The sequence below is a fragment of the Dendropsophus ebraccatus genome, chromosome 11 (genome assembly GCF_027789765.1).
Source record: "Dendropsophus ebraccatus isolate aDenEbr1 chromosome 11, aDenEbr1.pat, whole genome shotgun sequence".
In the NCBI taxonomy this organism is placed as follows: domain Eukaryota; kingdom Metazoa; phylum Chordata; class Amphibia; order Anura; family Hylidae; genus Dendropsophus; species Dendropsophus ebraccatus.
The window spans coordinates 33,971,671-34,256,097 of record NC_091464.1 but is presented as its reverse complement, the minus strand read 5'-3'; the positions used below and the strand labels follow the sequence as shown (position 1 = coordinate 34,256,097).

The window sequence follows — 284,427 nt, the reverse complement described above, 5'->3', positions numbered from 1 at the left end:
TGTGACCTTATGTAACTGTAAGTGACGCTCTCAAGAGCAAGTCTCATTTCTCCTAGACCCGTCTCAATTCCCATAGACCAGGGGTCCTCAACTGGCGGACCGCGGTCCGAACCCGGACCGCGGAGGCCAGCTGTCCGGACCCCTGGTCAGACCTCCTAACCGCCCCGGATCTGGTCCGTCCCGCTCCCCACCGCACTGCCTCCCGCCCCATAGGCGTACTGTCCTTAGATGTCAGTACGCCTGTGGGGCTGGGGGCAGTGTCGGTCCGGCCCCCGGCTGATACGCGCTCTCTGGGGATGTCCCGGGGATTCCCCAGCAGAGCGCGCACCACAGACCTCAGTGTACGCTGCGGCCTGTCCTTCCCGGAAGTGCAGGCCGGCGGTGTACGCTGAGGTCACTGATGCGCGCTCTGCTGGGGAATCCCCGGGACATCCCTACAGAGCGCGTATCAGCCGGGGGCCGGACCGACGGGAAGAGACGAAGACAGCCGCACCGGGGAACGAGGTGCTAGCTGAGTTGTTTTTGTTATTTTTTTTTTCTGTCTGGGGGGCATCTACAAGGGGAGAGCGCACAGGTGGACTATATACTACAGGGGGGAACTCACAGGGGGCTATATACTACTGGGGGGGCTATATACTACTGGGGGGAGCGCACAGGGGGCTATATACTACAGGGGGGACCTCACAGGGGGCTATATACTACTGAGGGGGCTATATACTACTGGGGGGGAGCGCACAGGGGGTTATATACTACAGGGGGGACCTCACAGGGGCTATATACTACAGGGGGAAAGCACAAGGGGGGCTATATACTACTGGGGGGAGAGCACAGGGGCGCTATATACTACTGGGGGGAGCTCACAGGGGGCTATATACTACAGGGGGACAGCGCATGGGGGGGCTATATACTACAGGGGGAGCTCACAGGGGGCTATATACTACAGGGGGGGAGCTCACAGGGGGGCTATATACTACTTGGGGGGAGCTCACGGGGGCTATATACTACAGGGGGAGAGCACAGGGGGCTATATACTACTGGGGGGAGCTCACAGGGGGCTATATACTACTGGGGGACAGCGCACAGGGGGCTATATACTACAGGGGGAGAGCGCACAGGGGGGCTATATACTACTGGGGGGAGCTCACAGGGGGCTATATTCTACAGGGGGAGAGCGCACGGGGAGGCTATATACTACTGGGGGGAGCTCACAGGGGGCTATATACTACAGGGGGAGAGCGCACAGGGGGGCTATATACTACTGGGGGAGCAACAGGGGGCTATATACTACTGAGGGAGAGCGCACAGGGGGGCTATACACTACTGGGGGAGCAACAGGGGGGCTATATACTACCAGGGCAGTCACCCCCTTTGTACCTAATATCAAAGGCCTGGTGAGAGAGAAAAAAATGCCAGTTTTCCCGCTAATAAGCAGCAATTCTGTATATAAATAGTTGAACGTTTGTGACAAAGTAACAAAACACGTTTCCTACTGATGTTCAGCTCGGACCTTCACCTGACAATAGACCCCGGTAAGTGGACCTTCACTAAAAGTTGTTGAGTACCCCTGCCATAGACCATTATATTATGGGATTTATTTTACCTGATGTCGGAGTACCCCTTTATGCTACAAAAGTGTACAGCATTCCTTAACTGTCTGCCCCAGTTATGAAATCACCTAAAAATCAATTGTTATGTATTTTGTTATTGTACTACATGGTTGAATAGTTGCCCAGTGGTACAGGTCTCAGAATGCATTGCCTTCCCTAAATTCTTAAAGGGGTAGTTCAGCAAATAAAAAATTCAAATCAACTGGTGCCAGAAAGTGCCAGAGATTTCTAATTTACTTCTATTGATAAATCTTAATTCTTCCCGCACTTATCAGCTGCTGTATGTCCTGCAGGAAGTGGTGTATTCTTTCCAGTCTGACACAGTGCTCTCTGCTGCCACCACTGTCCATGTCACGAACTGCCCAGAGCTGTAGCAAATCTCCATAGAAAACCTCTTCTCCTCTCTTCCTGCAGATCCAGCCAAGCCTCCTGTGACATCAGAGGATGACGCATTGTCTCCAGAAAGAGGGAGGACCTATAGGCAATGCACATTTTGTAGTTTTACATTTCCAACTTCCTCTCAGGGAAAGCACACTGCAGCCAGTAGTATTAGTGATAACACTTTATTAGTACAGTAAGTTATAGATAGTGATAGTTTTATTTAAATACAATTTTCTTATCCAGACAGAATTTTGTGGTTTTGAGAAATGAAAGCTGACCTGTGACTGGTTCCATTTTCAGACACACTTTTGACAGATTGATAAATCTAGACCAATATTGTGATGCATGTATACTAGCAAGTTTCCAACAGGCTGAAATACACATCACAACCACTGGGTGGCCATACATAGACACATCTAACATATTCCTTCCTTTCCATGAGTATCATGTAATCATGTTCTTTTTCTAAGCTAGTAATCATAGAATGTAGCAACACAAACACAAATTATTTTGTAGAAAATAAAATAAATACAGTAGTGCCTTGGATTACGAGCATAATTTGTTCAGGGACCGCGCTTGTAATCCAAATCCATTCTTAAACCAAAGCAAATTTTCCCATAAGAAATCATTGAAATGCAAAAAATTGGTTCCACACCCCAAAAATAATGATTTTATATTCTGAATAACATGTAAAACATATATAAACAGCTGAATATGTGATATTGTAAGTTACTGTACAGTAAGTGTGGTGTATAATGTATAGTAAGGGCATAAACCTGAAAAACAGCAGCAATATGTAGATACAGGATGGAACTGCAGATCCCCATAATACAGTAGTGTAGTACAACAGGCTAGAATAAAGAAGCAGGGCTGCTGTCAGAGGTCTGTGTGGTCACATGACTGCAGTGGGGAAGGGGTCTGTTCAGCATGGACCAATCAGGACTGACAGAGACTGCAGGGAGCATGAAGGAATGAGCAGGGCAGATGTGGGCACATACATGCAGCACTCTCTGTCCGGGGAGAGAAGGGTCACAGCTATGAAGAGATTACCTCCACAGTCCTGTCCCCTGATGCAAGCCCCTGCCTGAAGTGGACCTGCTATGATTTGGAAGGTGAGGGAGACTGCCTTGGTCATAGTACAGAGCTGTAGACCCCGCTATGCAGACCATGTCCCTCCCCCACTCCCACCTAGTACAGGGAGCTCTTAAACCAAAGCAATGCTCTTAAATCAAGTCACAATTTTGAAAAACCGTGAGCTCCTAAAGCGGCACTATCAGCAGGTTCGGGCCAGTGAACCTGCTGATATACGCCAGCTGCTAATTACCGTAGGACTGCAGTGCCGCTGTTCTTTCTCCCGCAGGGTCCGGTACTGTACCGATATTTGATAATTTGTGATATACTAATTAGGGTGTTCCAAGTATTTGGGGTGTTCCCCCCTGCCTAGCCTGCCTCCTCCCGGCCCGCCCACTATGCATATTCATATATGCATAGTTAGGCCACTTGTTTCGGCGCATGTGCAGGGAGCAGCCTGTAACAAGCGGCCTAACTATGCATACATGAATATGGAGTGTGGGCGGACCGGGAGGAGGCAGTCTAGGCGGGCTGAGCGGGTGCTCCGGGTAGACGGGGAACGCCTCAAATGCTCGGAACACCCTAATTAGCATATCATGAATTATCAAATATCGGCACAGTACAGGACCCGGCGGGAGAAAAAAACAGCAGCAGTCTTACGGTAATAAGCTGCTGGTGCATATCAGCAGGTTCACTGGCCCGAACCTGCTGCTTTAAACCAAAACGCTCTTAAAACCAAGGTACCACTGTAAAGAAATAAATAAATAACTGTCAAAACTAGTTAAAAAAAAACGGTGCAAGTAAATGGCTGCTCTCTTCCCCCCACTTATCCAATGGTCTGTTCCTCTGATACACCACTTCAGGTCTCTGATGGCTAGCCAATTTACACTGGGCTTTGAGGATGGACCAAAAGTCCTTTTCCTAATGTAAGTCTATAAGAATGGACCTATTCTGGGATAGTTATTACAGTCTATGACTTGCAAACAACATTTATTCTAGGGGTAAGGGCAGCCACCAAGCAACAGTTAGTGAGGGCAGGTGGCTCTCTCACCATCCGGCCACAAAAAGTACAACGGACTGCAACGAAAAAGTGTAACTCAGCCTCAGGTCTTAATTACCCGTCCATAGAGCTGTGTGTTACCACGGACCTATATCCACGGACAGCACTAAGGATGTGCATCCATAGTCATCCACAATGCACAGACCCATTCATTGACAAATGGTGATCCATGATGAAATTACAGTCCGTACCCCCTTCTTTTTTTTTCTTTTTTTTTTTTGCAGTAGTGATCACAGCACCGTAACACGTGGACATGTACACCGGACCATTCAAATGAATGGGTCTGTAGTTTGAGACGCCATGACAGAACATGCATCCTGTGCCATGCCAACGTTTAATAACTCTGCTGTAGCTCCCATGCTGTGCTGGGGATCTGCCCTCAATTTCATTTTTTTTCCGGCTAGGATCAGCAGGCAGCCACCTGTACCCACAAGCCAACAGTGGAATTACAGATGTATTATTTATACAATGTACAGTATGGACTGACAGCTGACCTACATAGAACACATTACTAAATTCAAAATATTGACACATTTTATAACTATTTTCTAGCTGTTTTTCTGCTTTAATTTTATAGTTTATAATAAATGTATTTCTATTCATCAGAAGTTTGTGAGTAGAAGACCTGACAGTAGCTTTAGTCATTGATAGGATTTAAGATCAATTGACCTACAGACCTTTTAATGAACTCTAAACTGTGACTTATCCCCTTGTTACAGAAATCCTCCCTTATCCAATAACTGATGGCATATGTGCAGGACATAGCCATAGCTTCTTAGCCGTGTGTGTGTGTGTGTGCTTGTGTTTTTGAGTTTTTTTGTTTGTTTTTTTTGTTTGTTTTTTGGTTTCCCATCATTTTAAAGAAAATTCAACCTTGATTTTTGTAACCCTTTGAATTTATCACCTGATACTTTTAGTAGCATTTAAAGCCAGATATTTGTAACCATGGGTGTTGTGGATCCCCTGTGCCACCACTAGCGATGACGTAAGCCGCACCAGGCAGCAGAGTCTAAGGGGCCACTGGTTTTCAACAGTGCCCGCTGCAATGCGGGATGGGCTTGCTTCGGCAGGCATCCCCCAGGTCGCTACCCCTGGCTTGGCTTGCTAGTGGCAGGGGCGAGGTGCAGCTGGAGATAAGTAGGCAGATAGACTGGAACTCAGCAGGAGGCTCGGCTGGAACTGAGGCAGCAGTCAGATGGCAGGAACCAGGAATGTCTGGAACCACAGGCCAGGATACATGGCAGGAATATATACGAACAGGATACACAAGAGCTGGGCAACACACTAATGGGAAGCATATAGAGGCTCCAACACTTTTGGTAGGATAGATAACTGCCAATCAGCAGCTGGTGGGCGGAGTTTTCTGCTTCCTATAAATATTGAGGACTACTGGGCACATGCACATAAAGGAGAGGACTACTTATTGTCCATGTTATTTAGAAAGAGATCTCTGGATCAGCTGCACAGAACAATGTAAGTGATCCATCATTTTGTTCAGCTTCACTGTCACTAGATTATGCTACCCTGAGACAGGACAGCATAAACTTACTGACAGAGTTTCTTTAAGAGGGGTGTGTGTTAATATTAGACCCCTGCAATCCTAAAATGGCTATAGAAAATATACCAACACTGATCCATCATCTAAAATTTGCCAACCAACTGATCAGGGTAAACTGATGCAGACCAACAACATGAAGATAATATTGTGCTTTACAGGTTAATTAAAGTTGTGCTCCATATCACCTTTTGCCAGGAAACTGAGAATTCACCTCTAATACAAATACACCAGTATATTACTGGATTTCATAAGCCACATTTCCTAAACATACATTTTTTTTTGAATAACATAATTTACAAGCATTGCTATAATACAATTACAGAACTAGAAAAATGACAGGGTCCTTAAGAAGTCTTTGCAGTGCTTTGTGACTCTTTTATCAGACACCAATACATTCTGACGGGAAAATAACAGGTTATTTCTAAGGGGAGTGATAGTGATAATAAAGCTATGTTGGGGGATTGTTATTGCAACATATGATTGTGTGCAAATCAATGTATAATATGCAGTGAGAATATATTAAGGCATAGTTACAGTTTAATATAGGTATTTCCAGTTTTCAGAAATTTAAAGTACAGTATACCAGAATTTAGCTCACCCTGGAACAGTGTGTGTAATTCTGCTTGACTCCTGCTTGTCATAGTGACATTTCACCCATAATAACTTAACCTGCTCCTGCATAAAGGCAGAACTGGACGTCCTTGTGGGCGGTGAGTTCCGTCAAATGGATGTACCATTACATCCATGGGATGGCATGGGCTTAAGAGCATTGCTTCTGCCATCCACTACAGGACCCGCTGTCACATATTGCTTGGCTCCAGCTACAACAATTCAGATCAGAAATGTGCCCGTTCCTGACAGTTAACCCTTAAAGTGTCACTGTTTAATTTTTTTTTTTCCAGAAATCAATAGGCCAGGTGTTTTTACGAAACTTTGTAATTGGGTTTATTAGGCAAATATGCCATTATCTCCATTCAAAAAGACTTTTCCTAGGTCCCCCCTCCCTCCTCTCTCTCCTTCACTGCTCATTATCAGGAAATCTCGACTGGTTTACATCAGTCTGCCCCTGTCTGTTCTATGGAAAGGGGAGGGGGGGAGGGGGGGGGGGAGATTAATTGGCAGCAGAGAGCAGAGAACAAAGAATTACACAGCGGGACCTGTGTGAAAGCAGGTATTCAGAGGTCAGAGAGGTCAGTGCTGATCTCAAAAGAGATAGCCGGTGATGAAGCTGTAAATTAACTCTGTTGTCCTATTTTGGTGCCTCATCTCCCTCTGCCCCTCCCCTCTCCATAGAGAACAATAAAGACAGGGGGGAGAGCTTCAAACTGCTTTTTCATGATAAAAATGCGTTTTTTGGCTAATAAACCCAATTATGTTTTTTAAATTTGCCTGTACTATTGATTTCTGCCAAAAACAAAATTTAACGACAGTGACACTTTAAGATTCTGCAGTCATTGGCATGCTGAGAAGTAAAGGAAAAACTAAACAGAGCTGTTGTTAGGCCTTCCTTCACCAATGATTCAGTTTGCTGTCCTAGCCCTATATCTGAATATGCTGGCTAGAAAAGAGGATCTTTTTGATGCTTTCTGCTGTCGCCCAGCAACTATGGTACATGCATAGTGTAACCGTGGTCGGCGTTGAAGCCACCACCGTGACCATATTATTCCATCTGCGGCAGGCTGGTGTATTATGGTGCATTAACACAGGTCATAGAGGAAAGACTGAGATTTCTCCTCTTTTCAAAACCCTTCCTGGCTTTGGCTTCAAAAATCGGTCAGATAAATCTCTATGTGTAAACACATCATTATGTGGTCTAATGAACAATTTAACTTTTAATTTAATTTACTTTTCACATATTTGTTTTTTCATAACTAAGTAAACATTTCATAACTCATTGTACATTGCACAATGTAAGAGTTCATGCCTCCAAAATACCTTCTTACCTTCTTCCCAACACTTGTAGTTCAGATATGATATTTTAAAAGGCAGGTATGGAGTGCACTCTGGAGCTGAGCTTGTTTCATACACGGCCTGCAGCTGGCATCAGGGATTACTCACTTCTCCCGAGCCACTTTTGATTTTTGCACTTTTTTCCTACTCGGACTTTGCAATGACACACTTAATCTTTCTATAAAATATGCTGTGAAACTAGAAAAAAAAAAGAGAAAAAAGCTAATTTTTTTTTATTTTGGGGGTTTTATGTTTACGCTGTTCACCCTATAGTAAAACTGACATGTTATATCTGTTCCTCAAGTCAGTATGATTAAAACGAATGTGTAAAAGAGTTCACCGGCACTACTCCTTGGGGTGGTGTGGGAGAGGCAGTCGGGCGTGCTGGGGATAGTAGCCAGTACACATGGGGGGGTGCTTCTTTTTAATGCACGTGTAAATAGCGTAACAAACTTATAAGTAGAAGGCAAGATAAGGGAACTCACCCGTTGGTAGTGTATAAACTTCAATCTTTATTTCATAGTGCGGTAAAACATCCGATCGCACGCTGGGTCAGAGCAGACGCCATACACCAAACAGCTATGTTATGATGGCCATTTCGCGCGCATGCGCGCTTCCTTGGATGACGCTCCTTCCGCAGGTCTCAGGTGATATACCTGTGATGACGTGCTGGGAGTGGCCTTTACAAAAAGGTGTATATATTAAAAACCTTCGTTAAAAACAAACATGGTTTAGCTGATACAAAAGGCAATATATTTAAATAAACATGCCTAGTTCTATTTTATCATTCAGGCCTGCTTTTCCCTGTGCCCCTGTGGCTAATATGAGTCGGGCTTCTAATTTCAAAAGTTTTGCATTGGTGTCTTGTCCTGCCTGAAAATGGACAAGACACCAATTTTCAGGCAGGCACTTATAAGTGTATGATTAAAACGACTTACATAACTTTTATTTTATCTGACTTTTTAAAAAATTAAAACTTAAAAAAAGGTGCGTAAAATTGCTACCATACCAGTTTTACCCTGATAAAGTGTTGGTGTGTCCTGGTTCCCATGTTCCTGCTGTGGTGTTTTCATTTCATGTCATGAGAGCACTTCTCTCTCCTCATTGGAGAAGAAAGACTCTATAAAAAGTATTTGTAACCTATCGTATGCAGTAATAAAAGAGACAGGGAGAGAAGAGCTTAGCCGAGCACTTCTCCCTGCACGTTCTACTGATCGAAGAGGAGTCCCAGCACTCTTCATTTGCTAAAGAACAACACCCATCCCCCAATTCCCATTTGGAACGAAAAAATGTTTATCTACAACTCAAGAACTGTTTTTCTCCCTTTAAAGGAGAAGTCTGGCAAAAAATTTTATTAAAAGGATTGTACTGTCCCCCAAAAGTTATACAAATCACCAATATACACTTATTACGGGAAATGCTTATAAAGTGCTTTTTTCCCTGCACTTACTACTGCATCAAGGCTTCACTTCCTGGATAACATGGTGATGTCACTTCCTGGATAAAATGGTGATGTCACGCCCCGACTCCCAGAGCTGTGCGGGCTGTGGCTGCTGGAAAGGATGATGACAGGGGGCACAGGGCACTGGAGGGACACTGAGCATCCCTCTGCCATCATCCTCTCCAGCAGCCACAGCCCGCACAGCTCTGGGAGTCGGGTCATGACATCACCATGTTATCCAGGAAGTGACATCACATGTTATCCAGGAAGTGAAGCCTTGATGCAGTAGTAAGTGCAGGGAAAAAAGCACTTTATAAGCATTTCCCGTAATAAGTATATATTGGTGATTTGTATAATTTTTGGGGGGCAATACAATACTTCAATACTTTAACCATCACCAACGAAAGTTGCCTACTAGAGATGAGTGAACCATGAGTATGCTCGAGTCCATTCCGAACCCGAACGTTCGGCATTTGATTAGTGGTGGCTGCTGAAGTTGGATAAAGCCCTAAGGCTATGTGGAAAACATGGATATAGTCATTGGCTGTATCCATGTTTTCCAGACAACCTAAGAGCTTTATCCAACTTCAGCAGCCCCAGCTAATCAAATGCCGAACGTTCGGGTTCTGATGGACTCGAACCCGAACCCGGTTCGCTCATCTCTATTGCCTACCCCAATAAACAGTTTGCCTTTACTTGTGAAGGAGAGTGTAAAACTTTTCCAAATTAGAAATTTACTAGAGACAGAATAATATAACCCATCCTTAACCATACAAATAGATGGACCTGGGGCATTTAGAGTGTTCCACAATATCTCTATGAAAAGGGCCTTTTTTACAGTAAGGATACTCAACTGCATATACATGAGATTATTTATAAAAGAGCATAAGAAACTATTGCTAAGCCATTAATGCTTATCCATCCTAAACCTAACAAGATCTTGTGGTGTTCAGCATGTGAAATTTTATGGACTGCATCTTTACTCTGCTACAGAATCCTGACACCAAGGAGTTCTGAGTCAACAAACAGCATTAGTGGTCGCAACTGGCCATAGGTGTATTGTCATGTCTCCCTTCCAACATATTATTAGAGCCGGTATTTAGTGAAACACATCAGCACATTGTGGCACCAAAGGGGCCAAATTGTCAATCACATGTGTGAAATAAATTACCTATTAAACATAATGATAAAAAATAATATAGAAATCAATATCTTGCCAATACACTTATATAATGTGGTGTCAACCAACCCAATATATATTGTTCTGCATCAACTTAACATTTTTACTGGCCAGAGAAAATTGGGACAAAATAGTGTTAAATATGTGAACAGAACTTTCAAATGGCTTGCTGCAAGCTCTTATGGTGCATTTACACAGGCAGATTTATCTGACCAATTTTGGAAGCCAAAGTCAGGAATCGATTTGAAAAGACAGGGAATCTCAGTCTTTTCTTTATGACCTGCACCTTGTTTATAGTCTGTTCCTGGCTTTGGCTTCAGAAATCTGTCAGATAAATCTCTCTGTGTAAACGCACCATTAGGGTCCTATTACACACAGATTAATCTGACAGATTATCGAAGCCAAAGCCGGGAACACACTATAAACTGAGAACAGGTCATAAAAGACAGACTGAGATTTCTCTTCTTTTCAAATCCTTTACTGACTTTGGTGTCAAAAATCTGTCAGATAATCTGTGTGTGTAATAGGGCCTTTAAGGTCCTATTACACATAGCAATAATCTGCCCAATCAATAAATCAATCAATCAATCAATCAATCAATCAATAGAGACAACAATCAGACGAAGAAACAATCATTGGCTGATCATTGTCTTTCAGCATGTTCTAAAATCATTGGCCGATGACCGTGCATCGTTACGTGTAATAGCAATGCCTGGCCGATAGCTGATGAGGCTATGTTCACACGTCGTATATAGCCGGCCGTTCTGTGACCCAGACGGGTCACTGCAAAGATTATTCCGGACGGTACTTAAGTACCGGCCGGATTATCTTTCCGGCCGCAGTGTTCTGATGCACGCCCGCATCAGAACTTCACACAGCACACAATGAAGCAAGTGGCCGGAGCAGCTTGCTTCATTGTGTGAACTGACAGGTCAGTTCTTTGCGGCGCCGTATGAGATCCCAGCCGGAGCGTATACTATGGGGGACATTTATTAGGTCCGACGTTTTTTACACCGGACTTATAAATGTCCCCGCATCTCCAGCGCTACAGAGATTTATGTAGGCGGACTGCCTGTACATAAACCCTGTGCGTGTCGGTGCGCACAGACGGAAACCTACGCCACCTGAAAGGTGGAGTAGGTTTTCGGCGTATCTTTCTGTTTAAAAAATGACGAATTGCGCGGACTATGAGTCCGCACCCCCCTGTGCAGTGTCAGGCCGCTCAGCCAATCACTGGCAGAGACGAGACACCGCAGCAGCCAATGATTGGCTGAGCAGCCTGTCATTTCAGAAACTGGCTCAGAAGTCCCAGCAGCTGCAGGAAGAAGTAGGGACAGGTACGTATAAAGCCTATTATTTTACACTTAATGCAAGGGTTGCACAGATATTGCTACTGATGTCCATGCAGCCCTTGCTGTACGATAATCAAGCCATGGAATAGGCTGTGTAAGTGAGCATCAATCTAGCAGATGGACGTTTGCTTATTCGGCAGTTCAGGCCGTGTAATACAGCCTTTACACTAAAGTCTGGCTTGTGAGCAAACAAGCTTACAGGCATCTGTTCTGAATCTTTCTGTTAACATTTTATTAGGAAGAAAATCCACGCCGCACTGTTGCTTTCCTCAGCTATTGAGCTGTCTTATCCATTTTGGCTGCTAGGAGGAGATGTTGAACTAGTTTTGGATGGTGATGAAAACAGATCTGTGAATTTCAGTAAATGAGCACACAGACACACTTCTCTAGTCTGGAGAATACAATTTACCCCAGCTAAAAGAATGTCTCATAGTCCTTACCATGCTCTGTGTAGAGTACAGAACAGAGAATTGAAAGGAAGTAAATGGCCTCAGATAAGAAGTCTGTGTGCAGATAAAAAGAGTTTACTCTGTAAGGAGATAGACTTATGTATACAGCCAATAGGAGGATTAATGAAACCTCTACAAGAGAAAACTGAATGAAACCACTCGCTGTTTCCATTCATATGGCACAATTACATCAGCTGTCAAGAAATAGAACGCGGCACTAAAGAAATGGCAAAATACTGCTGATAAGGGAACCGCCACTCTTTACTCCAGGATCGTGTTAAAGGGGTACTCCGGCAAAAATAGTTTTCTTTCAAATTAACTGGTTTCAGAAAGTTATATAGATTTGTAATTTACTTCTATTTAAAAATCTCAAGTCTTCCCATAGTTATCAGCTGCTGTATGTCCTGCAGGAAGTGGAGTAATCTTACCAGTCTTACAAACTGCTCTCTGCTGCCACCTGTCCAGGAACTGTCCAGATCAGTAGCAAATTCCCATAGAAAACCTCTCCTGCTCTGGACAGTTTCTGTCTTGGACAGAGATGTCAGCAAAGAGCACTGTGTCTGGCTGGAAAGAATACATCACTTCCTGCAGAACATACAGCAGCTGATAAGTAGGAGAAGACTGAAGATTTTTAAATAGAAGTAAATTACAAATCTATATAAGTTTCTGAAAGCAGTTGATTTGAAAGAAAAATATTTTCGCCAGAGTAACCCTTTAATTTGGAGTACCAGCAGTCTACTAACAAAAAATTTGGGATATTTGGCTTACGGGTGACATTTATGGAAAACATAAAAAGTTCCCTACTACACTGATATCATGAAAGTTGGACATTCAAGTAGAAGTATGCAATGGTGGTTTCTTCATCTCAAACTAGTTATTAAAACAAAAGCCAACACCAGTGGAGGGTATACCCCAACACAAAAATGGCAATGTCTCCATTGTCATGCGCCATTGAGTACCGCCTTGCAAAGACATCTCATGCTGTTTACAAGTCCATTGCTGAGACATGACATTCCACTCTTCTTGAAGGACGGCCCCAGATCATTGAAGTTTAAGGGTGCAAAATTACGAGCATCTACACAGTGACTCAGCAGATCCCATAGGTTTTCTATAGATTTCTAATCTGAAGAAAGTGTAGGCCTCTTCATTTGAGGTCCCCCGCTCTCCAGCAGTTGTTCCCTATTGATATCACCGTAATGAATAATCCCTTTTTTTGTATGACTTTTTGTTCACGTTCCCTTTTCATGCTATTGTTGTCTGCTATGGTGTAGTCACTCAATTTATTGCTACTGTATTTACAATCTATGATGGCAGCATAGAACAGCGCTCCAGTGTAAGACCTACTACTGTGGTACATTAATATCAAGTTAAGTGGCTACCGTGTTTCTCCGGAAAAAAAGACAGTGTCTTATATTAATTTTGGCTCCCAAAGATACGCTATGTCTTATTTTTAGGGGGTGTCTTATTTTTCCATGAAGAATTCGCAAAAAACAAAACATTTATTGTATACTGTACAGTAGTTGTCATCACAAACCAGCATAACCTGATATAATCCTGGTGGCGGGGGTCTTACGTTCGGGGGATGCCTTACTTTAAGCTATTCTGTAAATCCTGCACTATGCCTTATTTTAGGAGAATGTCTTATTTTCAGAGAAACAGGGTAGTGTACAATTACTGTGCACTGTACTTCCCAATGTTCGGTAGCACTGGCCCTGTTTCCAAGTAACTTGGACGTATTTTTTCTTAAATGTGCTAAATTCCTAATTATGTTTCGGCTAATGTTTACTGGGATTACATGCTTATGAGATCGAACGGTGTCTAAGGAAATGTTTTCATGTCCCAGCCATAGCAGGTATATTTTCTTATTAAAAAACTTTTTATGAGATGAATTGTTAAACTGAATGGCGTGCATTCTAAAGCCCCTATTACACGGGGCAACTGACTGAAAGGAGCAAACAAGCACTGTCAGCATCTCGATCTGGAGCGGGTGAGTACAGGGGGGCTGTGAAGAGATGCGGGGAGGCCGCGGGGAGCTGCGGGGGGGGGGGCTGCCTGGATGATCGCTATATCGTCCAGGCAGCCCATAGCAGATAGTAGCGGTCTGCTGACGCCGCTCCTATTCAATGATCGTTGCTATATTAGTTGATTGTCTTTTAACATGTTGAAAGACAAACAACTGCAACGATCAGCCGACATCGTTCATGTCAGCTGATCGTTGCCTTCTATTACACAAGATGAAATTATAAAAGGCCCCAAAATTCACCCGCTCTCTGTCATGTCTGCGGCCTGTGGTTCAGTCAGGTGATGCACTGCGGCCACATATGGGGATTTCTTGAAACATTGGAATAAGGAGAGTCAATAGTGAGTGGTATTTCTCAGTTAGTATTTGCTGTGTAAGAGGAAAAAAATAATTAAAATAGAATATCTGCAAAAAAAATTAAAATTTAAAATGTCTACTTCAACTTTTTAAAATTTCTGCGAAACACCTAAAGGGTTAATAAACTTATGAAATGTTACTTTGAATACTTTGAGGGTTGCAGTTTTTACAGCGGAGGGATTTATAGGGGTAACTAACATACAGGCCCCACAAATCCACTTCAGAACTGAACTGGTCCCTAGTAAAATCAGAGCTGAAATTTTATGAAAATTTGAAAAATTGCTGCAAAATTTCGAAGCCCTCTTACATCCTAACAAGTAGAAGGACGTTCACCAAATGACATCACAATAAAGCAGACATGTTGTAGATGTTGCATTAATAACTTTTTCATGTGACATGACTATCTTTTTTAGGAAAAAAAGAGTTTTGAATATAAAGAAATTTAAATTTTTCAAATTTTTTCGCAAATGTTGTGTATCAACCAAAGTATACCACAAATATAAACTAAGTTAAAAGCATCGCAGAGTTATCACTACATAAAGAAAGACAGATCAGATTTGAAAAATAGGCCCCAGGCATTAGGGCCAAAACAGGCTGAAGAGGCAAGGGGTTAAAAGTTGTTTTTAGGACAATAACTGCATCACCTGCCGAACGGACTCCAGGACAGATCTTGGATTAAAAGCAGCTATCCGAAGGTACAAGCGGTTTGGGGTGGGCAGATTGTGGGTACAGAGTCACTTTAAAGGAGACTTAGGTACTGTAGTTTGCACAGGCATACTACGGAATCCACGCAGATAACCTCCAGTGGATTCCTTGTGCTCGCCCCCCAGCCCCAACCAACACCCCCCCCCCCCCTTTCCCGCTTGAAGATGCCCGTTCCATAGGCTTCATTCTATTCATTGGCATATCAATTCTTTAAGCGGAAGGAGGAATGTGCCTGAGCATAGAATGAAGCCTACGGGATGGCCAGATGTTCAAGCGGGGGCGCACATGGAATCCGCTGGAGGTTATCCACTCGGATTCTGTAGTGTGAACAAGCCCGTAAAGGGCAAAAACCCCCTCCCAGACCTTGTTTGCTGCTGATCCTTCTCCACAGTATAAAACAACTAAAGATGATCTCACACATTTCACAAGTCTTGACCAATACAGTAGTGTGGCTAGGCCATGAAAATGAACGATGAATCAGCCCTTTAAGTTAATCAGACGTACATTACATTTCTTTCTAAGGACTGTGGGTCTAGCACCTGACCCTTTAAGCTTGTGACAATTGGTAGGTGTGTATCGTTGATCTCATATAAAACTGTTCAAAATCTGAAATTGAAGCAAATATGAATGTATAGACTGTAGCTGTATAAAACCTATGAAAACATAAAACAATAAAATATGCTTAAGAGGGTTTAGTGAAACAGAAGCACACAATACATTCCTTATCTCAAAGAGAGAAAAGGAAGAAAAACAAAGGACAAAGAGGATTTTACCATTTAAAGGCGTATTCACACATGTAAACATACAACAATGAAATAATTTTCTTTAATTTCCACCCTTTATTCCCTCGTTCATTTCCCTCAGCAACTGATGCAAAACAGCAGCAGGCAATGTCATTGTTTCCATACTGAAAAACTTGAATAGCCTCTGATACCATCTGGAAGTACTGGCTATTTCACAGGCACTCATGTTTTTGGCGGCCTGATTGCTTATGATTGACTTTAAATTGCTACTATTATTCTGGAACTCCGAGTCTTAAAGTGATATTATGACATTTCCTTGACTCATTTTCATATATTCAACTCATAGATCTATTTTTACACATACCAGACTATATCTCACATATCTCACGCTACTTCCACTGGTATTATTTTGTAGTTTCCGAAACAACATATAGGGGGGCACTTTGTAGGGACTGTACCGGCAAATTAATGCCCCAGGTATGTCCTTGTAACCCCCCCCCCCCATTCTGACAAGCCCCACCCCCCGGTGTCTACCACGGGTGGTGGATTAGCCTAAGTGTGCAGGGCCTGAGGAGTAGAGAGGGGCTATACAGCAGGAAGTATGGTAACTCATCAATGCCAGTTGGAGGTCACTCAGCTTTCCTAGCATCTTATATAATAGAGGTCACTCAGCTTTCCTACCATCTTGTATAATGGAGGTCACTCAGCTTTCCTGGCATTTGTATAATGGAAGTCACGCAGCTTTTCTAGCATCTTGTATAATGGAGGTCACTTAGCTTTCCTAGCATCTTGTATAATGGAAGTCACTCAGCTTTCCTGAGATTTGTATAATGGGGTCACCCAGCTTTCCTAGCATTGTGTATAAGGGGGTCACTCAGCTTTCCTAGCATCTTATATAACGCAGTCACTCAGCTTTCTTAGCATCTTGTATAATGGAGGTCACTCAGCTTTCCTAGCATTTTCTATAATGGTAGTCACTCAGCTTTCCTTGCATCTTGTATAATGGAGGTCACTCAGCTTTCTTAGCATCTTGTATAATGGTAGTCACTCAGCTTTCCTAGCATCTTGTATAATGGGGTCACCCAGCTTTCCTAGCATCTTGTATAATGGAGGTCACTCAGCTTTCCTAGCATTTTCTATAATGGAGGTTACTCAGGTTTCCTAGCATCTTGTATAATGGGGTCACCCAGCTTTCCTAGCATCTTGTATAATGGATGTCACCCAGCTTCCCAGCGTCTTGTATAATGGAGGTCACTCAGCTTTCCTAGCCTCTTGTATAATGGAAGTCACTCATCTTTCCTAGCCTCTTGTATAATAGGGGCACTCAGCTTTCCTAGCATCTTGTATAATGGGGTCACACAGCTTTCCAAACATCATGTATAATGGGATCACTCAGCTTTCCTAGCATCTTGTATAATGGGGTCGCTTAGCTTTCCCAGCATCTTGTATAATGGGCCACTCAGCTTTCCTAGCATCCTGTTTAGTAGTAGGGGGCTTCTGAGACCCTTTAGCAATGATGTCACATGATTTGCTATACAAAGGGGCCTGCTGAGATTGTCGCCCATGGCCCCAAAGAAGGCTGAAACCGGCCCTGCTAATATATCATGGTTTTATGCCTGGAAACAGGCCTAATCCATGTAAAAATCCACATGTGAAATCCCTCTGACAGGCGCAGGTCTGGCTGACTTTACTTTAAGAGGTTGGAACAAAGGACACACAATGGTCATCAGGGTGGTGGTATCCCAGAGAAGCTGCTGTTTGTTACTGTGGTAAATATATGGATATGGGGCTTGGTGAGTCTCTCTTATATGCAGGGGTGTAACTGAAAATGGCTGGGCCCCATAACAAACTTTTAATTGCCCCCCGACTGACCATAAACCCGTCGAGTTTAGTCATAACCGTTAACTGCAAGGACACCCAGGCTCAGCCAACGGGTGCCACAAATAATGACGGCTCAGGGGCCCCAGTGTATTGCAGAAGTAGGCCATCAGGCCCCCTGACGCGGTAGGCCCTGTACAAGCTGCTATGGCTGCTATGGTGGTAGTTACACTCTTGCTTATATATCATGCAAGGTTATGCACTAGCACTTTATAGGACATTACAACAGCATTTTTAAAGGGTTCTGTTAAAAAGCAAGGATGTTTTTTTTTTATGGGAAGTCTTGGCATCTGAACTTTTTGCAAACAGATACTTGGCATGATCACATGAATTAAAATCTCCATTAATTTTATATCTTTCCAAATGATATGTTTTGTGACTACAATAAGACACGAGAATTCTCAATCTCTTCTATTTTCATCTTTTTGTTTTTCAATTACAATAATTTGAGACGACACACAAATTACAACAAAGCTAAAATGGAGCTTGGTTGCTAATACCCAGCCTTGTGTTTTTTTAGTACACTACACCGCTCAGGCTATAAAAAGCAAAGCTCTTTGTGACTACAGTACATTATGTGTTCTCTAGAGTCGAAGTCAATTGTTTATGAAAACCATTCAAGTTAAATTCAGTTATTTTAGCACAAGCTCTAAAATATTGATTGCCTGAGACGGTAATAGATTACATACACCACACAAAACCTCTTGCCTGCAGTAGTAAACCTATTTATATTTCTACAACAAAACAAAATTGTGTTTATATGCGTTTCGTTCGTCAAATAAAATGTAGTCTTGTAGATTTTTGTGCTCATTTTATGTTTAAAAGTCAGGTGGGCGGTATCACTCAATGACTGGCAGCCTTCCCAGTATGAGTATGCATATTGAATCTTGTTCCACAAAGCGGTGCTAATTTGCTCAAAAACTCTTGTTCTATATTATACTGTCTGGTTGATAAGATTTCACAACAGGTTCCCTAAAATTCAGTTTATTTTGATCTGAAATGCCATACAAGTTGGATCAATACTTTTTCCAATGCTGCATGTTCATGTCGTTACTCTCTGGGAATTATTATTATGCACTTGGTAAAATTCAGCTCTTTTTTTTTTGTTTACTATGGTGCTTAATATGTAATTATTAAAGTGAATGTACCACTTCAACCAACACTGACATGATGGGTGCTACAGCACAGATGGTGCCCTCTACATTTTGAACAGCCATCCGCTTCCTGAAATCTGCTCTATTTTTCAAATATGCAGATTAAGTTTTTTGGTGCACTTGAGGCCCAGTTTATGAAGTGCTTGCCACATCCATACTGCAACATCCATACTGCAACATGCCAATTCTTTGAGCAGATGGTGAAATCTGCGCGAGCATAGAATAGAGCCTATGAGACGGGCAGAATTTCAAGCGGGTCTTGAAGTTGTGTTCCATCGTGGTCTCTCTAGAGACAGAATTCCCCTAACAACGGCAATGGAAAGCAGTATCCAAGAAAGCAAAACACCTAGGGGGTAAGAAGTCATTTTTGGTGCGCTAAGGGCTTTATACATTTTTTACAGATAACACTAGCTAACAAAAGGAATACATGACATTGACCGTCTGATGGGGGTTTCCAGTCCAGTCATACTAATAGCATATCCTGGAGATAGCTGTTGGCTATTGCTCTTATATAATACACAATCACGTTCGGCACTCTGGCAATGGGTGGTGCACGTAGATGAGAACGAATCCCACGTAGTATAATCATATAATTCTCGGCACTCACCCATCTCGGTGAGTGCCGAGAATTATATGATTATTGCTCTTATATAAACAGGGAATTAAAGTAATAGGCCAATGTCTCCATTCTCTGTGTGGTTCTAGGTTACTGCAGCTTAGCAGACAGTGACTTCAGCGATAGTCGGGCTGCAGCAGCTTAGCATAACCGCTGCTCAATGGATTGATCCATTCTTCCAACTATGTATATTTTTAATATGCCAAAGCTGCGGCACAGGCAGACAGTTGATTGACAGGAGTGTTGGGTGTCAGAACCCATCGATCAGACCTTATTACCTGTCCTGGGAATAGACCATTAATATATTTCAACTGAAAACACCTTGAAATATTTTGACTACTGTGCTTATTGCTGTTCCTTCTTTATCCCAGTAAACAAAAATGCACTTTTTTTTTTAAATTAGAACTCTATTGCTCTTTTGCAGATATGAGAATTATATCTTGTTTTACAATTCTACATAAGTAGCAGAATTTCCTCTGAGGAAGGAATGAAAGAAGAATGTTTTGCTCACAAACAGAAGCCTCTTGAGAAAATGTATTTCCCTGCCTGACTGCATTGGAGAGCTGAGGACATTTTCAATTGTTTCTGGGAGGCCTTGAAGGCATTAATGTATTTGTCTTACTCTGTTCTGTCTTAGTTTTTCTCTTGCTATGAAATGATATATATAATCAATAATTAATGGTTATGTCTGGTCAATTCCAATGTCTTAACACACCAGGTACTTATATTTGTCTATGTGTACTATCCACGTGTTTATAAGTGGTGAGTCTTCTGGCATCGGGAGGCATCCTCACATGAGGATCAGATGAGGAGGAGGAATTTGCTAGACCCCAATCCGCTTCGTCCAAGTTGACTGGTGTCAGGATTTGCATATTTTTTTCCTGGTGATCTACCAATCATGGGCGGACCTAGCAACCTGACGGCACATTTTGCCGCTTAAAGAGGTATTACAGGAAAAAAAAACTACTTTTCCCCTATCCACAGGATAAGACAAAAGTAGGAGATCGCGGGGGTCCAACCTCTATAACCCCCACCGATATCCGCATCAGGCCCTGAGTTCTGTGCATGTGACCCACAGCTCTATTGATTCCTATAGAGCCAACGGAAAGAGTTGAGTACAGCACTCTTCCGGCATACTCGTCCCTTTCTGTCGCTCCATAGTACTGAATAGAGCCGTGGGTCACATGCCATCCCCGCATTTCATTACCCAGAAGCCAGGGCCCGACACGCAAAAAAAAAACCGCAATTCTTTGGGAGAGCTGACATGTTATATATGTTCCTCAAGTCGGTACGATTAAAACGATATGTAACATGTATAACTTTTATATTAATTGATGGCTCGTAAAAAATTAAAACCTTTTACAGAAAATAAATTTTCCGTAAAATTGCTCTATTCCCATGCTTATAGCGCTTTTATCCTTTGGTCTATGGGGCTGTCTGATGTGTGCCATGATCTGCACTTTCTATCGGTACCTTGATTGCGTATATGCAACTTTTTGATCGCTTTTTATTACAATTTTTCTGGTTTTAATGCAACCAAAACTGCGCAATTTTGCACTTTGGAATTTTTTTGATTAGGCACGCAGCAATACCAAACATGTTTGTTTATTTATTTATTTCTATTTACAAAATGGGAAAAGGGGGGTGACTCTGGACTTATTAATAAAAAACACTTTATTCTTTTTCCACCTACAGTAATTAGAATCCCCCCTGGGGGACTTCTATATACACAGCACTGATCTCCCATTGAGATCAATGCTGTGTATATAATAGAGCAATGATCAATCAGATCGGAGCTCTATTATAATGGTCTGCAGCAGACCATCTACATAGATTGCCGAGTCGGGATCAGCGTCATTCCGACGCTGAGCCCCAGCCGGCTCATTAGAACGGATCTCATAGCGGTGGGGGAAATCCCCCACTAGACACCAGGGAGAGGGGCACAGTCACTATTGACTACACATAGCAACCGGGATCCGCGGGCTGCAGAGAGGGCTCACGCCGGCCGTTAAGGGGTTAGTAGTGATTTTTGACATGATTGGTTCCCTATAAGAAATGATGGCAAATACTGTTTGTTTTTTCTTTATTATGTTATAATGTTTTCTGGTCTTTGCTTAATTTCTTAAGCAAAGACCTTTTTATCATAATACTTTTCTTATCTTGATGAATAAATGTTGTGCTGATCTCTGTCATTTATCTGTTAAGTTGTTTAAGTATAATTCTTCTGGATATCTAATAAAGCTATTACTCCTATAACACTTTTGTCTTTTTTATAAAAAATGATTTAACATCAGACTTTTTAGGCTAACATGGTACAATGCTATATTTTTACTGTACATCATTCTTTATCGGTAAATAGATATCACAGCATATAACAGCATATAAATGATGCAATTAAGTATATTTCCCCGAGCATGCAAAGCTCCTATCTCATTGGTTGCTGCAGGTAACATCCAATCTGTACCACTTTATTAAATAAACCTGCTTGTCACAGTCACCAATTTCCAGGACTGATACTCCCCACCTCATCATCTATCTAACACCACGACTAGAATAGAATTTCATGAAAAATACACACAATCTCAAGCTTTCACCTTGAAGTGACAGCTGACTGTCCCTTCCACTCACATGTTTTAAAGAAATCAATTTGCCATCACATTTTATGGTAAAAATCACTTTGAAGTCAGTTGACATATTAAAATGTGTTCCTAAATGTCAAACTGAGTTGGCCTTATTCACATGTCCCCCAAAGTTGATCAACTTATTACCATTGATTTCTATAGGGCTATTCCCACATTCTGTTTTGTTACTGATCTGCCATCCATACCGCAAAAAAATAGGACATGTCCTAGTGCGGTACGGATTACCAATAGAAGTCCATTGGGTCTGTGTTTTTTTGACTTCCATGAAAAACATGGATCGAATCTAAGCAAGCTAGTTACTTTTTTTTGATCAGTTCAACATTTTTGTGGACTCGGATACGGATAAAGATGCACTACTGATTCAACTACGAATCATTTTTCACAGATCACAGTACAAATAGCGGACCTATATGCAGACCTGAAAAATCACCTTCAAGGTGCCTTCACACCTACCGTATCGCAGTAGAAAATCCGCTGTGGATCCGCAGCAGATCCGCAGCGGATTTAACAAAATGAATGAACACAGCATTAAATCCGCACTTACAAATCTGCTGCGGATCCGCAGCAGATTTGACAGTGCGTATTTATTGCTGTGTTCATTCATTTAGTTAAATCTGCTGCGGATCTGCTGCGGATCCGCAGCGGATTTTCTACTGCGATACGGTAGGTGTGAAGGCACCCTAAGGGTGCCTTCACACCTACCCGATCCACAGCGGATCTCACTTCTGCGGATTCGAAGCGAGAACCGCTGCGGATCCAGTACCATTGACCCCCTATGATAGCACATACTCACAGCGGGATTGACATCCCGCTGTCAGTATGTGCTTTAACCCAGGCTGCCCGCAGCTCCGCCGCCCGAATCCACCATCCTCGGCCGCATCAGTCTATCCCCGGCGCATTCCCCCCTCCCCGGCCACATCCTTCAGCCTGCCGCCGCCCGCATCTCCGATCCCCGGTGCATCCCCCCATCCCCGGCCACATCCTTCAGCCCGCCGCCGCCCGCATCTCCGATCTCCGGCCGATTCCCGCAGCCCGCAGATCAGCTGAGCGGGACCAGAGTCGGGAGCCTCACTGCAGCCGCGCCGCCGAGCAAGTACTGTATGTTCTCAGCGGCGGGCTGCGGGATGCGGCCGGGGATGGGAGGATGCGTCGGGGATCGGAGATGCGGGCGGCGACAGGCTGAAGGATGTGGCCGGGGATGGGGGGATGCCCCGGGGATAGACTGATGCGGCCGGGGATAGACTGATGCGGCCAAGGATGGTAGATTCGGGTGGCGGGGCTGCGGGCAGCGGGGGGTTAAAGCACATACTGACAGCGAGATGTCAATCCCGCTGCGAGTATGTGCTATCATAGGGGGTCAATGGTACCGGATCCGCAGCTGATCTCGCTACGAATCTGCAGAAGTGAGATCCGCTGTGGATCCGGTAGGTGTGAAGGCACCCTTAAAGGTAGTTTCACACACACCGTATCGCAGTGAAATTTTTGCTGCGGATACGCAGCAGATTTGATGTAAATAACTGAACACAGCATCAAATCTGCACCATCAAATCTGCTGCAGATCTGCTGCGCATCGGTCGTGTGTGTTAGTACCCTAACAACATGTGTTAAACATTTTAGGCAAACAAACAATTTACACGAATCAATATATAACTCGAGAGTTTGCTTAAAGGGATTATCCGGGACTTTGAAATTGATAGTCTTGTCTTAAACCAGCTGATCGGCAAGAGTGCCTAGAGTCAGTCCCCCACAATCTAATATTGGCGGCCCAATCTAATGATAGGCCATCAATTTTAAAGCCTCGGATAACCTCCTTAAGCCTTTATGTTTGCGTCTACACAATTCTCTGCAGAGACATGCCCTCCGGTGCAGCATCCACTCTCACCTTCATTTCTTTACAGCTGATCCTGTACTTTTAAAAACCATTAAAACAGCAGTTTTAAAGTTGAAGGTACCTTGTCCGGATGCAAAGGTTGGAACAGGATGATTTCATCAATTGAACCAATTTTATACCACCACAATAAACCCCCAGATGTGATGCAACGTAGAGAAGATTTCCTTTTATGACTTAACAATGGGCCTTTGATATTGTTGGCACATTAGAGGCCTTTGTCATTCTCCCTTTTCCATTTCTGTCTTTGGCTCTTTCTTCCTCAGGTATATCTATAACAAATACCAAACTCAATAGGTGCCAGGTTCAAACTGTTTTTCATTCATCGGATATCTAGAGAAATAGCGAGCTATACACTTTCTCCTGTCTGTCGACATGCCGTATTATTCTGTGCCTTGCCAGGCTGCATTATGAAGGCAGAAGAACCATGTCACTATTCCGAATGTGTTTACTTGACGTCTGGAGCAATTTGACCATTGTGAACACATGAAACTGCCGCAGGGCATTTTGTTTTATTTACTCACTATAAAAATTCATTTCATTTTCAATCTTGCAGGAGATAAACATTATTTTCAAGGCTGAAGACTGGAGATTGCGTTAATCAAACTAAACATACTTCACCGTGATATTCATATTCTATTCTTAGTCTGCACTGCATAGACATCAGCTTGAATTCCTTTAAGTGAATCTGCCAGAAGCTATTCACATTCCAAAACTGGAGACACAGTTAGATAGATGATAGGACACACTGTACCTTTCAGATAGTCATCTTTGTTTTAGTAATGTAAAAAAAAATAATAATAATATCCTCTGATCAAAGAGGCGTTCCCAATCTCCTGAAGTGCAGCATGCTGGAAAGTCTCCTTGTTCTCCCACTCTTACCTGACCCTGCATGGGACTCCAGCTTCCAGCTCACTGGCAAGATGGCTGCCCTTATAATAATGTATGGAAAAAAACTTGAATAAAGAAACTTACAATCAAAAAATAGAAACAGAAAAAGAAAATATATCAGTATCTAATAGGTAAGGAAAAAAATGATACATTTACTTAAGACTGCTGAGCCAGACACAGCCCCAAGTGCAGTATTGTTCTGTACATAGGTAAACAGTGAAAAGGCTGATCAACTCATCGATAAGGGTTCAGGCAGTCAGACCCCCACCAATAGAGATAAGTGAGCTGAACTTCCCAAACCGAGATTTATTCCGAACTTTGCAAAAAAAAAAAAAATTTGATTCAGGAATTAACAGAATTCTTCGAAAGTTTATTTTTAAGTTCCTTGTTTTGTAATTGCCAAAACACATAGCACCCCTCTTGTGAAACTGCAACAGAATAGTAAAAGATAGAAATTGGTGCCGCTCACCTATGGTGGTTGTGCTTCGAGCCCAACACCGCCATACGTAGAATGATAGAAGCTGTCTGCTGCCCGTCCTGGAGCTCCGGATAACCGGTAAGTAAATCTAGCAGAGGTTCTGACAAGTGAGGGGTCCAGGTTCACAAGGTGCTGATCGGCTTGCTGCATACTACTATAGTTAGATTACATACTACTAAGTTACTACTACTATAGTTAGATTACATACTACTAAGTTACTACTACTACTACTATAGTTAGATTACATACTACTAAGTTAGATTAAAATAAATCAGTTGTCCCGGGGGAATTTTCCACTGCAAAGATGGAAGCATTCAAACAAGCCTGACCCTTTTCACGGTATAGCCAACGGCATCGGCAGAGGTAGCAGTCAAGGGGGTGCAAGTGAGGAAACAGAGTCATGGTAGTGGTGATCCTAACAGCAGTTCCCAGTTACACCCAGTGGTCAGGTAAATACCAGCCAGGCTGCTATTGTGGAATACATCATTAAAAGTTCATACTCCACGGTAGTCAGTAGTCAATTCTGGGGGCCAAAAATCATCAGAAAGCTTGTCACGAAGTCAGGACAGTCAGCAATTAAATGGTAGCATTGACACTCCAGAGGTTTCTAGGTCACAAAGCAATCGGGAGGGCAAGGGAGAGGCAGCCGATTAAAAAAGTACATGAACGTACCCCATGCCACTGGAAGAAGAGAGCTTAGTAGAGGAAACCTTTGTCCCTGACTACGATGATGATGTCACAGACCCCACTTTCAATGTGGGTCTGCAAATGTCATTATCGGAGGATGAAGATGTATTTGATCCATCGAGCCAGTGTCATGTTTCATCCATTGCTTATTGTTCCAGGGGCAAAAGGGGGCGGGGTACAGCGCCAACTAGTCGCCAGATAGTTGAGGTACAAAAGTCAACTACAGAAGAGCCAACAGATAAAGAGAGAAACAGATCAGCCCCACATTCATGTCTTCTTCTAGCAGCAGCTGAAATTGTAGTTGAGTCATACTTGGAGTCACCCTTTGCCCCTAAATATTTTTGAACCGGTGCAGTTTTGGGCAGAAAAGGTCGATATCTGTCCGAATCTGGCAGAGTTCGCTCTGACCCGGCTGTCCTGCCCAACCAAAAGTATGGCATCTAAGAGGGTATTTAGTGCGGCAGGGGCCTTTGGTAAACCTAGGAGGATGAGCCTGTTTTGCCCTAGTGTGAAAAGGCTGACTTTTATCAAATTGAACCAAGCCTAGATAGGACCAGATTTCACCACCCCCATCTTCAGATTTACTGCCCATGATGTAGAGCAGTTTAAACCAGTGCTTCTCAATTCCAGTCCTCAGGCCTCACCAACAGGTCATGTTTTGAGGATTTCATTAGTATTTTCCAGGTGATATAATTATACTCAGTGCATCAGGTATTATCAGAGGTGACCTTTGTACGGGAAATCCTCAAAACATGACCTGTTGGTGAGGCCTGAGGACTGGAATTAAGAAGCACTGGTTTAAACCATTTCCAATGCAGTCATATATTATCCGCAGCAGTTCAATGCCTCAACAAAGTGCACAATGCAACCCATACCGCAAAAACAGTACTATCCAGTCACAAATCCCAATGACTAAAAAAGCACATTTCCCTTCTTGTTACCATAGCCATGGGGCTTTTATTCACTGGCACTTGAGACAAGGAATATTAGCATTCATGTCCCATTTTTATGGACACACATAGTGACTGGCTGATAAATGTTCTTGGTTTTTTTTTAAATATCACCATGGTAGTTTTATTGGCATAATGGTTCACTAAAATGTACTTATTGTGTGAGGTTTTAATGGCTCTTGTGGTTTCTTGAGTGATATAAGCCTATAGGAAAGGTTCGTAATGGGGTATGGGGTAATGTGCAGGACTAAACATTTAATTATTTATTTTAAATTACATTATGTAATATTGTCCATCATTTTTTTTAATAACATTATGTTATTTTGCCACAAATTTGGAATTTTGTAGAAATGTTTATTGCAAATTAGACAATTGTTGCAACCACTGTTAAGAGTTGACTTTCAGTAGCTGATAAGGACCTAAGATATTAAATATCTGTGATGTGTGTGATAGAACAGAATTTTCTCTAAGTTCCACCATTACTCATGGCTGACTGATATCTACAAAACCAAACTAATATTTATAAGAAGGGAAAGGGGGAATCAATGCACATGAGCATGTGCGTGAGAGCAAATAGGCCTTCTTGATATAAAAATTATGTTAATATAGGTGTTATAATGTATTATTTGCATTCAAAAAATAAAATAAATTGCCTGTGTATGTAGTTGTCTGCCTATTGTCTTTGTATGTGTTTGTAGTAGGAAACCCCTGGCAAAACATATGTAATATATGATCCCTACACATAGAAGATGAACTGTACACTGGAGTCCTAAAGCAAGCATCCTTCAAAATAACATGATCTATAGGGTTTAGCCAGAGGTATCGTTAGACTATGCTGCACCCAGGGAAAATATTCCAAATACCCCCAACACCCCAGCCCCAGGGCACCATCTGCTGGTTTGTTCTACTATTGTCTCTCTGTAGAGAGCTTTATTATATGGATTCCTTTTTTTGATTGTGTAAAACAATGCTGACCTTTTTTTTAGTATCTGTCAGTAAAAAGAGAACTAATTTGCTCTACTCTTATTTTCATCCATGCTATGTCACAGATGATTAGTCAAGGGTGCCACCTACTGACTTCCTTTATTACAGTCCCCACATATAGTAGAAGAAGTTAAAGGCATTAGGTACTGTATTTAAAAAAAAAAACACACACAACAACAACCTTTCAGTTTGTTGTGCTCTGCTGAACTAACGTGTTGGGTACTATTTTTACTTGTCTTAGTGACGGTTTTAATAAACATGAAATGTATGCCTGTTATAACTGGATACATAGAAGAGTGTCAGCAGAAAATGACCACCTGGTCCAACTAGTCTGTCCTATTATTTTTATCTTACAATATCTGTTTAACCTAGGCATGCTTAACATCGGCGATGAAAAAACTTTTGAGATATTGCTGCCCTTCTGTACAACAAAATAAAGATGCTATTCTTACTTCATTGTGCTTCCCCTGTGTCCAGTGTTGGACTGGCCCACCAGAGGACCAGAGGATCCTCCGGTGGGCCCCCAGCTTTAGAACCTGCACTAACACTGACTGACATGTCTTTTCTCACTGGTAATTCATTGGTGGGCCCCCAGGACCCTTAAAAAGACACCATTTTGGAGACTACACCCCTCAAGGAATTTATATAGTGAATAGTGAATTGACATAATGAGCATTTACATCTTTTTCTAGTGAAATTTACTTTTGGCTATATGATTCATATAGAGTGGCCAGTTCTCTGTTTGGCCAGCAGTCAGGTGCACTTGGTTGAGTAGCGATGCAATCTGATTGTTTGGACTACAATGTACTAAAATGCTTGAGTGCTTATTAGTCAAGTGTTAGAACCAGTCATGCCAAATACACACAAAAACAGTGATCCCTGACTGTTTCCGCCCACTGTCCCTGCCTACTTGCTTTGGTCATCCCTAAGTGGCTGCGGACAACCACAAAGACAGTCCCTGCTCTGAAACAGGTGATACACAAAACTAAGATGAACAAAGGAACACAATAATTCAGGCTAAACATTCCGGGTCGGTAACAGGGTGCAGCAAAAATACAAAATCGTAAGGCAAAGGAAGGGTCAATAAGTCAAGTGGAAAGGTCAAGGCAGGCAGCGGATAGGGAAGTGAAAGACCAAAGCCAAAAGGTCCATTCACAAACAGGTAGCAGAGTTGAAGCTGTAACAGACCAGTGTAATAGACCAGGAGCCCGGTCCAGAACCTCATTGGACTGGCCGCCTGAATCCATCTGTGCAAGTAAATCCTGACTGGCAGCGGTATCTGCCAGTCAAGAGAACACAACACTGAACAGCTGAAGGAATCCTGACTAGCAAAGAATCTAGGAACAGAGTAAGGAACCTATTATACTAACAGATTATCTGACAGATTTTTTTTTAAGCCAAAGTCAGGAATGGCTTTGAAAAGAGGAGAGATCTCAGTCTTTCCTTTATTACCTGTTCTCTGTTTATAGTCCATTCCTGGCTTTGGCTCAAAAATATTTTGGTGTAATAGGGCCCTAAGGGGTATGGATAGTTATTGTATCATGTATAGTTAGGGCCATATTACACACAGATTATCTGGCACATTTTTTTTTCAGCCAAAGCCAGGAATGGACTATAAACAGAGGGCAGGTAATGAAGGAAAGACTGAGATCTCTCCTTTTTAAAAATCCATTGCTGGCTTTGGCTTAAAGAAATCTGTCAAGTAATCTGTTGGCGTAATATGGGCCTAACTCCTTCATTGCCAGAAACCTGACAGGCAAAGCGGGTGGGGCTGAACAAACAAGGCAGATCCCTGTTCAGACAAGGTTCAGAAATCAGCGCATTCTCCACTTCAAAGCCTGAACTGAGGAACACAAAGGCACAATCCTGACATTGAGTCAAGAATTTTTTCAACGCTTGGGTGCTCGACTCAAGTAACAAACCCCATTGAAATCAATGGGAGACTCAAGCATTTAACCAGGTTCCCCATGCTCAACTTCAATTGATGTAAATGAAATATATAAATTAGAAATATGTTACTGCAAGATAAATTGGAATATTGGTGGTATGCATATGTGGTGGCATGTGGTATATATAGGGTTTACACATCCCTTCCAGAGACAAAATAAACAAAAATTAGAATGAAAAAATATAATACCTTACTGCAAGACATATTACAACTCTGGAGGTATGCACGTCCAACAATTACTTACATTTTCCCATGGCCTGATATTTACTGGGATTGGTTGTAAATGTATTTAAAAAGCTCATTTTATGATTGAATAGTGGGACTTATTTTTTATGTCTTCTGGAATTGTTCTCTGGTACAATCGATTAAACATAGGCTTCTTTCACTCTAGCCTTTTAGGTTTTCATTCAAATATTTTATTCATTTTTATGCACAGAAAAATACAGCCTACTGTGCAATAATGCAACCCCAAAGCGTTCATGGCTTTGATATACATGGAAGACGTGATGCTAATGTGAACATAACCTAAAAGGGAGATTCAATGTGACTGCAATATGTTCAATAAAATGCAGACCGTAGCACCAGCACAGCCAGACAATGTACTGTACTGTATATGCTGCAACAATGGAGCCTGGAACACTATACAGAGAGAGCACTGTTCCAATAAAAGCGGTCTATCTGAATGGTGCTTGGGTTGGAGGACAAAAAAAAAACAAAACATTTCCAGCACTCACCACAACTTGATAGCAGGCATAGTTTTATTGAATAGCAGGAGTAGCTTAAGAGGGTTAACCCTAGACAAGATGGTATGGATCGGCACCAGATTCTGCTGAGAAAGTAATCATTGTGGATAACAGGTCTAAAGACCACAGCTCCACTGGGTCTCAACGAGAGGAATGACCTGAGTGTCTTTTTGTAAGATTTTGTTACAAAGTAACTGTTTTTATTTAAAGTGTCACTGTCATTATAACTTTCAAAATCAACAGCAGAAGTGATATAAAGCAGGTTTGCAATTTACATAATTTTTTTTTCTAGTTATCATGGAAAACACAATACTTCCTGTTTTCTGACTTTTTTTTTTCTCTGAGTAAGGAAACAGGAAGTCACGCGTTTCCCAGGACATCTGTGTGCTTACAGAGAAGGCAGTCATGTGATTGACGGACACATTGAGCTGTGACGCTCTGTAGTGGCCAGAATTCCTGTGTTTAGTCTCTTTTTTTCAATCGGTGAAAGTCAAAAAATTTGCCATCAGAAGACTGGACCTGGACTTCTGGTAAGTATAGCTTTGTTTTACAGCATGATAACAAAATAATAATTATTGTATACTGCAAGCTTTATTTCACATATACTGTTGATTTAGGTTTTGAAAGTTATAACAACAGTGACACTTTAAATTATGTTGCGTGCACCTTACCTGTATCATTTCACACCCCATCCCATTGACAACACGTTCTCCTGGCTAGAAGATAGGTTTAGCACCTGAAACGTCCGTCACCCCAGGAGGTATGCCACGCACCCTACTCCATCCCCTCCCTGCAACATTAACTGCATTCAATAAAGCTATGCCTTCTATCAAGTTGCGGTGAGTGCTGGAAACTTTTTCCTTCCTCTATCATATGTTCAATAAAATATTCTGAATTGTCAACTGCATGTACTCTATAAAACCTTTTGCTTTTTTCTTCTTCTATTATTTATTAGCTGTGAATGTTCTAATTGCATGTTTATGTCCTTGGTATCTAAGCCAGGAAATCCCGTTATAAGAGACCATAGTAGCCAACCTGCCCAGGAGGAAGACACATTTGCTTATTTGAAAATTATGTAACATGTTCATCACCTTAAATAGGCTACAGTGTGATTTCTTACCAAAACTACTCAGCATTTCCTTCTTTTCATGACATGATTTGCAGAAATGTCTACAGGATTGCTGACTATCACTTGAATATGTAATATTACCTTCAGGAAGAGAATCTGCCTGTGTATATAAGATTCTTTGATTGCCCTCGGAGTCTGTCTCTTTTTTGCTCTGCTCTTGAATATATTTGTACAGTGCGGTAAACATCAGATTGTATTATTACCATTGCTTTTTGTCTACTATTTCTGTTTAACTAAGTCTATGCTTTTTTTTTCATCTTTGCTGCATCTCAAAATCTCACATCAAGTTGATATGTGCACAGCAATAAACCTTTGCCACCGGCAGGAATCTAGCAGTCATAAACAATTAGTTCCTTATGTGAATGGTCCAAGGTTAATTTTAGCCTCGTAAACTGCCTACTGCCTGATCTGATAAGTTTTCTCCCTTAGCTCCAGCTGTCTTCTTCCTGATGAGATTTGGCTACTGGGAGGATGGCATTATCAGCCTATTAACCATCTCCAGCAATAGAAATGTGAGGCTGATGAATATTGATCACCTGTTCTGTAGGGTTATAGGGTGATGCTAACTGGATGTGACTCTTGGTTGTTTCTTTAGGCTGTCTTTATTGTACTAGCTGAGGGATTTGATTTACAGTGCTGGCCCCAGGTAAAGATCTCTCCAGCACCAACAGGCGCATCCCTTCATCTTTCACCATATCGCAGTATCAAAAGGTTAATAATAATGCATTATTGTGGTGTTTTCATATGACGTTTCTAGTCTCAAGAGTCAATAGAAAGGTCAGGAGCCCAAATAATACTACGCTACAGGTGTTTATTGTTGCTTTATTACAGTATTAGAGCTTTTTACTATGTTAGATTCTTAGATATATGTTTAATGAGGGTATGTGCACAGTAAAGAATCGGGGTGGATCACCCGCCGTGGATTATGTCGCTCGCATCTCCGCCCGTGCCATAGACTCCATTCTATGCACAGGCGGATTCCACCGACCACCCAAAGAATTAACCTGTTCATTCTTTGGACGAATGGCGGAATTTGCCTGACCATAGAATGGAGTCTACAGGACGGGAGGACAGTGAAGCGGGACCGCGCGGGGACGAGCAGCGGAATATGCCTTACTTATCTTCACCATCATAAGATTATAAGTTACTGTAAATCTTAATTTAAGAGAACGGAAATAGCATCAGAAGAAATATATATATATATATATATATATTTATTATATATACAGTGTTACCTTGGTTTAAGAGTAACTTGGATTAAGAGCGTTTTGCAAGAACAGCTCACAGTTTTTCAAAATTGTGACTTGGTTTAAGAGCATTGCTCCCTGTACTGGGTGGGAGGGGGAGTTGGGAAGGGGCATGGGCATGGTCTGCATAGCGGGGTCTACAGCACTGTACTCTGACCCAGGAAGTCTCCCTCACCTTCCAAATCATGGCAGATGCACTTCAGGTTGGGGCTTACATCAGGGGACAGGACTGTGGAGGTAATCTCTCCATAGCTGTAACCCCTCTCTCCCCGGACAGAGAGTGCTGCATGTATGTGCCCACATCTGCCCTGCTCATTCCTTCATACTCCCTGCAGTCTCTGTCAGCTCTTGTGTTTCCCATCATCTCCATTCCTGCTATGTGTCTGCATTTACACTCAGCTAAACACACTGCTGCTATAATGTGCCTGCACTTACACTCAGCTATATACACTACTGTATAGAAAAGACTCTGTCTCTGTCCTCCTGCACAGCTTTGTGATTCTTACTTCCTGATTGGTCCATGCCAACACACATCCCTTTCCCATTGCTGTCATGTGACCACACAGACCTCTGACAGCAGCACTGCTTCTCTATTCTAGCCTATTGTACTATACTACTGCATTATGGTACTATACTACTGCATTAAGCGCTGCGGAATCTGTTGGCGCTATACAAATAAATATTATTATTATTATTATTATTATTATTATTATTGGGATCTGCAGTTCCATCCTGTTTCTACAAGCTGCTGCTGTGTTATCAGGTTTATGCCCTTACTATACATTATACACCACATGCTGATTGCTATACTGTACAGTAACCTATAATATCACGTATTAAGCTGTTTCTTATAGTTTGTTTCATCTGTCCTACACCTTATTCAGAATAAAAAAATCATTATTTTGGGTGTGTGGAACAAATTGTCTGCATGTCAGTGATTTAATATGAGGAACCACTAAAATTATATATATATATATATATATATATATATATATATAAGCACTGTTGGCGCTACATAAATAAATATTATACATATTACACTACACTGGCACTTCTCAAACATTTTCTAGTCGAGCCTCACCCAGCAGAGCTGAGTAATGCCTGGGCCTCACCAGACTGACCAAGTGGATGCTGGGGCCTCAACACCTGTGGTTGCATAATTAAAAACTATTGCTTAGGCAATAGTGGTTGCTATTGCTTGCAAAAAAGGTGGAAAAACGGATGCATTTGTGTGCATCTGTGTTGATCCATTTTCCATGGACTTCCATAATAATAATAATAAAAAAAAAAAACACGGATCACAACGCATTTGTTTGTTTTTTAACGTACACAAAAATGTCGTCGGCTACATTTTTGTATATGTTTAAGAAAGACGGATGTCAATTGAAAAATAGATCAAAAGAAATGCACACAAATGTATTGGTTTTTCCATCTGTTTTTTGCAAAACAGATTTAAAAAACCCAGCTTTTTGTGCAACATTTAAAAAAAAAGTACAAATTAAGTCAATAGTGTTCTGAAACCAGAGATTGTTGCAGCCAGAGAAAGGACTTTGCAGCTTAGAGTCACTTTTGTACATACTGCCTCCCCAGTAACTAGGGGGCGCTCACTTGTGGGGTCCACCTCACAGTTTGAGAAGCATTGCACTAAACCATTGCATAAAAATAGAAATGTTTTCCTGTTCAAGAATAACATCTAAACAAAGATTACAGAAAGTCCCAGTGTACAGAAGCAGCGCAGAGCAGACCCAGAGATGAGTGAAGTCGATCTTTTCATGCGTAAAAGATAACTAATTATAAGGTGTGATGTGACTTTGGGTTATTTTCTGTAAGCGTTATCCTTGCTGAAAAACAGTGAAAACAAAATAACAGGCTTTACTGTATCTTTTGCAGCAATGGATGTGTTTAGTGTTGCTTTATCATGAAGACATTCTCCAGATCAGTTTAACAGGTCATAGAATAGGTAAATGAATGGAGACAGCGCCTCACAGGCTTTATCCCAGCAATCAATGCCTGGTGATATAAGGAAATCTCAGGTATTACTATGCAAAGCATGTTAAATGATTTCACAGGTTAATTAATACAGTAGCAAAGTCATTAACAAATCAGCTAAACAAGAGGTGAAAGAAATCATAATATTAGTAAGAGATCCTCATTGCATGGATTGTATTCAGCTTCAGTAAAGCGTACATATTATTTGAAAAAATAAAAACATTGCTTGAAACAGTGACTATTTAAAGAAACCCTGCCATCAGAAAGAAATATTTAATAAACCCAACATTTTTTTCAGAAGTAGGCTATGTTCACACAACGTATGTTTTTGTTGCAATCAGCAAGAACGGCCATACTTTATACGAAACCATATGTTGCCTTGCCTTCTATGGGATCCCGGCCAGAGCACATACACATCGTATACGCTCCGGCTGGGATCCCTCGCGGTGCTGCAAAGAACTGACATGTCAGTTTTCTGCGGCCGCTATTTAGTAAATAGCGGCCGTAAAAAACTCTGTCAGTTCACACTATGAAGCGAGCAGCTGCGGCCCTACTCTTCATAGTGTCCGGTGGGGAGTTCTGATGCGGGCACGCAAGGATGTGCCAGCATCAGAACCCTGCGGCCGTAAAAATAATCCGGCCGGTACGATACGCCGTGTGATCATGGCCGTATTCTGTAAACAACAATTGGGCTTACCATATGGAGGATAGTAAGGAAACTCTACGGACTCTCCTTTCACTGTTTGAAGCATCTCGTTCTGGAAGGCAACTCAGGCTTTCTTGAGGGACATTTTTTTTTTTTTTTATTTATCCTTTCTAATTAATATTGACAGGAAAGCCCCCAAAGAACAAGTTTGAGACCCTCATGACTGCCTAAAGGGGTTGTTTCATTAGAGACCTTTATAAACATCTCTGAATGAATGGATTTCTTTCTAAGCCTTGTCAGGGATAAATGGGCCAAATGGGCCCAAGTCATACAGCATATATATATATATAGCATATATATATATACTTCTTTATTTATTTTCAAACATTTAATATACATCACTTACAAAGAAAACAATACAATTTCACAAATTTTAAAAAGAAAAAGAAGCGGCAATTAACATAAACAATGTTCTTAAGTATTCAGAGTTTGAGAGTAAGTTGCTTTACAACTATCCAAAAACATTATCCAATACTTCGTAGCAATACCTAACCCTCAATTACCGCTCCCAACCCATTTTCCACCCCACCCTTCCCACCCAGTGAGATGGAGAGAGAGAAAGAGAGAGAGAGAGAGAAAGAGAGAACCGCGAGCAAAAAGTATAAACCCATCAACAACAACAAAAATACAATTCTGTGTAAGAATTATAAATCTTTCAAGTCCACCTTCCCCATCTTTTTTTAAATTTAAGTGGTCCCTCTTTTTTACCTGAGTACCAAGCTGCTTCAAAGCCATACAGCATATTTTGAAGGGATACAGAGATTTCTGAACCCATGTAAAAAATTAGGGATGGTAACAGTGTCGGACTGGGGTATCTGGGGCCCACCAACGAAGAACCAGTGAGAAACAACATGTCAATCAGTGTTAGTGCAGGTTCTAAAGCTGGGGCCCACCAGAGGACCAGAGGTTCTAAAGCTGGGGCCCACCATCCAGTCCAATACTGGATGGTGAGAAACCCAGATCACACTCATTCATACTGCTGTCTACGCCTTTCTTTTACTCCTTCCTCTAACTGTCCTGATAGGATTCATGAATGTTCTAAATGCGGTCTCCCTAGGGCTGACAAATTTCACTGTATGTGGTCGTGCCCTTACCTTAAAGACTTTCTGGAACAAGGTTTCTGACCTGGCAAACAGTGTAGGCTCATATAATGGTACTCCGCGTCCCTAGAGGCATACCTTCAGGTACGGACTCATAAGACCAATATAGACACAGATCCCCAATGCTTCACTTAATTCTGACCCTAGATAAACAGTGTATCTTACATGAATGGCTTTTGTGGCATCCCCATCTATCCAGCAACTAATAGAATGCCTTAAAAAACATTCTTTCTAGACAAACCAGGCAAAAAGACAAACTTACAAAAAAACTTCTGTCAAGCAAATCTACATCGCTTTGTGTGTGTGTTTTTTTTTACATAAATAGACCAGCACCAGCGCAGGGATGTCAATGCCGGTCCTTTTTTTTGTACCATCGACCAGTTCCTGCAAATGGCTCTGGTCTATTCCCAAGCACCAGCCTGGCATAAAGCATGGGGGGCAGCCCCGCTTCCCCCCAGTGTGACAATCTCCCCTCTGTGACACGGCTCCATTGATTCTAATGTAGTCGCGTCACAGGGAGGAGGGTTATTTCCCCCCACCACCACCCCTAGTGCTTCATGCTGAGCCGGTGCTCGGGAACAGACCGGAAACATCTCATTTGTATGCGCACTTTTGTTTGTAGGCTATGGTGAAAAAAAATTCTATAAAATATCTTAAAAAAAAAAAACTGGGCTAAAAGTAAATGTCATCCTTTTATTGATTAGAGGCTAATAATGAAACATGTTCTTTTTATTATCTGTTCCTATATTCTAATTGTATTTTTTTATTTTTTATTATTTCATAGTTTGTACATTATTATGGAAATAGTGATCATGCTTGTGCTGTTTGAACAGCATTCAGACATATTCTTTACAGCAAGCCCCATAGACATAGACACAATTGTCTGAACAAAACATTATTTATTACTATGGTAGAGTTTTCTCGGCATGCTCTATGATTTGTGCAGGGAGAGTCTAATCTCTGAGCTTAAACTACTGTGGAATAATTTGTAATCTTGTCTTAGATAATAGTGAAGACATTGCAGAAAAGTGATCAGCACAGGAAGTGACAGTGTTTTTGTTTTTTGTTTTGTAGTACTAAAGGCCAGAAATTAAAGTTTTCAGGACAATTTTATAATATTGATAGAAATAGCAAAATGAGAAAAAAACACCAATATTTTTTTTAATATGCTTTTTACTATAACAACTTGATATAGGCAACAGGTAATTTTCAGATGATATATTCCCTTTAAATACCTAAATACCAGGGGATACTATTTTCAGCTAACTGCTGCTACAAGGTAACCTAATGATAATAATAGGTGGAGGAATGGATGGAGAGAATGACAGCTTTATTGTTCTCTTGAAAGGCAGTATCAATAGTCTTTAACCTAATTTTCCCAGCAGCAGTCTTGGAACACATTAACAATAAGCTATAATCAAGTTTTTTCAGTCCTCTCAGCAGTTTTAGCACATATCAGTGAGTTGTAACCTAGCTTTCCCAGTCCCAGTAGCCACCTCAAAACATAACTGAGGGACAACCCAGCTTACTGTGCCTCAGAACATGTAATCATTGAGCTATAATGATTATATCCATCTATCGCCCTTATATCCTCGCTTGTTTGTCAACTGATCACATTGCTTTAGTGGGTTAAAAAAAAGTTGTTTGTCAAGACCACTGGGTCTTTTTAGTCTGCCCTCTTAGTATTTCCCTGCTTTTTATCTTAGGATAGATACTGTATATGTTTATTCCATGCAGGTGTTACAGATTTAGTTATTGTAGATATACCAACCACATCTGCTGGACGTTCATTCCAAGATTTGCTACATGATGACATAACCCCCTCCCTCTGATGCACAGTAAATTAACATTGCTGCAGCCACGTTACATTACGATGCAGGATGACACAGGCACAGAAGCTGCGCTTGTGTAATCCACCGCGAATCCCGGCTGTAATAGCTGGCGACCAGCCACAACTGTCAGCACTAGAGCCGCACTCCCCCCGCAGCCCCTTGGTCATCAAAGGGATAATATGTAATTGAAAATAATCTAGTCTGCTCACTAACAATTTGCTAAACAGTGTTTATGGCATTAAGTGCACTGGGGTTTTCCTTATACCTAAAGAGATCCGAATTGAAAATAGTGCAACAGAACATATAAAAATTGGAAAGATATTGTGAAACACATTTGTCAGCCCCTATAGTGTTGTTGATTGACAGATCCCTACAAATAGATCTGCACATCTGACAATACATATTACCTATGAATGTAAATTATAGCAATATACCCAATGTTCTACAACAATAACAAGAATAAAGTAAAGGAGATAATCATGTTAATTGTGATTATTTAGCAGACTGTATAAAAGTCGACTGTGGGGCTCCATAGTGTATGACTAATATACCAATAAATCACGGTAAATTAAATTGTCACTCAGAGTGCTAATAAGTTATTTATGTGCGTCCTCAGCCCACAGAATGTATCCTCTTAGTCATCCAGTACTAGGCAACTTTCAGATGAAAAGCAAGCAGCAAATCTATAGCTCAGTTGTGCTTCTCAACACCTCCAGGTCATTGCAGGTTACTGTTCTTTGCAGTCGTTAGAGAAAACCCTCTAAGAAAGCCATGTAGAAAGCCACTGAAAGCAGTAAATGTGTTCTGGAGGCTATTATAGAACAGCATCATACCTAGCTCCATTGTATAATGGTATATGTGCACAGTGTTGCTGGGACTGCTCTAAGCTTCCCTGTCTACCTACCTGGTTACATAAGTACATTTGTTAAAACATCTCCACAGCTCAGAGCTGCGTTCACACTACGTATATTTCAGTCAGTATATTTCAGTCAGTATTGCAACCAAAACCAGGAGTGGATTAAAAACACAGAAAGGCTCTGTTCACACAATGGTGAAATTGAGTGGATGGCCGCCATATAACAGTAAATAACGGCCATTATTTCAATATAACAGCCGTTGTTTAAAATAACAGCAAATATTTGCCATTAAATGGCGGCCATCCTTTCTATTTCAACACTGTGTGAACAGATCCTTTCTGTGTTTTTAATCCACTCCTGGTTTTGGTTGCAATATGAGGACCACAATACTGACTGAAATATACGTAGTGTGAACCCAGCCTAAAGGAGAAGTTAGGCAAAAATTGTTATTAAAGTATTGTATTGCCCCCCCAAAAGTTATACAAATTACCAATATACATTTATTACGGTAAATGCACATAAAGTGCTTTTTTCCCTGCACTTACTACTGCATCAAGGCTTCACTTCCTGGATAACATGGTGATGTCACTTCCTGGATAACATGGTGATGTCATGACCCGACTCCCAGAGCTGTGCGGGCTGTGGCTGCTGGAGAGGATGATGGCAGGGGGACACTGAGGGACACAGGGCACTGGAGGGACACTGAGCACAGCTCTGGGAGTCGGGTCGTGACATCACCATGTTATCCAGGAAGTGAGGCCTTGATGCAGTAGTAAGTGCAGGGAAAAAGCCCTTTATAAGCATTTCCCATAATAAGTGTATATTGGTGATTTGTATAACTTTTGGGGGGCAATACACTACTTTAAAGAAAAATGGTTGGAATTCTCCTTTAATAACTACTTTGTAAATTTTCTTCTTCTTGACATTATTGATTTAATGAACACATGATACAAGTGGAAAATGCTTTAGGCCTTATTTACACATCCCATAATCTATGGATGCGCATTTAGTTACTGCACATTGATGTCTATTGGGCTCTTCACACGATCAGTAGATTACATGGCCGCAAACCAAGCCTGAAAAGAAAAGGACATGTCCTAGTGCGGACCCAAATTTTTTGCGGATTCTCTCATAGAAATGAATAGGATCCGCTATTTTCTACGGAATATAACCTTTTGGCATCCGTATTTCCATAAAAAATAAGGATGAGTCATCAGTCAGATGCTGAAAGGTTGAGTTTCTAAAAAACGGATTTAGAGGATCGTACGGGTGGATTTCGGGAGGAATCTACGGACATGAAAAAATACTGAACGTGCGCATAAGGCCTTAAACTTTCAGAGCTTCCTGGGCTCCTTGACAGCCATAGCTAGAGAGACATACAGTACATTAGAGAATTCTAGTAGCTTTGTCTTTACTTATTCTGAATTCTAGTGCAATCCTAGTTTATCTTGATTGCATACCCTATTATTGCCTCTTCACTGTGTCCTCCATTTTTTTTTTTTTTTTTTAACCTTCATTTCCCATTGTTCCTGACACTGATCAGGGCTCTATGTGGTGACTTTGATCTCCTGACACAAAGATTGCAGTGTTGCACTATGTGGTATGTAATGTTAGTGAATGGTATTGTGTTGTACATGTGTCCTGGTGGGACTAACAATTACAAGAAAATCCATACATAGCATTTTGGGGGGAAATGGAGGGCCTTTTGTAGCGCTTTTTATGTTAATTTCCAGCCTTTTGATGCTATGTTCCCATAATGTAGAAATTAGGGCCAATAACACTTGATGTTTTATAACAACGGACGTGTGTATTTTTGGCTTAGCAATCTATGAGGGAGATTTATCAAACAGGTGTAAAATAGAACTAGATTAGTTGCCCCTAGCAACCAATCAGATTCCACTTTTCATTTTCCAAACAATCTGTGAGTAAATAAAGGTGGAATCTGATTGGTTGCTAGGGGCAACTGATCCAGTTCTACCTTACACCAGTTTGATAAATCTCCCCATATGTGTTATAGTGGCTTCTTTCAGAATTATGGCTGTATAAACAATTTGGCACTTAAAACAATGGCAGTTGTTTTGAGTATCAAACATTGGTCGTGGTTTTAAATGCAAATTGCCTTAAAGTCTACAGAAAATGGCCGGAAATAATTGACATGATCATTATTTTGACTGCCATAGCAATACATTGTGTGAGCAACGGCCGTTGTTTCCATTGACTTCAATGCAAATAATTTCATTATGAAAAGAACGGCCATTGTGCAAATTGAAAACAATGGACACTCTTTCTATAAAAGGTACGTTGTGAACATAGCCTATAAATTGTGAGTTTCAAAGAAAAATCTTTGAATCATATGATTTGCTACAGGCAAAATGCCACAGAAAAACTGACAATAAGAAACATAGGTAGCAGCTACTAAAACGCATCATTGCTTAAGAGAAATAGACCACAAAGGCCAGAAAAACCTAAATAGCCCGCCAAAAAGCTTCTCGTAGGCCAAATAAAGGCCACAAAATGTGTGTATGGTTGCAGAAGAACACATTTTTTTAAATGAATCTTGAATCTTTTCCAGCACAACAGATCTTTTTAGAAGTGGCAGTCAGGAAATTTCTGCTTGTTCTCACATATTCCCAGGGCAATTTCTGTTGAAAGAGAAAGTTATAAATGTTTTTTTTCAACAAGGAAACAGAAGTGCAAACCATGTTTATTATACCTCGGAAATTGTACTCTATTTAATAAACACTGAGTAGAAAATATAACTGAAAAAAATATATATTTTGCTCATTTTAATTTTAATTTTTTTTTGCATATATAAATTTATAGGAGGCAATATATCCGTGGAGACTCTTAAATGAGCAATTCATTGGATTTTTTTCACTGATCTCCCTGAGCTCAGCAATTGCTGTGTTTTGTTGGTCTACTTTTCATTGCCCCTGTTAGCCAGAACCCTGCTCCACGCTGACGAGGGGCAAATACCCTGAAACAGCTGTCTGTGGATGGATGTCTTGCTTTGGTAATCCCTTGTCATGTCGCAATGCTCGCAAATGAGTAACACTTTGATGCTAAAGGGGCCACCCTGGTATTTCCCTATTTGTGTCCCAATACTCACAACTGAGTGGGACTTAAGGGGCTATGTATCAGGGTGGTTTGGTAATCTCCCCCCACTGGTAGACACCCCTTGGAAACAGGTTTTCCTTCCCTGAGGGGATATATGGCTATTCCCATGTTTTGAGACTCGCAACTGAGGCTCCACAGACCACTTTTTTGCATATTTAAATGTATAGGGGGCAATGTATCAATGGAGACTCTTGAGTGAGTACTTCATTGGTTTTTTTTTTTTGCATTTTACAAAGGTAAAAAGAAGACAATAAAAACAAATTTCACAAAAAAAGAGCTCTCAGGTCGATGTTGGAGGGATAGAGGTAAAGAACAGTTTATGTAAAATGTTAAGGATCATTTAGGACAATTCCAGAAGGTATACCACCCTGTGAAAGGAGGGAACCTCCAGATAAAACCAGTGTAGGAAGAAGGGTACAGAGGACAGTAGTTCAAAGCTCACTTCTTGGTAGCAACTCAAAATGGAGGATGTGTGAGTTGAAAGACAAGACACTTGAGAGTCAAGTAGGAAGGTACTGGGGACAAGGCACTTCTGGTAAGGAGCTCAACATGGCATAGAGCAAAGAAATGGAGTCAAGAAGGGGACCTCAGCTCAGTCAGATGGATTCCAATGACATAGTAGTGCAAGCAAGGAGTGCAGAGGCGGGAAGAGAAGATAAAAGTGGTGGAGCTCAAGGCATCTTTAAAAGCCCCAGGAACAGGGATCAATGCATCCCTGTAGGAAAGCAATCATTGAAAAGGAGCCCATACAGGGCAGTTTCTAGTTGCGGACGGGCGACCGCACAAAGTGCCGATAGCTAGGGGGCACTGGTGCCCCCCCCTGGACCTCACCTAGCGGCACAAGCTCCCGCCCCATCATCTGCCCCTCCGCTCACCCCATTATTCGACATATTGCTGCCAACCCACCTGGGACCGCGCTGAGCATCATCGAGGCCGTCGCCATATCACTGCGCCTGCAGGAGGGAGAAGATGTGTGCGGGGGCGGCGTCGGCCTTCTCCTCGCAGGCTGAAGGAGACAAGGACCCGCTGTATTCTAGGATAAGGTGAGTATAAAGTTGTTGTTTTTTGTGTGTGTGTTTTGCGGGGGGGGGGGGGGGCGAGGTATTACTAAGGGGCAGAGCACAGGGGGGATTATTACTATATGGACAAAGCATGGGGGTTATTACTATGGGGTGAAACACAGGGGGAACACAGGGGGAATATTATTATGGGGGAAACACAGGGAGATTATTACTATGGGGGGAGCACATCGGGGATAATTATTAAGAGGCAGAGCACGGGGGTATTACTATGGGGACAGCATGGGGGATAATTACTATGGGAGGAGCACAGGGGGGATTATTACTATGGGGAAGAGCACATGGGGATAATTACTAAGAGGCAGAGCACGGGGTATTACTATGGGGACAGCACAGGGGGATAATTACTATGGGGGGAGCACAGGGGGATTATTACTATGGGGGAAGAGCACAGTGGGACATTATTACTATATGGGGGCACAGCAGGGGATCCTACATACAGAGGGAAAACAGGTTCCTAAGAGATGAATTGTAGCAGGAAGAAATCATCATGGAGGACTGGGCCAGATAGAGAGGAAAAGGAAAGTGATGCCTGAGATCAAAGAAGACATCACCAGTGAGTCACTGAATGCCTTTTTTTTGTGTGTGTGTGTGTGTGGGGGGGGGGGGGGGGGGGGGGGGGGGGGGGGGGGGTAGGGGGTGCTTTTAGCAAGATTCGCCCTGCAGCCAAAATTACCTAGAAACTGCCCTGAGCCTATACATAAAAAAGCATTAGCCCTGCCCTTATTCGAATCAGTCCATATACAGAAGACAAAATCCTCAATACTAGGTGGAAAGGAGGGATTTTTAATCACAAGGAAAATGGGAAAATGCTCGGGGTCTGAGTAGCTGTATCTTTATTCATGAATCCATTCATTTAGAACTGTTACTATACCATCTAGGTTCTTTCATTAAGATTCAAATTATTTAGATTCCAATGACATCTTCAAGGCCAGACAATGATAGCTACTGTCAGATGTGGACACTGATGTGCTGCTGATACCCAGTAGGGGGTTGTGGGTTCCAGCAGCACAGTGGTGCTCAGGTCTTACAGTAACTAACAGCCTCTATTCTGGAATGACTTCTTGTTTAACCCCTTCAGGACCAGGCTAATTTTCATTTTTGCGTTTTCGTTTTTTCCTTATTGTGCTTAAAAGGCCATAGCACTTGCATTTTTACACCTACAGACCCACATGAGCCATTATTTTTTGCATCACTAATTGTACTTTGCAATGACGGGCTGAATTTTTGCATAAAATATGCTGCAAAACCAGAAAAAAATTATATGCGCAACGAAATTGAAAAAAAAATGACATGTTATATATGTTCCTCAAGTCAGTATGATTACAACGATATGTAACATGTATAACTTTTATTGTATCGGATGGCCTGTAAAAAATGTAAACCATTGTTAACAAACATATGTTCCTTAAAATCGCTCCATTCCCAGGCTTATAGCGCTTTTATTCTTTGGTCTATGGGGCTGTGTGAGGTGTCTTTTTTTGCGCCATGTTCTGTACTTTCTATCGGTATCTTGATTGCGCATATGCGACTTTTGATCACTTTTTATTACAATTTTTCTGGATTTGATGCGCAATTTTGCACTTTGGGATTTCTTTGCACTTACACCATTTACCGTGCGAGATCAGGAATGTGATAAATTTATATTTTGGACGATTACGCACACGGTGATACCAAAAATGTTTATTTATTTATATTTATAACATGGCAAAAGGGGGGTGATTCTGACTTTTATTAGGGGAGGGGGCTTTTTATTGATAAGAACACTTTTTTTTTTTTTTTAACTTATACTAGAAGCCCCCCTGGGGGACTTCTAGTATAAGCACACTGATCTCTCATACAGATCTATGCTGCATAGATATGCAGCATAGATCGATGAGATAGGCTCTCGACAGCTGGAAGCAACCAAATGCTGAGCCGGGATCAGCGCCATTACGGCGTAGACCCCGGCCGGCACCAGTCACGGAGATCGCTCCTCTGTGACAACATCACGGGGGAGCAATCTACCCACTAGACACCAGGGAAAAGCTGCTCTTAAGTCTTCAGATGCAGCTGTCAACTTTGACAGATGCATCTGAAGACTTAATTAGCGGGCACAGCAATCGGACCGTGCCCGCTAATAGCTTCGGGCTACAAGCGGCACCTGTGACTGCGGCGGTTCAGGGTGGGGTCGCCGCGCGGCCCTGCTCTGAACGCCCCCCACCGGCGCGAGGACGTACAGTTACGTCCTCGTGCGGGAAGGGGTTAATGTTGAACATATTTAAGAATTTTTTTCTAATTATCCATTTTTCTAGCCATATTATTAAATAATCCTGATATCTTGCAGTTTTCCTTCTCTCCAATGGGGCTAAAACTAAGCTGATACTTCCTGTTGTGTCTGTGGTGATAAGAGGAGGCTGCTGCAAAGTGATCTGTACAGCATTACAGTGACACCAGTAGTCATACATTTGCGTTTTTTCTGGCATTTTTGACTATATGTGTGAATGATCTGTTTTGTGGTTTAACATATGGCCGTTGGCATTTTTGTAAAGGAAAAAAAACACTATGGCATTTTAATTGATATTTTTCCAAGATTTTAGGGCAGTGTGAAGCCAGCCTCAAAGGTCAAAGAGCATGCTCAGTAATGTTTCACATTTATCTCAAGGGGACAGACTATGCCTATTGTCATTTATGTCCATGAGTCTTGCTGTAAAGCATGTCACTAAATGCTGTTAAAAACAGCCCCTATAACAATGTACAAAAAGTGAAATAAGAAAAATTTGTCAGAAAATAAAAGAACAATTTCTTGTTCTTTTAATCTGATTCTAATCAATAAAAGAAAATTTAGGTGACACATTCCCTTTAAGTTTGAAATAAGTCAAAATAGGAATAGACGTTTAAGAGTTAACTAGTGAGGACAAATTTATTTATAAGTTGGGCTGTAGTTTATACTATAAAAAGTGAACATTTTCCTATTTGTTATTTTCTAATTCAGTCCCACATCCAGCATTATCATTTTCTTCACTATAGAGCCATGTTTTCTTTTGGACATTTTTCAGCAATTAAACCCTGAAGCGTTTACTGCAGATGACATTTTGAAAATCATTCATTTGGCATTTCAGCACATTTTATGCAGCATTTGCATTAAAGGACAAAAATGTCAGTAGATATCACAATATGCTTGATAACGACATATTTCTCTTTATAGAATTCATGAAATTGACCTTTCTGTTCTTTTTTTGTAGAAATGTACAGTTAAAAAAAAGTTAAATATGTTTTTTTTTTTCAAATTGAAACTATTCATGACCCACTCATAGTCCCCTGCATGGATCAGACAATATAATAGTACAACCGCCTACAAAACATTGTTCCAAAAGCCTTCTAACTTGTCAAGGTGATCTATGGCAAACAAGCAATGGCTTTTTTCTTGCAATCCAGATATGCACAACATTTTTCAGTGAATTTATGAACCTTAAAGGGAATGTGTCATCAGAAAACAACATGTTTAACACCCCCCCCCCCCCAATTTTCAACTTTTCTATCCATATTATAAAATAATCCTAAAATATTGCAGTTTCCGTCTCACCACTGGGGCCAAAACTAAGCTGAGAGTTCCTAGACTGTCTGTATTGATAAGAAAATGCTGCTGTAAAGTGATCTGTACAGCATTTCAGCAACATGTGGCCCTAGTAGATAGAGAGGACAATAGCAGCTCCCTGTGGAATGACATCTTGAAATGTAACAGAGTAAAGACTCTGTCTATTATTGTCTATGTCCATTGCTGCAAAGCATGACACTAAATGCTGTTAAGAACATCCCAGGCAAGATGGAAGCCCCCATAAAAATGTACAAAAAGTTAAAAAAAAAAAAAAAAAATTAAAAACAGATTAAAATAAAAGAACATTTTTTGTATCTGACTCTAATCAGTAAAAGAAAATTTAGGTGAAACATTCCATTTAACATTAGTTAATGAGAGAAAGGCCTTCAGTTGCATAGAGGATACTTTCTATTATATACCTTGGTCCTAGAAATGGTGATAGTGGTATTGAATTTCCAAGACAGATTGATTTTTTTATCATTTGATGTGGGCAGTTTGGATGGCTGTGGGCCCCCCAGGAGCCTCGCTCCCTAAAACCACCCACATTATAATCCACCACTGGATTCATACCTACCCCGTGCTTACTGATAAAAGAAGAGCAGATAGGGAACTCCTAGGTACAGAATCACCTCTCTGCCTCTCTCTCCTAATGAGAACAGGTAGGGTCAAGGACTAATGGCCAGACAGCCCTAGTGTTACTTGCAAATTTCTCTCAAAGGGATAATGGGCCTATTACACAGGTCTATTCAGCGCGGCTGCAGCGAGCGGGTGAGTGCGGGAGGAGGCGGCGGGGAGCTGCGGGGGGGCTGCCCGGGTGATCGCTGAACGTCCGGGCAGCCCATAGTATATAGCAGCGTCTGCTGCCGACGCTCCTATTCAATGGAGCGATGGCAGCAGATCGCTGCTATATCAGTCGCTTGTTTTTCAACATGTTGAAAAACAAGCGACTGCAACGATCAGCCGAATGTCGGCTGATCGTTGCACTCTATTCCACGGGACGATTATCATCCGTAGCGGCCGATATCGGCCGAATACGAACGATTATCGTTCCGTGGAATAGGGCTTTCAGGAACTACTCTGTTTCTTAATTCAAAACATATAACTCAGCACTTAGAGGGGAGTTATAATTTAGCATTGCTGTGTACACCTTTGGTTTATGGGGGTTTGTGGTGTGGAAAAAATGACCCTAATATTACCCACTCTGTACTCTTTTTAAAAAAAGAGTTAGTTAAAGGGGAAGTCCGGTTAAAATTTTTATTAAAGTACTATATTGCCCACCAAAAGTTATACAAATCAGCAATATGCACTTATTACGGGAATTGCACATAAGGTGCTTTTTTCCTGCACTTACTACTGCATCAAGGCTTCACTTCCTGGATAAAATGGTGATGTCACTTCCTGGAGAAAATGGTGATGTCACTTCCTGGAGAAAATGGTGATGTCACAATCCGACTCCCAGAGCTGTGCGGGCTGTGGCTGATGGAGAGGATGATGGCAGAGGGATGCTCAGTGTCCCTCGAGTGCCCTGTGTCCCTCAGTGTCCCCTGCCATCATCCTCTCCAGCAGCCACAGCCTGCACAGCTCTGGGAGTCGGGCGTGACATCACCATGTTATCCAGGAAGTGACATCACCATGTTATCCAGGAAGTGACATCACCATGTTATCCAGGAAGTGACATCACCATGTTATCCAGGAAGTGAGGTCTTGATGCAGTAGTAAGTGCAGGAAAAAGCATGTTATGTGCATTTACCGTAATAAGTGTATATTGGTGATTTGTATAACTTTTGCGGGGCAAGACAATACTTTAATAAAACTTTTTGCCAGACTTTTCCTTTAACTACAACTCAGCAGCGACATAGCACTGCTCACACTTTACAAAATGTTATATAATATATTAAAATCTAGTAAAATTTAATATTAAATCTAGTTTTTGTTCATTTTTATATTTTTTAGAACTATTAAAACATGAAATTATACATACATATATATATATATATATATATATATATATATATATATATATATATATATACTGTATATATATATACTGTATATATAATGTGTGTGTAACACCCCTTTGGTGCAGCAAAGGTTATGGCTTTTGGAAGCAGAGGATGAGAAAATTAAAATGCATAAATGGAACTGGTGTGGTTAAGTTTAATGGTTAAGGCATTATGTTTTTTTGTTTGTTTTGCTTCATGTCACATTGGTGCAGCAAAAAACAAGCCCTCATATTGCTTTGTCATAGGAAAAATAAAGAAGTTGGGGCTTCTGGGAGCTAAGGATACAAAAATGAAAATGCAAAAATAAAATTGGTGCGGTTAAGGTTAATGGTTAAGGCAGATAAAGAAAATGTATACTGTGTCCTCTTCGCAAATGGTCATTATTGTCTATATTACTACATATAAATGGGAATAAAGCAGGGATTTCTTCAGAGCAGAAAGTCTCTGGATAGATACAACAGTCACGTTTCTTATATAGTTCTTTCATTTATGAGAAAATAGGGGAGAAACATGTTGGCCTCTGTTTCTGGCATTGTGTGATACGGTACGATCTACAAATCTTTATACAATTTGTACTTAAGCGGCTCCAAACCATTCTGTATACATAAAGCTGTTCAGTCAGGAAATGAAAAAAGAAGCCAGAATATAAACCTTATTAACATGCTGATTTGTTATCCAGCTTCCTGAATGCAGCATGTATTGGTGTTTACATGGCTACATCTCTAGTGTTACTGTGTTTTATATTCTTGACAGCTTTAACCCCTTAACCCCTTCACGTCAGCAATCTGTATATATACGTTCCTATTGCACATGCCCCGTGCAGTAGGAATGTATATATACGTTCTTGACTGACAGGGGCTTTGTGATGAGAGTGGGATCGCTGTAGGGACATCATCTGTGTACAGCACCGGAGATAATGAGGATTAGCTGCGATCCTGCAGCTGACCCCCATTAACCCCTTAGTGACCGCCGAAACGGCGGTCACTAATGGGCCGCTGCCGCCGCTATATTTCATCTCCCCCCACCGTGAATCCACGGTGGGGGGAGATGAAATAAGTAAAATCAGACCCCAGACCAGCCCCCCTAGTGCCCCGGTATCTAACCCCCCCTCCCCGCAGCGGCCATCGGATCCAAGATAGCCGCCGCCATCACTGTGAACAGAGTATATCTGTTCACAGTGATCAGAAGTAAAAAATGAATGAAACACCCAAGCTCTCCGCCACCGGAGGTAGCGGAGAGCATGGGGCAGTCATCGGGACCCCGCCCCCTGTGGGGTCCCGGTACAAGCGATCAGCGGTATATACTATATACCGCTGATCGCTTGGGCCATGTGCTCCAGGCACTTTTTATCCCCTGTCACCATGAATGATTGGTGACAGGGGATAAAAAGTGATGTCCCCCCACCCCCCAAATCACCCCCCACCCCCCCTGTCACCCCCGTCCCCCAGTCACCCCCCTTCCCCATATACGTTACCTGATCCTGGAGCTCCTTCCTCTTCGGCGTCCTGGCTGGTTATGAAGTGCGCATGCGCTCCACAACCAGCCAGCTTTGAAAATTTAAAGTGACAGAGACCAATTTGGTCTCTGTCACTGAACTATGATTACTGTGATAGAAAATATCACAGTAATCATAGTAATACAGTGAAAATGAATGTATAAAGTACAAAAAGTGACAAACACACAAAAAAATAAAACACACACTTTTTATTATAGTAATAATTGCAGTTTACTCCCAAATTACCCCTAACCCCCCCAGATTACCCGTAACCACCGCAGGTTGCCCGTAACCACCGCACGTTGCCCGTAACCCCCCCAGGTTGTCCGTAATCAAGTCAGATTGCACGTAACCCCCCAGATTACCCATAACCACCGCACGTTGCCCGTAACCACCGCACGTTGCCCGTAACCACCACACGTTGCCAGTGACCCCCTCCAGATTGTCCGTAATCACCCCAGATTGCCTGTAACCAAGCCAAATTACATGTACCCACCCCAGGTTACCTATAGACAATTCAGTCTATCCATAACAATTCTAGATTGTCTGTAACCCCCCCCCCAGGTTGCCCGTAACCACCGCAGGTTGCGCATAACCACCCAGATTGCACGCAACCACCGCATGTCTCCTCTGACCACCGCACGTCGCCTCTGACCACCGCACCTTGCCTCTGACCACCGCACGTCGCCTCTGACCACCGCACGTCGCCTATGACCACCGCACGTCGCCTATGACCACCGCACGTCGCCTCTGACCACCGCACGTCGCCTCTGACCACCGCACCTTGCCTGTGACCACCGCACGTCGCCTCTGACCAACGCACGTTGCCTCTGACCAACGCACGTTGCCACTGACCAGCGCACCTTGCATCTGACCACCCCACGTCGCCTCTGACCAACGCACGTTGCCTCTGACCAACGCACGTTGCCACTGACCAGCGCACCTTGCATCTGACCACCGCACCTTGCCTCTGACCACTGCACCTTGCCTCTAACCACCCCAAATTGCCAGTCACCCCCTCCAGATTGCCCGTAACCACGCCAGATTACAGGTACCCACCTCAGATTACCTATTAGCACTTCAGTTTATCCGTAACCACAGCAGGTTGCCTGTAACCACCCCAGATTGTCTGTAACCACCCCAGATTGTCCGTAACCACCCCAGATTGTCCGTAACCACCCCACGTTGCCTCTAACCACAGCAGGTTGCCTGTAACCACACCAGATTGTCTGTAACCACAGCAGGTTGTCCGTATCCACCCCACATTGCCTCTAACCACCCCACGTTGCCTCTAACCACCCCAGGTTGCCTCTAACCACCCCAGGTTGCCGTAACCACAGCAGGTTGCCCGTAACCACCCCAGATTACCCGTAACCACCTCAGACTGCCCGTAACCACCTCTAGATTACCCGTAACCACCCCAGGTTGCCCGTAACCACCCCAGATTACCCGTAACCACCTCAGACTGCCCGTAACCACCTCTAGATTACCCGGAACCACCCCAGACTGTCCGTAACCACACCACATTCCTTGTAATCTAATTTTTTTATTTTATTTTAGTAACTGCACTATTCTAATAACTATTATTAGCTGCTGTTTTGCTCCAGCAAATTGGCACTCTTTCCCTTCTGAGCCCTGCTGTGTGCCCATACAGTGGTTTATGCCCACATATGGGGTACCGTTCTGCTCAGGAGAAACTGCGTTTCTTTGCATTCTTTGAGTGGTGTACTTTCCGAAATGGGGTGACCTTTGGGGGAATTCTATTCTGTAGACATTACAGGGGCTCTGCAAACGCACCTGGTGCTCAGAAACTTCTTCAGAAAAATCTACACTGAAAATGCTAATTGGCGCTCCTTCCCTTCTGAGCCCTGCTGTGTGCACATACAGTGGTTTATGCCCACATATGGGGTACTGTTCTGCTCAGGAGAAACTGCGTTACAGATTTTGGGGTGAATTTTCTCTCCTGTTCCTCGCGAAATTGAGAAATTTCAAACTAAAGGAACATATTATTGGAAAAATTCGAGTTTTTCATTTTTACTGTCTACTTTTGAATACTTTCCTCTAATACCTGTGGGGTCAAAATGCTCACCACACACCAAGATGAATTCTTTGAGGGGTGCACTTTCCAAAATGGGGTGACTTATGGTGAGGTTTTACTCCGCTGGCACTACAGAGGCACTGCAAACGCACCTGGCGCTCAGAAACTTCTTCAGCAAAATCTGCATTGAAAAAGCTAATTGGCGCTCCTTCCCTTCTGAGCCCGGCCGTGTGCCCATACAGTTGTTTATACCGACATATGAGGTACCTTTTTACTCAGGAGAACCTGCGTTACAAATTTTGGGGTATTTTTTTTCTCTTGTTCCTCGTGAAATTGAGAAATTTCAAACTAAAGGAACATATTATTGGAAAAATTCGAGTTTTTCATTTTTACTGTCTACTTTTGAATACTTTCCTCTAATACCTGTGGGGTTAAAATGCTCACCACACACCAAGATGAATTCTTTGAGGGGTGTACTTTCCAAAATGGGGTGACTTATGGGGGGTTTTCTCTCTGCTGACACTACAGGGGCTCTGCAAATGCACCTGGCGCTCGGAAACTTCTTCAGCAAAATCTGCAATGGAAAAGCTAATTGGCGCTCCCTTCCTTCTGAGCCCGGCTGTGTGCCCATACAGTGGTTTACGCCCACATATGGGGTACCGTAGTACTCAAGAGAACCTGCGTTACAAATTTTTGGGTGCTTTTTCTCTCATGTTCCTTTTGAAAATGAGAAACTTTAATCTAAACGTATATATTATTGGAAAATTTTAATTTTTCATTTTTTTTATGGCATAATGGTGAATACTTTCCTCCAGCCCCTGTAGGGTTAAAATGCTCATTATACCCCTAGATAAATTCTTTAAGGTGTCTATTTTCCAAAATGGGGTCACTTATGGGGGTTTCCAGTATACAAATCTCCTAAATCAACTTAAAAAAAGAACTGGTCCCTAAAAAAATCAGTTTTGGAAACTTTCACGAAAATGTGGTAATTTGCTGATAAATTTCTATGCCCCGTAACATCCTAAAAAAGTAAAATATGTTTATGAAATGAATCCAGAATAAAGAGGACATATCGGTAATGTGACTTAGTAACTAATTTATGTGATACAACTTTCTTTTTTTAGAAGCAGAGAATTTCAAAGTTCATAAAATGCTAATTTTTTCAATTTTTCATCATATTTTGTTGTTTTTCACAAAAAACACAAAGTAGTGACCAAATTTTGCCACTAATATAAAGTGCCATGTGTGACGAAAAAACATTCTCAGAATCGCTAGCATACGTTAAAGCATCACTGAGCTATAAGAGCATAAAGTGAGACAGGTCAGATTTTGAAAAATGAGCCTGGTCTTTTAGGTGCAAATAGGCTTGGTCTTGAAGGGGTTAATGAATGAGTAAATTTTTATTTTTTTCCTCCTTGTGTTTAAAAACCCATAGCACCTTAATTTTTTGATCTACAGATCCATATGAGGTCTTTTATTTTTGCAACAGCAATTGTACTTTCTAATGACACTCTCCGATTTCCATAAAATATGCTGCGAAATGGGAAAAAACTAATTTGTGTTGGTGAAATTGAAAAGAAAAGCTACTTTTCAAATTTCAAGTGGGTTTCATGTTTATGGCGTTTGCCGTGTGATGAAACTGACATATTATCTATATTTCTTAAGGGTCCATTTACACAGAAAGATTATCTGACAGATTATCTGCCAAAGATTCGAAGCCAAAGCCAGGAACAGACTATACACAGAGATCAGGTGATAAAGGAAAGACTGAGATTTCTCCTATTTTCAAATCTATCCCTGGCTTTGGCTTCAAATCTTTGGCAGATAAACTGTCAGATAACACTGGTCAACAAATTTTCAAAAGTTATTTGGTTCAGAAATAAAATTATCCATTTCATAATGTTTATGTGCTGAATTCAAATATCACAAAGAAAAATGTGAATTGTCTCTAGTTTCTATGATATGGAAGAGTTCTCATGTTACGGTTTTGTGAAATGAATAGAATACAGTATAATAGCCGACATATTTGTTACTTCTGCAATCATAAGGAAGCAAGTTTACTGTTCATAAACTTTTGAAATATATTCATAGGAAACTTAGTTCTATCTGAAATCAACTACAATTTACAGGCAGATCCAAGACTTTTTACAAATTAATTATGTTTATTGAACTCTGGAATGTAGGTCCTTATTCAATGGCTTCTCGGTGCATTTACACGTCTTTTCTATTCATACATGGGATTGTCTCTGATAACTGTCCAACAGTAATCTGCAAGCATTGATGGGTTCCATTTACCCCGATACCTTAGGCTAGGTTCACACTGCATTTTCGCAATCAGTTTTTTTCATCTGTTTTTTGCAAAAAACGCATGAAAAACGGATGCATTTGTGTGCATCCATTTTGATCCGTTTTTCCATTGACTTCCATTATAAAAAAAAAAAAAGGATCGAAACGATCCGTTTTTTCTAACGAACTCAAAAGTAGTGTTGACACTACTTTTGTGTCCGTTAAAAGAAAAACCAATCAACTTCACTCTACTAGGGACTGTTTATGCTGAGGGATAATTCATCGACGTGCCCTTAGTTCTTCTGGGATCCAAAAGGTCTGGCTCACAGCCCGACCGAGCTACCCTGTAAGACTCTCATCCTACTGGATTAGTGGTTCACTGCCAGTATACCAAAGGGTGACTCCATTTTACCACACAAATCTCTTCACCAGCACAAGTGACCTATCTCTGGCTGACAGCCATATTGGAAAGTACCACACAGATAAAGACTGTATATGTAATGCACTCAAGTTTAAACAGTCACTGTCGTATTTTTATTTTTATTTTTGCAGAAATCAATAGTCCAGGCGATTTTAAGAAACTTTGTAATTGGGTTTATTAGCCAAATATGCCATTATCTGCATGTAAAAAGCCTTTTCCCAGGTCCCCCCCTCCCTCCTCTTTTCCATCCACTGCAAAAAAATCAGGAAATTGTGACTTGTTGCATGAGTCGTACCCTGTCTGCTCTAGGGAGAGGGGAGGGGGGAGGAGGAAGGAGGGAGTTAGCCGGCAGCAGAAAGCAGATAACAGAGGATTACAGGCACGGAGCTGGGTGACAGCTGTAATCTGAGCTCAGACAGGTCACTGGTGACTGTCCCAGGAGATAACGGGTGAGGGATTTGTAGATAAACTCTTTGTTGTCCTGTTTTGGTCTTTTCTTTAGCTCTCTCCATAGGAGAACAATGACGACAGGGGGGAGAGCTTCAAAATGCTTTTTCATGATAAAAATGCATTTTTTGGCTAATAAACCTAATTTTTCTTAAAATCGTCTGGACTATTGATTTCTGCAAAAAAAAAATTCACGACAGTGACACTTTAAGTAAAGTCACTGTTGCACCTCAAGAGCTCGACTCCCTGTTGTATGTCTTACTTTGCACCTCACCAACATCGAGGGCATCTCCACCAACATCTCAGGCAGCAGTAATAAAGAATACCAAGGGGGGAATTACAAGTACCATCATCACCTACAACACCACCTAGGTGCAATCGCTCTCTTTAACATCTTTGGCAGTTTTACCTCAGGAAGAGGGTGAGTTTCTTCCATTCGGCCTGTACAAGGACATTTATTCATTCAGCGATTCTCTCTCATCCCTGAGTTCCCCTCTCTCCAGTCTGTCTCCCTTTGCTGATTTGCTCAAAATAATACATTTATAGGCCAAACATAAAATATGTCTCCATTCCATATCATACTATTAATTCAGAAAGTGTTAATCTTCTTATTACTGTTGAGAGAGCATTGCAGATGACTGGAGGCTTTCCAGTGGTGCATCGCATTAGCAGAAATGAGTGCATCTGTGAGGGTGAGGAGCCAGATTCATGCGATGCATGGAAAATCATCCTCAGAAGTGACTGTGGAAGCCGAACACCTGCAGACAGCCAAGATCTGTTTTTCTTCTTTGCTTTAGATAACGCTCACAAAGAAAGTGGCTTAAATCAAAAAGTAATTGGTGCAATGAGCTCAGGATCCAATATGTAGTGTCTGTGTGCAGTAACCCATGGATACAGCCGCATCCAAATAACTATGCTATTTACTGCATGACTTTCACTAAAATATCACTTTAGAAACTGATAAATTTGACTGCAAAGCTTGGTTCTTATTTGAAATACTTTTCAAGCACATGTGATATTTTATTAACAGAATAACAGCAAAAGCACATTTCAAAAGGTATTGTGTAAGAATAAAATGAACCCATCACATATTATTTATTTATATATGTTTTATATAATATTTAGGCAGTATGTTATAGAGCAGTAATTTGACATAGTTTCGTTAGAAAAGTCCTAGTATAACTTGTTTTTTTGTTCATTAAAATGTCTGTTCTTTGTGTGCTTAGGAGTCCAGTGGGAGGAGACTGATAGCCCACTGGACTCCTAACCTCAGAATGATCAGAGATGTAAATGAATATGACACCTTATACTGTGGCACCCAAAATTCACAGCATTCTGCTCAGCTTCTCCTGCACCATGGCGTGCAGCCCATAGATTGGATGCCATTTCAATGGGACTTATTTATTTACACAAAAATGGCCCCACACATAGCCACATATTAGCCCAGAATTATTCATCTCGACAGATAGGAACCAGAGATGAGCAAGCACTTTGATCATAAAGCAGCTGATTAGCCACCTGCCTTTCAACTCTGCTACACTCCGTGCCGCTCCTTTCCAGGTGCCGAGAAAAGCTGGATCCAGTCCTGGGAAACTTCTATAGCCAATAGCTATACTATCCCATTACAATGGCTTAGATCAGAGATGACTCTTATCCCAGCTCTTTAACCCAGGCTCTGAAATCCTTTCATTCATAATAGAAAACACTTCCATAAGGGGCTGCAGGATGGAATCATTCTTTGCTCCCCTTTCCTGCTTCAGTGACATCAGAGCTGATGCCTGATAATCAAGCAGAGAGAGGGACGGGAGAGGAAACAAGGAAGCATTACAGCCCTTAGAGATTTAGGAGCTTGTGAATGCCTATTTGACACATTGCACCCGACAATAAAAGCATGTTTCTACATTTTGGAAGCACAGACAGCTATATGAAAGGTGCCATGTGTCTCCTTGAACTAACAGCTATCTAACAGTGACAGCAGTTTGGAGCCTAAAGAGCAGCTGACAGATTCACTTTAGGCCCCTTTGACAAATCAGTAAGTTGGACCAACAAGTATCTAACGTTTGCACTGGCAATGATCAGGTGATCACACAACCTTCCTGTGAAAACCGGACAGCTTTAATGGAAAGCTATAATAGGCTGTAGTCTTACTGACTCCATAGTGTTTCCAAGAATTATAGATGTAGATTAAAATATCAGCTCAAGTAAACTGATAAGAAGGCATTCAAGATTATTAATTCAACGTCATAAAGTCAAATATTTTCTGAGCAATATTACAGATAAAAATATAGTAGGCAGTCATTTGTTTTATCTATAACCCCCCCATGTTATGTAGTTCTGCTCCTCCGACATCCTTACAGCTAGCTGCTTCACATTACATACTGAAGGGAATAAGGAATCCACCAAGACAATAAAAGAGAATCTACTAAGAATAGCCGGATATTAATATATTAATTATATATTCTTGAAAAGCCACACAGATGGAGAATTATGTTTTGGTTTAACATGGGAATCTACAATACCCAAAGCAAGGCAGAAGTGCCAGATGGTTTCCTTTCCCGACCTCCCTATCTCACTGTGTATTTCATTGGCAGCAGATTAGCCTGGGGCGTACAGTGATCTTGAACTTTTTGCAGCCTTGCCTACAGATGGGTGTTACTAGTTTGATAACACGTACAGTATATACAGTATTTCCAGGACAGTGACTAAAAGCTGCCCATACACTATATACTTAAGTCTGTTCAGCTGACAGTGTATAGGGGTATTGTGACCGCAGGGCAGGGAAAAGAGGGCGCTGGAGGTAAATATAAGCGTAACATGTGTGGGCTCCTGTTTGGGCTGATGTTTCACTTTCAAAGTCTCACTCTATAGGTTGTTACCATAAAATTGTATATGTTGTACTGCATTTGTATGCAGTTTATATTCTGATATTTATGTAGGGCTATGTGCACACAAGGTACGGACAACGGCCGTTGTAGTGAGTGTCAAGCAATGTTGCATTGAAAATTACATTCAAACCAATGCACAACTGCCAGAAATAATTGACATGACAATTATTTCCATGCCCATAGTAAACAACAGCCGTTGTTCCATACACTGTGTGAACAAAGGCCATTGTTTGCATTTACTTTAATGTAACACATTTGTCTATGACAAGAACAGCCATTGTTTTAATTGAAAACAATGGCAATTCTTTTGATGACAAATACGTTGTGGGAACATAGCCTTGAAGGGAGAGATTTATCAAAGATGGTGTAAAGTGAAACTGGCTCAGTTGCCCCTAGCAACCAATCAGATTCCTCCTTTCATTCCTCACAGACTCTTTGGAAAATGAAAGGTGGAATCTGATCTGAGCCAGTTTCACTTTACACCATGTTTGAAAAAAAAAAAGAAAAAAAAGAAATTGGTTTACCAAAAAAATACAACAGAATAGTGTTCATAGAGGAAACTACTGTGTTTTAATTTTTATATACAATTTTTCTGTTACATTTTCTTTTATAATATATATATATATATTTTTTTTAATTGTAAAAAGTATATCTTTCAAATATTTAAAAATAAGCTATAAATGGGTTAATGGTTTGTTGTAACCCAACTGAAGTGCTATGTACCATTTTTTTTATTAGTGCGCCGGATTAATAAATCAGGTGACAACAAACCCCAGTTGGTGGGAATACAAAACATAGAAAAAAAAACAAACAATAATAATAAATCTGGGTCATTGTGCTTTCCTATATAGTGAAAGCATTGTTAATGCTCTGATGTGTCTGTGTGCAGTGTCTATAGTACATGTAAGTAGTACGTGGTTGTGTCTGTACCTCCTGAAGACATGTGTAGGCTGCAGTCATTTGTCAGCCAGGTTTTAATCCCCAGTCCAAACCTGAATACAGGGCACTTTACAATGTTGTCTGCTATTGCCCGACAGTGATTATTCATTGCCATCACTTACAAGAATATAAAATGACTTTATATGAAATGTTCATGAAAAAAATCCAAATCATACATGTCCTTGTGTGTGCTACAGATTTGCCATTATCGTCATTATGGGGACACAGACTTGTCCTAAAATATATGCCCTTCTTTCACCAACACTATACTATATAACACTATATATGATGATAAATCTTAATATTTCAACATGAACACTAATCATATAATCTGGAGGTTACCGCCATGGCATCCACACAACTAAAGCTTCTTTTCTATCACGAGTCTGTCCAACAACAGAACAAAATAATACAAAGATTAAAATGCTAAGGCTAGAAAGAATATTTGATTTTTAAATTATCTAATGGTCACTTCAAGGTTCGCTAGAGAAGGAGGTTTCTGGAGATTACGGGTTATTTTAATACACTGATTATATAGATGGTGCAGAATGTATGAATTTACTGTGTGCTGTTGTGTTGGGGTAATATATAGATACTGTATGTTACTAAGCTTTGCTTTCACTCTAAAGTCTAGAAAAGTAAGCAAGATTAAAGGGGTCGGTCAATTTTCTCCAGAAACAGCATTATTCTTTTCCCCGGTGTGGGTGTGGATTTTGCGGCTAATAATAATCATGATCATTATTTACCACCGGCGTTATAAAATAACGTCCGTTATTTTAAAAATGCCACTTATTAGTTGCCATACATTTTGCTAAGTTTTTGCACCCCCTTGACCCCCCCCCCCCCCTCACCAAATGTCTTAAACACATAACATATGATGTGGAAGGACTATACGCCAATAATGGGGGGATATGCAATAGTAAGTCTGCCCCACTTAATATAAATTCATATGAGAATTGCTCCTTATAGCTACCACTGTAATTCAAGTTCACTGCTAGAGGTCACTGACACCCTTTGTAGTTTCACTGCCTGTTGGGAGGCAGATTACCTGAAATATACAGATAATAGACTGTAGATTTGGAAGTCTACTTGAAGTAATCCAGATAATATAGGTTACTGTATATTGGTATTCTAACAATTTCTTGCTCTATGTTTTGAGATATTGCTATAATCAGATTAAATCCGTCTCATGTCAAATGTTAATAGCTAAATGGAACAGCATTAACACTTTAAAAAGATGTGTTATAGGTTACTTATAAATATGCAATATAATATAGTAAAACTATACACCCCCCATAGTTTTCCTCACATTTAATATTCATTACATAATAAATGCACACTCTGTCTCACTTGTTCTAAACTATATCAACTGTTAATGGAATTATTCATTACAAGCAAATCTTAAGTTTCAAGAGCTTTGTGAAAAGATGAGAGAGAGAGAGAGATAGATAATATACATAAAGTATACTTAAAGGGATAATATACATAAAGTATACTTAAAGGGAACCTGTCACCTCCCGTGGCGGGGTGACAGGCTCCCGACCCCCCGCTACAGCCCCCTATACTCACCTAATCATGCCGGGTCCTGCTTCTGGATCCGGTCGGGTCACGGAGATCTCAGCCGCTGCAGCCTGGCGCGCGCTGAGAGATGAGTCCAGCGCTCATAGAGAATGACAGGAGAGTCCAGCGCCGGGCTGCAGCGGCTGAGATCTCCGTGACCTGACCGGATCCGGATTTTTTATATAGTTTTGGGGCTGCATAGAATATTCTATTTTTACCTTTCAATAGTCCCCCGGGTTTTTTCTTCAGTGTCTTCACTCCATCTGAAAGCAGAAGGGTCAGAATAAACACAGAATAGCAGAGACAAGCTCAACAACCAGCAAGGAGTACACAGATTGGAGTTGTTATAAAGGAGGCCAGGGTTCTGACCTGTCAGTCACAAAAGACCTGTCAGTCACAAAAAGAACCAAAACAAAGATTAACCAAGAAGTGACCAGACAGAACTCAAGTCAGTTGTGTCCATGAAACCAAGTGAGCAGACAAAAATAAACCAGTGTTCAGACTAATGCGAAACAAGACACAGAAACAGAACAAATTCAAGAAATTCAGCGCCTTTTCGGCCGCAGAGCACGAGCATCAAGCTCCGCAAAGATACAGTCCTTACAAATATCTATTTAAACCACATAAAAATAACATAGTTTGTATCATCTTACGTTCTCACACTATAACACTATTTTTAACCCAAAATGCTACCAATAAAACTAGGTTATGGGGGTTGAATAAAGAATATTGCTTCTGGCCATGTTAGAGATAGTCTCCTATTGTAACTAAGCTCACTAAAGTGTACAAACCGCTACATAGGGGAATTGTGAGGGATCATGGGTAATGTTGTTTATTGTGCTGGAATGAAGGTCACATGGCACACTGTTCAGGTCAACCCATTTGAAGACATTCAAAGAGAAAACATCAGAATTACAGTGGTGAGAAAAGAGGAAGGACCAACCATATAGTAGAAATTCTTTTAACAGTTTAATAAAGTAGTGGAAAGTTCAGTTCTTGGTGAGAAAGACCCCATTTAGGTTAATGCCCATGTGGCGTTTGCCTAACTGTTGAACTATAAACCCACATGGCTTGGGAATGGGAGGGCATATGAAGACACTATAAGGAGGCGTGTGATCAGGGCACCAAAATATAGTTATGGATACTGACATGTAGTTTATGTAAATATCATGAGATCAATTGGATATGCATAAACAGAATAGAACTGCGGACTTGGCCATTTTTTCAATTACCGAGGTCGGACCAGCGTATATCATTTTTGTAATATCCTGCACATATACCATAAATATTTGGGATGAGTATAACCCTCTAAGCTGGGTTCACACTACGTATATTTCAGTCAGTATTGTGGTTCTCATATTGCAACCAAAACCAGGAGTGGAATAAAAACACAGAAAAGATCTGTTCACACAATGTTGAAATTGAGTGGATGGCCGCCATTTAATGGCAAATATTTGCTGTTATTTTAGAACAACGGCTGTTATATTGAAATAATGACCGTTATTTACTGTTATATGGCGGCCATCCACTCAATTTCAACATTGTGTGAACTGAGCCTTTCTGTGTTTTTAATCCACTCCTGGTTTTGGTTGCAATACTGACTGAAATATACTGACTGATATATACGTAGTGTGAACGCAGCCTTAAATTGTAAACTGTAATGTTTTCATAATTAAATGATGGCTCGATAAAAGACAATACCACTGGAAACAAGACTTTGGCATGAGTGAGCCGCGTTATATTGAGAGGCAAGTGTATTGAATCAGATCACATTGTGAGTGGTGGAAGGAACAAACGTTACACATCTCGTAACACTTGTACCTTACGTTTGCTCTCTTTTGTGGTCATAAATTATACATTCAAAGCATTTAACTACACCCTGTGTGACCTTAACAGATTATTTTCTGCTTTTATGTATTCCTGGCGCTACAGGCTTTTTATATTTGAATTTGTCACAGATGATGAATTAGCATGTACATGAGATTGCATTATACATTAAAAATGGGAATTAACTACAGCCCTGACTCTTACCAGCCATGTCAATTACACCTATAGAATATAGGAAATAAAGCGGCATAATTATTTATTAACACAGCAGCAGTATTTATGTTTTCTGTGAATAATATCATTTCATGTTTTGTAAAAATGTTTTATATTTATAGAAAAAGTAATAACCAAGTCTACAGATATGCAATGGAAACATAACATCATGAAAGATAAAAGTAAAAAAGAGAAAGATCTGATCAGTCAGCCCATTATTATTATTATTATTATTGAATTTATTCATGGATTTTTGCATTTATACTGTACTGTAACATTCTTCCACTACATAAGCAAAACGGTTGTCCAAAAGTTGTCCTTAAAGTCCAGCAAAATTTTTTTATTAAAGTATTGTATTGCCCCCCAAAAGTTATACAAATCACCAATATACACTTATTACGGGAAATGCTTATGAAGTGCTTCTTTCCCTGCACTTACTACTGCATCAAGGTGTTACTTCCTGGACAAAATGGTGATGTCACGACATGACTCCCAGAGCTGTGCGGCTGTGGCTGCTGGAGAGGATGATGGCAGGGGGACACTGAGGGACACAGGGCACTGGAGGGACACTGAGCATCCCCCTGCCATCACCCTCTCCAGCAGTCACAGTCCGCACAGCTCTGGGAGTCGGCTCGTGACATCAACCTTTTATTCAGGAAGTGACATCACCATGTTATCCAGGAAGTGAAGCCTTGATACAGTAGTAAGTGCAGGGAAAAAGCACTTTATAAGCATTTCCCGTAATAAGTGTTTATTGGTGATTTGTATAACTGTTGGAGGGCAATACAAAACTTAAAAAAAAAAATTCCCTAGACTCCTCCTTTTACCATCAGAGCTGTAAGCAGGAAGCGGTCCGCGGTTCAAAAAAAGGACCGTTGTATCAGCATCCCTGTGCCAGTGCCAGTCTATTGATGTAAAAATCTTAAAGCACTGTACCTGCTGGTACATTTGCTTTAACTAAGAAGATTTTTCATTTTTGGTATATAGTCCATAAAAATATGTACATTCCCAGCACAAAAAAAACCCCAACTGCATTTCATATCAGTGTTAAAGGGGTACTCAGGAAAGTTATACAGATTTGTAAATTATTTCTACACAGTTCCTGACATGGACAGAGGTGGCAACAGAGAGCACTGTGTTATACACCACTTCCTACAGGACATACAGCAACTGATAAGTACTGGAAGGTTTGATATTTTTACAATTTAAGCAATTTATAAATCTGTACAAACTGTCACCAGTTCATTTGAAAACAGGAAAAAAAAACCTCTCTGGAGTACCAAAGAAGGAAAGAGACGGTATTGTAATATCAGAGATAAAAATAAACCAGACTCTTTGATTTAATATTATCTGTCTCTTTTGGCCAACAGATTCCTGGAGATGGAATAAAAAGACAGTAATAATATATTTCTTGTGGTAAAATATTAACAAATTGTCCCGTGGATACTTTGACTTCTTTCCAATACTGTAATTTTCCTGTAATTTCTCTGTAAAGTTTTCATAATTTCAGTAAGAATCTCACTAATAAGAAACTCTCAAATCTCCCATGATTACATGTTAAGCTTTCTGAAATTGCTTATTACATCCAAGTGAATACCTAATGAACTCCTCATAATTATTAAGGCCACAATGTGCGTCAAAGGAATAATTTTATTCTTTGCATGAAACATTGGTATACCCAAAACAAGCTGTACATCATATTGGATTCATAGAGAAGGTTTCAGAAACCACATGATCACAACTCGCCCGATCAATTCACAGTTATCCTTTATTATTCATGGCGCAGAATTAAAGGGACGGAATCCTTCAGGCAAAAGCTGTAGATAATCATGTTGATGACCGAAATTGTACCTTGTATTTTAGGCATAGTTTGAATATTATAAGTACAACATTCTTAATTTAAGCTTTTTTAATCATTTTAATAACTAAAAAACAAAAATACATTGGCTCTGAAGAGACAAATGTCAGATATGAACGGCATAATAGATGAAATCCTAAAGGCCACATTTGAAATTTTTGCATCAGTGAATGTGAAATGTTAAGAAAACAGCTGATCCTTATGAAGCATTATGCTGGAACAGGAAGGGCGGCCATCTTGCAGCTTTCAGTCCACAGCTTCTTTTGAAGTTCTGTATTATAGGACAAATCGGCAGATTTGATCCTTTCGCCGTTATAAATATAGCAGCCTCCAATTCCTTCAAGGTCCGGTGAGACAGATGTATATATTAAAGTAGTGGCTCCTTCTTCTGCGCTCTGTGTAGTCATGAAATACGAGAAATAGGGCATTAGTTAATAGTAAGTAAAACATTCGTATAATCTGCTAATAGTTCCCCTTTAAGAACTTTAGGATATTTACTCTGTATATGACACATAACACAATTTTTTTCTGGCAATTTAGGTAACTAAGTGGAGCACATAGAGCCTCTTCCTTCCGTTAAACAGATACTGATGTATGAAATTCGCTGTGGTATGGTACGTGTGAGTAGACCCTTAATCTTCTTTTCCACACTCTGTACTGACCACTGCATATAAGGGTTAAACTGCTGTAACATGCCTGACACCCTACTACACCAGCTGTTGTCAGAGTTAGGCAAAGCTATTCAAAGCAATGACTTACAGTTGCATTATGGGAAACATAGGGCAAATGTTAACTCTTCTTTATCACTTCTACTTCTTTTCCTTCTCTCCCTCCCCCTTCTTGTCCTGCCCTTCCCTTCCCCCCAAACTCCCCCCCCCCCCCTTCTTCTCCTCTCTTTCCAAAAGGATCTTAAACTCTTAAAACTAGGTGGGAGGGTAAAAATCTTACTCTGTAAAGTCTTAGGGCCTATTACATGGCCTGATATACCGGATAAGCGAGCGATGATCTGCTAGATTGGTGCTTGCTTACTGAGCCTATTACATGGCTTGATAATTGTACAGCAAGGGCTGCAGGGACATCACTAGCGCCCTCCGTGCAGCCCTTGCCTTTAAGTTTAAACATTATAAACTTTATTCATACCTGTCCACGCTCCCAGTGTTATTCTAGCTTTTCTGCGCAGTTGCTGCTGGAACTTCTGAGCAGGTCTCTGAAGTGACAGGCCGCTCAGCCAATCACTGGCCACGGCACTGTCCTGTTTTGCCCACTGATTGGCTGAGCAATCTGTCACTTCAGAGACCGGCTCAGAAGCTCCAGCATCAGCTGTCGGCCACTCATCGCTATTACACATAGCAATGCGCAGTCGTTGGCTGCTGATTTTTCAGCATGTTGAAAGACAATAATCAGCCTATGATAGTTTCTTCGGCTGATCGTTGTCTTTATTATACGGAGCAATAATCTGCCAAATTGGCCTGATTGGTCAGATTATAGATCTGTGTAATTGGGCCTTTTGCGAATGTGGGACCAATTTTTTTTGTTTTTAGTCTACTGCCATATTTTCCCCTGCACATCTTGTTATTGTACCGAGAGGTTTGTTTTCCCAGCAGTTGTTTTGTTCCTGCTGATCTTTAATAAAGAATAAAAAAAAGAAAAAACAATACTATGTTTTTTAATAGAAACATAATACATAATGCCTGCAACTGTCCACATCTACTGACTGGCTTCAAACTGTCTGACAGTCACATTGCTAAAGTCTCACGTATTTGCTAATACAACCTGCAGCATGTCTTTCTCTGAACACCATGTAGATCGTGTTCTAAACCAAATGACTGTGCACACTGCCATGAAACACATGAAACATTTATTTTTGGCTTTTAGAGCTCCCTTGATAGGGGTTTCCCACTGATTCTGTTTACCGTCTTTTACATTTTGCATGACTAAATCTTGGTAACAGAAGATCAGAAGATAATGAAAACATTTGAAGTGCTGTTTAGCTATTTTGATGTTGCTATTAATATGTAATAGTCCAATGGTAAACAGGTCTTACAGAGTGTTATTCTAGATGAAACGGTTACAGCTGCTATAAACATTTTGTCATTATTTGTTAGGGACAATAACATTGGTGGACGAGAAGATAGCTTAATAACCCAGATGAATAATACTTATACATAATATTTTTCAATAGCCTCAGTTTTGGTTCTTGAGATCACATTTACCTTGACCACCATGCAATTCTACTGCAAAGCATGTTCAACGTCATGGACATGCACACTTACCTCCATGGCTCCAGCACCACTGCTGTCTTGACGCTTTGTCCTGCTGTTTGGCTGCTTTCAGGTCCTGGGGCCCTGACATTCTGGTATTGCAGGCCAAGCCAATAAGCAACTGAGGCGGGGCCACAGCTTCAGCTGCTGATTGGCTTGATGGCCTGCAACGTCATGGCCCCAGGACCTGGAAGCAGCTGAACAGCAGGACAGACCGGCAAGACAGGAGTGGCACTGAAGCCAGGGAGGTAAGTGTGATTTATTATTTTCAAACAACCCATCACTTGCCAGGAGTACCCCTTTAACATATAAAAACGATACAACTATAATAAACAGTAGTTCTGTCACAGGTACACTTTCAAAGTTGAGTCTATTGCTCTAATGTGGTTACATTTTTATGGAAAACTATAGCCCCTCTTCAGCATACTCGTATGTGCTTAAGTGCAGTTAAAGAGGAGTTAAAAGAAAGAGTTAAAAGTTCTGGTAAGTGCTGAATCTCTATCTTTTTTACAGTTTTTTTGCACTGAGGATAATGGCTAGTGAGATGGGAGGTTACACTCATTGCACAGTCCGCATGTATGCACAACTGGAGCAGGAGTTCCAGGGAGATCAACGCTGTGACAGATGTGAGCATGTTGCCCATCTAGAAGCTCTAGTTAGAGATCTGGAGAAGCATATTGCAACACTGAGGGAAATTGACCACCTTCAGAGGGGACTTCTGCTCACTGAGCAGGAAGTTAGTGGGTTAGAGATGGAGGGTGGTGATATAGATCAGGAGGCCCAAGTAAGTAGCTGGGTTAATGTAGTTAGAGGGACCGGAAAAGGATCCAAGAAAAGGAAGGCCACTTCTCCTACTGTATACCCAAGCAAAATTGCCAAGTTAGGTGATGATGCGAGGTCATCAGTGTCAGAAATGGCAGCCGGGGGAACAGTCCAACTAGTAGTGGGAGGGATGGTATTGTAGGTAGGCCTAGACAGCTACTGGTTGTTGGGGATTCTATAATCAGGAAGACGGATAGAATAATTTGTCGCCAAGACCGCCTCAACCGAATGGTTTGCTGTCTCCCTGGTGCCAGGGTTCGGCATGTGGTGGAAAGGGTGGATAAATTACTTGTGGGGGGGCTGGGGATGACCCAGCTGTCGTGGTCCATGTGGGAACCAACGACAGGATACAAGGTAGGTGGAGGTCTATTAAAAATAATTTTAGAGAACAAGGTGCTAAGTTGAAGGGAAGGACATCCAAGGTTGTATTCTCTGGAATACTGCCTGTGCCATGCGCATCGCTGGAAAGACAAAGGGAGCTTAGGGAGTTAAATGCATGGCTCAAGTCGTGGTGTAGAGGAGAAGGGTTTGGGTTTTTAGAGCACTGGACTGAATTTTCATTGGGGTACAAACGGTTTCCCATAGATAATTTGCACCTTAATAGAAGGGGGTCCGTTGTGCTGGGAGAGAGAATCCTAGAAGGGGTGGAGGGGTTTCTAAACTAGGGATGTGGAGGGAGGACAATGTAGTGTGTAATGTAGTGGCAGATAGGTTAGAGAGGGGACAGAACATTGAGGAGGGAGGAGAAGGGTCCTGTGGGGGGAGGATAAGAGCAGTGGATAGGGAGATCCATTTGTTGCAGATGAGCAGTGAGGATGATTGTAGCCACAGCACTGTAATAAATCCTATTTCTTATAGTGAAGGGTATAAACTAGATGGTAATATAAAGTGTATGGTTACTAATGCCAGAAGTCTAGCCAGGAAGATGGGGGAGCTAGAAGTCCATTGATGTGGTTGGTGTGATTGAGACATGGCTGGACTCCTCACATGACTGGGCTGTTAATATTCAGAGATTTGCGTTGTTCAGAAGGGAATGGATGGGCAGAAGGGGAGGAGGAGTATGTCTGTATGTCAGAAATGATATTAAAGTGAGTGTAAAAGATGCAATAGTGGGCGATGACTGTTATGATGTGGAAGCATTGTGGGTAGAACTACAGAGGGAGGTAAAGAGTGAAAAAATTATTCTTGGTGTAATCTATAGACCCCCCAACATTACTGAGGAGGTAGATGGCCAGTTGAATAGACAAATAGGGCGGGCTGCCCGGGAGGGGACAGTAGTGGTAATGGGGGACTTCAACTACCCAGATATAGATTGGGGTCATGGTTCAGCTAAAACCACAAAGGGGAGGGAATTTCTTAACCTCCTGCAGGATAATTTTCTGGGCCAGTTTGTGGAGGAGCCAACTAGAAGTGATGCCTTGTTGGATCTGGTTATTTCTAACAACGCTGAGCTGGTTGGGGATGTCACTGTCCATGAACACCTGGGTAATAGTGACCACAATATAGTGACTCTTAGCTTAAAGTGTAGAAAAGTAAGACATGTTGGGAGGGCAAAAACGTTTAATTTTAAAAGGGCCGATTTTCCTGGGTTAAGGGCAGAACTTCAGGGCATAGACTGGGAGCGGCTGCTGTCACATACTGATACCGCTAATAAATGGAAAATCTTCAAATCCACATTAAATAACTGTACTGCCAAATATATTCCTATGGGTAACAAATATAAACAGTTAAAATCCAATCCCACATGGCTTACAACCTAGGTTAGAAGGGCTATAAATGAGAAAAAAGGGGCATTCAAAAAATATAAATCAGAGGGGTCAGCTGTAGCCTTTAAACACTACAAAGAGGTCAACAAAACCTGTAAAATGTAATAAAAGCTGCAAGAATTCACAATGAAAGACAGGTAGCTATAGATAGCAAAAGAAACCCCCAAAATTTCTTCAAATATATTAATGCAAAAAAACCAAGGTCAGAGCATGTAGGACCCCTAAATAATGGTGAAGGGGAGTTAATAACTGGGGATCAGGAGAAAGCTGAGTTACTTAATAGGTTCTTCAGCTCTGTATATACAAAAGAAAAGAATGGAGCTGAGGTGGGCGGGGCCAGTGCTGAGGTGGGTGGGGCCAGTGCTGCTAACACATGAAATGTACTGAACTGGTTTACTATAGATATGGTCCAAGATAAATTAAATAAACTCAATGTAACAAAAGCTCCAGGGCCTGATGGATTACACCCCAGAGTTCTTAGGGAACTCAGTTCTGTAATTTTGCTACCCTTGTATGAAATATTCAGTGATTCTTTCCTGACTGGTATTGTGCCAAGGGACTGGCGTAAGGCAAATGTAGTGCCGATCTTCAAAAAGGGCTCTCGAACTTCCCCAGGTAACTATAGACCCGTAAGCTTAACGTCCATTGTGGGGAAACTTTTTGAGGGGATTATAAGGGACTACATCCAGGAATATGTAGTGGCTAATAATATTATAAGTGATAACCAGCATGGTTTTACTAAGGGCAGAAGCTGTTAAACCAACCTAATATGTTTCTATGAAGAGGTGAGTAGAAGCCTGGATGGGGGAGGGGCTGTGGATATCGTGTACCTGGATTTCGCAAAAGCGTTTGACACAGTTCCTCATGGATGTCTGATGGGTAAGTTAAAGTCTATCAGTTTGGAAAGTTTAATGTGTAACTGGATTGAAAACTGGCTTAATAATTGTACCCAGAGAGTGGTGGTCAATGATTCCTACTCCGAATGGTCCCCGGTAATAAGTGGTGTACCCCAAGGGTATGTACTGGGCCCCCTTCTGTTTAACTTGTTTATTAATGATAATGAGAATGGAATTAACAGCAATGTTTCTATCTTTGCAGATGACACCAAGCTTTGTAGTACAGTACAGTCTATGGAGGATGTGCAGATGTTACAGGATGACTTAGACACACTGAGTGTTTGGGCGTCCACTTGGCAAATGAGGTTCAATGTGGATAAATGTAAAGTTATGCACCTGGGTACTAATAACCCACATGCATCATATGTCCTGGGGGGAGTTACTCTGGGAGAGTCGCTGATGGAGAAGGATCTGGGTGTACTTGTAGATAATAGACTACAGAACAGCACACAATGTCAGTCAGCTGCTTCTAAGGCCAGTAGGATATTGTCATGCATTAAAACAGGCATGGACTCTCGGGACAGGGATATAATATTACCGCTCTATAAAGCTTTGGTGCGGCCTCATCTGGAGTATGCTGTCCAGTTTTGGAACCCGATTCATAAAAAGGGGAATGGAGCATCTTAGTTATGAGGAGAGATTAAAAGAATTACATTTGTTTAGTCTGGAGAAGAGACGTTTAAGGGGAGATATGATTAATTTATTTAAATATATAAATGGCCCCTACAAGAAATATGGGGAAAAGATGTTCCAGGTAAAACCCCCTCAAAGGACAAGGGGGCACTGCCTCCGCCTGGAGAAAAAAAGGTTCAATCTCCGGAGGCGACAAGCCTTCTTTACCATGAGAACTGTGAATCTGTGGAACAGTCTACCACAGGATCTGGTCACAGCAACAACAGTAGAGGGCTTCAAAACCGGCCTAGACAAGTTCTTAGACCAAAATAATATAGATGCATATGTATAGAACCTATCACCCCTCCCCCTTCCCTGTATCCATCCCCTCCTTGGTTAAACTTGATGGACATGTGTCTTTTTTCAACCCTATTAACTTTGTTTGTGAACCCATAATATTTTACATTTCTGCATAAATTTGACTCCAAACTATATCCTAAAAGTAACCGCTAAGTTGACTCCTAAAACCTAAAAGTAAAGAGAACCAACTCTTTTGACCAATGAGTCAAAAATATTACACTTGGTCATTTATTTAGTGAGAAAATGGTGTAAGATTACATTTGTAAAAGTGGCAAAAGTATGTGAACCCTTAGGCCGTGCTTCCACGTGCGTGTAAATGCACACATTTGAAACTGCACCCTCTTGCGTTCTCTAAAGGCCACACTATATTGGCGGGAGTTAGGGCAAAACTGCTTGGATCATTAGAGAATGCAAGACGATGTGGTTTCAATGCATGCAGGGTGTGGGGAAATGGAGAGGTGTAGCCTTTGGGTAAGCAGATAATCTGAAGGTGAAATTAGTCGGGTGTTTTTAATCAATGGGATGAAAATCAGGTGTGAGTGGCTGAATCACTGATAGTATTTTACTACCTCATGTCAGCAATAAGGCTATTTATGTTGGCTGACGTGGAGGGTTGAATGGAGCTAAGGGGCTTCCATAGACAGTGGGGGTAGGCTACTATGTGCAGCAGACCTCCAGAACTAATGACTGACACCAGCAATGCCCCATTATAATGCAATTGGGGCATTGAATGGGCTGATTGACAGGTGCCACAGGTGCTGATGGGTCACTTAACAAGCCATAGGTCTATACCTACCACCCATTGCTTCTGATGTCTCACTGCTACAGTCTGGCTCAACTAGACTCTATTAGCAGAGCGCCGATTTCACTAATCAGTGAAGTCAGTATTAGAAATCTAACCATTGTATGAACAATTTGACAACGTATTCTGTTGCGCCAGTGAAATAATAGGTACACTAATAAAAATACTGCTGCCATAACTTCGAATCCTTCAAGTGTTGCTTTATTTTATTTTTTTAACTCTTTCATGCAGCCATGAGAGTGTCAAGGAGGTGGGGCCTAGGGGGCCAAAGGGTAGTTTAGGCCTTTGTAATAATCTACTAAATGTTCTAGGAGACTTTAAGGTGTACACCTAATATCCTTGTTGTCTAAGGGCCCATTTACACAGAAAGATTATCTGCCAAAGATTTGAAGCCAAAGCCAGGAATGGATTTGAAAAAAGGAGAAATCTCAGGTTTTCCTTTATGACCTAATCTCTGTTTATAGTCTGTTTTTGGCTTTGGCTTCAAATCTTTGGCACATAATCTGTCAGATAATCTTTCGGTGTAAATGGAACCTTAGAGGAGAATACCTAGAGTTATTGGTGGTCTTGTGTGTATGGTTTATGGTAATTCAAAAAGTCTTGCTTGGAATTATAGCAACCTTACAAAAGTGGGGTGAAAGCGGTTTCCTTCCTAATAATCTGCAAGAGCAACCCTACCTGGATACATTTCCATCTTCTCTTGGCAAGGCCGAATCCTTAGTGCCACATGCTGTGCTATTTCCGCCTGCTTTGTGTAGAACACATACTGTAAACCGCAAAACTAGTACTATTTGTTCTGAATAGCACAAAAGCAAAACCATCGTGAAACCATAGCGGTTGCTACTACATTAAATTCTACATCATCTGGAGAATTGCTGTAGCAAGCTCTCCGTTAAATAATTTAAAATGAAGCAGATGAAATAGTTCTGAACGTACAGCAGCTATTTCTTTTTCACAGTGTAGGACTATAAATCTGGTTTTACTTACCCGTTCTCAGTAACACTACACATACGCGTCCGGTAAATGTATGAAAGGGACTGTTCACTGTTGTTATAAATAAATCACAGCTTTTTGTCATCGATATTATGGATATTAACACTCATATCTTCATGGGCTCCAAGTTTCCTTCTAAAACTAGGTAACCACAAGGTCACTGTCCTCACATGAGTAAAATAAAGTGTCACTGTCGTTATAACTTTCAAAATCTAAACCCACAGTATATGTGATCAGTATATGTGATATAAAGAAAGTTTGCAATATACTGTATATTCATTATTGTTTTGTTGTTATCATGCTGTAAAACAAAGCTGTACTTACCAGAAATACAGGTCCAGTCTCCTGAAGGAAGACTTTCTGTGCTAGTTGAAAAAAATAGACTAAACACAGGAATTCCGGCCAGTACAGAGTCACAGCTCAATGTGTCCATCAGTCACATGACTGCCTTCTCTCTGTGAGCGCTCAGATGGCCTGGGATACACAGGACTTCCTGTTTTCTAAATGTTTCCTGTTTTTTGAGAAAAAAAATGTCAAAAAAACAGGAAGTGCCTTGCTTTATATCACATCAACTGTTGATTTAGATTTTAAAAGTTATAACGACAGTGACACTTTAGGAGAGTCTTGGAACCAGTGGCATGGCTAGAAGTTTAGCACAGGCTCTGCAGTCTATGTAAGGGATTACGGTACAGTTACGTCTATTGACTATAGGTGGTATCAGGAGATGAGCGAACCGGGTTCGGGTCGATCCAAACCCGAATGTTCGGTATTTGATTAGCTGGGGCTGCTGAACTTGGATAAAGCTCTAAGGTTGTCTGGAAAACATGGATACAGCCAATGATTATATCCATAATTTCCACATAGCCTTAGGGCTTCAGCAGCCACCGCTAATCAAATGCCGAAAGTTCGGGTTCGGATGGACTCGAGCATGCTCCAGGTTCGCTCATCTCTAGTGGTATCGTCTCTGGTCGGAGTCCTTCTTTTTTCCTGTCTTAACCATCTGGCCCAGCTTGCCATGTTGACTTATTCCAGCCACAACTGTCTGCAGAGTTTTCTGAGTACACATATATAGCTTTTCATTTTTATTTGTTGAAGACCAAATAGACCACTTCATGGCATAAAAAGTAATCCTTTTCAAGATGTTGATCACAATCTGATTGAGCATCTGTGTTTGCTGAACAAACAAGACAGATACACCCTCCTGTGTCTAGATATTGAGATTACATATTTGATACCCCCTATCTACTTCTAGTGTTCCGATTTTAATAGTTGATGTACAAATTAGCGAGAGTGCTGTTACCTGTGTACACAATGATCCAGGCATAGGGATTGGGTCATTGCACATGTGACCATTGGCACTAAACACATAAGGTGGACATTATGAGAAGGATTCTTCTATCGGGACACCATAGCAACCATTAACAGCAATAGATTGATGTATGAACATGATTTGAAATTATTTCAGTTGAGAAAATCATATGTATACCACAGTGGAACCAAGAACTTTTTCAAAGAAGAAGATACCAAAATGAAATTTTGCAATACCACACCTAAAAGAGTGGTTTTAAATCTCGATTCTTGGTTTTGTCATGCTAAAGTGGACCTTATAGGTAAGAAAACACCAATGTGTTTGTCCATAGCCAGCAAGCTAATATATATATATATATATATATATATATATATATATATATATATATATATATATAACAACAATCATGTTACCTTAAAGCGAATGTACCATGAGGTACTGTACATCAAAAAGTTGCATATATGCAATCAAGGTACCAATAGAAAGTACACGTCATGGCGCAAAAAATGACACCTTAACCAGCCCCATAGACCAAGGATAAAAGCATTATAAGCATGGGAATAGAGCAATTTTAAGGAGCGTTTAGCATTTTTTAAAAAGGTTTTAATTTTTTTAAAGCCATCAAATAAAATAAAAGTTACACAACTTACATACTTACTTACTTACATAACATGACAGCGTAAACACAACCACCCCCACCCCCCCAAATAAAAAAAAAAAAAATGTTTTATTTACAATTTCACTGGGCAAATATTTATTTACGGTTTCACAGCATATTTTATGGAAAAATTAAGTCTGTCATTGCGAAGTACAATTAGTGAAGCAAAAAATAAGGGTTCGTCTGGGCCTGTAGGTGAAAAAAAGGAAGTGCTATGGCCTTTTAAACGTAAGGAGGAAAAAAAATAAAGCGCAAAAATGAAAATCTGCGCGGTCCTGAAGGGGTTAATGAAGCGATGAACAGTATGACAATTGTATTTATAAAAACTATAAAGACAAATCTCTATGACTTAAGTTTGGGCCCATCAAGCTTCTTTTGGTGTTCCAGGGCTTCTATAAGCAAGAACTATGCTGCGGCATACAAATAATAGCCATCAAAAACACCAGAACTTCAAAGGAAAGGGGATGAACAGAACTAATAGGAACGTTACCTAGTGCATCACATTTCAGGAGTGAAAATCTTTCGGAGGATTTGGAAGTGAAGGAAAAGTGCAGAGAACAAGAAGGCATAAGCTGAACCACACAACAGAAAGAACACCAGGCTGCTGAGTATTAGCTGTTCCAGAAAAACACACAACAACCATGAAGCAGCTTGCTGTGCTCCAATGCCAAAATGCTTCTCTGTTCTGCTGGGTCCACAGAATGGCCAATCCTGACACCAATCCAAGAGAAGAACTTACTGATAAGTTCTCAAAATGCTACAAGATGTCCACTGTTCCAATTCATTTACAGCTATTTTTATCAAGTCACGTCAACAGATCACTGTAAGGCGTGTGTGCTTAAAGGGACAGTACCATTAAACAGGTTCATTGTATAGCTTGGGAATGACCCAGACAGATTGCTTTCTATTCCCCACCTGTGTGTATAATGAACATGGGCTGGATCGTTAATACACCTGTGCAAAGCTCAAACAGCAGTAAATGTTCCTAGATCATTCCTAATAATGAGGAGGGTGGGGAGGAAGGACAGAGAGGTGGTGCCAGCCTAATGCATATACAAATGTAAGCCCCAGCCGTTAGACACAGCGCTGTGGGATTAAAAGTTGTTTTTAGGAGAATAACTGCATCACCTGCCGAACGGACCCCAGGACAGATCTTGGATTAAAAGCAGCTATCTGAAGGTACAAGTGGTTTCGGGGGTCAGATTGTGGGTACAGAGTCGCTTTAAGTACCGGCTACGATGATCCAGGCAGAGACCGGCCGTTCCGTGACCCAGCCGGGGTCACGGAACGGCCGGTCTCTCACTCCGTGTGAACATAGCCTTATTCTGCTATCTTATCAATTCATTATATTTATTCTTTGCTATTTTTTAATATTGGGTATAATGGCTCTATAAGCATCTGTTTTATATGAAGATTGTAGTCATGTCCCATTTTTATTTTCGTTTAAATGTTCTGCTGGGCAATATGAAGGGATGTAAGGTTTTGTAACTGATACCTGTATAATTATATGTCATACACAGGTATAGACTTTGGGGGTGAGTTGACCTCTACCCACAGGTACAGTTTTTTTGGCTCTTTGCATTAGTGATAATCAAAATCTGCATATTAACTTCTGATTTCATGCATCACCCTGGATTACCAAGGAGACTTGTAATTTGTGTTAGTGTTATTTTGTCTTTTAGCGCTTAAAGTGAATGTACCAGTAGGTATATTGCCTTAAGAGTTAACATCAATAGACAGGGAGCCGGTGCCATGGTCCTTTTTTTGAACCGCGGCCCGGTTCCTATGCACGGCTTTAGTCGATTCCCGGACACTGGCCAAGCCTGAAGCACTGGAGGCGGGCCGGCCCGCCCCCAGTGGGAGGAAACACCCTCCAATCTATGATGTGGCTCCATTAGAGTTAGAATGCCCTATTAACCTGCATCCAGACATTGTACCCAATAATTTCATAATATGCAGACAGGAGACAGGATTGTACAGTTCAACTCTAGAGTTGAAGAAAGCATAGGATCAGTAGCAATTGTTTCACAAAACTAGAGCGCCAACCCTTATCGAGATGTATTATGAAAAGAAGCACTCTATTAGGGCCGTTCTACACAACAGATAAATTGCTTAACCACTTGTTTAGCGAATGACAAGTGATGATTTTTCTTTAAAACAATAGACATTTAGACACGAAGATAAAGTCGTTAATGCGATCGCTCTGAAAATTTGTTAATGCGATCGCTCTGCGTTTGTACATATTCTGTGAATATTCGTAACTGCGTTCGTATCTATATACTGTGAACAATGAAAGACTTCAGAAAAATTAAAAATGATTGCGGTTGTCACGGCCGCAGCGGCGTCCCGTGCTCCGGGCTGCCGCCGCGACTCCTCTCTTCCCCATGCAGCAGCCGGTGTCCGTAGGCAGGGACCCGGCGCTGCTGTTACTTCGGCCCCGGGGGGCGCCTCACCTCTCCACACTCCTGTCCGTCGCTGTGCCGGCCGGCACGCGAGTCCCCGCCTCCTAGGCCACGCGCGCGCCGGCTGTCTCAGATTTAAAGAGGCAGTGCGCTCCTAATTGGTCTTGCACACTATCACTCCCTATAAATTCCAGCCCTGCCCCACTACAGGTGTTGGAGCCTCTACATGCTTCCCATAGCGTTTGGCCCAGCTCCCTGTTGTTCCTGATTCCTGTCCGCTACCTGCTCCCTAGTCCTTGTTCCTGATTCCTGTCCGCTACCTGCTCCCTAGTCCTTGTTCCTGATTCCTGTCCGCTACCTGGTCCCTACCCCTTAGACTCCGCTCCCTGGTGAGGTTAGTGCCATTGCTGGTGACGGTCCAGTGGATCCACTACTCCAGGCGTTACAGCGGTCAGCTCAAAAGATGGGATCAACGACATACCAACGTTATTTCATTTGTTTGAACGTTGCTGCGTTTACACCAGAAGAGTATCACTTAAATTCTCATGATTTCATGATTTTTGCACTATAATCGGCCCTATAGAGATGCATTAAAGAGTTTGAGTCCAGCCCCCTTAGCTGTGGGCCAGCTGGTGTAGAGGTAATGTGGGCACCAGAGGAATTTCAATGGTGATCTAGCACTGTAATGAAGTTGTACTGTGGGAAATCGGTCATAACTGGTAAGTATATGTGCCAGCCTGCAGGAAGTGGGGGAAATGGGGGCAATTAAAAAACAAAACAGAGTACTTCTTTAACCAGCCCAAATTGCAAAATGGTGTTAAAAGATAGACTTTAAATTTGGGCAAGATCAGCCAAAACAAGTGGATGGCAGCTCCTCTCTGTGATAAAGACAAGATAAAAATGAGTGAAGAAGCATATCCATACAGTTATGGACAAATTATCCCCAGTGCACCCTCACGGGAAACCTGACCAATAAGGGTGGGTTCACACTGCGTTTTTGCAATCCGTTTTTTTTAATGGTCAAAAAAGTAGTGTCAACAGTACTTTATTGTGCGTAAAAAAAACGCATCTGTTTTGATCCGCTTTTTTTTTTTTAGAATAGAAGTCAATGGAAAAACGGATCAAAAACGGATGCACACAAATGCATCCGTTTTTTGCAATCCGTTTTTTGCAAAAAACTGATCTGTTAAACGGATGCTGAAAACGCAATGTGAACCTAGCCTTATAGCACCAAGCCTGCACCATTTGAGAGTCTCTCACTGATCTTACTACACTATAAGTACTTCATTATTATCTTCAACTTTTTTGTTACAGCAAAACAAAATTAAAGAAAAAAACTTAAATTTTCCTGAGGTTAAGTTTTATTTTAATTCATGTTGCTGCTAAATGAACCAGATTTGCATTTCAAATACTGTTCATACCTAGGTGCTAGAATGTTTTCTCTCTTGCCTTCACTTTGATTACTAATACAAAGCTGCATTCTCATTCCTGTACGATGAAATTATTACACTGCCTAAATGCATGTACTCAGCTAATATCCTACCTCCAGCGTGGAATCTTTAAAAAAAAAAAAAAAAAACGGTGAAACAGTAGAGAAGAAAAAAAAATCAAACATGACATTTTGTCATCTCTCAAACCATTCAGCTATACTGCGCTAATAAAAATCTGAAAAATACAAAATCGCAACTACAGGAGGGACTAGCACAAAATAAAGGACATACAAGTAGAATGAAATTTATTGTGTGAAACACAAGATTAGCAGCAAGGAAAGATCAATAAATAACAAAAGAGCAAACATACATAACCTAATTGAATCTGTGACTTTAAAACGTGGCCAAAAACCAACTCCTAGGCTGTATTCCTGTTTTCCAGATGGGAATCGGGGTGTCTTCATCTTCCCCACAAAATGAGAAGACTGTGGGGATCAAATGCCGATGGTCTGGGTTCGTACGAACCTGAACCTCGGCCAGGTTCGCTCATCTCTATATCAATTCGCTACATTCTATGTCAATATTCTACATATATTCTAGGCCAACATTCGAAGCGTACCAAGTGGGAAACAATTTTTATTCTCCAGGCCACAATATGGCAGGTGCATTTACATAAAAAATATATTTTTTAACTCAAAAACAGCCATGCCTCCATGACCCCTCCTCCTTCCATAGGCCTATATGAGCAGTGTAAGCATATCCTCACACTGCTATACCCTGCTGTTGACTGCTTTCCTACATCAGTTCTGACACTTCTTTAGTGGCTTACAAAATAGTGCATGCTATAATAAAGTGTATATACTAGATAGGGCCCCAGATACTGAGAGATCTCTATAAAGTAATAATAATAATACACTGCCTGCCGACCAATCAGGAAATATGGAGGAATCAAACCAAATGGGGATGGAAGAGGAAACTAGTCCGAGGGAGTTTCCATTAAACATATATCTAAGCGCTTGTAAATGTGCATGATATATTGTTTCTTTTCAAATAAAGAGTTTCTGTGAGATGTTAAATATTACAAATATGATAGTATATATTTTGGATGTAGCTACTTCCTACCGTTAATCCTAAAATAAATAATTATAAAAGGCTAAATGGTAGTTCTATAGTAAATAATACAGAATGAGCTACAATACACAACCGTTTTTTGTCATTTATCATTTGTCATTTATACACGGTTACAATGCTGTCCGTTCGAGTTCTAACATGGTGGTGCGATTCTGCTGTTACTTCTAATGCCTCATATCTATTTGGTGATGGGAAGGTCAGTGCGTAGAGTCTAAAGTGCGCTTTCTAAAGTGAGATCAGAGCTCTGTGATTTTGTGTCACCTTGAAACATTTTTAGGCAGAAATAAGCTTCAAAGCAAGTGACAGAAATGCTAAGTATCCATCAAAGAGAATATGTTAACAAAGCTGCACTTAATTAATCAGATCTATGTGAGTCAGGATTCATAGGAAAAGCCCAGCTGCGCCTGTTCATCAGGTAAGAGAGAGGAATTGTCATACTCATTTACATAATTGGTCCTTAGACTTCGCCAACATTCATTTTATTAATAAAATGAAATAAAGAATACTCCCTATAAATGATGTCAGTGTTTTGAAGTAGGGATTTAGTAGAAATTAGCAAACTTTTTAAAAGATCGGTTCAGATGGTTCGCTATGATGCAAAGTCCAACCAAATCTTAAAGAAACCACACTAAAACAGCTGAGGGATTGCAGGCATTTAGCTGTTTTATGCTACGTTTACACTGAGCAATAATTCGCCCAATTGATCGTTTAACGATTTGGAAGCAACGATTTGGTTTATATAACGATCATCATTTAGACTAATAAATTGTTAGAAAAATTGTTAGGAAAATCGTTATTGCGATCGTTTTTAACCCTTAGAGGACAGGGCCAATTAGAATTTTTGCACTTCCATTTTATTCCTCCTTGTGCTTAAAAGGCCATAGCACGTGCAATTTTTCACCTACAAACCCACATGAGCCGTTATTTTTGGCGCCACTAATTGTACTTTGCAATTACAGGCTGAATCTTTGCATAAAGTACACTGCATAACCAGTTGGGCGGGGGAGGGGGGGGGGGCGATCCAACCCACTAGACACCAGGGAAGGCTTAGCAGGCACGGCAATCGGACCATGCCTGCTTATAGCCACGATCCCAGGACTGCGGCCTCGCTCTGAACTCCCTTAGGCGACCGCTGGATGTACGGATACACCCAGGGTCGTCTAGGGGTTAAGATCGCTTAAGCACATTTCAGACATAGGGTCAATCTTTGAAAGACTGTTTACACAAAGCAATCTGCAAATTTTTAGCAAAGGACCAACGGCGATTTAAGAACATGTTGAAGGATCACAGTGAACGATTTCTCGCTCGTCGCTTGATCATTCGCTGTGTTTACACAAGCTGATTATCGCTCAAATACGACCGTTATTGTGAAAATTCAAATAATAATCGTTCCGTGTAAATGCACCATTAGTATGGTTAAGGAAGTTGATTCATCACTACTTCCCTGTCCACGCTTCCCCGGTGTCCTCCTGTGGGTCTCTGGTGTATCCCTGCTGATCGCAGCCGACACAGCGCAGCGGCCGTGGTGTTTAAGTGTAAGTGACAGGGGGAGTCACCTGTCACTTACCGATCGGGACCTCTGCAGTTTGACTGCGGGGGTCCCGATCGTTAAAACAGACTGCCGGAGGTCTCTCACCTTCCTCCGTGCGGTCTGATCGGCGCTCTGGTCACTGAGCCTGCACAGGCAGGCTCAATGAGCAGAGCGCCGATAACACTGATCAATGCCATGCCTATGGCATAGCAATGATCAGTGTGTAAAATGAAAGTAATCAGTGTACAAGTCCCCCAAAGGGACTTAAAATGTGTAAAAAAAAAAAGTTAAAAATCACTATTGCACTACCCCAAAACCCCTCCCCCACTAAAAATTTAAATCACCCCCCTTTCCCATTATATAAATAAAACATATAAAAATAAATAAATAAACATATAATATACCGTAGCGTGCGTAATTGTCCGATCTATTAAAATATAACAAGTGTCATTGCGAACGGTGAACAGCGTAGACGAAAAGAGGGAAAAAAGTGCGCGGATTACCGATTTTATGTTACATTGTATATAAAATTTTTTTTATAAAAAGTGATCAAAACGTCCGATCTTCACAAATATGGTATTAAATAAAAACTAGAGATCATGGCGGAAAAAATGACACCCCATACAGCCCCATAGGGGAAAAAATAAAACTGTAATAAGGGTCACAATAGGCCCATTTTATTAATATTTAATTGCCAAAAAAAAGGATTTCATTAAAAACCATATATAACATTAGAGAATCTGTGTAACCTGCATATGGTTGTGTTCGGACTGACCTATAGAATAATGGTATCATGTCGCTGTTACCATATAGTGCATTACGTAGACACAGGAACCCCCCAAACGTTATCATATTGCATTCTTTTTTACGATTTCAGCTATTTATATCTTCATAAATAATAATTTTGGAATTCCATCATACATGTTATGGTAAAATGAAAGACGCCATTACAAAGTACAACTATTCCTGTAACAAACAAGACATTACATGGTCCTGTAGATAGAAAACTGAAAGTGCTAGAGCTCTTAGAAGGGGAGGAGGGAAAAATGAAAGCGCAATGATCAAAATTTGCACGGTCCACTGGGTCATTTTGGGCCTGGTCCTCAAAGGGTTAAAGGATGTTTCCAAGACATTCCAGTATAATAAACTTGTGTTTATTGCATTAAAAACTACATAAAACAACAAAGTGACAAAAATACTTGCAGATGGACCCAATCCTAATGTGGGAGGGGCCAGAGTGACATAGTACATGTAGTCGTCATATGTTAACAGACAATACATTGATCGGTATGCATGTGTACCATATGAATCATAGAGGACATGGTAGACCAGGTAGGTATAAAGAGTAACAGGGGAAAACATTCCTAATATTAAAAATTAGGTTAAAGTCGGTTATACATCACTCTGTGACGGAGTGTTAGTATTCTGATCAGAGTTGAAGGTGTGCAAGTAAATGGTCTATCAGCGCAGCAGGATGCCTATACCTAGAAGGTAGCTACATCACACAGCCTAGCTAACTGATACCAGAGAAGAAAATCAGGCACTTAGGTAAGTATCCAGATAAACAATTAGTACAGCATGTATGGGGGAGTATGGAAGATGGAGCACATTGGATAGAACCTAAACAGGAATGTTAGACCAATATAGACAGCACCCAAATACACAAGTATGGCGCATGGAAAAGAGATGAGACGTGGGGGGAGGGGGGGACAAGGAGGTACAGTAAGTGTACAACAGGGAAACGGCCATGGGAAAAAAGGCATCGGAGGGGCATGTAGATAAGGGGATGTACTCCACTTCTCTGCAGTTCTAAGATGAGAGTGACAGCCTGCTCAGCCAACCACTGGCCGTGATGCTGTCCATTTTCAGCAGGGGACACCAGGGGAGCACAGACAGCTGAGCACACCCTTTTTTTGTTTTGTGAAATGATGCGACCACCATCGTTACAAACTTTGCAAAAAGTTTGGCTCTGTAACGAACCAAATTTTTTGCAAAGTCTGGAACAAATCTGTTTTTGTGAGGTTCAGTTCACTCATCTCTAGTAGTTTTTAGCTATTTAAAGTGTGTTATAATAGGACGTTAATAGTTATATTAAAAAAGTATACCGTTACAAAGATCCCCTAAAGATCTGCTGCCCCATTATTATTCTGATTTTATTTGCAGTGGTAGAGATGGTATGACAATTAAAATTAAAGTTTGCCTGCCTGTAATGTGAATGACCCCCATTCTGATCCAATAAGGGTTACATGCATTATGGTCTTATTGCATGTTTATATTCATGGAGACCCAAACTTCCGGATAAAGAGAGGAATTTGGCGCTGAGGCGGCAGCGCTCTTGTTGATGAGTACACGTTACAGCACAAGCCTTTGAAGCAATGCAGTCATAACACAACATCATTCCGAATGTCATTATCTGCTTTTTAGAATTATGAATACTTAATAATGAAAATAAATGTATCCATTAGTATGTGTAGGTGGAATAAACAGTAATAAGCTCTTTTATGCCAGCAGAAAATTACATCCAAACATACAGAACAATCTATGTACTTCCTCTCTTTGTTACAACTGACTTTTATTTCAGCATCTAAGCAAAAAAAAAAAAAAAAATAGCTCTGATTAAGTCCAACATTGCATTAGGTATATTATATTCCATTTAGTCAAAATGTGCCTAAGGATACAAAAAAAGAATAAAAGCTTGGGATTTATGTATTATGTAAAGTCTAGCCTTTAGCTTCAATAAAATAAAATGAGTCTCGGATGAGGACAAGTCAAGGAGAAGCCCAAAAGTCCAAAAGCAATGCACTTTGTCAAATGTGATTTTTTTTGTAATTGTGCCTAGCTACCCTAAGTTACATAGTTATATAGATATAGTTATATGGATTTGTAATTTACTTCTATTTTTTTTTTTTAAATCTCAAGTATTCCCATACTTATCAGCTGCTGTATGTCCCGCAGGAAGTGATGTTTTCTTTTTAGTCTGGCACAGTGCTCTCTGCTGACACATGTGCTGTGCCCCATTTTTTATTTCCATCTGCTCGGTGGAGTCCATGATTGCACAACAGTTCATGTATGAATTTAAAATGTCCAACATGATTTTATATGATGCAGAAACATTTTTATTTTTGTATGCCCATGTGACCAGCCTCTCCAGCCTATCTCCTCATCATATACACAGATACATATACAAATACACCTAGTTTTGGGTGGGGAATTGGCAGGAGTACTGGGTGGAGTATGCAGGGTGGAAGGACTGTAATGAACAGCTTAGGGAAAACAATGCATTCTGGGACTTGTACTGAGTAAAGCCCCTATTACACCAAGCAATTATTGGCCATATCTGGCTGGTTATAGGCCATTATGGCTGATAACCATTTGGTGTAATAGGTGATGTTAAAAGGCAACGATCAGCCGACATGCACATGAGCATGTCGGCTGATCGTTGTCTTTCAACATGCTGATAGAAAATGATTAGGACAGCGACGGTCAGTTGGCCGTCGCTCCGTGTAATAGGAGTGGTGGCAGCAGACAGCTGCTATCCTCTATGGAAAGCCCGGCCGATCCTTAGATCCCTCCCATTGCTCCCAGCAGGGAACAAAGAGTAAGCGAGCGCTCACCTGACAGGTCTACACTCGCTTGCTCCTAATATCGGGCCGTGAAAAGAGCCCTAACTGCTCAACCAAGAAATAAAACCACTAAATACAGAACTAAGACCCCTAAAACAAATAGACTTTTGGTTGTTTTCAGAAGTGGGCAGACAGGTAAGCAATACTATAGGCTTCTGCAGCATCTTTATTTTTTCTACCTGATGTCGGAGGACCCCTTTAAATACATAATGGAATGTTTATACCAGCAATACAATAGGATAACTATTAGTACATAGCCACGGCCACTTCATGTACCGCCATATAAACTGTATAAATGTCAGAGGCATAAAGAACATAAAGTCTTGCCGTACATACTGTTACAAGGGCCTCAGCACCTTATATAGGTGTAATACGGCTACTTAGTCTACTTATTCGAACTAAAAGCTGGAATCTGGTCACTTACTGTAAATATACATATTCCTTTTTTACTAAATTATTAAGCAATCTATAAGACTTTTTTGCACATTGTATGGATATACCGTCAATGATTGTGGGGGTCCGACAATAGAAATCAGCACTGACTCATAGAACAAAGGTGTCCCAATTAGAGATGATCGAACATCGGGATTTTGCAGGTTTGAGCGAACATTCTCGAACCTGTAGCATTAGATTCCCGATACCTTCCCGTTCCGTGGGGAAGGAGAAGACAGCCCGGGTACCGCCAGGAATTCCTGCTGCAGGTTCGAGAATGTTCGAGTTCGCTCGAACCTGCAAAATCCCGATGTTCGATCATCTCTAGTCCCAATCAGAAAAGATTACGCTGGTTTTGCATTCACGTGAATAGCACAATGCAGTAGTTCTCTGCACATAGCCTGGTTACAAGCACTGCAGTGCAGTGCAAAAGACAAAGGGTCTCTGGCCCTATTGTTCTAGCTGCCATGGGGATCCGACTGCTGGGATCAGGAAGTAATTGCATAAACTAGTGAAATGGAAAACTTCTCAAACACAAAGAGAAGAGCACATATTATCTGTATCAGTAAAATGACCCCAAGTGTCATCTTAAAAGGTCAGCGACATCAAACTCCCGATCAAAGTACCCGAGATGTGTCCTGACATGTGATTGTGAGGCCTATTACATAGATGATAATTGTAAGTTTGCTGCACTGTAATTTACCATGTACAGCAGTGACAATCACAAGAGAAAAAAAAAGAGATCAGAAGATTCACATTTTATATTTTTTATTATTGAGGACTTTCCGCACAAACGTCTATGGATAAGGCTTCTAATTCTCCAACAGGGACTAAAACAGAAGAAAGGGAAACAAAGGCAAGCACTGCCCAAAATGTGGGCTTACCAGAGTACAGCTTTATCAAAGGCCAAGAGGGAGGAAGACATATAGTAAAATGTACAACAAAGCAAAAAACAACCTACAGGTAGTCCTCGACTTACGTCAGTGATCCGTTCTTACGCAGCATTGTAAACCGAATTTAAGTCGGTAAGTCGAACTGATGTAAGTCGGATCATATGTTCATACAGTACTGTACCATAACAACAGTACTTTCCTGTAAACACTTAGCCTATCCTAACATAGTACCCTACATAATTATCAATATCCTCAGTCTAGAACCGCATAACTGAGTACTGTACCAGTATAGTATCGTACTGTGTTCTTCTGCCGCTGCATGTATTCGAGTTACGTCGATACCATGTAAGTCGGAATAAGGCGTCAAATAAAGCGTTGTAACCACCAAACGATGTAACTCGAGACCGTTGTAACCCGAGGACCACCTGTATTCAAGAAACGGACAGGCAACATGCAAAAGCATTTGTCCATGGTCTGGGTGTTTAGAGCTTGCTTGTAACGTTTTTAATTTCTATATACAGCTGCGCGGACACTGAGCAGTGTAATAGTCTAGGTAAGTAAGCACCGATCTAGCCGATTGGCAATCACGCCGCATAATACAGCCCTAAAGGTCCTTTTATACGTAGCGATAATGCTGCGTTTACACGAAACGATAATTGGCCCGATCGTACGATTAACGATGTCGGAGTAGCGATTTTTTTTTCATAACGGTCAGCGTTTAGACGGTACGATATATCATACGGAAATTCATTTTGCGATCGCTTAAGTCTATCTCAGATATTGGTTAAATTGGCGAACGACTCTTTACACGGAACGATCTGCGAATTTTTTGCGAACGGCGAACGACGATTTTGGAACATGTTGTAAGATCAAAATGAACGATTTCTCGTTTACACGTACGATTATCGTTCGAATTCGATCGTTATCGTGCGAATTTGCACGATAATCGTTTCGTGTAATCGCAGCATAAATCGTTAGCACGATCGCTTTAGTGAACGATTGAGTGATTCATTTTAACGATAGACATTTAGAGGAGGCGAGAAATTGCTTTAAAAAAAAAAGCATTAATTAGATTGTTAGATAATTGGTCTAGAAGGTGGAGACTGAAGGACGATTGGACGACAAGTCTTTACACCAAAAGATTTGCGAACGTAAAGTCTAGATTGGGATAAAGTCTGCTTTCAAGAAGTGATCAGCGATATACAAACGACTTCTTGTTCACAAATTTATCGTGAACATCTTTACCCCAGCTGATAATCACAAATACAAACGATACAATGATTTATGGCACAATAATCATCTTGTGTAAAAGGGCCTTAAAACCTAGCCACTGCATTGATCTGGATCTAGACTGAACTTTCTTGTAACGATCCTTATTGAAGGGAACACACTGTGATGTGACCGGCAATATCCCCAGTTACATCATCTATTTGATCGCCAAACGTTTTTCCAGTGCATAAATCTGTTTCAGAAGGTAAAACACGGTAAACATTACTATCTTTCAGGAGATACAAATGTCAGAGGAGTTGGAATATTCCTTCTGAAGTAACAGCAACAGCACAGGAACACAGGATAGGCTGAAGCTCCCCGCATGAGGTTGTGCAAAAGGCATTTTCAGGAGGCACTCAGAAAAAAAGACATTATTTATTTGCTTTGACACGATATGTTCTATTTATATAGACCTCTGTTTTAATATCACTCAATACTATAGTAGTCACTTCTCGGGCATACATGCTGAGCTAATGCAACTGCTGTACGCTGGCAGACGCTCTGAGTATGAATACAAAGTGATTTTCATTTTCTTTGTTCCAGCGAGGAACATCACGAACAATAAGATTCACATTGTGCCAGAATAACAAAGTACACATGGAATATCACAGCAAGGGGAAGCAAGATGTCATACGGGACATCAGACAGCAAAGGACAATTTTTATGGTTAATATTAGTACTCCACTATTTATCCTTCTAAAATTGTACACAGTATATAAAAAGATTGACTGCCAATGATGTTACTGCAGCCGTACAATATAGGGATTCCTAGATATGGTACGTGGAGCGCAGCATCCCTGTCTTATCAAGCGTTCCGCTATCGGAGCTGTCCTTTGCTTATTGATTATAATTTAGTTATGCAAGCGTGCGCCGGTTTTAATCCCAATGTTAGAAAGGTTCACAGCATAATTGATCCGTCTTTAATCCTCTAATGAAAAAAGAAATAGACTCCGTTATCAGTCAAAAGCATTTGCTCAGTTTTGGCCAAGGCAACGATTAAACTCATGTAGGGCTTACCACTTACATTGCTTAATCTGGATAAGAAATGTCTACCTCAATAAAAAAAACAAAAAAACTTTACAGATATCCCTTTCTTTAAATAGGATTGACAAGAAGCCAACGACTTTAAGAAGTTTTTGCTATTAGAGAAATCCGTGACCCACCATGCATATATCATTGTATGCTTGCCAGCCTTTGAATATAGAGAGATGTTTAGTAGTCAAAGAGGAAAAAATGGCCAAACTTCATAGAATAGGTTTTACTATAGAATTTTACAGGATATAAGATGGCTCTGAGGTTAGTAGATGCATGTATGCCGCTGGTTCTCCAATCTTTTATCATCACCATAATGCCATATAAACCAACACACCACTCAGCAGATCAGAGTATCAGGTCATGTCCACATGGCGTAAGACACCAGCTGTTCTGTGATCCGGCCGGGTCACAAAACGGCCGGTGTCAGAGAAGATCATTCCAGCCAGTACTGCAGTACCGGCCAGACGATCTTTGTTTCCGATGAATTGGGATGCGGGCACACCTGTGTGCTCTCGCATCCCAATTTACCGCTGCACACAATAGAGCGTGCTGGAGCTGTGAACTGACATGTGACATGTGAACTGATATGTTTTGTGTGGCCCCTATTCAATGAATAGTGGCCACAGAAAACTGACATGTCAGTTTTTCGTGCGGCCAGATGGAATCCCGGCCGGAGCGGATAATATGTGTATACGCTCTGGCCGGGATTCCATTCATTCAAATGCAAGAGATTTTTTGCATAAATTGCAAATTGCAACAACGGCTGTAATTTATGTAAAATATACGTTGTTTGAGCATGGCCTCGAGTTATATCTTCTATATCATCCCATCTATAGGCCCAGAGCTACACTACTATATGCTGAAAATGTAATTATATATAACCTAATAAGTAATATAGTCTCTGCAAAACTATACAATGCAGAGCATCTAGATGCCATGAGAATCAATAATAAGGCTTCTTGTTGACATGCACAAGAAGGGACTAAGGAGATAAACCTCAAGCTCCTTTGAAGGTTGAGTCCACTTATTTTAAGCCTTTTCTCTCCAAATAGCAATACCATCTGACAACTTATGAGCTCAGTGCTGGCGATTTCGGATTAGCAATGGGCAATTCGGTTGGCAGTATGCTATGATAATGTACTGTAGCTGGAAAAAAGAATTTTTGCATATTGCCATTTACTCATCACTATTCTGTATAGTTGGTAACTAAAGTAGATGGTAATAGGCTCTTTGCAAAACAGGTGGCAATACATGCATTAACTGGTTGGCAACAAGATCTTTAAAGAATAAGTGATAGTAAAGTGAATCCGCAGCACATCTGCACTTGTGAACATACTGTCAGCAAAACAGGCTTGAACATTCACTAGTGTACAAAGGATTACATTACTCTGTGAAGTACTGGTGTTAGAATAATTCCTTTTTTCACCAGTTAGCCAGGGACACTGTTTACATGTGTTTACATGAGCAGTCTCAAAAGGGAGGGGGAGAAGAGAAATTACAACGGAGAGTGAACAGCTCACACACAGTTTTCTTTAGAAAGCAGCAGGCTCAGAACTGGGGAAAGGATACTGATAAAATAAGAAACAAGTATAGAATGAATTATTAGTCTCCAGGAGGGGGAATGATTCAATATGTACTTTACCTGAACAAAATACCCCTTTAACGGTGATGATATGACCCTAGGTAGAGTAGCCTGAGTAGGGGCGAGGAAGGACAAAGGCAGTGAGCCTTAAACTGGTCCCACCAACTTACCCTGTCTACTTGCCTAAACAGTCCTAGGCGACTGCGGACAACCAAGGAGACTGTCCCTACTTGCAATAAGGTGATTACTCGAATCAAGGAAGAGACAAGCTTACAAAGGGTTAGTCAACAGGCCGGAGTCAAACCAAACAGGCAGCAAGGAAGAAAAACAGGATTCAAGAAAATAGTCAGGTAAACGAGACGAAGTAGGAGAAAGACAAGTAACAATACGGAAAAAGATATGGAGACACTCAGCATGCTGTAAAAACTAGTCTAATAGCCAGAATTGATGTCAGGGCACTGATACACTATGGAGGAGGTCAAGGACCTGGTCCAGGATGTGATTGGACCAAACATAATTGGACCCGACACACAGAAACAAACATAGCAAGGGTGCGTGGAAGAACCAGATGTCAATCACCTAAGCAAAACAGAGGTTAACTGTTAAGTGGCCAGAGGGAACAAGCAGGGAAAAGATGGGTGTGGCAGATAAATCAATCAGCAGAGCAGGGGGAGTAGAGCTATATTCAGACAGTGTTTAGAGCGTCTAAATAAAACATAGAATACAAAAATTATGACTAAGAGCGCAGTCTCGGCTGTATACCATAAGCCGAGAACAGTGTCAAAATCAAAACAGGCATGGTCATAATAGGTGTCCTTAGGATAAGTTAAATCAGTCAATGTCCGATTTGGACTCCTGGCACTCTGGTGATCAGCTGATTGAAGATGCTGTGGCACTCATCTGAGGCTCCTTTTCTTACAAAGCAAAGCTCTACACATTTGGTGGCAGCTGAGTGAATTGAAGTGAATTGAATGAGATGCTTTACCAAGTGCAGCTGTTGTGAACTGTATAGAACCATGCCTGGTAAACAATGAAGAGGCTGCAGCCTATCCTGTGTAAAATCTGTAATGGTTAGCATGCGGTTCACACCCACTGGCTTGAATTCCTTGTGACCCAGATTCAACATGGCTCCAGCCTTACTGTTTTTTTGATTATCTTTGCTGGATTTCATATTTCATATTATCCTAAAGATAGGCCATGGTATACGGAGTTCAGCCGTTTTTTGACTTCAATTTTAAGTTTCTCCAGCAGCTCATCCTGCACATTTCTGAGAGCTTATTTATAGCCGAGCCCTCAGTGTTAGGTATTAAGGATTCCCACAGTCTTTGCTATGGTGTTTGCCCCCAGCAAATACTGTATTAATTGCCTTATTTCTGGTATTTGTTAAGATTCTATTTGATGTAAATACTTCCAGGATACCTAAAATGAAAAGCTAACATGGCCAAGTGCGTGAACATGAAGGGATTGCTTTTGTTTTATATTTAAATAATGAGGTTGGTAAAATAAGGTTCAAGAGTTTTATTCATTTTAAGACAGGTGGAAGGCGAGACGGGAAAACTCCAAATCACACAGGACGAGGTGGCAAAAAGAACAGATTCCATCCTTTAAATTACCAAGTCCTTTGATAATTACAAAGTTTCTATTAAATTTTCTCCAGCCATGTCCCAAGCTGTTCATACATAATCCAGTACAGACGTAGAACAGATTTTATTAAAGGATGATTAGCATTTATAAATTATGTAAAACATATAAAGGATATATAAAGAAATATAGCGCCTTGTCTAAACTTTCTAATCTCTTGAGGATTTACCAACTTGTGTAAAATAGGTAACACTTAGAGCATTTAGCACCTTGTTTGGGCCCTCCCTTTGATACAAGGATACTCAAACAACTAGGCATGCTTTGTGACCAGTGCATTTATAGATCATGTAAGATAAATAAAGAAATATAGCACCTTTTCTAAACTTTCTAATCTCTTGAGGGTTTACACCCTTGTTCAAAATGGGTAACACTTTGAACATTTATCACCTTGTTTGCGCCATCACTTTGATACAAGGATACTCAAATAACTAAGCATGCTTTGTGACCTTTGCAAGTGTTCTAAGAAATGACCTCTACAGAACAGGAAGTGTTAGCCTAAAATTAGAATATAAGGGTTGTTTTAGCCCTCCAAAACAAAAATATATATATATATATAGAAGATAAATAGGGTGCTCCTTAACATAACCTTAAGCGTGTCAGCTCTGTAGTCAATCAAAGAAAATAATTACTAAGAAAAGCTCTGCTTTCTTCACCTTCACCTAAAAAAATAGTTGCTATACATTGATCTGAAAGAAATATCCCACCCCAAAGACATTTTTTTAGAAGCAGAATCCTATGTCCTTAGTTCTTATTTGCATTTAAAGTGGAACGTCGGTATTGTGACATAATGTGTGATTTAAATGCATTGAAAAAATACGGTGGGCCCACAAGTTCAAATATTCATTTGTTCTGGAATGACCAATAGAACATGAGACCATAACTCCATCGAAACTAGCAAATGATCCTGAAGCCCTAAAGTGTAAAAAAAAACATGAAAAGTAAGTAAATAACCAATACAGAAAAAAACCCAATGTCCATACATAAAGAAGTCAGAAACAGCTGTTCAGATGTGTATACCATATTTTTCCGGTCCTCTGTAATATACCGTACACCGTAAAATAAAAGTGTTTTCCAGGAAGCCTTAGGGCTACAACTTCTTTGGCCACCAGTAATCAAATGCCACATGCTCGGGTTCTGATCAATAGACGCTGCACAGCCAACAAAAGTCACCCAGACCCATCTTTTTTAGTGCATTCGGCTTACAGTATAAGGTATATGGGGGCCTCCCAACTCTCCTTCGACATATGATATTGTTTTTTTTCTCTCGGAGGAATAACCCTCTGCAAGAGCTGGCTAATGAAATTATAATAGTTCAGTCATGTCAAAAATGAATGTGTATAGGAAGGCCAGAAGCAATAAAGGGTATCGGCACCTAAAATACAAGGAATGTCCTTCCTTAGCACAGATGGGCTGTGAGAGGCTTGAAGAGGAGGCGTACTAGTGTCCTCTGATACTGTGGATGGATGGATGGACAGTAGGGCTAATCTACGCTTTTTAGCCAACCAAATTCATTCCTTCATGGCAGCTGGAATTTAGGGTGTGAATATTGATGTGTGTGGTGATATTGATGGATGAGGGTGTAGGTGCGTTTACACGAAACGATAATCGGCCCGATCGTATGATTAACGATGTCGGAGTAACATTTTTTTTTCATAACGATCAGCGTTTAGACGGTACATTATATCGTACGGAAAATCGTTTTGCGATCGTTTAAGCCTATCTCACACATTGGTTAAATGGGCGAACGACTGTTTACACGGAACGATCTGTGAATTTTTTGTGAACGACTAACCAAGATTTGACAACATGTTGAAAGATCAAAATGAACGATTTCTTTTCTGCGTTTACACGTACGATTATCGTTCGAATTCATTATCGAATCGTTATCGCGCAAATTCGCGCGATAATCGTTATGTGTAAACGCACCTTGTGATAACTTCATGTACTAATAAGCTGATAATTAAATATGCTACTAAAACATTATGAGATTTTTCATGCATACTAAAGTTCTATTTTTATAAAGTTTTCTCTTTAGAGGATTTTATATGGTTTTAGTTGTTTGATCCTTGGAAATACTGAGGAGACTATGTTACAGCTTATTCTATATTCTGCCTTTACGCATCTCACTGAACAGCAGTGTACCGAGTGCTCCACAGATTGAAGGGCCTAGAAGTCCTAGTGTTGGTATGACAGAAGGCAAAGGCTTTAATGTCTAGATGAAAGGTGAGAAAACTATAAACGAACCATTCCCACATGGTTGGTGGCAAGGAAAATAAGAAAGAATTATGTAATATTAATACAACAGAAGAAAGCTATGCAGTCTTCACTGCTTTGGGGTATCTAATATTTTATTGTGCGTTTCATCTATATTTATAAAGGTTACAGAATATGGCTATGTTCACACAGTTTTTTAAAGTGAAAGAACTGCATTTTTATAAGAATGACCATAAATAATGATAATTTTTATAGCCGTTACTATAACAAAAATAGCTTTTTTCACTTGGTGTGTGAACGGCCAGTGTCAAAGAAGATAATCCCGGCCGCTACTGTAGTACTGGCTGGATGATCTTTATTTCTGATGAATTGGGATGCGAGCGTACCCGTGTGCACCCGCATCCCAATTAACTGCTGCATACAATGGAGCGTGCGGCCGGAGCCACACACTCCATTGTGTGAACTGACATGTCTTCTGCGAGCGCAAAAAACTGACATGTCAGTTTTCGTGCGGCAGGATGGAATCCCGGCCGGAGCGTATACTATGTGTATACGCTCCGGCTGGGATTCCATTCATTCAAATGCAACGTATTTTTTGTATAAATCACAGCCGTTGTTGCAAATTGCAACAACGGCCATGATTTATGCAAAACATACATTGTGTGAAGATGGCCTTACACTGTAAATTCTCTCGATTACTTCAGGTGATCGGGAAAAGGCCCAATGTATTGTGTTTCCTAAACTAAAGCATACCCCTTTGTGACTTCGACATCATGCCAGATTTATTCACTAGTCAAGAATTAAGTAAATAGAGCTGAAACAAAGGATTATAAGAATCAAAAATTTCTTCTGTATGAGTCCCAGTAGCCATTGCCCTCCCGTTTTTTGTGTTAGGCGTCATGAAAACTGGCTCCTCCATTATTCTGGCTGTAACAGGGACAAATAATAGTAAGCCCCACCCTTAATGTCCATTATGCCATAGAGTTAACATGTTATCCATACTGCAGGTAAACATCGTAAAACAAAACCTAAAAAACAATGGTGAGGATTTTTTACTTCCTTGAAAAGAAGGTTAAAAATAGTTTTTGAATAGATGAAACCCCAAAATGGCCTTATTATAAAACACAACTTGTCCCACAAGAAAACTAGCCGTTATATGGTTATATTCATGGAAAATTTAAAGGGGTTGTCCGGCGCTAAACAATTATTCACAGAATAACACACATTACAAAGTTATACAACTTTGTAATGTATGTTATGTCTGTGAATGGCCCCCTTCCCCGTGTCCCACCACCCCCACCCGTGTACCTGGAAGTGTGGTGCGCTATACATACCTGTCACGTGCCGACCACGGTCTCCGATCCTCAGCAGTGACGTCTTCTTCGGGAGGCCGGCGGATCTTCCCGAGTGCCGGCCACCCTCTGCAGCGTCATCCGAAGCTCAGCTGCGATTGGCTGAGCATAACTGTGCTCAGCCAATCGCGGCTGATGACGCGGCCACGTCATCAGCTGCTCAGCTGCGATTGGCTGAGCACAGTTATGCTCAGCCAATCGTGGCTGAGCTTCGGATGACGCTGCAGAGGGCGGCCGGCACTCGGGAAGATCCGCCGGCCGCCCGAAGAAGACGTCACTGCTGAGGATCGGAGACCGTGGTCGGCACGTGACAGGTATGTATAGCGCACCACACTTCCGGGTACACGGGTGGGGGTGGTGGGACACGGGGAAGGGGGCCATTCACAGACATAACATACATTACAAAGTTGTATAACTTTGTAATGTGTGTTATTCTGTGAATAATTTTTTAGCGCCGGACAACCCCTTTAAAACTGTAATTTTTGAATCACAGAAATAAATAAATGCTGTGTCTTCATGGCCCAAAACAGCCATGTCGGACATTGAAAAAAAAAAAAAAAAAAAGACGGGCAGGAGGTGGCCGAACAAAACAACATGCACCTACCTCCCTGACTCTAGCACAGGGGTCCGCTGTCACCCACTTTGTTTCCCGATCACTTCCTGGTCTGAGCAGGGACCCGGGTTGTGACGTGTCAGACCTGCTCAGCTTGTCAGCGGCCAAAGCGAGCCCACAGAGCGGGTGACACCGGACCCCAGCGCTGGAGCCGGGGAGGTAGGTGCATGTTGTTATCTTCAGCAATCCCCTTCCCGCCTCTTTTGAAAAAAATGACCAACACCGAACTGCCCCTTTAAGGGGTTAGTAATAGAGATGAACACATTTACAGTAATAACAAAGCAGATCGCTTTGTTATCTCAGCAATCTACTCATTAGCCGGTTGCCTTTTAACTCTGTGCCGCTCCGTGTCTTTTTCTAGTTTCCCAGGACTGGATCCAGCTTTTCCTTGCACCCGGGGAGGAGCGGTAGTGAGTTAAAAGGAAGTCGGCTGATGCGGGGAGTGCTAAGATAACGAATCGATTTGCTTTGCTATTACTGTAAATTCGCTCCTCTCCAGTTAGTAACATTATATTACTGTATAGCTATAAAGCAATGTCCTAATTTACCCTGAATGTCGCCACAAAAGTTACTAGTTCATATAAGTGGCAGACAGTGCTGTAACTCAAAAGGTCTGGAGGGTAAGTACACAATGACATGCTACAAAACTGTGACTAAACATAAAAAAGCCTGGATCAGCAATCTGCAGAAGGAAAACAGCCTTTCTATTCCTCTCCATTCATTGCAGATGATGCAGTGCGGATCGTAAGATAAAACATAATTCCAATGTGACACTGGAAGGTAAAGGCACAGGCCCTGAGCAAATCAATCTGTACAGCACATCATAAATCACACGAATGAACAAGACATAAAAGGAGACTTTTTCTTCTCACAATACTTTTGTCACTGAGGCTACAAACAGCTTTCCACGCAGGGTCATTTCAGTAGAGAATTGTGACCTTCAGGTATTCCTTGAACTTATGTTCCTAAGCCCCATCTGTGTCATAGTTTTTGCAATCAGTATCCACAGGGGTTTATGCATTTATGCTGTTGCTGCAAAGTTAGTAAACATTGGAGCAGATGGAAAGCCAAAAAAGTACTCTGACATTCATGGACTCTAACAGAACACAGCCCAAATGCTGCAATTTGTTTCTTTACAATACAAAAAGGATGTTCCAAAGTTAAAGGGGATTTCCGGCCTTAGGAAATTTATTATATAATGCTGCCCTGCTGAAGAATAGTTGAGCGAAAATGTTGGTAAATGTTCGTTTGTTCAAACGAGCATTACGCTAATTGTTCGTGTTCGTCGATCGGAATGGTTGTAACGATCATTTTCAAACTTGCAAACGTACGCAACTGCGTAATGTACGCTTTGCACCTGATAATCTGTACGTATGTGCGTAGACCGAAATAAATGCTTCTACTGTATGTTCATTGTTTGTTCGTGAATGTTTGGCGAACACAAACCAATCATTTTTTTCATGCTAGTGTTCGGGGATCTGAACCGAGCATTAGGATGTTCGCTCATCACTACTGAAGCACATAATAAACATCTTGAAGTAGACTTATCAAAAAGTGTAAAATATACACTGGTTTTAACTTCCCATTGCACTGGCGTAGCTACCATAAAGGCAGGGTAGGAAGTTGCTATGGGGCCCGTGCAGGAGGGGGGCCCAGGGGAGAAGATAAAAGGTAATGTCCTTCTGCTTAACCCCTTATGTACTGCAGTGTGTAAGTGACCCAATGTTTACTTACATGCTGAAACCCTTTTTTGGGTTAACAAGCAGAAGACAGGGATCTCTGCTTCACTGTGCTGTGCACTGATAACCTCTGACCTCTGTTCTCCAGCTGGCAATCAAGTAAAAAAAGAAATTGTGCAGAGCTCTGTGCAGCGTCAGGGGTTATCAGAGCACCAGCAGTATATATGTGCAGTGCTTTGTGTTGTTGGTAGGGGAGGGAATACCCTAAAAAATTTTGCTATGGGGCCCAGTGAATCCTAGCCACGCCCCTGGCCCATTGCAACCATTCACTGCTCAGCTTTCAGCTCTGGTAAAATAAAACAGGAGCTGTGATTGGTTGCTGTGGACAGTGTATATTTCACACTTTTTAATAAATCTGGGCCCTTATGCTCACCTCTCCACGCTCTCTCAAAGTCCTGTTGAGGCATCTCTGATTGGAGACACCACAACATGACATTCGGGGGAGCACAGAGAGGTGAGCATAAGATGTTTATTATGAGATGTTTTCCAGCAGGGCAGCGTTATATAAAGAAAAATCCCTGACACTGGATTACCCCTTTAATATGACTGTCTACTCTGTTTGAGTATAAATTCAATCATAGTCATAGTCATAGTCTGTTATACATATGTGATCAAATGTCAAATATACTTTCTTCTTTCTTTTTCATGAAACGGGGGCTACCAACCAACTGGGAAACATAATTACCTAAGAGAAAACTGAACAACAGTACTAAGGACCTGCATATGAAAGGGGGCAACCTACTAACTAAGGTATTACCTACCTTCTGGGAGAACCTGTCAGGAGAAATTTACTTCCCCTTCATCCTAACTACCCACTCATACTGTGAGGAGTACTGTTACAGAAGTAGATATTGTGAGGGACAGTAAAATAATTTGGGGAATATAGATGGGAAGATTGGGTAGGTGGGGTAGATGCTGAAAAAGTAAGCACCCTAAATGGTTACCAAATAGATTCTGCGGAGACATGATGCTACCAGGAAAAATAGTCATGGCATTCTGGATTGGATGGAGGTAAAGAAAGAAATAGAATTAATCCTATCCGAGAAGACATCACCTATGATGACTGCATATAACTATTTAGTGGTAGTATTCTTGTTGCGGTGATATTATTTTAGCCTGAGGTAGTGGTATTATTGGTAATAATGGTGTTAAACCAACCCTGGCCACTCACTGTCACTACACTGACGGTGTCTAATACTCTAAGCTTGTGCGATATAATACATTAGAGCTGTGTTTGGGGTCACTGTCCTGTTGAGCAACAAACAATGGTCCCAGACTGAACGGCATATGTGCAAACCAGATAGAACGGCATGTCGCTGAAGAATACTGTGGTAGCCATGCTGGTTAACTTTGCCTTAAATTTTGAAGAAAAAAAAAATCACCAACCGTTCCACCAGCAAACTCCACAGTATAACGGCTTAAAATTGAGGCATTGTTAGTAAATGTGGCCCAATAGGTTTATCCAGGTAGGATATGTAACTCCAAATAATGAACTTTGTTCCACTAAGCCAGGGGTGGGGAACCTTTTCCATGTCGAGGGCCGGTCGGGCCTTAATAAAATCATTCGAGGGCCGCACTTAATGTTATACCGTGCGCGGCAGTTAGTAGCGGGGGTTTGCAGCACCCGAACAAGGCAAAGTATTGTTCCCCTAATGCCCCTGCTATTGTAGTTAACCCTCTGTGATGCCCCTTGTACCTGATTTGAATCCTTAGTGATGCCCCTGGTAGCCTAGTTAACCCCCCCAGTCATGTCCCTGGTGGCCTAGTTAACTCCTCAGTCATGTCCCTGGTGGCCTAGTTAACTCCTCAGTCATGTCCCTGGTAGCCTAGTTAACTCCTCAGTCATGTCCCTGGTGGCCTAGTTAACCCCCCAGTCATGTCCCTTGTGGCCTAGTTAACCCCCCAGTCATGTCCCTGGTGGCCTAGTTAACCCCCAGTGTCTGCCCCAAATGAAAAAAATAAACATCCCACTCACCTTTCCTCCGCTCCCACGCTGTCCAGGTCCTCTTCTCCCTCCTCTCTTCTGTGCCGGTCTTCTCCTGCAGGCGGCGCGCGATGAAATGACGTCATCGCGCGCGGCCCGCAGGAGTCAGAAGACGTGCGCCGCGCTGGTGAGGCAGGAGCCGGCATACAACACATCTTCCTGTGTCTGTGCCAGCTCCTGCCTCACCAGCGCGGCGCACGTCACAGGAGGGCAGGAGTCAGAAGATGTGCACCGCTCTGAGGGGAAGGAGCCGGCACTCACAGCATCCTCCTGGCAGCTGTCACAGACACAGGAGGATGCCGTGTGTGTCGGCTCCTTCTCCTCCAGAGCGGCGCATGTCACAGGGGAGCCGCGGGCCACATCCGGAGGTGTCAGGGGCCGGATGCGGCCCGCGGGCCGGAGGTTCCCCACCCCTGCACTAAGCAATCAGTTTCTGCGTCTTTTTTTTGTACTGAGAGCAAATGTAACTGGTCGAGGTTTCATACTTATTGGCGGTACAATGGGATCTAATTTAATAGACATGGGGGGTCCTGGGAAGTTTCCGAAACCTTCTTCAAACACACAAGAAAAGTCTTTAATGACTTCCTGCAGACAGTCCATTTTCACATGGTGTATTCCTGTTAACAGAACACCTACAGGTTCATACCAATCTACTTCTAGTAAACTGAGACCAGTAGTGATAATAAGTCACAGATTGCCTCTGTCTTCTTTATAGTACACGTTGGCAAAATAAGTATCCTTTACCCATAGTGAGGTAAGAATAGCTTCTTTATTATTTTCTATCTCAGTGCAGCACTATATTAAAGGTTTTCTCACTCCGGGGTACCCCTTTAAACCTTATCGGCTGAACTGTGTAACAAGTTCTATGCTGCTTGTTTGTGTCTTGGTATCTTTTGAAATGCTGACACACCATGAAGTTTACATTGGTGCCACACAGCAATTTTAAAGTGACATTGATCTGCGATTGATAAAGTGACCTGCTCTGTCCAGTAGGTAGTGTAGCATTGTTCTCTCTGTTATACAATAGTTTTACATTCGGATTATGTACATTACCGTGAAAAAAAAAATGCCGCTTCATAAGCCATTGCCTCCTCTTGAGCTGTAGCAAAGGTTAAGTTTGTCTGCGCTAGTAATTTCCTCTGAAGTGCCTCATCTTTGACACCATGCAAGTCTGTCTCTTGGTAGTGACTCTAAAGTGTCGGTAAAATCTGCACACTTCAGATTCCTTTTGTTGAAATGGAAACACCTTACGGTTTCGGGAGGGTGAAAGCAAAATGAGTTTTTAACACTGCAATGATATCCTCAAAAGAACAGTCACTGGGTTAAGCAGGGACATCAGAGAGTGGACACTATCAAATGTCTTGGGCCCTAGGACACTAGCTGTAATATTGTATTAGCATTGTATAAGTTGAGCAGTATGATAACGGGAATATATTTAGTCATTAATTATTATTGAAGTTGACAACCAATGGTACAAGACCTTTTTGCTGGTCAACAGTATTGGAGAATGGAGAAAAAACATGAGGAACAAGATACACATAATGGATATTATTTACAGTTTAAAACCTTCCATTTGCTAGTGACTAGTGCTGAGCGAGGATGCGAGGATGAGCATAGTGCTCGATCGAGGTTGATCCTTGACTAAGCACCTCTGGGTCCTTGGGTAAAGGTGGCCATATATCTTTAATAATTAATGAAAGAACAATCCCGCAACAGTACCCTATTAAATTTTTTTACCAATTTTTGTATATTTAATTAATTATAGTGATGTTTAAATTAAATAAAAAAAAACTCTGTAGGAGTTCTTATATGTCTTGCAGTACTGATTCCTAGGGAGTCCCTCATATACTACAGGTAAGATACATCTATTTAATAGCAAGAAAGATAAACTACACAAAGGGTTAAAACCCAAACTCCTATTGTGTTAATATAGCTTCCTAAACTTTGCATAGAATAATTAGGCCCAAACATTAACCATCTACTCCCCCAGAGGCGTATGACCTCCATTAAAAAGAACAAAGGGATTCTCAGTGATCAGTAAATGTATTTGATAGTAATATGTAGAAGAGATTGTAAAAAAAATCATATGTTTTTCACTGAATGATACTTTTACTAAGGAAACTATTAGATGACCTTGGACATAAAACTTGACCAATGTTTAAAACATTGTGAAAAGTATATTTAAAAAGAATATTCACATTCTCTCCATTTCAGGGTGTGCAACCAAAGCTAAGCTGTTAGCCAGTAGTACACACCAGACATACTTTTCATGACTTCTCTAGCCAATCAAAAACATCACACAATCACCATGGCACAGTGTTATTAAACTTGCATTGAACAGACTCTGGCACTGTGCAGGGAGGTGACTTACAGGAACCGTGTATCATCTTTTTCAGTTGCATAGTTTAGCTTGCAGTTACACAGCCCAGGCACACAGCACAAGCTAAGCCCCACCCCCTACATTCCATTTTGCTGTGACTGTTACTAAGACAGATTAATCATAACAACAGACAGTGGAGGGCAGACTACAGCTTCAGACTTGTTTTTCTGGAGAAGGGTGTAATATTTTTAATATTACTCATAATAACATAACCCACTGGACTTCAGAGTGCATTACATAAATAAGAGCATATCAGCATGGCTACAAGGTCTCTAGGTCAATGACAAAATCCAATAATTATATCACACACTGCCTTTAAAGTATTCCAATTGTGATCGTTTCTGTACGGCATAAAATGCGTAGTACAACAGACTGCTCCCTGCTGCTACAACAAAGCCGAATTTTCCATACACTACAAGTCAGACGTTTAGACTCGCGGTAGCATACTGTACAATGATTTTATTTGCAAATTGCTTCCCGCTATGCTCCGTAACACAAAAGCATTTTTATTAGAGTGGAATATGGTGACTCGGTTCATGTTTTACAATCAATATTAACTTCTATACAATTAATATTCTGGAGCATGAATGACACAGTCTTGCTTAAGTCAGCAAGTGATTTAGTAAATCTGCTTTATAAGTGGAAGTCAAAGTGGTTCCAAGATTCATTTATTTAGCGCATATACAGTATATAAGGGATTACCTGGAGCTAGTCTGTAAAACACTGAGAATAAGGGTACTATTACACGGAACGATAATCAGCCGAATCGTTGCTCCATGTAATAAATACAACGATCATCGGATGACAACGATCATCGGCTGATCGTTGATATAGGTTTGGACCTATTTTCGTCGGGCGCCCACTGCGCACCGCTACGTGTAATAGCGGTGCATGGCCGGCGACTGACGATATACATTACCTATCCACGTTCCAGGGCTGCTCCTGCGGTCTTCTTCTCCCCGGCCCCTGCGCGCTCTAACTTCAGAGTGGCCTGTCAGCTGACAGGTCGCCCGGCCAATCACAGGTGACAGGCCACTCTGAAGTTAGAGCGCGCGGGACCAGTGGAGAAGAAGACCGCAGCAGCAGCCCTGGAGTGTGGATAGGTAATGTATATAGTTACGCAAGAGCTGCAAGGACATCAGTAAAGATGTCCCTGCAGCCCTTGTTTAACGATTATCGGGCCGTGTAATAGGTCCAGTAAACGAGCGACGATCTAGCAGATCGCTACTCGTTTACAGGTATTATCGGGCCCCCATCTGCCCGTGTAATACCACCCTTACCTAACAAGGACATCTCAACACTTCTATGTGTACACTAGATAGTGGTTGTACTTTTTGGAAACTGTTTTGGACTGTTTTTTCAACCTTAAGGCTAGGTTCACACTGCATTTTTGCAATCTGTTTTTGCAATCCGTTTTTTGCAAAAAAACGGATGAAAAAAACGAATGCATTTGTGTGCATCCGTTTTGATCCGTTTTTCCATTGACTTCCATTGTAAAAAAAAAAACAAGAACGGATCAAAACGGATCTGTTTTTTTTGACGGACACAAAAACGTAGCTGACACTACTTGTGTCCCCAAAAAAATGGATCCGTTTTTTTTTTTACAATGGAAGTCAATGGAGAAACGGATCAAAACGGATGCACACAAATGCATATGTTTTTTTACAAAAAACGGATGAAAAAAACTAATTGCAAAAACGCAGTGTGAATCTAGCCTAACCATGTAACTATGCAACCATGCCTCTTGGGCACCAAACGTGACATAAATAAGGGTGCAAACCTGTTTTTTTTTTTTTTTAAAGTAAAAGACCAGAGTAGAAGTAACTTTATATTAAAAGTACCTACCTTTAAAAGAAGCCAACCTGACATCCACTTCACAAATCTCACTGGATACCATACATGTTTATAGAGATCAGTATTAACAACCCCAGGGTCGACCACGTTAGCAGTCACATGACTACCTTCCTCAGTTAGCAGATGTTGTAAGTAGTAGGTGAATAACACAAGGGCCAGCTTGCTCTGAGAATATGCACCATGGGCTGAGTAAGAGTGGCTGTGGGCAAATAGAAAACGCATATTAAACAATGCACAACTTGTGCTCAAAAAACATTGCATTATTTTCAAGATCATTCTTAGAGATGAGCAGAACTCGGGCAAAGGCTGTAGTTATATTTTTCCGGACTCCCTAGGGCTGCATCTAACTTCTTCAGGCACCGGTATTCAAATACCGAATGTTTGGCCTCAAGTTGCGCTCATCTGTAATCATTATTATTATTATTATTATTGAATCGTTCTATTATTATTACGTTTTAGCATTACTGTTGCAGTGTTTCCGAGCTTGCTATTTCAATATATTTTTAAGACTGTCACCAGAAAAGAGAACAAATGGAAATGTCACCACCCGCAGCATTTTCTTTTTTTTCCTCTGCTAGGCTCAGAAAAAAAATCAGTCATATCGACAAAAGAGAAAAGGCTTCAAGCTTAAGATTGGTGAAAATGAAACAGCTTATTTTAAGCCATCAAAGAATTCTTCAGACATTTAACAGTATTAGGGCAGAAAGTTTGCTATGCTCTGCACTTTATAGGGACGACTTAAGAAGGAAAAGCTACTAAATGTCAGTAACAAAGCTTTGTCACATTCAGGTGCACAAATCTATATTGGTGGGGATGAACACACTTAAGAGCATAACTAGTTATACAGTTCAGAAACCAAAATTTCAGGAGTATAACAAGTACTACAAATGGTTTTGCATGAGGCCCCTACTGTAGCCGACAGCATCCCAGGTAACCGAGCTGGGTGTCCCTAGCATCTCTCGCCATGGACGGGGAGGCCCAGGTGCTATGTTTTTGCCATTATGCTGAGTGGCAGCCGGCACCGCCAGTCAGCTCTGGCAGGGGGCTGGGGTCTCTGCTCCAATCACACCTAGGGCTGGGACCCCAGTTTCAATAAGACTACTATCCCCATCATGCCTCCTTGCTTTGCGATATAGCCTTTTTGAGTATGACTAAAATAGCGTTGCATCCTGATTGTTATTCCCTGATTTTCCTGATTTTGGCTTGACTTCCCGACTACCCCCCTGACTTTGCAAGGCAACAACTGATAGATTTTGTCCCGTCTTTGTCTTGTGTACCACTTTGCTCAGTACAGTGATAAGTCTTCTGGTTGGGGCCAGCCTGCTAAGGAGCAGATCACACCAAAAGGATAGGACAGTGGGGCGGGTGTCAGCCTTAGGACTTCACTTGTCCTGTGTTCCTAGGTCCCATCCTGTGGAGACTCATTTAAGGGTCTATTCACACGTCAGTATATTTTTCCAATCCGCAAATTTCAGTCAGTATACAATCCGCAAATTCAGTCCGTATTGCATCCGTATTGCATCCGTATTGCTTCAGTAAAATACAGACCCCATAGAGTTGTATTGGATGTGTCAGTTACTGTCCGTACTAGGGTCTGTCCTTTTTTTTTTGCGGAACGGATTGCAGCCCAGTACACAACACGGATGTGTGTATAGGTCCATTGAAATACATTGGTCCTATATTATTGCGGATCCGCAATTAAGGACATGAACAGGACGTATGAATAGAGCCTAAGAGTCTCAAAACACTTTTTCAATTTCATGACTTTCTTTTCTTGCTTTTGTTATAGAAAGGAAGACCCAGACTACTTCCGATCAAGAAACAAAGACAGAATTTTTTTTTTTAAATTCTTTAAAGGGGTATAATCATCTCAACTAATATAGTTATACTTGTCAAGTAAGATATTTTTGCAGATACATTCTTTCAGCAAACTACATGTAACATGTAATTTAATGAGCCCTACAAGTATATGTTAGTTGAGATGAGAATACCCCTTTAATAAAAGGGTTAATAAGGTGCCAGGGGGTTAGTTAAAGTTTTTTTTTTTTTAATTTTTTCCCCTTTATTTATGTTTAACATTAGTTAAACAAAACTAATGTTCTGGAGAAATGGGAAAAAAATAATCTTTTTTTAGTTGAGAGTGGTGAGTCATATTTCGTTTCCATTAAGTTATATAGGAATATGGTGTTTTTAATGGATTATGTGAATATTCTGCATAGGTCAAGTGACACATCTTTTGTGACAAAAATTGTGAAGCTCCAAATATATACTTCATTTACCTTCAAGTAGATGAGTAATGTAAGATCAGTAGAAGTATATAAAGATAATAGATGCAAAGAACTGTGATGTATTGTGTGCTGCTATTTGCTCTTCACAGTTTGGCTTATAGAAATACAGTTTGTGCAGCGGCCATATTAATTAAAATGGAACTCTTACACAGAACTCACTGGGAGTGGGACATTGCCTACCTAACCCCTGGTATGAGCTAAATCTCTCCAAAGCGAAAAGTGGAGAGCATGTAGCAACAGAGGGACTTATGGGTAGTGATTTCTGAAAGCCTCAAAATGAGTCACCAGAGCAGCCAGGCGGTAGGGAAAGCAAATTGTATGTTGGGCTGTATAGCTAGAGGTATAACCAGTAGGAAGAGGGAGTGTGATCCTACTGTGTAGAGCTCTGGTGAGACCACATTTGGAATACTGTGTCCAGTTCTAAAGACCTCACCTACAAAAAAGATATTAATAAAAGAGAAGGGTTCCAAAGACAGGCTGCAGAGATAGTGGAAAGTCTTAAAGGGGTAGTGCGGTGCTGAGCAATTATTCAGCAATTATTCACAACTTTGTAATGTATGTTATGTCTGTGACTCGCCCCCTTTCCCGTGTCCCACCACTCCCGCCCATGTAACCGGAAGTGTGGTGCATTATACATACCTGATCCACGTCTTGCCCGTCCGCCATCTTGTGCCAAGATGTCATCTTCTGGAGGCCGGCCGAACAGCTCCTGCCTTTCCTGATGCGGGCCCCCCTCTGCCGCGTCATGACTGTGCTCAGCCGCGATTGGCTGAGCACAGTTATGGTCAGCCAATCGCGGCTGAGCATCTGATGACGCTGCAGAGGGCGGCCCGAAGAGGACGTCATTGTCTGAAGATCGGAGACGGGGGTCGACACGCGTCAGGTATGTGTAATGTACCACACTTCCGGGTACACAAGCGGGGGTGGTGGGACCCTTAGTAACTTTGTAATGTGTGTTATTCTGTGAATAATTGCTGAGCGCCGCACTACCCCTTTAAGCTTAAAGAGTTTGTCCGGGATAAAATTAAATTTTACAATGCTGCCGGGGCTGCAGGGGAAATGAAAGGGACATATACTTACCTGTTCCTGCTCCACCACTATTTCCGGATCCCAGGCCACCCGTTTTCATTGATTTTAAAGCATCTAGTGGCGCACCATTCCCACCGGAAATGGGAGCTCAGTATAAAGTCTTTACTGGCTAAAAAGAACATCCATTTTTGAATTTGCTGGTGAAGAGCTGGAGGCCTATAACCCGGCAATGGTGGCAGAGGAGGACAGGTGAGTATATTTCCCTGACATCTCCCTCGCAGCACCGGCAGCATAGTAAAATATAATTTTCTCCCAGACAACCCCTTTAAACATATCGGGACTGATTTAAGGAACTAAATCTGTACAATCTGGAGTAAAGAAGGGAAAGGGGGGACATGAGAGAAACCTTGAAATATAGTAAAAAGCTAAATAAGGTTGGATGTCTTTAATAGATAACTAAGCAAAAGAAGAAGGGGGCACAATATGAGGTCAGTTGGGGGAATGATCAGAAGCAACATGAGAAAATATTACTTTATTGAAAGAGTAGTAGATGCTTGGAAAACATGTCCAGCAGAATGTGGATGGTCCCTGCCATGCTCAATGGGAAAGAATTGTAAAGTGCTGCTGAATCTGCGAAAAAAAATATTATTTTTATTATTATCAATGGTAAAAGTTAATGGTGGTGAAGAACAGTAAGCGAAAAGGCAAATGTTCTAGCTAAAATCTCAATCTTTTAAATGTGTTCATGAATTATGAATGACAGCAATGTATGGATTTCTCTGGCTGTGTTAATTTGTAACATTGAGATCTAAATTCTGTGACGTTGTAATCTTTAGCTTTTCTTAATAAGAATATGAAAAGTACAAATTGATCCACACCTGGTGTAAAATATGACAGGGTCTATAATATGGCATATACCAGGGTGGGTTCTAGATAATTGGACAGCTGTATTCTTTGCCAGACACCAAGCACCAGATGACCAAGAGCATCACTCATATACTATTAGTGTATTTATCCAGGGGCTGGAAGAGGGGGCAATAGGAGATGGGATTTTTTAGACAGAGATTACCCTTTGAGGAGCCGGACGCAAGTATAACAACGAATCGGCTCCAGGTGATTAACCTCTCTAAACGGCCCCTCTCAGATGCAGAATTGTCTATACTCAGTAAGGGGTTGGGTTTTGTCCCCACAAATAGATTTAATAAGTTTAATTGGGTTAAAGACCTTAACTTGTTTGTTCGTAAGTTACGATGGCACAAATATCATGTTTTGCGGAATAAAAGACAGTGTCAGGAATTGGGAATCCCAGAGGATGTGATGGAAGGGACAAACCTACTGATGGATTTGCTTACTGAGGGGGAGCATGTGAGTGGTGAAGGCCCCTTTACAGACCTGCGTAATAGCAATAAGAGCATGCCACCGTTGGGAGATGTCTCATGTTTGGATGTCTTTCTTGATTTGGTTGTGAAGGATATTGAGAGGTTACAACCATGGGGTGATTCAAATTTTACGGATCATGAAATGTTGGCGGTCCAAAAATTGGAGAAGGATAAGTCTGTGGTTATTAAACCTTCGGACAAGGGGGGGAACGTGGTGGTCATGGACTCTGTTCAGTACAGGCAAATGTGCCTGGATTTGTTGCTGGACGAGTCCAATTATGAGATCATACGTTGTGACCCCACGGGACCCTCCTTGTCCAAATTGGAAGTCTTGATTCAAAGGGCCAAGAATAATCGCCTCATCTCGGATAGTGAAAGTGATTTTTTGGTACCCCGTTTTCCTGTAATGGCGACTTTCTATGCGCTGCCTAAGGTGCATAAAGGCACTACGCCTTTAAAGGGGCGGCCTATTGTGTCGGGAGTAGGGAACATCTCCCAAAACATAGGCATTTATGTGGACAAAATTTTGAGATCATTTGTGACCTCCTTACCATTGTATGTGAGAGATACGACGGATCTGCTTAGGAGATTGGATGGCCTGGTGATAGAAGAAGGATGTCTGCTGGCTAGCATTGACGTCGAGGCATTGTATACGTCAATTGATCATAACCGGGGTCTGAGAGCAGTGGAGCATTTTTTAAGAATGCGAGGCACGCAATATTATGCCCACAATGATTTTGTTATCTGCCTAATTGAGTTTATCCTTACCGACAATGTCTTTCTGTTTGATAGACGCATCTTCCACCAGCTCAGAGGAGTTGCAATGGGGAGCCCTTGTGCCCCCTCGGTTGCAAATCTCTATCTGGGCTGGTGGGAGGAGTGTCGGGTGTTTATTGAAGAGAACACTTTTTGGACTGATCAAATATGTCTATGGCTACGTTATATTGATGACGTGTTCATCATATGGAATGGCACGAAGGAACAGTTTGTGGATTTTGTGGCGGTCCTTAATTCAAATGATGTAGGCTTAAAATTCACCTTTGAGGTGCATGATAATCAATTGGCCTTCCTGGACATGCTAATCAGTAAAAACAGCGAGGGGGGCTTGGACACGACTGTGTTTAGGAAACAAACAGCGACTAACTCTTTATTGGCATGGTCAAGTCATCATCCTAGACCCTTGAGGGCGGGTATCCCCAAGGGTCAATACCTTAGGATGAAACGCAATTGCTCCTCGGATGAGGAGTTTAAAAAGCAGGCAGATGATTTAAGGACTCGTTTCAGAACAAGAGGCTATCCAGACAGTGTACTGAGGGAGGCATACAATGCGGCTAAGGCTAGGGATAGAACTGAACTCCTTTCTAGTGTAGGGACCACACAATCGGAGGATAAGACCACACGAGTAATAGGAACATATGACACAGGAGCGGAACAAGTGAGACGTATTCTGACCAATCATTGGGGGGTCCTTCGGTTGGATCCTGATCTGAGGGAGAAAGTGGGTGAGAGACCACAGATTACCTTCAGAAAGGGTCGTAGTCTCAAAGACAGATTGGTTCAAAGCCATTATGTGGGCCCAACTAGACCAGGGACATGGCTAGAGAGACCCATTTTTGGCTGTTTCAGATGTAGTGGCTGTGTGGCCTGCAGGCACATACAGACAGGTAAGACATTTAAGGGTACGAACACTGGTGAAGTGTATACCATAAGAGATTTTGTAAATTGCCGTACGAAGGGGGTGATTTACAAGGCTACCTGTGTATGTGGCCTGGAGTATGTCGGTAAGACTAGACGAGAATTTAGGAGAAGGATTGGTGAGCACCTCCGAGATGTGGCTAATAAAGCCGACAAACCCATTTCCAGACACATAAATCAAATGCATAATGGGGACTATCAGAAACTAACATTTGTGGGTATGGAAGTGGTCAAACCTCCGGTTCGTGGTGGTGATTGGGATAAATTTTTGCTCTGTAAAGAGACTCAGTGGATCTATCGTCTCCACACTGTGTTCCCCACTGGCTTGAATGAGCAGCTTAATTTTACAAGCTTTCTGTAACTGACTGTCCTGTTTCTTTGAGGGTTTTTTGAAGATCGCCCCCCATGTATAATTAGGGGACCCTCAGTGTATTTTGGTGGTTATAAACTACCTACACTGAGTGGAATATGAGATTGGATCAATTTTAGGATTAGACACTGTTCACATGGTGTGCGTTTTTGTTGCGGTTTTGATGCGTTTTCTGGATTAATGGATAGGGCCTTTTGCGTCTATGAATCGTATAATATATTTATGCTCTCCTAACATTTGTTTATAAGTTATGGGATCAAACTTATTTCTTTGGTCTCTATGTTTGCTATAAGTCTGTTGTTTAGATGGAATCTGTATATTTCTATGGCTATTTATCCACTGTATATGGATTTGTTATTGTATGGCTTTAAACCTGAGTATGAACAGTGATATATGCAGCTAATTGTGAATCCTACCGGAAGCCAGTTTTGCTGATTGGAGCATTAACCGGGTAGCGTCGGGTTGCCGTAGTAACGAGTGACACGGTTGAGGCCGGACTTGGTACCGGAAGTGGCGCGGCGGTGTTCGCGTCACCGGATGTGACGCGGCGGCGTTCGCGTCACGCCAGGGTTGCCGGCATCCTGTTTGGCGGTATCCGGACATCTTTATCAGTCACCCAGGAACTGAGTAGGGGAGAGGAGCCACTGCTATACCTCCCGGGACTCCGCCAGTGAGAGTGGTGAGAGCCGGTATACATCTGATACACAGACCACTGTCTGGATCAGTTGACACCCCTTTGTTTGAGAGGCTCACTAGCCTGGATATAACTGTTTGTGTATTCATGTGTAATGTATATTTTTTGGTTTTAGTCCTGTTGTATTGCTTGTTGATATTTCTCCCTGAGGAATCCAATGTTTGGAGGAAACGTGTCGGAGACTTTAAGGGCATATTTTTTTCCTAAAGGGACTAATAGGGACTGACCAAGGGGTAGATCGGGGTAGGGGTCGCTCTTTTTAGGGCGAGTGCTCCATAGACCCTGTGGGAGTAGGCTTTAGTCGCAACACTCACTTATGAGGGACTGATAGGGTTAAGCATTGAGCCCAGCTGTCTCCATGTGTGTCTGGTGTTTTTTGTTTGTAACTAATCATTTGTCCTCTCCCTGTCAACATCCGGAGTGATACCATATCCTATACATCTGATGGGTAAGAGAGTTTGATTTACCCTTATTATTGTATCACCTGGGTGTTTTTACCTTCCCAGGAGGACTATTATTTGATAGGGGGCTCCTTTCTTTCTTTGTTTGTTGTGGGGCTGTATTCTTTTTTAAGATAATATTTATTAAAAGTCAAGTTTTAGAGTCAGTATATACCCCTTCTGTGATTTTTTTGTTATTAGTGTGGTATATTATATGTCAGCAATCATTTGCAGGCGTATTTCTGTGATTTTGTTTCATATTATAGACCCTGTCATATTTTACACCAGGTGTGGATCAATTTGTACTTTTCATATCCTTATTAAGAAAAGCTAAAGATTACAATGTCACAGAATTTAGATCTCAATGTTACAAATTAACACAGCCAGAGAAATCCATACATTGCTGTCATTCATAATTCATGAACACATTTAAAAGATTGAGATTTTAGCGAGAACATTTGCCTTTCCGCTTACTGTTCCTCACCATCATTAACTTTTACCATTGATAATAATGAAAAACATTTCTCTCCTCATCTTCACGACGGCACCACAGGAGTTATCTCAAAAAATATATTGTTCTATTTTACTTCTGTTTCACAAAAAACTGGAGGCAGCACTGTCATGTGAGATCTCCAACCCATTCTCTCTCCTCTCTTCAATGATTTTATTTGGTCATGAATCAGCTTAGAAGATCATTCAAGAGAAGCGAGAAAGGGGCTGGGGACCAAGCCATCAGGCAGCCAGTCTGCAAGATATCACTCTGCATGGGACAGTGCAGCCTATGTATGTCAAAACATAAAGGCTGCAGAATAAAAATGGGAAAAAAAGGTTTATTATGAATCTAATATAAGGGTTTTCAACACCAAAATACATGCAATGTAATGATTAAAAAAAATATATGTTAAAAAAAAAAAAAATAGCATTTAAGGGGTACTCTGGAGACCGAAGATTTTTTTTTTTTTTGCCAATACATTGTTTTAATAAATGTTACTTTGCTTTGTCACCCCTTACTGCTGCTGCCAATCATTTGTTTATTTTATGGCAAATGAAGGATGTCACTACAAAGATCTTATTTGTTAAAAAAAAAAAAAAAGATTGCCATGAGGGGAAGGGGTCCTAGGCTATGTGCACCTTCACAAAGAAATTTGTTTCTATTGCCCCCAAATAATAAATGAAACAACTTTGCAATAGCTTTTTTCCCTATAATTTAATATCAGTAGTTTTGCAGTGTAGTCTATTTCATCTCAGCTCTGCTGCGTCTATATACTTCATTACTGTAGCTGGGTCATGTAGCCTCTAATCAGCCAACATCTTAAAGGGGTTGTCTGGGACTTTTAAATAAACGACTTCTGTGGGTGTTGTATGTTCTATACACTTTTATTATTTATTTCTCGCTCCTCTTGTGTTCTCAGGCTCAGTCACATGACCACTCTGCCTGTGATTTGCTTGTGATGTCATGTTTAATATCTTTTTCCTGTTCCTGCCACTGAACATGATCACAAGTGGAGTCATCAGGTGGGTGGGGCAGGTGTCCATCCTATGGGCTGGCTGTAATTCCTGATTGACTTTAGCCCTTCCCCTGTAGGTGGAGCTAATACTCAGTAGAAGTCACAGCAGTAAGGACAGCATGACATGGACGAGGGCAGGGACTGATAGCTACCTTGTAGGTGGCACAGTGGTTAGCTTTGTTGTCCTGTAGTGTTGGACTCATTTTTGCCATAGTTTCTACTTTCTCTTCGATGTGCTTTTGCTTTCCCCATCATCCGGCAGCAGGAGCGACTGCACTCCGATCAGGAGAAACAGGAGAATGATGGGTAGGCTTTAAATAAAAATGTATGATTTTGCATGATAACAGCAGAGTCGTCTTGCTGTCTTGTCCTCTACTTTGTGCTAATTCATATTTGGTAGGATAGCCAGAAGTGGAGGAAAAATAAGACTGAAGGATCAGACCATATGTCCTATATAGATTCAATAAACACATTGCACATAGAGGGTTTTATTCTTCATTATGGAGGTACTGTGGCAATAAATATGGTGTAGTCTTCAGGAGTAAGAATAAGATACGAGTTTTTCATCCAGCCTCATTGATCAGGAGATAAAACTGAGAATGATTCATCTAAGTTTGCTGAGTAACAAGTTTCATGGAAGAAAAACACAAAAACCCTTTCATCAAGCAGCCGAACATGCTTGCGCTTTCTCCACAGCTTGAGTCATATGAGCGAGAAGAACAAATCAATCAGTAGAATAGGATCTAAACAGTACACTCAGGGGCCAGAGTTCTAAGGTATTGATCCATTCATCGATCTGCCCAGAAGACAGCATCACTTAATACCTCCATATACAAATGTTACAATATTTTTGTTCCCCAAAGCTTTTACACGTGAAATTAGCATCAAAGCCCAGGCAACAAGATTGATGCAATCTTGGCTAACACTCGATGCCCCCTATTTTCTCAGAAGCTAACATCAAGTGGATTTTCTGAGCAACTCGTAATCCTTTTCTGCCGAGGCGCATTACCCCCGTGGTAATCGAAAACAAGACCTTCATTTAGAAAACTATTTTTAGGCCACTATAAAATTGCTTTTAGCCATTTTTATATATTCTAGGCAGTTTTCTACCGATACATATAAAAGAAGAGGTTGTAATTGGGGCATTAGTACGGAGGTGACCCTGCCGGAGGAACATTGAATGATCCATTATTATTGTATGTGTCAAAGTATTACCAGGTTTCAGTAAATCTGTACTAAATGGTTAAGGATTTGTTTTCTTTACAAGCTACATAAAGATTATCTTCTTTAGATTTGCAGGTTATAAAACATTCATTGACAAACATGCCTGCAGACTGGGTTATTCTTGCTGCCAAAAATACTGGAATGATTGACAGAAAACCCAGCTGAACCCGGTATGACTAGTGTGAACGGAGCCTGGACTCAGCAGGGCCAGAGGCTGTATGGTAGCAGACAGTGTAGGAAGCAGCATTGCATTAAGCAGCTACAGGGACTCTGTGTGCTACCTGATGTTGTTCCTTAAAAGGTTACTCTGGGAAAAAAAGTTTTTAAATCCTGCAAGTAATTTTCAGGTATGGGTCGATCATTGGCCAGAAACATCGCTAGTGACGCCCCAGGAGTCGATAATCGGCCTGTGTAAAAAAGGCAGCTATGAGCCAGAATGGGCAAACGCCTTATTATTGATTGTTCGTATCTTTTGTTGCCAAAAATGTATCTTTATAAGCCGCACGTCTTCCTGTCTAAACTGGAGTTTGTGCAGCAGAGAAAGATGAGAAACAGACATGATAGGTATATATCTGCGTTGTCAGTTTCCAAATACCAAGCAACAGTCTGTACTTACCAGCCACGCTGCTTCTTATCCGGCATCTGGTTCTCCGGCCGCCGACTGTAACTTAAGACCCTGCCTCCTCCAGAAATGATTGACAGACAGAGGAGGCAATGCCTGCAGATACAGCCGGCGTGAGGATCAGAGAGACAGAGGCCGGATAACAAGCATCGTGGCTGGTAAGTATAGATTGATGCTTGTTATCTGGAAACGGATATACATATCTGTGCCGTCAATGAATGAGCCATACAATAATCATTCATGCAGCCCACTTTCTAGATTTCTTGTGCCATGTAAAGGCACTGCAAACAAGCTGCCAATCTCGCTGATCGGCGCTCGTTTGTGATCCCCATGGCCAAGAAATCTTTGTGTGTATAAGGACCCTATGTCTCTCTCAGACCTCCTCCTTTTCTCCCCCACATTTGTTGGCATCCCGTGAGCCTCTGCCGTGCCCTTTTGAAAGAGAATGGAGGAAGAAACGGAGGACGGAGCCTCATGTGATAATGTACGGATTGTGTTGGGAAAGGTCTATAGTTGTGGGACTCTCACCTAGTAGCCACTTGGACTTTGTGCATATCATCCCGATATACAGGGGTACAGGCATCGGGAGATGAGCTACTGGCTGTAGGGATCAGATGTCTTGGATTTCCCCAAAGCAGATGTCACCCTTCCAGAAACAGTAAGGCAAACTACAAAAAATCTGAGCAAATAGGCGCTGCTACTAGAGATGAGCGAACCTGGAGCATGCTCGAGTCCATCCGAACCCGAACTTTCGGCATTTGATTAGCGGTGGCTGCTGAACTTGGATAAAGCCCTAAGGCTATGTGGAAAACATGGATATAGTCATTGGCTGTATCCATGTTTTCCAGACAACCTTAGACAACCCAGTTCACTCATCTCTAATTGTAAACTATCACATAGAACGTGCTGACTGGTACACTTTAAAGGATCACTGATGAGAGATCCCTGATCATTGATATAGGTTCAGACCCATAATTGTCTGGCACCAACCGCGCATCGCTATGTGTAATAGCGATGCGCGGCCGGCGCTGACGATATGCAAAGAAGAATACATTACCTATCCAGGCTGCAGGGCTCCTCTTGCTCTGTGCTTCTCCAGCTTCAGAGCGGCCTGTCTTAGCTGACAGGCCGCTCAGCCAATCACTGGCCGGGACTGCCGTGGCCAGTGATTGGCTGAGCGGCCTGTCAGCTGAGACAGGCCGCTCTGAAGCTGCAGCGCGCGGGACTCGGGGAGAAGCACAGAGCAAGAGGACCCATGCAGCATGGATAGGTAATGTATAAAGTTTAAACAAGGGCTGCAAGAACATCAGTAACCATATCCCTGCAGCCCTTGTTAAACAATTATGGGGCCGTGTAATAGGCCCAGTAAACGAGCACCGATCTAGCAGATTGGCACTCGTTTACATTTAATATGGGGCCTTCATTGGCCCGTGTAATAGTACCCTCAGTCTTTACTGATCCCGGTGTCTATAATAACTGAGCCTTTTATAACAATCTTTAGTTATAAGATCAGCTGTCTTAGTGACTATCCACATCCACTAATATGAAGTGACAGGTGATTTCGGTTCTTCCAAGGTCACCAGCTAAGACAGGTGATTACAGTAGTAACAAACACTACAGAGCACATTACCCTTTTTCCTGCCAAAAGCTATTACCGGGCTTGCCATTTTCTCCAGAGTAACTTGCAGTAACCTAGTTTTTTCTTGCAATATATTTTCCTCAACAGACAAACCTAAATGCATTCTGCATCACTGTGACGTCGTAATTGATGTCCCAGAAGGTCACTACGCGAGGACATTTAAAAGCATAACAGAGTAAATACTGCATTCAGGATCAAAAGAAATTTAACCAGTTCTAAAACAGGCCAGTTCCCCCACTAAAGACCAAACACATTTTCCTTTTTTAGTACATGCAGATTTGAAATCTTATAGCAACTCTGTACCCACAATCTGCCCCCCACCCCCATACTGCTTATACCATTGAATAGCTGTTTTTAATCTACGATCTGTCCTGTGGTCCGTACGGCAGGTGATGCAGTTATTGTCTTAAAAACACAACTTTTAAACTTGCAGCCCTGTGTCAGATTGGCGTGGTCTAGAGTATTTGTGTCCTAGGCTTGCACTTCCTCTCCGTCCCTCCTCCCTGCTCTCCTCATCATTAGGAATGCACCAGGCAGGATTTCTCCTATTCATCACCTGTGTGAACACATGTATTAGATTGGTAAGGCACCTGTCCAGTGGTGATAAGGAGAAGTTCTGCCGTCACCTGCTTACTAGTGTTGCTGTTTTCCTTGTGTCATTTGTATAGACCACCTTATTGCCCCTGATGATGTGACATAAACTAGATGACAGAAACTCGTTGGGTGTAGGTGACGATGCAACACAGGGTCATAGGAGATTGTTGAATTGTGCGTCTCTGTTTTGACTTATTTGAGGACTGACTGACTTAGGTCTCTAAATAGCTACTTGTGTATTTCATTGTTTGGACTGTCATTTCATATTGGTCACTGTTGATATTAGGACCGACAGGGGTCTGGGATTTGTTTAACATACAGACCAATATGGTTCTAGTTGTGAAGTATAGAGCATTGTATACTGATCACAGAAATTAGTCTTCAAGTATCATTGTTCATAACTATCTGGACGTAAACATACACAGACTTACAGACAGTTATAGATCTGTCTCTTTGTAAATTTGTATATATTTATAGGAGACTTTCTGTTTACTGTCACTGAAGTTAACTGTTGAGGATTTGTTTGGCACTAATAAATCATTATGATTACGGATAACCCTACTTTGGTCTATAGTTGGTTTCTTCTCCATCAATTACTTATTGACCATTATTACTGCTTCACTTATTTATTTATTTACTTATATAAACTTAATTGTTTATATATATACAAATCAACTGTATACTTTCTGCCACCAGGGGTCACTCTCCTGGTTACAATGCAGTTAGAGGGAGCCCTGTGCATGGCCTCAGTAACATCAAGCTTACTGTAGCTCACTGTTCTGTTCTGTAAAGCTAACAAATATAGTATATAGAGGAGAGAAGAAGGAACACTGATTGCTCCTTCGGCATCAGGCTCAACGTGGTGTGCGTCATGGACAGGTACAAAAGGAGCAATCAGAGTTGCTACATCACTCCTTTATATGCTGTAAGTGCTAGGATAACATAGAGGAAGGACTGGAGAGTGCATGCTTTCAATACTTTGGCCACCATTAGGGAGAGAGTATATTCTTACTGCATGCTGTCTATATATTGTAAGTAAAAGGTACTCCAGAGGGAATCAACTCATGCCAGCAAGTTACATAGATCTTTTAATTACTTCTGTTTAAAAACTTAAAGCAGAAGTCTGGCAAAATTTTTTATTAAAGTATTGTGTTGCCCCCCCAAAGTTATACAAATTGTCAATATACACTTATTACGGGAAATGCTTATAAAGTGCTTTTTTCCCTACACTTACTACTGCATCAAGGCTTCACTTCCTGGATAAAATGGTGATGTCACTTCCTGGATAAAATGGTGATGTCACTTCCTGGATAACATGGTGATGTCACTTCCTGGATAACATGTGATGACGACCCGACTCCTAGAGCTGTGCGGGCTGTGGCTGCTGGAGAGGATGATGGCAGGGAGACACTGAGGGACACAGGGCACTGGAGGGACACTGAGCATCCCCCTGCAATCGTCCTCTCCAGCAGCCACAGCCCGTAATAAGTGTATATTGGTGATTTGTATAACTTTTGGGGGGCAATACAATATTTCAATAACCATTTTCGCCAGACTTCTCCTTTAAGTCTTCTAGAACTTATCAATAGAGATAAGCAAAGTTTTGAAAAATTAGGTTCGCCAGGTTACACCAAAAATTTGCAAACCAGAGAACTAAACCTTAATAAAGCGCACTAAAAAAGCTAAACCATTGTTTAGTTATTTTAATGCAGTTTTGGTGTACAACTTATCTGTACGTGCTCCCCTGGTGTCCTCTTCCATGTCCCTGTGCCTCCAGCCTGCTCAGCCAATTACAAACTGAAACGGGACATTGACGCGACTCATGATTGGCTGAGAGGGCTGTCACTCCAGAGAGGAGAATGACAGCCCACTCAGCCAATAAGTGACTGACTGAGGCAGCACTGAGGCCACAGTCAGTGATTGGCTTTGCAGGTTGTCACTCTTATCTGGAAAGCTCCAGCCTGCTCAGCCAATCACTGGCCCAGAACTGTACCGTCTCAATCAGTAATTGGCTGAGCAGGCTGGAGGCAAAAGGACATGGAAAAGGACACTGGGGGAACGTGAACAGATTAGCATACCACTTTTATCAGCTGCTGTATGTCCTGCAAGAAGGGAAATTTGCTTTCCAGTCTGACATGGTGCTCTCTGCTGCCACCAACTGTCCAGACAAGGTTTCCTATGGGGATTTGCTATTGCTGTGGACATTTTCTGACAGGAACAGAAGTGGCAACATAGCCCCAATGCCGAATACACTCTCTTTACTGGTGGTTGTTTCCCGACAAAATGGTCTTCACTTTTAGGCTATGTTCACACTACGTATATTTCAGTCAGTATATGTATATTTCAGTCAGTATATTTCAGTCAGTATTGCAACCAAAACCAGGAGTGAATTAAAAACACAGAAAGGATCTGTTCACACAATGTTGAAATTGAGTGGATGGCCGCCATTTAATGGCAAATATTTGCTGTTATTTTAGAACAACGGCTGTTATATTGAAATAATGGCCGTTATTTACTGTTATATGGCGGCCATCCACTCAATTTCAACATTGTGTGAACAGATCCTTTCTGTGTTTTTAATCCACTCCTGGTTTTGGTTGAAATACTGACTGAAATATACGTAGTGTGAACGCAGCCTAATAGTGCATAATCACATTAACACAAGGAGGTCAAACACTGGTAAAAATATTTTCCTATTTTAGTTACTGGACTTAGCATATTTGAAGTGATTATATTATGTATAGGCACACAATTCTGTATCTTACCATCAACTAATAAACACTCTCATCAATGCTTGATTATTATTGCAGGCAGTCTTGCACTAACCTTAAAGAGGTATTCCATGAAAAAATTACTTTTCACCAATCCACAGGACAGGGGAAAAGTAGGAGATTATGGAGGTATGACATCTGTACCCCCCACTGATCTCTGTCAGCTCTGTTATGAATAGAGCTATGGGTACAGCGAGTGACCTGTGGCTCTATTTATTCCTATGGAGCCAACGGAAAGAGACAGAGTCTGGGCATTTCTCACACTACAAAGCACTGACATTTAGGGGGCATTCACACTTCTGTAAAAAACAGCCCACGCATGGATAGTGTTCTGTACACCAGACCTCAGAGCTCCCGGCATCATGATTCATTATAATGCCGGGAGCATAGACGCTGTTTGAAAGTTTGTGCTACTGTACTGACACAGCATCTGTACAGTAATAGCTTTTTTCAGTTATAGATAAAAAGAAGCCTATTAATGTGTCATTTCATTTATTACTATAGTTTACCTGCTTTGTAGATTATCTAAATTCAGTTGCCCAGCAAAGTGGGTAGCGGATGAAACAGTGACGACTCGAGCATTGAAATCTTTTGTCCCAGACCTCCGCAATGTGTCCAGTAGGAGATTTGTCAGCAAAAAATGGCCTAAGTAATTTATACCAAAGTGCTGCTCGAAACCATCTTCAGTTCTTTCTTCAGGGACAACCATCACACCAGCTATAAGAAAATAAGTTACATAAGTTACAGCAGATGTTTGGTTAGCAGAATTTGAAGGGGTTATTCAGGATTAGGGATGAGTCTACCCGTTGATGTTGAAGTTAAAAAAAAAAAAGTCTGGTTCGGGTACCGAGTCTGGATCCAAACCCCACTAAAAACTATGGGGAACCGAATTTTTGGGCCCAAAAAGTTTTAGTCTTGCCCACAAAGGGTTAATAGGAGATGCTCTGCATCCCCACTTAACCCCCTGGGGGCCAGATTGTGCTCTGTTGTAAGTGGGGATATTTACGGACTTCTATTGTGGTGTCTTCTAACTTCGGCTTCATTATCTGCAGTCAGCAAACAAGCGGCTGAGGTGGGACACATTGCAGTTGCTGGTTGGTTGAGCAGGGAATTGCAAATTCCACTCAGCCAATCAGCAGCTGCAGCGGTGTCCCACCTCAGTCGCAGATTGGCTGATTGCAGATGAAGGAGCTAAATATAGAAGATGCTAACTGCTCGGAGTCGAGGATGGTAAGTATGATTTTTTTATGCATTATGCATTATGATAGCTTTGAAGCTTGTTGACTAGCTGTTCAGCAGCCTTTTAACAAGCTTTATTTTTAATCTGCCAGACCAGAACATGGATTTCGTATTCAGGTCCGGGGACCCGAACATAGAGGTGCCTGAACAGAAGTATAATCACTTCCTTCCAGGTGGGTATTTTTTTGCCATACATTTCTCAGGTTTTTTTTTAGAAATGGCTTGTAGGCTAGGTCTTAGGAAAGTTGTGTCCAGAAATGTGCCACAGGTAAGGAAACTACAGTCTGTATTAATGTATAAAGTCAGTATTTTACTTATGAAAACCTAAGGGTACGTTCACACGTACCATATCAGAAGCGGATTTTACGCTGTGAGTTCGCAGCTAAATCCACTGCGGATAGCTGCCCACTCACTTTAATGGGATGACATACTATGTCATACATAAAGTAGTATGTCAAAGTCAGTGCCCTTAAAGGGGAACTCCAGATAAGAAAAACTTTTTTCTATTAAAAGTGCATTAAAAGTTATATAGATGTGGCTATATAATCTATTACTGTATCTGTGCGGTTCTGCCACACTGGTGGCTGATAGAAATCCAGGAAGTAAAAAAAAAATGGCCCCTGTGCAAATCCACATTGTCTCCTGCTCCCACTGCTCTCCCCCTTTAGGAGACAAATATTCAATGTCTCTGTCTCACATTGTGTGTGTTTGCTGAGGACAGGCTGATGATGCAAACGGGGCAGGGGATGCTTGGCTGGATCCCCCAATCCCCTGAGTCATTCACCATCTCTGACCGGCCAGAAGCAGTTGCTGCACTAATTTTACTGAATATGATGGGTGGGGGACTGTGATGATCAGCTGAGGGAAAGCATTGCATTCTGGGAACTGCTCAACCAGGAAGGACATAAACACAATACAGAACAACCCCCCCCCCCCCCAAACAAATGGATTTTTAGTAGTTTCAAATACAGGTAACATAGAAAGGTAAGTAATGCTATATGCTTCTGCAGAAGTTTTATATTTTTTTTTTACCTCTACCTGGAGTTCCCCTTTAACCCCCGCGGCACGGATAAGGACGCTGACTTTGACATATATGATAATCCCGCTGCGAGTATGTCATCCCATCGAATTGAATGAGAAAGTATCTGCAGCGAATTTCACTGCGAACTCGCAGTGTAAAATCTGCTGCAGATACGGTTTCCAAGGCACAAACGATTAAGGCTATGTTCACACAGCATACTTTTTATAAAAAGAATGGCCATTGTTTAAAAATAAAGCAACAGACGTTCTTTTCAAAGTGAAATGTGTTGCATTGAAGTCAATGCAAACAACGGCCATTGTTCACACAATGCATTGAACGACAGCTGTTGTTTTATACAGCCGTAGAAATAATTTACATGTCAGTTACGTCCAGCATTGATTTCTATGCAATTTTCAATGCAACAATGGCCTTTGTTTGACACTCAATACAATGGTCGTTATTTTTGAGTGCCAAACAATGGCTGTTGTCCGTACATTGTGTGAACATAGCTTTTTGGTGTATGCTCTTGATAGGCCATCAATCATTGACAGATAGCTGTTCAATACAACTGTGGCACCCATACTGCTCTAGCAATGGGCCAGAAGCAGTTGGCTCCATTGACTGTAATGTGACTGTTATAACAATTATATTTGCAAGAAACAGTCAGAACCTGCAAGTTTTGGTGACCCAGAAGTAATATAACTGCTATATAGGGACCAGAGAGACATTGCAGAGAAGATATAGGTATACCAGCAGTAATAAAGCACAGCATTTCTTCCCGCAGGAAAGCGTCCTGCAGTCTCGGAAGCAATCTTGTCACCCAGTGAGAAGAACATCTCTAAGGAGGGAGCAGGGGGTCATGCAGAAGTCTTTAAAGATGTCAGTGAAGCTGCCAACATTGCAGGACTTCGTGCCACCATTCGCACTAGGACATGTCCTATTTTTCGCAGGGCGGATCAATGTGAGGGTCACGGCACAGATTATGTGAATGACTGCATTCACTCGAATAGTTCCTAAAATGCGGATTCGCGACCACGGCAATTTTACGGGACGTGTGAATGCAGCATAAGTTGAACAGTGTTTACGGATCAAGAATTACGGACAACTTTATGGGACGTGTGAATAGGGCCTTAGGATATGCGTTATTACTACTGCTGTACATGGATATGTTGAGAAATGCCTCTCTAGCCCCTTAGTTGCGGTTAAGGGTTAACAAAACTCAAGACAGGTTGCCATTAATTCCTGTTGTATAGTTTGGAATTTGTTAGTATTTAGCGACTACGGGGTTCCTCCAATGAAGCTCTGTAAGAATAATAAGAAATCCAAAGAACAGGTGTTAGAGTAATTGCAGATCGTCTTTAAAGCATTGTTCTAGAGCAAATGAGTCGTACATTGGGCTTTTGTATTACATGGATGGAAATTCAACGAGGCTGTGAGAAAAGCAATCTGTCTAAAGGATAACTTTTCTCTGCGGTGCAACCAATTGGGAGATGTCTTACTGTGCTAAGAATATAACACAGCAATTAGCAGCAAAACCTTCTAATAGTATGTGATATAAAGGTATGACAAATGGAGACACTTCTATCAAATGAAAGATGCTAATGAAGGGATTAGTTCATAACACAAGCACTAAACAAGCACAAGCACTAAACTCAAAGCATATTTAAAGTGACATCTTACAATTCATAAACCTACCTTAGATTAGATTACGCAGATCAAGAAACTGTCATATGCACCCAAGAATAATCTTATACACAGATCTGCTATCAACACTAAAGGGGTATCTCGGCATCAGAGAACAACGTCTTATTACATGCGAAACGATCAACGATAAAAATAGGTCCAAATTCTATTAAATGACCAACGTAAGCGTCTGCTCCCTTCATGTCCGTCTTGTAATACGAAAAATAAAGTTTAGGAAGACATCCTGGGTGAGTGCAACTTCTTTTTCACTTTGTTATTGATCAACGATTTCTCGTTGGTCATTAGAACCTTGCATACACAGTGTCCAATCACTACCACTACTACAGCTACTGACAGCCGCTGTGTATGCTCCATACATACAGCCCCTCTGTCAGAATAAAGCTGCTGACTGAGGGGCTATGTATCAGGGGTCATCGGTGTCAGGAGCCTCCAGCTCCCTGCACTGCAGCTCTGCAGTCCTAGTGGGAGATGGAGGCAGCATGATAGGAGCCAGACCTGACAAGCAGATGCCAGAGCGATAAGGACAGTGTGGGAGGGACAGGTTAATATAAAACACTGCACAGGGGAGGCATAGTCTAACCTCATTCAAGGGGTTGGCCACTTTATAGTAAAATTGTTCTGTATACATTATTAGTAACTGTACTCACTGCACTTACTGACAGCAGCTCCCTGTGTACCCCATAGAGCTAAAATCAGACTCCCCTTCTCCAGGCTGTCCTGCCCCGCTCTGTGGTGAGTCTGTCCATAAGATGGCTGACATGGAGGAGCATGTGACCATGCCCCGCCCCCAAGTGTCCAACACTGCGCTTGTGTATGGCTATGGTGGACACTGGGGGGGGGGGGGGTATGGTCACAAGGGGTAATTTGAACACAGCATTAAAGGGACACAGTTAATAATACTTCATTGGGGATACAGTGTATTAAGGAGGTTGCAGTGCATTTACCTCATTAACCCCTTAACGACATCGGGCGTAAATTTACGCCCTGATGCCGGTAAGGGAGTTCAGAGGGCCGGTAAGGGCGCGGCGGCCCCACTCTGAACCGCGCCGGTCCCGGGTGCCGCGTGTAGCCCGGGACCGTAGGTATTAGCGGGCACGGTCCGATCGCCGTGCCCGCTAATACAGTAATCGGATGCAGCTGTCAAAGTTGACAGCTGCATCCGATTACCGGACGCAGCGTCATCCCTGGTGTCTAGTGGGGAGATCGCTCCTCCGGGATGTTGTCCCGGAGGAGCGATCTCCGCAAATGAAGCCGGCCGGGGACCGCTCCAAGATGGCGCCGTCCCCGGCTCGGCACTCGTTTACTTCCGGCTGCAGCAGCCGGAAGTAAACGAGTGCCTATCTCATGGATCTCTGCAGCATATCTATGCTGCAGAGATCTCAATGAGAGATCACAGTGTATATACTAGAAGTCCCCCAGGGGGGCTTCTAGTATAAGTGTAAAAGTAAAAAAAAAAGTGTTGTTAATAGTAAAAAGCCCCCTCCCCTAATAAAAGTCTGAATCACCCCCCTTTTCCCAGGTTATAAATAAAAGTAAATAAATAAATACATAAACAAACATGTTTGCTATCGCCGCGTGCGTAATCGCCCGAACTATTAATTAATCACATTCCTGATCTCGCACGGTAAATGGCGTCAGCGCAAAAAAATCCCAAAGTGCAAAATTGCGCATTTTTGGTTGCATCAAATCCAGAAAAATTGTAATAAAAAGCGATCAAAAAGTCGTATATGCGCAATCAAGGTACCGATAGAAAGAACACATCATGGCGCAAAAAATGACACCTCGCACAGCCCCATAGACCAAAGGATAAAAGCGCTATAAGCCTGGGAATGGAGCGATTTTAAGTGTTGTATATTTGTTGACAATGGTTTAAATTTTTTACAGGCCATCAGATACAATATAAGTTATACATGTTATATATATCGTTTTAATCGTAACGACTTGAGGAACATATATAACAAGTCAGTTTTACCCCAGGGCGAATGGCGTAAAAACACATTTCCCCCAAATAAACAAAATGCGTTTTTTTTTTCAATTTCACCACACTTTAAATTTTTTTCTGGTTTCGCAGTGTACTTTATGGAAAAATTCAGCCTGTCATTGCAAAGTACAATTAGTGACGCAAAAAATAAGGGCTCATGTGGGTCTCTAGGTGGAAAAATGCAAGTGCTATGGCCTTTTATGCACAAGGAGGAAAAACCGAAAACGCAAAAATCTAAATTTGCTCTGTCCTTAAAGGGTTAAAGGGATTATCCAGTGCTAAAACATGGCCACTTTCTAGGGATGGTCCGAACCTGCTGAGGTTCGGGTTTGTAGGAACCTGAACTCTCGGCAATGATTACTGCTGTCTGCCCGCTGGAGAGGGTGGATACAGCCGGAGGACAGCCTGGAAAACTGGGATACAGCCATAGCCATAGGCTGTATCCCAGTTTTCCAGGCGGTCCTCCAGCTGTATCCACCCTCTCCATGGAGTGGGCAGACAGCGGGAATCATTGCCGAGAATTCAGGTTCGTACGAACCCGAACCTCGGCAGGTTCGGACCATCCCTACCACTTTCTTTCAGAGACAGTCCCACTCTTGTCTCCAGTTTGGGTGTAGGTTTTGCAACTTGGTTCCATTTAAGTGAATGGAGCAAACCACAGCTGAACTATAGACAAGAGTCGTGTTGTCTCTGGAAGAAAGTACCCATGTTTTTGTAGCACTGGATAACCCCTTTAAGGGGGGCCCAGTACATTATATCTCATTATAGTGGTGGCAGTGCATTATACTTCTGTGGTCCTCCAGCTGTCGAAAAACTATAACTCGCAGCTTGCTCTGACAACCTACAACTGAGTGGCCCCCATGATATCATTCGCCCAACAACAGAATCTCTTTAAAATTCTATGTAAGTGTAACCATCACGTACCAGTGCTTATAATGGATGTCACAGGCATATACTCAGCATTACAATGAATTGCGGAGACTTATTTGCTTCACGAGGAGCTCATCTCCTTACTAGAATAATAAACTTTCCTCACACACAGATGGATGAATTTTTCTGTCTGTCGCTGTAATCAAAACCCTGTACAGAACAAAGTGGCTGCCCACCAAGCACTGGGAGGGATGACTGTAGGTGTGAGCAATCTCATCTGTCCGGGGGCCATGGCAGCCAAGCAAACAGACTGTTACTCATAATAATGGCACATTAGCTCCACTACATGGAGAGATGCACACTGTCCACTAAGACAAATAGAAACGCTTGTGATGGATGACACATTCAGCAACAACAGAAGGACAACGCAATGGAACCGTGAAAACAGAAAGCCCATTCACTTCTTACAGAGTATATGAGTTCTTCTTATTACAAAAAACAGGAAGCAGAAATGTAGAATATAATATACTATAAATATTTGGAATGAGTCGTTTCATACCCCATGAATAAAAAGTTCTTCCATTTCCACATAAGCACCCGACTAAGAGCTGATCGAGATTTACATGCCGCTTGTCTATCATAGGGGGAGATTTATCAAACATGGTGTAAAGTGAAGCTGGCTCAGTTGCCCCTAGCAACCAATCAGATTCCACTTTTCATTCCTCACAGACTCTTTGGAAAATAAAAGGTGGAATCTGATTGGTTGCTAGGGGCAACTGAGCCAGTTTCACTTTACACCATGTTTGATAAATCTCCCCTATGAGTTCTGTGTCCATCTGAAAGCCATAGGAAAATAAAGCATTGTCCTAACTGAAGGGGACCTGAAAAAAACAACAACAACACTATTCTATGCTTACTGCGTAAAAAAACTGCATACAGTATAGTACTTGCACATACAAACCTCTAAGGGCTTGTCCCACCAACCAAACTAATCCATTTTCTACTGGATACAGGGATAAATATATGATCGCTGGGGGCACAACCCCCGGGCCCCTTGCAGCCTAAAGAATTGGGTATGGAGTCACATATTGGAGAGGTGGTCTGACGTGTGCAGTGCAGCTGAATTACAGGTCTATGGGACTGCTGAACGTAGTCGAGTACTGCAATACTATAAAAATAAAATGAGCAGGAGTGCACACATGTGACTATTCTGACCATCGGGACCATCATCTTTGAGAAACCTGGTTATGAAAAGTATAAATGATTACTTTCCTATTTTTTACATTTTTTCTTGATTTTGGCTAACAAAAAAAAGATAAAACACTTAAGTAAGAATGAGGTTTAAACAAACCTTTAACAGCTGGCAGGGAAGGGGTAGAAAATAACAATCAAGGATTGCCTACCTCTCCCCATACCCGCAATTCCCCGGAACCCCTCCCAGAAGGCATTTCCCCCCCAAGTTGTGACATCACAACTAAGGGGAAAATGCTCGTCCAGGCTGATGGACAGCCTGCTCAGCCAATCAGTGACATAGTGGAGTCATGCCCCAGTCACTGACTGATAGAGCGGGCAGACCATTAGCTGGGTGAATCCGGCTCTGATGGATATCACGGGGCCCTGCAGGGGTCCCAGAGAGGCCATCCAGCACTAGAGGGGCACTGGAAGAGGTAACTTAGTATTGTTTGTTATGTTCCCCCGTGCCCTGCCATTTGGGGGAAAAAATAATGTGGCCGGACTTTCAAATCAACTGGTTTCAGAAAGTTATATAATTCTGTAAATTTTTTCTATATAAAAATCTCCCCAAAGTCTTCCCATACTTATCAGCTGCTGTATGTTCTGCAGGAAGTGGTGTATTCTTTTCAGTCTGACTTAGTGCTCTCTGAGATTTTTAAATAGAAGTAAATTACAAATCTATATCAACATAACTCATCAGCTTGATCTTTTTTGAGCTTCCTAAACACTTTCTGCTGCGGCAAACCATCCAGTGGGGGCTAGGTAGCCCTCGATCTAAAGATGGGTGCTAGCATCTAGGGTACAGTTACAGCCTATTCTGTGCCTATGCCATAAGTGACCTAGATAGGGAAAACAGAGGGGCTGTATAGTTCATATTATGATGATCACCACAGACGTGGTTTACTGTCTTACCGCATGTAATAACTAAAATGTAACATGTAAGACCTGGGAAGATCAATCTGTGAGCTCCAAGAACAGAAATAAGAGTATTAACCCTACTTTAGGTGCTGGCTGGCAGATCTGGAAGCAGAACGCTTTATGATTTTATCATGTAATATAGTTTAATAACACCGAATGCAGAATGTTCTTCTATCCAGAGAATCAAATAAATCCACTTTTAACTGGATTGAGAACAAAATGCAATTTTTCATTTTTATGTGGCCAGAACGTGTTCAGAAACAGTCAAACAAATCAGTGTAGCAGATGCACTGTATGTAGCTTAATAATCAAAGTGTACCGGCCTAGACTGATGTCTATGAAACAGATTAAGCTGGCAAGCCGGGCGGGCTGCAAAGTGACTCACTGTGACATTTGCCTATGGATCGGCATCATATTCTTATTATGGGATAATGCTGACATTATTTTAAGGTAATCCACTTCTTCTTGACTTAATGCATATATACGGCAAGCAGAACAGCGGTACGTCCATATATCTTTCCTTTAATTTTAGTATACATACACTGTTCCAGAAATATACAATATAGAGCTGAGAAAGGGGGGTCAGTAGAAGCGGAAGTAGCACAAAACAGACTGTCACCCAGCCTAGTCTGGCGTCTTCCAATATATCTACACTGTTTCATTTTACATGTTGTTTGGTATACAGTAATAAAGAGAAGTCCAGCTGTGAGTGCCATTTACCCTTTCTACTTTACCATACAGCTGAGAAAGCTGTACAGTATATTCCAACTAAATAACATAGTAAATTTCTTACCTTTATTACATCAAGCTGCACTTAAATAAAAGCGGTGAGTTTCCTAACTTCATCCTCATGGCCGTTCCTGTGCAATTAGTAGTTAGATCCTCATGCCAATCAGGCGATTTGGGGCACTGGGGGGGGGGGGGGGTTGCAGGGCTTGGTCCTCATCTCAGGTCCTCATAGCAACCAAAACCAGGAGTGGTTTGAAAACACAGAAAGGCTCTGTTCACACAATGTTGTAATTGAGTGGATGGCCGCCATATAACAGTAAATAACTGCCATTATTTCAATATAACAGCCGTTGTTTTAAAATAACAGCAAATATTTGCCATTAAATGACGGCCATCCACTCAATTACAACATTATGTGGACAGAGCCTTTCTGTGCTTTCAATCCACTCCTGGTTTTGGTTGCTATGAGGACCTGACATGAGGACCAAATACTGCCTGAAATATACTGTGTGTAAACCCAGCCTTAGGCTATGTTCACACTACGTAAAACTTCGGCCGTAGTTCTCGCCGCAGAACTACGGCCGTAGTTTTGCTGTGTGGAACATAGCTTATCTTCAATGGGATCCCGGCCGGAGCGTACACACATCGTATACGCTCCGGCCAGGATCTGTGCGGCCCCGCAAATAACTGACAGGTCAGTTCACAAAGTGAAGCGAGTGGCTCCGGCCGCTTGCTTCAGTGTGGGCCATGGGAATCTCTGATGCGGGCGCGCGTTGATGCGCGCGCATCAGAGCTCCGCGGCCGAAACATCATCCGGCCGGTACTTAAGTACCGGACGAGATGATCCGGCCAGAGACCAGACGTTCCATGACCCGGCCAGGGTCACGGAACGGCCGGTCTCTTAAGTAGTGTGAACATAGCCTAAGGGTGCATTCACACCTACAGGATCCGCAGCAGATCTGCAACAGATCCGCAGCAGATTTGATGGTGCAGATTTGATGCTGTGTTCAGTTATTTAAATGAAATCTGCTGCGGATCCGCTGCTAAAGATGTAACTACTACCTGCACAGGAATGGCGCTGAGGATGAAGGTAAGAAACTCACCTTCATCCTCAGCAGGGACATACAAGTTAGCAGGCTGATTTGTCTAACCTGTTGATAGTTTCCCTTTAAAAAACAATAAAATACATAAAACATCAACCACTGAGGTTGGGACATGAGGCACCACCATCCATATACTGCAGCATAAAAAAATATAAATAAATGGGACAAGTGTACGGACAAGTGTGTGTTTGTTCAGTGGGATGATATTTGTTTCTTTATGTACAGATGTGATTGTTCCATATCGTGGGGCTGGCATGGGTTACTTGTATTATTATTGCTTTGTCATTAAGAAACACTGAAGTATTACAGCCATGATATTTGCCCTATATTTGTCCCTTATGCTGCGTTTACACGGAACGATTATCATTCAAATTTTCGCATAAACGACTGCATTTGAGCGATAATCGTTCCGTGTAAACACAGCAAACGATCAAGCGATGAGATCTTTCAACATGTTCTAAAATCGTCGTTCATTGTTCGCTAAAAATTTGCTTTGTGTAAACAGTCTTTCAAAGATTAACCCTATGTAAAAGATGGGCTTAAGTGATCTTAAAAACGATCGCAATAACAATTTTTCTTACAAATTTTCTAACAATTTATTCGTCTAAATGTTGATTGTTGTAAAAACCAAATTGTTGCTTCAAAATCGTTAAACGATCGATTGGGCGAATTATTGCTTCGTGTAAAGGCAGCATTAGTTGGAAAGGCTTATGCTGCTTGTATTGCATGCACTAGGAGATGGAACTAGATGATCTGGCTCATTAGTTAGGATTTCATAATATACATGCATACATGTGGTCCTGCAACCTCCCCTATGAAATCTGAAGGCAGACAGGGGTGGGGGTGAAAATAACAAGCAATTTAACCCACCTTTCCATTGTGCCTTGTAGCGCCACTGCCGGGTCCCATTGGCCGCAGCCGGGTTGTGCAGCTCTGCTAGCTGCAACACTATGACCCTGGCAGAGTGACTGCCCACTCAGCCTATCAGTGACTGCGGAGGGACACCAGTTTCCTGCAGATGACATGTGGCGGTGAATGGGACCCTGGTGGTGGTGCAACGAGGCACAGGGGATGGGTGAGTTTAATTGTTTCTTATCCCCCCCACCCCGCCATTATCTGTGGTGTATGGCTAGCCTAAGGATCTTATTACACGGAGCGATAATCGGGCGAATAAGGCCGAATCAGCCAATTATCGCTCCGTGCAAGAGACAATGATCGGCCGATTAAATGATCATTATCTGATTGTTTCTTTAGGTCCTGACGTGTAATAGTAATGTGCAACCGACAGCTTACAATTCCTAATGATTAAATAAACTGTTTATGCATTACCTCTCCACGCTCCGGCTCTCCTCCTGCCTTCCACTCTCTTCCCGACACCGCGCACCACAGCTTCTCTGAGCTGACAGGCCGCTCAGCAAATCACTGGCCGGGAGCGGAAGGCCGGGAAGAGAGCAGCAGGTAGGAGGAGACCGGGAGCGCCGAGAGGGCTGCACAGACATCGCTAACAATGGGCTGTGTAACAAGCCATGTAATAGGTTCATTAAATGAACATCAATCTAATAGTTTGGCGCTCGTTTACATTATTGATCAGGCCGCTTAGAATGCTTGGAGCAATCCTTACAGATAATAGATCTGTAACAGAAGTAAGCAGCTCCTTAAGTTATTTTTAATTCTGTTTATTTATTGTGCAAGAGACAAATTAGGTTTTGTTTTTTTATGAATTCTAATACACCTTTAACCCCTAAACGACCAAGGACCAACACCCTGGAAGTCTGTCTACAGATGACCCTGGGCCTACAGGTACGTCCTGAGCTATGAAGCTCGCTTCAGAGGTGGTTGGCCGGCTGCAGTGAGCAGCCCGGCCCTCACCGTTAATGACAGGCTGCAGCGATCGCGCTGCAGCGTGTTATTAACCCCTAAAACGCGGCATTTAAGGCACAGCATTTGGCTGGCTTCACACTATGTATATTTGAGGCTGTATTTGTGAGGCCGTATAGCAACCAAAACAAGAAGTGGATTGAAAACACAGAAAGGCTCTGTTCACATAATGTTGTAATTGAGTGGATGGCCATCATTTAATGGCAAATATTTGCTGTTATTTTAAAACAACAGCTGTTATATTGAAATAATGGCAGTTATTTACTGTTATATGGCGGCCATCCACTCAATTTCAACATTGTGTGAACAGAGCCTTTCTGTGTTTTCAATCCACTCCTGGTTTTGGTTGCTATGAGGACCTGACTTGAGGACCAAATACAGCCTGAAATATACATAGTGTGAACCCAGCCAAAGTTTAAGTGTAAGTGACAGGGGCAGTCCCCTGTCACTTACCAATTGGGACCCCCGAAGTGTGACTGCAGGGGTTTCCGAACGTTTAACGGACTGTGGGAGGTCTCTTACCTTACAGGCAAGTTTAATCAGCAGAGCGCCTATCACACTGATCAATGCTATGCCTATGGCATAGCAATGATCAGTGTGTATAATGTAATAATTGTATGTAAAAGTCTCACAAGGGGATTTAAAATGTGTTTTAAAAAAAATGTAAAAATGTCTTTATAAATACCCCAAAGCCCCTCCCCCAATAAAAGTTTAAATCACCCCCCTTTCCCGTTATATAAATAAAGCATATAAAAATAAATAAACATATAATATACCGTAGCGTGCGTAATTGTCCGATCTATTAAAATATAACAATCTTCATCACTAAAGGCGAACGGCATAAACGAAAAGAGGAAAAAAAATGTGCCAGGATTACCGATTTTTTGTTACATTATACATTAAAAAAAATTTATAAAAAGTGATCAAAACATCTGATCTTCACAAATATGATATTAATAAAAACTAGAGATCATGGCGGAAAAAATGACACCCCATACAGCCCATAGGTGTAAAAATAAAACCGTTATAAGCGTTACAATAGGCCCATTTTATTATAAATTGCAAAAAAAAAAAAAAAAAAAAAGGATTTCATTAAAAAATATATATAATATCAGAAAATCTGTGTAACCTGCATATTGTTGTGTTTGGACTGACCTATAGAATAATTGTACCATGTCGCTTTTACCATATAGTGCATTACGTAGACACAGGAACCCCCCAATTGTTACCATATTGCATTCTTTTTTACGATTTCACCAATTTATATCTTCATAAATAATAATTTTGGGATTCCATCATACATGTTATGGTAAAATGAAAGACGCCAAGTACAAAGTACAACTATTTCTGTAAAAAACAAGCCCTCACATGGCCTGTAGATAGAAAAATGAAAGTGCTGGAGCTCTTAAAAGGGGAGGAGGAAAAAACAACAACACAAAAATAAAATTAGCATGGTCCACTGGGTCTTTTGGGGCCTGGTCCTCCAAGGGTTAACCGTTTCCTTTCTAAAAAGTTCAGCGGAAACAACCATCACCTCTTCACCCCATCTGCGCCAAAAAAAAGGCATCTTTGCCTTTTGATACATGTCCCCCTATGTTTACATTTTTATGCTGGACACGTCTGCCAAAAACCTTATATGTACTTAAAGTATAAATGTGCATGTACGTGGGGGGAGGGTTCAAGCTGCTGTCTTTGGACCAGGATACTCAACACAATTGCGTTGTTGACCTACCCCACAGATGAGAGATGACATTATATACTTCTGTTGTGTAAGCTGTATCATTTAAGAATACCTCCTACGGTCTGTACGTCACTGGATGAGCCAGACATCCTGCCGCTAACAACAAAGGAAGGTAATAGAAAAAAAAAACCTGCTGTATTATATACTGCTATAGATGAGCCGGCAGAAACTCTGCATAGCGTTTCTAAATAAAATCTTTCCTCCTTTTAGAAAATTCATTCCCTTCCACCCACACAACTGCCTGAAGTCTATTACACCCACCATGGAAATCCTTCATGAAAGAATAATGTCAGCTTTACGCATTACAGAGAAGACAAGGATTCCCCTTCCGTTTTTCACGGCCACAACATTATCAGCGCTTTAACATCTTTCATGCTGCACTATCCTGCTTGCCTTAGATGACTCTATATCATGTTATAAAAAAAGGAAAAATCCTATATAGAGAATAATAAATGGGGCCGTCTTTCCACTAAGATGTAATATAAAACATGCAAATGAAGAAGGAACGTATTCCTTTTATCTCAAGTCCGGAGCTACAATTCATTTATGCTAAAAGTGAAAATATAATTTTCATATGAATTACTAAATGTTAATTTAATTTTCCCTGGCACAGAGGTTTGTGTCTTGTCAGAAAGCAATAGCCCCTGTGCCACTCATCCGTGCCCTTCATGCCTGCCTTTTATGTGATTCTCAAGAGTTTATTGACCTCTAAGTGACATTGCACAAGTCATATCTTGGTGGATGTGCACATTAGCTAGAGGCGATGTAGAAACATCCAGACAATAATGTCTGCAGCTGCAGCTGTGGGAAGCAAGCTTTTACATTTTAAATGTTAAGATTGGCCTTATCTGCTCCGCGCAGAAAGCCTGGATGGCTCTGGATGAAATATGAAGTTTTAAAAATTAAAAAAAAAAATGGTTACACAAGGTAGCAAAGTTCGATGGCGTGACTTCAAGAAACTGAGAGGTTATATTATATGTAACCCTATAAAAACGTTAGAACGTCAGGGGAATCGTTTCTTAAAAGATAATTTTTGAGAGACGTTTTAGAGGGTGTCCCTAAAACCCCCTAAAGACTTGGAGGGATCACTGTGGTTGGCTGAGATAATTCTTCTTTTTATTTTTCTAATCTCTAGTAACTACTATACACAATAACAGTAACACAATAACTGTTTGTGCAGTCTATATTCTTTTATAACTGTGTAGTAACTTATTATAGAATAGTTCCATGCTGGGATATAACGCTACAAGTGACAACAAAATACTCAAAAAGCATAAAAGTCCAAGACGTGAATTTAAAAAACACAAGTGGAGATATTTAAAGGGGTATTCCAGCACCAGAAAAGAATAGAAAGTCACTGTGTGTTTAATATAAAAAAAAAAAAAAGGGATGATACTCACCTGACTTCCCTCACAGCTACAGACCTGACCGCCCCTGATCCTCGCAGCTGATCAATGCTTCCTTCAGACTGACTAGGTAGTTCCTACACAGTCAATACCTCATAAGAACCAACTTTGAGCAGTGATGACTAAAGGCCCTATTACACAAGCAATTAACGGCCATACTTGGCCGATACCGACCTTTATGGCCGATAATCACTTAGTGTAATTAAAGATGTCGGCTGCTTGTTGTCTTTCACCATCATGTTGAAATGTCAATGTTCACAATAGCAGCGATATGTTGCTGCCGTTATCTTCTTTGTGGTCATTCAGCGCTCATTTGCTACTCTGCATTGCCCTGTGTAATAGGGGCTTAAGGCATGTTAGAATAGCAGCTGTGTTGGAGACCTGGCAGGTGAGTATTGTTTCTTATTTATGTTTTTTTTTTTTTCACACAAGTTCAAGTGAGGTCTGGATGCTTTTCTTAAAAAAATATAGGATTACAGGTTATGGGCACTAGATTACATGTGATAGGACATTGATCCAGGGATCATTCTGATTGCCATGATGGGGCAGTTGCCATTTGCCTCATAAGGGTTTTCACTAGCTGGATCACTATGTTAAGACCTGGCTCTGGGGGGAAGAGCAAACAGAATGTGCCATCTCACCAAGCCAAGGTGCCCTCAGAGGGATGGTCCTACACTAGCAATTGCCTCTCTTGGACTCACATTAAGCCTACAAACTGGAATCATGAAGGATCCAACTAATCTCTGTATAAAACACCCACAGGAGCCAGGCACTGCCGCCACACTCTCTCCCTGGCTGCATCTTTGCACTAAGAGAGTCAAGAACTTTTGATGGGCCTGATGACATTTCAAAAAGTTTTATTTATAATGACAATGACTCTTTAATGATGGGACAACCCCTTTAGTGTTACAGCTGAATGGTGTAATAAATCACATAAAAGTGGGAACATTTGATGTACAGTACTTTATGTTCGTAGTCACAGAACATATTAAAAAGTTTTAACATCAAAACAATGAAGCGGTTTGCCCTTTTATCTTCCACCCTCAATATGTAATAGCATTTGTCACTGGTAAGCTTTCTGAACAGGAACCAACAAAACATCAAACATGAATGTCTACGTTACAAGCATAAATTGCTGCTGTCAGTGCTGTCACTGGGAAAGAGAAGAACAGCGAGGAGAAAACAAAGTGGCCTCAAACTATGCACAGTTTGTCTCCAGAAGATGAGAGTCTTTATTTCATCTTCAGATATTCACCCTATAGAAAAAAATGTAATTCTCTATGTTATCAATGGAAATGCAGGTAAAAATAGAATGTACAATTACATTCAGTTATACAGTATACAGGGATCTGGCATGTTTGCGTAAATCTGATTCCTGGGTATGCATATTTGCTTTCCTGCTTTCTGGTCTTCAGATCCATGATGAAAAAAAAGAATCTTTATATAAAACAATATTTTTTTGAAGATGAAAAATACTGGCCCCCCCCTTCATGTTTGATAGTTGTTAGACCTTGTGATAATTTCATTAGCCTAAGCATCTTTGTTGCTGGCGTGAAGGAGTCATTTAAGGTCATTTAGAAAGAAAGTGACAGGAGACATACCTGTCATTAACTGATCAGTCCCAATTGCTTTTTCTGTAATACTTACCTCCATCCAGTCATATTGGCGATCTACTCATAGAGTCTGCCTCAGGCAGACTTTATGTTCAGAGTTCCAATAATACTGATTAATGCTATGCATTCTAATGATTGCTTATAAAAGTCTCCTATATAAGTGTAAAAAAGGTTTTCAATAACATAAAAAATCATCCCCCAATAAATGTTTAAACCACCCCCTTTCCCCATTATAAAAATAAAAATATGTAAAAAACAGTATCATAATGTGCGAAATTGTCTATTTTAAATTGGGTGTGGATCATCACATACACCTTTATTATAGAATACTAAAACATCTGCCAGAAAAACGTATTAGTATATAAGGATATTATAACTGCTTGTAAACATGCCTGACACATGCCTGGGGAACGTCACAATGGTGAACACAGGATACTAGACCTGCACAATATAGTGCATAATAAGGGCACAATTTTTGACTGCTCAATACAATGCAATATACAGTACCCTCTCACCTGACCCATGAATTAACTGGAAGGGGGGGGGGATTAAAGGTACAGCTAATGAGTGTATGAATGTATGTATATAATTCACTCAGTTTGCTACATTGTAATAAACTGCATTCAGCTTATTGTAGGAGAGTATATTACAGGTAATGCAGAGGCGTAGCTACCATAGAGGCAGGGTAGGCAGTTGCTATGGGGCCCGTGCAGGAGGGGGGCTCAGGGGAGAAGATAAGAGCCTCCTGTGTCCTTCTGCTTAACCCCTTATGTACTGCAGTGTGTAAGTGACCCAATGTTTACTTACATGCTGCAACACAAAAAAGGGTTAACAGGCAGAAGACAAAAAAAAAAAAAAAAACTTTGCTTAACTGCACTGATAACCCCTGACCTCTGCTCTCACTGCCTGCTGTGCAGAGGTAAGGGGTTATCAGTGCACCAACAGTAGAGCAAAGATTTCCTTGTCTTCTGAACAATGGGTCACTTACACAGTGGAGTACATAAGGGGTACGCTCCTGCACCTATGTATTTATCCTATGTATTTAACTTATAGTTAAATATAGTGGACTGACAGAGCTAGCAACCATTGGTTCTCTGCTCTGCCTGTCAATGTTGTGGCTGCAGGCCGGATTCTGCCTCTGGCCACAGGAGATTTTCTTTTTTGGCCACATCACAGAGTATATGCATATAGATATAGATATATATATGCAGTGCTTCGTGTTGTGAGGAGCGGGGCCCTAACAGTTTTATGGTATGGGGCCCCGTGAATCCTAGCTACGCCTCTAAGGTTATGCTTTGTAAGGTTGAGAACAATGTTACTTGTTCCCCCTTTAGCGACAGCGCCTGTGCACACAATCTCATTTTTAGATTAAACAGCCTGATTGTCATAACTCGGCTTTAAGAGATCATCGCCACATTTCAGCTCCGTTGTCTGAGCCGTCTCAATTATGGAGTCTAATCTTTAGTTGTCTGGGATATTGCCTGCAGTTCAGTGGCCACCACCGACTAAACATCCCCATTAGTCTTAATGTCCTCGGAGGTGCCGGTAATTCCGAAATTGTTTCAGCGTGAGTGATTTTGTAGCCCGAATCCTGGCAGTCAGCCGTTACTCAGCCATTACAGAGCGCCTCTCCGGTTGTTTGCATCCAGGTTTACGGTATTATTCACATCAGAAAAGCAAGTTTAGGAAAGTGAGCGTAATGTAGAACTATAGGACTGAGCAAGATAAATACCTGTTCTTTATATGTAATAAAACTCCAGGGACATTTTCAGAATCCGGAATATGTAGCTACTAGAGCAGGCATGGTGTCTCTGGCCTCATGAGGGCGGTAGGGATTGTTTTTTGTCATCATCAAATACTATATGTTGTATACAGCTCATGTATTTCCATCCTCTATAGGACACATAATACAATGTATTAAATAAAACATATCATTCATTTTTGGGATTTGCTAATCTTATTATTTTATAGTAATACTGATGATATATAGTTTCTTTTATGTGTTATAGAACCATGTAAGGGGTTATCCAGCATTAGAGAAAACATGGCCACTTTCTTCCAGAGACAGCACTATTCTTGTCTCCAGTTTGGGTACAGGTTTGGCAACAGTTCCATTGAAGTGAATCGAACTTAACTGCAAACCACATCTGAACTGGAGACAAGAATTGTGATGGCTTAGGAAGAAAGGGTCCATGTTTTTCAAACGCTGGATAAAAAAAAAAAAAAACACATATACCCAACTTGTCCTTAAAGGGGTTATCCAGCGATTTTTTTTTAATTACTTTCAAATCAACCGGTGTCGGAAAGTGACAGAGGTTTGTAAATTACTTATACTTAAAAATCTCTAATTTTCCACCACTTAGTTTATGTATGTCCTGCAGGAAGTGGTGTATTCCTTCCAGTCTGACACAGTGTTTTCTGCTGACATCTCTGTCTGTGACAGAAACTGTTCAGAGCAGCAGCAAATCCCCATAGAAAACCTCTACTGCTCTGGACAGTTCCTGTCTTGGACAGAGATGTCAGCAGAGAGCACTGTGTCTGACTGGAAAGAATACACCACTTCCTGCAGGGCATACAGCAGTTGATAAGTACTGGTAGACTTGAGATTTTTAAATAGAAGTAAATTACAACTTTCTGGCACCAGTTAAATTAAAAGAATTTTTTTTTTTTTTATGTCAGTGCATAATCATTCCGTGTAATAGAAGGCAACAATCAGCCAAGATGAACGATGCCGGCTGATCGTTGCAGTCTTTTGTCTTTCAACATGTTTAAAGAAAAATGACTCATATAGCAGCAATCTACTGCCGTCGCTCTGCAGAATAGGAGTGGCGGCAGCAGATCGCCGCTATCCTCTATTTGCTGCCCGGAAGATCTAGCGATCACCCAGGCAGCCCCCACCCCCAGCACGTCCCTGCGGCCCCCCCTGCTCGCTCCTGTCGCTTTATGTGTGTAATAGTGGCGCTATATGCGTGTAATAGCGGTGGCAGTGAGAGGGGTACAGCGCTCGTTTGCTCCCCAAGTGTAATAGGGGCTTAAGCCTTTCATGGCAGAGCTCGGGTATCTCCTTTCACTTGCAGAGATGGTTAAACCTGTCCCTGTTACCTGTAATATATCCTGCTCCTTCTGTTACTAGAGACGGTAACCAGTACTGCACAGTGAGACACCTAGTGGCCATGACTTTACAGCTGTTTCTCTGCGGTAAGGAAGGAAAGTTTTTTTGTAAATGAAGTGATTTATAAATACCACATATGTTAGAATGCATGTAAAGTCCATGCTGTACATGGCAGTAATAAGCAGCCATTGTAGGAATAATTATTAATCTATTCTGTACAGAACACCCTAGAAACTTAGAACAGAGGGATCAGAGTGAAAGAACCAACCTGGAATGTTATGTGACTCTAGTGGCCAAATTCTACTAATACTGAAAATATGTCAGGAGAGTCACTGCAATCACATTTGGACGTTGAACTTAAATAGGGGTTATAAAGGGGTTATTGGGGGAATATTTTTTATATGTTTCTTCTCAGGTAGGTGTTTAGACATAAACAAAAGAAAAACCCTATACTTATCAATCGTCACTCCCATTCTCATGTAGCCCTGGTCCCGCTGCACAAACTTCTGCAACAACCCAAGCTATGAAACTATACCATGTTGCATGCTGTAGAAAAAAAGATTTTAAAAGGACCAGAATTTCTGTATTTTGTTAATCCGCCTCAATAAAAACCACATCAAAAAGTCACATATAAATAAAAATTAAAAATTATAAATAAAACCTGTATATCTTCCTGCAAAAAAATGAGCCTGCAACCAGCTCCATCACAATAAAAATAAAAACGCTTTGGATCTAGGAATGTGGTGACTGTTTTTTTTTTTCAAGAAAATAGTTTCTATTGTGCCAAAGTGGTAATAGTAAAAAAAAAAATGAAAAAAAAAACCCTTCACAAACTTGGTATCGATGTAATCATAGTGACCCATAGAGCATATTTGTTATGTTATTTTTACCACACACTAAGGGCCACATGTATCATCCGGCGAATGGATGATTTTCGGCGGAAAGTGCCAATTTGCGTCTTTTTTTAAGCAAAAATGGCGGATTTGCGAATAAAATATTCGCAAATCGGCACTTTCCGCCGAGTACGCCAGGGGGCGGAAAGGGGGCGGAAAAGGGGCGGAGAGTTGGCGGAACGGAGGGCGCGGACTCAGAGTCCGCGCGATTTATCATCCGTTCCGCCAAAATGTACGCCGAAAACCTACTCCAGTCCTCAGCTGGCGTAGGTTTTCGGCGGTGCGCAACGGCGCGCACGGGATTTATGTAGAGGCAGTCCGCCTCTACATAAATCTCCGTAGCGCCGGAGCTGCGGGGGCATTTTTACGTCCGGCGTAAAAAACGCCGGACTTAATAAATGCCTCCCTAAGTTTAATATTTTAAAAAATTACATTTTCCATTATCATCCCCAAAAAGGTTAATCAAATTATTTAGTAAGTTAAATGATAAATCTATAATAGCACCAATAAAAAAGAAAATCTGTCCCGCAAAAAACAAGCCCTCATATGGCTACATTAAAAAATAAAACATCGGTATGACCCTTGGAGGGCGGCAATGAAAAAGGGAGGAAAATGTCCTCCTGTCATACAGGAAGATACAGCAGGATGCCACTTGATAGCTATCCTGTAGCGGCTAGTTACCATAGACTTGCATTCTCAAAAAGATAAATCCATCAAGGCTAAAAAAAAGAGACAGCCTCCATTTGTCTGTCATGTTAAATAAATAATCCTGAGAGAAATTTATCAGATAAAAGGTGACTTAGCCATGATGGAAGCTACAGATTCTTTAATGGATCCATTAAATAAAAAAAATAAAATAATAATAATAATAATAATAATAATAAAATAAAAGAGCATTAGAAAACATACATAAATGTGATGTGAACAGAGCCTTATTGATATCATTATGGATTCAGTGATGACTTTGACAAAGTCTGTTCTGCTACATCAACATCATACGTTTTACCACCTTGCACTGCTCTGATATATGATGGATGGTAACAGCCATGCTGAGACCAAGCTACAGGCGGTCACAGTGGTCACAGACATAATTTATGAATGTGCGCATCTTATAAGGCTCAATGTCTGGAAAGGAAAAACAACAATATGAAAAAGTCTGTATACACCTAAGACAGGCTCTTTCAATGACTATTCACAACTCTGTAGGGATCTAAGTGCACGACCACTGCCAAGATCGCAGATTATATATCAGGGATAGCTGCATAAAATCAATGGAGTGATGATTTCATGCCTAAGGGCCCTATTACACCAAAAGATGTCTGACAGATTATCTGACAGACTTTTTCAGCCAAAATCAGGAACGGACTATAAACAGAGAACAGGTCGTAAAGATAAGACTGAGATTTCTCCTCTTTTTAAATCCATTCCTGGCTTTGGCTGAAAAAATCTGTAAAATAATCTGTCAGACATCTTTTGGTTTAATAGGTCCTTACGGGCACTATTGCACGGAGCGATAATCGGCTGAATGGGGCAATTTAGGTTTGGACCTAAAATTGTCGGCCACCAACAGCGCATCGCTACATGTAATTGCAATACATGGCCGATGGCTGACAATTCCCCAAACACTTTACCTCTCCCCACGGCGATCCTGGGACCGGGAAGCTGAGGAGCACAGGTGAGAAGACTGGGAGCGGGGAGAGGTAAAGTGTCAGGTGTTTGGGCAAGGGTTGCATGGAAACAATGTCCATGTAGCCCTTGCTTCCCGATTATCGGGCCATCTAATAGGTCCAGTAAACAAGCGGAACGGCGCTCGTTTAATAAAATGATTGCGCGGTAGTCGGCATGTGTAATAGGACCCTAAGGATACATTTACACAGAAAGATAATCTGACAGGTTATCTGCCAAAGATTTGAAGCCAAAACAAGAAATGGATTTGAAATGAGGAGAAATCTCAGACTTTCCTTTAGGACCCGATCTCTGTTTATAGTTTGTTTCTGGCTTTGGCTTCAGATCTTTGGCAGATAATCTTTCTGTGTAAATGGACCCTAAAGCCCCTATTACACGGGGGGATGTTGAGGAACAAACGAGCGTTGTCAGCGGAGAGGTGCGGGGGGCGCGGGAAACTGTGGGGGGTTGCCCGGGTGATCGCTAGATTGTTCAGGCAGCCCATAGAGCAGTGCTTCTCAATTCCAGTCCTCAGGCCTCACCAACAGGTCATGTTTTGAGGATTTCCTTAGTATTTCACAGGTGATATAATTATACTCAGTGCATCAGGTATTGTCACAGGTTCTTTGTATGGGAAATCCTCAAAACATGACCTGTTGGTGAGGCCTGAGGACGGGAATTGAGAAGCACTGCCATATAGGATAGCGTTTGTCTGCTGCAGCCGCTCCTGTTCCACGGTGCTACGGCAGTAGATCATTGCTATTATCGTCGTTTGTCTTTCAACATGTTGAAAGACAAACAACAGCAACGATCAGCCAACATCGCTCATGTCGGCTGATCGTTGTCTTCTATTACACCAGACGATTATCGTCCGTAATGGTCGATATCGGCCAAATACGACCAATAATCGTTTAGTGTAATAGGGCCTTAAGTTGGCACCAAAACATCTGCGAAACAACATAATGAATAAAGGTCTATTAATATTGAAGACCATTATCTGCTCAGTTTCAGCCTCCTTATAGCTAAACGTATGACCAGCGTAAATATCATTAACTATTCTATTTGTCTTTTAATCAGGGTATGGCTACGGCTTGTGGAACAGAAGGGATTTCTCTCACTTGTCCCCGTTCATCAGCGTATTACCTATTTCCCATGAGAAACATCTCCGGCATGGCAAATGAGATTCAAGTTCAGAAAGCACTGAATCCTAATTGAGATCCAGACAGACTCCTATCTTCTACCAAATAGCCGGTTACATTTTGTCAGCTAGTGGCAATTATAGTAAATGGGAGCATTAAAGTTGTAAATGATCTGTTATCCTTTAAAGACCCAATAAAAAAAGTTCCTGATATCTGAATTATAACACATTACGGTTTAACAAAACTAGCAATCTCTCATGATTAAAAGACAAAGCAGAAATCCATTGAAGATGAAGCGTAGACTCACCGTTATTAACCAGAACATGGAGGTCTAGATTTTTAGCTTTGAAATTCTGCACACATCTCCGTACGGACTTCATGGAAGCCAAATCGCAGAATAAGAATTCCACTGAGAAAGAAGAAAATACGTTTATAAATACATTGTAAAGGCTCCCGAGAAGCGGTAAAGTTTCTGTTCCATTTTACGCTACAACTATAAAATTAATCATAGACTTTTTGGCAGACGAAAAAAGAGAAAGGGATGCAAATATACATCCCATTATTGAGGGCAGGCAATTCAATTTGGAGACAGAGTTGTTTTTGCTATTCTGAAGAACGGAACAGATTGTGTTGTCAGAATATTAGACAGTACCTCTTATTTACGCATGGAAGAAGCAGCCATTTTATGGAATGACCAATGCATATTTATTAACTTGCTAGGAAGACTTGTGTCATATATAGTCAATTGTGACTTAAAGAGAATTGGTATCCATATACCCACCTCGCCAAACTGGTAACGTTCCTTTGGTGATCAGAAATACTAGCCAGTTGTGTCTTCCAAAGTGTGTACATGGTTTTTGTAAAAATGTTCTTTTATTCTTACCAGTTGTGTCAATGAGGTGTGGCCTAAAGTGTCCTTGCCCTAGGCCTGCAACGCCTCTCCTATGTTCTTCTCTGCCCTCTTGGATTTAGTTACATCCTCTGACTGGCTTTATTGTATTCAGCACTAGTAGAAATAAAGTGTATGCACCGTATCAATCCGTAGCGACGCAGGCAATTAACTCTACAAAGCTTCTTGTTCTAGGCTACCATGTCAGTGCGCCTATGCCGCATTCACCAGCGTTCAGGGGTGTTATTTTTGCCGTACAAGTCAAGTGGAGCCTGTACATTTCACAGTGCTTGCGCCACAGAAATAGCAGCTCCCGAACACTGGTGAAGATGGCCAGGTGCATCTAGAACAAGAAGCTTCACTGGTGTGTCTGCATCGCTAGGGATTGATACAGTGCACGCCCATTATTTCTATTAGGGCTGAATAGTCAGAGGGGTGTAACTAAAGGCAGAGAAGAACACATGAGAGGCATTGCAGGCCTAGGGCACGGACACTTGACACCACTGGTAAGAACAAAAGATAATTTTTACACAAACCAGGGCACTGGGCGCATTTTGGAAGACACGACCAGCTAGGATTTCTGATCACCAAATGAACTGTACTAGTGGTTGAGGGAGGGAGGGGGGTATATGGAATCTATTAGTGACTGATTTTAGTCTGAAACATGAAAAATGGGCCCTTATCCGCCTTATCCTCTCAATTGCAGTTAGGTTACCAATGATCAAAGAATTTACACATCCAATTTAGGATTTCTGATAGGTGGGGTTCCACATTGGTCGCATGCTCCACTGTAGGCAGCATGCCCCAACTATTGATAATGTGGTTACTGCATTCTGCCAGAGAGATAATGAAGTTACCTACAGTACCATTCACTTCTGTGGGTACTAAGGTACTAGCCAATGCATACCAGGACTAACCCCAGAAGGCCAATTTGAAGGCTAGTGTTACTTCACCTGTATAGCTGCACCCTACCCCCATAGGTCTGGCACAGGTACATTACACTGATCTGTTATGCAACTGTATGCCAAAGAAATACAAACCTAGCACTTGCTGTTATTTTAAAATATGAGGAGTTTATTCAAAGCTTCTCATAACAAACAATAGGTAATGCTGCATGCAGGAGGTGTGCAACGTTACCTATTGTTTTTAAGGAGATGCTTTGAATGAACTCCACACATTTGCAACCGAGTAGTAAGTGCCAGGATTGTATTTCTTCAGTGATTCCGCAACCTTAAGTACCGCATAGTGACTGGGCTTTTGCACAACCATATGCATCAGTGTCTGAGATATACAATATTCTGCCTGAATATTCTCTAAACCTTGTAATTGAATGAGAACATTACGTTCCTCCAATAATTCTTTGCATGCATATGTCCTTTTGTCAATAGAATTATCCGGTTTAATAGTGTCAATTAATGGATGACATTTTCATAATGGTGAAGGTGGTCAACGATACTAAAGTGATTGTCAAATCTGCACTGATCATTAATGCTCAGACGTCTCATACGGAGACAGCTTAATGACCTTATTCCAAGCTTCAAAGACATTGCAGTTCAAATTAAGTTCAGATTGGATAGGGGAAAAAATCATATAAAAGTCAAATGCTTGTTCCTTCAATATAACATGCAAAGTATATAAATTAAGATGACCTAGCTCAAAGTCAGGCTACATTAATACCATACACCCACATAGACTGTAAAAACAATTACTGGCAAAAGCGTGTAAAGACTAGATTTGTATATCTTTCCAATTACTATAAAGTGACTTCAAATGACTTTAAACATTATTTTGTGTTGTCCAAGGACCTTGCCGCTCTGCCATTCAGGGAGGAGGAGGGGGGATACTGCTGTGGCCATTGATTGGCTGACCAGGAAGATCCTGGTGCAATACAGAGGCAAGAAAGTGCATTGGCGCAGAGGAACAACATGGAGGGGGGGGTAAGTATAGCTTTTTTTCCTATTTAACTTCAACCCAAATAAATTGCACAGGCAAATAGAGAAAAATTCTGCTATGGCTAATTGGTGTGGGGGTACACCGTAATGTGCCCACATTCCAAATAAAAAGAAGTCATGTTAACCCGGCCGGTACTGCCGGCCCGACGGAGTTTAACATTTCAGACAGCAGCCATTTTGTGACACAGCCGTGTCACGGAACAGCCACTGTCTTGCCATATGTGAACATGTCCTTAATGTGTTAAAGGGATTATTTAGGCTTAGAAAAAACATGGTGGTTTTCTTTCAAGAATAGCGCCACACCTGTCCAAGGGTTGGGTGTGGTTTTGCAGCTAAGGTTCAGTGAAATAAATGGAGCTGAGTTTTGATACCACAAAACCTAGGGACACGGTTGGTGTTGCTTTTGCAAGAATTTTTTTTTAAATCTTGGATAAGGTCCCTCTCACACGTCCGTATCAGTTTTTACTGTCAGGAAATCATCAGGAGTGCTTTCTGGATTTCCTGATCAAGGATAAACAAATGTATTGTAGCGCCTAAATCCTAAAAAGTGTCCGTGTCCAATAGAACTCTATGGGTTATAAAATTTGTCCGGATTGGATGTGTGAAGGTGGCCTAACCCATTTAAATGTGATTTCAGGGAATATTTTCTTTACTTGGACTAAAACAAACCATATCATCTGAGAATCCACAACCCGACCTACTTCTCCTTCTTTGTTTCATTCAGAGCAGTGATACTGTTGGCAGCAACTTGTTTGTCATGCAAAATGTATGTTGGGTGGCTGTCAGCAATACCACTGCTGGGGACGGAGACATAGTAAGATGTACACCCCAAAAACATAGCAGAGACTCTCTAGGTGGGAACCATTAAAGGGGTTCTCCGGCGTAAATTTTTTTCTTTCAGATCAAATGGTTTTAAAAAAATATACAGATTTGTAATTTACTTTCCGTACTTATCAGCTGCTGTAAGCCTTGCAGGAAGTGGTGTATTCTTTCCAGTCTGACACAGTGCTCTCTGCTGCCATCTCTGTCCGTGACAGGAACTGTCCAGAGCAGTAGCAAATCCTCAGAGAAAACCTTACCTGCTCTGGACAGTTCCTGTCACGGAAAGAGGTGGCAGCATAGAACACTGTGTCAGACTGAAAAGAATACACCACTTCCTGCAGGACATACAACAGCAGATAAGTATGGGAGGACTTGACATTTTTAAATAGAAGTAAATTACAAATCTATATAACTTTCTGAAACCAGTTGACCTGAATGAAAAGGATTTTCACCGGAGTACCCATTTAAGGAGGTTGATACGACTTGTCCAAACTCAAAATCAGCACTTCACTCCAACTTTTTAATTGTAACTTTTTTTTTTTTCTTTTTCCTTTTTATCTTGGCCTAATTTTGCTGATGCCACATGTACACAGCTTACATTTCACAAAGTACACAATCTGCTGCCAAGCTCTAGGCAGAAGCAGCACATTTAGTACATCTTGCAAGCCCCACTATCCTGGCAAAAAGCCCCGTGTTCTTTATAAAGAAATGGCGCATTTATTAAAAAAAATAAATATAGGCATAAAAGAAAACCTTTACCGCCACTTGTCACCATACCCGCTGTCCAATACACTACACTATATATACTTCTAATGTCTTTAAAAAAAGTGCTACTTTTTTTTCTCCAGTTTTTCAATTAACTTTTTGACATTCCTCTACACAAACACCATCCAAATTCTATCGCCTTAGTAAACCATGGCATTTATGTTTAATTGTGTGATATTTTTAGTCCGGATCCACCGTATAGCAGGTAATTTATCTTCAGATATGCCAAAATGAATCACTGCCAGATCAAGGTGGAAAGACAGCGTGTAGTAAATTGTCCATGCTTCAGCTTTGTGTCACATTAAACCAGCCATACTGTATACATACATTTCATTACAGACACACAGAGAGAGAAAATTCATTAGAGTCCACAGTGACTCTTCACGCTGCTATCGACTGGACACCCCACAGTTTTCACACAATATTTCTGGCTGGACAAAGACCACAGAAAGCCTTAGTTTATTGCGTGAGTCGTCTCATTTTAAGCTTAGTTTCTTATTTGTACCCAGAATGTGGGAGAGAGATATATTTTATGATAACATCAAAAGAAGACAAAATGAATAATGGGAACAGATTGGGAAAAAAACACAGACAATTCAGCTGCAGACTGTTCTTTGGTTTTATGGACACATTTATCATCAGGCTATTATAAAAATAGTAGACGTAGATATATAGCCGCTACACCAGAGAGGTCACCAAGAAGAGCGGAAAGGCATTTGCCCCCCTCAAGTCATGCGGATAAAGAATGGGTAGGACACACGCTTTATAGAAATTAAAGTACAATGATTTCTTATTTGTTTAACCAAGGAAAATTAATCAACTTTGTGAATAGACATTCAAATGTCCCTGTTTGGTGTCTATAACTGCTGTGCAATTCTATGTGCCTTCATGGTAATAGACAGAAGTAAAACCAGTCTGATCCTTTAGTCTCTTTCGGGACGAATAGAATTAATAAAGACTGCAGGGTCAGACTACGCATGGTGTATTTGTTGTCTGTTACCATGGAGATGCACAAGTCTAGCTGTAGATACACCATGGTAGGGTATTTTCTGTTCTCTAAAGTTGCCACATGTTTTATTTTAGCTGCATCAGGGAGAAAAATAAGAAAATAATTGTAAAGGTGTGGACAGATTTTGATGATTTTTTTTTTATAGAGGAATAAAATTAGTTCATTCACAGAGGAGCTTAAAGGGAATCTGTCAACTGCAGTTCACCTTCCAAACTGCTGATAACCATTAAGTCACAGAGACACCTGTTATCTTTGGTATATCCAGCTGGGCTTCCAGAACATATAAAAATGCTTTTATCCTTTAGTACAAAAAAGTCAGAGGCTTTTTCCTAAAGTGCAGCAAGCTGTAACACCTCCTTAGGGTGAGTTCATATTGAGGAATCCGCGTGGAGAAGTTCCGGCAGATTCTGTCACTTATCCCGGCTTGGGGCCGCACGCATTTCCGCTCGTCCCATAGATTCAATTCTATAGTCAGGCGAATTCCGTTGTCTGCTGAAAGAATTGACATGTCAATTCTTTCGGCAGACGGCAGAATCCGCCTGTGCATAGAATGGAATTTTTCTGCGTGGATTCCTCAGTGTGAACCCACCCTTATTCCCTCTTCCCATTACTGATCCTGCTTGGGACTCTAGATGTCAAACAGGGAGGGAAGAGCGAGAAAGCATTTAAGTTTGTAGCTGTTCCGGAACTTGGGAAAGCCTTTTTGACTCTTTAAATCAGAGAACAAAAACATAAAAATATTAAAAATATTTTCTACATTCTGGAGGAAGAGCTATTTAAATGAAAGGTGCCATGGGCCTCCTTGACCAGCAATCTAACAGTGTCAGCAGTTTGGAATGTGAATTAAAGCTGACAGAATCCCTTCAAAGCAGACCTGTCAGCATATTTTTGCTGACTCAAGTAAAGGTAATGAACAATAGAGCTTGTTGTCTTGAAGCAAAAGCTATCACTCTTATTTCAATCCATTGTTCCTGAACTGAGATATAGGGGCTGATTTACTAATGTGTTCCCATTAAAAAGTTAAAATTTTTTGTCCATTTCCCTGTCGGTTGGTGTTCTGACATGTTTACTAAGGCTAGGTTCCCACTGCGTTTTCAGCATCCGTTTAACTGATCCGTTTTTTGCAAAAAACGGATGCATTTGTGTGCAATCGTTTTTGATCAGTTTTTCCATTGACTTCCATTATAAAAAAAAAACGGATCAAAACGGATGCGTTTTTTTTTACGCACAAGTACTGTTGACACTACTTTTTAAACCGTTAATAAAAAACGGATCCGTTAAATGGATTGCAAAAACGCAGTGTGAACTCACCCTAAGCAAACCATCTTTTTTTTTTACAGGTCTTTCTATTTTTTACAGATTTTCTATTCTAAAAACCAGCCACTTCTAGAGTGGCGGACTGGTCAGAGTTTTGTCATGTGAAAAACCTTCCAGATTTACTAAGGGCGTGCACCACATTAATGAATTTGAAGCGGAAAACAAGACACAACCGACAACATAACGGCTTAAAATAAATGGATGGTTAGCAAATCAGCCCCATAAGCTTTAGAAAGGTTATGCAAGTTAGGAGATAAAGCCCATAATGAGTTCCCCTGGGTTGCAGAAGCCCAGCCATGTTCAGCTTCTGCAGCCCAAAAGGAACACCTCTTGGGCTTTTTCTCCCAAATAACCCATTGGTCCAGATTTATCAATGAACCAAAACTGTCTGGTTTTGCTCATAGCAACCAATCACCGCTTACTTCCATACAGAGGGAAACTGACAGCATGTTTAAAGGGTCACAGAGGTGTGTCTGTGGCACTGTCTGCATCCGGCCCACTCTACAGCCAACAGTCTGTCTTCAGGCCACCCCGCCTCCTCCAGAATGATTGACAGTCAGCCCATTTTTGGCTATGGAGCAATACAATGTAAACCGGCTATAAATCAATCTAGAGGTCTGAAGAAGGGGGTTAATGATACCAAATATTTACTTTTTATTAGAAAAAATGCTCTTGGGTACATTTCATGATAGTGGAGTTGCCACTGAGTAACTAAAGGCCCCGATGACCTGGGGAAGAGTGCACTTCTCCCCCATTACCCTCTCACTGTCTCTGCTATTACATGCAATTTATAAGCATTTCCCGTAATAAGTGTATATTGGTATAACTTTTTGGGGGCAATACAATACTTTAAAAAAATTTTTTTACCGGACTTCTCCTTTAAGCCTGTTCTACACCAGATCATGGCTTGTAAAGGTAGTAGATAAAATAAATTAAAAAAATAATCCGTTGGGCATTGTTAATTTTTTTTTCAATTTTTTTTTAAGAGTCCAAAGCAAACCATGAAACATATCCTTGGGGTAAATGCCAATTTATATTCAAATTCATGGACAATATATCCAGATTGCATGTCCGTGACCAAGAGATGCTGCCGGCTCATTAATCCAGCAAAAGCTTAAAAAGACCAAAGTGCCATTTAGAGGAAATCACAGAGTAACAAATGCTTTTAAGCTAATTAAGAGCTCTTTAAGCAAGATACAAGAATGTGCAGATGGTAATCCATTCTCCGAGCTCTATGTTTCTGTGGCAAGCAATTCTGGCTTTTCTACACATCAGTAATTGGAATGATATTGGCAAGTAAGTAATTAAACTATATCGGCATATTAATAATTAGAAAACCATTAGAACTGTACATACCGCGAAGAAAAAAATCTTTATCTTAAAAAAATCAATTAAAAGACTTTCTTGCCGCCAGTTGGCATGGAAATAGCTTGTCACTTAATAATTCCAAGAAACAAATTAGTAATGTTATTAGAAGCTGCCATTTGTACCTAATCACAAAGCTACTATTATCACTGAAAAAGGGAATAGGATTTCACTTTTCTTCGTATCATGGAGTCAAGATGACATATAAGTAATATTAGACAAAGTAAGGAACTAGACAAAATAAAAGGGGTATTTCACCAAAAAGATTTTTTACTTTCAAATCAACTGGGGCCAGAAAGTGCCAGAGATTTGTAGTTTACTTCTAATAAAAAAAAATCTCAAGTCTTCCAGTACTTATCAGCTGTTGTATGACCTGCAAGGAGTGGGGTATTCTTTCCCGTCTGGAGAGCAGGAGAGGTTTTCTAAGAGATTTACTACTGTTCTGGACAGTTTTTGATGCAGACAGAGGTGGCAGCAGAGAGCATTGTGTCAGACTGGAAAGAATACACCACTTCCTGCAGGACATACTGCAGCTGATAAGTACTGGAAGACTTAAGATTTTTTCTTTAATAGAAGTAAACTACAAATCTCTAGCACTTGCTGGGACCAGTTGATTTGAAAGATATTTTTTTTTGTTAACTACCCCTTTAAGTTGCAACCCAAGTATGAAATTATCCTACCAACAACACATTCACATATATACTATAATCACAGTGCCAATAAAAAAAAAATCACTAATAGCACTATATAAAGTCCACGTAATACTGCCGCTCCATGACCACTCAATAAAACTACCATAATTTTACTGATTAAAACCCACTGCTCAAAGACTGATATTACACTACATTGTGGCCAGTGATATAAGGAATAAACTAGTTAAATGCAGTGACTCACCATTCATGTTTAATCTATATGTGGTTAAATCCCCATGAGAGAGCAATGCTGTGTATACAGACAGCAATGATCCATTAGATCTGTAATACATTGTTCTGGCCTGTTGCAGACCAGAGCAATGTATTGCCGAGCCGGGATTAGCGTCAGTGCGACGCTGACGTCGGTCTGACCAGAACATCGCATCCCTGAGATCCGTCCCACTAGACACCAGGGACATGAGGTACAAAGCATTTAAATGCAGCTGTCAGCTTTGACAGCTGCATTTAAACGCTTAATTAGCCGGCGCGACAACGGGACCCACGTCGGCTAATAGAGGCGCTTCCTGGCTGCAGATAGTGATACTGTCATTTACCCTATGTGCAGTTCTCCACATCATGAACAAGCTTAGAAGCTGCACATTCCATATATCCCTGTATAAAACCTTACTGTTTTCATTGGAGGACAGTGTCAACTAGGCGGGGCTTCAAAGCAGTTGGGTCCTCTCTCCCCAGCCAGCAGCTAACTGCCATTAAGCCCCAGCTAGTCAACACTGTTAACCGATGAAATGATGCAGAGCAAAGGGGGTGAAAACTGTGAAACTAGGGGTTATTCAAGCTTAAAAAAAAGAACTGCACCACCCCTGTCCCCAGGTTGTATGTGGTCTCCATTCCTGAAGCGGCCAGTGGCCTAGAGAATGGCAGGTAATGGTGTCTATGGCCCCTTGCTCTTCCATCCTTGTCCTGAAAATGTGGATACATTTGAAAGTGACATGCTTCCAGAAACCAGGAAAAAAAAATTTTTTTCTGGCCACATGTCCTCTTTAGAGCTATTAAATAGATGTTATGAATTGTAGGAACATACTTTGAATGTTAAATAATGGAATAACTGATTCAAACAGAAACCGAGCTTCATTGTAAAAATGAAAGAGATCAATCCCCGAGCATGTGGTTAGACAATTATTACAGTGAATCGGTTGTGACACCATATTTACCTTGTTACAAAAAGTTTTCAAAAGCAGAAAAAAACAGAATGCTGTCCCAAACATCTGCCAGCTACAACCGGATGTGATTGTGTTAGCGCTAATGCATGCTAATAACTTTAAAGGGTCACTGTCCTTATTACTTTCGAAAATCTAAATCGACAGTAGATGTGAAATAAAGCAAGTTTGCAATTTACATTTATTATTATTTTTTATTTTTAAGTTACCATGTTTAAAAACCGAGCTATACTCACTTCTATCCAGGTCCAGTTTCCTGAAGGCAGATGTATAACAAAGCTATACTTACTGGTCCATTCTCCTGAAGAAGGCTGTATAACAAAGATACATCTATATCAAAGCCTTTATCCAAGTCCAGGGCAGCTTTTTAGTCTGGTTAAAATAAGAGAGGTAACGCAGGAAGTACAGTCCAATACACAGTGTCACTGCTTAAAGGGGTTGTCCAGCGAAAATCTTTTTCTTTCAAATCAACTGATATCAGAAATTTATATAGATTTGTAATTTACTTCTATTAAAAAAATCTCAAATCTTCCCATACTTATTAGCTGCTGTATGTCATGCAGGAAATGTTGTTTTATTTTCAGTCTGACACAGTGCTCTCTGCTGCCATCTCTGAGATAGGAACTCTGTCTCGGTTTTATATGAATCCCCATAGAAAACCTCTCCTGCTCTGGACAGTTCCAGATGAATTATATGCCCTAGGCGTACGCCAGGAAGAAGGTGAAGATTCGCCCCTTCTCCCTGGAGTACGCCTCCCGTACACCCTGCTCGCCCAAAAGCGGGCTGGGGGAGCTTGGGGGGGGGGGGGGGGTGACGAGGCGTGCCTCCTCCCGTGCCTCATTTATCATGATAAACACCTGCTCGTAAATCATGATCCAAATCTACACCTGCTTGAAAGCAGGTGTAGATTTAGTACGCCGGCACAGGTTCAGGTGCCCGGCCGGCTTCAATAAGAGGCGTGCGCCTCTTAGTGAATCCTGCCGCGGAAAAGGGGGTGGGGCCTTATATAAGACCGACGTACTTGTACGCCAGTCTTCATAAATCCTACCCTATGTGTTTAGTCTCTTTTTTCAACCAGCACAAGACTAAAAAGCTGCCATCAGGAGACTGGACCTGGATACAAGTATAGCTTTGTTTTAAATCATTAGAACAAAAAAATAAATAAATAATGAATGAATGTAAATTGCAAACTTGCTTTATATAACATCTACTGTTGATTTAGGTGTTGAAAGTCATAACGACAGCTTAAAGCGGCACTATCAGCAGGTTCTCCCCAATGAACCTGCTGATATGCCGCAGACATTTTTTACATTATCAGTGCAGTGCAGTTAACCATACTTATCTTCTTATTTCCTAATTGCCCCTATGCTAATGAGGGGCTGAAGAGCATTTGGGGCATCACCCGACGGCCCAAAGCACCAGCTCAGCACTCCCATTCCAGTCAATATGCATAAACAGATATGCATAGTGGGCGGCCCAGAGCAACCCCCTCCCATGCTCCGGGCTGCCCACTATGCATATTCATATATGCATGATGAGCGGCACAGGAAATGTGCTGGTGCTTAATGAAGGAATATGAAGGACCAGACACTGGGAGAATTGGAGCAGCAACTGCAGGGGATTAGGACAGATCAGCATAAATTTTGGGTTAAACCCTGGATAGCCACTTTTAATATATTGGAAGTGGAAATAGTATCTGCATACTGAAGTTAAAATCAGAAAATAATAATAAAATAATGCCATACCCCTAATGTAAAGTAAACTTCTATCTTTGTTTTTCTTTTTGTTATCCAAGGCATCAAATATCCAACTGTAGAGACTGAACTCCAACTTAAATGCTCCAAATTAAAGTTCTTTTTTCGAAAGACACATATTTCCAGTTCCTATTATAGTCTTAATTGAATTCAATCAGATTGCAAACCCATACAATATGCTACTGAGTGAAAAGAGTGCAGATGTGAAACAGATCAGATAGCGAGAAAAAAATAAAAGAAAAACAATAAGATGATGCGGTGCTCCTGAGCAGATAAGAGACCCCCGACTCCCCTGTGTACACCTTCTTGTCATTCTGATGAGATGTTGACGCACTTCTCATCTGTTTTACATTCAGCATGGGGCACATTGCGGCTCTATTAGCCTCTCATGTTTATAGTGGTATTATACTAAATGTAATTTCACAGCACACAGTGCATATCAAATATGTTACATAGAACAGGTTTACAGCAATAAAAATAACATGTGTAATAAGAGTTATGTCCTCAAGCACCAGCAATAGTCACAATTGCCGACCTCCGAGCAGAATCCAATAACTACCATAAAGTCTGCTCTCTGATCCACATCAAATACCCAAACAGCAAATATGGAATACTTATGTTATATGATGTATAAGGCATTATAAGAAATGTGGCGTTACGTCCATCTCTCTATAGTTAATAGACAAGCTGAAGTGTTCTGTGTGCTGGCCAGTTGATGACCTCCAATTGGCTAATGGTCCTCCATTCTATCTCTTAAACTGTTCAGAGTGATTGATGGAACATGGAATTGATATTTTCTGTATTGCATCTGACTCTGGTTCTTCTTGATTAAAAAGTCGACACGCGTTACCACAATAAATATATATAAAACAAATATATGTTCTATATATATGGCCCATATATATATATATATATATATATATATATAGTCTATCGCAATAGAGAGGAGACAGTTTTCATGCAGTATTAGGCCAGGTACACTACATAAGACACCGGCCGTTCTGTGACCCCGCCGTGTCACACAGATAAACTTCATTTCTGTTGAATTGGGATGCGGGCGCATCCATGTGTGCTCACAAGCGCCGTTTCTAGTAGCAGCGGGCAGGCCAGGCAACTGCACGGGGCGCCGACAGCTAGGGGGCGCTTGTGGCACCTCCCCAGACCTCACCTAGCCGCGCACTCCTCGACCCACCGCACCATCTGCCTCTCCGCCAGCCCCACCACCTGCCCCTCAGCCCCGTCACCTGCACAGAGCAGCCCCATCACCTGCTGGAGCGCAGTCCCCCCTGTCCCCCCAAGCACTGTGATTAGCCACCCATCACCTGACAGGCCGCCGCCCCTCATCTTCTCTTTTCAGCAGGCGCCGTGAAATGACGTCAGGCTCGAGAAGATCAGAAGAGAGAGAGGGACCAGCTGTATGCAGGAAGGAGAGTATAATGTTTTTTGTTGTTGTTGTGTGTGTTGTGATTGGCAGTGAAGGGGGGGCAGTATTATTATGGGGAAGAACATGGGAGGGGTATTACTATGGGCAGAACATAGGAGGGGGGATTAATACTGTGGAGCAGAACATGGGAGAGGGGGGAAAAATACTGTGGAGCAGAACATGGGAGAGGGGGGATTAATACTGTGGAGCAGAACATGGGAGGGGGGATTAATACTGTGGAGCAGAACATGGGAGGGGGGATTAATACTGTGGAGCAGAACATGGGAGAGGGGGAAAAATACTGTGGAGCAGAACATAGGAAGGGGGGATTAATACTGTGGAGCAGAACATGGGAGGGGGATTAATGCTATGGGGCAGAACATGTGAGGGGGATTAATGTTATGGGGCAGAACATGGGAGGGGGGATTAATGCTATGGGGCAGAACATGTGAGGGGGGATTAATGCTATGGGGCAGAACATGGGAGCAGCTATTAATGCTATAGGGCAGAACATGGGAGGGGGATTGTAACTATGGGGCAGAACATGGGAGATTATTACTATGGGGCAAAACATGAGAGGGGGTTAGTACTATGGGGCAGAACATGGGAGAGGGGATTAATACTATGGGGTAGAACATGGGAGGGGGGATTATTACTATGGGGCAGAACATGGGGGGATATTACTATGGGGCAGAATATAGGAGGGAGGATTATTACTATGGGGCAGAACATGGGAGGGGGGTTTATTTATATGAGGCAGAACATGGGGGGATTATTACTATGGGGCAAAGCACATGGGGATTATTACTATGAGGCAAAGCACAGGGGAGGATTATTACTATTGTAGCTGGAAGAAATCATCATAGTGGTCTGGGTCAGAAGGAGAGGAAAAGGAAAATGACGCCTCAGATCAAAGAAGACGACACCTGTGAGTCACTGAATTACTTTTTTTTGGGGGGAGGGGCGCTTTTAGCAATTCACCCTGTAGTCAAAATTACCTAGAAACGGCCCTGGTGCTCACCAATTGAGAGGAATCGTTTGGTCCTATTTGCAATCTTGCTCTGCACCCCAGATGTGTCTGTTGGTAATCCTCGGAGTGATACTTGTGAGGCTTGCCAATTGTCCTTGCACAACCTATGGAGGTGAGTGTGGATAGTGCACGGTCTATTTATCAATATTCAGCCTGACTCACTATACTACACCAGAAGGCGCTCTTGCTTCTTTTTCTTGTCAACAACGATAGATGGCGTGATCTGACACTCATGACACCTTAGAGTTGAGCTATAATCGCTTTAGAAGTTTTTCTAGGGTTTTTGTTACCCTCTTGCAGCCACATCCAGGGAGGTTGGCTACAGTCCTATACACCCTAAACTTTGAATTATATGTGCAACTGTAGTAACAGCAACATCAAGCTGCTTGCAGATGGTCTTATAGCCATTACCTTTATTTTTCAATCTTTTGTAGAGTACCATCTTTTTTTGTTCAGGCAAGTTTATTAGTTTTATTAGTTAGAAAAAATTCTGATGAACCACAATTCAGAAGCGATGTCTGTACTTATGTTTCCTTAGCACACTTCGGGGAAGAAAAGTATATGAAAAGGCCATTCTGCTTCATATAATTAACAACAAAGCCTTAGTTTCCACGCTTTACCTTACCAATGGGATATAAATTCTGGAGCCTGCATAAGCACCCAACCATAGAGTAATAAATATCACCTATAAAGTGGCACTGCTACAACTGCGGTTGGTGCTAGTATTACATTACATGTAACACTAGCTGGATTTTACCGAAGATCTGTAATAAACACAATTCTATTTGAAACAGGTTTTAACTTTTTAAGCAGAAACTAAGGTCATTTCTGAAGCATATCTTAACGCATAGAAACCTGCAGTTTCTGCACCTAAAATGGACTAATTTATCAAAATGAAGAATCTTTAGCCCCAAACTGTAATATGTTATAAGAATAATCTTTAAAATAGGTATAATGCACAAATAGCCAGCATAGAGTTATACAATTGATTTTAGGTATGGGGAAAGTTAGGAAAGGTCTCTCTTTGATTTATAGAAGCATTGTAGCCAATACCGATATAGGTGGCAAATTGGAAAAATAGAAACAAAAATGGGTAAATAAGATTGGTCCCCTCCCGGAAGACAGTTGGGAGAGTATCTGGAGAAACATCACTCAAGTCTCGCTATGTGAGGCACACAGAGTAACGCAGTTTAGAATTGGTCACATGAGTAACTTTACTCCCCAGGGGCTTTACAGAATGGGGGTCCGTAATACATCGGAATGCCCCAGGTGTACCCAATTGGAGGCAGATATTCTGCATATGTTTTGGTCATGTGACAATATACAATCCTTTTGGAGGGAGGTGTGAAAGGAAATTGAATATAAGTATAAGGGTGCGATTCCATACTCAGCAGCTGTGGCTATACTAGGAGACACCACAGGGTGTCAAGGAAATCTGGCGCTGCTGAATACTGTAGATGCCTCTTCGGTGCTCGGCTCACCATCCTTAGTCATTGGTTCACAGCTGGGGGGTTTTCAGTGTTAGAGTGGCGGAATAGAGTAAGCAAGATCTGTCAATATGAAAGAGTATGGTTCTCTCGGAAAAGAAGAGGAGAAGCTAAATTTAAAGCTATATGGGAGCGTTGGTTGGATAATGGGGCACTAACAAAATAGTGAGCGACAGGTTCCTTTGTTATTCTTTTTTTTTCTCTTCCTCTGTTCTCGAGACAAGGTGGGGTTTGGAGAGCTTTGGGGGAGGGGGGGTTGTGGCTTAAGGGGTAATTTCATTGGCGGTGTTTATCAGGGAAAAATTTTAGTGTCACTTTTAGTGTCACTTATATCATTATATAATATGCCTATGTTTTATATGTATTGGCTTATCTGAGATTCTTATGGTAAACGCCACCTTTGTATTTTTTATGCTATATGCTCTATGCAAGAGTATGATGTTTTGTATACTTTGGAATATGTAAATAAAAACTACTTAAAAAAATAGGTATAATGATTGACAGAAACTGATAAATCAAGGACTGGCATGTCTACTTATTTGGGAAAACACATTCCTCGGTTTTAGAAATAATTAGGTGCCAACCTAGAAAAACGTATATTCTTCTTTTTAGGTGTTCATACTGCCAAGAACAACAAAATGATTACTATATAACTGGAATTAATCTGGGACCAATAAAAAATGGGACCCAAACAAGTCTACCACTCTATTCACTCTCTATGGGATAGGCAAGAACTGTATTTGACCATCTAAAATAGATAATAAATGGGGCAGAAGTGCATGTGTGTGACCACCACTGCCTTTCAACAGGAGGCTCAGTGTCCCCTTTCTTGAGATAGCCAAGCTCCCCAAAAATCATACATATATCTACTATCCTGAAGATAGGGAATAAGTGTTGGTGGCACAACCCCTTTAATGCCTTGATGACCATGACATATATTTCTCTCATGGTGCCGGTAAGGAGGTATGAAGAGGGATCAGGAGCAGAGCCTCATCAATATAAGGATCTCTATTGAGATGCTGCAATCAAATCTGCATCATTGATGGTTTACAGGTAAGATCGGCTCCCCTACAAAACAATAACTAGGAGTAATGACAGCCCAAAGACTATACTAGGTCTCCGATGCTGCCATCACTGGCAGATCACCATTTGATATGTATTGCATTGATCTTATGAGCAATACAATGATTGCTTATACAATTCCCGTAGAGAAATTTTAAAAAAGGGTTAAAATAAAGTCAAAAAATTTTGCTTGTTTTTTTAACAAACATTTTCATTACTGCTACATGTAGAAATGTCCGGGCTATTCAAATATAACAGTATTGAAACCGCATGGCGAGTGGCATGACGGGAAAAAAATACACCAAAAACCAGAGGATACACCATGTCCACCTACGAACATCACTTCATAGTTTATATATAAACATAATCTAGAGTTGAGTCATTTTGTCAATCCGGTATATTACTTATCTTGTCAGGAACCTGAGCTCCAGACGGTATTATAGCACGAGCTGAATTCACAGTTCCGTTGGTTGTTATTGGAAACAGTCAACAAGCTTGTCTGATAACGGCTTATCAGAGCTCTCCATTGATTCAATAAGCCAGTTCATCTTCTCCCATCAGATTACTGTACATAACCAGGTGCACAGCCAGACATGGTAGATACATCGCTAGCTCCGTGCAGACACTGCTCCAGCAGTAATAGCTTCAGTACAGTAGAATAGAAAATACAAAGCAGGACTAATATATTAACAGAATTATGTAGAAAAATCCAGATTATAAACCGTCCTGTTTATAGATTTACTGTTTTCCTCTACGAATACTAAACTGCAATAAAAAAAAGTAAACTAAAACCAGAGAGTTGACGTCTTCTGTGTCGTTTGAATAAAGTTGACAAAATGCTGTTTATGTGCAGCGTGTATAATTGTGTCTGGGGATTGTGAAGGGAAAGGTCAATGCATGTCTCGTGTCCGCTGCCTCTCGAGTAGTGATCTGATAAAGGATGTCTGTCACCTCCCGTCAAACACTCTGCAGCGCACGACACAAGTGAGAGCACATTTACAGCATCTGCCCATTTGTCAGAAGAGATTGGGGACAGCTTTGTTCTTTACTCACCGTGTCACTTTAGGGCACTTGCCTAAAGGATTTTTTCTTTTTTACTTTCTATATTTTATAGCAGGTGCTGAGGGAACACAGCGTTCCATTATGATGTCGTCTGGAGTTATAAAAAGCTCCATAAACTGATATTTATATATATTCTCCACTATGAGAAAAACAATCACAAACTCTTCCCTCCTAATACAGACAGCCAGGGCTTAGCAGTCCTGAAAAGCAATTGCCTTTCATACGCCGGGAAAGCTTTAGATACATGACCAGTCATTTAGGTGGAAGCACTTTACACATTACATTCTGTTGTCTAAACCAGTATTTATGTCTCTATTATTTCTGGAGTGTATACAGAGTCTGTCTACAGATTAATCTACGCAGTTACTTAGCTGAATATTATGGGCTACCTCGCTTACATTTTTTGTATTTGCTACTTCACTAAAGTGTAAGAAATAATTTATTGGTGTTAAAGGTTTTTAGGTTCTGCAAGCACAATGGACCTTGTTCACATGATGCAGTTTTAGGGCATTTAAAGGGAACCTGTCACAAAGACAATGCTATCTAATCTATCACCATTATGTTATAGAGCAAGAAGAACTGAGCAGATTGATATATATCATTGTGGAAAATTATTCAGTATAACTTTAAATATGTTGATTGAAATCTCTGTGTTATGGAGTCCAGTGGGCGGTTTCACTCAGTGGACTAGACTCTTTAACATCAAAACATCAGAGATTTTAATCAATAAATTACAAGTTATACTGAATCTTTTCCTTTAAAGATATATATCAATCTGCTCAGCTCTCTCTGCTCTTTAACATGATGCCAATAGCTTAGGTAGCATTTTCATGGTGACGGGTTCCCTTTAAATCAAAACCCAAAACTAGATCCATAAATCGCAATTGTTAGGCAAGGTTCACAGTATGTGAAAATAACGGCAATGAGCACTTATCTAGGAGATTGGTTCTTGTGTCAGTGAGTAGGTCAGCTTGTATGTGCGTGTAAGGGAGATGGGGGTTCTAGGGCTACTATGGGGGTTAGTGTGACTCCTACTGAAGTAGCGGGCAAGCTATTGTGTGAAAAGACCTATGACTACTCTGGGGCAGAACAGCTGTGACTACTTTATGTTGAGGACTGCTGTCTACTTTATGTTGAGGACTGCTGTCTACTTTATGTTGAGGACTGCTGTGACTAGTTTATGTTGAGTACTGCTGTGACTACTTTATGTTGAGGACTGCTGTGACTACTTTATGTTGAGGACTGCTGTCTACTTTATGTTGAGGACTGCTGTCTACTTTATGTTGAGGACTGCTGTGACTACTTTATGTTGAGGACTGCTGTGACTACTTTATGTTGAGGACTGCTGTGACTACTTTATATTGATGACTGCCGTGACTACTAAATGTTGAGGACTCCTGTGACTACTTTATTTTGAGGACTGCTGTGACTACTTTATGTTGAGGACTGCTGTGACTACTTTAGATTGAGTACTGCCGTGACTCGTTTATGTTGAGGACTGCTGTGACTACTTTATGTTGAGGACTGCTGTGACTAGTTTATGTTGAGGACTGCTGTGACTAGTTTATGTTGAGGACTGTTGTGACTACTAAATGTTGATGACTGCTGTCTACTTTATGTTGAGGACTGCTGTGACTACTTTATATTGATGACTGCTGTGACTACTTTATATTGATGACTGCCGTGACTACTAAATGTTGATGACTGCTGTCTACTTTATGTTGAGGACTGCTGTGACTACTTTATGTTGAGGACTGCTGTGACTACTTTATGTTGAGGACTGCTGTGACTACTTTATATTGAGTACTGCCGTGACTCGTTTATGTTGAGGACTGCTGTGACTACTTTATGTTGAGGACTGCTGTGACTACTTTATATTGATGACTGCTGTGACTACTAAATGTTGAGGACTGCTGTGACTACTTTATATTGATGACTGCCGTGACTACTAAATGTTGAGGACTGCCGTGACTACTTTATGTTGAGGACTGCTGTGACTACTTTATATTGAGGACTGCTGTGACTACTTTATGTTGAGGACTGCTGTGACTACTAAATGTTGAGGACTGCTGTGACTACTAAATGTTGAGGACTGCTGTGACTACTTTATATTGATGACTGCTGTGACTACTTTATATTGATGACTGCCGTGACTACTAAATGTTGAGGACTGCTGTGACTACTTTATATTGATGACTGCTGTGACTACTTTATGTTGAGGACTGCTGTGACTACTTTATATTGATGACTGCCGTGACTACTAAATGTTGAGGACTGCCGTGACTACTTTATGTTGAGGACTGCTGTGACTACTTTATATTGATGACTGCTGTGACTACTTTATGTTGAGGACTGCTGTGACTACTTTATGTTGATGACTGCTGTGACTACTAAATGTTGAGGACTGCTGTGACTACTAAATGTTGAGGACTGCTGTGACTACTTTATATTGATGACTGCCGTGACTACTTTATATTGATGACTGCCGTGACTACTTTATATTGATGACTGCTGTGACTACTTTATGTTGAGGACTGCTGTGACTACTTTATGTTGATGACTGCTGTGACTACTTTATGTTGAGGACTGCCGTGACTACTAAATGTTGAGGACTGCCGTGACTACTTTATATTGAGGACTGCTGTGACTACTTTATATTGATGGCTGCTGTGACTACTTTATATTGATGACTGCTGTGACTACTTTATATTGAGGACTGCTGTGACTACTTGGCCTTCCATATCTGCTCATTTTGCTGTTATTTTTAATCCAGCAGAAGGTATCCAGAATTACATCTCAAATTGAGAAAGTTGAGTAGTCTTCCCCCTAGATCATGCTTGTATATAAACCTTAAAGAGTAATAAGAAGACTTAGGGAACAAACACTGGGAGGGCATATGGATTTTCTGCAAAAAAACAAAAAACATACTACTAATAGAAATAGAGAAAAGCCATACACGATCAGGGCAGGAAGAAAAGCGTGGTGCAAGCGATGGACAGAATATCAAATGCGGTGTTCCTCAGCCAACAAACAGTTTATGTGCTTAAAGCGTTCTTGGCGCCTAATCTTGTTATTTGGCCTGGGGAGCGCAGGTCCATGCTGCATCATACAAGCACAGCAGGTCATTTATTAAGCAGACGTTGCCTTAATAAATCACCACTGCGAGTAAAAGAAAAAAAATCACTATGCATGGAAATGGCCTTAATAACATCTTTTCATATAAGCATCCCTTATATGATCTTTAAGCCGTATCATAAAGGGCAACAACACTCTTCATGCAGGTTTTATATATTAAAAAAAAAAAAATCATAGCCTGGAAACAATCCAGTTTTATCATTAGAAGCGCTATCCTATTACATGGTGGATAAGGCGGGTTGTCAACACTATAAATCACAGGGACATTTTTATACATTGAAAATGGTTTTGTCCTATGCCGTCAGAGCAAGGATACGCTGCTGGGAGCAAGAGGGAAAAGAATTAGCAAGAACGTCATGGCAAAACTGCATACATTAATAAATTCTGGCAAAAATGGACTGTCTGCATAGGGAGCTGCTATTGGCAGGTACTTACTTATACCAACATGCCCCGGCTGTTTGTTAATGCTCTGTGATTTACATAATGCACGGTACTGATGCGATTCACTGTTAGAACCATATCTGCTACCCATTAAACAGCAGGAGAATGACATCTTCAAAAAGCATGAAATATTGGTGAGGAGAAGAGGCAACCTGTCACTGGGATAGACTGTAGATCTGTATATGACCATAAAGCAGGACAGTTGTGTTGGCTGAGCTAAAGGATTTAGGAGGGACCAGTCGAAAATGTCGTTGAACAAGTTGTACTATTTAATGGCACAATTTTGAGTTTATATAATTGATTAACTTTTTGTCTGGGTCATTCGCTCTCATGTAACCTCCATGTAGCTTCCAACAGCTCCTAACAGCTTGGTAGGATGGCAGGCAAATCATTCAAATGACCCTCTAGCTTTTCTACCAGTTCGATGATGAGACCCCCTCTTAGCGACCACCAATACGCTTTTTTACAGCGGCCCGTTGGTCATTGCATATAGGGCGGGGTTATGAGCTACCGGGAGCAGACAATATTAATCACAGCTTGCACAGAGAGCCCTGGCGGGTACCGGACCTTTCAGGGCTCCGAACGGCACCCCTGCAGCAAAAACAGGTGGCAATCAGTTGTTGTGACTTACCTTCGGTGGCAGTCCCGGCCTCTCTGCTTATTGAGTGCCATTATAACTGATCAATGGTATGCAGAAGAATGGCATTGATCGGTATGTGCAATCTAATGATTGCATATTATAGTCCCCTAGGGAGGCTTCAAATGTGTAAAAAAAATAAAAAAAAATAAAAAGTTTTAAAGTAAAAGTAAATACATTTTGAGGCTATGTTCACCCTACGTATATTTCAGTCAGTATTGTGGTCCTCATATTCCAACCAAAACCAGGAGTGGATTAAAAACACAGAAAGGATCTGTTCACACAATGTTGAAATTGAGTGGATGGCCGCCATATAACAGTAAATAACGGCCATTATTTCAATATGGCCGTTGTTTTAAAATAACAGCAAATATTTGCCATTATATGGCGGCCATCCACTCAATTTCAACATTGTGTGAACAGATCCTTTCTGTGTTTTTAATCCACTCCTGGTTTTGGTTGCAACATGAGGACCACAATACTGACTGAAATATACGTAGTGTGAACCCTGCCTAAAAGTATTAAAAAAAACTTTCCTAAAGTATAAAAGAAAAACCTTCGTTGTATGTGTGTGTGTAAACTAACAAAACAAACGATAAGCCTCAGCCTAAAGGGCCTATTACACGGGTCGTTAAGAGGAGCAAACAAGCGCTCTCAGCGCTCGTTTGCTCCTCGTTCCCCGCTCTCAGCGCTCATTTGCTCCTCGTTCCCCGCTCTCAGCACTAGTTTGCTCCTCGTTCCCCGCTCGCTGCCGCCGCTATTCAACGCGGCTGCAGCGAGCGGGTGAGTGCGGGAGGGGGCGGCGGGGAGCTGCGGGGGGGCTGACCGGCTGATCGCTGATCGTCCGGGCAGCCCATAGGATATAGCAGCATCTGCTGCTGACGCTCCTATTCAACGGAGCAACGACGGAAATCGTTCCGTGGAATAGGGCCTTAACTTTAGGGGAGAACAAGACTCCTTATTAAATGTGGTCAGTTTAGGTAAAGAGCATTCTGCAAGTATCTGAAACTTTTTATTTTTTTACCGAGCAGAGATTCTCCTATAGCCCCATGGCCCTGTCTTGCCTGAGGAAAGGGTGGCTATTCAATAGATAAGCCTCTAGCTCTGTTACATGTTAATATTTTGCAGCTGAACAGTGGGCTGTAACAGTGTCTCCTCCATGTGAACGGCTGCAAGGACGACCCTGCTTATACAGAACTCAATGCAGCAGGCTTGTCCTTGCATCCACTCCCACTGATGAGCCTGCAGCCGCAGTTCCCTGCCTCCCCCACACTGATTCCCCAGCTGTACTGAGCAGCAAAACGTGAACAGAATGTACATTACAGAATGGAAGTGCTTATTACTGGAGAACCCCTTTAAGGTTTATTTACAGAACCCACGGAAAACCCCTCAACTTTGCACTGAACTCGTAGTGTTTGCATATCCGCCTGTGGTATAGGAATAAAGCAGCCACCTCCAGGGAGTGATATTTCTGATTCAAATTATTTCAGAGCTTACAGCGGCGAGCCCAGTCATTCCACAACCCCGGGCAGTAAATGAAATGATGGCAATCTTATCTTTTATACATGCACTCATAAACATTTATACACACACACAGTGTTATTTCTTCTGCCAGACAATTATTGGGAGACTGAAATATCCTTACTGTGATGACACATATAAAACAGCCTTCTGTGTCTAAGATTAATGCTGCTTCCATAGTGCGGACAGGGGAGCATACATTATCCTATGTATCATCAATAGATGCCACTGGTACATTATATATTGGAGAGATTATGGATACATGTTCCATCAACACTAACATTCCGAAACCTATTATCCAGCCTGTAACCTTTCCTCATTCCATTACATGCCTTCCCTTTCATTGATCCCCAATCTTCATGTAATACGCACTCCTACATTGGAATTCATGTTTCTGCATGTTTTCATTTAAGAACGGAAATATAGCGGAAAACGGGCTTAAAAAAAAAAAAAAACACAATACGTTTAAAAGTAAGATACTGCACCTAAGAATAAAATCATGACTATGCTATACCATAAGCAAATAAATGTAGACCCCCTGTGCCCAAAAATAGGATTAGTCTTACCGGTAAGACTGTTTCTTCGAACCTTCACGACGGCACCATAGGAGGATAGGTTATACCCTAGGGACAGGAAAAAGCACGAGAGGTTAAAAGCCCCTCCCTTTCCTCCCAGCACCAGTGCCTTTATAACAACCAATAGCACCACGTGAGTATTATATTTAATCATACAATACTAGGGAGGGATACTGGTGCCGTCGTGAAGGTTCGAAGAAACAGTCTTACCGGTAAGACTAATCCTATTTTCTCTCCTCACCTTCACGACGGCACCATAGGAGCAATACCAACCATTACTCTTAGGGGGGGCCCACAGCCTGCAGCACCTTCCTGCCGAAGGTGAGGTCTTCTTTTGACTGCAGACGTAGTCTGTAATGTTTTATGAATGTGTGAGGGGACGACCATGTCGCGGCCCTACAGATCTGTTCTAAAGAAGCTGAAGCTCTTTCTGCCCACGATGTAGACATTGCTCTCGTAGAGTGGGCTTTGATGTTAACGGGAGAAGGCAGGTCTTGAGCTTTATAAGCTTCTGTTATTGAATTTCTTATCCATCGAGCGATGGTACTTTTTGACACCTTCTTCCCTTTGTTCTTTCCCTGGAATTGTATGAACAGGTTTTGGTCAATTCGCCAGGGGGCCGTAGTTTCCATATACTGTAAGACTGCTCGTCTGACATCTAAAGTATGGAATTTCTCTTCTGATGAATTTTTTGGATCTGGACAAAACGATGGAAGGATAATGTCCTGATTCCTATGGAATTCTGTAACTACCTTGGGTAGAAATGATGGATCTGTTTTTAGTGTAATGCAGTCCTCTGAGATAGTGCAATATGGTCTGCGGATAGTTAAGGCCTGGATCTCGCTCACCCTCCTGGCGGAACATATCGCGACCAGAAAGACTGTCTTGTATGAGAGTAGTCTTATGTTGATATCTGTTATAGGCTCGAAGGTTGGTCCTGTTAACCCTTCTAGTACTAAATTTAGGTCCCATGACGGATGAATGGACTGAGGTCTAGGATTAATCCTAGACGCGGCTCTTATGAATCTCCTTATCCATCTATGGTCGGCTAAGTTAGTGTCGTAGATTGCCGATAAGGCGGAAACCTGTACTTTAAGCGTGGCTGGTCTAAGGCCTTTGGATAGACCAGCCTGCAAGAAGTCCAGTATTTGGGCTATATTTGGTTCTGCCGGAATTGGTGGGGGAGATGTACACCAGGAGGAGAACACCTTCCAGACCTTTAGATAGATGGAGTTAGTCACTTTCTTTCTGCTTTTCATCAGAGTGGATATTACCTCTTCTGATAAGCCTCGACTCCTTAATATTGTCTCTTCAGGATCCATGCAGACAGTTGTAGTTTCTCTGGTTCTGGGTGGAGAATCGGACCCTGAAAGAGAAGGTCTGTTAGATGTGGAAGTAGGACTGGCTCTTCTAGTGCTAATGCCTTGAGGAGGCCAAACCAGCTTCTTTTTGGCCAATACGGAACTACCAGAATCGTTTTTACTCCTTGGTCCCTGATCTTCTGGAGTACCTTTGGTATTAATGGGATGGGTGGAAAGGCGTACGCTAGATCTACCTTCCAATCCTGTGTCAGGGCATCTACTGCGGCCGGATGGTCTGTCGGGTTTAAGGAGTAAAAGTTTGCCACTTTCTTGTTTTTTCTCGTGGCGAACAAATCTATCTCGGGGTTCCCCCAGCGCTGTACTAGTTGATGGAAGATTTGGTATTTGAGGCACCACTCCCCCGGATGGACCTGGTGGCGACTGAGAAAATCTGCCTGAATATTTTCTGTTCCCTTCAGGTGAGTTGCTGACAGAGACAGAAGGTAAGCCTCTGCCCAAGTGAATATCTGATTTGATATTGACCACAGGAGATTGTGTTTCGCACTGCCTTGGTGTCTTAGGTGGGCTACCGTAGTTATGTTGTCTGATAGGACATGAACGTGGGTCCCTTTTAAGGTGTTCTGAGCTGCCAGTAATGAATTTTTTACTGCCTTGAGTTCTCTGAGGTTTGAGGAGTCTTTTGAATTGTTTGTGTCCCAAACCCCCTGAAAGAACTGGGTCCCGACTTGGGCTCCCCAACCTGTCTGGCTTGCGTCCGTTTTTACTGTTATCTTGGGCTGAGGGTTCCATTGTACCCCTTTTTGTAGGTTTTCTCTTTTTAGCCACCAGCGTAGAGATAACTTCGTTTGCGGGGTGAGAGAAAACTTCATGTCCAATCCCGAGGGTTTTTTGTTCCAGGCTTTTAGGATCTGAGCCTGAAGCCACCGGGAGTGGGCTTGACTCCATGGTACCGCTGGAATGGATGAAGTCATTGAGCCTAGTACTGACATGGCCTCTCTCACGGATGTCAGAGAACCGCTCTTTAGTCTCCTGACTTTTGTGATGATCTTTTGTATTTTTTCCTCTGGGAGGAAGGACGTTTGGAGAGTCGAGTCTATGAGGATTCCCAGAAATATTTTTCTGGGTGATGGCGTCAGGTCGGATTTGTCGGCATTGATGATCCAACCTAGGGATGTAAGAAGGTTGCGAGTTGTTTCTAGATCCCGTAGTAGTTTGTCTTGTGTGTCTGCTATGACCAGAAGATCGTCCAGGTAGGCCACTATATTTACTCCCTGGAGATGGAGAAAAGATATCACCTCTGACATCACGTTGGTGAAGATTCTTGGAGCCGAGGAGATCCCGAATGGGAGAGCTGTGAATTGATAGTGGCGTACTTCCTTCCCTATTAGTATCGCAAATCTTAGGTACTTTTGGGAGTCCTGATGTATTGGGACGTGATAATAAGCGTCCTGGAGATCTATGGAGGCCATCAAGGCATTGGACGCTATTAATGGTGTTGTTGTCTTTATTGATTCCATTTTGAACCTCTGGTACCTGACATATTGGTTCAACGGTTTCAAGTTTATAATTAGACGGAAGGAGCCGTTGGTTTTTTTTACTAGAAACAAGTTCGAGTAATGACCCGCTCCTTTCTCCTTTGGTGGAACTAGGGAGATTACTTTCATCTGATGTAGTTTCCTCACGCTTTTTAGTAGTTCTTTTTGTAGGGGATCTGAAGACTGGCGTGAGATGGTGAATTTGTGTGGGGGAGGGTGAATCAGTTCTATTCGATAGCCCTCTCTGATGATATCTATTACCCAGTTGTTGTTGGTAATAGATTCCCACACACCTGAAAAGCCCTGCAGTCTTCCCCCTACCGGACCGATGTCACTGTTTATCTTGGGAGGTCTTGGGATTGAAAAAAATATTTCTCCCCTTCCCTCCTTTGGCATAACTCCAGCGGCCTCCTTTCCCTTTACCGCGGTAGTTATCCTGGAATTTGGGCCGTTTAAATTGTTGTTTCTTTTGCGGAGTCTTTTCCTCCGGTAAGGCTTTCTTTTTATCTGCTGATTTCTCTATAATTTTATCCAGATGTGTCCCGAATACATACTGCCCTTCAAAGGGTATACCACAAAGATTTGATTTTGCAGTATTATCACCGGTCCAGTTTTTTAACCAGAGCGCTCGGCGGGCGGCATTGGTTAAAGCACCATCCTTAGCTGCAAACCTAATAGATTCAGCTGTGGCGTCAGCTAGGAAGGCCGTGGCGTCCTTTAGTAGGGGTAAGGAGTCCACTATCTGTTGTCTTGGACATTTATCATTTAAATGGTCCTCAAGCTGTTCTACCCAGACGTGGAGGGCCCTGGCTACACAAGTGGCCGCAATGTTATTTTTTAAGGAGTAAGATACCGTCTCCCAGGATTTCCTTAACAGGCTTTCCGCCTTGCGGTCCATGGGTTCCTTAAGCTGAGAAGAATTCTCAAAGGGAAGTAATGATCTTTTAGTGGTTTTTGCCACCTGAGCATCAATCTTAGGGATATCTCCCCACTTGGACATATCTTCTTCCCCAAAGGGTAATCGTCTCCTGATCTCACTGGGCACCTGTAGTCTTTTCTCAGGTTCTTCCCACTCATCAGAGATTAGCTGTTGTAGAGTCTCATGAACTGGAAAAACCAATTTCCTCTTGGTTTTCAAGCCCTGAAACATTTTATCCTTGGGAGCCACTTGCTCCTGAATCTCTTCTACACTCAGAGCATCTCTGACCGCTTTAAGAAGAGCAGAGGTGTGGTCTGAGGCGAAGAAATATTTCTTTATTTCCTCTTTTTGTTCCGTGTCATTGTCACTTAATTCAATTGTTTCTTGAATCTGACCCGACTCACAGGAAGACGCAGATGAATGTCTTCTGCGTTTCCTGGATGATGTGGATTCATCTGACGCTGCTACAGAAGCTGAATAATTAGTAATCGTCTCCACCGGCGCATCATTAGTCACTGGCTGATGGACCGGGGATACATGAGGAGGATTTGGATCTAGCGCAGCAGGAGGAGGTGGAGGTGGTAGTAGAGGAGGAGGAGGGAGATTAGCTATGGACGTAGCAATCTCATCTTTCATCATCTTTCTAATATCTTCTAGGAAAGATGATCTGTCTTCCTTTATAATATCTCCAATGCAAGATGGGCAAATGTTTTTCTTGCAACTATGTGACAATTTGGAATTGCAGGTCACACATCTCCTCTCTGGTATTTTGGGTTTATCCTTCCTAGGATTGGATTCTTTAGTCTCCTAGGGAGGATAAGCAATATGCACATCAGAATCCATATGACACAATGATCTGATGGATAGTACCCACACACCAGTTGTATAGATGCATGTATATCCCCTGTATATATATATACCAGTATACACACATATACATATGCATTCCCTGCACCCGAATATATATTGTGAGTGGAGAGGGAACCATAGTGATATCATTCAAGGTAATAAAGCACCCCCAGGAGACATGCACAGATCCCAAGGATAAGGACTGCAGAGTTTGCATGGGAAGCGTGCTGAAAATGCAGAGCTACGCATGCGGAAGCGGCCGGAGCCGGATCATTACTCACGGTTACCGTTGCAGCAGTCTTGTCGGACGTGGAGGGATCCATCTTTACCGGCAAGACGATCCGACCCGTTCCCGGTGTGGTTTTAACTGTGCGTCCCGGAAGCGCACGGCGTCCCACGTCACTTCCGGAGCGCCGCCGCGTCCCACGTCATCACGAGGCGACGCGGCGTCCGACGTCGCGCGCCGAGCGACGCGGCGCCCGACGTCACGCGCAGAGCGACGCGGCGTCCGACGTCACGCGCAGAGCGACGCGGCGTCCGACGTCATACGCAGAGCGCCGCGACGCCCGACGCTCCGCAATAATTCTGGTGGGGAAATTGAGGCCTACCTCTGATGGCGGCGCCGATTCCGCATCCACCTGGTGCTTGGACGGTGCGAGGCCCCCTATGGACGACGGAACCGTTCCATGCCCCGAGACCGGCTGTCGATTTGGGAGGAAGGGAGCCAGGCCCCGATCGACCCCACAGCCTCCTGGTAACTTTCTTCAGAGGGGATCTCTCCTTGCCTTCACGCGGATCCCCTCCCTCTCGTGCCTGCCCTAATGGGACAGGAAAAAGCACTGGTGCTGGGAGGAAAGGGAGGGGCTTTTAACCTCTCATGCTTTTTCCTGTCCCTAGGGTATAACCTATCCTCCTATGGTGCCGTCGTGAAGGTGAGGAGAGAAAGAGAGGATAAAATGACTCTTTGGCCTCTGTCAGGCACTGGTGGCTTATAGATATGTTTATTATATACTCCAGGAACTTTCATTGTGCAAACAACATTGCTAGTGCAGTATAGGAATGGCTCCTCCGAAGCCACCATTCTAATGGAGCCCAGTCCTACTGCACATGATCCCCTGGTTGACACAACTGCCTGCTCAGCCAATCACCAGCAGCAAAAGAAGCAGGAACTTCCTTGTGTTAAGAATAAAAACACAAAGTGCTTCACCGCAGAGTGGTCTCCTTTGGAACAATGGCTGCAGGGGAGCAGGACAGGTGAGTACTAATACTACAGTAACACACTATTGTATATAGTGTGTTACTGTAGCCTGAGCCAATTGAACAAAAAAACTATTCCTTAGACCACGGCCCTCTAGCTTTTGCAAAACTACAATTCCCATCATGCCTGGAAAGATAAAATCCAAAGCTTTAGCTGTCCAGGCAAGTAACGGCCGTACAGAAGCAGGATGCTCAGGGGAGGCCAACATGACTGGGGCTTATTGGGACGGTGGGGAAGGGTTCTGGAAAAGGAGGGGGGAGGACTTATGAAGGGGGTGGTAGGGTCTGTGGGTCGGGATGGCAACAAGGGAACAGGGGGTGGGGGGTTATGGGGGGAAAACCCCAGGCATTGGTCAAGTAAAAGGTGGGGAGAGTAAAAGGGGGGGGGGGGGGGGGGGTGATAAGGGGGGGGGGGAGGATTAATATAAAAAGTAAGGAAAAGGGGGTGTGATTACTCACTTGCAGTTAGCACTGGTAAGATCTGACAACCCCCACTTGCCCGCCCGGTTGTCAGGTTCGGTACTTGGGTGCAGGGTGGCTGGGCATGTGGATTTTTAATCGGGGCAGCGGGGTGGAGCTTTGTCGCAGCAGCTTGGGCGTGTGGGGGGATCCTCGGAGTCGGTTGGAGATAATTCGGAGTGGAGGGAGTTGTGGAATGGAACCAGCGGTGGGTTCCATAGTTAAGCACTTAAGAGTGCGGGTTGGCAGTCACAGGAAATCTCTGGTGGCTTGTGGAACGTAACCCCGGATGGGGTAAAAAGGAATTTTGGGGCCTGCAGGTGTTAATGTTATGCCTCTGAGCAGGTGTTTACCGGCTGGAGGTCCAACCTGTGGGTGGGTGTAAATGGAGGTGACCGCCAATGGTTTTGGGCAATTTTTGGGCTTCAAGGACCACCCCGCCGTAGAATATTATTGGATAGATGTTATACAGTTATTTATGGTTATTCATTTGGATGTCTTGTTTGTAATAAAAATTCGGCTGCTGTGGCCGATTAAAATCCACATGGTGTGTCGTCTTTATTTGTAGGGTCAGAGTATTATAAGGACTCAATAATACCCAGTCATGATGGGATTTGTAGTTTTGAGACAGCTGGGGGAGCGCAGTTTGACACCTGTACCCTAGACAAGCAGTTCTCAAACTGGCACAGCTCACAGTCTGGTGCAGAATAGGTTCCCTGCCTGTGCCTGACATAAGCACACAGCAGGGACTCCAGAAAAGGCCTACCCTGATGATGACAGCCATGCATTAAAAGTGTAGGCTCCATACAAACAGGAAGCCAATATGTCATGATCTCATGACCATGATCTCCTAGGAACGTAAACTAGGGGTCAGTATAAGAGAAGAGCGTATAAGTGGTGTGTGTGTTTGTGTGTATAAAGGGGGGGGGGGGAGCAGTTGCCACAGAATGTATTTTGGTGCAGTATTGTATTAGGTTATACATGGGGAGCAGTATGTTTTGGTGCAGGGTGGTGTTGGCTTATACAGGTGGAGTAGTATTTATTTCTGCACTATGGTGCTGATATGGCTCTGCTCTGGGACATTATGAGCACTACATTGCCTTGTCTTGCGCTGCATAGTAGTATGTGTTTGTTGGCGAGGCCCCAGCATTAACATGAATCTCCAAGTGAGGCCTGAGAACAAAAAGTTTTAGAAGCCCTACCCTAGACAAACTCTTTAACAGATATGTATGCCATAAATGTCTGATAGATGTTCCTGGCCAGGCGATATGCCAAGCAAATAAATCAGTTATCACCAGATATGTGTCTGCTGCTTCACTTTTCCTCTCCCTTCATGAATTAAAATAAAACTGAACAGTGGTGAGTGCCGGTATCTTGGTCTTATGTGGATCCGATAGATGTGCACCCCCAAGCAAGAAGTGGCTGAAAGCAACAGAGCGGGCTGTTTCATGCTGCTTTGTAGCTTTTATTTTCCAAAAGGGGTCATGAAAGGAAGTGCATGTCTCCACCATATTACTGTTTGTTTACAACCTTTCACATAACTAAATTTTAATACCCCCACAGACAAAATGACTTTCTGGGTATCAGTACAATGGCACATGAAAGGTTAGAACAAGTTGTTAAAATATTGTTTTCAGAAATTAATGTCATTATTCATGGAGCCAAACTAATATATCCCCAAGAAGCGCGTTCAGTGATACAATGAAGTCATATGATCTCATGTGATTTATTCCTGACACAGGACCATCTGTGCTGTATCGCTCAGGTTCACAAACATTTTCCTGTTTTTCATTATTAAAATTCATTTGTAAAGACCTGTCATAGTACGCCGGGAGGATTTTGCTCAAATGTTTTATGGTGCGCCCTAGGTATCGTAGCAATATGATCGGCGAAGTCGGCTTTCCTTATGCGAGTCAAACGGTATCTACTTGTTACACAAAAGTAAGTGGTACAACCGAGATCTGGGCAGACGGCCAAGCAATAAGCTGATTGATCTCCGGGAGCGTACAAATCTAGTTTAGAACTACTGAACACTTCATCAGTGTAAAAAACATATAGTCAAGGTTACCACGCTACAAAGATGGCCATATTTTATAGTAATAAATATGTCAACACTTGTATCCTTGTTAAAAACAGCTTTTAAATTCCACATATGACTTCCTACATTTGTGAGTCCCAAGGTTGGGGCTTATAACACTGATCTTTTTATGGATCGACTGATAGGTAACAAATGTGGCTGAATGAGCTGATCTTGCACAGTGTAACAGGGCCAGCCATCATCCCCCATAAGGAAATGCTGACTGTTTTATTTTAACTTGCTAAAAAACATTGCTTGTCAGCTGCATTTCTCCCAATGTAATGTTGAAGGGGAGTTGGATCAGTACTCGTTTCAAGAGGACCTATCACTTTGTTGGCGCTACGTTGTGAAAATGCCAACAGGTAGGCCGCCTCTTCTGGTACAAAAACACCAAGAAGTGCTATAGACTGCATTCCAGAGTGTATCCTGCCATGCTGACAAAGTTATAGGTACCCTAGTACAAGGCTTGAGGATCACTGGAAGAGGACTGCACAAAGGATTCAGCAATTATTTGAGCAGCCCTCTGTGCAATCTTGGAGACTTAAAAAAAAAAAAAAGTACTGATCTACTGAACTCCGGATAGGAAAAATTATTTTCTCTTAAAAAAATTAGATTGAAAGTTATATAGAGGTTTCTATATAATGTATTGCCATGCCAGTGCAGTTGTGGTGCGCTGGTAGTTTATACACATCCAAGAAGTGAAGAAAACTGGCCTCTGTGAAATCCAATCTGTCTCCTGCTCCCTCCCCCCTCAGGAGACAAAAGTCACATGACCACTGTCTCACATTCTGTTTGTTTGCTAAGCACAGACTGAGAATGCAGATGTGACAGGCGGTGTGTGGGCGGTGAGGGATAGAGTGGGGGCAGGAGTGCAGAATTATGGGCGCCAGGGCGTGGGAGAAACAGGGAGTTCTGACCGTGCACTACAAAGACTACTGGTAAATGTAGTCTGATAGCAGTTGCAGGGGAAAAGGAGCAGCAAAAGAGATGGAGCAGCCAGATAACTGCATAAGAGCAGTGGGACTACTGTAAAACCACATGACAAGAGCCAGGGAGGAACATAGGTAAGAAACTTGCATTGTTTGGATTTTTTTTAAAACAAGGCTGCCTAAAGTTCATCTTTAAAAGTTTGTTGCATATTTGGATACTACCAGTCAGTCTCAACGTGAAACTACTCTAAGGCTCCGTTCACACAAAGCAAAACTGGCGGAGTTCTCTGCCGCAGAATCCCGCTAGCTCTTTGTCATAATGACAGTCTATGGGAGGCTCACACGCCTCCTCTCTCCGCTCTGAAGAATAGACATGTCCATTCTTCAGCGCGGAGAGAGGAGGCGCGCGAGCCTCCCATAGACTGTCATTATGACACGGAGGCTGGCGGATGCTTTGCTCCATGTGAAATTTTGTCAGTATTTTGCATCACTGTTTATAAGCAAAAACCAGAAGTAGGTCCAAAACATTGACGAGTTTTAAATCTAACCATTACATTTTTTTTCCTTGTAAGTTCCACATCTGAGTTTGGGTTACAAATACTGATAATAAAACACTGACGTGTAAAACTGGCCTTATTCAAAGTGTACCTGAGAAGAGGGCTTGTGCACAAAACTGACCCGACACGATTGTATCCATGGACACCCAAACTTCATACGCTACCCCAGGACAGCTGTTTCTTGCCTAATTGGCGAGAAACAGCTGTCCTGGGGTAGCATACGCCCACATTTCCACCTGTCCTCCCTTCCCAACTGTGAACTGTTCCTGAATAAAGACTCCAGTTTGCAGGTGAGAGCCCATATCTCTCTCTTCATTGTGTATGTTTTCCTAATGTATACATAATCCCTTGTGTAGGATTTTTTATATTGTTTTTTTCTTTAGACTTTATATGCAAATCTCAGCCTACCATACCATATACAAATAGGAGCCCGAGCTTTCAATCTGTTTTAGCCTTTCAGGTTGGACTGGTATTACATATACATACCACTATCAGCATTTACCTTACAGTAAAATGTGTCAACATGGCTAATCTACAATGATTACAGCTGCTCGGGAGCCGTATTGTGACTGCTACCTCATTTCACACATAATTAATCATAGGAGTCGGCGCTGCCTTTCCCCAGAACGCTCTCTGTGGATTATTCACTACTGTCTTAATAGGTTTCTAAAAATGTTTATTTCAGTAAAATGTGATGATGATTATGAAAAATGAGGCCATCTTCAAGTGAGGATACATTTCCTATGATCTGGGCTTAGTCTGATTCTCTCCCTGAGCAAGTTCCGACTTGTATTTTTGTAAAGCGGCTTAGGGCTCTATTCAGATGACATCAGAGCTACTTCCCGATGTGTATTTCATATGAAGGGCTCTGATATATACCACTGTGCAGGCATAAATCATGCACGGGGTCTCGCTGCAGAACAATGTCAGCTTAATGGCCACTTTATTAGGGTCACTTGCCCTTTCACAATTAGCAATCTATCGAAATTAGCTATGTGGTCTGTCAGTAGCTTTTTGATGACTAAAGTAAATTCAGTCTACAATAGGGCTTCTTGAATTAGGAAACTGTTGGTATAAGGTGTTAGTTGAGGGAAAGATCAGAAGCAACAGGAGAAAATATTACTTTACTGAAAAAGTAGTAGATGCTTGGAACAAACTTCCAGCAGATGAGGTTGGTAAATCAACAGTGAAGTTAATTGGTAAACATATATCTATCCTAAGATAATAGGAAAGAAAATACTAAAAGGGCAGACTAGATGGACCCAGTGGTCTTTTTCTGTTGACAATCTTCTATGTTTCTATGTATATGGGGCTCTCCCTAATGGTGGAGATAGGCCTCTTCCCGCTCCTCATTTGTCATGCTTGTAGGTGTAAATCAAGATCCAAATCTACACCTGCTGGTAGCGCAGGTTTGGGCGCCCAGCCGGCTGGATTCCCTAAAAGGCATGCGCCTCTTAGTGAATCCAGCTGGGGAAAGGGGGGCAGGGCCTAAGTTAGGACCAGGTACAAGTACATAGTACAAGTCTTCATAAATCCCCTTCTTTGGGTTCAGTCTTTTCCCAGTTTGTCAAGGAAATATCCTCTCCTCTCTTCTATTTGCTTTTCGTGGGCGAACAGCTTTCTTGGGGGACTTCAATGAGTTTCTGATGTTGTGAAGATGCAATATTCTAGAAATCACAGACTTGGAACAACCAACTTCTCTTGCTATGGAAGACAGTGTCACCCCTTTGTCCTTCATCTGGACAACCTGCTGACGGAGCGGTTTCAGTCACTTGGGAACGGCACACCATTTTTGCTAAGTCATTGAAAACTGGAAAGTTAGGCTGCCGGTTTCATAGGGTTTGTCCGATAATTAAGGAAATTATCAGCAGGTGTCCAGATCAACACCAATACCTTGCAGGTATCTGAAAGTGTTCTCTAATTTTGATAACTTCTTTTTCAAATATCTCATTTTATGTTTTATTCTGTGCTTTAGCATATATACAATTTATGAAATAAGCTTAAAATACTGTTATTTTACTTGTGTTAGGATATACTAACATAGAACTACACAATGACCTTGACATTTAAAAAATAGAGTGCCGACGGGTGATGGATAAAAGAAAGGAACCACTTTGTATGATTTTACAACTGCCTGAACTCTACAGAACTCTATTTATGTTGTCATTTGCATTGATAATATCCAATAACATAAACATATTGCGGGAGATTTATCAAACATGGTTTAAAGTGAAACTGGCTCAGTTGCCCCTAGCAACCAATCAGATTCCACCTTTCATTCCTCACAGACTCTTTGGAAAATGAAAGGTGGAATCTGATAGGTTGCTTTGGGCAACTGAGCCCGTTTCACCTTACACCATGTTTGATAAATCTCCCCCACAGTACATAAAGAGGAGTTTTAGGCAGGTGTGCAGCAATGGCACTTTCCATCAGGGAGGCATCTGATAGGATCCTAATTTTTATACTGCAGCAGGACAATGACCCCAAACATAAAGGTCATCAAAGGGGAACTCTAAACAGAACCCTTTCTTAATATATGCCCGGAGATAGGTCTTTGAAAAAAATAAGTGTACTTACCTCCCTGGCTCCCATGGCGCCTCTAGTATCCTATCAGTTTGTCCAGTCAATCAGTGACTGAGGTGGGGCACCTTGCAGCTGCTGATTGGCTGGGCAGGTTTGCAACATCATGGCCCTAGAACAGCGGGACAGATTGGTAAGACACCAGCAGTGCCGCGGGGGCCATTGAGGTAAGTTCTTATTATTTTCCAACAACCCCCTAGTACTTCTCCATACCTGCCTAAAATCTTTGCAGAGTATGGCATATATCTTTATACAGAATGCTGCCACAATAGCCACAATGGTACAACAAACTCATTTGCCAGGCTTAAAACCCAGGTTTCTTTAGAATGGTCTGGGTACTAAGCATATGATATCTGTAGTGGACCTTCAGAAAGCACTGGTGATAGAACACTGTGGCCTTTGTGTTAGCTCCCTATATAAAGATATACACTTTTACATTACCGAATGTAGAGAATATATAAAGTGCTGTCAATGCAATGAAAACAGACAATAAACAAAATGCAATATTACACACACAACACATTGTTGTTCTCTTTTTGGACAGCGTAGATTGTCTATGTTTATTATGTACACAATTTTCTGTTTTCAAAACTTACATTAAAAATTCAAAAGTATTTTCATTTTTAATTATTGAATGGATTTGCTTATGCTGGCTTTTGTCTACACTTGCTTCTAGCCTTTGTTTTGTTTTCTGTGTTTTTTTTTCCCCTCTAACAAGAACAGTGAATTCTGAAAATAACTACGCTTCTCCACTGGGAGGTAGAAACATGGGCTTGTAGGGAGAATAAGGAGGAAATACTTCAGAGATAGTCACAGAGAATACACTTATGTAATCTAAGTGCTTTATTCCCTCCAAACTCTGGAGCCTTGCAAAAACATTAAAGCATCAACCAAAAAGAAAGTATATTGTGAACAAGAGTAAAAAATATGTATTATATTGGGTTATCAAATTATTATTCAATAATTTATTAATCCTTTTCCTCCTTATTAACAAAATATTAATCGACAGTGCATCAAATTACTCAGCATTACAATATGTAACTTCCCATGCCACCTTTTACCCACTAAAAGGGAGACAGAGAAAGCACAAAAATATGAATGTGAATAGTGTCAAAGAGGAGAAGTCTATTGTTCCCTGGCCCTAGCACTACTACATCTCACTATTTTGGCTACAGCCCAGAAACAAGGCTCCACCTCCTTGACACTATTCATGGGCCAGATAAAAGGTGTTTAAAAAAAAAAAAAACACAGACACTGGCAACAAAGGTAAGTTCTGAATGATTTTATTGCTATCTATCCAGCGGTGCTGCCAGCTCAGTAGGTGACAGATTCACTTTAAAGTTTAAGCTATAAACAAGAGTAACTAGAAGAAAGTGATTTTCCCCCTATTTGTTCTGATATATCACCTGAATCCTTGATCGCCCACAGTTGCTGTGTCCACCCTTCTGGTCCCACATAATGAACTAATAGGAAAAACAAAGTTGCAGCACTCAGCTGAAGTGCCCCGATGATGTTCCTCACATCTCTCCCTGCACCACTGTACATGTAGGACAATGTAGGACAGCTCCTACACGGTGACATCCTCCCTCTCCAGGTGGCCAACAGGTCTCCTATGCAACTGGGCATGCCGGCTACCTGGAGAGAGAGGATGTCACTGCGCAGGAGCTCCGGGGCTACTAGCCTGCACTGAATGGAATGCTGGTATAGTATTATGAAGATCTGCCAGGTGCTGAGGGCCAGCGGGCTGCCAGGAGCTCGTTGGCCAGTGTACTGAGGGTGACCTGATCCCCGTGTTCAGTGACATCCTCTCTCCCTAGGTGGCTGGTGTGTCACCGAGGTTTTTGGAAACCTGGGTATTACTGTACTTCCTATTAGTTTATTATTTGTGTATCTGGTGGATCCATCGTATCACTGAGCACCAATTGCTTGCATTATACTATTGACTGCTTAACCAAACCCTATAGGAGCTGCACCCCGGAACGTGTCATGGCACAATTATATTCTGTTGCTACTTCCTGGTTGCTGATGATGTGCTGTCAGGAGGGCAGGACACTGCTTTTCTCATGCTATGTTTTATAGGCACTTTAAAATGGTAAATGTATCCTCCGGAAAAAACAAATAGAGGAAAAGTATGCCAATTTGTTCTCCTCCAAAAATAGTTACCCATCTGTAGACAGCCATTATAAGATTCTTGCCTATAGTCGGAACAAAGGAAGGTATTGATTGGCTAGAATGATGTTGTGGATGCATCACGGGGGGTGTTATAGGGGGCACAACTAACACTCATCGAAGAAATCGGTGTAATGGAGACTTATTTTTCAGCCAATGTTCCATGGGAAAACAGCTTGCAAAATTACTCCCATCCAGAAGGAAGGAAGTCTCATGCTAGCCAAACCAGAGTCTCCTCCAAAAGGAAGAGTCACCCATCTGTGGTGTCTAAAACCTACACTAATAAGGGGAAAAAACTCCACAACAAAGCAAAAATGGGATACTATGTGATAAAAGACGGGTTTTTTGCACTTATTCATCACTGATGAACAGAAAACAAATATAAAAAATAAAACTAAGGATTCTTATATTTTGATCCCCACGCTTAGATAAACTGGTGGCTGTATAATTATACTTGTAAATCAGATGCCTTTGACATGTCTTATCTAAAATCAATTGGGAGGCAGGCACATTACTGACAGGGTTAAATGGAATCCTAGAAACAATTGTATGTGGTAAATGAAACCATTTCTTTAATCATCAATTGCTGTAATCTGGAGAAATCATCAAGAAAAAAAATATACGTTTAATTGCAAAATTGAGTTTCAATTACTTATAAGGCAGCAATGAGTTCAGATGAAGCACCAGATTATCCCACTGCCCTCTGCAAATCTATTCAAGGGCAAGCTACGCAGAAGGAACCATTACTGATTTATCATTCACATTCAATGGATTGCTCCTCGATAGCTCACCTTCATTTAACTAGCTATGCTCTTACAAGTTATCGGCCGCCACCTTGTAGATGCTGATGGCAGAGGGAACATTTCTAAATTCTTTCTTTGTTTCATCTAATTTATATTACATTTTAAAAATTTTTTTGGCTTAACCGCTACTATAAAAACTGGAAATCTGCGGGTGACGGCTGGGAAAGTGAATTGAAGACACTCATGTATGGAGGATGGCGGAATCTGCCCGAGCACAGAATGGAGTGTATGGCACGGGTGAAGAGTCCAGCAGGAGCGCGTGGGGGCGAGTGCCGGAATCTACAGGATGTTTATCCGCAGAAGTGTGAACGCACCATTAGAAACCAAAAAAGAACTACAGAGTGGCAGCCATGTAACTACAGTATGGCAGCCCTCCCCCTTCATTACATTACAAGTGAGGGTAAGAGACCTGACCACAGTGCAGAGCAGGCTATACTGACTATAATGGTGGCCCGGGCTATGAGAAGGTTCAGGGGCAGGTCCCCACAGCATCACACAGTGGAGCTATGTACAGCGCCGGTACTTGTAGTAGCATGGGTATGGATACAACAACAATAAAGGGGCTAGTAAAAATTTATTTTAGGGAGTGGGCTTACGTCTCACCAAGTGAAAAGACTGTGCTGTCCTAGAAGGTCTCAGTATCTAAAGGGAAAAGTAACATATACTATACTATACATAGGAAAGGTCTGGTCTAGAAATGCTTGAAGTATATTATCAGGATGAATTATGAATTGGGTTCTTTGTAAATTGCTGTGAGTCACACATCCAGCATGGCTACAGCTGTCACATTATTCCCTCCTGGTCACCAGGTTCAGCAAACAAACCTTGTAAAAATATCTATATCATATATAGTTATCAAAACATTTAACCCACCATGCTAAGATAGCAATGTCAGAACAAAAATCCTGCAGTTATCTTTACGTTAGGGAAACAGGACAAACAATTGTAAAGACAAACTCCAAAAAAAGGGACACCGACATCAACAAATTAGATCCTATAACTCCCTGGGGGAAAAAAGACATAAATAATAGTAAAGTGTCCAGGAGGTGGGGCCAAGCCATTCAAGGGCTGCAGCACCGCTTGCCTCCTCTCTCCCCACCATTCTCTTCTCTTGCTGAAATGACATTCAGAGATCAGCAGAGACGCAGACAGGAGATAAGCGGCCGACAACCATATATTTAAACAGCTCAGCCATCTGATCTATAGAAAAAACACAGGGTTAACACCCCAAAACAGCTGTATTTGGATGGTTACCTAGCCTTGGTTTATCCCTTGTCATTACACTGACCTATAGGGCCACTAGCAGCTGGCAGTGTTGTCGTTTGGCTGGTCTCCCTGAGTTCAGCAATCTGTTTCTCTTATGGCTCTACTAGGCATTGCTCCCACCTAGCCAGATTCCTGCTCCACACTGATGAGGGGCAACACCCCGAAACAGCTGTATGTGGATGGTTACCTGCTCTTGGTTTATCCCTTGTCATTACACTGACTTATAGGGCCACTTAATATGGTGCATTTGGTGGTTTCCTAACAGGAGCTGCCCCTTGGCTGGGTCCTTCCTGGAGGGATATCTGGCTAGTCCTGTGTTTTGAGACTCTTCAATGAGGCTCCACAGGCTCCTATTTTGCATATTCATGTTTCCCAGGGGGCAATGCACCTAGGACTTCACTGCATTGAGCGCTTTCACTAGCTGCCGGCAGTGTTGTCATTTGGCTGGTCTCCCTGAGTTCAGCAATCTGTTTCTCTTACATCTGATTTATAGGGCCTTGTAAAGGCAACGCAAGCGAACACCAATCTCACTGATCGGAGCTTGTTTGTGGCCATAGATGGACTGTCTAATGAGAGTTGCCATGAATTTCTGATTAATGGCCTATCCTTAGGATAGGCCAGCAATATCTACTTAGTTTGGCTTGAACTCCTAACATCCCCTGCCTAACAGCTGATTGAAGGGGCTATTGCACCTCACCCCACTGAGGGGAACAGCATGTGTTATGGTACCAGGTATAGCTGCGGATGGGTTTACAGAGCTGTATCTGATAGGAAGTGAAGAGGCCACAGAACTAGCACACCAGACACTAGCAAAACAACATATTGATGGGTTATTCTTCTGGTTATTATGAGGTAAACTAAAAAAAAAAAAAGTCCAAGAATGCCTTTAATAATTTGTTTTTTTTTTTTGTTTTGTTTTTTCAACTTTGTGGGGTCATCCAAATTTGTAGAATTATGCATTATGAGATGAGTTTGTTATCTATGCATTCCTATGGTGGAGGCTTCGACATGCCTTGCCCATATATTAAAAAAAGCAGCCATGGAACAGTAAGATGATATAGTGATGACAGTTATCTATCCCATAAATTGGTTAATAATAAAGATTTTGAAAAAAAAAAAAAAAAACTTGCAAGTTTTTAGCATGTAATTAACATTTGCACAATGATTTTTTTCCCACAGGGGAAATAATGGTGGACAGGGAAATACAGCCTGTACTATGCTGGGGGACTAACAGTAAAACACGTGTAGCTTCAGTGCAGAAGACAGACAAAAATTTTGATACACGTGAATGCAAAGATATCTGCTAAAAGTAAGAAACTGCAAATAAAAAAGGTAAGAAAAGATGAGCTCATGAAAAATGACTAAGAAATGTGCTACTGTATTTAACAACGTGTAAATTCTAAGTGTGAATATTGGTATAAATGCAATAAAAAGAATGAAGGGAAAAAGCCTGCTCTTTAACACATAAAGGAGTGTTCACTTAAAGGAGGATTTAATTTCTAGAAAACAAAACTTGTCAATTGAGAAATTACCCAACTTTCTAATATACTGAGGGAGATACTCAGAACTACCTATGCCAAAAACCTGGTGCAATTGGGGAAAACAAAAACCCATGCTGCTATGGGTTCTCTGAAAGACCACCCTCTGCCTCAACTGGTACAGCTTATGCACAACTTGCAGGGTTGCACCAGTCACTTGTCTCTGGGGGTCCTCATGGCTGTATTGCCACTACCTTTACATATCCCCCCACTATTTTTGCTTGTAAGCATGCAATGTGCATGCTGCAGTATACTCTGAAAACCACAGGTGCATGGCCAGTCCTAGCCTTCTTAAAGGAGAAGTCTGGCAATTTCTAAAAGCTGGCAACCTGCAGGGGGGAAACTGATTACAAGTAGGAACTTACCTCTCCCCGTGCCTGTGGAGTGTTGCAGGACTGGCCTTGGTACCCCCGCCAGGTGTCCACGTCACGACCTGGCTAATGGACTGGCCTCACAGCCAGTCAATGACTACGGTGGGATGCCGCTCTAGTGACTGATTGGCTGAGCGGCCACTCCATCCTCCAAGACATGTCATCAAAACTCGAGGGGGGGGGGGGGAATGCCCTCCGGCGGGGGTCCCGGGCCTGCTCCCTGCGGGCACAAGGAGAGGTAAATTCCTACTTGTAATCAATTTCCCCCCTCCCCCTGCAGGCTGCCGGCTTTTAGAAATCGATGGCCTTCTCCTTTAAGGGGCCACACAATATAAATAGTAGCAACAGTATAAGTGATACTGGGATACTAAATACTTGCAGAACGAGGAGGAAGAGTATTGATTGCGCGGACCCTGCACTAGGCCTCAGGGTAACAAGTATATACCACTGACCGATTATTAACAAAGTGGGGACAGAAACATATCAATAAGGAGAGAACACAACAAGGAAACATAACCATATAGCAATTGAAAATTATGCATAAGGCTTTAACGTCAAGCAGATCAGTCCGCAGTCTCACTGCTCTATGCATGTCAATTCCTCCTTGTAATGTAATTATGTAAAAATGATTTAATCTGCAGAAAGATAGATAGTCCTCTGGAGTGTGATAAGAAAGTCATGAATAAATAGGAGGGAAACAAGTCTCTTAATAATAAGGGGCCCAGGGTAGCATCCGCATAGCTGCTCTTCTGAACCACATATGGATTTTTATATTTGGGAGACAAACCCTGACAAGGTTCATTTGTCACCATGGTCAAAGTAACGTTTGAAAATGATCTGATTTATTCTGTCACCTGAAACCTTAGATCAGCTTCCATGAAGGATGTTTTTTTACTGATGTTGTGAAATCAATAGCCCCTTTAGGTTAATAGTAAATAATTCATACATGTCAGTAAAAAGCTGAAGTGCTAGAAGAATCAAATGTAAAACTCACTGGTGAGAGTGTTGACAATTTTCAAGTAGACAGCCATGTGTTGTGATCAGGGCGTATTTTACAGCTCAGTAGTTGTAAATATGCTTATGTAGATGGCAGCATGCTTTAGGGTATACTTACATGAGGTTTTCGTGGAGTTTTTTTTTTTTTTTTTTAAGTATGCTATATTCACAAAACAGCAACCCCAAAATGCCTCTTATTTTAGGGTGCAGATTTGTCTTGTGGATTTCCCTGAGAATTGTTTGTACAATTACCACATCAAATCCAACCTGTGTAAACTTAAAGGCAATCTGTAAGCACCCAGGCCCCTAGTGGCAATCCCCTAGTGAGCATGGTACTCCTCAGTAATGTATTGGTGAAGTGGATTATGCAGTGTCAAAGAGGAGTTGTAGCTAAGCATTTGTGCCGCACTCTGGCACACCTCACCACTGCTTTCTCCTTCCTCTTCTTCATGATTAATCAATGCTGCCCGGCCTCCTGCTAACTCAGCTGTCAGTCAGTATATGTCAACAGAGGACTGATCTGCAATAGGATATAGTACTATATCCTAGCCTGTGTTGGAGCTGTGGTCTAGGGGTAAATCATCTGTCTAGAGAATAACGGCAAGTCTGTCTTTGGTTCAAATCCCCTGATGGAAATTAAATATAGGTCGTTATTTTTTTTTCTCATTATTGTATCATTTTTAAAAGTGCAGAATACCCAATCAGGGATTTTTTTACATCATGATACAATAATCAGAAAAAAATAAAGACCTATATTATAGGGGATTAAAACCAAAGAAAGACCAGCTGCTGGTCTTTAGACAGGTGAGTTACCCTTAGACCACAGTTCCAACACATTTGGGCTCAAAGATTCAACTATATCTGTGTGTTTCTTTCAGACATAAAATGCTTACAGAGGACTGCTTACAGAGGACAGAGACACTGGCTAACAGCTGAGTGAGCAGGAGGCCAAGCAGCATTGATTGTTCATTACGAAGAGGGAGTAGGAAGGAGTGGTGAGGCATGCCAGAGAGTGGCACAAAAATTGAGCCACAACTCCTCTTTGACACTTCATTACAGTAGAAGACCTGAGATTGTACATAATTCATTGCATGGACAAATTACCAAATGGTTCTATATTCACTAGGGGACTGCCACCTACAGCACACTGTCAGCACCTTAGGTAGGGCCCGGAAGCTGACAAATTCCCTTTAACCTTAAGTTTTGGTTTCAGATAATACTGTATTTTGCATCCTTATTATGTCCACAAATCCTGGCCTAACCAAAATGCTAATACACTACACTAAAAGCATTAGAAATGTTTATGATTATGTTATTTTTCCCCCCCTCAGATAAATAAAATACTTTATACCCAAGTGACTGCTGCAGCTGATCACTGACTGTAGCATGCCATCACCTCTCTTTAAAAACTGAGAAAAATAATAGTGCATCCAAATAGCATTTGATATCTATTAGGGTACCTAAATGCTACTCTCTATAGAGGTTTTGAAGAGAGAAAAGAAAGGTTTGAGCCATATTTATCAATATGACAAGTAGGGAATACAAAGTTATGGGACACTCATAGGTTCCATGAATAGGGTCCGTGTACAGAAGATGTGTTATCGACCAGGATGAGGAATAATGAATCATGATGCCGGGAATTCCGAAAGTTTATATCTCTGCGCTACTGTACTGAAAATCAGGACAAACTTATAGTGATATCGTCACCAACCCCCTCTAGGCGGAGCTTTAACCTCTTAACGACGCAGGACGAGTATACTCGTCCTGAAGCCGTTAGGGTAAACAGAGAGGGCTCCCGGCGCGAGTCTTCTCTGCAGCGTGCGGTCCTCGGTTGCTATGTGCAGCTGGGGACCACATGTATTAGCTGGTGCGGCCGTTCGTTGCTCCAGGCTAATTAACTTTTTAATTGCAGCTGAGGGGAGATCCCTTCTATCGAGCCGGTCGGGGCTCAGCGTCGCAATGACACTGATCCCGACTCGGCAATCAGTGTATCTGGTCTGCTGCAGACCAGAATAATAGTGCACTGATCTGATGGATCAGTGCTCTATTATATACACAGCATTGATCTCAATGGGAGATCAGTGCTGTGTATAAAGAAGTCTCTAATTAACGTATGTAAAAAATAAAGTTTTTTTTTATTAATTAAAAAAATCCCCTCCTCGAATAAAAGTTTGAATCACCCCCCTTTTACCATTTTATAAATAAAAATAAATAAATAAATAATTAACATATCACCATATGTATCACCACGTGTGTAATCACCCGAACTATTAAATTATCACATTCCAGATCTCCCACAGTAAACGGCTTAAGCGCAAAAACTCAAAGTGCAAAATTGCGTATTGTTGTTTACATCACATCCAGAAAAAAATTAATAAAAAGTGATCAAAAAGTTGCATATATGCAAACAAGGTACCGAAAGACCAAACAATAAAAGCGTTACAAGAATTAGAATAGAGCAATTTTAAACACATTTAGTGTTTTTTTTAAGGTTTTAATTTTTTAAAAGCCATCAAATAATATAAAAGTTATACAAGTTAAACTGGAACTCCGGATTAGAAAAACTTGTTTTCTATTAACAGTACATTAAAAGTTAAATATATAGGTCTATACAATGTATTAATGTATCTGTACGGTTCTGCCACACTGGTAGCTGATAGAAATCCAGGAAGTGAAAAAAAACGGCATCTGTGCAAAGCCACATTGTCTCCTGCTCCTTCTGCTATCCCCCCTTAGGAGACAAATATTCCATGCCTCTGTATCACATTGTGTGTGTTTGCTGAGCACAGGCTGATGATGCAGACAGGGGTCAGGGCGTGATGTCACAGGAGGCTTGGCTGGATCCCCCAATCTCCTGAGTGATTCACCATCTCTGACCAGCCAGAAGCAGGTGTTCCACTGATTTCGCTGATTGTGCAGAAGTGTGCAGTGAAATTAGGGCTGTGTTCACACATGTTGGAGTGTCATTGCAGTACTGCAGCGTATTCACAAAAATGATGCAGTAACAAAAGTAAATGATGCTAAATGGCTCAACTTCAAAGATAACAGATGTTTGATCATAATATGTGCTTGGAAATGAAAAGAAAAAAAAAATTCAAAACGTTCTTTACTTTATTCCAATATCAGCGTTACAGGTAGAGAATACATGTGTGGTGTTATAGGTAGAGAATACAGCGTGCTGTGTGGTGTTACAGGTAGAGAATACAGCGTGCTGTGTGATGTTACAGGTAGAGAATACAGTGTGCTGTGTGGTGTTACAGGTAGAGAATACAGTGTGCTCTGTGGTGTTACAGGTAGAGAATACAGTGTGCTGTGTGGTGTTACAGGTAGAGAATACAGTGTGCTGTGTGGTGTTACAGGTAGAGAATACAGCGTGCTGTGTGGTGTCACAGGTAGAGAATACAGTGTGCTGTGTGGTGTTACAGGTAGAGAATACAGTGTGTTGTGTGGTGTTACAGGTAGAGAATACAGCGTGCTGTGTGGTATTACAGGTAGAGAATACAGCGTGCTGTGTGGTGTTACAGGTAGAGAATACATGTGTGGTGTTATAGGTAGAGAATACAGCGTGCTGTGTGGTGTTACAGGTAGAGAATACATGTGTGGTGTTATAGGTAGAGGATACAGTGTGCTGTGTGGTGTTACAGGTAGAGAATACAGTGTGCTGTGTGGTGTTACAGAATAGAGAATACAGTGTGCTGTGTGGTGTTACAGGTAGAGAATACAGTGTGCTGTGGGGTGTTACAGGTAGAGAATACAGCGTGCTGTGCGGTGTTATAGGTAGAGAATACAGCGTGCTGTGTGGGTGGGACCACAATGAAATTATAAATTACTGCAAATAATTCAGTAACACAATGAAACTGCAATGTGTGAACACAACCTAGATGTTCTACAACAGTTTTGGGCGGAGAATGGGCAGGGTGGAGGATTGTGATGAACAGCTGAGGGAAAGCATTGCATTCTGGAACCTTGTAGTACTGTGTACAACTGATAAACCAGGAAATGCAGAAACACAAAACAGAACAAAACCCCCCAAAACAAATTTTTGGTAGTTTCAAAGCTGGGATAGATAGGTAAGTAACGCTATATGCTTCTGCAGAAGCTTCCTTTTTTAACCTCTTCCTGGAGTTCCCCTTTAAATATTATTGTAATAGTACTGACTTGAGGAACATAGATAACATGCCAGTTTTACCACAGGGCAAATGGCATAAATACGAATCCCCTCAAAAAATAAAAAGAATTGCACCTTTTTTTTTCCAATTTCAGTGCACATATATTTATTTTCTGGTTTTGCAGCATACTTTATAGATAAATTAAGTCTTTAATTGCAAAGTACAATTGGTGTCGTAATTAATAAGGGTTCATCTGGGTCTGTAGGGGAAAGCGCAGTGGCCTTTTAAACACGAGGAGGAAAAAAACGAAAAAACGTCCTTAAAGGGTTAAAGCAGTTGGGCAGCAAGGAGTGGAGCCAAGCCTAGGTGATGTATTATATAAACAATGGGGGAGATTTATCAAACATGGTATAAAGTAGAACTGGATACAAAGACTGGAGAAATAATCAAGCTGTTAATATAAATACTGTTTTTCCAAACATTTACGTTTCTCATACAAATAACTGTAGAATATGCAATAAGGGGTTTCATAAACTTGACTATTTAGTAACTCTACTCAAGATGGCAGATTATATTCGAATACCATACCTTCAAGATACAACAGTAGTGATATATATATATATATATATATATATATATATATATATATATTTTTTATCCCCCCCCCCCCAGATTGTGCTCCCTTGGCAATAATTGGTTAGCTGCTTTATAGTAGTGATGTCTTTTATCACTTTATATAATTGTGGTGGCTTTTATTCCTATTCGCTCATCTGTAATGACTCCAAGTACGTTTGCCACTTTTTCCCCCCACTCTGCAGACACCAGCTTCTCATTCATGACATAGATGGTTATTGATTTTCCTGGATACAAAACGCTCCTCTAGTGATAGAGTCAATGAAGTGTCTCGGTGGTAATCAAAGCCATCTGAAATGGTCAACGCTAGTGTCAGTTTTCTGCTTGAGTAGGCAGCATGGTATATGCACAAGCTACTCACAGTATATAAAGATTTATTACCACCCAAAAGAAAAGGGATTTCTATAAAACAGTTAATTACTATAAATATAGCAATAAAACTGCCATATTTTTTTACAGCTAAAAATTCATACAGCCTGGTATTGGGTATAGAGGATATATGCACCAAGAAGTACAAGTGCACCATGAATTGGTAATGTAAGGAAATTATTCCTATATTTTATGAAGTGTTATCGGATTATTTTCTGGATCAACAACTGGAAATGTGGAATAAGGCAATGAGGTCTGTTAAGGTCTGGGTTCTGTGCAGTGGAGACAATATTCCTAATGTTACTATACACTCGGCCCACAGGAGCAGCCCTTCATGGTCAGGTTCACACAGTGCAGTTTGTTTTTTTCCTGTCTAGACTACAAGCGCTTGGCTATGGGCTGCTAAATCCACACACAGCTACTAAGAAGGGATTATTATTCAGTATGACTGTGACCGCAGCATGATGGCAGTCGTATTCTGGTATAGCTGCAAAGAGAGCTTTTAAAAATAAATCTTCTGTGAAATGAATGTCTACCTTTTAATACTAGTTGATTTTAAAGGGATAGTGCACCCAAAAAGTTCTCTACAAAATTACTCTGAAAACCTAAACAAAAAAAATGCTGTTTAGGCAGCAGATGCAAAAAGCCAGAGAAATCAAACTAGTCCATCATGACCTTTGGCCAATTCACAAAAATGGGCTGTTATATTACCTTGTAGCCTCAGGTTCTCTGATTTAAATTTTTTCTTAAACTATTTTGCTAAACTTCCCAGTTTCCCGACACTTAGGGGCCTATTCCACGGGAGCGATAATCGGCCAAATCGGCCGATTATCGCTCGGTGGAATAAAGAAAACGATCGGCCGATGATCGTGTCATCGGCTGTTTGTTTATTTAGGGCCAGACCTAAAATCATCGGTCCCCCACCGTGCATCGCTACGGTGGAATAGCGGTGCATGGTGGGCATCCGACGATTTGAGAAGCAGCAGCATACATTACCTGGCAGGACTTCTCCTCCGCTCCGTCTTCCTCCCCGGGTCCCGCGGCATAGCATCAGCAGCTCCGGAGCAGCCTGACTGAGCAGTCAGACCGCTCAGCCAATCACAGGCCAGGACCGCCGTGGCCAGTGATTGGCTGAGCAGTCTGACAGCTCAGTCAGGCCGCTCCGGAGCTGCTGATGCTGTGCCGTGGAACCCAGGGAGGAAGACGGAGCAGAGAAGTCCTACCAGGTAATGTATGGTGCAAGGGCTGCAAGGACATCGGTAAACATATTTTGACTCAGGGCACTTTGGACTGCGGAATAAAAGAGGCGGGGCCTAGAGCTGCTGTGACCTAGGCCTGCAACGCCTCTCCCTGTGCCTCTTCTTCGCCTCTCTTTTCTTCAGTTATACCCCTGGGCTGGATCATGGCCTGGTCCCTCTGCCAGTCCTGCACATGCAGGTCTTTAAGGCCCAGAATGCATTTAGAGAAAAGGGTTAATAACTGAAAAAAGGTTGAAAGTTTATTTTGACCCCATATCCAAACTTGTGCATGGATTGTGGCTTCTGATGGCTTGAGACAGAGGAGAATAGGAATTATATTTCATCATATAAATATTGTATTTCTTATCCATTTAGTTATCAGTCATAATTTCAAATATTGGGACCAGTTTCAGTATGTTGGACCATTGGGGACGTCACTATACGGTGTGCAGAGGCCAGGTACCTTGCTGATTTTACAAAGCCTGTTATTAGGTCAGGTTTATGCTGTTGTGCAATAGATATACAATACAGCCACTTCACCTAACATGGGTTCGTTATAGAAATCCTTTAAGACCAGGGCTATGTGGAGCACAAGATGCTTTGCTTTAGCAGTATTTTATCCAACTACATGGCAATATTGCATCTGACAAGTTTCATGACCTATTGGCACAGGTCTGTCCCTTATGGGACATGCTACATGTACGTCTCCTGTTGGCCTGTCATCATTAAGACAGATGGGTTTGTAGAGTAGATTCTGCAGGAAACTTTCACCTCCCCTGTCTGATAGAGGACTAGAGAAATATACAAACATATAGTTCTATTATATGTCAGCTTATTCCCCTTGTAGCTCTGTTTATAACAGGATTTAAATCTATATCTACTTTTAAAAAGAATATACAGTTGAGCTGCATGTACATTAAGGCTATGCAGAAACTATACCAATATCCTAAGATTTCTCGGTTAAATAGGTAATATACAAACTGAACTAATTCAAAGAATATTAAAATAATAATAATGATTGGGACTTGATTCAATGGCTGTACACAGGAGGGGGGAGTGGAAAAGCAATTCCACAGAGTAGCCAATACAAATCAGCATAGTAGAAGCATCTACTTTAGCACTACACAGATTGGGTGGACATTCTAAGAGGGATGACAACTAACACCAGGGGGCGACATACCAAGTTTGTAAGAGCAATATATACACACACAACAGCATTGTTTTTTAAATTATGTTTTGTGTGATCTAGCAAAGAAAATTGATATTTAACTATAGCACAACCAAGATGGATGAATTACTAGCATTTTTCCTTCTGAAAATACCATGTCCCTTAAATAAATCACAGTATATTCACTTGTAATTAAAGAAGCATTCCAACAGTGCCATTCCATTCCAATGTTTCTAGTCTCTGCCGCCAAGTGCTCTCCACTCGTCACATAATCTACTGACCGTATCGATGACCTGCCTCAGCTAGTGACTGGCTAAGTGGACATTTCCTTTGTGTTTGTGGGTATTTCCACAATGTTAAGAGGACAGCAGGAGGAGCTTGGCAGTGGGGACTAGCACCAGGTGAGTACACATTTCTTTCCTCCTACCCTGAGCCCTTTGAAGCATATAACCATGCTCTAGAATTCCCTGTTAAAGGAGAAATCTGGCAATTTAAAACAAATTTCAAAAAGCATGGGTGAAGGAGGAACATAGTAAACAAAACAAAAATAAAATACTCATCTCTCCCCGTGCCTCTCCAGAACTGGATTGCTGCTCCGGGACCCCCCTGCTGACGTCATGACCCGGTTGATGAACTGCCTGCTCAGCCAGTCAGTGACTGGGGTGGGACATTGCTGCTGTCACTGATTGGCGGATGTGGCAATCCATCGGCCGTGCTAGGCATTTTTCCCAGACGATGACATCATCGGAACTCGGGGGGAAAATGCCTTCTGGCGAAAGTCTCGGAGCTTGTCACATGGCGTATCACAGGCATGGGGGGAGGCATGCAATAATTGCTTATTATGTTCCCCTCTGCCAGCTAATTTGTTTTAAATCACTGGACTTCTCCTCTAACAGTATTAAAGGGGTTATCCAGTGCTACAAAAACATGGCCACTTTCTTTTAGAGACAACACGACTCTTGTCTCCAGTTCAGGTGCGGTTTGCAATTAAGCTCCATTCACTTCAATGGAACTGAGCAGCAAAACCATGCCTAAACTGGAGACAAGAGTGGGGCTGTCTGTGGAAGAAAGTGACCATGTTTTTGTAGCGCTGGATAACCCCTTTAAACTCCTTAAAGGGAAGGCTTATTTAAGCCATGTTGACACTGTTACTTATTTTTGCCTAATTGCACTCTAAGAGCCATAGCTTATTTTTTATTTTATAGACTTGTCTGTGATTTTTTTTTTTTTTTTTTGCAATTTTCATTTTATATTTATTACCCCTGTAGTTCACAGAACACCTGTAATAACTAAAGTGATACATAAAATATGAACATTTTTTATTAAACATTTATGTTTTTGCATGAGTTATTCCTCACTCTAGATCCACTTTGCATACTCTACATTTCCTAGGGCTCTCAGCATCCATACTTAAAGAGACAGCCCTCCACCTTGGCTCTGAGAAGCTATAGTTTGGTATTGCTAAACAGATATTTATTATTTCAGGAATAATCTCATGCATAAGCAAAAAAATGCCTAACATTTAAACTAAGACTATAATAAGAAATGAATGTAACTGAAGCTTTACGTTTTGTTTTTTTTCTTCCATTGATTGAATTGGCTCAGTAAGTCATTCACAATCAAGTCACTGCAAAAGCTTTTCAAACCTCCTCCATTGTTCCCAGTCTGAAAAGAGCAATCGGCTCTCGGCAATCTGCCGCCATTTCTACACTGGAACAATATTTATATATGTGCATGGCCAAAATACTATAATTATGGTTTATTTCTATGTATGTAATAGCCGTTCATACGAAACTAAAATTGCTTCATCGATGTATTGAATGCTTTCCGAATGGCAACTTGAATATAGTTGTTTGTAAAGCAAAAAAATAAATATATATAGAAAAACAAAACAAAAACAGGCCATGGAAGATCTGCCTTGGCCCCCAGTATAAAAAAAAATAACTTTGTAAAAGCCTATTGTAAGATGATTGTAGTGTGAACCAGAAAGCTGACTACTTGTTACTACATTATTAAAGTTATATCTGGAATCCCATAGAACTTATAGCACCAGCACTTCAGTTTTCTTTATGGCACAATCCAAAACACCTTAGAGAATGGGTTTGCGTTCATCCTGTGTTCTATGTAGGCACAAGCTTGAATGCATTTGTTCTGCTAAATATAACGCATTACCTTATACGCATAACGCAGCCTTTAAAACTGCCGCATGCAGATGCAGCTGATGTGTGTGTTGCCATGGAAACATCCCATGCATCCGCGAGTTCTGTGCATTCTGTGTGATGCAAAAATGTGACTGTAGTACGCAAGTGTAAAATCGGCTTTAGCTTTCAATTTTCCTACAGCACAAAAATTTAAAGGGAGATTGAAGAATGTTTTTTTTTTTTGCTTTAATATTACTTTGTAATATAACTTTAAATAATAATAATAAAAAAAAAAAAACACGTCTGTGTCAGGAACTGCAGGGATATCTAAGCCATGCAGTACCAGATCCCCTGCACTACTCAGGTGCTGCCGCACATGGCTATAGAGTCCCTATATTCTCATATACAGTATTCTGGAGGGGAGACACGATTACTGTGTTCATCAGTCTCAGTACAGTGAGCAGTGACTGCTATCACCACTCTCCACTTTGCAGTTCGCTGTCATTTTGAAAGTAAAACTTCTAAGATGGAGTGTTGGACAATTACTGTATTGCAATGGTTGCATGCAGGCAAAAAAACTAAAATTGTAGAGAAAAAATCCTTATAAAACGTGCAAGTTGTTAGAGTGTCACTGTCGTATAACTTTCAAACTCTAAATCAACAGGGGATGTGATATTAAGAATGTTAGCAATTTACATTCATTATTATTATTATTATTTTTTTAGGTATCATGCTGTAAAACAAAGCTATACTTCCTTGTATCCAGGCCCAGTCTCCTGAAGCTTTTTAGTCTTGTGCTGGATGAAAAAAAAAAGAAAAAAAGAAAAAAAGAGAGTAAACACATGAAGTCGCGGCCAGTACAGGGTGTCATGGCTCGATGTGTCCATCAATCACATGACTGCCCTCTCTGTGAGAGGACCAGGACTTCCTGTATTTAGTCTCTTTTCTTTTTTTAAAAAACAAACAAAAAAATACTGGGGGAGATTTATCAAACATCGTGTAAAGTGAAACTGGCTCAGTTGCCCCTAGCAACCAATCAGATTCCACATTTCATTTTCCAAAGAGTCTGAGGAATGAAAAGTGGAATCTGATTGGTTGCTAGGGGCAACTGAGCCAGTTTCACTTTACACCATGTGTGATAAATCTCCCCCTATGTGTCTAAATACAGGAAGTGATGTGTTTTCCATGATAACAGCAACAAAAATTTAAAAAAGTAAATTACAAACTTGCTTTATATCACTGTTATATCTACTGCTGATTTAGATTTTGAAAGTTATAACGACAGTGACACTTTAACACATATCTTACTAAGACTAATCTTGGCATAGAAATATAGGGAGAGATTTTGAAACTGGCTCAGTTGCCCCCTAGCAACCAATCAGATTCCACCTTTCATTTTCCAAAGAGACTGTGAGGAATGAAAGGAGGAATCTGATTGGTTGCTAGGGGCAACTGAGCCAGTTTCACTTTACACCATGTTTGATAATGCTGCGTTTACACGAAACAATAATTGGCCCAATCGTATGATTAACGATGTCAGAGTAACAATTTTTTTTTCATAACGATCAGCGTTTAGACGGTACATTATATCTTAAGCCTATCTCACACATTGGTTAAATCGGCGAATGACTGTTTACACGGAACGATCTGCGAATTTTTTGTGAACGATGAACGACGATTTGAGAACATGTTGAAAGATCAAAATGAACTATTTCTCGCTCGTCGTTTGATTGTTCGCTGCGTTTACACATACGATTATCGTTCGAATTCGATCGTTATCGCGCCAAATTCGCACGATAATCGTTACGTGTAAATGCACCTTAAATCTCCCCCCATAATATCTAGATATATAAAAAAAGATGAGCGACCCTCCTTAGGGCTGCACCCAAATTCTTTAGCCACCAATAATCAAATGCAGAGCATTCGGCTTCATACAAACCTAAATGTACTTGAAGTTCGCTGATCTCTTGTTGGGACATCTGTATACACAGTGGTATCAATTATCTTTTTATAGATTAGATTTTTATTTTAAAAACCTGGTGTTTTTTATTATTTTTAAAAACTTAATATTGCTTGATCGCCCCCTACAGTACACTTCAATACATATTTACTGTACTGTGATGTATAGTCAAAACACCTGTCTCCTATTACACTCTGCCTATGTAATGCTGTAGCATCATGAGGGTGCCAGTTGATAACCTAACAGGACAGGCACCTGTAAATAGCCACCTAGGTGCCTGAGTTGATATTGACCATGGCATCTAGGGGGTTAAACTGCTAGGGTGAAGTGTTGGCCGTAATATATCTTACTACCACATTTACCACATACATGTGCATGATTTTTAACAATTTACAAGTATGGTATCATTCTGACTATTACAACACACAGATTCAATTGACCACGATATGTAAAAAAATACTTTTTTCCCAAATTTTATCCTCCACAATAATAATAATAATAATAATAATAATAATAATAATAATAAAAATAAATAAAACAAAATAAAAAAAGAGGTTTATTGATGCCTCAATTGACATAAAAATCAACTTTCCTTGGCAAAACAAGGCATAACAAGAGAAAAGAGAATTGTTAAAAGTTATGATTGCTGTGATTGTTGCCTTTTCAGTGAATTTGGTTGTACCTTATTTTCTTTGTCTATGGTACTTCCAACCTTGTTGTCTGTTATTTTGGGAAAATTTTTTATTAAAAATACAGTTGAAAAAAATTATTATAACTGCAGTACTTGTGAATAAAAATCAAAAATGATTCCGGTCTTAAAAGGGACCTGACTTTCTATGGGCTTTCTGTAAGTCCGTACACCACTCACACATCTCAGTAAAAAAGATGAAGAGTGACAATCAGAAACAAACAGGCACAGCACTCAATAAAAGGTATATACATATACATATATGGAGATTTATAAAAAAAAAAGGGTGTAAATATATACCTGGTGTAAACTGCCCACAGCAACCAATCACAGCTCAGCTTTCAGCTCTGGTAAAATATAAGAGGAGCTGTGATTGGTTGCTTTGGGCAGTTTACACCAAGTGTATATTTACACCCTTTCATAAATCTCCCCCATAGTATACATACCTTGGCAGAAATTTTGATTTCTTGTCCTTTTATTTTAGAGAATATGAATAATAACACAAAAACTAAAAAACAATCATTTTTGCTGCATATTCAGTTTTTCTATGGTAGTAATGTGTTTCTGCTGATGAAATAGATTTATTAGATGTTCTAATAACAGTATTTGGCACGCCGTGCTGTGCTATTTTACCTCCTCACCACTAGATGGTGCTAATTGTACCTTTTCTTAAAATGTGGAAGCTTTATGATTTAATGCTTTTTGTACTATATTGTATTATAAAGGAATCTGTCACTAGTTTTATGTTGCCTCTATATTACGGTAGCATAAACTAGTCGTAGATTCTAGCTATGTATTATTTATATCTTTTCATGCAAAGATCTTTCAAAATCGGCACTTATCTCCTCTGCTCTAAGTTGTACAAACTACTGCTACCCAAGCGTTTCAAGCGTTGTGTGATTACAGTCGGTAATCATGTGTCAGTACACAACGTGTAGGTACAGTAGCGTGAAACTTAAAGCGAATGTACCTGCTCACTGCATCGGTCAATGGAGCCGCGTCACAGAGGGGTGGGCCGGCCCACCTCCAGTGCTTCAGCCCGGGCCAGTGCTCGGTAATAGACTCGCGCTATGCATGGGAACCAAGCTGCGGTACCGTTCTATTCATATGCAACACTTAAAGTGAATGTACCTGGAGTAGCCACTTATGCATATCCCAGACCATTGGGCACTACTGAATATCATTGCAGGACAAGTGTGCTGTGTCAGGAAATGGTTGGATAAGATCTGCTGCACGAATACATGATGTATAACTAGATACAGATACTGAAAGGGAATCTATCAGCTTTACCTCATGCTCAGAGTTGAAGTGTCAGAGAAACTGTGGTGAGCTGCAGAATGCACACCAACTCCCTCCCCCACCCTTCTCTGCCTTGACTAACTGGTGTACAGGGCTTGTCCTCTGGCCCTGAGCCAAGGACATCAATCAAACAATCAAGGATAGAAGCGGTGGTGGAGGAAGGAGGCATATGCATCCTCCGGCTCAGTAGAGACTATTTGACACGAGAGCTTGAACACAAACTTTCTATTTTCTGATCATAATACTTTTAATAAATTAGTATTAGATCTGCCACCTTGCCTGAGCTGTTTTAACAGCACTTACAGACATGCTTTACAGCAAGCCCCATGGACATAGGCACAACAGACTGGTCCAGACCCAATTCACATGAATCGGATTGTTTTCTAGGTGTGCTTGGATTAAACAATTTGCCATTTTCTGATGATTTTTGCCCTTTAAAAGGGAACCAATCACGCAGAAAATCACCCTAATGATTTTCCAAACGTCCCCCTGTACCCTCCGTGCCCCCCTCTATTAGATCGTATTCTTACTTTTATGATGTCCCACGCTGTATGTAAATGCCGGGCAAGTAGTCACAGTGGGAGGTCCTGGGCGTATCTAGTCACGGTCCTGGATGGTGGAATATCTGTAATCACGCCCGAATGCAGTCACTCCCGAATGCAGTCACGCCCGAATGCAGTCACGCCCGAATGCAGTCACTCCCCTTACCACACCCCTAATGACTACTGAGGCCACTCCTCTGCATTTTTTCAGTGGTATTCATTAGGGTAACCTCATAAGTGTGAGCAGGCTGCCATATTAGTTCATTAAAGTGTAAAGTACCCCTCCCCGGTGTACTGAATGCCTAATGTATTGCTATGTATTGTTCCCTATAAGGACATATTAGCAGGTTAGCCCTTATCTGCTTATAGACTCTCTTTAAAGGGGTAGTTCACAAAAAAATGAAATTAGTTAAAATTCAAGGGTCCCAGCAACAGTCAGAAATTTGCAATTTACTCCTATTAAAAAATCTCAAGTCTTCCAGTACTTATAAGCTGCTGTATGTCCTGCAGGAAGTGGTATATTCTTTCCAGTCTGACACAGTGCTCTCTGCCGCCACCTCTGTCTGTGACAGGAACTGTCCAGAGCAGCAGCAAATCCCCATAGAAAACCTTCCCTGCTCTCCAGGCTGGAAAGAATACCACTTCCTGAAGGACATACGGCAGCTGATACGTTAATTTCTAAAAAACTTAAGATTTTTTAAATAGAAGTAAACTACAAATCTCTGGCACTTAATGGGACCAGTTCATTTTTTAAAAAAAATGGTGAACTATCCCTTTAACCCCTAGACCAGTGATTTTCAACCTTTTTTGAGCCGCGGCACACTTTTTATACTTAAAAAATTCCGGGGCACACCACCAACAAAATGGCACAAAATGACACTAAAAAGTACATATTATACATATAGTTTATAATATAGATTCTAAATGTATTTATACTCACTCAGTGTGAAAACTGGGCCTGTTTTCTTCTCCCCCCTGTGCTTCTCTCCACCATACTTCTCCCCCCTACTTCTCTCCTGTGCTTCTCTCCACCATACTTCTCCCCCCTGCTTCTCTCCTGTGCTTCACTCCTGTGCTTCCCTCCCCCATGCTTCTCTCCACCATTCTTCTCCCCCCCTGCTTCTCTCCTGTGCTTCTCTCCCCCATGCCTCTCTACTGTGCTTCCCTCCACCATACTTCTCCCCCCTGCTTCTCTCCTGTGCTTCACTCCTGTGCTTCTCTCCACCATACTTCTTCCCGCTGCTTCTCTCCTGTGCTTCACTCCTGTGCTTCTCTCCCCCATGCTTCTCTCCACCATACTTCTCCCCCATGCCTCTCTACTGTGCTTCCCTCCACCATACTTCTCCCCCCTGCTTCTCTCCACCATACTTCTCCCCCCTGCTTCTCTCCTTTGCTTCTCTCCCCCATGCTTCTCTCCTGTGCTTCTCCCCCTGCTTCTCTCCTGTGCTTCTCTCCTGTGCTTCTCTCCACCATACTTCTCCCCGCTGCTTCTCTCCCCCATGCTTCTCTCCTGTGCTTCTCTCCACCAAACTTCTCTCCCCCCTGCTCCTCTCCGCTGTTTCTCTCCCCCATCCCCAGGTTTCTTCCCCCCCCCCTTCCTCCTCACCTCCTCCGAGATGGTTGCCGCTGCTGTCCGCCTCATCTACTGGCAGCCCGTAGGGCCCGGACGTGCTCCTCCAATCAGCGGAGACCGGGAGCGTGGTGCGCTGCGGCGGGTCGTAGCGCACACGTTGATTGGATGCGTGCATCACGGCCCGCCGCAGTGCACCACGCAACCGCCCACATTATAATCCGCCACTGATCGCTGCACATTGCCGGGGAACAAAACGCAGGGGCACCATAGTTTGGGGAACTTTCCCCGCGGCACACCCGCCCATGTGCCGCGGCACACTGGTTGAAAATCACTGCCCTAGACGACCCAGGACATACTGGTACGCCATGGGTGACTGTCCCCAGACGACCCTGGGCATACCAGTACATCCTGGGCTATGAAGCACGCTCTGGAGCGGAGCGCCCCTTATAGGAGGTGGGGGACAGCTGCAGTGAGCAGTGAGCAGATCCAATCGTTTTAATGGACCGCTGGAGGTCTCTCAACTTCCTCTGTGCAGTCCGATCGGCGATCTGCTCACTAAGTCTGCCACATGCAGGCTTAAATCAGCAGAGCGCCTATCACACTATGGCATAGCAATGATCAGTTTGTATAATGTAATACATGTATGTAAAAGTCTTCCAAGGGGACTTAAAATGTGTAAGAAAAAAATAATAAATCATGGCGGAAAAAATGACACCCCATACAGCCCCATAGGTGAAAAAATAAAACCGTTATAAGCGTCACAATAGGCCCATTTTATTTATAATTTATTGCTAAAAAAAAAGGATTTCATAAAAAAAAAATATAAAACATAAGATAATCTGTGTAACCTGCATATGGTTGTTTGGACTGACCTATAGAATAATTGTATCACGTCGCTTTTACCATACAGTGCATTACGTAGACACAGGAACCCCCCAAAGGTTACCATATTGCATTCTTTTTTACGATTTCACCTATTTATATCTTTATAAATAATATATTTGGGATTCCATCATACATGTTATGGTAAAATGAAAGACGCCATTACAAAGTACAACTATTCCTGTAACAAATAAGCCCTTACATGGCCTTGTAGATAGAGAACTGAAAGTGCTAGAGCTCTTAGAAGGGGAGCAGGAAAAAACAAAAACACAAAAATGAAAATTTGTGCGGTCCGCTGAGTCATTTTGGGCCTGGTCCTCAAAGGGTTAAGTGAAATAAGTAATAATATAATTCCCTGTCACTGGTTGGCAATGTGCCCTGCTAACTATGAGCAAAGCTTGCAGAAAAAAAAACACTGGCAACTGAACTGGTTTGAGAGAAAAACACCCTTCCTTATCTCGCTTAGTGAACACCCTCAATGCTTTTCATCCACTTCTGCTTTAATGAAAATGCTAAGAAACTCATTAAGTCATCCAAACTGTACACTCTGTAATATAGGCAGCAATACTGCAACACTGAGATAAGGTCACCTAGCCAGTCATCCAATGAAATATTAATAAATCAATTATGGTGTATACCTTCTGCTGCATCTAGAATAGTCCACATAATAAAAATAAACTTGTGCCGCAGAAAAAAAATTATATTTACAATGCTCAACGCCAAGGACACATCAGATAGGAGTTTGCACAAACTTCACAAAAAGTTTTGTCTGTACCGACACAAATTATAGTGGGAGTCTGCACCAAGCAGGTTATGCTCCTATAAATGGATAATGGGGTCAGCCGGGGCAAGTACCAAGGAATGGGGAGCGGGGGGGGCAGGATCCCCCCCCTCTGTGTGAGCACAGTGTTTGGAAGACAACATAGGGGGAGATTTATCACACATGGTGTAAAGTGAAACTGGCTCAGTTGCCCCTAGCAACCAATCAGATTCCACTTTTCATTCCTCACAGACTCTTTGGAAAATGAAAGATGGAATCTGATTGGTTGCTAGGAGCAACTGAGCCAGTTTCACTTTACAGCATGTTTGATAAATGTCCCCCATAGTGGCTAGTCTTCATCCACTAACTAAGGGACAGCTGAAAGTTATAGGTGGAGATTGCAGGAGGGTTAAAGCGAATATACCAGAAGGTACCTAGCTTTAAGAATTTAACAACAATAGACCAGCATCAGCATGGTTCCGCTGTCCTTTTTTTTGAACCACAGCCTGGTTCCCAGGTCAACAGCCCGGCCTAAAGCACTGGAGGGGGGCAGGCCCGCCCTCAGTGGGAGGAAACCCCCTCCTCTCTGTGATGCGGCTCTATTGATTCTAATGGAGCCCGCCTCCAGTGCTTCAGGACGGGCCGTTAACTGGGATTAGACCGGTGCTCTGCACAGGAATCAGGCCGTGGTTCAAAAAAAGGGCTGCACAGGGATGCCAGTGCCAGTCTATTGATGTTAAAATCTTAAAGCCATGTACCTACTGGTACATTCGCTTTAACCTCTTAAGGATGTGTTTAAAAGGTCATAGCACTTGCATTTTTTCACCCACATGAGCCCTTATTTTTTGCGTCACTAGTTGTACTTTGCAATAACAGGCTGAATTTTTGCATAAAATATGCTGCAAAACCAGAAACAAATTATATGCACGGTGAAATTGAAAAATAAAAAAACACAATTTGTTTTCTTTGGGGGGGGGGGGGGGGGGGGGCTTCGTTTTTATGACGTTCATCCTATGGAAAAACTGACATGTTATACATGTTCCTCATGTCGGTACGATTAAAACGATATGCAATAACTGCATAACGTTTTAATAAATGCATAACTTTTATATTATTTGATGGCTTTAAATTAAGAAATAAAGCCTTTTACAGAAAAAAAATTTCCTTAAAATTGCTCTATTCCCATGCTTATAACGCTTTTATCCTTTAGTCTATGGGGCTGATTGAGGTGTCGTTATTTGCGCCATGATGAGTTCTTTCTATTGGTACCTTGATTGCATATATGCGACTTTTTGATCGCTTTTTATTACAATTTTTCCAGATTTGAAGCGAGCAAAAATGCGCAATTTTTGCACTTTGGTGGGTCTTTGCACTTACGCCGTTTACCGTGCAAGATCAGGAATGTGATAAATTAATAGTTTGCGCAATTACGCACGCGGCACTACCAGATATGTTTATTTATTTTTAATTATAAAATGGGAAAAGGAGGGTGATCCAGACTTTTATTAGGGGAGGGTTTTTTTTTATTAATAACATTTTTTTTCCCACTTCCTCAGTAATTAGAAGTCTCCCTGGGGACTTCTAATACAACTACACTGATCTCTCATAGAAATCAGTGTAGCTGTATTATACAGCACCGATCCATCAGATCGGTGCTCTATTGCTTTGGTCTGCTGCATACCATTGCAATAGAATACCGAGCCAGGATCAGTGTCCTTCCGACACTGAGGCCCGGCTCGGTGAGATGAAGGGATCCCCGCTCCGCGAACGCATCGCATTAAAAATCATTGCCTATGGGCTGCACACCTCCAGTTGTAATCAGGGCAGCTAATAATGATGGAGATAGATGACCACTTTAATGATCTATAGATAGGTGGCTGTTCCTTGACACTTTACAAGCCTGCCTATAAGGTCCTATAAATGAGCCCCAATCAACTTACATAGGAAATAGTTGCTCAACATTGCACTCATCTTTTGTGTAAAAGCCTAAAGCTCCATAAAATGCTTACTAACATATACTGAACCAGTGGTTTAGTATAAACTTTCGCAGGATCCTGGGAGTCCCAAAGGTTAGACCGCCACTGATGATAAAGTGCTGCAAGGATATCCTAGCGATGGGCCATCACTTTGTGAGAAGGAAATAACTGCTTCACTCAAAATTAATTACAAGTCTGTGTAAAAATATTTGTTATTTTGATGGGTGGGTTCTTCCCTCTTGTTGTTCACCTTTGAAAGCGTTGTTCATTAAAAAACTGGTGCCACAAAGTGCCAGAGATTTGTAAATTACTTCTATTTAAAAAAAAATCTCAAGTCTTCTAGTACTTATTAGCTGCTTTATGCCTTGCAGGAAGTGGTGTTTTCTCTCCAGTCTGAAAAAGTGCTCCCTGCTGCCCCATCAGTCCATGGCAGGAACTGCCCAGAGCAGTAGAAAATCCTCATAGAAAAACCTCTCCTGCTCTCCAGACTGTAAAGAATCCAACTTCCTGTAGGACATACAGCAGCAGATAAATACTGAAACACTTGAGATTTTTTTTTTAATATAAGTAAATTACAAATCCCTGGAACCAGTTGAAATGAAAAGAATGTTTATTTTTAATTTTTTTGCTGAACATACAGATAGGTGGATTTAGATTGTGAGTCCTAATGGGGACAGGGAGCAATAATTGGCAAAACTATGTGAAGTGCTGCGGAATCTGTGTGCGCTTTACAAATAAAAGTATTATTACATATTATTATACACAATCTAAAATATTTGTATGTACTATTGTCATTTCCTATATTTTCTGTATGCATTCTCTCAGCAATAAAAGTAATTTGTTCCATTTTTATATGTGTTTTTAGATTTTTTTTTCCAACAATTAAATCAACTGCTCACTAAGGTAGGATTACACTAAATGCAATGCAAATTTTGTGTTGTACATGTGGCATATGTTTTGGGGTGTGTGGGGGAGCAGAGTACTCAGAGAAAACCTGCACTAATATGAGAACAACATACAGTACAAACGTCTTACAGATGTTGTCTGTTGTCTATGGTAGCATTCAAACCAAGGACCCCGGTGCTATAAGACTTGGCACATTAATATCACAGGCCCTGATGGGGGAAGACTACAATATACGTTTGCACCCCATTCCCCTGCATTACTGACATATTCCACATAATTTGCATTGTACTAAGTATGACTATTCCCTTAGGCTTTATTCATACTGCATCTGTAGTGAATACTGAACAAGCAGGATAATGTGTCTGTACAATCCCACTGAGCCAATATACACCAAAAGGGTGTGATTTTGGCATGATATGCAATATGCATTAACCATTTCATGCTATCCCATGCGGCAGCATCCATCATTCGGATACAATAGATACAACAGATGGTTCCATTTTGACCTCTGCGGGTTGAATGTAAAACACAACCGCAATCATAATCAGGAGTCTCCTATTCAGAATGTACTCATAAACATTGGTTTTCTTCTATATTGTCATCTAAATGGACTGTATTGCTCAAGCATTCCCATTAAGAAGACATCGCTACTGAATAAATGTAAATGAATGTCTAAAAGATAGAAAGAATGTTTATTTATGACTCATCAAACCAACTAAAGCTTAGCATGACAATGAGAAATCAAACCAAAGCCTTATGGTCGGTAGGCAGTATACGCAGTATACCTATTCAAGTCACTGTTCCATTAGCTCCCCAGCAGTCATGGTAGTGACTTCATAGAAAATGCATACCTTTCTTATTCAGAGTGTCTTGTTGTATTCTTGTCACTGCTTCATTGCCATCGGTTTCATTGTTCCCCGCTGTAACAGATCACAGAATTGTTTATTGCAATAACAACCATTGTATAGGTAGCAAATAAAGTTCTTATGGATCTAAGGGTACCATTACACTAAGCGATTTTTTTGACGATCAACGATTAACAATAAACAAACTCAAACGACTGCTATGGGAAACGACCTGAAATCATTCAACCAGTTACACGGAACGATGACTGCGGTTATTGCGTCTGTCCTGACGTCGCATTGCGTTTGCCGCTAACGACTTCTTACTAAATACGAACGATTTGCGAACAATACAAATAAGTCCAAATTCTATTACATTAAATCGTTGTCTGCTATTACACTAAGCGATTATCATTCAAATTCGAACGATTTTTTGAACGATAATCGTTCTCCGCCAGCCTTCGTGTCATTATGGGAGTCTATGGGAGGCTCGGGCATCTCCTCACTCCACGCTGAAGAATGAATATGTTCGGCCGCGGAATTCGGAGTTCGGCCGCGCCAGTTTTGCTCCGTGTGAACAGAGCCTAAGAATATAAAGCAGAATAGAACAGCAAGCTCGGAACTATAACTTACCTTACATGGTCAGATGTAAGATTGTAACTGTACCTATTGACTATTTTTTTTTTCCCCCATAAATCAATTGTGTAAGCATCAGTCGTAAACTCGATAATATTTATGGTTCAAGAAGAAAATGTTTCCCCACTTGTTGCTACACCCGGCTATTGGACTTCCAAACTGTCTAGAAACTGTAAGGTCATGTTCAATTGATTGTTGTTGTGTTAGAATCGACCAACACTCCAAAGCTAATGCAAGTAAATATCTAACCTGCTCTTATGGGCTTATAGGGCAGGGGATGCAAAGTAACAAAGTACCTATATTATGCCTGTCTGCTACATTGTTTTAATGTAATATTACATTTTGCACTAGGGACAGTACTTTACTCCTTGGTAAACCTTCGCAGTGATGTCACTAATGTCACTTGTTACTGTAGAGTGCTGCATTAAAGGAGAAGTCCGTCCATTTTTAAAATCTGGCAGCTGTCAGGGGGGAATCTGATCAGGAGTAGAAACATACCTCTCCTTGTGCCAGTGGTGAGCAACAGGACCGGCCTTGGGACCCCCCCGACGGAAGGCATTTTCCCCCGAGTTGTGATAACGTCCCAGGAGGGAAAATGCCTGTCCTGGCTGATGGACTGGATGCTCAGCGACGTCCCACCCCAGTCACTGACTGGATGCTCAGCGGCGTCCCACCCCAGTCACTGACTGGATGCTCAGCGGCGTCCCACCCCAGTCACTGACTGGATGCTCAGCGGCGTCCCACCCCAGTCACTGACTGGATGAGAGGCCAGTCCATAAGTCGGGTCGTGATGTGTCAGCACTGGAGATTCCGGTGGGGGTCCTGAGGCCAGTCCCGCCGCTCACCACAGGTACGGGGAGAGGTAATTTCCTACTCCTGATCAAATTTCCCTCCTGCCTCTGCCAAATTTTAAAAATGTCCGGACTTCTCCTGTAACATTCATGAGAAGAGTACGGGTTTGATTCTTCTAACCTGCTGTTAGTGTCTCTTTAAATTCCATGTTGCAGATTCTTTGAAAAGTACAACTTTCATTTGCTCAAACATGTGAACATACCCCAAGAGTTTATCAGGGAAGGGCAGAAAACATTACACAGGACAGAAGCATAACAGAAACAGAACAGGAGAGAAGTTGGGATCGCACGCTTGTACACAGGTCTTTTATGGAGGGGTGGTGTTTTTGCTGATGACTCTTTTGCTGATGACATTCTTTGAACCCGAACGATCGTCATTTGACTCGCGGCAGCTGGAGAAGTTGGATTCTGGCCTAGGGCTGCCTATGGCTGTATCCAGGTTTTTTTTCGGGACTCCCTAAGGTGGCATCAAACTTCTTCAGCCACTGGGAGTCAAATTCCAGGCGATAGGGTTCTGCTCAAGACTACTTGTAATTACTGTATTTGGACTAACACTCCTAAAATTACTCTGCTGCTGCGTCTGTGAGTGGGTGAATCCAAGCAGAATGACAGTTCTTAAAGGGGTTATCCAGTGCTACAAAAACATGGCCACTTTTTTTCGAAGACAACATGACTCTTGTCTCCAGTTCAGGTGCGGTTTGTAATTAAGCTCCATTCACTTCAATAAAACTGAGCAGCAAAACCTATGCCCAAGCTGGAGGCAAGAGCGGTGCTGTCTCTGGAAGAAAGTGGCCATGTTTTTGTAGCGCTGGATAACCCCTTTAGGTCTCCGGGAGCAGATTGATTACAGTATTTAAGCTAGGAAAACATGGCAAGCAGATCCAGGACAACTGAACCCTCTGCTAATTCAACAAACATAAGTAATTGAGCTGGTAGGCAAGGTGCAGTGCTTCTGAGTGCGGGAGAACACTATAGCAGCTAGTGCGTAACTCATCTGGAAAAAAAACACCGTCCACAGGACAGGAAAACTGCTAAAAAATGGTTGAAAAAGTTTTATGTGCCCAAAAAGGTGCCAATAAAAGCTTTATAAAACTAATTAAGTTTATTCTCATTGTTGTTTATATCTATACAGCTCATGAATGGAATTAATCAATTCTGTCTTAATGTTCTCATTTAAAGGGGTACTCCAGTAAAATGGTGCAAAAGTTGTAAAAGAAAGAGAATAACGTTACAATGTAAAAAGCAATTATATGACACAATTTGTCCCATTAAAAAAAAAAATCATATGCAAGAGGTTGATTGGGGAAAAAAATTGGAATGTGATAATGAGAAAGAAAAAAATAAAATAAGTGCTTGGCCATAACAGCCCAAAAAAGTCTTGTCTTTAAATAGTTAAAGGGAATCTGTCCTTAGGTTTATGCCGCCTTAAATAAGGGTAGCATAAACTAGTTACAGAAAGGCTAAACAGATTGGTTTATTACTTACATCATTCTGTTCAGCCGTTCTCCTAATTTGCAGGAGAATAGGATTTTTGCCGCACCCCTCCCCCCGCCCTCCAGCAGCTGATTGACAGGTGACAGCCTATACACAGCATGGATAGATAACTGCTAATCAGCAGCTGGTGGGCGGCGTTTTCTGCTTCTCATGAATACTGAGGACTACTGGGCTCATGCACATAATGGAGAGGACTACTTATTTCCATGTTATTCAGGAGGAGATCTCCGGATCAGCTGCACTGAACAATGTAAGTGATACATCATTCTGTTCAGCTTCACTTACACTAGTTTATGCTACCGTTAGATAGGACACCATAAACCTGCTGACAGGTTAAACAAGGATTTTAACTTGTGACCAAATAATATTTGAGAATTCATTCATTTCTCTGCCCCCGTAGTTTTTCTCAGATGTCACCGGAGGACTACAGACTGCAGGGTTGAGGTCTATAATGTTACCAATGAGTTTTCCATGGAAACCGGTCAGGGGTTCTCCGGCAAAAATCATTTCTGTAAATGCAGGGAACAGCGGATTGATCAAAGAACCTTGTCCAAAACATTCAACAAGTCTGAGCTTTTAAATGCTTTAGGTTCTTTCTAAAGTACAATGCATCTTTTATCATCACATCATCTTAAGATCAAAAATCATGTGCCAATTAATTCGCTATATCTTCATAGTGGCTGGAGATCTATTCTAAAACAGAGCTACAAATTTCCCACATCGACTGACACAACCCCTTTGTGAACAGGAAACTCTTCCTGGTATCTGAATTATGAATCAGCATGGTGGTCTCTGGTGGCTTCTCCTGCCCCACTGGATTTAAAGGGGTTATCCAGCAAAAATATTTTTCTTTTAAATCAACTGGTTTCAGAAGGTTAAATCGATTTGTATTTTACTTGTATTTAATTTCCCATAATTATCAGTTGCTGTATGTCCTGCGGGAAATGGTGTAGTCTTTTCAATCTGACACAGTGCTCTCTGCTGACACCTCTGTCCGAGAAAGGAACTGTCCAGAGCAGTACAAAATCCCTCAGGACAGTTCCTGTCTCAGACAGAGGTGGCAGCAGGGAGCACTGTGTCAGACTGAAAAGAAAACATCATTTGCCGTCGGACACACAGCAGCTGATAAGTACTGGAAGACTGGAGATTTTTAAATAGAAGTAAATTACAAATCTATATAACTTTCTGAAACCAATTAATTTGAATGAAAAATATGTCCCTTTAATTGATAGTGGGAAAGTAGTGAGATGATTTGATCAGCATTTGATTCTTCAGCCACCGGTAATCAAATGGTGTGTGCTTGGGTTTGGATGAACCTAACCTGCTTGAGGTTTTCTCATCGCTCGTGACAGGTTCCTACAGCCATGGACTGCTGCATAAATGGCAACCACCGATAAATGGCCATCTATATACTGTAGTACAAGGAAGGCTAACGTTTGCCAGATTGGGCAAATGTTTTGTTGTCTACTCTGAGTTTGCACATATACCGTTTTAATACATTTGGGCCATTGACCTCTGTGGGACAGTTTTCTATGCATGCTCTGTGCCCTCTACATAGGTTGCTGTGCAGAGGAGTGCTGCCCCTATTATCTACAACAGTTTATCCTGTATTATCTGCATCCATCTTGCCTCTTTTAGTCTTGCCAGTGATACTGATGTAATTACCTCTACAGAACAGGAATTGTAAGGACCCTTTTACACGGGCTGGTTATCTGCAATGCGCGTTCATATGGCTGATAATCGGTCTGTGTAATGCTGTGTTTACACGAAACGATAATTGGCTCGATCGTACGATTAACGATGTCGGAGTAATGAATTTTTTTTCATAACGATCAGCGTTTAGACGGTACGATATATCGTACGGAAAATTCGTTTTGCGATCGCTTAAGCCTATCTCACACATTGGTTAAATCGACGAACGACTGTTCACACGGAACGATCTGCGAATTTTTTGCGAACGTTGCATTTACACGTACGATTATCATTCGAATTCGATCGTTATCGTGCAAATTTGCACGATAATCGTTCCGTGTAAATTCAGCATAAAAATCACCGATCAGCCAATGAGCGGAAGAACTTTTGAGCAGCCCTATAGATCTTTTATCAGCTGCACATCTGCCTGTACAAACAGCGGATGTGCAGCCAATAACAATGAATTGGTGATTGTGCCGTCTTAAAGGTCCCTACGGGTACTATTACACGGGCCGATGAAGGCCCAATCAATGCTGTAAATGAGCGCCGATCTGTTAGATAGGCCCTCATTTACAAACCAATTACATGGCCTGATAATCATTTAGCAAGGGCCGCACTGACATAGCTAGCGGTCTATTCCTCCCTGTCTATTCACGCTCCCAGTCTATTCCTGCGCTCTGTATGTGTCGCTCAGCCAATCAATGGCCGGGACAGCAGCGCACAGTGATTGGCTGAGCAGTCTGTCAACTCCGAAGCTGCAGCGCACAGTGATTGGCTGAGCAGCCTGTCAACTCCGAAGCTGCAGCGCACAGTGCCAGGACACATACAAAGCGCAGAAGAAGACCGTCACTTGTTGGCCGTGCGTCATTGCTACACGGAGCAATCCCCAGCCAATGATTTTAGGTCTGGGCCTAAAGAAACAATCAACTCATGATCGTTTCATCTGCTGATGGTCATCTCTATTACACAGAGCGAAATTCAGCCGAATCGGGCCAATTCGGCCAATTATGGTTACGTGTAATAGGGCCCTAAGTCTGTTATTAGGCGACCAATTTCCATCCCGTCTTTACATCAGCTGATGAGGTGAGAATTCCAGAATAGTTTCCTATTGGACCAATCCTATTTTTACAATATTTTACTGGTACGTGAGCAGGGACGATCGCTGTAGACATAAATACAAATGTTATGGGGGTAAGGAAGACGTACCTATTATCACATGCATTCCAAGTCTTGCTAAATGTCTTGCCGTGTAGTATCCGATGCCTTTTGCCCCTCCGGTGACAATGGCCACTTTTCCATCTTGTCGTGAGAGAACTGCCAGAAACAAAACAGAGGTGAAATATTTAGAGCAATCGTATAATTACTGGAGATACCATCAGAATGCTTTCCTGTTGTGACACACCTGCCTCACAGCTCTTATTATGGCTATTACCTTATTGTGATACGTATAATAATAAGAGCAATCAAGAAGAAAGATGTTATCTCTATTCTAATAGTCAGTTCCATTATATCTCACATATTATCTGCAGTGCGTGAGTTTCACTTCATTATATATATATATATATATATATATATATATATATATATATATATATCCGCTCTACACATTTATTAACCATTACTAAAATAGGATAAAACTAATATAACTGATACACATACTGCATAGGTCATTGGTATAATAGGATAGTGGATATGTACAAGAGAATGGGAAGTTATAGCTCCTAAAATCCATCAAAAAGGATGTCCATCAAAAAGTTCTGTGCCTGTCAGTTTTTTTTTTATAAATCTTTACTACAGTACAGTGGTCCCTCAAGTTACAATATTAGATGCGTCCAGGACGACAAGAGTATGTTGAAAATATTGTATTTTGAGATCAAAATTATATAGAAAATTATATGGGTTCTGAAGCCCCAAAATGTCATCACATAATGAGAGAAAAAATAAGATTAAAAGAAAAATAAGCAGATAACTAATATGGATAAAGCAAGTCCTTGCATGGAACAGTCAGAAAGAGCTAATGGAGACTGAAAATGTCTTTCTATGTAGAGGACTGGAGCATTTTCAGAGTTCTGTACAGATCACACAGAGTCCCAGATATATAAAATTAAGTCGCCCTCACCTGGTGCCCAAAGGAGCAGCTCATCCTGGCCCAGGTAAAGAACAGTACAGGACATGTAGTATCACACTGTACTATAGAGAGGATATACTAGACACACAAAGCAGTACAGCACATGCAGTATCACACTGTACTGTAGAGAGGAGATACTAGACACACAGCAATACATGGCATGTATCACACTGTACCGTAGAGAGGAGATACTAGACACACACAGCAGTACAGGACATGTAGTATCAGGCCATGTTCACACAACATGTGAGACCGGCCGTTCTGTGACCAGGCCGGGTCACGGGACGGGCGGTCTCTAAAAAGATCATCCCGGCCGGTGCTGCAGTACCGGCTGGATATTCTTTCCTGCCGCATCCATGCGCGCCCACATCAGAACTCCCCACAGCACACTATGGAGCGAGCGGCCGCAGGGGCTCGCTGAATAGTGTGCACTGACATGGTTTTCTATGGCTGCTATTCACTCAATAACGGCCGCAGAAAACTGACATGTCAGTTCCTTGCGGCGCCGCTAGGGATCCCGGACGGAGAGTATACTATGTGTATACTCACATTCCAAACGGCTGACTCTGTTAGATGCTGTTAGGGCAAGGAGACACATGGTACATTTCATATATCTGTCTGTGCTTCCAAGATGTAGAAAGTTATTTTTTTCCTCTGGTACAAGGAGTCAAAGAGGCTTTCCAAGCTCCTGATCTGCTGCAAGCTGGACTATCCCACCTCTGCCCCCTGCCTGCTAAATTGACACTCGGAAGCTGAGTCCCAGCAGGATCAGGTATGGGGGGGGGAAGGAGATATTACAGCTTGCTTCAGGAGTTTAGGAAGCCTCTTTGACTATATCTTTGTATCTATAGGATATATCTTTGTACTATATAATAGAAGCATTATTCTAAGTTCTGGAAGCACAGCTGGATATATGAAAGATACCATGTGTCTCCTTGTCCTAACAGCTATCTAACAGTGTCAGCAATTTGGAACTTGAATTACAGCTGACAGATTCTCTTTCAGGTTACAAACCCACTTGGCGGGTCTGCAGCGAGTCTCCATGCTGCGTTTTTGCAGCGAGACTCGCTGCAGATCCCGGCCCTATACTTTTAATGGCAGACAAACACGCAGCAGGGATGTACATCCCTGCTGCGAGTTTGTCTGCAGCCCACCCCATTAACCCCCCGGCCGCCGGAGCTGATACTTCACCTGATCCCGGCTCCGGCGGTTCCCGATGTCTTCAGCAAGCCGGAGCGGGGACCAGGTGAAGTATATGCTGCAGCCAGCCGCCCGCAGCCCCGGCCGCCCGGTCGCCCCCCCGCAGCCCCGGCCGCCCGATCGCCCCCCCCCCCCCCCGCAGCACCGATCGCACGCCCCCCCCCCCCCCCCCGCAGCACCGATCGCTTACACGCCACCCTGCAGCGCCGGCCGCTCGATCGGGGGGCGTGCGATCGGTGCTGCGGGGGGGGGGGGGGGGGGCGTGCAATCGGTGCTGCGGGGGGGGGGCGATCGGGCGGCCGGGGCTGCGGGCGGCTGGCTGGAGCATATACTTTACCTGGTCCCCGCTCCGGCTTGCTGAAGACATCGGGAACCGCCGGAGCCGGGATCAGGTGAAGTATCAGCTCCGGCGGCCGGGGGGTTAATGGGGTGGGCTGCAGACAAACTCGCAGCAGGGATGTACATCCCTGCTGCGTGTTTGTCTGCCATTAAAAGTATAGGGCCGGGATCTGCAGCGAGTCTCGCTGCAAAAACGCAGCATGGAGACTCGCTGCAGACCCGCCAAGTGGGTTTGTAACCTCAGGGTAATTTCCCATTATAAGGTCCCTTGCACACTGAATAAAAGAGGCTAAATTTATGAGCTGATTCCACTTGAAAATTCAGCCTGTTCTTATTTCTTCATTGGGATTTCTCTTGCTTCTCTCCTCTCCGCTTACAGAATGCACATGTTCAGCTTCTTTTACTCAGTGTGCAGGGGCCCTTAACGTGATGACACAACACTGAGATCTGAAAGCGGTGTTAGGGGTTTTACAGTGTGGTCTTTCTGTACAGCTATCACAAGTGGATGAAATTCCGTCCGAGTGTGATGGTTGCTGCCTGATTTTGCTGGTGTGACACTTCAGTTGAGCAGATCAGATGATGCTGTTATTAGCCTTCACACATGGGAGGCGCTTATGGTGCGTTTACACAGAGAGATTTATCTGACAGATTTTTGAAGCCAAAGCCAGGAATAAATTTGAAAAGAGAAGACAGAAGACATCTCAGTCTTTCCTTCATGACATGTTCTGTTTATAGTCTGTTTCTGGCTTTGGCTTTAAAGATCTGTCAGATAAATCTCTCTGTGTAAGCGCACCATTAGTCTAGGATATTGCCGGCTGGATGGAGACGTGTGCTCAGACTCTGCAGTTGTGCTCCACTCGCTGTAAAATTGAGGTGCATTTGCCAAGATTTTTTAAAAGAGCTGCATGTGTGATCACAGGCTCAGAGCCTCACTTACTCATTCAGGTTTTGTGAAGCAATTAAATAAGATAATGCTGCGTTTACATGGAACAATTATCGTTTGAATTTTCGCAATAACGATCACATTTAATCAATAATCGTTCCGTGTAAACACCGCAAACGATCAAGCGATGAAATCGTTCATTTTGATCTATCAACATGTTCGTCGTTTACTAAAAATTCGCAGATCGCTTCGTGTAAACAGTCTTTCAAAAGTTCACTCTATGTGAAAGATGGGCAAAAGCGATCTTAAAAATGATCGCAATAACGATTTTTCTTACGGATTTACTAACAATTTTTCTAATGATTTATTCATCTAAACGCTGATCAGTATAAAACCCAAATTGTTGCTTCAAAATCGTTAAACGATCGATTGGGCGAATTATTGCTTCGTGTAAACACAGCATAAGACAAAATTATTATCTACATCTGGTTTTAGCTTAGGTCGCATTCTCACATACATAGGAACACATTTGGCCAAAACAGCGCCCCATGTGCTTAAAGCGACTCTGTACCCACTGTCCCCCCCCCCCCTCCCAACTACTTATACCTGTTTGTAGCTTATGTGAAGTCCATTCTTCTGTTATGTTTGTCCACGCAGGTTGAGCTTTCGTTCATCTAAAAAACAAACTTTAGTTGAGGAGATGGTGTGTCTAAGAGGTGGGGCCGAGAGCGTTCGTGCCCAGGTGAAGCGCCGTCTGTATGATCTTGGTCTGCGTCTCCCCCTCCTCTAGTTCCACCCTCTGTCCGCCCTTACAGGACACGTTGTTATTGCACATGCGCCGTTGTGATCCACGCTCTGTGTTAGCGATACGCTTGTGCCTGCCCCGCCTCCCATGTTTGTCTGAGCCGCCTCCCATTGTTCCTGCACTGCCTCCCATGTCTTTCTGCGGCCGCTACGCCCACCGCTTACGCTCTTTCAGTACGCATCCTGATCCCTCCACGCCGTGGCGAACGTATCCTGCGCAGGCGCAATGACGCGACCGGTCTTCTCCGGCCAGTCTAAAGCGTCATTGCGCCTGCGCGGGATACGTTTGCTACGGCGCACAACGGCCAAAGCCAAGAAGAGGACTCAGGACGCGGACGGAAAGAGCGTAAGCGGGGGGGGGGGGGGGGGCGTGGTGGCCGCAGATAGACATGGAAGATGGGGCAGGCACAAGCGCATCGCTAACTTAGGGCGTGGACGACAAGCAGCATGACCCGCAACGTCACGGCAACGGCTCAGGCGCAATAACAATGTGCCCTGTGAGGGGGGAACGAGAGGAGGGGGAGACGCAGACCAAGACCACACAGACGGCGCTTCACCTGGGCACGAACGTTCTCGGCCCCGCCTCTTAGACACACCATCTCCTCAACTAAAGTTTGTTTTTCAGCCGAACGAAAGCTCAACCTGCGTGGACAAACATAACAGAAGAATGGACTTCACATAAGTTACAAACAGGTATAAGTAGTTGGGGGAGGGCAGTGGGTACAGAGTCACTTTAACAAAAGCCTCACAATGTTGTCGATCAATCTTGGTGACGTTGTGTGCCTACTGATAAACACACAGGAGAGGGGGGTTTGGAGGTTCAGGATTTGAGAACGCAAACTTAAAAAAACCTGGGCAAATGCTAAATATTTATCAGAACCTTTGTGCTTCTTTCACACACACATTTTCCATAGACCTGGGTTACACAATGAATGGTGACATATCAGGACACTTTCATAACTGCAGTGGCCTTACCAAGAAAACCAAACGAAAGTTGTGGAAGAAAAACTGAAACAGGGATACCTATTGGAACTCAGCAGTATTAATACCACGGTGCACAGGAATGAGTAAATGTTACTGTAGGGGACAAAAAACAATGACTTATCCTTAGGAACGCCCAACAATGTCTGATTGTTGGGGTTCGACTTCTGGCGGATTTGCACAATGAAAACTGCAACATACCACCCCCCTTCACCCACCCCTATCATCAATATAAGAGTGATAATAAAATGCTGGCTACAAATTGTAATTATCCTTTAATGAATATACAAGAAGTGTTGATGATAAATATGAGCATGTCAGGACACTGCAGAGGAATAACAAATTATACGCACACAATAGGAAGATAACATCTTCCCATTAGATAGTATCTGCAGAGGGCAGGGACCATGTTTTCTCATTCCTTCTTACTATTGACAGATGCCTTAATTAAATGTTCCGCATACCCCAGATGTGCCGCATATCACATGTCACCGACACAAATAGCAGCACCTTACTAGAAGGAATCCTGTGTTGGATCCAAATATTAATCTATAGGATTAAGTGGCATGTAGACATGGGGCTTTAATTTACACTACAAAATATAGTCGATTTTCTGGAAAGTCACTGCCAGCTCTAATCTGAAATGTATCAGGCAAAGTAAAGCTTGTAGACTGCCCCACTATGGAACTGATACTACCGTATACAAATACTGGTACCATCAACAGGCCAGTATCCTGACAGTGGTGCACACAGCTATACAGATTTAGGGGGGAGATTTATCAAACATGGTGTAAAGTGAAACTGGCTCAGTTGCCCCTAGCAACCAATCAGATTCCACCTTTCATTTTCCAAAGAATCAGTGAGGAATGAAAGTTGGAATCTGATTGGTTGCTAGGGGCAACTGAGCCAGTTTCACTTTACACCATGTTTGATAAATCCCCCCATAGAGCATACTATAAATAAATGTAGGCAATCCAACACAAAGAGGGAGATTTATCAAACTTGTGTAAAGTAGTATGGGAGTATGTCTGTAGCAACCAGATTCCACTTTTCATTCCTCACAGACTCTTTGAAAAACAAAATGTGAATTCTGATTGGTTGCTAGGGGCAACTGAGCCAATTCTGCTTTACACCATGTTTGATAAATCTCCTCCTATAAGTGTAAAACTGAGAAGAAAATGAATATTTTACTTATACAGCACTAATCACAGCCATAGGTTATATCCATGTTTTCCAGGATTCCCTAGGGAGGCAACCATCTTCTCTAGCCACCGGGAATCAAATGGTGCATGGTCGGGTTTGTGCATGTCAAAGCTGTAGGTTTAGCCATCACTTAAAGGGGTTATCCAGGTCTAGAAAATCATAGCTGTGTTCCCCAAAATACAGCACCACTCTTGTCCTAAGGATGCTTGTGGTATTACAACGAGGCCCTGTTCACTTTAACGGAACTGAATACCACACACAAACTGAAGATAAATATGGCGCTGTTTCTGGATGTGTTTTATACCCTATATGTGTATGGTAAGCTAAAGGGGTACATTGCTTAAGGCTCCAGCAGGGACGTTCATTTCTGATATGATATATCTGAAATGTAATACAATTTTAGGGTAATTTTAACCATTTTTCTCCCAAGAAAGTTTTAGACAAACATAAGTAAATACAGAATTATAGGTAGTCGCTGTATATGTTAATAATTGTGTTGAGAAGATACCAGGAAGTGGTGAGCAATGGGGACAGCCGGGGGTGGGTTGTTTTTGTTTTACTTTTTCAACCCAGTCTGATAACTTATTAACAATGTAAAATGAAAAATTGTCGGACAAACCCTTTAAGCATACTATGCCCTCTAGACATTCTGTGTACAGTGGTACCTTTGTCCTCAAATTCAATTGATTCTGGTAGACAGTTTGAGAATCGAGCAGTGGTTTCCCATAGAAAATAATGTAAATGTGTTTAGCTGGTCCCAGCACCCAGGTTTTCCACTTAAAACTAAAAAACTTAAAACTAATGTACTGTATATACAGACTCACCAGTGCTAAACTCCCGCACGATCCACGCCTGGAAAAAAACAACACTTGAGGGGGGGTGGGGAGACACTAGAGGGGGACAGGTGAAATCAGGATACTAGAAGGAGGGAGAGGCAGACCAGTGCCATGAGAAAACGCACAAAACTACAACCACACAGGTTGAGACCAGTGATGAGAGAAGTTGACAACACGCTCGGGTTCGGCCATGTTCATCTGGAAAGTTCTCTCACCAATAACAGGAGACACCAGCAACTGCCGGTATTAAAATACAGAGCAAAGTTTGAGTTCTGAACGTAACTTCTGGATAAATATTGTACAGTTCAAACTCAGAAGCCTTTGAGTATCAAGGTACCACTGTATTTACAGATGACACAGAGCTCTGTAGTATTTTTGCTTCTATTTAAGATAATTTTCCCCTGGCTAAATAAGTAGCAAAATGGCGCATGGTTTAAGTGTTAATAAGTATAAGGTTATACATTATAATTAGAGATGAGCAAACCGGGTTCGGGTTCGAGTCGATCCGAACGTTCGGCATTTGATTAGTGGGGGCTGCTGAACTTGGATAAAGCTCTAAGGTTGTCTGGAGAACATGGATACAGCCAATGACTATATCCATGTTTTCCACATAGCCTTAGGGCTTTATCCAACTTCAGCAGCCACCGCTAATCAAATGCCGAAAGTTCGGGTTTGGATGGACTCGAGCATGCTCGAGGTTCGCTCATCTCTAATTATTATCATTGGCTGCAGCGGCATCCCATCTCAGCCAGCAAGCGGGCAGGTCCATCACCAAGCTTTCATCTCAGCAGGATATACAGTATCCATGGTCAATGTACAATAGAAAAATACATGGTAACAAGAAGGTGAACTATACATGAATATATTGTAGGTTTACCTAGACATATACAGCCTATGGGGTATGCATATGACATGTATTACGATATATATATAGCTGACCTGTTCTGAACAAGGGACAAAGCTTTTCTTCCCCATTTGGTTTATTCATCAATGCATTTCAGGAGCTATTATATGTTATATTTCTGTTGACATAGATTTACAATTTATTGGTACCTATAGGCCATTACTTATCTTTTATTTGAGACAGGTTTGGGCATAACAGGGAGAAAAGGAAGAAAATTAGATCAGGAGCGGTAATGATACACAAAGCCTGGAATGGGAGTATGCCAGTCCTGCCTGTTATAATACCAATGGAATTAGCTTATAGCCAATGCTGCAATATAATGATAGGGGCCTGTCTACAACAGTACTGCATCAGTATGACCTTGTACAGTCAGCTTATATAGTATGTATAAACTAATAGCTGTGCTTATGGACTGTGTGCGTGGGAGATACCAACATATGAGTTTATGGATTGAGAAGATTAACCTAATTATAAGCCACTTGTAATAAGTAATATATACTCTATATATTCCTCTTGGGGACCACAAAGCAGATTGGTTGCATGACTAAAGGAGTCATGAACTGTTACCAATGGACATTTACAGGCACACATCATGTACTCCTGCTTCACCATTTGTATAAGGATACACAGTGTTGGTGTCTCTATTTTATCGTACTGTTAGAGCCAGTTCACACGGAGCAAAAGCGACGGAATTCCGCATCGGAACCCTCCGCCATGGAATCCTGTCTGCTTCAAAGTGACGCTGTTTCTCTATGGGAGGGCTCACGCGTCTCCACTCTCTGCGGTTCTCTGCTCAAAGGATAGACATGTCAACTGTCCGCAGTGGAACTCCGCTGCTTTTGCTACGTGTAAACTGGCCCTTAAGGTGGACTTTCGCCCATGTTTACTACAATGATTTACACCTCAGCTGTAAATCATCATAAATCAGGTGCTGGAGGAGGCCACACCTTCTCTCCACCTTGTCACACCCCCTGTCCCGCCCATCAGGCGAGTGGGGCGTACGCTACAGAAAAGGCACAGATATCTGCACAAGCCACCCATTTTTGTGCAAACATCTGCACCTTTACCATGGCGTATGCCCGGGGTGCAGTTGATAAATGTGTCTATAGTGCATTATTTAGCTTACTTTTTACCTCACTTTGAGTTTCTGTTTACACCTCATATTTTGGAGATATTATTTTAAGGTTTTTCATAAAGTATTATTGATTTTGACTTATAATTTCTTGCTGATGTAAGGCTATGGGGGGATATATAATATAAGGCTATAGACATCTTTATTGTGCATTTTGGGGGTTATCCTGATATCCCCACTCAATATTATTTACTATTGTCCTTAAAGGGGTATTCCACTTAAACATAACTTTTTATATGTTGCTGCCTATGGTGAGACTAACAATTCATTCCATACTTATTATCTATTCAGTCTCCTTCCCCCAGTTCTGAGCTGCTGCTTTCTGCTGAAGACTCAAAAATCTGTGCATGAGCTTTTCTCTCCATCTCCCCTCTACCTCACCAGATGGCTGATGTAAACAAGTCCCTGTCAGGCAGTATCTGCAGCTTTGTAGCTTCTTTGTAATGCTGGGAGGGCTATTCTGAGGTCCCGTTGCCGATGAACTTACCGTGATTAATCGTCCTGCAGATAGGGACTTGTTTACATCAGTCGTCTCAGAATGTAGGGAGGAACAGGGGGAGAGGGAGGGAAAAGATCACACAGTCTTTTCGTGTCTTCAGCAGAAAGTATCAGCTCAGAACTGTTGGAAGGAGACTGAATAGATAATACCAAGTATTGAATGAATTGTAAGTCTCACCGTGGGCAGCAACATATGAAAAGTTATGTTTGAGCAGAATACTCCTTTAACAATTCTCTATCACTTCAGTCTAAAGAGGCTTTCTGCAAACAATGTTTATCAATGTAAATACTGAACAGAGGTTTTCTCATGAAAGACATTTATCCAATCCTTAAAACACTCCTCTGAACACTCCTTCATGAGAAAACCTTTCTAAAGGTAGCTTTACAGACACCGTATCGCAGAGGAATATGCTGCGGGTCCAGAGTAGATTTAAATAACATTAAATAACTGATCACAGCATCAAATCTGCACCATCAAATCTGCTGCAGATCCTGTAAGTGTGTCTTTTCACACGTACAGGATCCGCAGCAGATCTGCAGCACATTTGATGGCGCAGATTTGAATCTGCAGCAGATCTGCAGCACATTTGATGGCGCAGATTCGCAGGAGATTTCATGACCCAGATTTGCTTTGCTTTGCATTTGCAACTTTAAATCTGCGCCATCAAATCTGCTGAGGATCCTGTCCTTGTGAACGCACCCTAAGGTTTAATCCCATCATAGACATTTATGAGAGCATACACCATTCTCCAGAAGAGGGCTGCTTGGGTGATAAGGGATTCAGTAGATAGGTGTATGTCTCTCTAGTGGGATCTCTAGCTATCATACATTTATGGTTTATCCTGTGTACCATTCATATCTATGATAGCAATATCCCAGTAGAGGCTAAGTTCACACTACATATACTTTCATTAAACAATGGAATCCTGGCCGGAGTGTTTACACTCCGGCTGAGATTCCTTATGGCCACAGAGAGAACTGCCATAGAATAGCGGCCGCTCAAAACTGACAGTTCAGACAATGTAAAGTGCGTCTCCGGTTGCACTTTACATTGTCGGCTATGGTGAACTGGAATGTTGGCACACCCGTATGTGCCCGCATTCCAATTCAAAAGAAATGAAGTATACCTGGCCGGTATTGCAGTACCGGCCGGAATGAACTTCACTGTGACGGCCAGTGTAATACATTGTGTGAACCCGGTCATACATTGTAAGTGTTGGTCCATTTACACAAATGTACTTTATTAGTCTAAAACAATTACACAGATAGAGTCATTGCTTCTTTCACTTATGCATTTAGAGGCATACAAATGCGTGGCATACATAAAAAGTATGAGGCAAGTTAGTTAAGTAAGGAAGCAAGTAGGAGAACAGAACAAGACGTAGCTGAAGTTAATGAGCTGTTAAGGGGACATTCTGATTATACCTCAATGTAAGATTTCCACTTCATCAGTTATAAATTGGCTGCACTTCCAAAAAGCTCAGCACTAGTGGGACATCACTCACGATTTTTTTTATTTATTTTAAGTTTCTTATTAACTCTTTCCCATGGTGGATAAATGCTTTTAAAATCCACAAGCTCTCGTACTTATTTCTTGCTGAGAGCAATAATATTTTTAAACTGGTTCAGAATGGGTTCAGATGACTGTCTGTGACACATATACATGAGCAACCTGCCAAAATGGGATGCTAACCTATACCAGCATGAACAGGCATGGGACCCACTGGTTTTAATGACCAGAATATAGTCAGCTAGTGACTACGGTCAGGTCATTTTCCAAACCAAATGTTTATGTGTTTTTACATGTGTGGTTTGCTGTGCTTCATTGTGGGCCCAAATACATACAGGTTCAGAAAATGTCCCTAGCGTACTACCTTCAGGCCATCAAAGCCAATGGGGCACGTACCTGTCCGTGCTTATATAGGTCGGCATCCCGTTTTGACAAAATGCCAAAGTACAAGTAAGACATATCAGCAAATAGTTGTATGACCTAGCTTAACACTGTACCAAACATTTCTTCCTTTTTTTCTTAATTCCCCTTATTTCATGTAGACTACAGCACATTCATGTAAAAGATTTGCTGCAGAAACATCTGCGAGGTCTCCTTCAACTAAATGGGGTAAACACAAAGCCGTGAAACCCATTCAGATGAATGAAAACAATTTTTATTTGCAGAATACAATCAATTCTACCAAGTGTGACTAAACCCTTATAATAAGGAAAGAAATAATTACATCCATTTCATGCATGGGTTGGTTTATCAGCCTTAACTTTTTATTTGCTGGCATTTTCAGTAAAGTGGTTGTGCAGGCAGGGAGAAATGTTGTGTATGTTACAGGAGCTGCGGGAAACATAAAAGTAAGACAAACTTACCTGACAAGTTCCCATCCCTGCCATGGTCCTCTTTTTCTGTCTTTCTGTGACTTGTCGCATAAACTGTGCACATTTCATGTTAAATGAACCAAAAAGAAGAGGGCCGTGACGGGAACCAGATGCTCAAAAAACAGTAGTGGTGGGAGAGTGAGTGGGGTGGGTAAGTATGGCTCTTTGTTATGTTCCCTGTAGCCCCATCAACATATGAAATATTCTCCCTGCCAACACAAGTGAATGTGTAACTTTTTTTTTTTTAATGTGTAATTTTTTTTAATAAAACATGCTCTTTTTTATAATCTGTTTCTATTTTCTTAATATGAACAATAGCTGAATTTATAAGGATACAGATTTTGGTCACTAAATGGCTCTTTTTTTAGTATTTTTTTCCTACCCAATATTGGTGAAAATATTAAATGACACCTTCCAGGATAATACATTTTAGACACTGTTGACTTAGGTCATACTTACAATGGAAGCAGTGCACTTTCAGTATACTATACAGTGACAGATCACTCACAAATGATTGTTCAGCTGACATGCCCTTACCACTTCAATAATTGACTGCCAAATGATTGTTCAGTTGTTAGTTATTAGAGATGAGCGAACCTGGAGCATGCTCGAGTCGATCCGAACCCGAACGTTCGCCATTTGATTAGCGGTGGCTGCTGAACTTGGATAAAGCCCTAAGGCTATGTGGAAATCATGGATATAGTCATTGGCTGTATCCATGTTTTCCAAACAACCTTAGAGCTTTATCCAAGTTCAGCAGCCCCAGCTAATCAAATACTGAACGTTTGGGTTCGGATCGACTCGAACACGGCTCGCTCATCCCTATTAGTAATCTCTCCCATCCGGCCTCCAGCCTTCCCATATGTAGGAACTTTCGGCACAGACAAGTTTTCCTATGCTGTCTATGGGGAGGGTTAAAGCGACTCTGTACCCACAATCTGACCCCCCCCCCCAAAAACCACTTGTACCTTCAGACAGCTGCTTTTAATCCAAGACCTGTTCTGGGGTCCGTTCGGCAGGTGATGCACAACGTCCGGGGCTTACATTTGTATATGCATTAGGCTGGCACCACCTCTCCGTCCTTCCTCCCCACCTTCCTCATCATTAGGAATGCTGCAGGCAGATTGCCTCCTATTCCCCACCTGTGTGTATAATGAACATGGGCTGGATCGTTAATGCACCTGTGCAAAGGTCAAACAGCAGTAAATGTTCCTGGAGCATTCATAATGATGAGGAGGGTGGGGAGGAAGGACGGAGAGGTGGTGCCAGCCTAATGCATATACAAATGTAAGCCCCGGCCATTAGACACAGCGCTGTAGGATTAAAAGTTGTTTTTATGACAATAACTGCATCCCCTGCCGAACGGACCGCTGTACAGATCTTGGATTAAAAGAAGCTATCCGAAGGTACAAGTGGTTTGGGGGGGGGACAGATTGTGGGTACAGAGTCGCTTTAAAGGAGAAGTCCACGCAAAACTAAAAATCCAATGCAGGTAGGGGTCGGGGGAAAATAATAAAAAAATTATATTTACCCATCCCTGTGACCCTCGGTGCCAGCCACCAAACATTTTCTCCCAGCTTCCCGGTAGGTCGCGACCCGGGGGAAAGTACCTGCTCAGCCAATCAGTAACTGCAGCGGTATCCCCTCTCAGTCACTGATTGGCTGAGTGGGCATTCCTAAGCTGATTCATGACTTTCAGGAGTGGGAGCTAGAGGAGGCCGCCGGGGTTTGGGAGCAGTAACACAGCACTGTGGGGGCACAGGGACAGGTAAGTATACAGGGGGAGATTTATCAAACATGGTGTAAAGTGAAACTGGCTCCGTTGCCCCTAGCAACCAATCAGATTCCACCTTTCATTTTCCAAAGAGTCTGTGAGGAATGAAAGGTGGAATCTGATTGGTTGCTAGGGGCAACTGAGCTAGTTTCACTTTACCATGTGTGATAAATCTCCCCTACAATCTTTATTATGGCCCCGCGCTCACCTGTTAGCACTGCATTTTTACCCAGACTTTCCCTTTAAACTGCGACAGAGAGCTCTGACTGCAGCTTATCTCTCCTAGAATAAAGCAGTCAACGGTGATTTTCTATCACGCCCAACCCCCATCTCCACAGACATCATCTGTCGGTAGTCAGTCAGGAGAGCCCCATATACCTTATATCTGTGTGCCGTGGGTATGGCCAACAAAAGTATTAGGGGTATGGAGACCTTTAGCCATACTTCTGGTGGTGGCTTATCCACTGTGAGAACAAAGAATCCAACATGCCTAGTTCTTCTTTCCCTGACATTAGCCATTGGAGGAGCTTTAGGACACCCCAAAAATGCATCTGCTGTTCATGTTATGTGTATAACCAACTTAGGAGCCTCTAATTCATATTTAAAAAAAACAGGTAAATTCTCAGGATCACATTCTCAGGATGGTTTTAAAAAGTTAATAAAGTTACAAATGTATTGCTCAAATAATAATATGTGCATAGACACAACAGCTCTGTGACAGATGGTCAAAGATATTTAATACTTCAAGCTGCAATGTAATCTTTATACTGTTCCATAAAGGTTTAATATAGGGTTGTACCTGATCCACCCACAACAAGGAACACCTTCTAGACTTTATAATCTACCTCTATGCTAGGTGTCAGAGACAGTTCAGTGTATTCTAGTCTGATACATTAAAGGAAATCATGATCTCAGCATCCGCAGAAATAATGAAACAAAGGACGGATAATGAATGTTGCGCTTTATAGGCTCATATTACAATGTCTACAAGGTGTTATTAAGGGTTAGGTTTACATGAGCTGAATCACGACACCAGTCCTGTACACAACCTGCAGAATCTCTCACAGCTACATTCTATTTGCATCTAATTCCGAGCATTATAGGAACTACCTAAAGGCATCCTATTGCAGGTAACAAGATTTTAAGGCTTGTACCCTCTTTCCTCCATCTTTTTTGGTCTTGCAGACTACAAAGCCTAACCTCAGCAATCCTGCACTGTTTGCCACAATACCATGCACGGGTGGAAGCCTTTGTTTCTCCTTTTCTGGCATTTGGTATGGCTTACTGACTGTTATGGGACAGGGCTGCACGGACATCGCTAATGATAACCGTTTCACCCTTGCTAAACAATCAGGTCGTGTAATAGGCCCAGTAAACAAGCAACGATCTACAAGCGCTCGTTTACAATATTGATCAGGCCTTCATTGGCCCATGTAATAGGACCCTGACTCCCAGAAACATCATTACACCTGTCCTTAAGTTGTGTGTGATATTAAAAATCAGCCCTATTCACCTTATTGGTAGAAAGCTGCAATACCACACACAAACTGTGGACAAGAGTGGCGCTGTAATGAAAATGAATCCAACAGCATCCAATCTTCCAAAAAATCAAATCTTTATTGTGTTTACAAGCAATTATAACATTTCAACTCGCAATGAGTCTTTGTCAAGTATACATTAACAGTCCAATAGTGCTGGTTTAAAAAGGCAACCCATTCGGACAACCCCCAATCAGGGCTGTGGAGTTGGAGTCGTGGAGTCGGATTTGGAGCTAGTTTTGGCTGGAGTCGGAGTTGCAGTCGGAGCTAGCTTTGGCTGGAGTCGGAAAAAATGTACCGACTCCAGCTTTAAAAAAATCTTTAAAAAATGTAGAATTGAATTTTGATATGAATTTTACAAGTTTTGCTCATGAATATATATTATGAGCAACATTCTGATAGGACACTGGCCCTATTACATAAGGGTGGTCATGGAAAAGTTGTCGGTCACTATTTTGCAGTTTGTTTCTGAGCTGGAAGAGTCCATTGTGTGGGGGGAGATCTGTGCTGTTCTCTTCCTGGATGCTGGATGACTGTATACAGGGCTCCAGACTAAAAAATTTACCTGGGAGCCATTGGCTCCTAACCTGAAAAATTTAGGCGCCAAATAGAATATTTGGTCGCCAACATTTTAAACCATGTAAAATTAATGTTATGTTAAATGGGACTTACTGTGTGCAGAGGCCGCGGCAGCCTCCTCCTCCTTTAGATTCTCTCTTTTCTTAGTTTGAAAATGTTCAACATGGAAACTTGCAACCTGACAACCATATACAGTCTGACAACCATATACAGTCTGACAACCATATACAGTCTGACTCAGTACTTCAGCTTCACTTGGCTAGCCTTTTAATGAGGCTTACTCTTCTGAACTTGAACTTAAAGGGAACCTGTTGACCCCCGTGCCAGGGTGACAGGCTCCCAACCCCCCGTTAGAGCCCCCTATACTCACCTCATCGCGCCGGATCCCGCTTCTGAAGATGGTCGGGTCACGGAGATCTCAGCCGCTGCAGCCCGGCGTGCGCTGAGAGATGAGTCCAACGCTCAGAGAATGACAGGAGAGTCCAGCGCTCCGTCATTCTCTATGAGTGTTGGACTCATCTCTCAGTGTGCGCGTCAGGCTGCAGCGGCTGAGATCTCCGTGACCCGAGCATCTTCAGAAGCGGGACCCGGCGCGATGAGGTGAGTATAGGGGGCTCTAACGGGGGGTTGGGAGCCTGTCACCCCGGCACCGGGGGTGACAGGTTCCCTTTAAAAGCTTGCAACAGTCTATACATACTGAGCTAGACTTATGACTGCAGCCATAGTGACCCCCCACAAGATGTGTATATAGATAGATATATCTCTCACCTAGTGACTAATGCAAGTGACCCCCTACAATACAGACACCTGAGGGGCCCTGATAATAATAATTGTGCATATATCTATCTCCCAGTGTCTGCAGCCAGTTTGCCCTACACTTATAGATGACCCCCTCCTCCCCCCCATTATAGATGCCCCCTTCTCCCCCCCATTATAGATGCCCCCTCTCCCCCCCATTATAGATGCCCCCTCTCCCCCCCATTATAGATGCCCCCTCTTCTCCCCCCCTTATAGATACCCCCTTCCCTTATAGATGACCCCCTCTACCCCCCATTATAGATGCCCCCTCCTCCTCCCCATTGTAGATGCCCCCTCTTCTCCCCCCCTTATAGATACCCCCTCCCCTTATAGATAGCCCCCTCTCCCCCCCTTGAACATGGCCCCTCTTCTCCCCCCATTATAGATGCCCCCCCTTCTCTTCCCCCCATTATAGATGGCACTCTCTTCTCCCCCCATTATAGATGCCCCCCCCTTTCCTTTATGCTAAGCAGTATTTAAAAAAAACAAACACACAAACTCACCTGACAACCCGCTCCCCCGGCGATCCTCTTCTTCTTCGGACGCTGTCCCCGGCTGATGCGCGGCTGCCGGCGGTGTCCCGTCCTATCCCCGGCAGCGCGGCGCATCAGTGAGCTCCCTGTACGCCGGGGCTGTGACTTCTGACACAGGAAGAGTCTCTGACGCGCGCTTCCTGTGCCGGAAGTCAGGGCCCCAGGCAGCTCACTGATGCGCCGCGCTGCCGGGGATAGGATGGGACACCCCCGGCAGCCGCGCATCAGCCGGGGACCGGACTTAGAGACAGCGCGCCGCCGCCGGGGCCAGTCGCAAATGGCGCCCAGATTAATAAATCTGGGCGCCATTTGCAAAATATTAGTCGCATTGGCGACCATTTTGGTCGCCATCTGGAGCCCTGGTATATGAGCAGCAGTGTAATATGGAGATATCCTGTGTAATATAGAGGAGGAGGAGAAGAAGACATAAGTAGTGTAGGTGTAACTTCTGTCCTCAGTGTGGTGTTTTCTCTCTGGGAGAAGATTGTGTGTTTTTCTTCAGTGTTCTATGGCTGCAGTAGGCTGTGTGTGTGTGCTATGGCTGCAGCAGGCTGTGTGTGTGCGTGTGCGTGTGTGCTATGGCTGCAGTAGGCTGTGTGTGTGTGCTATGGCTGCAGCAGGCTGTGTGTGTGCGTGTGTGCTATGGCTGCAGTAGGCTGTGTGTACATGTGCTATGACTACATCAGGCTGTGTGTACATGTGCTATGACTACATTAGGCTGTGTGTATGTGTGCTATGGCTGCAGCAAGCTGTGTGTGTGTGCGCACACTATGGCTGCAGTAAGCTGTGTGTATGTGTGATATGGCCGAAGCAGGCTGTGTGTGTGTGGTGTGTGCACTATGGCTGCAGCAAGCTCTGTGTGTGTGTGTGTGTGTGTGCGCTATGGCTGCAGCAGGCTGTGTGTGTGCTATGGCTGAAGCAGGCTGTGTGTGTGCTATAGCTGCAGCAGGTTGTGTGGGGGTGTGTGTATGCTATGGCTGCAGCAGGCTGTGTGGGTGTGTGTGCTATTGCGTGCCCCCACAGTGACCTTCTATATCACTATGTGTGACCCCTCTCTATATCACTATGTGTGACCCCCTGTATATCACTATGGCTGACCTCTATTTCACAGGTATCTGGCATTGTTAGCAGTGTTTTTTTAAGTATGGTGAATATTTAGTTAGAAACATAGAAGACTGTCAGCAGGAAAAGATCACCTTCTCCATCTAGTCTAGTTCTGAGTTGTTCAGGACATGGAGGCTGGAGACTGGCTGCATCCACTGCACACACAGGAGAAGCTTCCTTTGTATGTTTCAGAAGTCGCCCCAGGATCATGTAATACATTAGGGAGAAGCTGCTGAGCCAGTGTGATAAATAACTCCCCTGGTATATGACTGGCCATTTATGAAGGAGCAGGAGTCGGGAGTCTGAGTCGGTCCTGATAAAATTCAGGAGTCGGAGTTGGAGTCGGAGCTGCGGCTTACCGACTCCACAGCCCTGCCCCCAATCGCCGCAGAGTAAAGGCGTCCTTACTCCTTTATGCCATGTTCCATACTAATCACGGCCGTTGTTGTAACGGCCGTGATTGGTACGGAACCTACATTGTGCTGCAGGCCTAGGGAATCCCTGACGGAGTGTATACACAGGATATACACTCTGGCACAGGATCCTTAGCGGCGCCGTAGAAAACTGACAAAACCCTGTCAGTGCACACTATGGAGGTAGCATAGTGTGCAGTGGGGAGATCTGATGCAGGCGCACGGTAGAGATCATCTGGCCAGTACTGCAGTACCGGCCGGGATGATCTTTTCTGAGACCAGACGGTCTCATACTACATGTGAACATAGCCTTACTCTGAGGCGATTGGGGTATGTCTGTATAGGTTGCCTTTTTAAACCAGCACTATAGCACTGTTAATGTATACAAAGACTCATTGTGAGTCGAAATGTCATATTTGCTTGTGAGCACAATAAAGATTTGAAGATTCTTTGGAAAACTGAATGCTGTTTAATTCATTTTCATTCCTGTATGCATTCCCACTTACTGAGATCATGCTGTCTAAAGGACCGTCTAGTGCTGTTGGACCTACTCTCTAAAGAGTGGCGCTGTGTCTAAAAGCAAGCAGCTGTTTTTCCATTTAAGGGGTACCGGTTGCAGGCACTTTAATGTGTGCAGCGCTACTTTTACTGAAGCAGCACCAAACACATTAACCCCTTAATTCCGCGGAATTCCGTCACCTGTACGCACGCACGGCCACGTGCCTTTCCGCCGGCTCCATAGACACCATTCTATGGGCCGTCTGATTCCACATTCCGCCGAAAGAATTGACGTGAATTGACGAGAATTCCTCAGTGTGAACTTAACCTAATGCAGGAGGGCAAAATTGTACACCCTAGCGCGGTCCTGGGCTATGGAGCGAGATCACGAGCTGAGCCCGCCCCATAGCGGGTGAGGACCGGCTGCTATCTGCAGCCAGGCCCTCACCCTCAATGGCGGGCCGCCACGACCGCCGCGTTTAACTATAAGTGACCAGAGCATCTCCGGTCACTTAGCGATTGGGACCCCAGCAGCGTGTCTGCGGGGGTCCCGATCGCATTTCCTGACTGCCAGAGGTCTTCTACTTACCTCCGTGCATTCCTCAGTTTGGTGCGGCAGGCTGAATCAGAAGATCAAAGATAACACTGATCCCTGTTATGCTATTGCATAGCAGGGATCAGTGTGAGGAATCAAAAGGTATGAATGTGATAGTTCCCTAAAGGAACTATAAAGGTGAAAATAAATAAATAAAAGTTTTAAAAAGTGCCCCAAAGCCCCTTCCCGCAATAAAAGTGTAAATCAACCCTCTTCCCATTTTATTCATAAAACACTTAAAAAGTAATAAAGTTAATTAACATAGTATATACCGTAGCGTGCGTAATAGTTCGATCTATTAAAATAAAACAATACTATTCCCGCACTGTAAACAGGGTAAACAAAAAGCGGTAAAAAAATGCAGATTGCTTTTTTAAATGACATTTTATGTATATAAAAAAAAATTTTAAAAAGCGATCAATACGTTTGATCTAGGAAAAAATGTTACTAATAAAAACTAGAGATCATGATGCAAAAAATGACGCCCCATACGACCCCGTAGTGAAAAAATAAATGCGCTATAGGAGTCGCAATAGGGCCATTTTAAATATGCCTATTAGCAAAAAAAAGTTTTACTGCTAATAAAAATAGTAAAATGTTAGAAAACCTAGTAACCATACATATCGCTGTGTTAAGACTGACCTATAGAATAAAGGAAAAATGCCAGTTTTACTGTTAAGTGCATTACTTAAACATGGAACCCCCAAAAAATTGCGGAATCGCATTCTTTGACCCAAACTCACCCCATAAATGATATTTTGGGTGCTCCGTCATTTATTTTATGGCAGATTGAAAGGCCATTACAAAGTACAACTGTTCCTGAAAATAACAAGCCCTAACATGGCCCTGTAGGTGGAAAAATGAAAGAGTTACGGGTCTTAGAAGGCGAGGAGGAAAAAACAAAAAAGCAAAAGTGACAATTGGCCCGGTCCTTAAGGCCATTTCAGGCTCTGTCCTTAAGGTTAAAATCTTCCTAATGGGGGAGATTTATCAAACATGGAGTAAAGTGACACTGGCTCAGTTGCCCCTAGCAACCAATCAGATTACACCTTTAATTTTCCAAAGTCCGTGAGAAATGAAAGATGGAATCTGATTGGTTCGAGGGGCAACTGAGCCAGTTTCACTTTACACCATGTTTGATAAATCTCCCCCAATGTGTATAAATGTTCCAACTGCATAGAGGCATCGACAGATAGAATGTATATAGTTGTACATGGTTGACAAAATAACACATATTACAAGGTTATAAAACTTTGTAATTTATGTTATTTATGTGAATGGCCCCCTTCCCCGTGTTTCCCCCCACCCACGCTAGACCCGGAAGTGTGGTGCATTATACTCACCGCATTCATGTCTCCCGGCAGCCATCTTGAGACAATGACGTCGTCTTCGGGAGGCTGGCCGAACCGCTTCATCCGTCCCCATGCCAGCCCCCCTCTGCCACGTCATCAGCAGCTCAGCCGCGATTGGCTGAGTATAACTGTGCTCAGCCAATTGCGGCTGAGCACAGTTATGATGCGGCAGAGGGGGGCCGGCATGAGAGACGGATGGAGCGGTTCGGCCGACCTCCCGAAGACTAAGTCATTGTCCCAAAATGGTGGCCGGGGTTCAACACGAATGCGGTGAGTATAATGCACCACACTTCTGGGTCTAGTGTGGGTGGGGGGAAGGGGGCCATTCACATACATAACATACATTACAAAGTTGTATAACTTTGTAATATGTATTATTTTGTGAATAATTGTTTAGCGCCGCACTACCTCTTTAAATATTTGAATATTTTTTTCTGGAGATCCCCTTTGAGCACACAATGTGGGTTTACAGATATGAATAGAGATGACTACACCTAAACAAGCATGTTAAATTAAAATGGTCTAAGTAGGTTTAGTTTTCACTTCATAACTAAGGATTTATTATAGAAATTTGGAAGTAATAAAAACAGAAAAACATTATAAGTTTAAATAAAAAAAACAAAACCAGGATGTGAAAGTTACGATAAGAGCCCAGCAGGGATCCATAGAAAGCTGAAATAACAGCAAGCGTAAGAGACAAATCAAAGTAATTTATTATTGTCATCTTTTATGAAGCAAATCATCATAGCTTTCCAGAGTCTCTTCACTTCTGGGAAGAAGGCGACTGGAGATAGGGTGTAATTATCTTCATAAATAATAAACTCTGATTTAACCAATGTTCTTTCTTTACAGCAGCAGGCATCATCTATTATCGGGCTGCTACAAAGCCGCAAGCTCTGGAATGTACCCGCACCACAAGTGTCATCCAGATGGAATCCAGTTCTGATATAAAGGAACAACGACATGAGGTAGGCACCAGTGGTTCAAGGAAAAACCTAAAGAGAGGCCGAAAAGGAATCTATTTCCAAGAGAGGCCAGTGAATACACAGGCAGCAATCCAGAAGACCTACCATATAAGCACTCCCATATCTCTGCCACATCTAAATAGATATATGACAACTGCCTCCATGTGCAGAGTACTGTAAGCTGCATAGGGCTGGTGATGCCACATCGTACATCAACAGCAGTACTGACAAAGCTTAGCTATCCTGGAGGAGTTCTAATGTTTTTTTTTTTTTGGTCAATAGCAGACGATAGCAATTTTATTAAATATACTATCTAGTAGGGCTGGGCAATTAATCTAATTAATTCAATTAATATGCGTAGAATTTGTGAATCAATTTTTTTTTTTTAATCCTGAATTCGATTAGAAAAAAAAAGTGTAGAGAGAGAAGCTCCTCCTGCAGGACTTAGCAGGACTGCCCGTCCACAGCCATTCGCATCCACAAGAAACCCACACCCACGTGATCACCGCCGGCCACCCCATCCCCACCTGCACCCACAAGATCGCTGCTGGCCAGCCCGTCTGCAACAGGACCAGCAGCAGCAGTAGACAAGCACTGAGCCCCATGGGGCTTTACTGGAGAGGACTGAAGATTATGGGTGAGGATTCGGCCTGGTGTCCCACCCCTCCCTCACCACGTTTTTTCCACATGTTGTTCAGCACCACAAAAGTCTTAAGGCCCTATTACACGGAGCGATTATCGTTATTCCCTAAAACGATCGTAAATGAAACATTATCTGTCCATGTAATAACACCTAACAATCAGAAGACAAATGAAAAATCGTTTACTTTTGTCTTTCAACAGGTTGTTGGTAGTTCGCCAATCATTTGTTGCATTGCACATTTGTTCATGTAATTAGTCATTCGTCGATAAATCATGTTGTTTGGGTTGTCCTGAGGAACGATTAACGACCATATAACAACGTAAAAACGATTGTTCATAACAGTAAGCTGTGAATGTAATGCCTGCAGAATCGTTCGCTACAAAAATTGCCAGTTATCGCTAGTGATCGATCATTATAGCAAATCTTTGAACGATAATCGCTACGTGTACTACAGCCTTTATGTACAGACTTCAACTGGCACAAAAAATGAAATGTCAATATTATCTGTTCTCATCGCCTGCTGTGCCCACTCTGATGGTGCCGCAGCTGAGCACCACCACCTGGGTCAGTTTCAACACTGCAGAGGTGCCCAATAGACAGTCAGGGTCCAACCAATTATTACTGCATGTAGAAACAAAAGCAGGAAGTGCTGCTTAGTGAGGCCTGGTAAGCGTCAGGCCAGGTGAGTATAACCTTTTATTTTTTATTATTTTTATGCAAGCCTGAGCTTATACTTAAAGGGGTAATGCGGCGGTAAACAATTATTCACAGAATAACACACATTACAAAGTTATACAACTTTGTAATGTATGTTATGTCTGTGAATGGCCCCCTTCCCCGTGTCCCACCACCCCCCACCCGTGTACCCGGAAGTGTGGTGCGCTATACATACCTGTCACGTGCCGACTCGTCTCCGATCTTCAGTCAGCGATGTCGTCTTCGGCCGAATCCCTCCGAGCGTCCCGAGTGCCGGCCGCCCTCTGCCGCGTCATCGGCTGCTCAGCCGTGATTGGCTGAGCCAAACTGTGCTCAGCCAATCACGGCTGAGCATCTGATGACGCTGAAGAGGGCGGCCGGCACTCAGGACGCTCGGGGGGATTCGGCCGGGCCGTCCGAAGACAGACGACATCACAGACTGAAGATAGGAGACGAGTCGGCACGTGACAGGTATGTATAGCGCACCACACTTCCGGGTACACGGGTGGGGGTGGTGGGACACGGGGAAGGGGGCCATTCACAGACATAACATACATTACAAAGTTGTATAACTTTGTAATGTGTGTTATTCTGTGAATAATTGTTTACCGCCGCACTACCCCTAAGAATTTTGTGGGATTTGACAAACCCCTTATTTGAAATGCAGTAATTCTAGCTCTAGACACGGACAACCCCTTTAGGTATATTTGTATACATTTTTGCCCAGACATTGTCCCTGCAAGTATTGCATTTATTTTACATTGCTGAGGTTGGACCAACATGACATGTAAAGCCCCAATCTCCATCTACCATAAGAGACCCAAATGAATTTTAGGACTACTGTGTGTACCTGTATCTTATGAATCGTGAAAGTCTTCCCCACAAGAGGTTCTATTGCCGCTAAAGTTTTATTTTTGCATGCGCATATTGTGCATTTTGATGCTTAGATTGAACACGGTTCTCGATCCTCTTTAAAAGAATTCCCTAGGTATAGAAGGGTTAAGATCAATAAAACTCTGTTTAGGAGATGGGAAGTATTGGCATGTCACAGTATTGTAGTACGTCACATTATCACACATTGATCTATACTGCAGTTCATTGTTTTCTCCTATTCCTACATTAACCACCATTGGGAGAGTACATTTATCATAGAAAACAAAAAATTGAATATGGACTTGCTGTCAGTTCTTTTTATAGTTACTCTGTCCCTAAGCTATTATCCACAGAAATCTGCTCTCCCTAACAATGGAATTGTCATGATTAGCAGAAATAGTCAATGCAAAGACACACACAAAAAAAATCTCTGGACTTTTTGTTACTGACATAGCATTTTAAGAGCTTTGTCTGTCACTGGATCATTTGTGCAGCCTTTTAAAGGGGTACTCCAGCAAAAATCTTTTTTTTTTTTTTCAAATCAACTAGTTTCATAAAGTTATATACATTTGTAATTTACTTCTATAAAAAAAAAATCTCCAGTCTTCCAGTACTTATCAGCTGCTGTATGACCTAAAGGAAGTGGTGTTTTCATCTCAATCTGACACTGTGCTCTCAGCTGCCACACCAGTCCATGTCAGGAACTGTTCAGCGCAGGAAAGGTTTTGTATGGGGATTTGCTACTGCTCTGGACAGTTTCTGACATGGACAGAGGTGGCAACAGAGAGAACTGAGTAAGACAAAAAAGAAAACACCACTTTCTGCAGGACATACAGCAGCTGATAGGAAGACATACAGCAGATGATAGAAAGACTATAGGAAGACGAGATTTTTAAATAGAAGTAAATTACAAATCTATATAACTTTCTAAAACCAGTTGATTTGAAAGAAAAATATTTTAGCTGGAGTCTTCCTTTAAATTTACTGTAGGCTGTATAAAAGTTTTCCAGGACTCCCTTAGGCTGCATTCAACTTCTTCAGCCACCAGTAATTAAATGCAGAGACTTAAAGGTTTGGACAGACTTGAGCATGCTCAAGTTGTGCTCATCTTTAAAAAAAAAAAAAATTCCAAAAGGTCTTTATTAAGGCTACAAACACACTTGGCGGGTCTGCAGCGAGTCTCCTTGCTGAGTATATGCAGCGAGACTCGCTGCAGATCCCGGCCCTATACTTTCAATGTTAGACAAAATCGCAGCAGAGATGTACATCCCTGCTGCGAGTTTGTCCCCAGCCCGCCCCGTTAACCCCCCGTCCGCCGGAGCATATACTTTACCTGATCCCGGCTCCGGCTTGCTTCGGCGGTTCCCAGAGTCTTCAGCAAGCCGGAGCCGGGATCAGGTAAAGTATATGCTCGCTCCAGTGCCCGCCCGCAGCCCCGGCCGTCTGATCACCCCCCCGCAGCCCCGGCCGGGGGGGGGGGGGTAGATCAGACGGCCGGGTCTGCGGGCGGGCGATCGGGGCTGCGGGGGGGTGAGTTCAGACGGCCGGGGCTGCGGGGCGGGGGGGTTTGTGATCAGACGGCCGGGGCTGCGGGGGGGGGGGGGGGGTGATCAGACGGCCAGGGCTGCGGGGGGGTGATCAGACGGCCGGGGCTGCAGGCGGGCACTGGAGCGAGCATATACTTTACCTGATCCCGGCTCCGGCTTGCTGAAGACTCCGGGAACCGCCGAAGCAAGCCGGAGCCGGGATCAGGTAAAGTATATGCTCCGGCGGACAGGAGGTTAACGGAGCGGGCTGGGGACAAACTCGCAGCAGGGATGTACATCCCTGCTGCGATTTTGTCTAACATTGAAAGTATAGGGCCGGGATCTGCAGCGAGTCTCGCTGCAAATACGCAGCAAGGAGACTCGCTGCAGACCCGCCAAGTGTGTTTGTAACCTAAAAATGTTTCTGTCTCTCTTCTGCAGCATATCATGCCCTCTCTCACATACATTACAGGCTGCTCTACCCTGTTCAGAAAGAATTCCATCAGACAGTTCAGTCTTCACACCCTCTGAATGATCACGATTTATATAAAATCTAACATTAAATAGTATTTATATATAGTATTTAAACAAAACACCATCTACACCCAGACAACAACTTATTATTCTTCATCCCAGACTCTCACTCTCCTGCCTGCCTCGGAGATGGCAGAACACTATAACACATGCTGTTCTCTTCCAGACCAGCTGGTTCCCTATTATAAAGAAAGGATGAGAAAACTGCCGGATGATGGATGGAAAGAGAGCGAGGAGCGTGAAGTAATATTGCTCTCGCAAGACCACATGTAAAGTTGTAAAACAGATTTCCAGGCTTACTGCAAAGTGCAGGATAATACTACTTAGGAAAGATTATACCTCACCGGTAGTCTCTGTGACAGTAGTTCACAAGTGCATAACAAACACTGCGTAAGAGGTCATTGTGCTCTGCAGTCCACCAGGTGACTTATGGTCCTTTTACATGGAGCGATAATTCGGCCAATCGATTGTTTAAGGATTTTGAGGAAACGATTTTATTTTTATAACGATCAGCGTTTAGACTAAAAGATAAATCGTTTGAAAAAATCGTTATTGCCATGGTTTTAAGATTGCTTAAGCCAATGATGGCTAACCTTGACACTCCAGCTGTTGCAAAACTACAATTCCCATCATGCCTGAACTACCAAAGCCATATCTTTGGATGCTCAGGTATGATGGGAATTGTAGTTCTGCAACAGCTGGAGTGTCATCTCACACAAAGGATGAATATGTGAAAGACTACTTAGACGAAGCAATCCGCTAATTTAAAGGGAACGACCAACGATGATTTGAGAACATGTTGAAAGATCAAAAAGAACGATTTCTCGCTCATCGCTTGCCGTGTTGACACGAGCCGATTATCGCTCAAATGCGATCGTTATCATGAAAATTCAAAGGATATTCACTCCGTGAAAGGACCATTACTTTGTATATTGGGTGCACAGCCATTTTGCAATTGGCCCCAATCAAAGCAGAAAACCCTGTGAATGCCAGTGAAGAGTCCATGCTATTGCTGTGACAATCGGAGGGCACTTGGCAGCATCTTTAGGCTTTGTTCTAAGACTAGTGCCTCCACAAACTCTGCCAAGGTTTTGAGGAAATTACACGAGTGCTCAGGGTGATGATGATGATGATAATAATAATAACACAATGCACCCTCACCTTCACCCCACCCGTGCTCAAACGCTTACTCGGCCTATCAACAGTTGCAGCAGTCATGTCATGCCAAGAAACCCGAAAGCCCTGCACTAATGATGAGCAAACTTACAGAAAGTTTGCGTTCATCTGAACACATAGGGGGAGATATATCAAACATGGTGTAAAGTGAAACTGGCTCAGTTGCCCCTAGCAACGAGATTCTACTTTTCATTTTCCAAATGAAAGGTGGAATCTGGTTGCTAGGGGCAACTGAGCCAGTTTCACTTTACACCATGTTTGATAAATCTCCACAAACTCTCAAAACTTGATTGCCGGTGTCCTAAGAATATGGACGCAGCTCTATGGATTAATGGAAAACATGCCCCAGGACATCCCCTAGGGCAGCATTTATCTTCTCCAGTTACTAGGAGTAAAATGCAGAGCGTTCGGCATAGAGTAAGCCCAAACTTACTCTACGTTTTCTCATCACTGCACAACAGAGAGAGTAGGAGCAGAGGCAGTGTAGGAGCAGGCAAGGTACCAGTATTTGCCCCCTCCCTGAGCCTATATGTATAAAATGCTCAGTCTAGATAACCCTTTTATTGACATATTATCATTGCATCCCTGTGTCCCAGCCCGGTCCACAGATGACTTATAAAGTCAAAGATTCATCACCAATGGCAATCCTTAGGCTGGCCATGCAGACCCTTCCAGCTCCCCTGTAGGTTTGCACACTTGGATTGAATGAGACCAGTTTTGACTAGAGATGAGCGAACCTGGAGCATGCTGGAGTCCATCCGAACCCGAACTTTCGGCATCTGATTAGCTGGGGCTGCTGAACTTGGATAAAGCCCTAAGGCTATGTGGAAAACATGGATATAGTCATTGGCTGTATCCATGTTTTCCAGACAACCTTAGAGCTTTATCCAACTTCAGCAGCCCCAGCTAATCAAATGCCGATCGTTCAGGTTCGGATCGACTCGAATCCGAACCCGGTTCGCTCATCTCTAGTTTTGACGTAAATTCTAAATGAAATTGTGCAGTTTGGGAATCCATTCTCTATAGAAAAGAAACATGTGCAATTGCCCAAGCTTAAAACTGGAGGTTGGGGGGGGGGGGGGGTCCTCCAGAAACCAGAAATAAAAAGGGGGGGGGGGGGGAATAAATAAAATGGCTACTTAATTAAAGGGATCCTGTCACCCAGGGTAGAACCCACCCTACCCCTGCATATAGGATTGTATACTCACCCTCTCCTGCCAGTCCCACCATGGAAAAATCACTGCCCACTCAATAAGCAAATGAGCAGAAATCAATGAGCAATAATTGCAACAGAGGAGTGGTGGACGGCAATTTCTCTGCAGTGGGACCAGCAGGAGAGGGTAAGTATATGATGCTTTATCCAGGGGTAGGGCGGGTTCTATCCAAGGTTCCAGGTTTCCTTTAAATGTATATTGAAACAGACAAGAATGGAAAATACATATAAGCCATTCATGGTAAGAAAATTGTGGATTCTGAAGATGTTTAGAGATGCACATGGTATGAGCACACTAGAGACTGAATATAAAAAGCCAGTGACATTTTGTCTCCAAGCATCACTAAAGCGGCGGCAGCATACCAAAAATATCTCAGCCAACAACACATACTACATAAAAGCAAAATTGTGTTCTAAAGGTTAAATGTTAGCAGCAGCTTTTTATACCATTAAAGTGGTGACCATGATTACGTCTTACTTCCGGTATTTATAATAATTTTGGACCTATGTAAAATATTTTTTCATCAGCCTGAAAGGAGCGGTGCCTCTTTGTTAGTATGAATAGAGAAGCGGGGCTGGCTTAATGGCCAAGTACATTAAAAAGAAGAGGTGAAATCATTGGCATTGGAAGCATTTCAATAATGGGAGCACACCTAGATAGTGTATTCTCATAATGGCTTACAATGTGAAATAGTACTTGGAGCAAACAGCAAAAATTACCTACAAACATGGCCGATATGCAACAGCATATCAACACCACCGGAGAAGGGCAAAAGGGGCAACGCCCACATAAATACAGTGAATAGGAGTCAGTTGTATTCTCTCAGTGCTCCCATTAGCCAAACTGTGCTAAATATTTTATTTCCAGGAAAACAGACCTGTCCCTGTAATCTGCCTTATGTGAGGGTAGCACACTCAGATCTGTGTTATGGTCAGCCCCTCAGCATAGTTTAGTGATAGACATGCTGATTACCCTTAGGGTACGTTCACACTACGGAATATGCTCAGAAACTTCAAGTGGAGGCCGCACGGCGATCTGCGCTTAAAGTTTCGCCTGTCCCATTGACTCAATAATTTTCTCAAGCTCAATCCGCCATCCTCCCAAAAAATTGGCATGTCAATTCTTTGGGCGGATGGTGGATTGAGCTTCCGTAATGGGAACATATCTTATGCCCCACCACAGGGAGAAAAATTCCTTCCAGACTACAAAATGGCAATCAGAATAATCCCTGGATCAGCGTTTTATTACCAGAAATCTAGTGCTCAGAACTTGTCGCTCGAGCTAATAAACCATGCCATAGGAGGATACTTGTTTCTATCAACACATTCCATTGTTGGAATACTCAGCGCATTGTTGAAATACTCAGCTTCTCACCTTCTTTACTGACCATCAGCTTATATTGGTGCCATTTTGTTCATGTGAAGAAAACACAATGGCCCAGATTTTTGTACAAGTTAAAACACCTCTTCTATTTATTGGAGGCCACACATTACAGATCCATGACTGATGCAGCAAAATAACTTACTGTGGCACATTAAAAGGGCAAACTGACAGGGGTAAAACACTTTGGGGCTGGGTTCACACTACGTATATTTCAGTCAGTATTGTGGTCCTCATATTGCAACCAAAACCAGGAGTGGATTGAAAACACAGAAAGGATCTGTTCACACAATGTTGAAGTTGAGTGTATGGCCGTCATTTAATGGCAAATATTTGCTGTTATTTTAAAACAACGGCTGTTATATTGAAATAATGGCCGTTATTTACTGTTATATGGCGGCCATCCACTCAATTTCACCATTGTGTGAACAGAACCTTACTGTGTTTTTAATCCACTCCTGGTTTAGGTTGCAATATGAGGACCACAATACTGACTGAAATATACGTAGTGTGAACCCAGCCTAATATTTGCCAATTGTTTGTAAAAAGTAAAACACCAGGTCACAAACAGAACATGAACAACACTGCCATATACACAAGGTAACTGTTCTTCAAGAGGGACTATCTTTGGCTATTCATTGGTGAGTGAACAGATGTTATTAGAGAGTCAATGGGTGAGAATGACGTTTCTTGCTATGGCGCTTTTTCAGGGCTGTTTGGCATTCCTCAGTGTATTTGGAGTTTTGTGAAATAACACCCGAAAAATGCCATGTCCATATGTATATTGGAATTTTTTCTGGTGGTTTTCCCTAGTTTTCAATAAAAATTCTGGAACCACATGGTACAAAATAACATGAATTGTACTGAAAAAAAAGGCAGAAATAGAAACGTCTTTACACTAACATAGGAAAATGGCAGGGAAAAAAAAAAAAAAAAAAAAAAAAAAACACAAAAAAGGCAGGAATGTAAGTGGCATATTTTCAGTCCCAAAAAACACTGTGCAAACAATGTTTTACAGGAGGCTTCGGGTTATGGACACCTCTGCAATGATGAAGCCAAAACAACTTTCTAAATAAGTCTTTAAACTTTTAAGGGGATTTATTTATTTCTTAAATTAGGCCCTGTCCCCAACTGTCCCGCCGGGTTCACTAAGAGGCACACGCATCTTAGTGAAACCGCCCTGACCTGCACTGGCCGTACATCGGGTGCAGAAATCTACACCTAGTCCCAAGCAGGTGTAGATGTCTGAGATGATTTTATCTTGGTAAATCAGGCGAAGGAGGCCATGCTTCCTTCCCGTCTTGTCACACCCCCTTGCCCACGCATCAGGAGAGCGGGGGATACGGCTGGTGTGCACCAGGGAGAAGAGGGTAATCTGTGCCTTCTCCCTGGTGTACGCCAGTGGTGCAACCTTCATTAACGCCCCCCTCAGTGTTAGTGGAAAGCAGCACAGAGGGGGAAGGAGATGTACAAAGCAGCATAAAGAGGGAACAGTGAAGGGCAGCTCACAGAAGCTCTAGATAGAGAACAAAGCGTACAAAAGGTACGCAAGGTCTGCAAGGGAGAGACGTGTACAAGTATAAGAAGAAAGCAGAGAACTCACAGCAAACTCTAGACTCCTGAACACACAAACCTCACATCCAAGATGATATAAGGAAACTGAATATCAAGGGCCCAAAAAGGAATGAAGATAATCTTTTTTAACTCTAGGAAACCACTATTAAGGTAACTGCAGTCTATACGCTGCTATATAACAAACTCTGATCAGATGCAACTAATAAATGGTAACCTTTCTGGCATTTAAGCAGCAAAAGGATCCAGCAACTTTACCTTTCTTTTTTAGGATTTGTTTTCATGGCGTTTGTAAATTTTAACTTTAAATTATGTGACAAAATTATGGGGTTTGAAATAAAGTTTTTACTCCCTGAACAAAATCTCGATGAGGGTGTTTTTCACCCTTATATCAACAGCTGATTTTCATTGCAACCATTTTGGGATATATAAGGTTTTTTCAGCGTTTTTCACAAATTTTTGAAAAGGTGGGGTGAACAAAAAACAGCAATTCTGAAATTGTTTTTTTTATTATATTTCACCACAGAGATACAGAATCCCCTTTACAATATGGTAACACAAATTCTGCATAGCTCATTAATATATATATATATTATTTTTTTTTACATAGTAAGACGTTGTACAAGGGAAAACAGTGTGTTTAGTTTTGCTTTTTTTTCTACTTAGGATAAAATGAATCTGTTAGCTGCAATTGGTACCATTCATGTATCTGAGTGTCTATAACATAGAAAAATAGATTTATTATCTGGTGCAAAGAGTCAGAAACATTTTCCCAAATGCTGAGGGTTGTAATCCTTCCTCTCCCCCCCCCCCCCCCCCCCGCCCTCTCACATCCCTATACCTGCTTGATTGACAGGGTACTTCAGGGGCTTGGGAACACCTCTTTGACTCTTCAGACCAGAGTGTAAAAGCATATTTCTAAGTTATAGCAACAACTAAACCAATGTCAGCAATTTGGAATTACAGCTGATAGAGTCACTTTAGGTCCCTCTTGACCATCCAAGTCATTGACTATGGATGGTTGTGGCACAGGTCTGTAGCCCACGGCATCCACACCCAACACATTCATGGTGCTTTGCAGGAGTTATATTCCACCCATGTTGTCAATGTATAGCATAGACTGGTATCCTAATAATTATTATTTTTTTTTTAAGTTATTTGTCTACAGCTACTGTGAAGATCTGCCTGTATGGTATGAAACCCTAAGTAGGCCTAGATTTACTAATCTGTCTGAGACAAAAATGTGCCTGACGTAATGTGCCTGACGTACTGATGTAAGGATCACAGATCAGCTTTCACTTCTTAAAATGAGCTGCAAGACAAAATCAAAACACATTTTTGTTTCAGATAAATTGATAAGCCTGGCCCATAGTTCCTTACTAGAGACGAGCGAACCTCAAGCATGCTCGAGTCCATCCGAACCCCAACTTTTGGCATTTGATTAGCGGTGGCTGCTGAAGTTAGATAAAGCCCTAAGGCTATGTGGAAAACATGGATATAGTCATTGGCTGTATCCATGTTTTCCAGACAACCTTAGAGCTTTATCCAAGTTCAGCAGCCCCAGCTCATCAAATGCTGATCGTTCGGGTGGACTTGAACCCGAACCCGGTTCGCTCATCTCTATTCCTTACACAAATGGCTTGTTTGCCTGTTCTGGATACAGTAGGATGTTATTACTTAACACTACAGAGCTATTTTTTTCATTTAGGGAATCAACTGCAGAGTTTGAAAGGAATACTCAGATGAAAAGCTTTATTTATCTTAATTTTTTTCAAATCAATTGGTGTCAGAAAGTTATAAAGATTAGTAAATCACTTTTTAAAAAACCTCACACCTTTCAGTACTTATCAGCTGCTGTGTGTCCTGCAAAAAGTGCAGATTATGTTCCAGTCTAAGGGTACTATTACACGGAACGATAATTGGCCTGATTCGGCCGATTATCGCTCCGTGTAATAAATACAACGATCATCGGCTGATCATTGATATAGGCTTGAACCTATGACTGTTGGGCGCCGACCGCGCATCGCTACGTGTAATGGCCGTGCATGGCCGGCGACTGTCCATATACATTACCTGTCCAGGCTGCAGGGCTCCTCTTGCGGTCTTCTCCCCGGGTCCCACGCGCTCCAGCTTCACAGTGGCCTGTCTGAGCTGACAGGCTGCTCAGCCAATCACTGGACGGGATCACTGTGGCCAGTGATTGGCTGAGTGGCCACACTGAAGCTGGAGTGCACGGGACCCTGGGAGAAGCAGAGCGCAAGAGGAGCCCTGCAGCCTGGACAGGTAATGTATAAAGTAAAAGCAAGGGCTGCAAGGACATCAGTAACAATGTAATAATACCCTAACACAGTGCTCTTTGCTGACACCTCTGTCCTTAGTAGTAACTGTGCATAGCAGTAACAAATCGCCATAGAAATCCTCTCCCCTTCCCGGACATATAGCAGCTGAAGACTTTAGATTTTAAACAGAAGTAATTTACATATTTATATAATTTTTTTACACCTGTTGATTTGATAAAAAAAAAAAAAGTTTACATTTTTTTTTTTTTTACTTTGGTCACCATCTAAATAGGAAAGAAATTTATAAATTGACAACTGGGCGTTACCATTTAGAGTTGTGTCCCCATGTGCCATGACAGTATACAATTAATGCTGAAAGGGAGAGTCTGTGTAGGGACCCACCCTAATGACAAAGGGAATAGTAACACCCAGAGGTCAATCTACCTCTAAATTTCTGAGAGGGATAATAGAGACATAATTCAGGTGTAAGAAAAGCTCATCCAGATTGGATATTTTAAGGGAAATTCAAGTATTTAAAATTAGAAATCCATATTAAGGTGTTGAGAGATTTTATCAATAAATCCAAACCTAGCAATAAAATTAACATGATAAGAATGTATTGTTTGATCAGACTAAATTAAATAAAAATACATTTAAAACAATGAAATGAAATCCATTTTCCTAATTAGAGATAAGCGAATTTACATTATAAACGAAGCGAATCCCTTTGTTAATTCGGCTAATCATCCTGCTGCCTTTGAACGCTGAGCCGCTATGGTCCGGGTGCCTAGAACAGTTGGATCCTGTCCTGGGAAACTGGGAGAAGTTTTCTAGAACTAGATCCAGCTTTTCCACACACCCAGAGCGGAGCTGCACAGAGTTCAAAGGCAGCAGGCTGATAACCCGACTGCCGAGCTAATGAAGCGCTTCGTTTATACTGTAAACTCGCTCATCTTTAATCCTAATGCTAAGGTCAACTATATTGTTTGAAATCTGGAACATGCTAAGACGACAAATGATCGTGTTAAAAAAAAATAATAATAATAATTATATTATAATTTATATTATATCTGTGATGTCAAGGCAGTCAATTTAGTGTCTAAAACTTGTCAAACCATTAAAAATAAAGCTCCCTCCTACTTTCATTCTGAATAGAGAAGACCTTTTTTTTTCTAGCCCATTAGACAACATAGCTTACAAAATATATACATACATCTCATTAAATTAAAACTACACCACCAGGGCAAATATTAAATGAACCCACTATCCCTAATGGAGAAGAAATTATTTCCTACAGCTACTGAGTCACTGAAATTAAAAAACTGTTCTTGTTGCAAGCCCCAGTCTCCTTCGTCGTCGTCTTCTGGCTCCGCTTCTAAAGGATTTCGTGCATTTTCATACAAAAAAACTTGTTCATCCACGTGAGCAGGGGGTAACCTATTTCTCTTTGCATTTACAAAATTCATTGATGAACTAAAGAGACGTTCGGGGAAGACTCTTGTGGGAGCAATGCACCAATATTTTTGGAGAACCTTTGGTAGAAGAGGAAATAACGCCATACGATCAGACCACCATTTTAATGGATCCTCATTTAGTCCAAGAACTTTTTGGGATTTAAAATTGCTCAACTCCTCAACCACTTGCGCGTGGCATTCTTCTTGGTCTTCAGAAGGTCCAGACTGGCAGAAAATTTCAGCTAGCATATTGTTGATGCTGCTTGAAGGAGGAGGAGTAGATGACACCGCTAGTTTTTTCATTGGAGGCTCCTCAGGAATTGTAAATACTTTATCCTCAGATCTTGAAATTTCCTTACTTCTGTCCAGCAGGGTCTTCGCTTCTTCAATGACACGATTTTCAACCTGAGAACGTTCAAATGCAGACAAGAAGGGTAGTCTTTTGTACCTGGGATCCAGAAAGGTTGCGACATTTAGGAACATATCTATTTCTGGTGACTGCTGATATGTAGTTGACAAAACTTTGGCAATCACTTCCTTGGCCATGCTGATTTCCTTTAGGTCCGTGTCTTTGATATTCAATGATGTGTTAAGTAGCATATGAAGAAGAGGTTTTACCATACTTATAGTGGGATATTTGGACATCGACAACATTTCTACAACTTGTTTAAAAGGTTGCAGGAGATCAACAAGGCCTTCTATTGTATTCCACTCATTAGCTTCTAGCATGAGATGATGGTTATTACTATCCTCAACCAAAACACTGGCTATGGTAAACTGCTGTTCCTTAAGGCGCTGTAACATTGCAAGTGTGCTGCCCCACCACGAAACACGGTCACTTATGAGCATGCAAGAAAGCAAGTTTTGCTGTTTTTGTTTCTCACAAAGCATGTACATGGCAACTGTTGACTGCTGAAAATATTCCACTAACTTTCGACACCGTAAAAGAAGTCCTGAGAGTTTTGGGAGTTGAAATGCTTGGTGTATCCCCTTATTAAAAGTCTGACCCACACAAGGCATGTCTATCGGAATATCCAGGAGAGAGCAGGCCTTAATAATGTCTTTACTATAGTCAGTGGTAGCCCCGAACACTTTAGTGCTGATCCCCCACTCAATAAAGGTTTCATACAGTACTCTAGTAATTGCTTCTGCTTTGTTTTCCTCAGGTACTTCAAGGGTTTTCAAACAACGGGAGCCAATGGTAAAAGAATGAGAAATACTAGTAGTCAAAAAGTGGACAAAAAGAGTTACATACGACCTGTTTTGGCTTTCACTTTTCCACATATCAGTGGAAATGCCACACCACAAAACGTCTACCAACTCTTTCAGTATGAGATCTCTTACAGTGTGGTACTTCTCCGGCAACAACCTGCTGCAAATGTATTTCCGGCTGGGGACTTCATACCTAGGATCTAGAGTTTTTAGAAGAGATTTAAAAGTAGGCTCATCCAGTATGGAGGCAGGAAACATACCATCACATATCAGATTGACTACGGCGGACGATAGCTCAAGCTGTTTCTTGTCAAATGTATGACTGTTCTTCATTATTAAAGTTTCCTGGACAACTTGTTGAGATGTTTCCGGCTTAAGCTTTGAGAAAGCGGTGGCGAATGCTTCTCTCATTTGCTCTGTGTTGCTTTTCACAAATTCACAAAACTCATCGGGGTGATTCTTCTCAAGGTGGTAAGAAAGATTGGAAGTGTTCCCAGAATATGCGATCTGAGCCATACAAATGCGGCAATAGATCTTCTTCCACTGCATGATGCATCCCTCAGCGTTTGTGTCAAACCCAAAATATTTCCATACTTTACTCTTTGCTCTGGGATGTGCAACAAGCTTAAGGTCAGACGGTATGACTTCATTGTTTTTAACCTCCATTATGTTGCAAGCGCCAGTCTTCCGTTAAGACTTCACTCATCAATGAGTATCTGCTAAAGGCAGGAAGACAAAAATGAGGAAGCAAAAAATTATCACAAGGAATACTTTATATGCTACAAATAAGATATGATATAGTTGTACTGCTTACACACGGTTTCACCGATGGATGCTACAAACAATGCTAATGGATTTGGATTACAAACTGTCCTGGACGGAATTATGCTCGTAATCCAAGGCACCACTGTATATATATGTGTATAAACACACATCTCTATAGCCCCCAATGCAATAATAAATGTGTGTGTGGGGGGGGGGGGGGGCTGAGGACACGTTTAGTATAATTATTAAACCCTCCAATTATAGCTTTTAACTCTTTGATCACAGTGACTCTATGGAAACTGCAGTTAGTGTGTTTTTTTAATAAGCCTGCACAATTAGGGAACACTTAAAGGGAAACCGGCAGGTTAGACGAATCTGACCTGCTGATAGCTCCCCAGTGTGAACAGGCCCCGAGGATGAAGGTATGTCTCTTATACCCACCAGTGCAACTAACACTAAACAATTATGCTCCTTACTTGGCCGATTACCGACCGCTCAGACCGGGAGATGTTGAAAGATCCCAATTTGTGTAGCGACGGTCTGCATGTCTCTTTGCCTATCAATGACCCCGGCAGAGCACGCTGACAGGCAGAGAGCCGTGACTAGTTACGGGCTAAACACCACCCAGATAACTAGTTCCCACCTTTCTCCTTGCCGAGACTGCCGCATTAATAGACATTTTGCTGGGATATGAAGTTACCAAAAAAGGGGTCTCCTAACAACATCATAGGCACTGCTGGGAACTTAATCAGCCCAATTGTGCTGATTGGTTCCCTTTAAGTTACAGAATTTAAGTATAGTCAACATAAAAGAATAACATTAAATACAGAGTAATTTATATGTACTCCTAAAACTGCAACAAAAATATCTGTTGCATAAAACAAGACCTTGTACAGCCATGTCAATGTAAAAAATAAAAAGCTTTGGCTACTAAAACGCAAAGGTGAAACAATGTAAAAATGCTCCTGATCATTAAAGGGGTTGTCCGGCGATAAAAAATTATTCACAGAATAACACACATTACAAAGTTATACAACTTTGTAATGTATGTTATGTCTGTGAATGGCCCCCTTCCCCGTGTCCCACCACCCCCACCCGTGTACCCGGAAGTGTGGTGCGCTATACATTACCTGTCGCGTGCCGACCACGGTCTCCGATCGTCACCAGTGACGTCTTCTTCGGGAGGCCAGCGGATCTTCCCGAGTGCCGGCCGCCCTCTGCAGCGTCATCCGAAGCTCAGCCGCGATTGGCTGAGCATAACTGTGCTCAGCCAATCGCGGCTGAGCAGCTGATGACGTGGCCGCGTCATCAGCCGCTCAGCCGCGATTGGCTGAGCACAGTTATGCTCAGCCAATCGCGGCTGAGCTTCGGATGACGCTGCAGAGGGTGGCCGGCACTCGGGAAGATCCGCCAAGCTCCCGAAGAAGACGTCACTGCTGACGATCGGAGACCGTGGACGACACGATATGCGGTGAGTATAATGCACCACACTTCCGGGTCTAGCGTGGGTGGGGGGAAACACGGGGAAGGGGGCCATTCACAGACATAACATACATTACAAAGTTGTATAACTTTGTAATGTGTGTTATTCTGTGAATAATTTTTTATCGCCGGACAACCCCTTTAAGGCCGTTCAGACCCGGTAATAAAGGGGTTAAAGGGAACCAATCACGCAGAATATGCCCCTAATGATAAGGAAACGTGCTGGTACATTACCCAGCACGCTTCCCAAACATGCCCCTGTACCCTCTGTACCCTCCTTGATTACACCGTAATCTTACTTTTCCGAAGTCCCGCGCTGTATGGTAATTAGCTCTAAGTAGTCACGGTGGGCTGAACTAGTCACGGTCCTGGGCGTAGCTAGGCACGGTCCTGGGCGGTTTTGAGTGCTCTAATCACGCCCAGAGGGGCGTGATTGAAAGACCTGCCCTCCGATGGCGTCACCTCCGGCTTGCATTCCATGTCAGCGGCGTTGCAACGTCTTCAGCAAGCCGCGCATGCGCAGTGCATCAGCGTCTTCTCCTGCCATACTGCGCATGCGTGGCGTGCCGAAGACGTCGCCGATATTTAACGCAGGCCAGGTGTGACATCAGCGGAGCGCAGGTCTTTGAATCACGTCCCTCTGGACGTGATTAGAGCACTCGAAACTGCCCAGACCGTGACTAATTCAGCCCACCGTGACTACTTAGAGCCAATTACCATACAGCGCTGGACTTCGGAAAAGTAAGATTATGGTGTAATCAAGGAGGGCACAGAGGGTACAGGGGGATGTTTGGGAAGCGTGCTGGGTGATGTACCAGCACGTTTCCTTATCATTAGGGGCATATTCTGCGTGATTGGTTCCCTTTAAATTATCCTGCACTGCTTGTTAGGATATAAAGACTCTGGAACTATTAGCTCTAAAGGCACAGGAACACCACCTACAAAATCTATAGGCTGAGGCATGGCAGAATGACAGTACACCACAGGGACAATCCATGTGTCATAATGGGGTGAGCAGGGGAGTCCCTGTATTTATCTCAGTGCCCACAATGTTACAAGGTCAATGCCAAACATATAGGTCATCATGTGGAAGGGGACCCCCTCCTCAAATACATTCTACAAGACAAGAGGAAAAGGAAAGTTTGCAGCATCCCAAGGATTATTCCTTTATTGATCGTCCATGTTCACAGCTTCACCTATGTATACGGATGATCAATACGACAAACATCCTGCTGGCTTTACTGGATTGAGCAGCCTCTTCTTTTCCATTTCTATTACCAGGACTAATATGGACTTTAGGTTCACACCTGAATCAAAACTAAACATTACAACCACCATGGTGACCTAATATCCGCTCCGATAACCAGGTTTTGTATTGTTTCCATCACACATTCCAATTCCGGACACATACTGTATGTAGTAGATCCTCCTCTCGACTGGGACAATTTATGCAAAAAGTGAAGAATTAAAGGGGTTGGCCACTCTGTAGTAAAATAGTTGAGTGTACAGTATTAGCAAGTGTACTCACTGTATATACTGACAGCAGCTCCCTGTGTACTCACTGTATATACTGACAGCAGCTCCCTGTGTACTCACTGTATATACTGACTGCAGCTCCCTGTGTACTCACTGTATATACTGACTGCAGCTCCCTGTGTACTCACTGTATATACTGACTGCAGCTCCCTGTGTACTCACTGTATATACTGACTGCAGCTCCCTGTGTACTCACTGTATATACTGACAGCAGCTCTTTGTGTACTCACTGTATATACTGACAGCAGCTCCCTGTGTACTCACTGTATATACTGACTGCAGTTCTCTGTGTACTCACTGTATATACTGACAGCAGCTCCCTGTGTACTCACTGTATATACTGACAGCAGCTCCCTGTGTACTCACTGTATATACTGACAGCAGCTCCCTGTGTACTCACTGTATATACTGACTGCAGCTCCCTGTGTACTCACTGTATATACTGACTGCAGCTCCCTGTGTACTCACTGTATATACTGACTGCAGCTCCCTGTGTACTCACTGTATATACTGACAGCAGCTCTTTGTGTACTCACTGTATATACTAACAGCAGCTCCCTGTGTACTCACTGTATATACTGACAGCAACTCCCTGTGTACTCACTGTATATACTAACAGCAGCTCTCTGTGTACTCACTGTATATACTGACAGCAGCTCCCTGTGTACTCACTGTATATACTGACTGCAGTTCTCTGTGTACTCACTGTATATACTGACAGCAGCTCCCTGTGTACTCACTGTATATACTGACAGCAGCTCTCTGTGTACTCACTGTATATACTGACAGCAGCTCTTTGTGTACTCACTGTATATACTGACAGCAGCTCCCTGTGTACTCACTGTATATGCTGACAGCAGCTCCCTGTGTACTCACTGTATATACTGACAGCAGTTCTCTGTGTACTCACTGTATATACTGACAGCAGCTTTGTGTACTCACTGTATATACTAACAGCAGCTCCCTGTGTACTCACTGTATATGCTGACAGCAGCTCCCTGTGTACTCACTGTATATGCTGACAGCAGCTCCCTGTGTACTCACTGTATATACTGACAGCAGTTCTCTGTGTACTCACTGTATATACTGACAGCAGCTCTTTGTGTACTCACTGTATATACTAACAGCAGCTCCCTGTGTACTCACTGTATATACTGACAGCAGCTCTTTGTGTACTCACTGTATATACTAACAGCAGCTCTCTGTGTACTCACTGTATATACTGACAGCAGCTCTTTGTGTACTCACTGTATATACTAACAGCAGCTCCCTGTGTACTCACTGTTTATGCTGACAGCAGCTCCCTGTGTACTCACTGTATATACTGACAGCAGTTCTCTGTGTACTCAATGTATATACTGACAGCAGCTTTGTGTACTCACTGTATATACTAACAGCAGCTCCCTGTGTACTCACTGTATATGCTGACAGCAGCTCCCTGTGTACTCACTGTATATACTGACAGCAGTTCTCTGTGTACTCACTGTATATACTGACAGCAGCTCTTTGTGTACTCACTGTATATACTAACAGCAGCTCCCTGTGTACTCACTGTATATACTGACAGCAGCTCTTTGTGTACTCACTGTATATACTAACAGCAGCTCTCTGTGTACTCACTGTATATACTGACAGCAGCTCTTTGTGTACTCACTGTATATACTAACAGCAGCTCTCTGTGTACTCACTGTATATACCCATGTGAGCCGGGAGACCTGCACGTTGGTACATGGGGCAATATGGTTTGATCAAATTATATACCAACATCCTGGAGTTGGTTTTTTAATTGTAGCTGAGAAGCATTAGTATCAGCCATAAGTGTGAGGTGCAGCGCTATTTTCTCTTTTTGTCCGTATTTCACTGTATATACTGACTGCAGCTCCCTGTGTACTCACTGTATAAACTGACAGCAGCTCCCTGTGTACTCACTGTATATACTGACTGCAGCTCCCTGTGTACTCACTGTATATACTGACAGCAGCTCCCTGTGTACTCATTGTATATACTGACAGCAGCTCCCTGTGTACTCATTGTATATACTGACAGCAGCTCCCTGTGCACCTCATAGAGCTTAAATCAGACTCCCCTCCTCCAGGCTGGGCTGCCCTGCTCTGTGGCGTTTCTGTCCATAAGATGGCTGACATGGAGAAGCATGTGACCATACTTTTGATCCGTAATCCATTCCATACAAAAAAAAAAGGACATGTCCTAGTGCTGACTGTGATTGCGGCACAGATTACTAATAGAAGTCTATGGGATCCGTATTTTTTACGGATGTCACATCCTTAAAAAAACACGGTTCGAATCTGTACAAACTAGGACTTTTCACATTTGACGAAAAACGGATGCAATTGCGGATGCAAATATGGAAGAATACGGAGTAAAAAATAGCATGAGGTTTATGAAACTGGTGAAAGTCTTCCAACCAGGCGCCCAAGTAACATCCAAGTGATTGTATATGTCCTTCTCTCCATATAAATAAATGTGATATATACTTTATATGATAAACACCTAGATTACACAAAGCTATGCAATGAGCTTGTGTTACCTGTATGCCAGCAGATAGACGCCATCACGGTGATCACATGGGGTCTGGCCGTGCTGACAGTAATCCCAATGACTTCCTCTGATAATGAGAATAGGAAAATAGCGGCAGAGCCTACAACTTTCCATATCAAAAATTCACACACCACAAAAAGATTTTAGGACTGTCAACCCTCTCTACTGTCTCAACAGAAGCAGCGACACGTCCTGGTGCTTAATAGAAGGTTGTTCACAACTAATGTCTTAATAGCGACACCTTCTACCACAGCTCCACCCTTAACCCCTTGGGCTCTGTTTGCATAAGCCTATGAGACTCCATTAGCAACACTATATGAATTGACTACCGGAACACTGCTGCATGCAATGCCATCCTTGCTGTCAAAAGTAAACCGAGCAAGAAGGAACCCCTGACGGACACCAGGAAAGGTTAAAGTGACCCGTCATAGTGAGTTGTCAGAGGTTGTTAACAGTGGCAACCTGGGAGCAAAGCGCCAAGTGGAAGCAAGCGAAGAGGAGAAGGCCTTCATTTTTGCTCTCTGTACAACACCTTTAATCTGCTGTGTATTTCATGATGCAGATTTCAGTTGTTTGTTTATATCCAACAGAACTCTCTTTGTCCTGAAACAGCCCCGCCATTGTCCTTAAGCTGCTTATGTAGTATTGCAGCTCGGCTCCACTGAAGTAAATGTAGATTTGTAATACCAAACGCAACCTGAGAACAAGAGTGGAGCAGTTTCTGGACAAAAGTAGCTGTATTTTTTTTTTATCCTGGATAATTCCTTTAAAACTGCACCCCAGAACAGCAGCAGCTCAAAGGGAAAGTGTCATTAGAAAATAACTTATCGTGTATTTTTTTTAGAATTGTTGGTGTTTTTTTTTTTTTTACTATACTATAAAATAATCCTGAAATGTTGCAGTTCTCATTCTCACCACTGGGGCTAGGGCTGGGTGATACCTTACACGCTGCAACACAAAAAAGGGTTAAAGGGTAGACGGATGCCTCTCTGCTCCTGCACCGATAGCCTGAGAACAGTGGTCTGAGGTTGTCCGCAAGGAGAATTATGAGTGGGATTATCTGCTCTTTAACCCTTTCTGTTTTGCATCATGTGAACTTTGTGTCACATGCTGCAGCACACACACGGGGTTAAAGGGGTTATCCAGCGCTACAAAAACATGACCACTTTTGCCCCACTCTTGTGTCCAGCTTGGGTGGGGTTTTGAAACTCAGTTCCATTAAAGTAAATTTTTGGCTTATTTAACACACATTACAAAGTTATATAACTTTGTAATGTGTTTAAATAACCGGTCTGGCCCCCTTCCCCCACTGCACTGGCAGCCTTTTCTCTCCCATGGACCCGGAAGTGAGAGACATCGCAGGACGGGGGCAAGAGGTGACAGAGACGCGGACGACGGGCGAATCGAGTGGAGACTGTCACCGGAGGGATGGTGAATATGGTGTCTGTGTTTTTTTTTCCGGGTCCCGTGGGAATTGTCCTTTAATTGCAAACCGCACCTGAACGGGAAACAAAAGTAGGGGGAAAAGTGGCCATGTTTTTGTAGCGCTGGATAACCCCTTTAAGCAGCTGGACTCTTTTGTGGTCGCAGGCCAGAAGAGAAGGCTGAGACTGTCCAGAAGCCAGGTATGTGTGTTTGTTATTTTACAAAGGGGGCGATACCTACATGGGGGGGGGGTATATTCCTCACAGGGGGTGCGTGAGGAATATAATTTACAGGGTGGGCTAACAGCTGGATGGCGTGTCTACCTACATAGATGCCTAACTACTATATGGATGCCCAGAGAAGACCTCCTATATGATATGGGGGCACAGAGGAGGGATTGTCTACTATATGCAGGCACAAGGCTGCCTGAATACTATTTAGGGGCAAAAATTGGCCATAACTGCTTATAGGGGGGCACAATGTTAAAATAAATACATTTTATTTTTTGCCATATCACTCAGTCTTAACTGTGGCTTAAACTAACCTGTTCTGTATGTGGTGATAAGAGGAGGCAGCAGTAAAGTAGTCTGTACAGCATCATGTGACACCAGTGGATATACACCACCAGTATAAGACAATAGCAGCTCCCTGTGGAATGACCACTTCAAAGGTCACAGAATACACTCAGTAGTGTTTAACAATTATGTCAAGCAGACAGACTGTATTCCATGTCCATGAGTCTTGCTGTAAAGCATGTGACTAAAAACAGCTCAGGCAAGATGGCAATGTACAAAAAAAGTGAAATAAAAATAAAGAAATTAAAAAAAAATTTGAATAAAAGGACAACTTTTAGTATCTGACACATATGTGTGTGTGTGTATATATATATATATATATATATATATATATATATATATATATATATAAATAAATAAATAAAATGTATAACTATAAACATATGGTTATATCAAACAAATATAAACATATGGTTATGGAAACATAAAGCTTGATGTTACCCACTAACTAATGTTAAAAAATGTTTACATAGGGTATATATGTATTCAGAAGAACACTAAAGGTCCTTTTAGACGGAGCGATAATTCGACCGATCGCATGATTAACGATTTTGCATGAATGATGTGTTTTATATAACGATCAGCGTTTAGACGGGACGATACTTCGTACAGAGAAATCATTTTGTGATCGCTTAAGCCTATTTCACACATAGGTCAAATTGTTGACACGGAACGATCTGCGAATTTTTTGCGATCAACGACGATTTGAGAACATGTTGAAAGCTCAAAATGAACGATTTCTCGCTCGTCGCTTGATCGTTTGCTGTGTTTACACGGAACGATTATCGCTCAAATGCGATCGTTATGGTGCAAATTCGAACGATAATCGTTCCGTCTAAAAGGACCATTATGTGCCGTATGCTGCACTATTCCATCCTACAGCCACAGGTGAGGCACAGGCGTACGTCTGTACGGCCACAGGTGAGGCACAGGCGTACGTCTGTACGGCCACAGGTGAGGCACAGGCGTACGTCTGTACGGCCACAGGTGAGGCACAGGCGTACGTCTGTACGGCCACAGGTGAGGCACAGGCGTACGTCTGTATGGCCACAGGTGAGGCACAGGCGTAAGTCTGTACGGCCACAGGTGAGGCACAGGCGTACATCTGTACGGCCACAGGTGAGGCACAGGCGTACGTCTGTACGGCCATAGGTGAGGCACAGGCGTACATCTGTACAGACAAAGGTCCCGTAAGTGTACATCTGTACAGCCATAGGTGAGGCACACCTGTATGCGCTTTTTCCGTTTTACCAATAAAAGTCTATTGGAAAGATTTAAGGGAAAAGTCCGGTAGGGGAAAAAAATCATTACCCGCAGGGGATGGGGGAGGAACATTATAAAGACAGTACACTAACCAGCCCCTGCGCCCACGCTATGCCGCATGCCCGGGCTTCCGTACCCCGCTGGACGTCATCTTCTCCCGGCTTCCGGGTATGTCACGACTTGGCTGACAAGTCACAAACGGGTGTGATTTAGCCCACTCAGCCTATCGGTCACTGCAGCGGTGTCCCACCCATGTCACTGACTGGCTGTGCAGGGCATCTATCAGCCGGGTCGTGACGTAGCTGCAGGGGAGCTAGGAATACTGCTGGCAAGGTCTAGGAGTGGGACGCAGTGATGCACGGCCACCTTCTATATACCTTCTTTATTATGTTACCTCGGCCCAAAATAATTCCCCTGCCGGACTTCTCCCTTAACATTGAATTGATGCCAGTTTGTTACCAAAGTGCACTTACATACTTTTCTCCTCCTTTACGCCATGCTGAACACATTTTAAAAAGGTGTGTCTGCCATATTCACTATCGTTTACAGAGGTAACCGGTAGGTGGCTGCGCTGGATTAGGAGCCCACCATGTGATATGCCATGGCGTCTTTGATGCACCTGATAGTCTACACTCAGGAGATGGCAGGACCACAATATACACAGCAGCCTGTGTGATAGACAACTGCCCTGGGGGCCATATCCTAACTGACCATCCTGCTCTGCCCTGTGCGCCTGCTGGGGGCCATACAATAACTGACTACCCTGTGCACCTGCTGGGGGGCATATAATAACTGACTACCCTGTGCACCTGCTGGGGGGCATATAATAACTGACTACCCTGTGCACCTGCTGGGGGGCATATAATAACTGACTACCCTGTGCACTTGCTGGGGGCCATATAATAACTGACTACCCTGTGCACCTGCTGGGGGCCATACAATAACTGACTACCCTGTGCACCTGCTGGGGGGCATATAATAACTGACTACCCTGTGCACCTGCTGGGGGCCATATAATAACTGACTACCCTGTGCACCTGCTGGGGGCCATATAATAACTGACTACCCTGTGCACTTGCTGGGGGCCATATAATAACTGACTACCCTGTGCGCCTGCTGGGGGCCATATAATAACTGACCATCCTGCTCTGCCCTGTGCGCCTGCTGGGGGCCATATAATAACTGACCATCCTGCTCTGCCCTGTGCGCCTGCTGGGGGCCATATAATAACTGACCATCCTGCTCATTCCTGTGCGCCTGCTGGGGGCCATATAATAACTGACCATCCTGCTCATCCCTGTGCGCCTGCTGGGGGCCATATAATAACTGACCATCCTGCTCTGCCCTGTGCGCCTGCTGGGGGCCATATAATAACTGACCATCCTGCTCTGCCCTGTGCGCCTGCTGGGGGCCATATAATAACTGACCAACCTGCTCTGTCCTGTGCGCCTGCTGGGGGCCATATAATAACTGACCATCCTGCTCTGGTGACGTGGAGACGCAGATTTACCGGAAACAGTACAAATCCTAAGGATAAGTGTGAACTGTGGCCGCTGCTGGGAGCGGTATATGGAGAAGAGCCTGACGGCCACTGCCGGCCGTGTATAGCAGCAGACAGGCCCAGGACTGGGGGGTACACGGAGGCCGACACATGGGGGGCGCACAGGGAGGCACCGGCGGGGGGCGCCCCTCACGTACCCCCTCCTCCCCCGGCGGCCGTGCGTACCACGTGCTGTCCCGAGGAGGGCTGAAGGTCGCGCTATTTCCGCCCCTTCTATCGCACGCTCCCCGCTCTCTCCGCTGTCGTGCGCCCGTCTACCCCCTCACAGTCGTCTGTCGCATCTCCGTACAAGCACAATGGTGGGCTACAAACCTGTCCCGACGTGCGCGCCTCTCGTCACTCTATCCCCGCGCTCTGACGACTCTATGTCGCAGACGATTGGACACAGCCCCCGCTCTCCACAACAGGGTCAGCGAGATATCGCGATATAATGAACGTCATATCTCGACTGCCCGAGTAGCCGCCATGCGAAGGGCGATGACGTCACGACATGGACGATATGCGACATTTATGATCTACGAGTTATAGATCATAGACAACACAGTGATAGATACAGAGCGGCGGGCTTGTCGCCCGAGTCTGACCTGGTAGGAGGAAGGAGCGGCCGAGCAGCTGCTGCAGGACGACTCTGATCGCGATATAATAATTCCGGAGCACCGGCACGATGAGGCGCACAGGCCACATGGCTGCGGATGTGTCGGAGCCGGGGATGGGGCGGGTAGTAGTCTGTGCTGTGATAGTCACACCCCCGGGAACACCCGCCACCGCCCGGGGTGAGAGGGCAGCCCCTGTCCTGACAGTCACCTCTATGGGGGATAGTCACCTCTATGGGGGATAGTCACCTCTATGGGGGATAGTCACCTCTATGGGGGATAGTCACCTCTATGGGGGATAGTCACCTCTATAGGGGATAGTCACCTCTATGGGGGATAGTCACCACTATAGGGGATAGTCACCTCTATGGGGGATAGTCACCTCTATGTGGGATAGTCACCTCTATGGGGCATAGTCACCTGCAGATGTCACCTCTATAGGGGATAGTCACCTGCAGATGTCACCTCTATGGGGGATAGTCACCTCTATGGGGGATAGTCACCTCTATAGGGGATAGTCACCTCTATGGGGGATAGTCACCTCTATAGGGGATAGTCACCTCTATGGGGGATAGTCACCTCTATAGGGGATAGTCACCTCTATATAGGGGATAGTCACCACTATAGGGGATAGTCACCACTATAGGGGATAGTCACCTCTATATAGGGGATAGTCACCTCTATGGGGGATAGTCACCTCTATATAGGGGATAGTCACATCTATATAGGGGATAGTCACCTCTATGGGGGATAGTCACCTCTATGGGGGATAGTCACCTCTATATAGGGGATAGTCACCTCTATGGGGGATAGTCACCACTATAGGGGATAGTCACCTCTATATAGGGGATAGTCACCTCTATGGGGGATAGTCACCTCTATGGGGGATAGTCACCTCTATATAGGGGATAGTCACATCTATATAGGGGATAGTCACCTCTATGGGGGATAGTCACCTCTATGGGGGATAGTCACCACTATGGGGGATAGTCACCTCTATGGGGGATAGTCACCACTATAGGGGATAGTCACCTCTATATAGGGGATAGTCACCTCTATATAGGGGATAGTCACCTCTATGGGGGATAGTCACCTCTATGGGGGATAGTCACCACTATAGGGGATAGTCACCTCTATATAGGGGATAGTCACCTCTATGGGGGATAGTCACCACTATAGGGGATAGTCACCTCTATGGGGGATAGTCACCTCTATGGGGGATAGTCACCTCTATAGGGGATAGTCACCTCTATGGGGGATAGTCACCACTATAGGGGATAGTCACCTCTATGGGGGATAGTCACCTCTATGTGGGATAGTCACCTCTATGGGGCATAGTCACCTGCAGATGTCACCTCTATAGGGGATAGTCACCTGCAGATGTCACCTCTATGGGGGATAGTCACCTCTATAGGGGATAGTCACCTCTATGGGGGATAGTCACCTCTATGGGGGATAGTCACCACTATAGGGGATAGTCACCTCTATGGGGGATAGTCACCTCTATGTGGGATAGTCACCTCTATGGGGCATAGTCACCTGCAGATGTCACCTCTATAGGGGATAGTCACCTGCAGATGTCACCTCTATGGGGGATAGTCACCTCTATGGGGGATAGTCACCTCTATGGGGGATAGTGACCTCTATAGGGGATAGTCACCTCTATGGGGGATAGTCACCTCTATGGGGGATAGTCACCTCTATAGGGGATAGTCACCTCTATGGGGGATAGTCACCTCTATAGGGGATAGTCATCTCTATGGGGGATAGTCACCTGCAGATGTCACCTCTATAGGGGATAGTCACCTGCAGATGTCTCCTCTATGGGGGATAGTCACCTCTATGGGGGATAGTGACCTCTATAGGGGATAGTCACCTCTATAGGGGATAGTCACCTCTATGGGGGATAGTCACCACTATAGGGGATAGTCACCTCTATGGGGGATAGTCACCTCTATGTGGGATAGTCACCTCTATGGGGCATAGTCACCTGCAGATGTCACCTCTATAGGGGATAGTCACCTGCAGATGTCACCTCTATGGGGGATAGTCACCTCTATGGGGGATAGTCACCTCTATAGGGGATAGTCACCTCTATGGGGGATAGTCACCTCTATGGGGGATAGTCACCTCTATAGGGGATAGTCACCTCTATAGGGGATAGTCACCTCTATGGGGGATAGTCACCTCTATAGGGGATAGTCACCTCTATGGGGGATAGTCACCTGCAGATGTCACCTCTATAGGGGATAGTCACCTGCAGATGTCTCCTCTATGGGGGATAGTCACCTCTATGGGGGATAGTCACCTCTATGGGGGATAGTGACCTCTATAGGGGATAGTCACCTCTATAGGGTATAGTCACATCTATAGGGGATAGTCACCTGCAGATGTTTTAACCTTGTTGTGTATTTGTAGTTGCATAACTTATTTATTCATGCAATGGTTATTATGCACTCTTATTTAGTGATTGAAGTACTTTTTAACAAAAAAAATTTTCATCGGTGATATAGGATGGTTTATGGTCTATTCTGCACTAGTAGGCACCTTTTTCTTTCAATGTACGACATGCAGTATATATTTGTTATTTGTGGGCAGTGGCAATGTATAGTGAGATCCACTAGATGGCAACAATGCATAGGTATATTGTAGGGCACTTTCTGTGCGCTTCTTGGCGTCGTCATGACGCCGTGGCGCACGTGATGTGTCATGTGACCAATACGTATCACATGGCGGGCGTCTTCATTCTCCACTGAACGCGCGTCATGTGACTGACGCCGTGGCGCATGTGATGTGACCAATACGTATCCCATGGCGGGCGTCTTCATTCTCCCCTGAACGCGCGTCATGTGACTGACGCACTCCACCTGACCTACGGACGTGGCGTGGTGACGTCACAGGAGGATGGTGGATAGACGCCGGACCCGGCAACATGTCTTGTTGCCGCTCTTGGGTAATTATAATTATCGTTGACATCTGCTGAGGGACAACACGATTGGTTACTACTCTGCTGAGTATAGGTATATATACTGGGGCCCTTTCACTAGACAGTATCCCCTTTGAAGAAGGCATAGCCGAAACGTACGCCCGGGTGGGGGCTGCTGGTGGACTCTTTACCTCATTGCCACTCTTGGTAATATATTTCTAACTTTGTTTACAGTTATTACGCTTGCGATATAAGTATTTAGGTGTATGTTTTCTCGATTTAGCAGATAGGATACTACTCTCATTTGCATTACACCTTTATGAGTTACCACCATCACCCCCTGCTTGTATGTTCGTTGTCGTTGTGTGTTTTTTAACCTCTTTTCCAGAAGTGGTTGATTGCTTCATTCCTTTTTCTGCTTTTTGTCATTTCATGTGTGTTTTTTAATAATTTATACAATAAAGATTTGTTTATATTGATATCAGTTCGAGGTTCAGTTGTGCTTTTGTTGGTTTACAATGGAGAGAGCAGAACCCGTCTTCACTGGCTTCTCTGTAATGAAGACGTGTTTGCCTGATAATGCACAGATAAGAAGTCAGGGGGGGAGGCTGGGAGATTGCTTCTTGAGTACAGAAGAAGGCTTTTTTGGCTGATGAAACCTATTACAGAATTTCTTAAAATCGCTTATACTGCTGATTTCTGCAATAAAAAAAAAAACACGACAGTTACGCTTTAATTAGCGTGCACGGCGATCAGACCGTGCCAGCTAATAGCTGCGACCCCGGGCTACACACGGCACCCGGGATTACGGCGGTTCAGAGCGCGGACACCACACGGGCCTGCTCTGAACACCTTAAGAAGGATGTTCCACATTATTAAGCAGGCCACAGGTTTTAAGTAACATGGGAAAGAAAAAGGATCTCTCTGCTGCCGAAAAGCATCAAATAGTACTAGTAATAAACTAGCAAACAGATATATGAAGCTGCTGGTGCCTCTGGAGTCCCACAAAGGTTCAGGTTCCTTCAAAGACCTGCTCTGGTGCATAAACCTACTATTCGGCCACCCCTAACTAGTGCTCTCAAGCAGAAATGGTTGCAGTGGGCCCAGACATACATGAAGACTAATTTTCAAACAGTCTTGTTTACTGTCGAGTGTCGTGCAACCCTGGATGGTCCAGATGGATTGAGTAGTGGTTGGTTGGTAGATGGTCACCATGTCCTAACAAGGCTGCAATGTCAGCAAGGAGGTGGCGGAGTCATGTTTTGGGCTGGAATCATTGGGAGAGAGCTGGTACGCAGGGCTGTATTTACCACTAGGCACCTGTGGTCCGGTGCCTAGGGCAGAACCTTTCAGGGGTGCAGCACCAGGGTGCAGGGGGAAGGAAACAGCTTTTTTTAATATCCCACCTCCCGTTCAGACTTGCCAGTAAATCTGCTGTCTTTTCGGGGGAAATTATTTAGGTCTGGTGTTTTGATAAATGTAATGCCTGGAGCTATTACCTACAAATCCTGTGGTGAGAATTCCTTCAGACAATATGCAGACGGCTCTAATCATTGATTCAATGTTGACATTTGTTTATGTTTTTAAGTAAAGTAGTTAAAAACAATGAAAAATGCGATTCTGAAACCATGCTCCCCAAGATGGGGCATCTTGAGGTTTAGTGCCTATGGCAGCAGCAGATGTTATTACAGCCCTGCCGGTACGCTCCTCCAGGGTTCCTGAAGGTGTGAAAATGACAATGACATGACAATGCACCATGCACCTCATGCTGCAGAATATTGGCTGCTATAGGCATAAACGGAGAGAAACTCATGGTGTGGCCACCATCTCTCTGTGACCTCAACCCTATAGAGAACCTTTGGAGTATCATCAAGCAAAAGATCTATGAGGGTGGGAGACAGTTCACATCAAAACAGCAGCTCTGGGAGGTTATTCTGACATCATGCCAAGAAATTCAATTAGAAACTCTCCAAAAACTCACAAGTTAATTGGATGCAAGAATTGACAAGGTGATATCAAAGAACGGTTCCTATGTTACCATGTAACTTGGCCTGTTAGGATGTTTTGGATTTAACCCTGTGAGGACGGAGCCTTCATTTTTGCGCTTTCGTTTATTCCTCCTCATGTTTAAAAGGCCACTGTGCCTGCATATTTTCTCTTACAGACCCACCCTTATTTTTTGCGACACCAATTATACTTTGAAAATACAGACATAATTTTTCTATAAAATATGCTGGAAAACCAGAAAAAATTATATGTGCAGTGAAATTGGAAAAAAAAGTGCAATTCCTTTTATTTTAGGGGTTTCTTGTTTACGCCATGCTTCCTATGGTAAAACTGACATGTTATCCATGTTCCTCAAGTCAGTACAATTACAACAATATGTAACTTGCATAACTTTTATATTATTGCATGGCTTTTAAAAAATTAAATATTTAAAAATAAAACTAAATGTGTTTAAAATTGCTCTGTTCCCAGGCTTATAGCACTTTTATTGTTTGGTCTATGGGGCTGTGTGTTCTTTCTGTACCTTGATTGCTTATATGCAACTTTTTGATCACTTTTTATTACATTTTTCCTGGATTTGATGTAAATAAAAATGCGCAGTTTTTAACTTTGTCAAGCTTTTGCGCTTACGCTGTTTACCGTGCGAGAACAGGAATGCGATAATTTAATAGTTTGGGCGATTACGCATGCGGTGATACGAGGTTTAAGGATCTCGGTACCTAATGGCAGTCAGGCTAACTCTGGTGAGCACATGGAGGGCTGTGCGGCCCTCCAAAGAAATGGCAACCCACACCATTACTGACCCACTGCCAAACTGGTCATGCTGAAGGATCTTGCAGGCAGCAGATCGCTCTCCACGGCATTACGTCTGTCACATGTGCTCAGTGTGAACCTGCTTTCATCAGCATGCCAGTGGCGAATTTGCCAATCCTTGTGTTCTCCAAGCTTCCTGCACGGTGCAGACACATGCACATTTGTGGCCTGCTGGAGGTCATTTTGCAGGGTTCTGGCAGTGCTCCTTCTGTTCCTTCATGCACAATGGCAGTGGTAGCGGTCCTGCTGCTGGGTTGTTGCCCTCCTATGGCCTCCTCCATGTCTCCTGGTTTACTGGGCTGTCTCCTAGTAGCGCCTCCAGGCTCTGGACACTACACCAACAGACACAGCAAACCTTCTTGCCACAGCTCGCATTGATGTGCCATCCTGGATGAGCTGCACTACCTGAGCCACTTGTGGGGGTTGTAGAATCCGTCTCATGCTACCACGAATGTGCAAGCACCACCAACATTCAAAAGTGACCAAAACATCGGGCAGAAAGCATAGGTACTGAGAAGTGGTCTGTGGTCCCCACCTGCAGAACCACTCCTGTGTGGAGTGTGTCTTGCTAATTGCCAATAATTCCACCTGTTGTCTAATACATTTGCACAACATTATGTAAAATTGAGTGTCAATCAGTGTTGCTTCCTAAGTGGACAGTTTGATTTCACAGTTTGATACACTTGGAGTTATATTGTGTTGAGTTATATTGTGTTAAGTGTTCCCTTTATATTTTTGAGTAGTGTATATTGAAATCTGAATACAATTTCTGGATGTATTCTTATAGTTTCTCTGGATGCTGTGTGTGGTGTGTGCCATGTCAGTGTATGAGCTATCAGGATTACCAGAGGTCTTTTTATTGTTCACACACTGCTGTTTTGGTGCAGCTATTTTGCAAAGCTTGAAGTGGATCTTAAAAAGTATATAAGGAGTTCTTAAGCTTTTTTTAGTCTGATTTAGTCTGAAAGCAAGATAAAAGACAATACCATCATTGCATAGTCACAGCCTGAGAAGGATTATGCATTTTGAATTTCAGCATGTCGATCTTTTGTTAGGACGGATGACAAGACATTGCCAGAGGTGTCTGCCTGCGGCATATTGCCCTTCACATTAGTAAACGTTTATATCCGGCAGAGTCATGCTTGCATTGCTGTATCCTTGAGGGCTTAAAGTGAATCTGTCAGCTGCAATTCAGGTTCCAAACGGCTGACACTGTTAGCAGTTAAGTCAAGAAAACACTTTGTACTTTTCATATATACATCTGTGCTCAGCATTTAAAAAGTTTTTATATATTGCAGGCCTGTTGATAAACATAATAAACATGTTATACTTACCTCTCTGCATTCCCCCATTTTCTCAATGCGGCTCCCAAAACAAGTTTATTGAAGCTGCAGTCAGTGGGAGACACCAGAGAGGCCTGATCGGGACACAGGAGGAGCGCGAAGAGGTAAGTATAACATGTTTATTATGTTTCAAAGAAGATTTTGCTGGCTGGAGGTACAACCATGCAAGAAGGTCCGGGACTTTGGTGGCGCTGACGACATTGGACCCACCGATCAGCTTGATATCCCCTATCCTGTGTCTCTAAAACAAAATATAAACCTAGACATTCTATGCATATATAATAAGTAAACATTTGGCACGTGCGTATATGTTTAGACATGAGCGAAGTTCGGGTTTGCGCTAATCTAAAGGCCCAGCATTTGAATCCTGCTGCCTGGAGAAGATGGATGTAGCCCTAGGGTTGCCTGGAAAACAAAGATACAGCCATGGTGAGCTGAGATAGATACCACTAAGTCCGCTGAACGGGCAATGTCTTATGCTGACCCTAAAGTGTTTTTAATTTTTTATGTGTAGTTTTCTTATAAGCACAAAAGGGAAACTATCAACAGGTTAGAAGTATCTACCCTGCAGATAGCTCCCTAAAGCACACGGGTCGCTAAGGATAAAGGTAAGTTTTTTACCTTCATCCTACTTATTAGCATAAGGATTAAACTCCTAAGAAACTTACCTTCATCCTCACCACCCCTTGTACTATGGGGGTAATTTTCTCACCTTGATTGTCAGCGTCATTTTCTGAACATTTGTACTTTATTTGATATGCAAATGAGGTGGTTTGATGCACTGGTTGGGACTACCACCCTCTGATCCGCCCTGCCCTTCTTAATATTCATCTGGCTCTCTGCAGTGATGAGCGTCGGAGTGATGCCACTGCAGAGCGCCGTCCCAATATTCATTAGAAGGGACAGGCCTGCAGGACGGATTGGTGCTCTAAAGATGCTAGTCCAACCCCCAGTGCACCAAACCTCCTCATTTAAATATCAAATAAAGTACATATTTCCTGAAAACAGCACTGGGGGTAAGAAAATCACCTTCATCCTTAGCACCACATGCTCTATGGGGGCATAAGAGCAGGTTAGAGACTTCTACATTTTGTAGCTGTACTTCCTGGCTGAGCAGTTGTTCAGTACTACAGAATGCATTACTTTCCATTTTTATCACGGTCCTCTCACCTGCTGACTCTCCTTCCTAGAGCTTAGAGACAATATTTAGCCAAGCCTCCAGTGACATCAGAAGATGGTGCGTTGTCACAAGGGATGACCCCGGGAATCAAAACAATGGTCTATCGGGCAAACAATAAATGATCATTTTAGTCGATGACAGATTTTGCCTGGAAAGAAGTTGAACCTGTTTGAAATTTTCAGCCAATAGTTAGACAAAATATATTTCTTTCAGGAAAGGCTGTTGTTACTTACCTGACCTGGCTTTAGCGTTGCATCCTGCAGCTTCTGGAGTGCCACCCTGGACCATCAGGAGATCACTCCAGAAGCCGGTCCCTGCTGAAATGTGTCCATACTCCTTGCCGAGTGATGTCACGGAGTACCGATGGCGTCCCTGGTAACCAGGGATGTTGCAGGCCCGTGTCACAGGCTAAGCAGAACCTCTGATCACATCTGTGCTGTGATCATGTGGGGGTTGATTGGCAGGTGTTCCTGACATTCAGCCCCAAATTTCACAAGTGTTTTCTCTGGGATCAGAGGGGCCGGTTCAATCAGTTTCTGGACTGGACCTCTGACCTACTATATAGTGCGTGCCTGAACTACCATGCCGGATATTGAGCTTGTCTCTTGCCTGCTACAGTGTTTATTGCTCTTATGTTGTGCCCTTGACCTTGCTCTGTTTTCTCGACTACTCTTGTTGGTTGCCAGCCCTGACTTTTCCTTTCTGTCTTTGAACTTAGTTTTTGGATTCTGTTTTTGTATTGCGCTGCCCGATCGTTGCGACCCCTATTGCTGACTCTTCTTTATTGTGTTGTTCGTCTTGTCTGCGTTATACGTTCCTCATATCCATATTACGGACTGTCACCCAGATGCTTTCTCCAAGTAGGCAGGGACAGTGGGCGGGGCTTCAGCCTAGGGCCCCCTGTCTGTTTCTTTTATCCTGTTCTCTGGGTGACTAGTCATAACACATGTTCTCTGAATGATCTCTCAACGTTCACAGGTTGCCTGTCCTTTGCCCAGCGTCATTGGTCATATATCTCCAGTTTGAACAACTATTATGGCCTATTTGAACTAAATGTATTTGCAAAAGATCAGACCACTGGTTATTCAACCTTGTTTTAGCCATTACCATATTTCTATCTCATGTGTATGGTCACTTGCTTAACCCCTCGGGATAGAGACGGAACGCGTGGGGTTCTCAGACGCCGACATGGACTCCCTCCTATGGTGATATCTGCTCTTAAGCTATATTTATGTGCATTTTTTTCCATTTTCCTGAGTTACCCTAGGTTTTGTGTCCATTTCAGATTTAGATTGAGATACAGTTGTGCACAATTATATTCAGTTGTTATTTTCTTTGCATTATTGCATATCATTTGTATACATAGGAGGGGGGTTATACTTGTACCAGTCGGGGTGCTTTGGCACCGTGGCTATTTTGCCCGGTCCAATGAAGTTTTCTCTGTTTTTAAATGTTTTTAGATGTTTGTCTTGCACTTGTAGTTTTTTGATATACTAATAAAGATACATTGCATTTATTCATGAGAGATATAGTTATTTATCACCTTGGATGTGCCACCCATATTTATATGACATACTTTTCTTCTTTTTTTGGTTTGAACATCTACAACATGTTTTCTTTATGATGATGTCATTTGGTGAACGTCCTTTTACTTGTTAGGATGTTAGGAGACTTCGAAATTTTGCAGCGATTTTTCAAATTTTCATGAAAATTTAGCTCAGATTTTATTAGGGACCAGTTAAGTTCTGAAGTGGATTAGTGGGGCCTGTATGTTAGTTACCCCCATAAATCCCTCCGCTGTAAAAACTGCACCCCTCAAAGTATTCAAAGTAACATTTCATAAGCTTATTAACCCTTTAGGTGTTTCGCTGAAATTTAAGCAAGTTGTAGGGGAAATTTAAAATGTTCATTATTTTGGCAGATATTCTATTTTAATTATTTTTTTCCTCTTACACAGCAAATACTAACTGAGAAATACCACTCACTATTTATTCCCCTTATTCCAGTGTTTCCAGAAATCCCCCATATGTGGCCGCAGTGCGTCACCTGTCTCAACCACAGTCCGCAGACATGACAGAGACCTGGTGAATTTTGGGGCCTTTTTTTATTTTAGTTTTTTTTTTAGCCATTATACCATGTCACAGAGGCTTTGAGGTGCCAAAATGTTTGTGTTAGACGAGTTGACGTTTCCATCGGTACCATTTGGGGGGACATGTGACACCCTCATCATTTTTTATTAAATTTTTTATGAGGTGGTATGAATAAAAAACACAATTTAGCAGCTGGTTTTCACCATTTTTTTGTACGCTGTTTACTATTCGTTACATATAACATGTTATTGTTATTTGTCAGGTCGGTACGGTTACAGTGATATCCATGTTATATAGCTTTTGTTATAGTTTATGGCATTTATACTATAAATACTGTTTGTGTCTTGCATATTGTAAGAGCAGTAATATTTTTATTTTTTCGCCAATGGAGTTATGTGAGGGCTTTTTTTGCGGCATAAGCTGATGTTTTTAGTGGTACACCTTTTGGGTACATGTGATGTTTTGATCGCTTTTATCTATAGTTTTTAGGGGGCAGGATTAACAAAAAATTGTCATTTTGATTAGTTTTTATTAATTGCTTTTGCGGTGTTAATCGGGCGGGATAATTAATGCAATGGGTTATTAGACGGGGTCATTACGGACGCGGTCATACCAAATATGTGTATCTTATTTATAGGGGATCATTTATAAAGGGGGATGGGGAATGTGTATATTTATTTATTTATTTATTTAATTTAATTTAATTATTTATTTATGTATTTATTTGTTTATGTATTTGTGTGTGTTTTCAGTTTTTCTGGTCCATCTATTATACATTACAGCACATAATCAGTGCTGTAATGTATTATAGAATAAATGAGCTGTCAGAAGCTGACAGCTCATTCATATGGTCAGGTCCCTGCAGGGGCCTGATCATTCTCATCCATAGCAGCCCAGACGCAGGAAGCTGCATCTGGGTTGCTATGGTGTGACACAGACTCCTCCCGCTGCCAAATCGCTTCTAGGGACAGAGGGGGGAGGCAGGGAGAGAATGATGTTCCGGGAACGTCATTTTGCAGGAACTACCTGCATTTACATGACGTTCCCGGAACGTCATTTTGAGGCAAGGGGTTAAAGGGGTTGTCCAGCAAAAATCTTTTTCTTTCAAATTAACTGGTTTTAGAAAGTTATATGGATTTGTAATTTACTTCTATTTTAAAATCTTAAGTCTTCCCATACTTATCAGCTGCTGTATGTCCTGCAGGAAATGTTGTTTTCTTTTCAGTCTGACACAGTGCTCTCTGCTGCCACCCCTGTCCAAGACAGGAACTTTCCAGAGCAGTAGTGAATCCCCATAGAAAATTTCTGCTTTGGACAGTTCCTGTCTCGGACAGAGGTGGCAGCAGAGAGCGCTTTGACAGACATTGTAGTAAGAGTTTCACAAAATGTTCACAGGATACATTCACAAGCAATAAGACACAAAACACATAGTAGTAATCAATAAATATAAAATGGTTTTATTGAAAGAAATGTAAATTAAGCAGCAGGGGACAATTCAGACTGACAACAAAGAAAATAAAAGCAACACTGTGTGTAACCTCTGCTTTTTAAAGAGGATCTCTAGTTTTAAAATATTTTCACTTATTTCTTTCAAATTACAGAGAATTACATTAGTGGCTTACTAAAACCTTAAAGAATGGGGTCCAGGTATTCATTAGGTGACCAAACTCTTCATGGCTCTTATTGGCACCTGACATTAGAATTAGTGTAGGCTTTCCTAGCAGGAGTCACAGCATAAACATGGCTACTTTGAAGTTACCCACCCCCAAACTGATAGGTCGAATTCGCTGGTGGTCCAGTTATTTATTATTTAAAAAAAGCTTTTATTTTTGCAGAATGGGGTCAAAGAGATGGGGCCTATAGCTTTGGTGCCCTAGGCCTGCAACTCCTCTCTGTTTCTCTTCTCTGCCTTTCTTTTTTGTAGTTACACCCCTGAGTTGGGCTTATCGCTGTAGGCTCCGGCACATGCAATGGCACATGTGCAGTATTCCTTCAGCGCTGAAGAATAAAATACAGCCCTACAGAGAGGAAAGGCGAGGAAAAAGAAAAGAGAGGCATTGCAGGCCTGGAGAACAACAGCTCTAGGCCCCACCTCTTTGTCCTCACTCTGCAGGAATAAAAGCCTTTTTTTTTTTTTTTTTTTTACTAAAGTAATGTCACCCCCAGCAATTTGGACCCTGAGGGGGACATGCTTTTATGCAAGCTACATTATCAGTATCAGCGTTTTCAGGGTGAGTTGGGGTTTTCACAGATTCACTTTAAAGCCTTACTATCATTTTAGAAACATTCTAACATGTCATAAAGACGTATAAAATGCTTTGATCACTTAGAACTTGGATGTTCAGACCCCAAAATAAAATAAAATGCAAAAAAAACAAAAAAACAGGGAGAAGTGCTCGGCTAAGCGCTTCTCTCCTTGTCTTTCTCCTCATTGCAGGAGACAGGCTCTGTAGACTTTTATAAAGTCCATCTCCCATAGGAAGGAGAGACAAGGAGAGACTGGCAGGGAAGTGGTTATCCAAGTGCTTTCCCAGACTCATTCAGACCCCGATGGTTCATGTCTATAATATGTCAAAAGTTTTTGTAATGATAGAAATGCTTTAAAGTCCAGGATTAGAAAAATGTCTGCTTTATATCATAACCGGTACCAGACCTGTACACACCTTATTGGTGGTGCATTCACTTCTGTGTAGCTAAGCTGCAATCCATGAACAGGTGTGCTACTCTTTCTGGAGGGAAGCAGCCTTACTTTTTTAATCCAACCTAAACCCTTTAATACCTTTTTTGTAGTTTAGTTTCAGTAATTAGATTTAAAAATGTAAAATATACATTGTGTATGATAACAGCTGAGGAGGTCCTGAGTTTTATCAATGACAATTATCAAGGACCCCCACAAATGCCAACATATACTGAAACTAGAAAATTCCTTTAATTTTACAGCATGGCTACAACCTTTTTCACAAAATGTTATACAACACTTGAAGTCTTTGTAGAGCTGGTATTTATTGCAGGTATATAAAATAATAGCAAATATAGATACAGTCATTGTGGTTATACCCGCTCACATTAAACAAACAATAGACAAAATTAACAATTTCTAAGAAAAGAAAAAGTTCACCGTTTGTACTGCACATTAGCGGACATTGCATTAGTTTATAGAAATGAGATATTTGTATTGATGGTGTATTGTTTCCCTTAAAGTGTCTCTGTACCCACAATCTGCCCACCCCAAACCGCTTATACCTTCAGATAGCTGCTTTTAATCCAAGATCTGTCCGGGGGTCCGCTCGGCAGGTGATGCAGTTATTGTCCTAAAAAACAACTTTTAAACTTGCAGCCATGTGTCAAACGGGCTTGGCCTATAGTATCTGTGCCATAACCTTGCACCACCCCTCCATCCCTCCTCCCCACCCTCTTCATCATTAGGAATGCCACTGGCAGGATTTTTCCTATTCCTCTGCAGTGAACACTGCACAGGTGGTTAACGATCAAGCCCATGTGCCGTGTTCTCACAGCTGATGAACAGGAGACAATCTGCCTGGAGCATTCCTAATGATGAGGAGGGTGGGGAGGAGGGACAGAGAGGTTGTGCCAGCCTAATGCACACACACTCTAGGCCACGTCCGTTGGGCACAGGGCTGCAAGTTTAAAAGTTGTTTTTAGGACAATAACTGCATCACCTGCTGAACGGACCCCAGGACAGATCTTGGATTAAAAGCAGCTATCTGAAGGTACAAGTGGTTTGGGGGGGGGCAGATTGTCGGTACAGAGTCACTTTAAAGGGGACATGATGCTGAACTCTATTGAATGGTGGACAGTCTAACAAAATAGGGCACATACATGCCATACACTGGCGGCAGGGAACAAGATATTAAGGTAATACAGAAAAATAGATTTTTTTTTTCTAAATCTATATATTTTTTTATATACCCCATGTTGTGTGATGTAATGATATATTTATTTTCCCTTTAGGCTGGGTTCACACTATGTAAGACACCGGTCGTTCTGTCACCTGGCCATGTCACAGAACAGCCAGTGTCAGTGACCGGCTGGATGAACTTCATTTCTTTAGAGCTGCTTCAGACGGACTTTACATTGTCAGCTATGGGTAATTGGGATGCGGGCACACCGGAATGTGCCCGCACCCCAATTACCCATAGCTGACAATGTAAAGTCCGGCCGGAGCCGCACTTTACATTGTCTGAACTGTCAGTGTTTTGCGGCCACTATTCAATGAATAGTGGCTGCATAAAACTGACGTCAGTTTTCTCTGTGGCCGCAAGGAATCCCGGCCAGAGTGTATACAGAGTGTATACACTCCGGCCAGGATTCCATTACAATCAATGTAATCAGCAATTTTATTAAATTACAGCCGTGGTTGCCAAACTGCAACTATGGCCGTTGTTTAATGAAATTATAAGTTGTGTGAACATAGCCTAAAGATGTAAACTGGATAGCATTCTCTTAGCAAAGTGGGGCATGTACCAGAATGGAAAAAATAGTGAACATAGTTGTATATCGCAATGTCCTGTTCTTTATCACTTTAGCGGACAAAACAATAGGCTGATAGCCTTTCTGCAGCCTACAGAGAAGCACAGGCATTCTGATGATGGAGCTGGGGCATGTAGACTTCTGCAGCTGCCTGTCATGTGATTTATGGCTTGTGTTGTGCAGCACAACGTTTTAAGCAGAGTGCCCACATAAAGAGACGTTTTATTGGTCACAGATTCAATAAGCAGTATGTGCTTTCTATGTTTCTCATATTAACTGTATTTATTAGTTGGGATGACGGTCATTTCTGATTAGGTGTAACATTCATTTACATAAAAAAAGAACAGACACAATAAAAAGACACTCAACAAATAAGAATTAGAACAAACACATCCTTCGTCCATAGCTTTCTTCGGAATATTACTGGCAATCGTATACAAAGACGATTAATCTCCATCGTAACGTAGACATATAAGTTTTAAGTGTCCCAGCCGTAAAAAAACTAAAAACAAAGAGGAGATAGAAACAATGATGAATAAAAAGACTTTAATCAGAGAACTAATACTTACAAGGTTGGTATTAAATTAATGTTTGACATGTCAAAAGTTAAAGATTGCACAGGGTCTCACTCCTGAGGCCCACTGCGATCATGACATATAGCCTGGTGAAATACACGGAAGTTAAACTTCACTCTGGATGTTAATCAAATCCATCTAATTTGCCCCGTTATAGTGTCTCAGAGCGGATGAGTAGCATCTCACATCAAGACGGGAAGTGAAGTGTGCTTCCACACATTTACACCTCACTATATCTTGTGATCTCAGCAGGTCTCAGACCTGAGACCCATTGCAGTCTATAACTTTTGACATGTTTGACAGTAACACATTAAAAGGGAACTACAAGCAGGTTAGATGCATCTGCGCATGTAACCTGCTAATAGCCCCCTATTGTGCAGAAGATGCCAAGGATAAAGGTATGTCTCTTACCTTTATCCTCAGCGCCACTCCCGCACCTACTCCTCAGTCCTGTAAGACCATTAGGAGCAATGCCCGGCCCCCATAGCGCAGCTATTGGGGGCGGGGCAGTGCTCCTAATGGTGCTCCAGTGCTCCTAACAGTCTTACTGGACCGAGGGGTACACAACTAAGTGCATGGGAACGGCGCCTAGAATGAAGGTAAAAGATATACCTTCATCCTCAGCGTCTGCCCCTATAGACTTTCAATAGAGTCTGTCTCCTGAAGCAAGACAGAATTGGCAGCAAAACGGAGCGAAGAACTTGGCTGAGCGGTTCACTTCACTCTAACGAACAGTGGCGGTTTGAATACCCAGACCCTAACCAATCAAAATGTATATCTCTAGGGACATGTCAAATATTTTGTTAAAGTGACAGTACCCATGTAAAGCAAAAGTCACCTCCTGTCTGCCTACCGAGCTGGCAGGACCACTGAATAGATATCAATACAAGCATTCAGAATATACATTTTAATAAAAAAAAAAACCTTTATTAGGGTTATCAATAGTGTCAAGAAGGTGGGGCCAATTGTTTCTTTGGCCCTACCACTGCTACCCCTTACCAAGCTGTGCGCACAGTGGGGGAGATTTATTAAACTGGTGAAAAGTGAAACTGGCTCAGTTGCCCCTAGCAACCAATCAGATTCAACCTTTCATTTTTCAAAGAGTCTGTGAGGAATGAAAAGTGGAATCTGATTGGTTGCTAGGGGCAACTGAGCCAGTTTCACTTTACATCATGTTTAATAAATCTCCCCCAGTGCTGATTATGTGAAGGGGTGGGCACATAGTACAAAGGGGCCTAGGGCACAGGGAATAGTAGGCCCCAACTTCTTGACTCCTATTCACAGACTAAATAAAGGCATTTATTATGAAAATAATAACACAGACACAGCCAGCAAAAGTATGTTCTGAATGCTGTTATTGATGTCTATCCAGCTGTGCTGACAGCTTGGTAGGTGGTCAGGGGGTGACAGATTCACTTTAAGCAATTTTACAGTAGCCCTTAAATAAATGTATTCCTATCATTTGTCTAATCCTGCAGCTACACTCCCTTTCATCATTTCAATACTTCTTGCTAACATAAAATCTAAAAGAGAATATTATTAGCAGGTTCGTATATAGTCCGATACCACAGAGACACATAGTTTTGCATAGAGGCTAAAGGCAGAAATAAGGCTTTAACTAGACTTATATGCAAATTAGATCTCCTCCAAGGAAGAAAACTATAACATATCTGCCAAAACAGTGTATCTTTCAAAAGGAAGAGTCACCAATCCACAAATAGCGGTTTCAGGGTTTTTGACCTTTGCCAGATGGAAAACTGGGCTTTTATTGGGGGTGTGAATGGTCTTACACCTTATCTAGACCTGGCACTGTACCCTGATAAGATCCTAGAGGAGACAATGAACAAGAAAATGAATGGCATGAACAAAAATATAAAATGATGTGCACCTTTTTTCATCATCAGTAGTGTTGAGCGAACTTGCGGAACTCTTCGGGATTGGCACCATTCTCTGAAGCCTAACACTTGCATCATTTCTTAGCCTTTTGTCTATGATCAAGTGGACAGTATCTGAGCTGACCCAGCTACTCAGCCTGAGGTCTAGTTCTTAAAGGGAATCTGGCACTAAGCTTATGCCGCCTTAAATGAATGCAGCATAAAGTAGTGACAAAAATGCTGAACAGATCGGTGTATTACTTATATCATTTTGTTCAGCTGTTCTCCTCATATGCAGGAGAATAGGATTCTTGCCACACCACTCCCTCTAGCTGCTGATTGACAGCTGACTGCCTATATACAGCATGGATAGATAACTGCTAATCAGCAGCTGGTGGGCGGAGTTTTCTGCTTCTCATGAATATTGAGGACTACTGGGCTCATGCACATAATGGAGAGGACTACTTATTGTCCATGTTATTCAGGAGGAGATCTCCGGATCAGCTGCACAGAACAATGTAAGTGATACATCATTCTGTTCAGCTTCTCTACACTAGTTTATGCTACCCTGAGATAGGACAACATAAACCTACTGACAGAGTCTCTTTAATTGGTTAGACCTTCTGCTGTTTTTGGGCTTAGGACTAAGAGGCCTATTCCACAGAGCGATAATCGGCCGAATTGGAGCGATAATTGGCCAAATCGGCCCAATTCGGCCGATTATCGCTCAGTGGAATAGAGAGAACGATCAGCCGATGATTGTCTCATCGGCTGATCTTTCATTTAGGTTCAGACCTAAAATCATCGTTCGCCACCAGCACATCGCTACGGTGGAATAGCGGTGCTTGGCGGTAACCGACGATTTTAGCAGCATCATACATTACCTGTCCGGGCTGCAGGTCTTCTCCTTCTCCCGGGGTCCCGCGCGCAGCAGCTTCAGAGCGGGGCTGTCTTAAATGACAGACTGTTTGGCCAGTCACTGGCCGGAACTGCCGCGGCTCAGTTCAGACAGCCCCGCTCCGAAGCTGCTGCGCATGGGACCCCCGGAGAAGGAGAAGACCTGCAGCTCGGACAGGTAATGTACGTTGCAAGGGCTGCAAGGACATCGGTATTGATGTCCCTGCAGCCCTCACTTAACGATCATCGGGGCTGTGGAATAGGCCCAGTAAACGCTCATGTACATTGTTGATCGGGCCCCCATCTGCCCGTGGAGTAGGACCCTAACTCATCCGAACCTGAACAATCGGCATTTGATTAGTGGCGGCTGCTGAACTCGAATAAAGCTCTAAGGTTGTCTGGAAAACATGGATACAGCCAATGACTATATCTATGTTTTCCACATAGCCTTAGGGCTTTATCCAACTTCAGCAGCCACCGCTAATCAAATGCCGAAAGTTCGGGTTTGGATGGACTTGAGCATGCTTGAGGTTCGCTAATCTCTAGACCTTAGTTCTTCTGCCACCCTTTTCTGGAAAGCTAATAGGAGTCTAGACCAATCTGGCTTCCAACCCACTACTGTGTGGCATGCCATAGCAATCCTGAGTTATAACTAAACTGACACTGACAATTGAAAACATTGCAGATTAATCCTAACCACAGGAAGGTGGCAATTTGGATGATATAATAATCAACAATAGTGGGAATTTATCTAGATCTGCGCCTGATGCAGAACAGCAGAAGATCACAAATCTTTGGCACAAACCCCAGATATTTTTGCACAAATGTTGCGACTTTTTGTCATTCTGTTATGCACTTGCCAAGTGTAAACAAAGAACATGGGACCCTTGTCACATTTATTTACACGTCATTTACACATTTACATAATGTTGTCTTCCCTGTTCCTCCACTCTCCTTCAAGCCTTTTGTTGTATCTGTAATTTTTTTTAAATTGTCCTGAAAATTAAACTCAAGGTAAGGGTCCTTCACGAAAACGAATCATCCTCTTTACATTTCATTTTTACTTGCGTAGGGCCTATCAGAATCCAAGTACTGTAAATTTTTGAACTCTAGAGTATTAAAGGCAGATGAGTAAGAGTCCTACTTGATGCAAAATTGCATGGCTCACAGAGATGCTTAAAGATATCTGATTTTTAGGCACATTATGTAGGAATAGTATTTCTCTAACACCTTGATTAAAAATATATATATGTACATATGTGGGCATAGGAGGTGCTGAAGTATTTATATCTCATAATTTCACATACCTAGAACAAAATATAAACGTGATTATGAATTTTTTATTCATATAACTTTGCGCTGCATTATGTATATTTTATAAAGAGCAAACTGATAAAAGACTTTGTTCCATTTTTAATTCTGTGATATACTGTATTAGTAAATATGACTCAAACATAGACAGACACCTAGGCTCCTTAATCAGACTAAACGTAGGGATATCAAAGCCAGCGGACACACAACTTGCTAAAACTGACCAACGTGTAGGATATTT

At 42.2% G+C, this 284,427-nt stretch overlaps 2 protein-coding genes across 9 annotated transcripts; both read right to left on the bottom strand.

The window, feature by feature from the left end:
• Positions 1-65,116: 65,116 nt before the first annotated feature.
• On the bottom strand, positions 65,117-264,813 carry DHRSX (dehydrogenase/reductase X-linked). 2 transcript variants are annotated; one of them, XM_069945360.1, is made up of 7 exons: positions 264,671-264,813; positions 216,129-216,236; positions 210,259-210,327; positions 145,728-145,829; positions 121,685-121,892; positions 104,914-105,121; positions 65,117-65,733 (listed from the first exon to the last, which is right to left on the bottom strand). In XM_069945360.1, the coding sequence occupies exons 1-7, from the start codon at positions 264,768-264,770 to the stop codon at positions 65,548-65,550; spliced, it is 981 nt and encodes a 326-aa protein (XP_069801461.1). In that variant the 5' UTR covers positions 264,771-264,813; the 3' UTR covers positions 65,117-65,547. The 2 variants fall into 2 exon arrangements, with proteins under 2 accessions (XP_069801461.1, XP_069801462.1); XM_069945361.1 differs by lacking the exon at positions 264,671-264,813 and adding an exon at positions 229,181-229,267.
• Positions 249,497-264,757, bottom strand: ZBED1 (zinc finger BED-type containing 1). 7 transcript variants are annotated; one of them, XM_069945356.1, is made up of 3 exons: positions 261,232-261,268; positions 259,252-259,329; positions 249,497-253,639 (listed from the first exon to the last, which is right to left on the bottom strand). In XM_069945356.1, the coding sequence occupies exon 3, from the start codon at positions 253,584-253,586 to the stop codon at positions 251,505-251,507; it is 2,082 nt and encodes a 693-aa protein (XP_069801457.1). In that variant the 5' UTR covers positions 253,587-253,639; positions 259,252-259,329; positions 261,232-261,268; the 3' UTR covers positions 249,497-251,504. The 7 variants fall into 7 exon arrangements, with proteins under 7 accessions (XP_069801457.1, XP_069801458.1, XP_069801454.1 ...); XM_069945357.1 differs by having other exon boundaries at positions 249,497-253,636; XM_069945353.1 differs by lacking the exons at positions 259,252-259,329; positions 261,232-261,268 and adding an exon at positions 264,671-264,757 and having other exon boundaries at positions 249,497-253,636.
• Positions 264,814-284,427: the final 19,614 nt, after the last annotated feature.

Excerpts from the sequence above, each read along its gene's own strand:
- ZBED1 (XM_069945353.1), bottom strand. The coding sequence starts at position 253,586 with ATGGAGGTTAAAAACAATGAAGTCATACCGTCTGACCTTAAGCTTGTT.
- DHRSX (XM_069945360.1), bottom strand. The coding sequence starts at position 264,770 with ATGTGGCCTGTGCGCCTCATCGTGCCGGTGCTCCGGAATTATTATATC. Across the intron at positions 216,237-264,670 it reads CCGCTCCTTCCTCCTACCAG|TTCTCTCACGACAAGATGGA; the intron begins GTCAGACTCGGG and ends TGTTTCTGGCAG. Across the intron at positions 210,328-216,128 it reads TGGAATGCATGTGATAATAG|CGGGGAACAATGAAACCGAT; the intron begins GTACGTCTTCCT and ends GATCTGTTACAG.